At 34.4% G+C, this 252,406-nt stretch overlaps 18 protein-coding genes, 4 long non-coding RNA genes, 1 other non-coding gene and 2 pseudogenes across 29 annotated transcripts; 14 read left to right on the forward strand and 11 right to left on the reverse strand.

Moving 5' to 3' along the window:
• Window positions 1-3,797: 3,797 nt before the first annotated feature.
• On the reverse strand, window positions 3,798-9,847 carry LOC146955506 (uncharacterized). The gene is made up of 5 exons (XM_085748600.1): window positions 9,707-9,847; window positions 9,501-9,602; window positions 9,276-9,392; window positions 4,613-4,869; window positions 3,798-4,530 (listed from the first exon to the last, which is right to left on the reverse strand). Exons 1-5 carry the CDS (start codon window positions 9,845-9,847, stop codon window positions 3,798-3,800), a joined length of 1,350 nt encoding a protein of 449 aa, XP_085604726.1.
• Window positions 9,848-24,711: 14,864 nt separating this feature from the next.
• On the forward strand, window positions 24,712-26,834 carry LOC146955507 (uncharacterized). The gene is made up of 2 exons (XR_015016655.1): window positions 24,712-25,181; window positions 26,522-26,834. It is a non-coding gene; the product is annotated as an uncharacterized LOC146955507 (long non-coding RNA).
• Window positions 26,835-29,445: 2,611 nt separating this feature from the next.
• Window positions 29,446-35,185, reverse strand: LOC146955508 (geraniol 8-hydroxylase-like). Its single transcript, XM_085748606.1, is given in 4 exon segments — window positions 29,446-29,469; window positions 30,295-30,864; window positions 31,004-31,071; window positions 34,308-35,185. Coding segments are annotated over 4 exon segments (1,506 nt in total). The 5' UTR covers window positions 35,152-35,185.
• LOC146955509 (uncharacterized) lies at window positions 32,778-34,192 on the forward strand. The gene is made up of 4 exons (XM_085721828.1): window positions 32,778-33,067; window positions 33,182-33,334; window positions 33,440-33,517; window positions 33,631-34,192. Exons 1-4 carry the CDS (start codon window positions 32,831-32,833, stop codon window positions 33,823-33,825), a joined length of 663 nt encoding a protein of 220 aa, XP_085577954.1. The 5' UTR covers window positions 32,778-32,830; the 3' UTR covers window positions 33,826-34,192.
• Window positions 35,186-54,146: 18,961 nt separating the features above from the next.
• Window positions 54,147-56,028, reverse strand: LOC146955510 (uncharacterized). Its single transcript, XM_085710873.1, has one exon. It carries the CDS (start codon window positions 55,807-55,809, stop codon window positions 54,802-54,804), a length of 1,008 nt encoding a protein of 335 aa, XP_085566999.1. The 5' UTR covers window positions 55,810-56,028; the 3' UTR covers window positions 54,147-54,801.
• Window positions 56,029-58,195: 2,167 nt separating this feature from the next.
• Window positions 58,196-58,302, reverse strand: LOC146955511 (small nucleolar RNA R71). Its single transcript, XR_015025202.1, has one exon. It is a non-coding gene; the product is annotated as a small nucleolar RNA R71 (small nucleolar RNA).
• Window positions 58,303-62,464: 4,162 nt separating this feature from the next.
• Window positions 62,465-62,932, forward strand: LOC146955512 (uncharacterized). Its single transcript, XM_085748613.1, has one exon. The coding sequence runs from the start codon at window positions 62,465-62,467 to the stop codon at window positions 62,930-62,932; it is 468 nt and encodes a 155-aa protein (XP_085604739.1).
• Window positions 62,933-78,657: 15,725 nt separating this feature from the next.
• On the reverse strand, window positions 78,658-79,603 carry LOC146955513 (uncharacterized). 2 transcript variants are annotated; one of them, XR_015016657.1, is made up of 4 exons: window positions 79,470-79,603; window positions 79,172-79,261; window positions 78,905-78,953; window positions 78,658-78,798 (listed from the first exon to the last, which is right to left on the reverse strand). It is a non-coding gene; the product is annotated as an uncharacterized LOC146955513 (long non-coding RNA). The 2 variants fall into 2 exon arrangements; XR_015016656.1 differs by lacking the exon at window positions 79,470-79,603 and having other exon boundaries at window positions 79,172-79,307.
• Window positions 79,604-80,395: 792 nt separating this feature from the next.
• Window positions 80,396-81,480, reverse strand: LOC146955514 (uncharacterized). Of its 2 annotated transcripts, none has more exons than XR_015016660.1 (4): window positions 81,302-81,480; window positions 81,072-81,142; window positions 80,807-80,871; window positions 80,396-80,424 (listed from the first exon to the last, which is right to left on the reverse strand). It is a non-coding gene; the product is annotated as an uncharacterized LOC146955514 (long non-coding RNA). The 2 variants fall into 2 exon arrangements; XR_015016658.1 differs by having other exon boundaries at window positions 80,807-80,993; window positions 81,302-81,475.
• A 978-nt stretch (window positions 81,481-82,458) lies between these two features.
• LOC146955515 (uncharacterized) lies at window positions 82,459-89,048 on the forward strand. Its single transcript, XM_085748619.1, has 2 exons — window positions 82,459-82,467; window positions 88,599-89,048. Exons 1-2 carry the CDS (start codon window positions 82,459-82,461, stop codon window positions 89,046-89,048), a joined length of 459 nt encoding a protein of 152 aa, XP_085604745.1.
• A 3,584-nt stretch (window positions 89,049-92,632) lies between these two features.
• LOC146955516 (geraniol 8-hydroxylase-like) lies at window positions 92,633-98,888 on the forward strand. The gene is made up of 3 exons (XM_085721849.1): window positions 92,633-93,566; window positions 93,671-93,831; window positions 98,442-98,888. The coding sequence occupies exons 1-3, from the start codon at window positions 92,667-92,669 to the stop codon at window positions 98,851-98,853; spliced, it is 1,473 nt and encodes a 490-aa protein (XP_085577975.1). The 5' UTR covers window positions 92,633-92,666; the 3' UTR covers window positions 98,854-98,888.
• A 3,520-nt stretch (window positions 98,889-102,408) lies between these two features.
• On the forward strand, window positions 102,409-103,414 carry LOC146955517 (uncharacterized). Its single transcript, XM_085748623.1, has 2 exons — window positions 102,409-102,736; window positions 103,290-103,414. The coding sequence occupies exons 1-2, from the start codon at window positions 102,409-102,411 to the stop codon at window positions 103,412-103,414; spliced, it is 453 nt and encodes a 150-aa protein (XP_085604749.1).
• Window positions 103,415-108,019: 4,605 nt separating this feature from the next.
• Window positions 108,020-112,052, forward strand: LOC146955518 (uncharacterized). Of its 2 annotated transcripts, none has more exons than XM_085721861.1 (6): window positions 108,020-108,630; window positions 109,246-109,343; window positions 109,512-109,852; window positions 109,929-110,061; window positions 110,190-110,569; window positions 110,656-112,052. In XM_085721861.1, the coding sequence occupies exons 2-6, from the start codon at window positions 109,325-109,327 to the stop codon at window positions 111,823-111,825; spliced, it is 2,043 nt and encodes a 680-aa protein (XP_085577987.1). In that variant the 5' UTR covers window positions 108,020-108,630; window positions 109,246-109,324; the 3' UTR covers window positions 111,826-112,052. The 2 variants fall into 2 exon arrangements, with proteins under 2 accessions (XP_085577987.1, XP_085577983.1); XM_085721857.1 differs by having other exon boundaries at window positions 108,020-108,080.
• Window positions 112,053-118,561: 6,509 nt separating this feature from the next.
• LOC146955519 (B3 domain-containing transcription factor VRN1-like) lies at window positions 118,562-120,800 on the forward strand. The gene is made up of 4 exons (XM_085710981.1): window positions 118,562-118,740; window positions 118,860-119,313; window positions 120,193-120,251; window positions 120,350-120,800. The coding sequence occupies exons 1-4, from the start codon at window positions 118,684-118,686 to the stop codon at window positions 120,626-120,628; spliced, it is 849 nt and encodes a 282-aa protein (XP_085567107.1). The 5' UTR covers window positions 118,562-118,683; the 3' UTR covers window positions 120,629-120,800.
• A 3,929-nt stretch (window positions 120,801-124,729) lies between these two features.
• Window positions 124,730-126,051, forward strand: LOC146955520 (F-box/kelch-repeat protein At3g23880-like). Its single transcript, XM_085748629.1, has one exon. It carries the CDS (start codon window positions 124,730-124,732, stop codon window positions 125,879-125,881), a length of 1,152 nt encoding a protein of 383 aa, XP_085604755.1. The 3' UTR covers window positions 125,882-126,051.
• A 7,671-nt stretch (window positions 126,052-133,722) lies between these two features.
• On the forward strand, window positions 133,723-135,056 carry LOC146955521 (F-box/kelch-repeat protein At3g23880-like). The gene has a single exon (XM_085711037.1). The coding sequence runs from the start codon at window positions 133,723-133,725 to the stop codon at window positions 134,857-134,859; it is 1,137 nt and encodes a 378-aa protein (XP_085567163.1). The 3' UTR covers window positions 134,860-135,056.
• Window positions 135,057-155,182: 20,126 nt separating this feature from the next.
• On the forward strand, window positions 155,183-160,621 carry LOC146955522 (uncharacterized). Its single transcript, XM_085748635.1, has 4 exons — window positions 155,183-156,000; window positions 157,426-157,447; window positions 157,924-158,195; window positions 160,598-160,621. The coding sequence occupies exons 1-4, from the start codon at window positions 155,863-155,865 to the stop codon at window positions 160,619-160,621; spliced, it is 456 nt and encodes a 151-aa protein (XP_085604761.1). The 5' UTR covers window positions 155,183-155,862.
• Window positions 160,622-166,177: 5,556 nt separating this feature from the next.
• Window positions 166,178-168,940, reverse strand: LOC146955523 (uncharacterized). Its single transcript, XM_085748639.1, has 2 exons — window positions 166,242-168,940; window positions 166,178-166,192 (listed from the first exon to the last, which is right to left on the reverse strand). Exons 1-2 carry the CDS (start codon window positions 168,204-168,206, stop codon window positions 166,178-166,180), a joined length of 1,980 nt encoding a protein of 659 aa, XP_085604765.1. The 5' UTR covers window positions 168,207-168,940.
• Window positions 168,941-169,756: 816 nt separating this feature from the next.
• LOC146955524 (uncharacterized) lies at window positions 169,757-170,428 on the reverse strand. Its single transcript, XM_085748644.1, has one exon. It carries the CDS (start codon window positions 170,426-170,428, stop codon window positions 169,757-169,759), a length of 672 nt encoding a protein of 223 aa, XP_085604770.1.
• Window positions 170,429-174,518: 4,090 nt separating this feature from the next.
• Window positions 174,519-174,968, reverse strand: LOC146955525 (uncharacterized). The gene has a single exon (XM_085748653.1). It carries the CDS (start codon window positions 174,966-174,968, stop codon window positions 174,519-174,521), a length of 450 nt encoding a protein of 149 aa, XP_085604779.1.
• Window positions 174,969-178,426: 3,458 nt separating this feature from the next.
• LOC146955526 (F-box/kelch-repeat protein At3g23880-like) lies at window positions 178,427-184,519 on the forward strand. Its single transcript, XM_085748659.1, has 2 exons — window positions 178,427-178,689; window positions 183,652-184,519. Exons 1-2 carry the CDS (start codon window positions 178,427-178,429, stop codon window positions 184,517-184,519), a joined length of 1,131 nt encoding a protein of 376 aa, XP_085604785.1.
• An 11,911-nt stretch (window positions 184,520-196,430) lies between these two features.
• On the forward strand, window positions 196,431-199,163 carry LOC146955527 (uncharacterized). 3 transcript variants are annotated; one of them, XR_015016664.1, is made up of 3 exons: window positions 196,435-197,420; window positions 197,526-197,688; window positions 198,805-199,163. It is a non-coding gene; the product is annotated as an uncharacterized LOC146955527 (long non-coding RNA). The 3 variants fall into 3 exon arrangements; XR_015016663.1 differs by having other exon boundaries at window positions 196,431-197,688; XR_015016666.1 differs by lacking the exon at window positions 197,526-197,688 and having other exon boundaries at window positions 196,431-196,876.
• A 377-nt stretch (window positions 199,164-199,540) lies between these two features.
• On the reverse strand, window positions 199,541-201,453 carry LOC146955528 (alkane hydroxylase MAH1 pseudogene; annotated as a pseudogene). Its single transcript, XR_015016667.1, has one exon. The product of XR_015016667.1 is annotated as an alkane hydroxylase MAH1 pseudogene (transcript).
• Window positions 201,454-234,285: 32,832 nt separating this feature from the next.
• LOC146955529 (uncharacterized) lies at window positions 234,286-234,606 on the reverse strand. The gene has a single exon (XM_085748665.1). The coding sequence runs from the start codon at window positions 234,604-234,606 to the stop codon at window positions 234,286-234,288; it is 321 nt and encodes a 106-aa protein (XP_085604791.1).
• Window positions 234,607-242,807: 8,201 nt separating this feature from the next.
• LOC146955530 (F-box/kelch-repeat protein At3g23880-like) lies at window positions 242,808-244,103 on the forward strand (annotated as a pseudogene).
• Window positions 244,104-252,406: the final 8,303 nt, after the last annotated feature.

Raw genomic sequence — 252,406 nt, forward strand, 5'->3', positions numbered from 1 at the left:
CAAAGGTTAGATGAGTTAGTTAATATTTGTTGTAATTTCCTTTATGATTTATCAATGTTACTTATTAGTGTACATTTTGATTTATTTCTATTTTTTGGTTTCTTACTCGGATTTTGGAACCCATCACAAAAAATCCACCACCCACGACGAACGAACAACATGACTGCTACGACAAGAGGAATGAAGGTGGCTAACAGAGTGGTGAAAAACACCCCAAAAAGGATGAGCGACGGCGCGGAGGAGGGACCTCATCACACCGTCCCATCATGAGCCTACATCGGAACAAGAAGGATTGGATTCGTGGGGGAGATGGTACTACCGGATCTAGATTCTTAGAGAGATGGCAGAGACTTTCTCTCTCTACTTTTAAGAATTAATATTGTTTTCAACAGTGAGCAATTCATTCATTGCCGTGAAGAAATAAATTATCTACTCCCTTTTGATTGTATTTATTATATTTATTTTTAACATTAACTTAAAACGGTTTATTATTTTTTAAATATTAGTTTAATTATGAATTAAAAAATTCGTTAAATTTTAATAAAATATGAATAACCCACAACAGTAAAAGCAATATTTCTTAAAAAATAACAATAAGCAATGTTTCTTTTCTGTGTTAACCATTTGATTCCTAAGGGAAATGAAACCTTAGTAAGCTGCCGTTCATAAGTAAAGTTCGACAAGGAATTGTTAATCGGAAAATTAAACATGGATACTTTTGAAGTATTTGTCATTTGGTGAAGTTCACTAACCAATTTCTTTATGGGCTTCGGTCCCATGGCATTTTAATTAGGATCTCTACACAATATTGATTTGATTTTTTAATATAAAAGTAACTTTTTATACTCAAAATTAAAACATTACAAATGTTTCTAAAGGAAATCAATTACATGCCTTTCATTGATAATGATCAAGAGTATATATAGTTACAATTGGTAGAGTCAAACCTATGAGAGTAATTACAAAATAATAACCAGCATAGTTACTAACATAATTACATAAAGTCAAACATTATATCACTACAAGAAATACTGCAATTAGTCAGGGGAGGATTCCTTGTGAAATTGCAAGAATCCCTAGGAAAAAGCCATTTGTCAGGGCTTTTGTGTGGAGCAGAATCAATGGCAAATGTGATCCTAGCAAATTGCTATGCCAGGGCTTTAGCTCCTGGCATATCTGCATGGGACAAACTCCTGTTTAAACCCCTCTTATAACTCATGGCAAAAAGTCTGGCAGAGTCCCTAACAAATTGTCTGACTCAACAACCCGCTTTTCTGACCCACTATCAAATCCGCTGCAGTTGCAAATTGCGTCATAATTTTTTTTTAAAATATTTTTTTAATTGTTTTATTTAAAAACATTAATTTCATTAAAATAATTAAAATTAATTATTAAGATAAATTTAAAAACGTAATTAAATGCTTTTTTTAATTTAATTGCTTTAAAAAAAAAGTAGTTAAAAATAAAAATTAAAGTAATATCACCCATAAAATATTAAGTCTAACAGTAATGAAATTAAAATTGTATGGAATAATATTACAGACTATAAGTAGCAATTGTAGCAGGAAGCATAAGAAACTTCCCCAAATATTACACACCATAGATAATAAAAGCAAAATAAAATAACATCATCAAGGGTCCAACTTCACTCCTCATCATCGCTCTCCACCTCCTTTCCTCCTTCTTTGCCATAAATCGAAAAAGGGTCTACATTAGCATTCAGAACTGCTGCTTGCTGACTTGAACTCCCAACCTCATGTGCTTACCTAAACTGAGCCAGCTGCTCCTCATATGTTCATTGGCGGCTAAGCAAATCTTGCACCGGTCTCGTGACTCGCCATTTGCTGGGTGAGCTTCTCTTGAGTCAATCTTTGAATAAGGTCACGCATCTCAGGGGTCAGCGCAGGCTGCTGGGAGGATCCTTCACCATGATTAAGGGTAAATCTGAGGGTTGCTGCAACACCCTTCCGGTAGTAGCGGCCAAGTTACCGGCACAATATAGCTTTCCTTTGGTTTTATCGCCAGCAACTTTGGTCCAAGTTTGGAGGGCCAAACTATTATCAACATATAACCCTTGAGAAAGAGCCTCGGCAAGCTGTCGATCATACTGCTTTTATTCAAATGATAACAAAATAGTTCATGACAAATAACAATTATTTTTTAAAACATAATAATAGCTAAAGCAAATGATTAACTTATTAAAGATTACATGAACCTTACTAGCACGCTCGTCACAATATTGGTCGGACATATGTCTGTGTGTCTCGTCATGAAGCTCGTTAATAAACGGCTCCCTCCCAAGTCTCCTGGCCTATGTTTCACAAGAAATAAAAAGCAAAAATTTATTAGTATTGCTTTAAAACAATCAAATTTCAATATGATATGGAAAAATAATTAAAAGTTTATTATTTTTACCAAGCGCTCAGCATGCTCTCTGTTGCTTAAGCAACCACCGCTGTGAATGCAACCCCCCTTTTCGGACGTCCGATTTTTTTTCGCTTGCTCCGACTTTGCCTTGAACTCCTTGCCTGCCCAATAGTCAGCCAACTCAACCATAACCTCCCTTCCGATCCAATGTGGCCGTTTTTTTTCTCCTCATAGATAATCTGGGCGTTTCAAAGCATATCAATAAGACGCGCAGCCATGCGGATATGGAAATTATGCCTTATTATAGCATTAAACATGGCGTCCCAAGTACACTTCACCTGCATTTTTGTTAACATATTAAAGGAAGTTAGTATACTATAACAAATGTGCATATAAATGAAAATACAAATTATGATATATATTTGAAGTAACCTCAAAGAGCCTAAACCGGCGATCTTTCTCCTCATCCTCCACTTCGCCATAAGTCTTCCACGACCTTAAATAGCAGTTGTGGATTATGTCTCTAATTGCTTCCGCCGCGGGTTTGCAAGGGAAAAAGTTGAAATAATAAAAATTCATAATTAAATAATTCTTAAACTTAAAATATACATAAAATTGAACTATGTAACGACCCCTTGCGTCAGTCGGATAAATTAGCAGAACATCATCAGCCTGTTGCACCTGTCCACCACCTTTCATCTGGCCTACACCTTCCTCTTCGACCATATTTTTGGGTTGTGGTGGGTTTTGGGGTTGTGGAGGGTTTTGTGGCGGGTGTTGGGGTTGGGAATGTGGTAGGTATGGAAACTCGGTCATTCCATATGGAAAAGGTGGGGAAGACCCAAAGTAGGGTGGATATCCCGAATGAAAGTAGGAAGGTGGAGGCCCAATAGGTGGGGAAGACCCAAAAGGTGGATAACCTGAATAAGGAAAACCAGGTGGTGATGAGAACGGTGGAGCTATGGTGGGAGTAATTGCACTAGCATGGGAGGACCCAGTTGATCCCTGGCTAGATGATGCAGAGGGTGTGAGAGGCATATGGTTTAGTCTGACTTGTGTGGCTGGGTCCACAACTACCGTAGTGTACCGCCTCCTGCGGCCTTTGCTCTTGTTTTTTTCTTCAATCCTCGGAGGCATTCTTGGCTATTTATCAATAACAAAAAACCCAAATTAACTAAAATAATAAATCATCATAACAATACACCAATTATAATAATAAATCACCATAATAAATCATTCATATTAGAAAATAATAACGTTACAATAAATCACCATTCATATTCATTCATATTGAAAATAATATCATTACAATAAGCACAATATAGAACCAAGTCAACAATACACAAATTATAACAATACACCAATTATAATCCAAAAACACTTTCATTAACTTGATCCCTTTCATCATGATCCCCTTCAACATTGTTCTCTTAAGAACCAGCATCATCCTCGTCATTTTTATCTTCATTAGGAGTCAACAAAACAGCATGATCAACATGATCCCCTTCAACTTGTGCATCAAGCCAACCTATAACAGGCTCAACTTCAATTATCTCATAAACATGTGAAATTTCATGAATTTGCTCAATTTCATCAGTTGGTTCTTCAGTCTCGATCCGACCCCTTGGTTTTGTTTTGATTGCAACCGACCACCCTCGTTTGTGTGGTTGTGTTGGGGGATAAGGAACATAGTACACTTGCCTAACATTATGTGCCATGATAAACGGATCATACGCATTATATTTTTTGTCCACTCGAATGTCAACATTGTTGGTTATTTTGTTCATTTTTGTCCATCTATGTGACGGATCAAACCATTCACAATAAAATAACACCACTTTATCTTGATTGTAAAATAACTCGTAAACATGTTTGATCACGCCATAGAAATCATCTTCACCTCCTTCCGTAACTCCTTTAACATATACACCACTATTATAAGTCTTGTTCCCCTCACTCCAAGATTGAGTACAAAATTTATATCCATTCACGAAGTATGTATGATATTCAGTGGCACATGGTAAAGGAACTTGAGCTCTTAAACGAATGATTTCATTAGTTGGTTCGGCATCATATACTTGTTGTTTAAACCAACCGGGAAAATATTCATGTACATAACGAGGTGAATCATCACCAAATTCTTCATAAAAGGTCTTGAATTTCCTATAAAAAAATTCAAGTAAAAGTTAGACGTGTTTTAACTTAACAATGTACTAATAAAAAGTAATTGTTTTGTTTTACTTACTTAAGGTATGGTTTAACCTCTGCACAATTAATCAAAACATGAACATGAGTTGATCGGTACTGTTTCGGATCCACCATCCAATGTTCACTCGCCTTGCCAGAGTGGCGACCAGGTAGATTGAAAATTGATAAGGTCAACGAATATCTTTCATTTTCAACATCAACATTATTTCGTGTAGTGGTTGAGCACACGATCGATGAAGTAATGACTGAGAAAGAACGAGGTTTCCTTATGAACATAAACAGCACATATTGATCCTTCAGGAACATAAACAGATTGGAATGAGAATTTCATTCGGTATGTTTTTGACACAGGAACAACAAATCAAATTTTAAATACACTGTTCTTGCCTGCTGTTATTCAGTGCGTAGTGCTTACAGGGACATCACTAATAACGACGCTGCCATGCTACATCATAGAGTAAACGAACATTGGGGTTCTATTTGGAAACTTAAACTCCCTCAAAAGGTCAAGAATTCATCTGGCGAGTATGCCACAATTGTCTTCCAACCCGTGTGTGCTTACAAACAAAAGGTGTAGATTGTCCTACAAGTTGTCCAATTTGTGATGTCTACGATGAGAATATTAAGCACCTTTTTTTTGAGTGCAGAAAGAGTGTTATATGTTGGAACGGGATGGCCTTTGGCATTCGATCAGACATGTAAATTTACCCACATCTTCCTTCTCTGAAATTATTTTTGCTTTGCTTCAGAAATTTGAAATTCCTCAACAACAGCAACTTGCGGTCACTCTATGGAGTTTATGAAAACATAGAAATAATAAGATTTGGAATAACGTTACAAAAGCAGCTCAATAAATCTGTGACCACGCCGAAAGTTTCTTAAGTAGTTGGAAGAATGCACAAGAAGTGAGGAACCAAAGCACCAACCGCAGTTCACATATTGTGACTGAAAATTGGAAAAAAAAAAAACAGAGTCTGGAGAGGTTCAAGTGTAATGTTGACGCTTTCTTTTCCACTTCCAAGAATAGAGTTGGATTCGGTGCTTGTATTTGCGATGCAGAAGGAAATTTTGTGATAGCATGAACTGCTTGGGCTACCCATTTACTTGATGTTGACATGGGGGAGGCCATGCAATGCAATGGGTAAAAGAAATCAATATGGTGCACATGGATTTTGAAACGGATTCCAAAATAATGGAAGATAGCATATATGACAAGGATGGTGTCTCTGATTTCATGGCAATAATTAATGATTGTAGATACTTGTTGGGTACCGATTCAGTACACTTTGATGTGAGTTTAATTCGAAGACAAACCAATGGTGCTGCTCATTGTTTAGCTAAAGAAGCATTATACCATGCTAGTCTCCAAGTTCATAGTAACATTCCACATTGTATTTCTACTTTGATTAATAATGAAAAGTTATAAGTTTCTTTCTGTAAAAAAAAATAAAACGGATCTATGCAACCACCAAGGAGCGCATCTTTTGATATAGAGTATTACTTTTTCCACCCTATAAGATTCTCGCGCGCCCTGCGTTTTTCCAAAAATGCCCTTGAGGTTTCCGGATTTCATAATCCGGAATGGTGTTTTCCTTTGTTATAGGGTGAAAAGTGGAGTAACGGATTTTTCTGGATTTTGTAATCCGGAAACTTCAAAATATAGGGCGCGTTACATGATGTTTTCGGATTACATAATCTGGAAACCCCCTAAACACCCTTTTTCAAGGTAAAACAGTTCGGATTATATAATCCGAACTGTAACAGCACAAATCTTAAGCCATTTTAGGGACAACATTAATCTTCCTAACTCTTATCCTTTTGTTTTGGGTCATTGTTACATGTTCTTAGTCAAAAATCGGGTTTTCGGGCTACTTGATCGGATTGCTCCGAAACTTCCTCAGAAAATCAGAAAAAATTCAAGGACCATGACTCTCTTAGAACGGACTTCTTATGGGACTCCGCCCCTCAAAATCCAAAATTCCATCATTTAGACCCATTTTTTAATTTTTTTTTTAATTTTTCATATTCTCAGAAAAATCCGAAAAAATTTGCACTAGTTTTATTTGGATTTTGGAATTTTTTGGTGATATTTTTTGTATTTTTATGATTTTATTTGACAGGTTTTTAGCATTTTTACTTAGTTTTTTTGTTGTTTTTAAAAGTAAAACTCAAAACTGCTGAAATGTGAGAGAGTCTAATGGCTGATTATACATAAGAATTGTCCGGATTATAAAATCCAAAATAGTAAGCATGAATCCGGATTTTAAAATCCGGACAACACAAGGGCATTTTTGGAAAAAACGCAGGGCGCGCGAGAAACCTATAAGGTGGGAAAAGTAATACTCTTTGATATATGCACCACTATAAAAAGGGCCATCAAGGAGTGTATCTTCGAATATATGCACCGATGTAAATAAGGCCATCACCCCTAGGTATGATTAGACATTACTTAATGATTATTACTTTTTCCACCTTGTGCCTTTCCTCGCGCGCCCTATTTTTTTCCCAAAACTAGTTTAGAGACCCGGCGTTGCTCGGGTTAGATATTAAATAAGTTTTATAAGTTTGTGTGCACAAATACACGCGTAAGTATATTACATTGAATTTATTTAAATTTACAATTATAATAATATCTTAAAAATAAATATAAATGATGAGATGAATGTCCAATGCAAGAATAAAAAATGTAAGAAAATCATTATTTGTGATCCAAAGGTTAGATGAGTTAGTTAATATTTGTTGTAATTTCCTTTATGATTTATCAATGTTACTTATTAGTGTACATTTTGATTTATTTCTATTTTTTGGTTTCTTTCTCGGATTTTGGAACCCATCGCAAAAAACCCACCACCCACGACGAACGAACAACACGACTGCTACGACAAGAGGAATGAAGGTGGCTAACAGAGTGGTGAAAAACACCCCAAAAAGGGTGAGCGACGACGCGGAGGAGGGACCTCGTCACACCGTCCCATCATGAGCCTACATCGGAACAAGAAGGATTGGATTCGTGGGGGAGATGGTACTACCGGATCTAGATTCTTAGAGAGATGGCAGAGACTTTCTCTCTCTACTTTTAAGAATTAATATTGTTTTCAACAGTGAGCAATTCATTCATTGCCGTGAAGAAATAAATTATCTACTCCCTTTTGATTGTATTTTTTATATTTATTTTTAACATTAACTTAAAACGGTTTTATTATTTTTTAAATATTAGTTTAATTATGAATTAAAAAATTAGTTAAATTTTAATAAAATATGAATAACCCACAACAGTAAAAGCAATATTTCATCAAAAATAACAATAAGCAATATTTCGTTTCTGTTTTAACCATCTGATTCCTAAGGGAAATGAAACCTTAGTAAGCTGCCGTTCATAAGTAAAGTTCGACAAAGAATTGTTAATCGGAAAATTAAACATGGATACTTTTGAAGTATTTGTCATTTGGTGAAGTTCACTAACCAATTTCTTTATGGGCTTCGGTCCCATGGCATTTTAATTAGGATCTCTACACAATATTGATTTGATTTTTTAATACAAATGTAACTTTTTATACTCAAAATTAAAACATTACAAATGTTTCTAAAGGAAATCAATTACATGCCTTTCATTGATAATGATCAAGAGTATATATAGTTACAATAGGTAGAGTCAAACCTACGAGAGTAATTACAAAATAATAACCAACATAGTTACTAACATAATTACATAAAGTCAAACATTATATGACTACAAGAAATACTGCAATTAGTCAGGGGAGGATTCCTTGTGAAATTGCAAGAATCCCTAGGAAAAAGCCATTTGCCAGGGCTTTTGTGTGGAGCAGAATCAATGGCAAATGTGATCCTAGCAAATTGCTATGCCAGGGCTTTAGCTCCTGGCATATCTGCACGGGACAAACTCCTGTTTAAACCCCTCTTATAACTCATGGCAAAAAGTCTGGCAGAGTCCCTAACAAATTGTCTGACTCAACAACCCGCTTTTCTGACCCACTATCAAATCTGCTGCAGTTGCAAATTGCGTCATAATTTTTTTTAAAAATGTTTTTTTAATTGTTTTTTTAAAAAAACATTAATTTCATTAAAATAATTAAAATTAATTATTAAGATAAATTTAAAATCGTAATTAAATGCTTTTTTTAATTTAATTGCTTTAAAAAAAAGTAGTTAAAAATAAAAATTAAAGTAATATCACCCATAAAATATTAAGTCTAACAGTAATGAAATTAAAATTGTATGGAATAATATTACAGACTATAAGTAGCAATTGTAGCAGGAAGCATAAGAAATTTCTCCAAATATTACACACCATAGATAATAAAAGCAAAATAAAATAACATCATCAAGGGTCCAACTTCACTCCTCATCATCGCTCTCCACCTCCTTTCCTCCTTCTTTGCCATAAATCGAAAAAGGGTCTACATTAGCATTCGGAACTGCTGCTTGCTGACTTGAACTCCCAACCTCATGTGCTTACCTAAACTGAGCCAGCTGCTCCTCATATGTTCATTGGCGGCTAAGCAAATCTTGCACCGGTCTCGTGACTCGCCATTTGCTGGGTGAGCTTCTCTTGAGTCAATCTTTGAATAAGGTCACGCATCTCAGGGGTCAGCGCAGGCTGCTGGGAGGATCCTTCACCATGATTAAGGGTAAATCTGAGGGTTACTGCAACACCCTTTTGGTAGTAGCGGCCAAGTTACCGGCACAATTAGCTTTCCTTTGGTTTTATCGCCAGCAACTTTGGTCCAAGTTTGGAGGGCCAAACTATTATCAACATATAACCCTTGCGAAAGAGCCTCGGCAAGCTGTCGATCATACTGCTTTTATTCAAATGATAACAAAATAGTTCATGACAAATAACAATTATTTTTTAAAACATAATAATAGCTAAAGCAAATGATTACAGTATACTTATTAAAGATTACATGAACCTTACTAGCACGCTCGTCACAATATTGGTCGGACATATGTCTGTGTGTCTCGTCATGAAGCTCGTTAATAAACGGCTCCCTCCCAAGTCTCATGGCCTATGTTTCACAAGAAATAAAAAGCAAAAATTTATTAGTATTGCTTTAAAACAATCAAATTTCAATATGATATAGAAAAATAATTAAAAGTTTATTATTTTTACCAAGCGCTCAGCATGCTCTCTGTTACTTAAGCAACCACCGCTGTGAATGCAACCCCCCTTTTCGGACGCCCGATTTTTTTTCGCTTGCTCCGACTTTGCCTTGAACTCCTTGCCTGCCCAATAGTCAGCCAACTCAACCATAACCTCCCTTCCGATCCAATGTGGCCGTTTTTTTCTCCTCATAGAGAATCTGGGCGTTTCAAAGCATATCAATAAGACGCGCAGCCATGCGGATATGGAAATTATGCCTTATTATAGCATTAAACATGGCGTCCCAAGTACACTTCACCTGCATTTTTGTTAACATATTAAAGGAAGTTAGTATACTATAACAAATGTGCATATAAATGAAAATACAAATTATGATATATATTTGAAGTAACCTCAAAGAGCCTAAACCAGCGATCTTTCTCCTCATCCTCCACTTCGCCATAAGTCTTCCACGACCTTAAATAGCAGTTGTGGATTATGTCTCTAATTGCTTCCGCCGCGGGTTTGCAAGGGAAAGAGTTGAAATAATAAAAATTCATAATTAAATAATTCTTAAACTTAAAATATACATAAAATTGAACTATGTAACGACCCCTTGCGTCAGTCGGATAAATTAGCAGAACATCATCAGCCTATTGCACCTGTCCACCACCTTTCATCTGGCCTACACCTTCCTCTTCGACCATATTTTTGGGTTGTGGTAGGTTTTGGGGTTGTGGAGGGTTTTGTGGCGGGTGTTGGGGTTGGGAATGTGGTAGGTATGGAAACTCGGTCATTCCATATGGAAAAGGTGGGGAAGACCCAAAGTAGGGTGGATATCCCGAATGAAAGTAGGAAGGTGGAGGCCCAATAGGTGGGGAAGACCCAAAAGGTGGATAACCTGAATAAGGAAAACCAGGTGGTGATGAGAACGGTGGAGCTATGGTGGGAGTAATTGCACTAGCATGGGAGTACCCAGTTGATCCCTGGCTAGATGATGCAGAGGGTGTGAGAGGCATATGGTTTAGTCTGACTTGTGTGGTTGGGTCCACAACTACCGTAGTGTACCGCCTCCTGCGGCCTTTGCTCTTGTTTTTTTCTTCAATCCTCGGAGGCATTCTTGGCTATTTATCAATAACAAAAAACCCAAATTAACTAAAATAATAAATCATCATAACAATACACCAATTATAATAATAAATCACCATAATAAATCATTCATATTAGAAAATAATAACGTTACAATAAATCACCATTCGTATTCATTCATATTGAAAATAATATCATTACAATAAAGCACAATATAGAACCAAGTCAACAATACACAAATTATAATCCAAAAACACTTTCATTAACTTGATCCATTTCATCATGATCCCCTTCAACATTGTTCTCTTAAGAACCAACATCATCCTCATCATTTTTATCTTCATTAGGAGTCAACAAAACAGCATGATCAACATGATCCCCTTCAACTTGTGCATCAAGCCAACCTATAACAGGCTCAACTTCAATTATCTCATAAACATGTGAAATTTCATGAATTTGCTCAATTTCATCAGTTGGTTCTTCTGTCTCGATCCGACCCCTTGGTTTTGTTTTGATTGCAACCGACCACCCTCGTTTGTGTGGTTGCGTTGGGAGATAAGGAACATAGTACACTTGCCTAACATTATGTTCCATGATAAACGGGTCATACACATTATATTTTTTGTCCACTCGAATGTCAACATTGTTGGTTATTTTGTTCATTTTTGTCCATCTATGTGACGGATCAAACCATTCACAATAAAATAACACCACTTTATCTTGATTGTAAAATAACTCGTAAACATGTTTGATCACGCCATAGAAATCATCTTCACCTCCTTCCGTAACTCCTTTAACATATATACCACTATTATAAGTCTTCTTCCCCTCACTCCAAGATTGAGTACAAAATTTATATCCAATCACGAAGTATGTATGATATTCAGTGGCACATTGTAAAGGAACTTGAGCTAAACCTCTTAAACGAATGATTTCATTAGTTGGTTCGGCATCGTATACTTGTTGTTTAAACCAATCGGGAAAATATTCATGTACATAACCAGGTGAATCATCACCAAATTCTTCATAAAAGGTCTTGAATTTCCTATAAAAAAATTCAAGTAAAAGTTAGACGTGTTTTAACTTAACAATGTACTAATAAAAAGTAATTGTTTTGTTTTACTTACTTAAGGTATGGTTTAACCTCTGCACCATTAATCAAAACATGAACATGAGTTGATCGGTACTCTTTCAGATCCACCATCCAATGTTCACTTGCCTTGCCAGAGTGGCGACCAGGTAGATTGAAAATTTATAAGGTCAACGAATATATTTCATTTTCAACATCAACATCATTTCGTGTAGTGGTTGAGCACACGATCGATGAAGTAATGACTGAGAAAGAACGAGGTTTCCTTATGAACATAAACAACACATATTGATCCTTCAGGAACATAAATAGATTGGAATGAGAATTTCATTCGGTATGTTTTTGACACAGGAACAACAAATTAAATTTTAAATACACTGTTCTTGCCTGCTGTTATTCAGTGCGTAGTGCTTACAGGGACATCACTAATAACGACGCTGCCATGCTACAACATAGAGTAAACGAACATTGGGGTTCTATTTGGAAACTTAAACTCCCTTAAAAGGTCAAGAATTCATCTGGCGAGTATGCCACAATTGTCTTCCAACCCGTGTGTGCTTACAAATAAAAGGTGTAGATTGTCCTACAAGTTGTCCAATTTGTGATGTCTACGATGAGAATATTAAGCACCTTTTTTTCGAGTGCAGAAAGAGTGTTATATGTTGGAACGGGATGGCCTTTGGCATTCGATCAGACATGTAAATTTACCCACATCTTCCTTCTCTAAAATGATTTTTGCTTTGCTTCAGAAATTTGAAATTCCTCAACAACAGCAACTTGCGGTCACTCTATGGAGTTTATGAAAACATAGAAATAATAAGATTTGGAATAACGTTACAAAAGCAGCTCAATAAATCTGTGACCATGCCGAAAGTTTCTTAAGTAGTTGGAAGAATGCACAAGAAGTGAGGAACCAAAGCACCAACCGCAGTTCACATATTGTGACTGAAAATTGAAAAAAAAAAACCGAGTCTGGAGGGGTTCAAGTGTAATGTTGACGCTTTCTTTTCCACTTCCATGGATAGAGTTGGATTCGGTGCTTGTATTTGCGATGCAGAAGGAAATTTTGTGATAGTATGAACTGCTTGGGCTACCCATTTACTTGATGTTGACATGGGGGAGGCCATGCAATACAATGGGTAAAAGAAATTAATATGGTGCACATGGATTTTGAAACGGATTCCAAAATAATGGAAGATAGCATATATGACAAGGATGGTGTCTCTGATTTCATGGCAATAATTAATGATTGTAGACACTTGTTGGATACCGATTCAGTACACTTTGATGTGAGTTTAATTTGAAGACAAACCAATGGTGCTGCTCATTGTTTAGCTAAAGAAGCATTATACCATGCTAGTCTCCAAGTTCATCGTAACATTCCACATTGTATTTCTACTTTGATTAATAATGAAAAGTTATAAGTTTCTTTCTGTAAAAAAAAAAAAAAAGCAGATCTATGCAACCACCAAGGAGCGCATCTTTTGATATAGAGTATTACTTTTTCCACCCTATAAGATTCTCGCGCGCCCTGCGTTTTTCCAAAAATGCCCTTGAGGTTTCCGGATTTCATAATCCGGAATGGTGTTTTCCTTTGTTATAGGGTGAAAAATGGAGTAACGGATTTTTCTGGATTTTGTAATCCGGAAACTTCAAAAAATAGGGCGCGTTACATGATGTTTCCGGATTACATAATCTGGAAACCCCCTAAACACCCTTTTTCAAGGTAAAACAGTTCGGATTATATAATCCGAACTGTAACAGCGCAAATCTTAAGCCATTTTAGGGACAACATTAATCTTCCTAACACTTATCCTTTTGTTTTGGGTCATTGTTACATGTTCTTAGTCAAAAATCGGGTTTTCGGGCTACTTGATCGGATTGCTCCGAAACTTCCTCAGAAAATCAGAAAAAATTCAAGGACCATGACTCCCTTAGAACGGACTTCTTATGGGACTCCGCCCCTCAAAATCCAAAATTCTATCATTTAGACCCATTTTTTCATTTTTTTTTAATTTTTCATTTTCTCAGAAAAATCCGAAAAAAATTTGCACTAGTTTTATTTGGATTTTAGAATTTTTTGGTGATATTTTTATATTTTTATGATTTTATTTGACAGGTTTTTAGCATTTTTACTTAGTTTTTTTGTTGTTTTTAAAAGTAAAACTCAAAACTGTTGAAATGTGAGAGACTGTGATGGCTGATTATACATAAAAATTGTCCGGATTATAAAATCCAAAATAGTAAACATGAATCCGGATTTTAAAATCCGGACAACACAAGTGCATTTTTGGAAAAAACGCAGGGCGAGCGAGAAACCTATAAGGTGGGAAAAGTAATACTCTTTGATATATGCACCACTATAAAAAGGGCCATCAAGGAGTGTATCTTCGAATATATGCACCGATGTAAATAAGGCCATCACCCCTAGGTATGATTAGACATTACTTAATGATTATTACTTTTCCCACCTTGTGCCTTTCCTCGCGCGCCCTATTTTTTTTCCCAAAATACCCCTTGTTCGGATAACAGAATCCGAATCCATTCCGGAATATTAATTTCGGATTTATTCGTGTATTTTGTCACTTCATCCACCCTGATGGATGATGATGCCAGTTATGAATATATTGATTCGGATTATATAATCCGAAAATTGTGTATAACTTCCGGATTATATAATCCGAAAAGTGTAAATCACCCCGTTGAAAGTCAACAAAAGGGTTGGTGAACGATGGTTCCGGATTATATAATCTGGAAAGTGATAATCTTGTCCGGATTATAAAATCTGGAATGCGTCAGTACAGAGGCAGAAGCCATCTGTTTTGGCTGAGCCTCTGTTTAGAGCAGATTCAGTCAATTTTTTTGGCCTTTGACCATATGCAAACCAAAAAATCAAATTATAACATCAAAACTTACAACACAATATAATTTTCAAACTTTAATAAAACATAATTATCCAAATGGTACATAACATAATTATCCAAAATATTCAAACATTAAAATTAAATTAAATACAATCAACCCCTAATAACTACACCCCCAGCACCTCTGCCACCACCCCTGCCACCACCTCTGCCACCACCCCTGCCACCCTCAGTAGCTCCCCGACGATGGTAAACTTTCCCATCATGCACCTCTTTCAACGCATCCTCCAAATGCTGTCATTCCTCAGTCTCTTTCGGCACGAGACCACTTCTCATCATAGCATAGATGTGGTCTCTAATGCGGCTCATCCTTCTGCTAAGTTGTAAATATGCATGGTCTCCATCCTCCTGAGCAGCTCGCGCATCAAGGACCACATGCTCTGGTGGCCTCGGCACCGGTACCAGCATGTCTGGAAGAATCATGCGTGGATGAGACACCCGGTAAAACCACTCGATGTATCCATCTACTGCCTCCACATAATGAGTTGCAGTCTCTCCCAATATCTGAGGTGTCAGCGCATAATCAAGTGCATGCTGAATGCGGTTTGTGATGTCCGCCAAATTAACACCAGTAGGTGCACTCTCAAGGGGATGTCTCGGTATGGTTTGAACCCACCTAAACTGACGAAGCACCCTCTCCGGTAGATATCTCACCATGCGGTCTCCGCATCTCAGCCATCCAGAGTAAAGGCTGACCTGCTCAAACGGACGTGCCTGACGGTGCGCTCCATATGGGGCCATGACAACCTTCGTCAGATCCAGGGCATCCAGATGGGATCTGTAGTTGTCTAATGTACCTAAACCAGACAGTGGTAAAAAAAACACATCGCACGTGGGTACTGATTATCTAAATATCCTTCCCAGACATCCTTGCTTCCCATACCTAGGAAGTGATGAAACACCCAAGCCTGCACCAAAGACAACACAAGTTTTTATATACAAACCATATACACTTAAATTTAATAAAATAAAACATAGTTTTTAATTTATACCTGCAACAAAGTCAGGTATCCTGCCATCTGACTGGTGTTCCAACGTGCAGCATTGTTGAGCTCCTTATACAAGTGAGCTAGTGCCGCAGCTCCCCATGAAAAACCAGAAACAATCTCAAGGTCTCTAAAGTACTTAAGGTACACAACATCCACAGCCCACTGGTTCTTGTCACTGAATATCGTGATCCCCACCAAGTACAACAAATATCTGCAGACAGCCTGGTCCCACAACCTCTCCACCTCCGGAGTCACACCATACTCGGCCGCCAAATCCCTCTGCTCCTTCAAACACTCCTTGAAGATCCTCTCCAAGTAGCTAAATCGGCAATGTGCACCTTTGGTCTTGTTGACCTCAAAAAGAGCATCACCCGGATCAGACCCCAAGTACAACTCCATCCATTCCACCGCCTCATCCCGTGATATGGACCCGTGGGACAGGAGCATGCCGTCAATGGGAAGATGCAGAAAACAGGCCACATCATCAAGTGTGACTGCCATCTCCCCAATAGGAAGGTGGAAGATGGAAGTCTCCTCGTGCCACCTCTCCACAAAGGCACAAATCAGACCGTAGTCAAGCAGGCTGTAGCTGGTATCCTGAAGCCAACCAAGGTCGGTGTCATGCAATTTGTTTTTCCACCACCGTGCAGCCATGATACGTTTGGTGTCATTATTATGCATCGTATCTATCTTCTTTCCATTGTTGATGCATTTTAATTTCGGACGCCACTGCAAATAATTAAAATTAATAAAGTGAGTGAGTTTAACAAACAGATTTTACAGTAAATAAACATTTAAATTTAACAGCATATAAACAGGCAGTTTCAGATATAAAGTAAGTGAGTTTAACACTAATAAATACCTCGCCATCAGCTGCCTTCCTGGCCACGTGCACATGGTACCTCCACCGTAGGCCAGTCTCGTGTGGGCCACCGGGATAATCATCTAGTGGCTCAGGGTCCACCACCTTCTTCTTTCGCCTTCGCTGTGGTTCGACATCTTCCATTTCCACGTCTATATCCTGCAGCTCCTCCTCAAGCTCCTGCTCCTCCATATGCTGCAATTCCACATCATGCTGCTCCTGCTCCATGTCCATATATTGTTGCTGCTCCGACTGATGCTCGACATCAGCACAGCGTCCTCTAGCACCCCGACGCCTCGGAGGAACACCACCTTCCTCCTCCAGCCGTTGGCGACGCTCTCTCCTACGGGAAGCATGCCCTGCCGCCCTTACGCTTCGAGTATTAGATGTTGAACCTTCTATAACATTCAAATTAGTGTAATCAAACATCACAATCAAACAGCACAAAACATAAGCAAAAAAACATTATTGGTTTGTCCGGATTTCGAATTCCAGACATCAACAATATAGTCCAGAATAACAAATCCGGACTGTACCCGACCAGAATTCCAAAAAAAAAAAAACCACCAAATTAACCATGCAAATGTACAGAAATCGAACTTACCTTCCATGATATTTGACAAGGGTTGAAATGCGGTGCTTTTGAGCAAGAAAACTCCAAATTTGGACAAGATTTGTGGTGTTCGGAATTTGGGATAATGTAGAGAGAGAGAGTGAATGGTGAAAGTGAAACTGTAAAACTGTAAAAATGGGGGGGTGAAGTTCCTTTTATACTTCGCAATTGTCCGGATTTTATATTCCGGAATATGTATAGATGTTCCGGATTATATAATCCGAAGGACATGTTGGTAATTTGCATAGGGCGCGCGAGAAGGCCATAGAATGGGAAAAGTAATAGTCTTACTTAATTCACTTATACACATCTCTACCTTCTAGCACTTACTTGATTAGTGACAATTTATATGTGTGTTTGGATCAATGACACGCTTTTTTCCGTGTTTCATGTCTTATTTAGATTTTTTCCTTTTGTTTTTTATGCAACGATCAAAAAAAAAAATCTGGCAACATTTTTTTTTTATCGATTTTTTAATGCAACATCTTTAGTCATCGATGCAAGAAACAATATTTTTTAACCTATTTGTGGTGGACATTTTTGCATACTATTGTGGACAAAATTAACCTTCAATTCCCCACTCTCAAATCTACAAAGAAGGACAATTTTTGCAACATCTTTAGTCATCGATGCAAGAAACAATATTTTTTAACCTATTTGTGGTGGACATTTTTGCATACTATTGTGGACAAAATTAACCTTCAATTCCCCACTCTCAAATCTTCAAAGAAGGACAATTTTGGTTTTTGATGAACAACTATTTTTCTTATGTTTATGTTTATATTTTCCCTCAAAAAAAGTTTATATTTATTTCTAATAGAAATAGATTGAATGCAACCATAATTTTTTTCCCACGTATGCTAATTATTTAGTAATTAAGAATTTCAAGTTATTGAAAAAATTGATTTTTCAAACTACTTATGCACAAGCTTAGAATTTCAAAATTTATACGTCAATCTAATTTGCAAATGAATTTTTGATTGAATACAATATTATCACAAAAATATAACTAGATTTCATTTCAAAATTAGATCTCATATAAAAATAAATATATAGATAAATCAATTTTTTGTAACAATGAATGTGCCTTACACAAATAAAAATTCTTCTAAATTGTGTGTTACACCTTATTTACTCTAAAAGGAATAGCTTGCAAGGGTTGACCAATTTCTCTATCGCCATTTTGTAGCTTCCAATCAAAACAATTAATCAATGATCCTAACATTGTATGTAACATTCTTATAGCAAGTGGCATATCAGGACCCAAGTAATAGTTGTGTATGTAAGTGAGACTTTTATATATAGTAGTTTTCTACGTTCATAGATAACTCTGACATGCATATTAAATTGTAATGACGTAATAGTTGTGTATGTAAGTGAGACTTTTATATTTGGTTCAAATTCACACAAATGTCCGAGTAAGACCAAGGACCCAAGTGTATTTTATTTTACCACCAAACTATTACAAGATGTCTATTGATTTTTTTTATATTTTATTATATATACCTATTATTTTTGGGTGCTATATAAAAAAATCGAGGCTCCTAAAATTGTGAGGCTTGATACTATAGCTCACCTTGCTCTTGCTAAGGATCGGATCTGTTTAATAGTATATAATATCAAACTGCAGCGGCATGTATTTAGAAACAAATAGATTATAAAAGATGAAATATGTCTTTTTTAATAGTGCAAAGTAAATGAATGCGGCAACATTTGAAATGCTATGCTCGAACACAAATTTGAACTTGCAGAGTAGATTGTGCAAATTTTTTTTTTTTACATCCTTACAAATATATAACTTTTTTGTTTTTCGTCTGTGGTATTACTTTAATGTCTATAAGAAATTGTTCATGTTGAAATTATTCCATGTAATATGTCGATCCTATTTATTTTAATTCTCATTTAGCCATTATGGGAGAGAAAATGGAAAACAAATTCAAGATTTGATATATATAAAACATGGAAAATGTTACCTAGTATCCTTAAAATATCAGTTAAAAAAATAAGTATAATAATTTTTTTTTTAAATTTCTTTCAAAAAAATATTTAAAAGTGTAAAAATTTTTTTTTTTTTTTTGAAGAGAAAAGTGTAAAAAATGTTGTGCTAATGTAAAATTTACTTCTTTTTATATTTTTAACTAATGTTCCAAGGATATTACTACCTCCGTTCCTTTATACTTCTCACTTTTGCATAAAAAATTTGTTTCTAATTAACTGTCGTTTTCAAAGTTCAATGTATCATTAAATGTGGCTTTACCTATATTATCCTTATATATTTATTGCAGAGAGAGAAATATATGAAATGAAGTATTAAATGATTAAGGTTATTATAGGAAAAAGATAAATTATTGTATCAAAAATATTAAAAGTATTTGTTGTCTTGATTTATGTAAAAAATCAAAATATGACAATTAAAAAAGAATAGATGGAGTAATTAGGATGACCATCAAACCACGAGAAACTCATCAAGTATCACCAAGTCAGAGAAAAAGGGCGGGATACTTTTCAAAAAAGAGACTTGATAAGTAGGGACACTATATTGAGTCAGAGTAAAAGAAGGGATACTTTTCTTGTTTTAGAAAGTTTAAGAAAGAATACTTTTCTTTTGGTAGAAAAAATGGCAATATTTGTCGAAAACAAAGTAGGGACCCTATCGAGTCAAAAAAGGGAGCTAGGTAGGGACTAACCTAAGACACTTTTTTCAGAAGTGTAAGAATTAATAGAGTATTGTTTTTCAATTTGAACAGTGAGCAATTCATTCATTAAGTGAAGAAATTATCTACTCCCTTTTGATTGTATTTTTATATTTATTTTTAGGGTCATGTTAACCAGTGGCCCCGGGGCACTGGTTAAGAAAGCCAAAAGAGGAAATTTTAAATAAAAACACATACTTTTTCAGCTTTTAATGTACTGATTACACATCTCTCAATGCAAATCCTACTATATTTGACCCTTAACCAGTGCCCCCGGGGCACTGGTTAACATTTCCCTTATTTTTAACATTAACTTGAATGATTTTATTATTTTTAAAATATTAGTTAAATTATCAATTAAAAAATTTGTTAAATTTCTATAAAATATGAATAATCCACAACAATAAAAGGACTATTTCTTTTATGTGTTAATAAGATCTTAGTAATCTGACGTTAATAAGTAAATTTTGACAAAGAATCATTCCATCTAAAGATTGAACATGGCCATGGGTACTTTTAAAGTGTTTGTCATTTGGTGAAGTTCACTAACCAATTCCTATGTGGGCTTACATTTTAATTAGAATCTCTACACAATATAGATTTGATTTTTTAATACAAAATTAAAGTATGTTTTTAAACTCAAAATTAAAACATTACAAATGTTTCCATTCCAACTTATTACTTAACTAAAAAAAGTAAAAAACAACTCTCGCTAATTTTTCTACATCCCCACTACTAGTAATTAAAGAAATTAGTTAATCCTTTTTTTTCCTAATATGGAAAGAATGAAAGAAGAAGGGTTCACGGAACAATAAAGTGAAATATAGAGCGTCAAAACTCAAATGCCGGTTTTTTTCTTTGAGTAAATTACACTTCTCTCTCTTTAAAGATGCTTGAATTACACTTCACTCATCTCTTATGTTAAAATATACATTTTACTCGCCTATTATTCAAAACATATTAAAAAATATTTCACTCACCTCCCTTGAGAGAAGCTTGAATTACATTCATCTCCCCTCTTATGTTAAAATCTACGCTTCACTCCCTCAATAATTTTTTTATTTCTAATAATCTAGAAAAAAAAAACAATCTAGCACACTTTGAAGAAAAATATTATTACAAGTTCATTTTAATATAATCAAAATTTGAATACGTAGTTTTTGCTATTTTTTATTCACAATTTCATTAACATGTAGTTTTAAACCCTATTATAAAATATGAAACAACCCAAAATAAAATTAAAATATGTGAAAAATTGATAAAGTCAATTAAGTAGTGCTTATTTAAATGTGAATTTTATACTCCAAATTATAAAATTAATAACAAAATATTTAAATTTAATTATAATTGACATTTAAATTATAAAGAAAACGAATTTGTGTTTTTTAAATCGTGATTCAAAATTAGTATATATTATAAAAATATTTATTTATGTTAAAATAGATTAAAGTGTGCCCTCGTGAGGTTAGCTCAGTTGGTATGGACAATGCATAAAATATGCAAGGTCCGGGGTTCAATCCCCGGCCACCACAAAAAAAATAGATTAAAGTGTAGTATATATATATATATAATTATTAAGGGAAAGAGTTGAAATTCAAGCATCTCATAAAGGAGGAGAGTATCAATTTTACTTTTCAAGGGAGGGGTATATTATAAATTATGGTCTATTGTGTTAAACACTAATTAGTTGATATGTGTGATTGAGCTATTCTTTCTAAATGGAACGTGATGGGTTGGACCATTTAGCTAAGCTCAATGGGAGGTCTCTGCCTTCAGCAGTTTAGCTATTTAAACATCATCCCATCAGATTAAGCATTATGAACAATACTCTGAAAACCTAAACCTGATGAGGGTAGTTATTCCTCTCATAACTCGTTGGCAGTCGTTCATGAACCTAAACATACTATGTACACAATTTCTTATTCCTTCTTTGTTGTATCCAGGATAAGTTTTAAACTTTTATCAATTGGTATCAAGCCAAATAGATACTGGTTATGGCTATGGCTATTCTTTTTCTGATTATCAGATACTTGTTTAGGATAAATCGTATGAATGAATACATGAACTCACGTCCAATCATGATGGCTGTTAAAGAAACACAACATTTTTCCAGAATTTTTTTTTTCCTTGCAAAATACAAATTCAAAGAAACACAACATAACACAAAAATTACAACAACCTTCAAGAAAAATACACCACCATCATCTCATCACTACACATAAACAACAACCTTTATCACCACCATTATCCAGCAAAATAAAAAAACTCTAACAAAATAAAAAATTCTTCAATCATTATTATAATGTTTGTACCACACCTAGCATTTGTTCACTATTTTTCTCTCGAATTCAGCCTCACGTAGTTAAGTGATGTTTTAACTTGTTGTAATTGACACAGCCCAAGTGACTGCAGTTATGCATAGGAAGATTCGAAAAGAAAAAAAAACATAAAATCTAATTTTTCCGGCGCATACACGCAACAACAACAACATCAACATACGCGCAACAGGATGCGGTGGTGACATGTTCCGACGCGGTGGTACCATTTTCCGGCGCGGTGATCACTGGAGCAAGGTCATCCAATATTGGTTTTCTTTGTGGATTTTGTAGAGAATATGAAGGAGAGTATGTTTATGGTGGTGGTTTGTCACATGACATTTTGTGGTGGTCTAGATCTAGAATGAAAGTGAAGGTTTGGAGACTAAAAAAATGTCTCCTATCTAAAATTTAATTTCAGGAAGAGATAGAGAACGAAGAGAGGGTGAATATTATGTATTTTGTTTGGCAAAAAAGGGCCGAAAACACCACGGTGGGTGGCTGGAAATTTCGGTCGGAAAAGGAGAAGCGGGAGAATATGGTTTTGTAAAGAGAGGAAGAAAGAAAAGGAAATGAAAGAAGAATGAGGAAGAAGAAACTGTGGGGTTTTTATATTTTTCTTGATTTTTTTGTTATGAATGTTAATGAAAATGGTATGAAGATGATGAAGAAGAGTGAGGAAGAAGATGAAGAAAGGGATAATTACTTAGCTGTTGTTGACTCACCGTAGGATAAAATACACCTGCGTAATCCAATGACCCTCCTTTTAAAAAAAAAATCAAACGGTTTAAATTAGAATAATTAATAGGATCTATGGTGGACCATTTTTAAAGTTGGTCCACCATAGACATTTGGGGGTTAAAGTTAACAGTTAGGACCTTTTTGACCGACGGAGCAAAACCAAGAGGACCAAAATGTGGGTTTTACAATTTATCGGACGAAAATGTAAACGCATAATTATTTAGAGGACCAAATGTCCAATTAAGCCATTAAAAAGACATGATTGAAAGAGACATTGTATAAATTGACAACAAAATTTAATAATTCAACACATTTTATTATTTAATTAAGAATTCAAAATACATTTACGTTAACAAAATGCTTATTACAACAAAATACTAGTCCCCATGATATTAGTTTAAGGACATTGCGTAATATATGCAGGGACAGATGTTCGAACCCCAGACACCCCACTAGTCCCCATGATATTAGTATAAGGTGAATTTCTAGTCATAAGGCTACTTGACAAAAAAAGCAACATATTAAACACCTAATGGTAAATATGCAGTGCAAGAAGATGGAGGTTCGAACAATCCTCTTTGACCATTCATATTATCCCCACAAGATGACAGAATGAAAGGTCAACGTTGAAACATTGACATCATAAATGACTAAAAAAAAGGCTTATTTGGACATTTGGTCCCCTAAATAATTATGAGTTTACATTTTGGTCCCATAAATTGTAAAACTCACATTTTGGTCCCCTTGGTTTTGCTCCGTTAGTCAAAAAGGTCCTTGGATGTTAACTTTAACCTCAAATGACTTAAGTGGACCAATTTTAAGAGTGTTCCACCATAGATCCTATTGATTTTTTTAACTTTAACTGTTTGATCTTTTATTTTAAAAGGGAACAGTTGGATAATGCAGGTTTATTATATCTTAGTGTGTATCACCAACATCTAATTGGTGCCCATAGATCTTTTGTTTGTTTTACATTCTAGGACTATGCTGTTCAAATTATGTTGTTGTACTCCCCCGGTCCTATATATAAGAAAAGATCCACTTTTTAGATACATTTAATAATCAATGTATCTAGTCTTCATTGTAAACGAGATACATTAATTATTCAATATATCTAAAAAAAGAATATTTTCTTATATATATGACCAGATGGAGTAATTGTTAATGCTTAATGCATGTTGTTGTTGTTGACGTGTCGTAGAATGTAATATCCTGCTTAAATACACTGTCAATTTTATTTGTCAATTATTTTAATCCTTGAGACTTAAGTGAGGGCAAAATGGTAATCTTGCCTTACAAGATATTTTAAAAGGCAAAAGATCATTTCTACACATCTTATTTCTTCTTTTTCTTTTCACGTGCTAAACCAACCTTTCCTCCATCTCTCTAATCTCTCGGCTATCTCCCTCCTTCACACCAAATCACTCAACTTCTTAACTACTCCATGTGTAAAACAACTTTCAACCAATGGAATAAACTTTGATGATCCTCCCTCCACTCTTTCACCACATGGCCGAACCACCCTAACCCCAAATTTCTTCAATAATCATCAATTAAAGCTTGCATGATTAATCTTTAGAGAAACTCTCTCATGTAATACAAAGAACCTAAGGGACTGCAACAAGAGGAGTTAAAAGAGAAAAGGTGGGTTTGGAGTAAAGGTAGTAAATTTGGAAGTTGTATCAGTAGAGATTCTTTGGCTTTTAAGAAGAGGTGAGTTTCTAATAAAGTTTTGATCATTGAATAGAAATCCTTGTCGAATTTTGATAGATGATCATTGAGAAAATTGAGCTAGAACTTGCTGTTGCTGAACTGAAAATCTGCACTATTGCTTCTGATTGTTTCTGTTGTATCTCTTTGTACATACATCATTTTGGAATGGGACTTGGACCATTTGAAAGAAGACAAAATTTAACATGAAATAGACTTTGGAATGACTTAATTAAGTTATATTATGATGGAGAAATTTGAGCTACAAGTTTCAGTTTTTTTGAATAAAAATGTGCACTAATGTTGTTGGAATGTTCATGTTAAAATATTGGGTTCGCCGGCCATATTGAATGGACAAGGACTGAAGCAGAGGTCTGAAAATAAGGTTTCTAAGAGCAAGAGAAGAGGGCTGAAGGGAAAGTAATGGTAGGAGCTTTGAATTGTGGCAAAAGATATTGAGAGAATCCAGAATTCTTATGGTGAGTTCCTTAGATAGTAAACCCTCCTTTTGTTTAGTGAATTATACCATTTGATTGCTGACATGTGATTTTGAATATTTAGGACATAGTTAGCATAAGTGTGACATAGCTAGATACCCCACTAATTTGTTCTATAATTTCTTATATTAATGTGTAAAACTAATTAAACCTAATGATAGAGGATATGATTTAAATTGAAATGTCGATACACATATATATAGTTTTGGAAAATTGAACTTGTCATATGTTTTTGTTACCAGTTTACTTTCAAAATTATTTTCTTATTTGGAATGGAACATTCGATATACAAAGTTGGCCATTGTTCGGCTATAATGTGGAAAAAACATATTTTTAACTATGTGACATAAACATATGCAATCCTCCAACTTAGGTGCCATTATATGATTATTTCACATTGACATAAGGGATGCATTTACAACGGATTAGTCGTGAAGATATCTCATGGGTAGGTTACTAGTTCGGGTAAACTACCATTATAAGAAATGGATCATTATCTCGTTGATTTTAAGTTAATGACGAGAATTATTATAGCATATCTTAGACTTAGAAAGTCGAGACCAATTAGAACCTATTAGATATAGGTATTATGTTACATGTCAGATAGTGATATATTCGAACAGTAGTATATCCTAAGAATATTACAATTACAAGAAAATAAATTAAGTTAAGTTATGACTCTCTAACTCCCTATTAGTAGTGGAGTTGAGGTCATTTCATGATTATAAGAAGATCAATTAAGACAATTTATGCTTCTCTAACTCTCCGTTAGTAGTGGAGTTGAGGATATTTCAGTTATCAGAAATTAGTCCAGTTATAATATTAAAACATGTTTAAGCCGTGGCTTTCGCTATCCCGCCAGTTGGATACGAAAGGTTCCCGCAAGTTAGAACGGGCACTGTCCGTGAGGATGAACCCATGACAATAAGAGGAGTCCGATATCACCGTCAGTTGGGTTTCCGTCAGTTGGAATTATTACCGATTAGCAGTGGATTAAATTCCGGGGTTACTCCACCTGAGTTTATTCCGTAAAATGAACTCAGATAATATTGTTTGTTCGACGCTAACATTTCTAACATAATATGATAGACATTATGACTATAATTATGAGTATGATTTCAGCATTAGTATCAGTATTTTAGATAGCGATCCTAGTTATCCCCCGATCGCTCAGTTATGCATGACAAAACTATATAAACCCGAAATGGGTTGAGTTTAGAAACAGATGGCGATCCTAGGTTCCCCGAGATTGCCAACAGCCTAGGATAGGTGGAACTCATTGAGACATCCTGTCTCACCCCAATCCCTTTTATTTATTTCAGATTATCAGGTTGTACTTGGCAAGGGAGGCAATGCAGGAGACTGGATGATATATCTTCATATGCTCGTGTCGAATTAGTTCGAATTATTCCTTATGACATCATATATGTATTTAACAAATGTACGATCCTAGAATGATGTATATTCTTATTCATTAGAAAACTTTTATTATTGTAATTTTAATGTATTCAGTACTAAATATAACTCACATATGCTAGATATTCTAGATAAGTTTAGTATGCGTGTTACATAGAATTTCTATAAAGTTGTGTTCTGGGCTAAATTTAGATTATATAATTTGAAACGTGTCAAACCCTCTACAGCTACAAATTTTAACAATTTGTGTCTGATTTGGATAATATAAACCGAACATATCTTGGAAACACTTCAATTTATATAATTTGAAGCGGTTCAAAATATGGACAGTGGTATTACAAGCTATGTATGGACTATTTGTGGTGTCTTTAAGCTATGTTCAAAATAGATCTCTAACTCTTTCAATCTTCGGAGATACAAGAACACCGTCCAGGAACTTGCTCTTGCATTTTTTAGGGTCATCTCGTGCACTAGTTGTTATTGTGTTTGTACCTACCTAGGATCATAAGCTTCCATGTCCTTTGTTTCCCCGTATAAAGGACATCTTTTGTGAATTAGAAACATTTGGGCTTCCATGTCCTCAAATTCTCAATAAATCCCTACCCCATTCAATCTTATTGAGAATTAGGGTTATGATTTTTTTGTTTAGAAAAAGATTTAAGATTAACATAACATAAATTGATGATATTTGAAGATATATTTGTGTAAAAAAATTTTGATTGAAGGAAAATGATGAAGATTCAAAGGAAGATGAAGATTTAAAGGAAAAAGATGAAGATGATGAACATGTTCATCTTATTTCTTGATTTTTATTTTTAATAGAAATATATTTTATAAAATAAAATTATGTATTTTTTAATAAAATAATGAGAAAAAGGATTTATATGTGTTTCTATGAGAAATAAAGGACCTAAACGGGAAAAATAAAATATAAAGGACCAAAATGTTACAAATAAATAAGATAAAGGACTACTAATGTAACTTTTTCCTAGTTAATATGAATTGTGAGATTCGTAACATTTTTTTAGCTGATTCTTCAAAGCACAAACCAACTATAAAAAAGTACAATGTACCAAGATTTCTAACAAATAATTATCTTGAAAAAAAGAAAGAAACTACGCAAGTTAGATGAAAAAGAAAAAAAATACATTTGAATTGTTAATTGGATGAGTTTGTTGAGATATCATTGCAAAAATAAAATAAAATAAATAAAAATAGATTTGGTTTGTTGAGATATATATGTAAAATAAAATAAAATAAGATTTGGCTTGTTGAGATATACATGCATAAAATAAAATATGCAAAGGTCCGGGGTTCAAACCCCGACCACTACCAAAAAAAAGATATATATGCAAAATAAAGTAAGCGGGAAATTGGGGGAGTGGTTATGGTTGCATAAGGAAATCCTTATGCACCGTGCATAAATCCCAACATAATTGCTTCCTACACCCCCAAACGCGAAAACAAACTGAATCGTCACTGTCATTCATCATCATCACCACTGGAATCTTCAATCTCATCATCAACACCGTCGTTCATCATCATCACCGTCATCATCACCGTACCGGAATGCCAAAACCATTTTGCTGTGGAAACGGTTTCTGTGAGTTGTACTCCAAACCCATTTTTCTGTGGAAATGGTTTCCAGAATCTTCAATCTCATCATCAACACCGTCGTTCACCATCAACACCGTACCGGAATGCCAAAACCATTTTGTTGTGGAAAACCATTAGATGTACTTAATGGTTTCCAGCAGTTGTACCCCAAAACCATTAGATGTACTTAATGGTTTTCTTTGATCCAGCAGGGTTCAATTGAAAACAGAACCGCCGGAAATCACATTCCTGCACCGTTTCCTTAGCATCTTTCGAGATCTTCGCGTTCGTCGGTAAAGCTTTTTTCATTATTCTGCTCACGTTTGCAATAGGTAGAAATCGGTCTTGTTCTCGTGGTGATAACTCGCTGATCCCGGCATTCGGTGCTCCTCCGGATTCATTGTAGCCATCGCCGTCACTACTCCGAATTGTTCAATTACGTGGTTTCAGAAACTTCTCCGGCAAGTGGTGATAGAAGTTTGACGGTGGTCGGAGAGGTTTGACGGTGATTGCTCCAGTGAGGAGTTGAGAGTGGAGGGAAATTATGGAATGAGCGTGATGTCCGTTGGATTGGGTTGGTTTGAGTGAGATCCAACATGATGTTGTTGTCTGATTCTTTGGATGAAATCTTATGGTTGTGAAGTGTTTATGCACGGTGCATAAGGAAATGGCTTATGCATAATAACTTTGCCCGGAAATTGGATGCATACGGTGATGCCACTTGTAAATTGTTCTAATAAGAATAACCTTACTTTAATATAAATAGTAGATATATGTAGACATTTTTGCATTCTATTGTGGACAAAATTAACCTTCAATTCCTCTCAAATCTTTATAGAAAGACAATTTTGGTTTTTGATGAGCATGTATTTTTCTTATGTTTAAATATTTTATAACCTTATAATTTATTTTTGTTCAAAAAAAATTGTTTTCCACGTAAAAATTGAATGCAACTATAATTTATTTTCCACGTATGCTAATTATTTAGTTAAGAATTTAAAGCTATTGAAAATTTTGTTTTTTCAAACAAAATTTACATGTTAATTTAATTTTCAAATGAATTTTCATTGAGTACAATATTATCACAAAAATATAACTAGATTTCATTTTAAAAAATATAAATAAATTCCTTCAAAAAACAATATAAATAAATCAATTTTTTTGTCACATTGAATGTGCCTTACACAAATAAAAATTCTACTCAATTGTATGTTACACCTTATTTACTCTAAGACTATGTGCAATGGTGCTGTTGAACCTGACATTAAACAAGCAAAAGCACTGCAATGGCATGTTGAAACTGTGTTGAATGAACTGCTGGACGAGAGAGAGGATTAACGGATTCAACACCAATTAATCTGCCACAGGATGCCACGTGGCGGCGTGCAATTGGCGTGCAAATAGGATGCTCGCCATTTCACATGGCATGCAAAAAAAAATAAAAATAAAAAAACAAATAGGATGCTCGCCATTTCACATGGCATGCAAAAAAAAAAAAAAAAACAAATATTATGCTCGCCATTTCACATGGCAAACAAAAAAAAATAGTAAAAAAAAACAACAAATGGCGCCATTTGATATGTTAAACATGGAAAAAAAAAATTAAATACTTAAATATACATGCTCGCCAAATAAAATTACAAACACACACAAAAGTTTGGAATGTTTCGTGATTGAAGATGATTTGTATCGTACTAAATAAATTGCTTGTGTGTTGTGTGCTTTTTTTTTCTTGCATTTTAAGTTATTTGTGTGTTGCGTGCTTAGTTTGTTGTATTGCATTTTAAGTTAAGAAAATAAAAATAAATTATTTAAATAAATTTTGTTTTTACAAAAAAAAATGTTAAGTGTTTCTTTATTTTAATTTAATTATAATCGATAATTGTAATTTTATGTAATTATAAAAACAAAAATATAAAATTAAATAAGAATAAGAAATAAAAGGTGGTGGGGTAGAGTGTTGAATGAAAAAAAACCATTGGAGAGGTTAAAGTTGAATGAGTGTTGAATTAAGAGAGAGAAGATGATGTGGAGTGTTGGGAATTGAAAAAGTGGGTGTTGAAGGGTGTTTAATGTTGGTGACCATGGTAAATGGTCTAAAAGGAATAGCTCGCAAGGGTTGACCAATTTCACTATCACCATTTTGCAGCTTCCAATCAAAACAATTAATCAACGATCCTAGCATGGTATGTAACATTCTTATAGCAAGTGGCATTCCAGGACACATTCTTCTACCACTACCAAATGGTGTCAATTGAAAATTTTTGCCCTTAAAATTAATTTCTGAACCCAAAAACCTTTCAGGTGAAAATAAATTTGGATTATCCCAAATATTAGGGTTTCTTCCCATGGCCCATTCATTAATTAGGACTTGTGCACCTTTAGGAACAATGTATCCACGAATTTTGACATCTATCTTGGCTTTTCTTGGTAGCAAAAGTGGAGCTGATGGATGCAAACGTAATGTTTCTTTTACTATTGCTTGCAAATATGGGAGTCTAGTAATGTCTGATTCCTCAATTGGATTTCCTATACCAATTGTTTGCTCAAGTTCTTCTTTGGCTTTTGACATTGCATGTGGGTTGTGGATTAGTTCTGCCATTGCTCGTTCTATTGTGTAGGAAGTTGTATCAGTCCCAGCAACAAATAAATCCTATAACAAAGTCACAAAATCTAATATAAGTATTTAATAATAACATAAAAATAGTTAAAATTAATCAAAAGAAAAAATACATATAGATTTGCAAAACAAAATTAAAAAATAATAGAATAGGGTTGGAAAGAAAACTTACAAGAAACAAATGTTTAATCTTAGTGTTGTCCATCTTTTGGGCATTCTCTTGAGAGATGTTGAGCAAATCTTAATATTAGACCTTTACTTCACACCTTTATAGTAACATATTACAGGTGTTGGTTTATAAGCAATGCCACCTATTAATCAGAAGTATTACAGAGTACAAGTTTTATCTTAATTTAGCTTTCGATTTCAAATTTCAAATTAGCTCTAAGACAAATAATGGAATCACCAACGTCACTGGCTTCAAATAGCTTCATTGCCTTCAGATTCATTTTAATTGGGTTGGGTTTCAAATAAGGCCCATTTGAATTAGTCGGCCTTTTAACTCACAAACAAAAACAAAATGACAAACAAAATTGGTCAACCGCAACACTGATTACCCATCAGGGAAGCGATTCCCCGATACCAGGTTTTCATCTTCTTCCCACAACCCTTATTTCATGCAAGTTTTTCAAAAGTCTATTTCCCTCTCAGTGATGCAGGCTAATAGTAGCACAGGAATCTTATCTAAACAAGGTTTCACAGTAAAACTTTATACCTTATGTCATTATCTAACCCTAATTTCCTCATATTTTAAACCTAAATACACATATCCCAAATTCACAAAAACCAACCCATTTCCTTTCTCAATCAGATTCCACTAATTCAATATTTTTCCACAAAGTTAACTCTAAAATCTACCCATTATCAGAAAATTAGGGCAGCTGTGGAGAGATTCCTTCTGCCATGATAACAATGTAAGTTTAAATTTTTATTTTGTGTGTAATTTTTTTATGGTTTTTAATAGATGATGTGGTAGACTCGGGGTTCTAGAAATTGGGGGAAATATTGAAAGTTTACTCACACCACAATCCCAACATTGTATTCAGAAACTCTCTCTTTTTTCTTTCAAAAGCTTTTGTTTTCAAAGTTGAAATGGCTAAGAGTTTTCACTCAATTTCTGAAATTAACCTGAAACATGTTGGAATCTTAAGGCCTGAATCCTTAGGCTGTGGTTGGTCAACGATTTAAACAAAAATGCATTGCCTTTCTCTGTTGAATTGGTTCTTATGGATGCTGAGGTTAAAATTACTTTCAATTTTTTTTTTGTTTTATTGTTCTTATTTAGCTAATAATGTTACTTATTTTCTGTAAGAAGTTTTATAGTAGTTTTAGTGCTTAATAGTTATCATCACAACAATTTTTTACAACTGTGTATTTAATTAAGTACTGATTTTGTATTGATATTGTAGTTTTAAGTAATAAGTTTAAAGCTTTTACCTTTTATGTGGTTTTATTGTATATTTACTGGCTAACAGTTATTGTCAAAAACAGTTTTTTAGTTTTTAAGTTTGATTTTAAGTCTGTACTGATTTTATAACTTTGATTTTACATTAAAAAATCAGTACTTAAACTCTTTTAAATTTTGTGCTGATTGTCTAATGATACAACTTATATTAACATAAGTTTAAAGCTTTCAACTGTTAAGAACTGATTTTGATGTCCTATTTTCAGGGAGGTCGGATTCACGCCTACATTAAGAGGACTCTACTTTACAAGTTCCAGAGCCAAATTGCTGAAGGCAGTGTGTATGCTTTTGAGAACTTGACTGTTGCCACTAATAATGGTAGCTAAAAACCCACAACACATCCATTGAAGCTTAACTTCCAGATTTCTTCTAAAGTTATGCCTCTGTCTTCTGCCATTGTAACTGGCTCTCCCTTTAAGTTTGTTCCCATATCTGAAATATGTGGAGGCACATGATGTGGTCTGTTACACTCTTTGCTCAAAATCTGTAATTTTTGCATGTTAACTGTTGAGAATTTAAGAATGCTTTAGACTTATGTGCATAATATGTTCAAATTCTTCATTCTTAACACAGAATGCTGCTCCTGGAGTTCTTCCAGCCGAGATTTCTGCTTTGGTCAATTCCACTTACCTGTTTAAGGTCAAATGCAAAGCGGATACAAGTCCTAGGTTTGAACAGTCCTTTCGCGTGCGTAAGATATGCACCGATGGAGTTATCATAAATCAATTTAAGACCAAGTGGGCGAAGGAGGAAGCAATCTTCTATAGGAATGTAAATATTTCTTTTGCTTTTCTATAATCATAAGTATTCATTTCAACTTATTTTTTTAATTAATGTATGAAATGGTATTTAATTAATGTTAGTTTTACAATTTCAATTTGATAGGAGTGGGGTTCTTTGAGTGGATTGGCAGGAGATAGTGATGATTCTCAGGCTGGTGCTTCAGCTCTTGTGCTGTCTCAGGCTGGTTCTTTGAGTGGATTGGCAGGAGATAGTGGTGATTCTCAGGCTGGTGCTTCAACTCTTGTGCTGTCTGAGGTATAAGTTAATTGTTTACTCTATAATTCAACTATAATGTAATTTAACAACAAAATCCAACCTGTAACTTAATGTCTAATGTTTTTAATCACACATTAATTTAAGGGACTTGAGACTTTGACTGCATCTTCTTCCAAAGGGAAGGAACTTGTGATCGATTCTGCTAGCCTTGCTGTGAGCCAGGTACTTATAAACACTATCAGATGTACCTTACTTATCTCTCATTCTGTCAAACAAACATAACATTCAAAATTAATTAATGGCTGGACTTTAACAAACACAATGTATATTTACAGGATCTGCTGCCCAAGTTTTCATCTGCTGTTGTTGAACTAGATGAGGCTGTTACCCCATTGGGCATTGGTGGTACTTCTGATGTGGTGATTGAAAACAAGATATGTAAAAGGGTTTCACCCACTGCTGAAGAAGATGAAGATCTGAACCTTCCTATCAAACTGTTGAAGCGGAGTATCAAAATTGAGAAGATCTAGCTAGGAAGTTGATGTCTTCTAAGTTTGTGATAATGGCTTGCAGTTCAATCATTATGTTTTTCCTTTTATCGTATCAGTCTTTATTTCAAGTATTGTTTTCTTAATCCGTATCACTCCCACATATGCAGGATCTTTTGTTAGAGTCGAGTGTGGCATCCCACCAAATAGGAAAACATGGATGACTTTTAGTTTATTATTATTAAGTATTTCGAATCTTTGTAAGACCCAGTTATATTGGGCATTTTGTTTGTGGTATGATTGATCCATCTAAGTCCCATAAGTTTGTTTTGGGCGTCTCTGTTATTGTTGTAATGTTAACTTTGTAGACAATCAAATTTCAAAGCTGCAGTCGGGTTTTTAGAATTAATCCTCATTGTTATTGTGTTTTGTTCAGTTTTGCATGATGAGACCTTAACAAGTTGAAAATAGTTGCAAATCTTATATACATATATAACTTGAAGTATCCCGTGCATTGCACGGGCGTTATTACTAGTTATCTAACATGTCATCATTTGTGACATAATTTTCCTCTTCTCTTAACTTCAACCTTTTGGTGATAAAGGAATCAATGATTTGCAACATCTTTTCAACATAAGTAGCTGATATTTCCTTGATACCTTGTGGATCAAACATCTTCAAAACAGGAAAAAAATCAACCATGTTTGGTGTTCCTATTGCTCTCACAAGATTTTCAACAATATCTTTATACTCATCAGTTTCACCTGTGGAGTTAACAAAATCCATAGAGAAAAAAGTGTTTGACAAAAAATTCAATGAAGTCTTAAAAGCAGCTCTTCCAACATCTACTGCTTCACCAGTTAAGCTGCTTCTATCAATATCACTTAAAAGCTCTTGAAGCTTCTTACACCTAAGTTCATTGCTAGCATCGAGTGTTTTGCTAGAAAACAAATGGTTTTTGCATAATTTTTTTAGGTCTCTCCAAAGATCTGAAACTGGCATAAAGGGTAAGCTAAAATGTTCATGATCAAGAACTGCTACTGCTTGAGGAATTGTTCTATCTGAGAATGAGAGATCATGGGTTTGAAGCACTTCTTGTGCTATATCTGGTGAAGAAATTACTATGGTTGAAATTTGACCTAGCTTCAAATGCATTATTGGGCCATATATTTTGGAGAATTTGGCTAATGAGTATTGTGGATTTTTTCCTAATTCAAAAACATTTCGCATAATTGTAAGAAGTGAAGGACCTGGTGGAAGATTGTACTTTTGTTTTTTGGTTCTAACAATGAGTGAAATTAAGCTTATAGCAAAGTATGTTAAAAAGAGAATGAGCATTGTGATTACAAAATACATTTCTGGATGCATTTTAACCTACAGTAGAGAGGATATGGTATTAAGATATTTTGATATGTTGCTTTGTAAATATAACTGTGAAATTACTTGATTTATATAGACTCGTACGTCTTTAATAATGTCAGTTGCCATAATATGCATATGTGGATAGTCAAGAGAAAATAACATGTGCATGGAAATTTCTGTGGCTGGCTAGTTGTGAATATTGAATTCTTCGAATTAAGATGTCAAGTAAAACAAATTTCAGTCACTTTCATAAATATTCCTCAATTCTTGTATGTAAAGCAGCAAAACTAACCTTAGTTATCCCTCTAGGTTTCACAAGTAGCAAAATTAACGTTAGTTCTCCCCTCTCTAACATTTTAGGATCTGTATAAAATATTGATTTTATTTTTTAATGCAAATGTAACTTTTTAAATTCAAAATTAAAACATGAGAATTGTTTCCATTCCAACTTAACAAAAGAAACAACATTCACTAATTTTTCAACATCCCCATTTTTTTTTATTTAATCATTTTTAAGAAAAATGCTAACAAATGCCATTAGGACATTGTTTTTTTTTTTGTGGTGACTGAGGTTCGAACGAACTTTTACATTGAAAATTGTGTATTTATGACTTTTATATCGTTTGACTTGTATTTTGAAGATAAGTTTTTTATTTAATTTGTAGATTCCTTAAATAATGTCCTTAGAGCACTCGTTAACAAGACTTTTTTAATATGAAAAGAAGGAAATAAAAAGGATCCACAAAACAACAAAGGGATAGATAGGGCGTCAAATGCCATTTTTTTATTTTAATATAAAAATATATGAATCGTAGGATCAATTAATTTGAACGATTGAGATTTAGAGCTCATTAAAATATCTGAGGATCTTTAACTAGTTTCATAAATTAAAAATACTATCAAGTCTTTGCAATGATACTTTGACTAACGCTGCTAGAAATTTGTGAATCTAGTGTACCAATAGATAATTTTTATTTTAGAAATTTATTTAAAAATTACCAAATGGGAGAGACTAAAAATATATGACTAAAAACAAATTCATGATTGGATATATATTTTTTTTTTTGAAGAAATCAAAATGAATTATATTAACAACCAGCTACCCCTCCAGCACAAGGTGTGCCAAAAAGGTAAGCTCAAAGATTACAACAAGAGTTTAAACAAGAGGGAAACAAAAACTAAGCACCACCCAAACATAACAACGGGTTCTGGCACCAATCATGAAACTGATAAGGAAAAGCTATAAATTTTGCCTTATACCACCAGAAAGAAAGATTTTTAATATTTTCCAGGAGCCTAAGAGTAGTGTTCTCTTCGCGTCGGAAAATTTTATTGTTTCTTTCCTTCCAAAGTACCCAAGATGTCGCAAACCAAATCAGGGACATGAAATTCTTCCTCCCTTTTGCATAACCTGAAGTTGTACTAAATTGAAAGAAATGATCTATTAAAGTTGCCGGCATAGCTGTGTAAACTCCTAACCATTTCTGAACCATATGCCAAATATTTCCAAAAACACCGCAATTTAGAAACAAATGGACATCAGTCTCCGGCACTCCACACCCACCAACACACATTTGCTGATCAATAGATATAATCCCCCGACGGAATAAATTAGCCTTTGTAGACAACCTATTTCGAAACAGCCGCCACGCGAAGATCGTTACCTTAAGTGGGATGTCCTTCCTCCACAGCATGTCGTCCGGGATATATATATATATATATATATATATATATATATATATATATATATATATATATATATATATAACATGGAAAATGTTATCTAATGTCCTTAAAATATCAGTTAAGAAAAAACAAGTATAGTAAAAAGAATTGAAATTTCTTTAAAAAAATATTTAAAAGTGTAAAAAATGTTATGTTAATATAAAATTTACTTCTTTTTATGTTTTTAACTTGTGTGTTAGAGATTATTGAAAGAAAAAAAAAACTAGTATTCTAGAGATATTGGTTAGCATGACCATTAAACCAAGAGAACCTCATTAAGTATCAAGTCAGAGAAAAACAAGGGATACTTTTCAAAAAAGAAACTTGATAAGTAGGGACACTATATTGAGTCGGAGTAAAAGAAGGGATACTTTTCTTTTGGTAGAAAAAATGGCAATATTTGTCCAAAACAAAGTAGGGACCCATACGAGTCAAAAAAGGTAGGGACTAACCTAAACACTTTTTCAAAAAAAGGTAGGGACTAACCTAACAGCATCCGCTCTTTACCATTTAAGACCTGGTACCTAATAGATATTCCTAATGTGGAAGAGAAAATTGGGGGTCACTTAAGATCCATGGTCTAACTTAAGATCTCCAATCTTAAGTGGACCCCACACCACTTTTCAATAAAATAATCATTATTTGAATTGATTTTGTTGCTTTTCATTAATAAATAGTTATTGGTGGGACCCATTTAGACATTTTGATAGAGGATCTCCATTGGAATGATTGAGTACCTATTAGGTACTATTATTAAAAAATAATAAAAAAGTGATGTGTCTATGTGAGACTCGTTTAAGACCTCAAATGTGGGGGTCTCCATTGTGGATGCATGCTCTAAGCACTTTTTTAAGGGTCAAGAATTAATATTGTTTTTCAACAATGAACAATTCATTCATTGCGGTGAAGAAATAAATTATCTACACCCTTTTGATTGTATTTTTTATATTTATTTTTAACATTAACTTAAACGGTTTTATTATTTTTTAAATATTAGTTTAATTATGAATTAAAAAATTAGTTAAATTTTAATAAAATATGAATAACCCATTATTCAAAAAAAAATATGAATAACCCACAACAGTAAAAGCAAGATTTCATCAAAAATAACAATAAGCAATATTTCTTTTCTGGGTTAACCGTCTGATTTCTAAGGGAAATGAAACCTTAGCGTTCATAAATAAAGTTTGACAAACAATTGTTCAATCGAAAAATTAAATATGGATACTTTTGAAGTATTTGTCATTTGGTGAAGTTGACTAACCAATTTCTTTATGGGCTTCAGTCCCATGGCATTTTAATTAGGATCTCTACACAATATTGATTTGATTTTTTAATACAGAAGTAACTTTTATACTCAAAATTAAAACATTACAAATGTTTCTAAAGGAGATCAATTACATGCCTTTCATTGATAATGATCAAGAGTATATATAGTTACAAAAGGTGGAGTCAAACCTAGGAGAGTAATTACAAAATAATAACCAACATAGCTACTAACATAATTACATAAAGTCAAACATTATATCACTACAAGAAATGCTGCAATTAGTCGGGGGCGGATTCCTTTGTGAAATTGCAAGAATCCTTGGGAAAAAGCCATTTGCCAGGGTTTTTGTGTGGAGCAGAATTAATGTCAAATGCGATCCTAGCAAATTGCTATGACAGGGCTTTAGCTCCTGGCATATCTGCATGGGACAAATTCTTGTCTAAACCCCTCTTATAACTCCTGGCAAAAACCCTGGCATAGTCCCTGCCAAATTGTCTGACTCAACAACCTGCTTTTCTGACGCACTGTCAAATCAGCTGCAGTCTGACCCAAAAATGTGGCAGGAGTAATGTGAGGGGTATACCCCTCGCAAATTGCGTCATAAATTTTTTTAAAAAATGTTTTTTAATTGTTTTTTAAAAAACGTTAATTTCATTAAAATAATTAAGATTAATTATTACGATAAATACAAAAATGATTTTAAATTGCTTTTTTTAATTTCATTATTTTAAAATCATTCAAAATGATTTAAAAAACGTAATTAAATGGTTTTTTTAATTTAATTGCTTTAAAAAAAGTAGTTAAAAATAAAAATTAAAGTAATAGCACCCATAAAATATTAAGTCTAACAGTAATGAAATTAAAATTGTACGGAATAATATTACAGACCATAAGTAGCAATCGTACCGGGAAGCATAAGAAACTTCCCCAAATATTACACACCATAGATGATAAAAGCAAAATAAAATAACATCATCAAGGGTCCAACTTCACTCGTCGTCATCGCTCTCCACCTCCTTGCCTCCTTCTTTGCCGTAAATCGGAAAAGGGTCTACATTGGCATCCGGAAGTACTGCTTGCTGACTTGAACTCCCAACCTCATGTGCTTGCCTAAACTGAGTCAGCTGCTCCTGAAATTATTTCCATGCAATATGTCTACCCTATTTATTTTAATTCTTATTTAGCCATTATGGGAGAGGCTAAACATATATGCAATATGTCTATCCTATATATAAATCATGGAAAATGTTACCTAGTATCCATAAAATATCAGTTAAAAAATAAGTATAATAATTTCTTTGGAAATTTCTTTAAAAGTGTGAAAAATGTTGTAAATTTACTTCTTTTTATATTTTTAACTAATGTTCCAAAGATATTAGTTAGCATGACCATCAAACCAAGAGAAACTCATCAAGTATCAAGTCAGAGAAAAAAGAAGGGATACTTTTCAAAAAAGAAACTTGATAAGTAAGGACACTATATTGAGTCAGAGTAAAAGAAGTAGGGATGACAATTGTACTCAGGCCCGATGGACACCCGCAAAAAATACCCGCAACAGGTAGGGTAAAACCCTGCTTTTATGGGTATGGGTTTGGATCTGGGTAATTACCCGCAAATTTAGATGGGTATGGGTGCGGGTAAGGGCACTATACTACCCAGCCCCGCAACCCGCATATACATATTTATATAATATAATAAATATTTTATTTATTTTATGTGTACAGTTATTTAATTTATTTAGTTATTTAAGTATAAACCAAAACCTAAAAACTAATACGGTAATCGTTTCATTCTTGCCTTCATAAACTCACGAGCTACAAATTTATGATTTAAATCAATTTGATGTTTATTTTAGCATGCACTTTTTTATATGTATTTTGGATGTTTTTATTTTAATTTTTGATGAATATTTTGGATGTTGTTTTACTTCTACTATTTTATGAATTGCTTTAAAAAAATTAAATCATAGTTTTATTTCAATTGTGATATTTTGTATTGTCTTTTTATAATTAAAGTGTGGGTAATGGGTACGGGTATGGACACTTAGGTGCCCATAGGGTATGGGGAAGAGCACTAAAGTCGTTACCCACAAGGGTACGGGCTCGGGTACGAACATTTTTTACAAATGCGGGTATGGGGAAGGGTACTATAGTACCCTACCTATTGGGTACCCATTACCATCAAGAAGGGGTACTTTTCTTTGTTTTAGAAAGTTTAAGAAAGAATACTTTTCTTTTGGTAACAAAAATGGCAATATTTGTCGAAAACAAGTAGGGACCATATCGAGTCAAAAAAGGGCGCTAGGTAGGGACTAACCTAAGAAACTTTTTTCAGAAGTGTAAAAATAGTTGTTTTTCAATTTGAACAGTGAGCAATTCATTCATTGCGGTGAAGAAATTATTTACTCCCTTTTGATTGTATTTTTATATTTATTTTTAGATTTTCGTTAACCAATGTCTCCGGAACAACAGTTAAAAAACTAAAAGTAGAATGAAAAAACATGATTTGTATTAAAAAGAGAAAAAATTCAACTTTTAAAACATAGAATATACAATTTTCAAGAAATTTTTCCTTTTTTAACTCCTTAACCAGTAGTCCGGCGGCACCGGTTAACATTTCCATTATTTTTAACATTAACCTAAATGAATTTATTATTTTTAAAATATTAGTTAAATTGTCAATAAAAAATTTGTTAAATTTCTATAAAATATGAATAATCCACAACAATAAAAGCACTATTTCTTTATTGTGTTAACCGTCTGATTCTTAGGAAAAATTAGACCTTAGTAATCTGGCGTTCATAAGTAAATTTTGACAAAGAATTGTTCCATATAAAAATTGAAGATGGGATACTTTTAAAGTATTTGTCATTTGGTGAAGTTCACTAACCAATTTCTATGTGGGCTTCAGTCCCATGACATTTTAATTAGGATCTCTACACAATATAGATTTGATTTTTAATAAAAAGGAAGTTTTTAAACTCAAAATTAAAACATTACAAATGTTTCCATTCCAACTTAATTACTCAACTAAAAAAACAACTCTCACTAATTTTTCAACATCCCCACTACTAGTAATAAAAGAAATTAGTTAATCCTTTTTTTCCTAATATGGAAAGAATGAAAGAAGAAGTGTTCACAGAAAAATAAAGTGAAATATAAAGCGTCAAAATTCAAATGCCGTTTTTTTTTCTTTGAGTAAATTACACTTCCCTCCCTTTAAAGATGTTTGAATCACACTTCCCTCCCCTCTTATGTTAAAATATACATTTCACTCCTCTATTATTCAAAACATATTAGAAAATATTTCACTCGTCTCCCTTGATAGAAGCTTGAATTACATTCTTCTCCCCTCTTATGTTAAAATCAATGCTTTACTCCCTCAGTAATTTTTTTTAATTCCAGTAATCTAGCTAAAAAAATAATCTAACACACTTTGAAGAAAAATAGTATTACAGGTTCATTTTAATATAATCAAAATTTGAATACATATTTTTTGCTATTTTTTATTGACAATTTCATTAACATGTAGTTTTAAACCCTATTATAAAATATGAAACAACCCAAAATAAAATTAAAATATGTGAAAAATTGCTAAAGCCAATTAAGTAATGCTTATTTAAATGTGAATTTTATACTCCAAATTATATAATTAATTACAAAATACTTAAATTTAATTATAATTGACATTTAAATTATAAAAAATGAATTTGTGCTTTATAAATTGTGATTCAAAATTAATATATATTATAAAAATATTTATTTATGTTAAAATAGATTAAAGTGTAGTATATATATAATTATTAAGGGAAGGGGTTGAAATTCAAGCATCTCATAAGGGAGGGGAATATCAATTTTACTTTTCAAGGGAGTGAAATGTATATTTTAACATAAGAAGGGAGGGGAGTGCAATTCAAACATCTTTGAGGGGAGGGGAGTGTAATTTACTCGTTTTCTTTTAATAATTTTAATATAAAAATATATGAATCGTGGGATCAATTAATTTGAATGATTGAGATTGGGAGGTCATTAAAATATTTGAGGATTTTTAAATAATTTCTTAAATTAAAAATATTATCAAGTCTTTAATTTATATAATTTTTTTTAATTGAGTCTTTGCAATGATAGTTTGACCAACACTACTAGAAATTTATGAATCTGTAATAGTGTACCAATTGATTATTAAGGACTATGCAACAGAATGACAATAATTAATCTTAGGAACTTAATAATAGATGATTTATAGTTTAGAAATACATTTAAAAATTACCAAATGGTTTAGAGATCTACATAATAATTAAACAGTAGCTACAAATATTTTTTTGAAGGAAATTTATCTACAAAAAATTGTTTAGTGATTATAATAAATATCAAGCACGTTTAATGCTGTATTTATTTGTTTTTAACAGCTAATATTATTGACAGAACCGAAATGAATCACAGCTAATGCTGATTGTATACACTCAAGTGTTGAATAAAAACAAACTATATTGATGAGATATATAACATCAAGATAAACTTATTAACTGGGGACACTATATTAAGTCAAAGAAAAAGAATGCATACTTTTCTTTTGGTGGAATAAAGGACTCTATACTAAGTCAAACAAAAAGGGGTGGCGGGGTGCTTAGAAAGTGCAAGGATGGATATTGTTTTTCAACAGTCAGCAATTCATTTACAGCCGTGAAGAAATCATATTCAGAAGTGACATGAAATTAAAGTCAATTCTTTTTGGTTAAGACAAATACGGAAATTCCCTAATAAAAAACAAATACGGAAATTAAACGGTTTTATTTTTAAATGAACTCATGTATGAGTCTCTGCCATGCACGAGATAGGTGGTCTCCTACAAAATTTAATGGACAATAAAAATTTTATGCGTAAAAAACCAACTTTATAAATTTAATATATTTCATAATATTTAAGTTAATTATTTTTAATGTATTAGAGTTATTTTTGTGGGTATGTACAATTATTGATATGATGGAACATATGTATAAATTATTCGTTTCTACAAGATTCAAATTAATTATAATAATTATTACTTTTTTAAAAATTAAAGATATCTATGCGCGTAACTGACCGGTCAAACATCAAATATTTGAACCAAAAGGATAATAGATCGTTTTTTTTTGTGATGTCTAGGGTTCGAACCCCAGACATTGCATATATTATACATTGTACTTACCAACTGAGCTAAGCTCAAGACGACATGATAAGAGTTCGATTATTTGCATTGTGATTTGTGTGACATTATGTTTTTAATAACAAATGTCACACTATGTCGATAGAGCGATACTAAATCCAGCGACAATGCTTTTCCCGAAAATTCCACAAAGTGCATTTTTACTTTAATAAAACGTAGCTAAACCGCTCAGTCGCCTAAATTCCGGATTTGGTGGAAAAAAAGGCAGCTTGTGTTGTGCGTGAAACATTCGTGATAAAAGTTGTTACGATATCAAGCATCACTCGTGTCGGTAATATGAATTAATTTAATTTTCCTTTTCGTGATGAAAAATCTAATTTATATTGTAAGAAAAAAGAGAGAACTAATTGATATATTTGGGTAATGGAATGAATAAATATATAAAAAAGACAAAAAAAAAAAAAAATCTAAGTGTTGCGGACCTGATAAAGTACACTAAATCCCATATTTATGTGGGTATATATCTCGAGTCATATTATCCAAAAACAAGGGTTCTAAGTTTGCCCCAGGTTGGTCAAGCTTAGAAAAATGCTCATTAAAACCTAGGATGCGATAGAAGTTAGTAGAAAAAATGTCCATCATAACTCCAGTGTGTTTGTTCCATTGGAAACTAACTTCCAATAACTTATGACTTTTCCATAAATTTTGGAGAGGCTAAACAACAATTATCGAAAAATAAAACAATATCTACACTAGAAATATAAGTTAAGAAATACATACAAATTAAACTCTACAACTGCCTAATAATTAATTCAAGCATCACTCGTGTCGGTAATATGAATTAATTTAATTTTCCTTTTCGTGATGAAAAATCTAATTTATATTGTAAGAAAAAAGAGAGAACTAATTGATATATTTGGGTAATGGAATGAATAAATATATAAAAAAGACAAAAAAAATAAAATCTAAGTGTTGCGGACCTGATAAAGTACACTAAATCCCATATTTATGTGGGTATATATCTCGAGTCATATTATCCAAAAACAAGGGTTCTAAGTTTGCCCCAGGTTGGTCAAGCTTAGAAAAATGCTCATTAAAACCTAGGATGCGATAGAAGTTAGTAGAAAAAATGTCCATCATAACTCCAGTGTGTTTGTTCCATTGGAAACTAACTTCCAATAACTTATGACTTTTCCATAAATTTTGGAGAGGCTAAACAACAATTATCGAAAAATAAAACAATATCTACACTAGAAATATAAGTTAAGAAATACATACAAATTAAACTCTACAACTGCCTAATAATTAATTCATAAAATGAAAAACGAATTGTAATAATTTTGTTAGTTTGTGAGCTGAAATCGAAAATCAAAACAGTATGGGAGAGAGGGAGTTTGGGTTTATGATGGAAAAAGTGAAAATAGTTTTGAAGAAGAGGAAGAAGGAAAAATCAAAACCGTGTGGAAGAGAGATAATTTGAGTTCTATTATGTGAGATACGATATTGTGATTGCCAAATAATGGTCACGTGGAGCATCATCTACTATTGGCCATTTGTGTGGTGGCATTTTTTAGCAGTGTACACCCCCAGAGTTTGAGTGGCTCAAGAAGGGTATGATTTGATGCAGTGGTGTCTTAGGATAGTCCCTATTGTAACAACCCGTTTTTCGCTAAGATTATTATATTTATTATTTATATGTGTTTATATGTGCTTATTTGATTATGTGTGTATTTGATTTGGGATTAGTGGATTTTTAGTCTAGAAGGTATTTTAGTCATTTTAAGATTAAGGGTATTTTAGTAACTTAGAATAAGGATTATTTTAGTATTTTAAGGTGAAGAGTTATTTCTACTAAGTTAGAGGTAACTAGTGGTAATTATTTTGGTGTGTTAAATAATCGATGTTTTGGCATGTTTAGCGCGTAGTAACTATTTGGAATTTATTAGTGAGAGCTTTAAGCCCATTATGGTTTGTAGTAACTAAGCCCATTAAGGAGGAGTATATATTCATAACTCTTAAGATAATTAAGGTTAGAAAACATTTCATAACAATTGATAGAGTGGCTAGAGAGAGAAAGTGTGAAGATAGAGAGAAGAGGAAGAACTTTGTAACGCCCACACTAAACGTATCTAGAAAGTTTAGCATGTGCATTATCTTTAGTAGTGGATACATTAAAATTTACAACAAACAACTTTAATGAATAAACACATCTATACAAATTCGTACGTTCAATACAACAATCTTAGAAATCCTATACATTTGTCTAGCAATCACTTGAATCCAAACAATAATCTTCGTCTGGTACGAACATGTACTTGATGATGATCCATTAAGCTACCTGCATAACGTCCTTTGCCACATAATCTGCTGATCTGAAACAAATAAGGATTGGGATGAGACATAATGTCTCAGTGAGTTCTACCTAATCCTAAGTTGTAGGTAACCTCAGGGGAAACCTAGGGTCACCACGTGTCTACAATACAACCGTTCAGTTGATTATACGTGTGTGGAACATGCATACCTAGACGGTCGTGCGTACTAAGGCAGTCATAAGGTTCTACGTATCCTCGTCTACAAGTTTTGCTAGATGCCCCGCATACCATGACGACCATGGGAAACTAACACCGCTAAGTTTGAATATCAAGACATCATGGTTTAATCATATCATATACATAACATGTTATAACTGGACGATCGGGGAAAACTAATATCGTCGACAGTGAGATATCATAAACTTGTTGCAGGGGCATATACCTATACATATCAAAGCATAATCACATCATATCATATTCATAGCCATTCATTATGTTAGAGGCTAGCGTGTAACAAACAATATTATCTTGGTTCATTTTACGGAGTGTATCGGGTGGAGTAACCCCGAGTACAATCCCTTACTTGACCGATGAATTCCTAGCTAAGGTTCATCGAACTCCTCTCAGTGTCGTGCGGGCCTACCTTGCGGAGCGTATCCCGTCCCCCTGGCGTGAACCTCTCGTATCCCCCTTGGCGTGGATAACGGAAAGACACGACACCTACATCTTGCTTAAAGTCTTATTCATACGTAAAGAGCTTATACTTAACTTACATAAATGATCACCACTAGTCTGTAACCTACTCGTTTAGCGGTGAATCATTTCGTGCATAATCTTGACCATACATAACTTATACCTAATGTGCTTAGGTTACATGATGACATACTTATTCTCGACTACCTAAGTCGAGGCTCTAGGATTTCCACCATAATTAGACTTGATTCCTACCCGCATAATTCATATCTCGCTCGTATGCCATTCATCGTTGAACTTGTTAATGTTACTCATGCATTTTATTCATAATACCTCCACATATAATGCACATTAGTTTCTTGACGTTGAGGCTTTGTTAAAGTTATAAAAAATTGCAAAGAAAATCATCGGGCAACATTATGGACCGCATGGAGAATTTTCAAAAATGTTGTGTTGAGGCTGCACGCTTAAGCGTGCAGCATGGTTAGCTTCTGCTTATAGCTCGCTTAAGCAAGCAGTGCACGCTTAAGCGAGCATTCATCAGTCCAAACTGCAGAAATTCGTATTTTGATCCAAAAACCTCAAATTCAAGTGTTTATGCACATATAATACTCCCAGAACATCATAAAAACAATAGGGAATCAATGCATGGTAACATTAACATGTTTTAGACAATCTATGGCACAAGGGGGTCCTATAATCCCTAATTCATAACTTAGTAAAATCATGATTTCTACATAAGATTCACACAAACCCATAGGTAGGTAAACTATCTAAGAACTCACCTTATTGATTCTGAACTCATTCCAAGTTCCAACTCCAAATGCATGTTAAAGATTCAACTCCTCTTTAAGTATCCAAAATCCTAGCCTCAAATCTTGTTCCCAAAGAAGGAGAGATGGAACCAATGACTAATGCTTGTTGCAATCCCTTCTAAGAGCAGAATTACAGTCAACCCAAACCATGATTCTTGGAGGAAGTAGCTTAAAATGGGTTGTGATGATAGAGAGGGGAGGATGGCGCCACTTAGAGAGAAAAAGGAGAACAAAATCTGATTTCCTAAACTTAGAGATAGAAAGATCAAGTGAAAATGAAATGTTTGAGGCCTAAAGTGTAACGCCCGTTTCGATTATTTAATTATTTTAATGAGTTTTAGATCATATTTATATGATTGGCGTGATTTATATGAGATTTATGTGATTTATATGATTTTAGAGAAATTTATGAGACGTTGTGACTTATTTTATTGTTTAATAAAATAAGATTCGAAAATAAAATAAATATTAAGTTGTGGGGTTATTTTGTGAATTTAGAAAGTTTAGTGGTAGAAAGAAGAATAAGATAAATTAGATGAGGGGTTATAAATAAGAGAAGTTAGGTTAGAAAGACATAGAACGTGTACGATTAGTTTTTGGTGAAAAAGGGAGAAAAAGTCAAGAGAAGAGGAGAAGACCTAGAAGTGCTGTGATTTCTACTTTCTAAGGTAAGGGTGAGACGATCTTTCAGTAATATTAAGTCTGCGATTCTGAAATTGTATCTAACATGTTGTAGGTTTAGTTTGTGAGAATTTGGGAATTAGGGTTAGAAGTTGTAAATTGTTGATTAGATGACGGAAACCTGTTGAATTGATGTAGGAAAACAGTGTTCAGACCTTAGAACTTTCATAATACAACGATTAGAACCAGTTTTGGGGTTGAGTTGATGAAAATTGAGATTTTGAGAAAAAGTAATTTTAATTGTTTTTGGGAAATAAGTGACTCTGGGATAAGCTGTTTTGGAGATTTGAAAATATGATTTTTCAGTAAAATATGATAGGATTTGTCGAATAGAACGCGTAGGCGAAAACGGAATTGGAATCGGGGTAAACGGTAAAACCGGGAAAGAAAACCAGGACTGCACAGAGCTGCAGCGCAGGTCACTGGCTACTGCCTGCCCACGCCTGGGCGCAGCTTGCCAGCGCCTGAGCGCAGAAAGGCAGCCCCTCATGGGTGACTGCTTTGTTGTGCCTCCGTTTGCGTGCTGTCAGGACATCGATTTTTGCGTTCTTGTGTCTTTTTTCACACATTTCTGTTTTGAATTGGCCTTAGGTGTAAACATGAAAGTTTTAGATAATTGTGTTAGCTTTCTAATGGTCTTGGTTTGGCTCAAAAATGATTTTTAGATTTTGAGTTATGATGAAAATACTCCAAGTGGGTCTTAGTAAAACTTTATGAAATTTCAGCATAACTATTTCTAAGTTAAACCAAAACTTATGGATTGTCTCCAAACTTCAAAGCTTGTGTAATATGAGTTTAATTAAGGTGTTAAGAGTATTTAACCTATGTTGTGATGAGTCTAACTAGTGGTAGGTTGCCTTGAATTGTTGCCTTGCGATCCTTTTCGCACGTGTAGTCTTGAGATGACCTTGGGGTAGGAAATGAAAGTTATTGATGTTGTTAAATATGCACCTTAAGTATTACTTATGATGATTATGTTGATACGATTCATTCTTTAATGATTATATGATGTATAAGAGCTGTTATTTGCTGCATATGTTGCTGTTTTATTGTTGTTGACCATTAATGTCATAAAGTTGTAAATGTCGGTCTAAGTTGTAAAGTTGTAAGATGTCGTCCAAATTATTGGAGTCATATAAGATGTTCATGATGTTTAAGATGTAAGATGTTGAGTCCATGTATACTCATTAAAAGTTGAGGGCTTGATGCCCTAGAGCGTTTGCTCAAATATGTTGGGGGCTTGATGCCCTGGAGCCTTTTTACGCTCAAATATGTTGGGGGCTTGATGCCTTGGAGCCTTTTTACGCTCAAATATGTTGGGGGCTTGATGCCTTGATTGGTACCACATGCATTTGCATTGTCAAGATGATTTAAGATGTTAAGAGTTGCATAGTCGAGTTGAAGTTGCATAGTCGAGTTGAAGTTTAAAATAATTACGTTGTTGGATTTTGAAGGATAAATATTTATTTATTCAGTTTATGATTTTAAGAAAAGAATGTGACATTCCGTTATGATTGAGAAACTCTGAGTTTTATTATGAAATTTTTATGTTGGAAAAACGGAGTGTTACATAAAGCACTTATATACTCCTTGTGTGCAAATACCATATTGCCCTTGGTCTTAAACGTGCTCATTTCAATACTGATACTGAACCTGCTCGCCTGACATTACACGACAATATCCTCCGATACAATTATCATTTATGAACACTCGTGCTCTGATACATTCATCTGATGAAATTCCAATACTGACGAGTGGGATGTTACAAACTTGGAGGAGAAGAAAGTTAGATCTAAGGAGCCAGAGGGGGGTTGAACTCTAAACTAGAGAAATTGAATGTTAATGCTAAGGGGGATAGTTCTATTTCATTAAATAAGCTAGAAAAACTTATTTTCACTTTTGCGTCATAATCACTTTTGAATGAATTATGATTTTGAATGTGATTTTCGTGCTTATGATTATGTGATAAATTTGAGTATGTGAATTTTGTTAAAATCTTGTTGTGGTTACTTAAACTTCATGGTTTAACTATATTGAAATTATAACTTTGAAGTTTTAGCTTAAAATGTTGAAAATAATGATGTTGTTGTTACTTGATGATGAATTCATGATGAATATGTGATAAATGTTGTTCGGTATATGTTGTGGATGTGAATTCATGAATTTGAAAGTGATATATGTGTTGATGGGATTAGGTTGTTGTGTTTGATGAGTTTTTGTGAAAATGGGTCACAAATGGAGAAGTTTGATTTTGATGAATTGGAGTGAATGGATGATGTTGTTGTATTGAATTAACATGAAGAGATTTTCTGTTTTGAAATCATAAGTTTTGGGTATGAGATTGTTTGGGAGAAAATCGGGTTTTTGTGTAAAAAGTCGTTTTAAACATTTTTGTGAAATAAGTCATTTTGGGGTGAGTTGAATTAAGTTGTTTTGGATCGTAAAACTATGTTCTCAAGTATAGTTTGGATGATCTAAGTGTTTGGGACGCGTTGGCAAAAATGAAATTGAAAACGAATCGAAAATCGAAATTTTACGCTCGAAAATGTGAAAACGAAAAATCTAAAAAATCTGCCTGTCAGAGTAGCACGGTAGTGCGTGTTTTCACGTGATTGGGTAGCACAAACATGCTTCTGTTGGCACGGTCGTGCCAACCCCTCTGTGAACGAAAACCCTGATTTTTTCACTTTTTAACGGTATTTTATGTAGACCATTGGATCCCAAACACCTAAAGCTGATTTAAAGGACTATAATTGGACTTCTAAGAGTGATTTAACATAGTTTTATCTTGGGTATGAAATTGGTTTTGAAATATGTTAAAAATGAGACGAACTGTGAGTTTTTGTGAAAACAAACGAACCTTGTGAAACCAATATGCTATGATTGATTATCCTATATGTTAGATGATATGTAGGAATGTTTTTAATGATATGTAAGAACATGGAAGCCTAATTTGTTGATAAAATTGAAACTAAACAAATTTTGGAAAAAAAGACGAACTTTACCGAAATTGAGTTTTATGAGTCCAAAACTTGTAAATGGATTATATTCATGTTTATATGATGAAATGATGATGCATCAATGTTTGTTGAGTGTAAGATAGGTTTTTTATTTTGATGTGGTGAGTTAACCGTCTATTAACGATTTGTGTGTTCCTGAGACTATGTTGTTTCTTAGTGGTGATAATTGTTGATGATGTTTATGATGATGACTCATTTGATGTTCATGGCTTGTTGATTGCGTGGATGTAAATACTTGATGATGCAATGGTGGGTTCTTTATGAGGATATTATATGATGGAGGGGTTATATAATATAATGTTGTGATTGTTGAATAATGTTGAGGTGATGGTTCATGGATGTATAACTTAGGAATGTTTATGCTATACTTTATATCCTTGAATATTTACCATTTGAATCTATATTATTTGTGGAATATAAACTAACCATAGTTGTTATTTAGTTGACTGCCTACCTAATTCGTATGAATGAGTAAACGGCATACAGGAGTGATTTGCCTTTGCTTGTGAGTATGCTTGAGGACTAGCTTTGGAGCTGTCTCGTTTCCGTTATGCTTGGAGTCTAGTTTTAGGGCTCTGATTAAGGTGTCGGTCTTTTGTCGTTTATGAGATTTGTCACTCATTATGTTGAGATTTGAGATTATTTTTGGTGATGTATTATGATACATGTGACATGACTATTTTGGAGATTTTATTATGTGATGATGAGATGTTATGATATTATTCCGCTGTGAATTTTGAAAAATTAATTATGTTAATTTTAGATTAATTAAAGATGTAGCATCTAAACTTTTTGAATTATTGTATTATTTGCGTGATTTATCACCGTAAGGGTTTAGGGTGTTATACCTATCTTTTTTTAAAAGAAAAGTATCCCTTCTTTTTCTTTGACACAATATTGTGTCCATACGTCATAAGTTTTTCTTAATTTTATATATCTGATCAATAAATTTGTTTTTAGTCAACACTTGAGTTTATACAATAGACATTAGCCATGATTAGGGATGGCAAAATGGGTTGGACACGTCGGGTTAACCCGTTTAACCCGTCATTTTTAGCAGGGTGGGTTGAGAATTTGAACCCACCACAAGTAGGGTGCCCGCTCCGCCTAACCCGCTAAAAAGTCGAGCGGTGACGAGGCTGGGTGGGTTGGCCCGTTGGGTTGATAGGTTATAAAGAAACTCTCTTTTTCAGTTCTTTTTATTTATAAGTCACAGTCAATTTTCCAATTTTCACCTCCATATATTGGGGAAAAATTCAATTAATTTTATCACTTTTGTTTTATGATTTTAGCTAGCCTTATATTTTTAACAGTTACTTAATTGTTAACTCATAAAGTTTTTATTTTCAATGTCTTATTGGTTTATTATAGAATTTTAGAAGATATAATTTATATGCTTGAATAATTATTTTTATATTTTTAGTGGAGTCATTAGTTATATATTTATATTTCTTTAAATTGGCTTTAAATTTATATATTTTTACATTGTTTATGTGAAGATTTTAATTAATATATTTTTTTTAATCATTGACGGGTCAACCCGCCAACCCGTCGGTCCACCATAAAACGGGGACAGGGTGAGACTTCCAACCCCTTTTTCTCTAGTTGGCCCTCCCCGATCTACCCATTATTAGACAGGTTATTGACGGCGTGGGACAGGACAGGGCAGATTGACCCTTTTTGCCATCCCTAGCCATGATTGATATTTATAATCATTAAAATAATATTTTTTTTAGAGGAATATACAGTTTAATTATTCTGTAAATCTCTATACCATTTGATATACATACCCACATAAATATGGGATTCTACTAACTATATATAAAAATAAATGCCTTATGAATTTCCATTTTTGCCTTTAGGAGGGGCAATGTGGTCATTCAATAAGTCCTATATGTGGTTGAGTGCCACCTCACCAATTTTTTTTAAGGGTTAATAGTGTTTTACCCCTTATAATATAGGTAATTTCCGGTTTTCCCACCTGTACTTTTTTTTTTTTTGATTTACCCCTGTAAAAAAAAATTGTTTTGGAATATCCCTTAATAGGTCATTCAAAAACCAACTTTTTTTTTTTTGCAGAAATTTTCGTTTTTGAGTGACATATTAGGGGGTATTCCAAAACAATTTTTTTTATAGGGGGTAAAAAAAAAACTTTTATAGGGGAGAAAACTGGAAATGACCTAAATTACAGGGGGTAAAGCACCATTAACTCTTTTTTTTTTTTTAACAATTTTCCAATTTTTATATTTTTAACTATTTTCCAATTTTTTGTCCCAAATTCAGTTGCTTCTACACTGCCTTTGTGGAAGATTAAGGTACCGTTTGACCAAACTTTTTTCAACTTCTCTACATTTTTATGGAGAAGTTAGGCCAAATACAATATCAATTAAGTACTTACTAAAAAAAATACTTTTTTTGAATGCATAAAATTGAATTAAATGAGTTTTAGCCAAAATTGGTTGAATATTATTTCAAAAAACTACTTCTCGAAAATTTATTTCACGCTGGGAACCTTTTCTTTTATTTTTTAATATTATATTTCAATATATTTTTTTTATTCCATTTTATTTTATTTTATTTTTTAACCGTTCCATTTAATTTTTTTTTACAGAGGTTCCATTTAATTTTATTATCATTTTTTTAAAGGAATTTTATTATCTTTTTATCACTTATATATTTAATTTCAATATTGTTTAATAATCTCAACCTCACAGATATTTTTATTCACACTGTCATTTAATGATACCAAATATTTTTATTTCCTTTCTTCAACCTCGCAAATATACACACACACATTAGCGTTTAGAGTCATACTTTATGTCCGCCTTTCTGTTTTTTTGTTACACTAATGCGTATAATTTTTTTTAGCGTTGCATAATGCGTACGATTATTTATATAAAATTTTGATTTTAATTAAAAGTTGAAGTATATATGCCTAAGAAAATTATACTTATATATATTTTTCACATTTATATTGTAACAAACTACGCATATCTTTGCCCTCGTGAGCTTAGCTCAGTTGGTAGGGACAATGCATAAAATATGCAAGGTTCGGGATTCAAACCCCAGCCACCACAAAAAAAAAACTATGCATATCTTTTTCTTATTAAAAAAACTAAACATATATGCTAAACATATATGTTTCAATGACACCAACAATGTAATAAATATAATATAATATAAATTCTTATCTTTTTGAAAGATACCAAAAATATGGTATTCTTATAACGAAATTTGTTATAGAGTATAATTGAAAAAGAAAAAACCAACTATTTTGATATTATTTATGTTATTATTTCAGCCTCCTTAAATTATTTCTCCTATTCTTTTTTTTTATTTTTATTTTTAAGCAAAAAGAGGTGCAGATGGTGAACCAACTGCAACATTCTAGAAATATATAGATTAAAGGAAACAAGAACAAAAGGAGAAGAGGGACATAAACCAAAACCTTCTCAAACAAGGAAAAAACAATACAAGAAAAACATCACAAGAAAAAAGAAAAAGAAAAAGCAACATAAAACCAAAAGAAAGCAAGGAAAGAAGCGAAAACCACAGATGGAACTCAAATCAATTTGGAGGTCTACCCCTGGAGCGAGTGTTATGAACCTGAAAACGTTTCTGCACGTTCTTTTTCTTAGTCTTAGACACCTCAATAAAAGGCTCTTTTCAGCAACAGAACGGTTTTTCAAGTAGTTAATAGCTGCCTCTCTTTCTTCCTCGTCAGTATAAACCCGAGGCACACTTGCACAAGCATCATTGCCCTTCAAATATGGCCGCAAAATCTCTAAATCATGAGCGATGTTAGGATTTAAAACATCATTAGAAACCATGACATTGGAAGAACATAAACCATACCAAGATGGGGGATCTTGAATATAATCTAGGTCCGTCACAGCATCACTCCAAGGACCAACTATGCGCATATCAGGAATATCGTTGCTGTGTTGGTCTTCACCTTGTATTTCAGGCATAATTTCAACATGTGTTGATTGAACCTAAATTGCCCCAACGAAAGCGCTAGAATATAGTTCTTCCTCAAGGTTTATAACATCACCCACTAACACATTAGTTGTTACTTCCTTAGACCTCATTATGTCAAGAATAATAGGATCTTCATCAACCACAGCACTACAGCCTTGTGCATGCCTTTTAGGGACATTCTTAACAAGATTTTCTTTAGTGGTCACCTTTTCACGAGCAATTTTGTTGGCAGGATCTTTCTTACAATGATTCGATGAATGGCCAATAGAATTACAAGTGAAACAAAAGTATGGAGGATGTTCATACTCAATCTCTATGTCAAAAGCAAAATTATCTCTTTCAACACATAGAGTATCAGGAATAAATCCAGCAAAATTGATATCTACTAGAACACGAGCATAATGACCAAATGAATTGTTTCTAGTATTCTCATCAATTTTTATAGGTGTGCCAATAGCCCCAGCAATCTCAAAACGGATTTTATCTCGCCAATATTCTAGAGGAAGATAGTGAAAACGTACCCATACCTGACTGTGTGTTTGAGTCTGTTTAAAGAGATTAAAATCTGGAGACCAGCGCGATAAGCGTAACACTTCCGGCTTCAAGTTCCAAGCGCCCTTTGACCAGACACTTCTAAGATCATCCGCAGTTGAAAAGCGAAATTCAAAAAAACCTCTACCCATAGGAATCATCTTCCATTGATCAAGAGGTTTCCATAATTGTGACAGTTTAGCATGTAAGTCTTTATATGACAAAGGCTTATCCCCTTTAGACAACACTAATCTACCATGGAGGTAATTGTTGCAATTAGCTAGACGAGATTGGTAATCATCCTCCGAAATTTTGATTGAAAGGGAATTACCTTTCAAACAAGGTTTCGGGAGATCAGACAAAGGGACGTTCACTTTGTTGAGAAGAACCTGTGCAAAACTACGAGTTGAGACAGGCTTCAGAGTAGGCTTCGGCGTATGTGAGACCAAGCAAGGCCAAGGACATACGAATTGCGCCGTAAGACCAGACATAGCCCTTTGAAACCTACAAAGCAGAAAACAAAAAATTTGCAAGCAACAGAACAGATTGCAGTATTAGATACACCAGTACAGAACAAGTATCAGATACACGCAGTACAGTTGCGAACAGATTGCAGTATCAATCGGACCCAACAACAAGGAACAAAAACACACCAAATCACACCCAGAATCGAACAAATAAAGGCACACAATCAGTCCCAAAATCGACACCGTGAGTCAATCGGAACCAAGAACATGAAGCAGAGAGTTGTGTCTTGAGGACCGGTGGACACCCAGAAACGAAAAGGAGAGAGATCTCGAGAAATGGTGAATGGCATAACCACCGTGTGAGGTGGCGCCGTTCAAACCCTTGTCGGGTTACTGTTCATCGGAGTCCATCTGCACGTTTTCAATTTCCTCTTTCATCTATTTCTCCTATTCAAATATTTAACAAGTCCTTTATATGACAATAATTTGTATTCATGTTACACAAAAAAACGTCATTGAGTAATTATAGCATTTGTAAAAAAAAAAATATCTTTTATATTATAAACATTTTTACCTTTCAGAAAATATTTTTAACATTTTTTATTTATCATATTAATTCATAATAAATTCAAGGTTTTGTCCTCATGAGCTTAACTCAGTTGATAGGGACAATGCATAAATATATGTAAGGTCCGAGGTTCGAACCCCGGATGATGAGTAAATAATTAGCTAGTTTTAATATAATATTTAGTGTCGTTTTAATTAGATTTAAGTTTATTTTATTTTAATATTATTTCCTTTTTGAACTATTTTACTTCAATTGCATATTATTATATTTCAGGAATAAATAGTTGATGGATTGAGTCTTGGAGCAAAAGAAAGGAGTCTGGAGCTGATTCGGAGCAAAAATACGAAGATTTCGAGACAAAAATATGTCTCCCCCAAGTCAGAAGCTTGGCACGGCCCGTGCTAAGGTTGGCACGGCCGTGCCACCTCCCAGGACAGCCTTTTGCTGCTTTTGCTTAGGATTTAAGCTACTCTATTCTGGTTTTGACCAAAAATCCCGCAGTTGCTTGTGGAACATTCTATTGATGTAATTGCTTAGATTTTAAGTCGAATGTATCCTATAAATAGAGTAGCTAGCCATCAAAAACAAAATCATCTTTTCTTGGAATTCAATAAGTGACAATTGTCTTTCTAATAAAAGTTCTTTTCTTTATTCTTTTATTTCTTTGTTATTTACTTTATGCTTTTCTTCTTCTTCTCCATGTCTACGATGAACATGAGTGAGTGGACTTCTCTTGTCTTGGGATTGTTGGATAAGTCTAATGACATAATCAGGATCAAACCAAGCCTTAAACCTTAATTTTATGTAACCCTAATTTCTAATCTAGATTCACCGTTTTAACATGAATTAACCATTATCAAACTGTAGAAGCGAAAGTGGAGGGTTTGATAATTGTTAATCCATTATTCCAAATATCAATTCATAAAACGAAAGTGGAGTTTCGATATTCGAACAAGTGAATCTAGACAAGGATTGCAAAATATGAAAATAGTCTAGCAAACCTTGAGACACATAAAGTTTCGAGCTTCAAGGATTCCAAAGGCAATCACCCATGAAAATAGGTGTGGTTGTTGGAGGAACACACTCACTGAGACCGAAAGGAGATGTGATAGGCCAAAGAGAAACTTGTCTTTAGAGATTAGGTCTAACATAAAGTTATAAGTTTAAAGGTTTGGTTTGTAAAGGATTTGTAGCCATGAGTGAACAATAATCCCAAGGCTCTCTTTTATTATTATTTTCTACCGTTTAAAAACCCCAACATTGCAATTTATTCTCTTCTAATCATCAAATTAAAGTTAATTGAATTAAACAACTCCCTGTCGGAACGATACTCTCTTTTATTACTACTTTGATAGACCGTGCACTTGCGGTTTATCCTATCAAGTTTTTGGCGCCGTTGCCGGGGAGTTAACTAATTTGATTAAATTTTTGCTTAGTGATAAAAATCTTTCTTTTTCTCTTTTTATTTTCTTTCTTTCTTTCACCATTAACTTTTTTAAAAGTACAAAATAATATCAACATGGCTGAAGAACGTACTTTTAAAGAGTATGCAATCCCTTCTACGGAAGAGCCACATGCTATTATTGTGTACCCAACGGTTGAGGGTGAAAATTTTGAAATTAAACCTGCACTCCTTAACTTGGTGCAACAAAATCAGTTTTCTGGCGACTCATGGTAACCTATAAAGCAAACCAAGAAGCCATAAGGCTGCACCTTTTCCCTTTTTCCTTAAAAGATAAAGCTATCACTTGGTTCCATTCTTTGAAAGTTGGTTCCATCACTTCATGGGATCAAATGAGGTGAGAATTCCTTGCCCGGTTCTTTCCCCCATCTAAAATCGCCCAACTAAGGGCAAAGCTCTATCAATTTACTCAAAAAGATGGGGAGTCTCTTTATGATGCATGGGAGCGTTTTAAGGAAATGCTTATACTTTGTCCCCACCATGGAATGGAAAAGTGGTCAATTATCCACACTTTTTACAATGGTTTGTCATATACTGCTAAGATTTCTGTTGATGCAGCTGCAGGTGGCGCTTTAATGAACAAGGATTTCACAAAAAGCTTATGCCTTGATTGAAGATATGGCTCTAAACCTCTTCCATTGGAACGATGAGGAAGCCGTCACAAACTCTTCACCCTCTAAAAATGAGGCAGGTATAAATGAAATCTCTTCCTTTGACCATCTATCTACTAAGGTTGACGCACCATCTTAAAAGTTTGATAACATGAATGCTTATGCTGTCACACCTACCTCTATTTCAACTCCATGTGAGGCTTGTGGTATATCTGGCCATTCTAGCATTAAATGCAAGCTAAGTAGTGTTGAACAATTAAATTTTATTCAAAACAACCAAAGGATAAATTTTAACCAGAATCTTCATAAAAATCCCTTTGGTCAAGAAACAACACTACCGAGTCATGCAAATATTCAAAGAGTCATTCAAAAGTCTAACCTTGAACTTTTAATGGAAAATTATCTTTTTAATCAATCTGAATAGCTCCAAGAGCTTAAGGATCAAACTAGACTCTTAAACGACTCTATTGCTATGCTTACATCAAAGGTCGATTCCATTTCCTCTCACAACAAAATCTTAGAGACTCAACTCTCCCAAGTTGTCCAAAAAGTTAGCCAACCTAAAACTAACATAATAAATGTTGTTACACTTAGGAATGGTAGGCAACTAGAGGACCCCGTAAGAAAGAACAAGCCTAGTGAGGTTGAGAAAGAGATTAGCGAACCACAAGGAGAAGAAACTAGGGTAGATAACGAGAACCACAAGGTGAGGAAACTACACCACCCCCTTTCAAACCAAAAATTCCTTTCCCACAAAGGTTTGCTAAGTCTAAGCTAGATGAACAATTTAAGAAGTTTATCAAAATGATGAATAAAATCTACATTGATGTACCCTTCACCGAAGTTCTAACTCAAATGCCTACCTAAGCTAAATTTTTAAAAGAAATTCTTTCTAAAAAAGGAAAATTGAGGAGTGTGAGACGGTGAACCTTACAGAAGAATGTAGTGCCATCATCCAAAACAAATTGCCACCTAAGCTTAAGGATCCAGGAAGTTTTTTCCATACCTTGTGTGATAGGGTCCGAAATAGTGAAAAAGGCAATGTGTGAGTTTGATGCCGTTGTCTCTTTACGAAACGTTGGGAATAGGGGAACTTAAGTCAACAAGAATGACCTTACAATTAGCAGACCGTTCCGTTAAATACCCAGCTGGAATTATAGAGGACGTCCCGGTCAAAGTAGGAGAGGTGTACATCCCCGCTGATTTTGTTGTGATGGAAATGGAGGAAGACAACCAAGTACCAATTCTTTTGGGAAGACCATTCCTTGCTACCGCATGGGCCATAATTGATGTTAAGCATGGTAAGTTGGCATTTAATGTTGGTAAGGAGACTGTTGAATTTGAACTTGCTAAACTAATGAAAAATCCTTCCATTAAGGACTCTTGTTGTATGATAGATATAATCGACCGTTGTGTGAAAGAATGCTCTTTAGCATCAACTACACAGGATGGTTTGGAGATATGCTTAGTAAATAATGCAGGTACAAAGCTAGAAGGAGATGTCAAAGCTTACGAAGAGTTATTGAATGAAAAACCTCCCATGGAAGGTTTGAATGTGGAAGAGTTAGTGAAGGAAGAACCATCACCTCTACCAAAAGAAGCACCAAAAGTGGAGCTTAAACCGCTCCCGCGGAATGTAAGGTATGAATTCTTGGGCCCTAACTCAACTTACCCTGTTATTGTCAATGCAAGGTTAAATGAGGTAGAAACTGAAAAATTACTTTGTGTCCTCAAGAAATATCTTAAGGCTATAGGGTATACCATCGATGACAGTAAAGGAATAAACCCCTCATTGTGCATGCACAAGATACTACTTGAAGAGGACTATAAACCCTCCATTGAACATCAAAGAAGGTTAAATCCTAATATGAAAGAAGTTGCGAAAAAAGAAGTTTTAAAACTCTTAGATGCAGGTGTTATTTATCTAATTTCTGATTCTAAATGGGTTAGCCCCGTTCAAGTAGTGCCTAAAAGGGATGGTCTCACAGTTGTTAAAAATGATAAAAATGAATCCATTGCAACTAGGACTGTCACTGGTTGGAGAATGTGTATTGATTATAGGAAGCTTAACAAAGCAACCCGTAAAGATCACTTCCCACTCCCTTTTATAGTCCAAATGTTAGAAAGGTTAGCTAAGCATTCATATTTTTACTACTTAGATGGTTATTCCGGATTTTTCCAAATACCTATTCATCCTAATGACCAAGAGAAAACCACTTTCACATGCCCTTTTGGCACTTTTGCCTATAGGAGGATGCCTTTTGGTATTTGTAATGCTCCCGCTACTTTTCAAAGATGCATGATGTCTATTTTTTGTGATTTTGTTGAAAATATAATGGAAGTTTTTATGGATGATTTTTCTGTGCATGGATCTAGTTTTGATAATTGTTTGACTAACCTGGAAAAAGTTTTGGAAAGATGTGAGCAGGTGAACCTAGTTTTGAATTGGGAAAAATGTCACTTCATGGTAAGAGAAGGAATTGTCCTAGGACACATGGTCTATGAACGGGGTATAGAGGTAGACAAAGCAAAAATTGAAATTATTGAAAAAATGCTACCTCCCACCTTGGTCAAAGAAGTAAGAAGTTTCCTAGGGCATGCAGGGTTTTACCACCATTTCATTAAGGATTTTTCTTCGATTACTAAGCCACTAACAAGCCTGCTTCTTAAGGATGCAGATTTTGTCTTTGATGATCTATGCCTAAAAGCATTTTGCAGGTTAGAGGAAGCTTTAGTCACTGCGCCCCAATCATACAACCACTGGATTAGAACTTACCTTTTGAGATAATGTGTGATGCAAGTGACTATGCGGTTGGGGCGGTGTTGGGTCAAAGAAAAGACAAGAAGATGCATGCTATATACTATGCAGGTAAGACCCTAGATGGGGCATAGGTAAATTATGCCACAACAGAGAAAGAATTGTTAGCAGTAGTCTATGCCATTGACAAATTTCGGCCATACTTGGTAGGATCAAAAATCATTATTTACACAGATCACTCGACGATAAAATATTTGTTAAACAAAAAAGATGCCAAACCGAGGTTGATCCGATGGATTTTGCTCCTCCAAGAATTTGACCTTGAAATAAAAGATAAAAAGGGCACTGAAAATGTTGTAGCTGATCACTTGTCCCGTCTTAGGGAAACCAATGAAGATGAGTTGCCTTTGGATGATTCCTTCCCGGATGACCAACTCTTCTTATTGGCACAAACTAACGCACCTTGGTATGCAGATTTTGTTAATTTTCTTGCAGCAGGAGTACTACCACCTGAATTGAGCTACCAACAAAAGAAGAAGTTCTTCCATGACCTAAAACACTACTATTGGGATGAGCCTTACCTCTTCAAAAGAGGCTCGGATGGAATTTTCAGAAGATGCATTCCTGAAAACGAGGTAAGTAGTATTTTAAACCATTGCCACTCCTCTCCCTATGGTGGCCACGCCAGTACTCAAAAAACTTCTTTCAAAATTCTTCAATCTGGTTTTTGGTGGCCATCACTTTTCAAAGATGTGCATCTCTTTGTTTCTAAATGTGAGAAATGTCAACGCACCGGTAATATTACTAAAAGAAATGAAATGCCTTTGAATAACATCCTTGAAGTAGAAATTTTCGATGTATGGGGTGTTGACTTCATGGGACCATTTCCCTCTTCTTTTGGAAATCAATACATATTGGTGGCAGTTGACTATGTGTCCAAATGAGTTGAGGCCATTGCCTCCCCCACTAATGATGCACATGTAGTCATGAAATTGTTCAAAAAAATTATCTTTCCAAGGTTTGGAGTGCCAAGGGTTGTAATAAGCGATGGAGGGTCTCACTTCATTTCTAAACATTTTGAAATTTTTTTACAAAGGTATGGAGTGAAACACAAAGTTGCAACACCCTATCACCCACAAACTAGTGGACAAGTTGAAGTCTCCAATAGACAAATAAAAGCTATTCTTGAAAAAACTGTTTCAAACTCTAGGAAAGATTGATCAAGTAAGCTCGACGATGCTCTTTGGGCTTATCGGACGGCTTACAAGACTACAATTGGAATGACTCCTTTTAAACTAATATATGAGAAATCTTGTCACCTTCCGGTTAAGCTTGAGCACAAATCTTATTGGGCAATAAGGAACCTCAACTTGGACCCAAATTTAGCTAGCCAAAAAAGAAAACTTCAATTAAGTGAATTGGAAGAACTTAGGTTAGATGCCTATGAGAATGCCGGTATTAACAAAGAAAGAACTAAAAAGTGGCATGACAAGCATATCCTCAAAAAGGATTTCAACAGCGGTGATCTTGTGCTTCTCTTTAACTCTAGGATGAAGCTTTTTCCAGGTAAGGTAAGGTCAAGGTGGTCTGGACCATTCCAAGTTCGCAAGGTCTACCCTTACGGGACAATTGAAAATTTTTCTGAAGAGACCGGATCATTCAAAGTTAATGGCCAGAGGTTAAAGATTTATAATGCAGGAGAGACCATTGAAGTAGAAACTACTTGGGCTCTTAATGATCCTCCTTAAGAAACTATGCCTCCACTTTCGTCAAGCTAGTGACAGTAAAAGAGCGCTTTGTGGGAGGCAACCCACAGATTTAATTGCTTTCTTTGTTTCCTGTTATTTCCCTTTGTTTTGTAGGTAATTGTCCGAATATGATGCGAAAGGAAAGAAAAAAAATTGAAGATGGAGAATCAGAAAGGTGGCATGGCCCGTGCCTGTATTGGCACGGCCGCGCCTGTATGGAAAGTGCATGAAATCACCAAATGGCAAAGTGGTGGCACGGCCCGTGCCTGTATTGGCACGACCGTGCCAACCTGACAGACCCCCAGGGTTCAATTTTTTTATTTCTTAGCAAACTGTGAGCTTTCCTATTCCTTCTTCTTCTTCTTCCTCTACTCTTTTAATTTTTCTTGTTTTTGAATCATTGAGGACAATGCTTCTCCTAAGTGTGGGGGGAGCCTAATAAAGTGTCTTGAGTCGTAGTGTTTCCAAACTCCCTTGAACTTTATTCTTTTGTTTTGATTTTATTGCGAAAGGCATGATTAAGTAGCTTGTTTATATTGAAAATTATGGCACAAAATTTTTTGTTGTCTTCTCTTAAAAGGTTGTTTCTTGTACATGAAAGTGATCTCTTGTGTTTTTAGTGTTCTTGCTATACCCACATCATGTTCTATTGTGAAAAATTCTCCAATGAGAAAAGCACTTAGTTGCAATCTTTGAGCAAGTGTATGAGTAGGTATTTTAAGGAACACGTTCTAACCTTAATGGTAACTTAGATCCTTAAAAGTCTTCAGAGTAAAAGTAGTATAAGTTTGTGTGGTAAATAATGTGATTTATTGTTATAATGTGTTAAACCAAAATGGGGCGGGAGAATATCACCAACACGTGGAGGAAAGGACACCCTGTAACAGCCCGATTTTTCGCTAGATTTATTTTATTATTTATTTATGTGTGTTATATGTGCTCTTATGTGATTATTTGCCTCAGTGTGTATTTTTTGTTGGGAATTGTAGAATTCGGTGTTAGAAGGGTATTTTGGTCATTTTGGACTTGGGGCATTTTGGTCATTTTGAGAGTAGGGGTAATTTTGTAATTTTGCTGAGGATTATTTTTAGTACTTAGCAAGAGTGGTTATTTTACTAAGTGCTAGGGAGTTGTAGTGAATTGTTTTATTACCGGTAGGTGACCGTTAGTATTACATTTTACCGTTAAGTGAGTAGTAACATTTTTGGGTTAGAATAGAAATGAGTTAAGCCCATTAAGGCATTGTGAGTTGAGCCCAATTAGGTGGAACCTATATAAATTCTAGTTTGTAGTGAAAATAGGGTTTTACCAACATTTTCACAATTGAGAAGAGATAGAGATAGAGAGAAGATAAGGGTTTGAAGAGGAAGATCTAGAGAGAGCTAGAGGAGGCTAGAGATTCAAGCTTTGAGAGCTAAAGTGAAGCCCTATTTGATTTTGTGAAGAATTAAGGTAAGGGGGTTAGTCTTTAATCATAATCTAGTAGTTTAATTTCTACCCTAATTCTTTGCATAATTGTGGTTAAGTGGTTAATTTGAATTTAGTTGTAGAAATTCGTGCTTAATTTTAATGACATGATTATGTACATGAATTAGATGATAATTGTGTCGTTGTTGTTGATTTTGTATGTTAAAACGGGTTTATATGTATATGACATGTTCTTGAGTGAAATTGATGATGAATAATGTTATGGTTGTTAGATTAATGATGAATTCATATTCAAATGTTGTTGTTGTTGTTTTAACATGTGTTGTTGATGAATTGATGCATTGGGTAGCATGAATTGATGAATTGGTGATGAGAATGGTTGTTGTTGTTGAAAGTTGTGGAAGTTTGGTGAATTGATGAATTTTGATGTGTTGATGTTTTTAATCTCAAAACTTGTATATGTTCAAGTGTTTTGAAGTGTATTTGACCTGTAAACATCTGTTGGATTGAGTTTTGGGGATTGAGATGATCAAAATTGGGATTTTGGGGTGAAAAATGGTTCAAACCCGTGAAAAATTATGCAAGACTGATGAATGTTCGCTTACGCGAACCGGAAGCGAGCCGTAAGCGAAGAGCTACTGGAAGTAGTTCGCTTAAGCGAAAAATACTTCGCTTAAGCGAAATGCTCTCTGACAGCATTTCTTGTTTCACGTTCTTGTGTCTTTTTCGCACGTTTCTGTTTTGAATTGACCTTTGGTGTAAACATGAAAGTTGTAGATAATTCTGTTAGCTTTCTAATGGTCTTGGTTTGATGTGAAAATGATTTTTATATTTTGAGTTATGATGAAAATACTCCAAGTGGGTCTTAGCAAAACTTTATGAAAATTTTAGCATAACTATTTCTAAGTTAAACCAAAACCTATAGTTTGCTTCCAAACTTCGAAACTTGAGTTTTATGAGTTCAATTAAGGTGTTAAGTGGTATTTAACCTATGAGGTGATGGATCTAACTTGGTTTTGTTTTGTAAATGAATGGGTTTTGCAAAATGATACCATGAGACGAACTTTGTGATTTTCATGATTTCGTCGCATTTAGCCGGTGATACGTAATTGTATGCTCTACTGCACTTATATGTGGCCTAGGGGTATACTTAGTTGAGGCATTATATCTTGTTTACTTGGTTTTGATTCAATAGCTTCAATTATTTTAAAAATGGGATAACGAGAGACGAACCTTGTCGAAAATAATCTTTAAGACCAATTGCTTGGTAAATCTTTCGTGAATGGTTTTATATGATTAATTGAGGATATGTGAGTGATTGTTGAAGGTTGAATATGATGTTTATCACAAGGTGTTGTATTGTTCCACTTACTTGGTTTATGAGAAGTATATGGAATTGTTGTGATATATTATGTAGTTGATGTTGAGTTATGATGATGATGTTGATGTATGTTGATAATTATGATGATGATGATGATGTTGATGTTGGTTGATAATTATGATGATGATTATGTTGATGATAATGTAGTGATGACTCTTAATTGAATTATGACTTGATTGATTGTGTGGACGTAAATACTTGATAATGCAATTATTGTTGAGTTGATTAATGTAAAAGGATGTGTACTTTTACATTGTTGTTCGTGGACATATATGTTGGAGTTTTTGCATTATTGGGTCTTTACTTGTATGTCCATGCATCATAGTCATATTGAGTCATATGTTGAAATGTAAAAGGAGGTGTACTTTTACATAGGTGATTTGTAAGAGAGGAGGTGTTCTCTTACATATGATGTTTTTGTTGCATCATGGGTGACGACCTTGAGGAGATTTGGTACCACATGCATATATGTGTCGAGTATAGGCGCATTGCATATTGAAATGAAATCTTGTTGTATTACGTGAATGATGTTTGTTGATGATAAGTGTGTTTGATGAATACATACTTGTGACATTTGGAATTGATTGGTTGATGAATTGCGTCATAATTGAATATGTGACTCTATGAATTGTGCAATTTGTTGAATGTTGTGATCTATGTGAATTAGTGTATATGTACATTGGTGAATTTTTTTGACGGTTGTGAATAAATGAATTATGCTCTAATTGCTTGAATTACTTGATTGTGCTTATATACTTGGTGAAGCAATTTGATGATAATTATTTTAATAATAATGATGAGGTGAGATTTGTATATGTGTGTGTGTGTGTGTGTGTATATATATATATATATATATATATATATATATATATATATATATATATGATGTGGTGATTTCTTTGATGATGATGATTGATTGCTTATAACTTTTAAATGATGAATTGTACTTGTTGAGTTAAGCATGCTAGATGAGTAATGAGGTGAGTAATATTTTCATTGATTGATGTTGATAAATGATGAACTCTTGTCGATGACTTGATTAAAGAATAAATATGTCTGTTATGCTATGATAATAATGTGATAGCTTGAGGTGCAAGTAATGGGGGATAAAAATCATGTGATGCTAGTGATGACAGTCCGTCATTCCATATTTTCAGAGTCTTTTTAGTTAAGTTTTTAGTCTATTTTATTAGTTTAGTAGTTAATTTGGAGTCAATTTAAATAAATTGTCATTTTCTAATTTATTGAGTCAAGTAGTGTATTAGTGTCTATTATTATTATGGCCAATGACCAAATGAAATAAGGAAGGTGTCACATACCTTAGAGGCTAAAGAGAGTCAAAAGAAACATGACGAGGGATGGATCATTGGATAAATTGAAAGAAATTGGTGTACACTAGGTTGATCTATTAATTAGATGGAGGTGTGAATACAAAAGCCAGTGGGCCAAAGATAAAAGCAAACGTGGGTTTATACAAAAAAAGAAGTGAATCAGGTCATGGGATATGAGCATCACGGTTCGGCAAACTATGTATATAAGGAGGGGAGCAGCCTTCACGTTTTGGATATTGAGGTTTTGGAAAGAAACGCTTTTGGTGACTCATTCACGCAACACAAGAAGAAGAAATAAGCTTGTACATGGGGATGGAAAAGAACATCAACCGTACCTATTGAAAGAGAATTGAGGAGCAACGCCGACAACGACGAAACTCTATCGGTTCATTTTCTTTACTATGTTGTTTATGTATTTGATCATGTCTAGCTAATTTCCTTTGATTAGGTCATAGATGATTTTGTTCTAGCTCATGACTATGTAATCTGTAACTCTGAATTATCATGAATGTTATTCCAGGTTATTCAGTATAAATTGTGCGTAATGCTTTTATGATTCTGACCCAATATAATTGATCTTAGAGATTATATGACTGCTGACACCAGCTTATAACTCAGACATATTTATGCTGTTCAATTTAACGGACAATCTAGGGATGGAAAGTTGTTAGGTTGTGATTCTAAAATTAACGGATTTAAAATCTTTGATGATTATAGGTTCACCTAAGGAATTAGGGAATTATAATTAGAAAAGAGGACTCTGAGCCAAGGGATTGACCTGAGTTATTTTGTTAATTGTCGTAAACTGAATAGCAATCATATGATTTAGATGCAGATTACTAATGAGTGATGGACAGATGAATCGAAAGACTTAATCCTTTCTCTAAACATATTTCAAAACCAATTTTATTCTTCAGTCATTTGTTTACTTTTTATGCAATCAAACCAACTGCCTAAGGCAACCCCATTTACATATATCCTAAATATTAATGAAATTGCTAAGTAGACATTATAACAGTTCCTGTGGATACGAATTAAATTATTACTTCGATATAAATTAGTACACTTGCTAATTTTCTATCAAGTTTTTGGCACCGTTGCCGGGGACTGTTGAATTATTTCAGCTTGGAAATTTCATTATTGTTTAGGATTTCTGTCATTTACATTTTTTTTGTCTATATTAAAAAATTGAAAAAAATATATTATGATTTATGCTCTTCATATCTCATTGTACTTTGCTGCTAAAAAGTTTATCCAAGTTTTGCAGCTATGATAGACAGGTTAGTAGATAGGTTACGCCTTTATGACACAAAGGAGATTGTTACGTTGGAGTATGAAAAACATTTGCTTTCTTGGAAGATAGAACAATGGGACAGTCAAATCTCAAGATTAAATGCGAGATGTGATCATAAGGCGAATCATCAGGGTACAGATTGTGAAGGGCTGAAAGAGCTTATCAACGTCGATTACAATACTCAGCTTCAAAATATTTTAGATGATTTCTTGATATTAAATCAAGTTTCATTTGAAAAATTTGAAGTTCAGTGTGGTGATCTTGTTGGGAAAGAGAATGAATGTGAGAAGCAGCTGGTTGAGATGGAGACTGAGTGTCATGTTGTGGTGGAAGAAAATGCACAAGTGAGGAGTGTTGGTCTCTACCTGAAGTCTCAACCAACGGGGTTGAAAGAAACCATTCCTTTGCAAGGGTATATCTATTTTTCTTTATGGTGGGAGAGCTCAAATGCTGAAAGTCTAGCAGTTGGATCATGGGAGCATTTGCTTCTTTGTATGAAGTTCATGGAGTTCCTACCAAGCAAAAGGAAGAAAAAAGACGATATATTCTTTCTTTCATATTTGCCACCCTAACAGTGGCTGAGGCGTCAAGCTTAATGACGTAAAAGAAAGCGTTTGGTGGGAGGCAACCCATCCTTTATTTTTTCTATGTTTTTTATTTTGCAGGTATTTTTATTCTGTAAAAAAAATGAAAGAAAAAAACAAACAAAAAAAAGTGAAAAGATGGACAAAAAAAAAATCAAAGTCCACATCAGTTCTTATTTTTTTTTTTCTTTCAATAACTTGTCAGATGTCAGTCGTGTCAGTTTGGTTCCCTTTTTCAGTAACTTTAATTGTTTGCTTGTTTATTATTAATGAATTTTCTTGTTTCTTGACTTTTTCCAGTTTAGTAACAATTGCTTATTCAAGTGGTATTCCAAAAAGTTCATAAGGAGGTAGTGACTTGAAATTCAAAGGCGAAGTGTACGGCAGTTAAAGATAGGTAGTCACAACTCCCAGAAATCTAAACTGTAAGGTTCATGGCCAATTTTTTTTTTCAATTTACTTATAAAGAGTGTTCCATGCTTTTAAATTTCTAGAACTTGCATTGTTTCTCTACTGTCGATTGATTTTTGTCATTAGCACACTGAGGCAAAAGTGCTTGGTACTGTGAGCCTTTTTGAAGCCTACCCTGATTTTAATTGTTATATTTTATCCTTTTCTTAGCCAAATTGAGCCGGTAGGTTTAGAACTTTTTGTTCGGTGACAAACTGCATTACAAGCTTATAGACTTTTAGGACTTGTCCCATATTGTTTTTTCTGAGTTAGGCATTGTAGAATGTTGCTAAATAATAAGTTTGGGGTTGCTATTGGAATTTGCAACCAACTAAGTTTGGGGTGGGGGTACTAGAGAACAAAGATAGAACATGATCATGAAAAATACACACAAAAATGGTGTATAAAAAAAAGAAAAAAAAAGAATGAAAAAGGGACAAAACACTGAAAATCCGAGTAACTTTAAACTCGATTGTCCCAATAGTTACAAGTGTTCTCTAGTACCTTTACAAGAATTGTTGTTCCAAAGGTGAATGATGGATTGAATTTGTGCTTTAATTTCCGTAGGAGTTCCTAACTCAAATGTTGTGTAGCCTACTTATCCAAATATTATCCCACCTTCACCTAAGCCCCGTTATAACCCTTTAAGACCTCAAAGTGTGCATTGACATTGATTTTGATTGACGTTTAGAAACTTTTCAAGCGTATGGTAATATGTAGATTGCATGTCGACTGTGTGTGAACCCCTTTCATATTTTTGCGTGGAGTTGTGAATTGGTGGATGCATACAAGTCAAACTAGCTCATCTTTAGCTAGTAAGGTGTTGAACTTTTGGGTACTATCGCTTGATCAGGTAATTGTTATTTTACTGTCATTTTTCATTTAACAAGTTTGTTCCTTGAGGGCAAGTAACAGTTCAAGTTTGGGGTTGTGATGACAGTCCGTCATTCCATATTTTCAGAGTCTTTTTAGTTAAGTTTTTAGTCTATTTTATTAGTTTAGTAGTTAATTTGGAGTCAATTTAAATAAATTGTCATTTTCTAATTTATTGAGTCAAGTAGTGTATTAGTGTCTATTATTATTATGGCCAATGACCAAATGAAATAAGGAAGGTGTCACATACCTTAGAGGCTAAAGAGAGTCAAAAGAAACATGACGAGGGATGGATCATTGGATAAATTGAAAGAAATTGGTGTACACTAGGTTGATCTATTAATTAGATGGAGGTGTGAATACAAAAGCCAGTGGGCCAAAGATAAAAGCAAACGTGGGTTTATACAAAAAAAGAAGTGAATCAGGTCATGGGATATGAGCATCACGGTTCGGCAAACTATGTATATAAGGAGGGGAGCAGCCTTCACGTTTTGGATATTGAGGTTTTGGAAAGAAACGCTTTTGGTGACTCATTCACGCAACACAAGAAGAAGAAATAAGCTTGTACATGGGGATGGAAAAGAACATCAACCGTACCTATTGAAAGAGAATTGAGGAGCAACGCCGACAACGACGAAACTCTATCGGTTCATTTTCTTTACTATGTTGTTTATGTATTTGATCATGTCTAGCTAATTTCCTTTGATTAGGTCATAGATGATTTTGTTCTAGCTCATGACTATGTAATCTGTAACTCTGAATTATCATGAATGTTATTCCAGGTTATTCAGTATAAATTGTGCGTAATGCTTTTATGATTCTGACCCAATATAATTGATCTTAGAGATTATATGACTGCTGACACCAGCTTATAACTCAGACATATTTATGCTGTTCAATTTAACGGACAATCTAGGGATGGAAAGTTGTTAGGTTGTGATTCTAAAATTAACGGATTTAAAATCTTTGATGATTATAGGTTCACCTAAGGAATTAGGGAATTATAATTAGAAAAGAGGGCTCTGAGCCAAGGGATTGACCTGAGTTATTTTGTTAATTGTCGTAAACTGAATAGCAATCATATGATTTAGATGCAGATTACTAATGAGTGATGGACAGATGAATCGAAAGACTTAATCCTTTCTCTAAACATATTTCAAAACCAATTTTATTCTTCAGTCATTTGTTTACTTTTTATGCAATCAAACCAACTGCCTAAGGCAACCCCATTTACATATATCCTAAATATTAATGAAATTGCTAAGTAGACATTATAACAGTTCCTGTGGATACGAATTAAATTATTACTTCGATATAAATTAGTACACTTGCTAATTTTCTATCAGCTAGTATTCTAGGAGGGATGGTTATGTATATGTGATATGTATGAATCCTTGCATGCTTATGTTTTCATATGTTGATTATGATTAATGTAAAGCTTACCCCTAGTGGTTTCGATCGCCTACCTGTCTATATGGATGGGGTAGACGTTGTGCATGATTAGTCGCTTTGGTGAGTTGCTCGGGGGTTGCTTGAATAGTGGGAGCTATCTCCGCTATCGTGTTTGTAGAGTCTAGGATAGGCTCTGATCTAGGTGTCTGTTTATGATTACTTTGGATTGTTATTTTTGGATTCTATTTTTGTTTATTTGAGACTTGCCTATTGTTGGGACTTGGAGGATGTTATATGATGATGTATTGTTGACCATGGCATGTATATGTTGGATGTGTATGACTCGTATTCCGATGCGGCTGTTGAGATATTTTAATTATATGCATGCTGTTTTGGTTTTTGTTGAGACGTAGCGTCTATTTCTTGAATATTTGCTATATTCGCGTGTTTTATCGCTTTAATAGAAATAGGACGTTACACACCCCCTCGCTGACTTCCTAAATGTGGTGATGACTCTCTAATCGAACTTAAGTTCTATAAATCCCTCAAAAGAGGAAATAATTCATCAAAGCATGGAGGAAATGACACCCACTCACTGACTTCCTACGTGGAGATGATTAAAATTGCAGCACTACTTAGGGTGATCATGGAATCTAGGAGGAAAGGATACCCCCTCGCGGACTTCCGATGAGAAAATGGTAGCCCCTAAGCAATCTGCGAGCCCCCAAGTGTTTAAATTGTCAATTTAATTATAACTAAATTCCCATCTCTCTTATATGAAATGAAGAAAGGATTTTTCTCGGTTACTTTAGTGTTAAGGATAGAACATGTTCCTCACAATAGCTTCTTATACAGGAGCAAGAAAAGGGTTGGACTGCACACACACACTCACTTGAGACTTGATATTGGGTTGAATAGGTTCACAAGGAATACTTGAAATTGTGATTAGTGTACATTGAAATAATACCTTAAGAGAGACATGAGTTTTCAATTGTATTGCCATATGTTAATCTTTTTGTTGTTGCTATGTCTATGCCTTTTGCTTGAGGACAAGCAAAGATTCAAGTGTGGGGGAGTTTGATGAGTCAATAATTAGCTAGTTTTAATATAATATTTAGTGTCGTTTTAATTAGATTTAAGTTTATTTTATTTTAATATTATTTCCTTTTTGAACTATTTTACTACAATTGCATATTATTATATTTCAGGAATAAATATTTGATGGATTGAGTCTTGGAGCAAAAGAAAGGAGTCTGGAGCTGATTCGGAGCAAAAATACGAAGATTTGGAGACAAAAATATGTCTCCCCCAAGTCAGAATCTTGGCACGGCCCGTGCTAAGGTTGGCACGGCCGTGCCACCTCCCAGGACAGCCTTTTGCTGCTTTTGCTTAGGATTTAAGCTACTCTATTCTGGTTTTGACCAAAAAGCCCGCAGTTTCTTGTGGAACATTCTATTGATGTAATTGCTTAGATTTTAAGTCGAATGTATCCTATAAATAGAGTAGCTAGCCATCACAAACAAAATCATCTTTTCTTGGAATTCAATAAGTGACAATTGTCTTTCAAATAAAAGTTCTTTTCTCTATTCCTTTATTTCTTTGTTATTTACTTTATACTTTTCTTCTTCTTCTTCATGTCTACGATGAACATGAGTGAGTAGACTTCTCTTGTCTTGGGATTGTTGGATAAGTCTAATGACATAGTCCGGATCAAACCAAGCCTTAAACCTTAATTTTATGTAACCCTAATTTCTAATCTAGATTCACCGTTTTAACATGAATTAACCATTATCAAACTGTAGAAGCGAAAGTGGAGGGTTTGATAATTGTTAATCCATTATTCCAAATATCAATTCATAAAACAAAAGTGGAGTTTTGATATTCAAACAAGTGAATCTAGACAAGGATTGCGAAACATGAAAATAGTCTAGCAAACCTTGAGACACATAAAGTTTCGAGCTTCAAGGATTCCAAAGGCAATCACCCATGAAAATAGGTGTGGTTGTTGGAGGAACACACTCACTGAGACCGAAAGGAGATGTGATAGGCCAAAGAGAAACTTGTCTTTAGAGATTACGTCTAACATAAAGTTATAAGTTTAAAGGTTTGGTTTGTAAAGAATTTGTCGCCATGACGGGCCAATAATCCCAAGGCTCTCTTTTATTATTATTTTCTACCGTTTAAAAACCCCAACTTTGCAATTTAATCTCTTCTAATCATCAAACTAAAGTTAATTGAATTAAACAACTCCCTGTCGGAACGATACTCTCATTTATTACTACTTCGATAGACCGTGCACTTGCGGTTTATCCTATCACCGGACACCATAAAAACAAATTTGAAAGTTTTGTTAAATATTTTGCCAAACAACTTTTAACTTAAAACTAGCTTTAAAACTAAAAAAAAAACAAAGAAACCAAACAACTTTAGCGTCTTTCTTAAAGGCCTTTATTTTAACTTTGTTTTGAAGTAGTTTTTAGTCCGTAAAAAAGCTTGGTCAAACGGTACCTAAGTTCGGCTGGGAACACTGTTTCACTTTCTTGTTCATAAGAGGTCATTTTCTACCTTTTCTCATGGTTTGAGGTCATGCATGGCTTGAGTTGACTAATTTTTATGCATTTTTTTGTTGTTTATTTTGTTTTGCATTTTAATTTCATTTTGAGTGGTTCATTTTTCGACACTGTTTTAGTTTTTGCTTTATCATAGGTGGTTTTCTTTCTTTTTTCATGATTTTGCATTTTAAGGGTTTTATTTGTTGTTGTTTTTTTCCCGATTGTTAGTCGATTATGTACCAGAGATTGTTATGTTGTATGTCTTTAGAAAAATCTTCCTTTGATCTCAGGTGTTTTATTCTTCATTTTGGGTTTGTTTTCAAGATAGATGATTTTTTTAGTTGAGGTTGTCATGTTTGCATGTTTGTTGATGTGATCCTGTTTTTGCATTTGATTCATTTTTTTCATAGTCTAGAGAAATGCATGCATGTGGATTATAGTAGATGTCATGATGATTGAATTTTAGGTGACGGTAAAGTTATGACACAATTGTTATTTTAGCTTTTGACGATCCTATTTTTGCATTTAATGGTAAGTTTGCATTATGATTTCACAATACAATGTTAGAGTAACTTATTATATCACAATCTGATTTGATTGTTTTTTGACCATGTTTCTTGAATAGTTGTCGTGATCGTAACACTTCTCAATCTCAGAGTCAAAGTTTCAGTCAGAACTTAACTCAGGGTTCGGTTTCTTCTCAACGTACTTCGTACAACGATTTTTCCAATCTGTCTCAAATTAGGCCAATTGCTGGATTTAGAGACTTAGCCAAGGTCTACTTTTTTTATGCACAAGCATGCTTTGAGTTTTTTATGCACAAATTAAAAATACATTTATTCTTTATTTCATTTGCATAATTGTGTTAGGATACATACTGCATTACTATTGAGAAAACAACTAAATTCAATCATAACCAATTTGGATGGTATTATGAGAGTTGCATCAAATGTCCAAAGACATCAAAGTCAAATGGTGCTAGCTATAGATGTACATGTAGACATGATGTTGATGCTCCATTGACTAGGTTACATATTTGAAATTTCATGTGGTGGATTAGTGCTTTTTTGTTTGGCACATTTCTGATATGTTTTTGAATCTATCCCTTTTATCAGATATAAGGTAGTTGTGCAAGTTGTTCATGATGGTCACAAGGCTGAATTTGTGTTTTGGGATAGTGAATGTCTTCAGGTTATTGGTATTATTGTCCAAGCTCTTAGGAAGACTATGCAAGAGGTATGCCTAATTTAGTTTTCATATTATTTTCCGCATGGTTAATAAGTATTATAACTTATGTAATTGTATTTATTTATGACTGTCGGTGAGGATGATCCTAAAATATATCCAAAACATCTATATAAACTACTCGGCCTTAAGTTAGCGTTACGTGATCCTGTTTTCATTAAGAAAATTAAGTCTCATCTTTAGCCCGGTGAAATTCAGCCAGAGGAGCAACAACTTGATGAGGTTCTTTGTGCATGTCCTGTTCTTTTTTTATAATTTATTTGACTGTTTCTTTTTATGTCACTTATATATGGTTTGCAATTTTATTATTGAAGAATGTTATCTATGATAAAGCAACCCAGTCATTTATTCTCGAGAAGAATAAACGTATAATAAACGTATTGAGTTTCTGTGTGATTTAATGAATGATAACATTATTGTAATTATTAATATTATCTTTATTTTAAGTATGAAAATTTTATCCTTATTGTGACAACAATCCTTCTCTGCTTGTGGTGAAAATGATTTGGAACAAGTTGGGAATTGTACTCCTGCAAAGCGTTTGTCCACTGAGAAATACGAAGATGACATTGCATCTGATGCCTATAATCGAACGCAATTGTCTTCCACTAAGTTGGTCAAACACATCAAGAATGAGTGATTGACCTCTTCTTTGTCTGCTTTTTTGAAAACATGTCATAGACTCTTATGAAGTTATTTGACTTGCATGTGTAATTAGGTTCTGAGATGTTAGTCAGGATCTCTAACCAGAAAATAATGGTTGTTTCCAAATTCTAATCTGATAAAGAAATCTTGTATGTAAGTTGAACAACATTTCTTGAATTTTAAAGTTTTTTAGCATGTGAAACACATAGGATTGGTCATAATTTATGATTTCTATTTCTGCCTCTTTCAAAAACAAAACAAAAAAATTGGTTGAATATGATCATCAATTAACAAGAAAAGTTAAACTCTTGTAATTTATTGCATAGGACTGACAATATTAACTTTATCAGTGCATTATGTCACCCAATTGATTCGCCTATGATCTTAACATATATTCTTAGAAAAAAATGCATAACATTGTTGAACCAAATGGAAATTAACATCTCTGTAAAAAATTGTTGAAATAGGATGCATACATTTAAAGATAAAATTGTTTATAGCATTCCATGGAAGCACATTTGTAGAAACAATGATGTTACAAAACTACATAATATAACTTTCATGCAATGTCACCTAATCTTAATCATTGAAATGCATGAGAATGTTTACTATATAGCTGCACCAGTTTCTCTTGATCAGAATGAAAAAGGCACTTTTTATGCAGCAAAACTTTATAATGCTTTGTGTCAACCCTTTAAAGAGTAGAATAAAAAGGTGTTACGTTGTCGTCGAGGGCAGTTTTAGGACATGTCTTTGGTAAAATCGGAAGTTTAGAATTCAAGCAATTATGCGTTTATAAGATATTAGTAAACATACATTTGAATTAATCAGTTGACAACATATTAACTTATTCAAATATATAACTTAGATTTTCAAAATAATAGTGTTCAACCCGTGCGAAGCACGGGGCTTTACCTAGTTTCTTTTTATAATAATTCATTTCATACTTTAATATATCAATTAGTTCTCTCTTTTTTCTTTCAAGATAAATTAGATTTTTTTCTTACAAAAAAAGATAAATTAAATTAATTCATATTATCGATGTCATAGAGTGACATTTGTCAAAAACATATTGTCCCACAAATAAAAATGCAAATACTCGAACTCTTATTCATTTTGTTCAATATTTGATGTTTGACTCGTAGATACCTTTGATTTAATTTGAATCTCGTAAAGCCGAAGAATATATATATACATATAGGGGTTTGCTACAATAGACCCACCCTATTTTATAAAGGTCTATTTTAGCAAGCTACACCTTTTTGCTTTGGACAAAAAGACTTGTTTTTTTGTTTTTTGAAAAAGTAAAAACTAAGGGACAAACTTGTAATTGATGTTTAATTTATTATTTTTTATATTAAATTTCACACTTTTTAAGATTTTATTGGGTCCCACTAATTCTCTCTCTTGACTTTCCTTTCCCCATTCTCCACTCTCTCTTCTCACGTTCATCCTCCATCTTCCAAATTCTTCAAATCTTATTTAGCACCTTTTCATTCAACATAATAAAATCTTGATGAAATAATCAATTTCATTTTAGCGGGGCAAAGAAATCGAATAAAATTTACCATAACCACCAAATTGGAACAAAAATTGATATATAGACAGGAATGGTAACACCCCAATTTCAAAATCTAAACACAAAATCAAAGAGAAAACGAACTGAATTCAAAATGAAATGCAGGTAGTTTGGAAGGAGAAGAAAGAATTGGATTTTTTAGAACATACTCCCTCCGGTCACTATTATAAGCAAAACTTCACTTTTTAGATACATTGAATAATTAATGTATCTAGTCTATAATAAAGGATAGATACATTAATTATTCAATGTATCTAAAAAGTGGAATTTTACTTATAATAATGACAGGAGGGAGTAACAACAATTGGGAACTCGTTACACGTAAAAATGAGGTGGGTGAAAATTGGAGAACAATGAAACAAAGAGAACTGGTGGGCCCAAGGAAGTAAGATTTTAATATAAAAAATAATCGATCAAACATCTATTACAAGTTTGTCCCTTAGTTTTTATTTTTTCAAAAAGCAAAAAAAAGGGTCTTTTTGTCCAAAGTAAAAAGGTGCAGCTTGCTAAAATAGACCTTCATAAAAATATATATGGGGTTTGCTACACTACTAGAAAAATTTCATATAGAGACGGGAGATATCTGTCTCTAAATTGCAAATTTTCCGTCACTAATCATGTTAGACACGGAATTGGAGACGGATCAAGTTCCGTTGTTAATTTCGTCGTCTCTAAGCTTGTTAGAGACGGAATCTATATTTCCGTCTCTGCCTGGAGACGGAAAAAATTCCGTCTCTGATTGGAGACAGAAAAATTCCGTAACTAACAATAAAAAAACCGTCTCTAAAAGATGAAACTGATCAAGATAAATCCGTCACTAAGGTATATAATTCCGTCTCTACAGAGAGACCTTAAATTCCGTCTCTAAATATAATGTTTTTTATAAAAAAAAAAATGCCTCTTAAATCAAATCCACAATAGCAATTAAAACTATATTGGTCTAAGCAAGCATTTAAAATTTATAAACTTTACTTGCTTGAGTCAATACATAATATTCTAATAGAGTTTAACTTATCATAAAATAAGTTGTCATTTATTTACACTTGCATCTTATTTAAGCTTCACAGGTCAGATTCTAGATAATGTGCACTCCATAGCATCCCTTAGGAAACCTGCACCCAAGAAAATTAGCAAGCTCTAAATAATAAAGACTAAGACTAATACTATTTATTAATGAAATTTTAACAAAGGAGAGAATTAGAGACTAATGTAACTTACGTCTTTGGTAAAACATAAGGGAGCTGATTTCTGAATACAATTCCATAACCTTTTTGAATGGTAACAGAAAAGCTTATTAGTGACATAGAAAATTGTTAAAAATATGGCTTAAATGGCCGATTTAGATCAGATTTCAAGCTTTAAATCTGGTTTAAAAGTAGTTATATAACTTGCTCCAAATCTGAGATCCTAAACTTATAAGAATGCATGGAATCCTTGACTGCTGAAAAAGCGAAAAAACTTAGCCTATAGGGATCGAGACTTTACCTTTTATTTGGTCCATCACATGTCGCGTTTCATCTCTGGCTGGCATTTTAAGTTCACAGCCAGTGACAAGTTCAACTCCAAGCATCAAACCTTTTCCTCACATCAGCAATTATCATAGAATAAAAAAACAAGTTTATTAGAGACATAAAGAGAGAAAAACAAATTCTGATTCATTTGTAAACATAATTCATCTCAGCTTATAACCTTTTGTCCTACACTATGTCACTCTCCCTAGAATGAATTCGTGAATGCTTTCTTATGCATTAATCTTAGATGGAAAAAGGAATAGAAACCTTACATTTATATTTGTCTTTGAGTGCGTTAAGGCCCTCTTTCAATTGGGACCTCACTCTTTTCTATTATTACTTTCAAAACAGCCAATCCTACATCTATACAAATAGGATTTCCACCAAAGTTAAAGTAATATCTGTGAGTCAAAACCTTTGCAATCTTAGGAGTAGTAACAGCATCAAGAGGAATGCAATTTCCAATACCTGCCAAAAACAAAATCAAGAAAACAAGCAAACAACAATGAGCACACATACTTGACTAGGTGGTATATATTTCATGTGTAGATATAGATATTCTATATTCTTTGGCGCGGAGAGTTAGGTTGTTCTGAATTTTTCTAGTGTGTAATAATATAATAATAACCCATGTATGAGTTACTTTGCAAGATATATAAACTATCAAGTAATTAACTACTTGACAACCACAAAGGCCTTATTTTCTAGGTTGTTCTGTTTTTTCCTTGCTTTCATTTTGTAATTGGAAAATAGTTATGGAGAATGTATGGAATAATACTAGCGGATATACAAAAATGAAACACTATAAGAAATTGATATGATAATATATTAAAAACTATATGTACATGATATGCAACGAGCCATCAGCTAGGTGGGACACTAAACACACATTGGAAATGTCTTCAAACTAATGAATATTGTAGGATGATCCTTTTAAAGGTTTACTGGTGTATCTACCAAAGACTACATATAAAAGTACCCACAACAGAGGTTTGAATCACAGTATCATGTTATCTTCTAGCTCAGTCTAAGAATATTAGTTCTTCCTTTTTATTTATTTCACAATTCGATGCATTGTGTGTTACAAATATTTACTTCACAATTTGATGCATTGTGTTTTTCAAATTTCAGGAAATAATATTCAAACTCAATCAGTTTAATAAATAAATTCTAAGAGCAAAATGATGAAAACATATACTAACCCCTTTTCTCTTCCTTTTTCTTGAACTGTAACAGATCAGAAATAAGTGGACTTATGAAATAGAAAATGCTTCAATATCCAATCTAATTGAGTCCAACTAAACTACATTGGTCTATAAGTGGAATCATGTAAATATAAAGTCTTGAAACCTAAAATTTGGCTAAAACTTAAGCATTACAAAAAGATAAAAGAGTAATATGAAATGCATCACTACTCAAATTCAAACCCAATCATTGACATTCAAATTCAAAATCAACCGAGAACTCACTAATCAATAATGATAAATTGAAATCATAACTCAATATTGACAATCACAAAATCAATAATTAAAACTCAATAGCTGATGATAAAAAATCTAAAATCATAAAAAAAAAAAATCAGAGAAAAACACAGGAGTGTATGTGGTACCTTATAGATTCAATTTTGTCGCTGGAAAAAGAAGGAACTATCGATTTGACTGCACCGTTTCCGAACTGTAACAGAACACCATATATATAGAGAGAGAGATAGTAAGAGAGTGGTTCTATAATATGAACATGAACATGGATCAGGAATTAAAATCGAAAAATAGAGTTTGAGTACATCCATCCGCCGGCTGAAATCAAATAAAGGTACATGAATTTAGTCAGCGCAAGTTGAAAGAAGCATCACAAAGAGAGCAAGAAGAAGATACCTTGGAACGGCAGGGATTCAACAGATGACAAATTTAACAAGAGCAAGAGAGAACTCTTTCTTCCTTCGATTCTAGGGTTCGAAAAAGGGGAAAATCGTTTGTGACATCAGTTATAGATTTAGCTTCTTCGAATTGAATCATACATGAATTAATTTAGTTTTATAGTAAGTTAATTTTATCAAAATCGAAATTGAATCATACATGAAAATCAAATTGAAATTGAAGTTTACCTGTGAGAGATGAGTCTTCAGCGAACAAAGACATTGGTTGATGGAGAGAGATGGGTTGTTTAATAGGGTTTGGTGGTGGAAGAGAAGAGGGAAAATCGAATTGGAAGAGACAAGAGGAAAGGGAAAATCTGGAAATTGAAATAGGGAGAGGGAAAAGTGAAAAATAACCCTATTCGATTGAGATGTTGGAGGGATTTTTTTATTTTTAGTGAAATTTGTGAAATAAAGCATTTGGAGCCAAATATAGGCAATTTTTGTTTATTTTAATTATTTTTTACTTTGAGACGGAACTAGACACGGACTCAGTGGATTTAGAGACGGAATAATTTTGTCAAGGAGAGTGCTGTCTCTAAATTCCGTCTCTAATGCAAGAAAATTAACTTTCGTCTCCAATTGTCATTTTCCGTCTCAGATTCCGTCTCTGTTAGAGACCAATTAAATTCCGTCTCTAAAATCCGTCGGTATTTAAGACTTTTCTAGTAGTGCTACAATATATATATATATATATATATATATATATATATATATATATATATATATATATATATATATATATATATATATATAGGATAGGATCAAATGACACCATGGTGTCAAATTAAATTTGACACCAAATCATAACCATTAATTCAACTTTAATCTGACGTCTATCATCATTTCATTAAATTCTTACATGCTTGATCAAATGATTCCAATTTTAATTTTAGAAACAATTTTTCTTTCTTCTCCTGAATTAATTATTTACCAAAAATTCTCTGATGGTGTTATTATGGTTTCTTTACACTATTTTCTGTCATCCTTGTTTTTTTTAGAAACCTTTTTTATTTTTATTTTTCTTAGATGAACCCAAAGAAAATTGATTTATAAAGAGCACCATGGATAATTGTTGAACGATTGCACCAAAAAAATAAAAAGAACATATGCTATTAATCGAAAGCACAAATGCTAGAACACCTGATGCAAGAATATTAGCATCTTGAACTCAAGAATGATATCATCCAACAAATGAAAGAGTAGCCAATACAAATAAAGAGTAGCCAATATAAATATGATACAAAGATGATCGAACAAAGATTAGTAAAAAAAAAGAATCTCCAAAAAACAAATTAGTAGGGAGAAATCAAATGGCAATCATCTACCTATTGATGCAAAATACAATGAAAACGGTAAGTAATTAACCAAGAAAAGAAAGAATAAATTATTTCTAAAATTAAAATTTGGATAATTTGTTCAAGCATGTGAACATTTAATGACTTGATGAGAAACGTCGGATTAAAGTGGATTAATGATTAGGATTTGGTGTCAAATTTAATTTGACACCTTGGTGTCATTTGATCCTATCCCTATATATATATATATATATATATATATATATATATATATATATATATACGTTATACCCTAATTTTGGACCTAAAAATACTAACTCAACTCTTCCTTTCTTGCATTTCAAGCCATTTGAACTGTCTCTGATCAATTGCATCTTTCTCTGCATTTTATTTCAATGTTATTTGCAAAATTCACATAGAAGGGTATTTTAGTCATTTCCCACGTCAAAATTTCTTTCAGTCTTTTAAAATTTTGTTTGAGTCTTTTCATTTGGTTTGAATAAGTCTCTATTTCAATTCCATGTCCAAATCCATTTCAAAAATTGCATTTGAGGTCATTTTGAGTCAGTTTTGCCCCTAGGGGCATTTTAGTCTTTTCATATGTCAAAACTCTGTTTAAACTCTTAAAATTGTCTCTGAGTCTTTTAATTTTGTTTGGATAAGTTCTTGCCTTAATTTCCTGTTAAAAATCCATTTTAAATTTGCATCTGAGTCATTTTTAGTTGTTTTAGCCCCCATGGGCATTTTGGTCATTTCACACGAAATTTCGGCAGAGAGAGGTTACTTTAAAGTACCTCATTTAAGCCATTGGTTCGTTTTAGTCCGTTTTGTCAATTTTAATCGTTTCACTTTACGTTTAGTCAAATTTACCAATTTTTAGTCCAATTTTATTTTTAATTTTCCTTTTTTCTTAAAAGTCCTCAAACTTCCAAAAATTGCATTCAAGTCCTTTTCCTAGTTTCAAGTTTTATTTTTAAGTCCTTTTTTGTTTATTTCGAAATGTCATTTTTTTTAGATTTTTTAATAATTGCAGAATAGTCCTTTTTTAAAGTTTACAGGTTGGTCCTTTTAGTCTCAGAAATTGCAAAGAGGTCCCTCAAGGCAATAAGGTCAGATTTCAGTCCAAAGCAAGTCCAGATACGTGGCAGGTCCTAAGTGGCTCAGAGGCCACATGGCAGCCTATATAAGGTTGTGTCATCAATGCAACAGAAAAAAGATCAATCACAATGTGCCAACACATCACAAACAGAATCACACATTCTCTCTCCAGTTAGTTACGATCAAAACACAGAGATTGAAGAACTTCATCGAAGTTCATCAAGAACCTTCCAGAAATCCTCAATCCAGAACCCTAACAAACTCAATCCTCCATCAGAATTCATCATCAGACACACAAAATCGAAAGAAACTTTCAGAAGACCAAAGATCATCGTTTCAATTAGAAAAGCTCTTATCAATTTTGGTTCAATTCGTGTTCGTTCTCAGAGATTCCTTACGGAAATCATCATCATCGAATCATATACTTCATCTTCTTGCAATTCAAGCCGAAGCCGATCACAAGAAGCAAGTGTGAGAAGAGAAGAAGAAGAATCAAAGCAAATATTGAACCGGTGAAGAAGGAGAAGAGAGTTTCACCGATTTATTTTCGGTTCGACGCTTACCAGAAGGATCAAAAGCTTTCTCAAGGATCTTTCGTTCGAATCTCCAACTTAAAAGCCAGGTAAACACACGAACTTTTCTCGTTTTTGTTCCAAATCATCATCGAAAGTTCGTAGTCAAAAATAAACGGTGAAACAGAGTAGATCAACAAGTTTTACAACCCGTTCTTTCGAAAAAGTCTGGAAAAGATTGAAAAAGTTCAAAGTCGAAACCCTAAAATGTAGATCTAAGATGATTCACCGTTTATTTCGAAAAATCAAGTGCATATTCGTAACCAGCACAAAAAATAGAACAAGTTAGGGTTTAGATCCAAACAGATCGAAGAGTTTGAGTGTCGCCGGAATCTGGAATTCACGGCGGTGACAATGAAGATTCCGATGAATCTTCATCGTCTCCAGCCGTTTCATTCCAGAAACCGGCGGAGGAGGATGAACGGAGAGGAAGAGAGAAGGGAGAGCTTCTCTCTCTAGTTCCAAGGTTAGAGAGAGAAACGAATGGGAGAAATGAATGAACCGGTCCCATAGCCTTTATATAAACGTTGTTGGACCGTTTGGTTCAATTAAACCACATCGGTTCGTTCGTTTCCAACCTGAACCATGTGTTCCCATCGTTAGATCTAGGGTTTCACTTTCTGGATCAATCTAACGGCCTGTATTGCTCCCTGTGACCCAAGACCCATGTGTGAGTGGGTTTGGGCTTTTGCTTGTACTGGATTTCGTTCCCTTTCAGTTTTCTTGCTATTTGGACACTGTTTGTTGATGTTCATACCCCCTGCCTTGCCTAAAATACTCATAAAAATTCCACAATTTTTTCCATATGTTCTTTGATATTTTTCTTAGCCTTTTGTGATATTTTTATGTGAAATCTTGATATGTAGCATTTTTTTTATTTGTTTACTATTTTTTGTTCAAATTTGTGATTTTCTTGTACATTTTTAAGTCCAAAAATCCTTTAAAAATTCTAAAATTCTCATATACATCTCTTGATAATTTTGTAGTGTCTTTGTGACGATTTTTGCATATTAAAATTGATGGAAAGATAATGTGATAATTTTCTTGTTATTTTGGTGATAGTTTACATTAAATTTCTTGTGAAAATTGCTTGATTTTAGTTCCATCTCTTGAAAGGTGTTTGAGATCTATTACCCTATGATTTTGAGAAGTTTAGCTACTGTTTGTGTGGGCCTTTGCTGCAAGTGTGTGGATTTTGTTTAAATTGCTTGGTTTGCAAGTTATGTTTGTAAATAAAATGTCAAATATGCATAAAATGCATCATGATTCTTGACTTGAATATGTTCTTGTTCTTCTCATATCATTGAATGTGATAACACCTTTAGCAAATTGGCATGATATGAGGATTATAGGTCATATACTTGGTTTGATATCATGGTGAATTTTAGGTGAACCTTGCTACTTCTAGGTTAAAATTTCATTGACTTTTGCCTAGCTTTTTAGTGTTTCTTTTGCTTATATTCTTTAATTCCTATTATTCCTTATGCCACTAACCTTTTCATTTCATGTTTCATTCATGCATAAGCATTCCATACTTCATCTCCTCCTTCACTTTATTTCTTGTACATTTAAATTTTTACCAAAGCTTAGAATGTAACATTTAGGAATTCTTGTACTTTACTTTCATGCAATTTAAATTCTTGCAAGACCATAGAATGTATCTAGGGCAATGATGTAATAAGGACAATGGACTCTAATAATGTACACCGACAAGCACCGACACATGCACACACCTCACTTTAGATATATAGCTAGAATATGCATGTTTAGATGTATGTTTAGGAGTGTATGTTTAGATGAATGCCTAGGATTCATACTTAGAAAAATCAATTTCCCAAAAAATACGAACAAACATCACTCAAACCATCTTCTAAATAAACCTTGGGATCAAAATCCCATTGAATTTTCCTTTTCTTTTTCTTAATCAAAATCTTAATGAATCTTAATATTACTTAGACCATATTTTGCAAATAACTAATTCCCACCTCACCTTTTTCCAATCTCATGCCCTTGAGGCCTCTTTCCATTCTTCAAAATCCCATTTTCAAACTTAAAATCAACCAACAAAAACAAAAACATTTTTGGAAGAGAACTACGGTGGATTTGATCCCTTAAACGGGTACGTAGGCAAGGAACAAAATTCCTTCAATTCAAATAAAATAAAAATTCAAACATTCTTCTCCCTCCGATTCTTCACTTAGAAACTCTTAGATTTAAATAAATACTTTCAAAATAAAGCGCGCGCGTAGAAATTAAAGACGGTTCCTATAGGTTACTATAGTCGTTATGGGTGCCTAACACCTTCCCGTAGCGAAAACAACTCCCGGACCTCGATTCTCAAGGGTTTTTCTTACTTTTTCCCTTCCCAAGAAAAAATAAGATATCACCGGTTAAAAAGGTTCAAACGTAATCAATGTTTGACACCCGAAAACCAAGATAAAACAATATATATATATATATATATATATATATATATATATATATATATATATATATATATATATATATATATATATATATATATATGAGTTTTGCTAGAAGCCATCCATGAAGATGTCTTTTATCAAGCCACACCTCAAGGTGTGATTTTCACTTTTTAGTTATAACTTTGCTAAAAGACACCTTCATAAAAATTAGTTGGTGTCTTTTAGCAAATGCTCATAGAATAACTTGCTAAAAGACACCTTCATAAAAGGGTGAGGCCTAAATTACCCTCTCTTGTTTAAAGGGTATTTACCCTTTCAAGATATCAACCAATCAAAATGTAATATACAAATGTAACATTAAATGTCAAATAAATAAGTCAATTTTTCTATAAAAAAATCAATTTTAATAAGGTAACTTTTAATTTTTATTTAATTATATTTAGGTATACAATCTTAATTAATTTACACTATAGGGCTTGTAACAATTAAAATTTCACATCAAATTCAACCCATCATATACGTTCATAAATTTTGTTCCATTCCAAAACCTAGAACACACATAACGTGCAATTTCTTCTTCATTTTTCTTCCCATCTTGATTGTTCAATTCTCTCATTCCATAATTGCCGCCGTTTCCAATTATCGTGAGAATCGTTGTCGTCCGTTTGATTCCAGACATCGTGAGATCGCGTTGTTTCCAAAAGCTATATCCACGAATTGCTCATGAATTAACGCTCACCTTATGAAATTCATGTTTTTATTAGCATTATTTATTATTTATTTATTTCACTTTGTCTTCTCTTCCATAGCGTTAACCGACCTCACACCGTGTTCACAATCTCAACAAATGTTCATTTCGGCAAAACAAAATTCACCCGGAACAGAAACAACATAACAACACAATATAATGATTTGAATAAAACAATTTTCAAAAGTAAATTTAATAATCAATATTGTACCAAAAATAAAATTAATAATCAACACATTGAAGATCCATTTCTCTTAATCAAACGCAAAATATGTGTGATAAAATACAATTTTATATAATCTCAAACAACTCAATCAAACTCAAAATCCAAATAAAAATGGAAGCATAATTGGAATTCATGCCAAAGTTGAAAGTCACCACTGTCGCATTATAATTGTGAAACGGTTGCAATCAAGTCACGATAGTAGTGAGAAAGAAACTAAAATGAAAAATCAAATCAAGAAGAAAAATCAAGTCACCATACCTGATTGTTTTCTGGAAAAAAAAATTATGGATAATGATCATCACAACTGTAACAAATTTCTACGGATAACTATGAAATTAATTAATTTGTTAAAAAAATTACGGATAATTATCATCACAACTATAACAAATTTTACGTATAACTATGGAATCAATTTATTTGTTTTTTAAAAAATGACATAAAACAAATATTATGGAACTATCCACATATATAACAAATTTCCACAAATATTTATTTTTTAGGATCCAAAATTAATAAGTTTTTGGAATACTTTTAAAACATTATTTGTTTTTTAATTAAAAACAAAAAGGTGTAGCCAATTTTTTCTCTACAAAAAAAAATTGTTCCTAATTTGTACTTCCACGGATAAGTTGATACAACAATATGGAACTATCCACGTATATAACAAATTTCCACAAATATTTAATTTTTAGGATCCAAAATTAATAAGCTTTTGGAATACTTTTAAAACATTATTTGTTTTTTAATTAAAAATAAAAAGGTGTAGCCAATTTTTTCTCTACAAAAAAAAATTGTTCCTAATTTTTACTTCCACGGATAAGTTGATATAACAACTTACAATATATAAAAAAGTTATTAAAAAAACAATATATTTATTAAAAAATATATATCAAAATCAAAATCCAACAAAATTTCATAATTGTCTTTCTTAAAAGCCAATATATTATCATGATAATTACGGACAACTATTTTTTCAATTCCACACAAGAAATTTAAATATCTACTTTTACTACTAATCTACTACTACTAATACTATAATAAGAAAATTAGAAAATCTTACTCGAGTAAAATTTCATAATTATACCTCGACTGGAAAATGTTTGGTATCTGACTCTCAGCTTTTGGATGTTTTTTCGGTTGATGCTCATTGTCGTACTGTAAAAGAAATCATCCCGGTGTTGTGGAAAGCTCCCTCTTCTCCTTGGCAGAAGGTTAACACTGATGGTTCCGTCGTTGTTGGACATGCAGCTTGTGGAGGTCTTTTTCGGGACTCTAGGGGCTCTTTTCTTGGCGCCTTCTGTTGTAACATTGGGGTGGCATCGGTTTATCATTCCGAAGTTCTTGCTATCATTTTAGCCATGGAGCATGCTTCTGCTCATGGGTGGCGACAGTTATGGTTGGAGAGTGACTCCACTAGTGCTTTGCTAATTTTTTCTAATCCTTCATTAGTGCCAGTTATGCTTCGAAACAGATGGCATAATGCCCGTAGTTTGGGTATTCAGGTTATTTCTTCTCACATTTTTCGTGAAGGTAATTGTTGTGCATATAGGTTAGCAAATATGGGTTAGATGTGTTACCTGCTGCGTTGTATCTTGATTTCTTTCGGGAAAGGGTAGGCTTACCTAATTACAGATTTCCTTAGGGACTTGTAGTCTGCTGTTTTTATTGTTTCTTTATTTTCTGAGGGTTTTGGCCTAGTCCCCCCCTCTTCTTGTACAATTTTTCCCTTTTTTTAATAAAATGTTAGAGTTTGGCGGCATAGGATGGAGGTTTCCCGGGGTGCCAACCTAGTTGGGATGTCGGTGTTTCCTCTTGATGCTTGTCCAATCTCCTTGCTTAGCAAAAAAAATAATTATCCTATATTAAACTCACAATCTTCTTAATTTTATGGGTTTAATCATCATTTTACAAAATAAAATACAAATTTATTCATATTGAAAAAATTATTATATATATTTTGTTTATCTTTCTAGCCTAACTAATTCTCTATGTATCTTCATTTTTCAGATTTATCACTTCCAAACCTAACTAATTCTCTATATCGTCATTTTGTTCTCATCTATTTTAATCTCTTAATCTTAATAATTTGCATATTTAAAAAATTAATAGAAACGATTCAATAATGTTTATTTTTTTAAAATAATCATTAGTTTTCAAAATTTAAGCATATCAACTTTCTCATATCGGTATACATAAAACTTCATTTTGGAGATATAAGCGCATAAAGTCTACAATGAGCGCGGTTTAAATATTTAACGGTATTTTGGAGAAACAATACAGTGATGTTGATATTTTAAAAATAGTCACGAGTTTTCTAAATTTTATCATTTTGACTATTACATATTGTTAAAAAAAAAATCTTCTGCATATATAAGTATCTAAAATCTTCAACGAGTGCGGTGCAAATATTTATCGGTGTTTTAAATATAAAATAAAAAGTTATTTAATAGAAACATGGGTGTAGCGGCATAGGATGGAGGCCTCTCGGGGTGCCAACATAGTTGGGATGTCGATGAGGTCTCTTGATGTCGTTTTCACTCCCCTAGTTTATCAAAAAAAATTAATAGAAACATTACATCGATGTTGATATTTTGAAAATAGTCACGAGTTTTCGAAATTTTATCATATCGATTTTCTCATATATGTACATAAAAATTTATTTATGCATATATAACACATAAAATATACAACGGGAGCGGTGCAAATATTGAAGGGTGTTTTGCATATAAAATAAAAATTTATTCAATAGAAACACTGTATTAATGTTTATATTTTGACAATATTAATGAGTTTCTACGATTTCATCATATCAACTTTCTCATATATTCACATAAAAAATTATTTCTGCCGATAAATCACATAAAATCTACAACGGGTACGGTGAAAATATTGAACGGTGTTTTACATATAAAATAAAAATTTATTCAATAAAAACACTACATTGATGTTGATATTTTGAAAATAACCATGAGTTTTAAAAAATTTATTTTATTAACTTTCTTATATGTGTATATAAAAATTTGTTTTCGTGTACATAAGAAAATAAAATCCACAACATACGTGATTCAAATATTTAACATTTTTTTATATATAATATATGAAAAAATAATTTGATAGTACTAACAAAGTAATTATTTTTTATATGATTACCACAATGTTACGTGACCCGTGCGTAACCGCACGAGTCTATTACTAGTTAAAAATAAAATAAAGCATGACAGTTTTTTTTCAAAGGAGAAAACGTGACAGTTGTTTTATTAAAAAATAAGCTATGGACTTGGCCGTTATTTTTTAAGAAATGAACATGTTGTTTTATTAAAAAATAATTAAATTAAATTAATAGGGTTAAAATTGGAAGAAAATATATAAACTACCAGCTATAAGCTCAAAAGCTACTTGAAATAGCTTCTCAAAAAACGCTATACGCTAGTGGAAAAAGCTTTTTACCCAACACAACTTATTATATCAAAACAAGCTTATAAGCTAGTCAACAAGCTATAAGCTAGTTTATTCGTGTTACCAAACACAACCATATGATGGGTTGAATTTGATGTGAAATTTTAATTGTTACAAGCACTATAGTGTAAATTAATTAAGAGTGTATATCTAAATATAATTAAATAAAAATTAAAAGTTACCTTATTAAAATTGATTTTTTTTATAGAAAAAATTGGCTCATTTATTTGACATTTAATGTTACATTTGTATATTACATTTTGATTGGTTGATATCTTGAAGGGGTAAATACACCCTAAACAAGAGAGAGTAATGTAGAAAAAACTTCATAAAATGTGTCTTCTAACAAAACCATATATATATTCAATCATATCAATTGATATACATATCCACGAAAATAACTCTAATATGTTAAAATTAATTAACTTAAATATTATTAAATATATTATAGTTATATTTACACATATAAGATGATTTTTATGAATAAAAATTGGGAAATGTTAACTTGTGCCCTTGGGGCAGAAGTTAAAAAGGCTAAATGTAGAAAAAAATCTTGAAAATTGTGCATTCAATGCATTAAAAGTTGTATTTATAATATAAAAGTTGTTTTGACTTTCCATTTTAAGCTCCTTAATTTGTGCCCTTGGGGCATAAGTTAACTGACCCATAAAAATTATATTGGCCATTAAATTTTGTAGAAGACCTATCTCGTGCATGACTGAGACTCAATATAGTGTCCCTACTTAATTAATTTCATGTCGAGTATGATTTCTTCACGGCAGTAAATGAATTGCTGACTGTTGAAAAACAATATTCATCCTTTTGTTTTAAGTTTGTTGCCCTTTTTGACTTGATATAGCACTCCTTTTTTTTTTTTTTTTTTTGGTGAACAATATAGCACTCCTTTTATTTCTGGCAAAAAGTGTCTTTTATTCCATAAAAGGAAAAGTATGCCTTCTTTTTCTTTGACTCAATATAGTGTCCCTACTTAATAAGTTTCTCTTGAGTTTAAACAATCAGCATTAGCAGTGATTCATTTCGGTTCTGTAAATAATATTAGCAGTTAAAACCAAATACATACAGCATTGGCCGTGCTTTATATTTACTATAATCACTAAACTATTTTTTCTTGATAAATATCCTGTATAATTATTATGTAGATCTCTAAACCATTTGGTAATATTTAAATAAATTTCTAAACTAAAAATATATTTATATATATTCAGGGACTTGAAAATATTTTTAATTTATGGAACTAGTTAAAGATCCTCAGATATTTTTAGTTAAGTTGGAATGGTAACATTTCTCATGTTTTAATTTTGAATTTAAAAAGTTACATTTGCATTAAAAAATAAAATCAATATTTTATACAGATCCTAAAATGTTAGAGAGGGGAGAACTAACGTTAATTTTGCTACTTGTGAAACCTAGAGGGATAACTAAGGTTAGTTTTGCTGCTTTACATACAAGAATTGAGGAATATTTATGAAAGTGACTGAAATTTGTTTTACTTGACATCTTAATTCGAAGAATTCAATATTCACAACTAGCCAGCCACAGAAATTTCCATGCACATGCTATTTTCTCTTGACTATCCACATATGCATATTATAGCAACTGACTTTATTAAAGACGTACGAGTCTATATAAATCAAGTAATTTCACAGTTATATTTACAAAGCAACATATCAAAATATCTTAATACCATATCCCCTCTACTCTAGGCTAAAATGCATTCAGAAATGTATTTCGCAACCACAATGCTTATTCTCTTTTTAACATACTTTGCTATAAGCTTAATTTCACTCATTGTTAGAACCAAAAAACAAAAGTACAATCTTCCACCAGGTCCTTCACTTCTTACAATTATGCGAAATGTTTTTGAATTAGGAAAAAATCCACAATACTCGTTAGCCAAATTCTCCAAAATATATGGCCCAATAATGCATTTGAAGCTAGGTCAAATTTCAACCATAGTAATTTCATCACCAGATATAGCACAAGAAGTGCTTCAAACCCATGATCTCTCATTCTCAGATAGAACAATTCCTCAAGCAGTAGCAGTTCTTGATCATGAACATTTTAGCTTACCCTTTATGCCAGTTTCAGATCTTTGGAGAGACCTAAAAAAATTATGCAAAAACCATTTGTTTTCTAACAAAACACTTGATGCTAGCAATGAACTTAGGTGTAAGAAGCTTCAAGAGCTTTTAAGTGATATTGATAGAAGCAGCTTAACTGGTGAAGCAGTAGATGTTGGAAGAGCTGCTTTTAAGACTTCATTGAATTTTTTGTCAAACACTTTTTTCTCTATGGATTTTGTTAACTCCACAGGTGAAACTGATGAGTATAAAGATATTGTTGAAAATCTTGTGAGGGCAATAGGAACACCAAACATGGTTGATTTTTTCCCAGTTTTGAAGATGTTTGATCCACAAGGTATCAAGGCAATATCAGCTACTTATGTTGAAAAGATGTTGCAAATCATTGATTCCTTTATCACCAAAAGATTGAAGTTTAGAGAAGCTGAAAATTATGTCACAAATGATGACATGTTAGATACTTTGCTCAACATCTCTCAAGAGAATGCCCAAAAGATGGACAACACTAAGATTAAACATTTGTTTCTTGTAAGTTTCCTTCCCTTTTCTTTTTTTTAATTTTGTTTTGTAATCCACAACTTCCTACACACTTATATTAAACACTTATATTAGATTTTGTGACTTTGTTATAGGATTTATTTGTTGCGGGGACTGATACAACTTCCTACACAATAGAACGAGCAATGGCAGAACTAATCCACAACCCACATGCAATGTCAAAAGCCAAAGAAGAACTTGAGCAAACAATTGGTATAGGAAATCCAATTGAGGAATCAGACATTACTAGACTCCCATATTTGAGAAAGAAATGCTGTAAAAATGTTGTGTATATTCATTTTACAGAATGTGATTATATACACATATTGTAGTACAATTGAGATCCTATAATTAAGACAATTATAATTACAATAATTGCAGAATTAATATAAATGGTAAGGACTAATTCTGTTAGCTGTACACATGTGTTGACTATTGATAGGCACATCAGGTCATAATTATTAGAATCACAACTTTCTCTAACTCCCCCTCTCAAACTGATGGTGACATAGTCACCCCAAGTTTGTCTCTAAAAATGTTGAACCTTGTATGCGTGAGAGGTTTGGTTAAACAATCTGCAATTTGATCTGCTGTGGGCACGTAGGATATAGTGATTTTATTTTGAAGTACTTGATCACGTATGTAGTGAACATCTATTTCTATATGCTTGGACCGAGCATGCATAACTGGATTTGATGCTAGTGCCTTGGCACTCAGGTTATCACACCACAAAATTGATTTCCTAATCATAGGGAGTTTCAACTCTCCTAGAAGTGATCTGATCCAAGCTACTTCAGCCGCTAAGTCAGCCATGGCCCTGTACTCTGACTCAGTGCTTGATCGTGACACCACTCTTTGTTTTCTTGATGCCCACGAAACCAGAGTTTCACCAAGGAACACACATTGTCCTGCCATGGATTTCCTGTCATCTACACTAGTGGCCCAATCTGCATCAGAGAACCCGGCAATATCAAGATCAGTTGAGGGTTTGATATGCAGACATAGATTTGTTGTGCCATGGAGATATCTTAGTATTCTTTTTATTCCTTGCCAGTGATCTGTGGTTGGCAAACTCATGTATTGACTGAGTTTGTTAACAGAAAAAGCTATGTCAGGCCTGGTGTTGGTTAGGTACTGCAATGCACCTATAGCCTGTCTATATAGTGTAGGATTGGCCATTGGTTCTCCTTCAGCAACGAATTGTTTCCCAGTTACCATTGGTGTAGGGCATGTCGAAGCCTTTTCCATATTAAACTTCTTGAGAAGGTCTCTTATGTACTTTGTTTGTTTCAAATACATTCCACCAACATCTCTGTGCACTTCAATTCCTAGGAAGTAGTGTAGATGGCCTAAGTCTTTAAGTGAGAAGGCAGTGTTTAGTTGAGTGATGAAAGTCTCTAGGAAATCGTTATTGCTTCCTGTTACTATAATATCATCAACATAGATGAGAAGAAATGTAATATGGTTGGTTCCTTTAAGAACAAAGAGGGATGAATCACTTTTGGTATTTTGAAAACCCCAACCTAGTAGAGTATGCTTTAAACTGTCATACCAGGCCCTCGGGGCCTGCTTCAGGCCATAGATCGCCTTGGTCAACTTGCATACGTGATAAGGTTTGGCTGGATCTATATAGCCTTCTGGTTGATGCATAAATACAGTTTCTTTGAGATTTCCATTCAAGAATGCATTATTTATGTCTAATTGCCTAACTTCCCAATTTAAATGTACTGCAATGGTTAGGACAATTCTTACAGTGCTGGATTTGATCACGGGACTAAAAGTCTCATCATAGTCTAGACCTGCATTTTGTTGAAAACCTTTGGCAACCAATCTTGCTTTTCTTCTTTCAATGGAGCCATCTGCCTTGTACTTAGTTTTAAAAACCCATTTTGAGTCTATGATGTTTTCTTTCCCCTGAAGTGGTACCAGTGTCCAAGTTTGATTTGTTGTTAGAGCTTTGAATTCTGCATCCATGGCTTCTTTCCACTTTGGCCTGCTTAGTGCTTCTTCGACACTCTCCGGTTCCTTATCTTCTTTGTGAGTTTCTGTCAGCCCTATATAAGGCAATTTTGGCTTGTAAATTCCTGCCATGCTCCTGGTACGTATGAAATTTGTGTTGTCCTGCTGGGCTGATTGGTTGTCCTCTGGTGTGATTTGGTTGCTTGGTTCCACTAGTTCTGTTGACTCAACATCTTCACCTTCATTTTCAATTGAGATGGCCTCATCTGCATTCATAGAGTTCTCACCGAGGACTGGTTGATCTTCTATTTCCTGATAGTTCACATTAGTTGGCTCAATTGTGTTGCTGCCCGTGATACCTGTAGGAAAAGAAGGCATAACAATAGGTGTAATTTCGGTTAGAGATTTTAATGGATTTCTTGTGTCAAGAAAGCCATCATGAAATGGAAAATGGTTCTCATTGAAGACCACATGTCTTGAAACAAAGATTCTTCCATGAGAGTTGAGGCACTTGTATCCTTTGTGAGAGTTACTATACCCCAAGAACACACACCTAGTGGTATGAAATTGTAGCTTATGTTGGTTATATGGTCTGAGACATGGATAACAGGCACACCCAAAAGGTTTTAAGGCATCATAGTCAGGTTCCTTCTCAAACAACAATGAGTATGGGCTTGCATTTGGATCTACTGATGAGGGTAGTCTATTGATGAGATAAACTGAGGTAGAGAAAGCTTCCCACCAGTAGTGTAAAGGCATTTTGGCCTGTGCTAGTAGTGTGAGTCCTAGTTCAGCCACATGTCTATGTTTTCTCTCAGCTCTACCATTCTGTTGGGAGGTGTATGGACAAGACATTCTAAATTGAATTCCCGACTCTGTGGCTATCTTTTGGACAGGCTTGTACTCACCTCCTCCATCACATTGAATGACTTTTATTTTCTTGTTAAACTGATTTTCAACCATGTTTTTGAATTGAGTGAAAGCATGTATAGTTTCTGATTTTTGTTTTAAGGGAAAAATCCAAGTGAATCTGCTAAAATCATCAATAAAGTGAACATAGTACTTAAAATTAGATGGAGACAAAATCGGGGCTGGGCCCCATACATCACTATGAATCAAATCTAAAGGTTCTTTAGCATGAGAGGAAGAGGATTTAAAGGGTAACAAGTGAAGTTTTCCAAACTGGTAGGCTTCACAAAATGAAAAAAGATCATTTGGTGATGTCTTCACATTGCAGTTCTTTAACACCTTTTCGAGGACTTTATTGTTCGGGTGTCCAAGCTTTCTATGCCAATTCTCCTTAACAGACATGTAGACACGTGAGTCTTTATTGACTTGAGAGTTGTCACTTGAAAGTTGATACAGACCATCTCTAAGTTTCCCTTTTAGAAGTGCCTTCCCTGTCAGCTTGTCCTTCACATAGCAACAATTTGCATCAAATTCAACAAGAGCATTATTGTCTGCAGTCAACTTAGATACACTCAACAGGTTTTTCGTTATTTCTGGTACATATAAGACATTTTGAAGATTGAGGTTATTTAATTTAGCAGAGCCTGAGGCTGATATTTTTAACTTCTCACCATTGCCAATTAAAAGGGAATTCTTACCATTGCTTTCACTGAGATTTTGGAGTGTCTCATTTTGATGAGTAACATGGTTACTGGCTCCACTATCAAAGTACCATTCATAGTCTTGATCATTGTAAGGTGAAGCTATGAAGGCACTATGATTTCCTTGCTTGTTATTCTCAGCATAGTGATTTGAGCCTGTATATGACTTGTCAAAGCGATAAAAGCAGTCCACTGCAGTGTGGTTACCCATGTTACATACCTGACATGTTGTTTGAGATCTACCTCTTCCTCTACCTCCTCTGAAGTTATAGCCTCTCCAGTTAGAGCCTCTCCAGTTAGAGCCTCTCCAGTTACCTCGTGTTCCATGCTTGTTGCCTCTGAAGCCATTTTTGTTTCCAGTTCTGTTTGCAAAGTTCGCAGATGCGTTCATCGAGAGATTATTGAAACTATTTAATTGTTCTATTCTGCTTTCAAATGCCAATAGTTGGGCTTGCAGATCGACCCAACTAAGGTTTATTTGATCAGATAGTTTGACCACCACTGGATTGTATTCAGCATCCAGTCCATTCAGTGTTTGAATAATCAAATCTGAATTGGAGATTGGTGATTCTGTCAGCTTTAATTTATCAGCAAGATTCTTCATTTTGCTGAGATATTGATCCATCTTCATATCTCCTTTGCGAGTGTTGTGAAATTCTGATTTGAGGTAAATTATTCGTGACTTTGTATGTGCACCTGCTAGGCTTTGAGCTTCATCCCAAATTTCCTTAGAGGTTTCACAGTGCAGCAACTGTGTTGCAACGTCGATGGCCATTGAATTCCTTAGCCATCCAAGGAGAGCTTGGTCACGAGCAATCCATTCTTCATATTCAGGATTGATTTTCTTAGTTGTGTCATTAGTGGTGACAAACTGTTCAGGGCATTCTTTTGTGCCTAGCATGTAGCTATCAAGTTTGCAACCTCTAATCAATGGAAGAACTAGTGACTTCCACAGCAGATAGTTATCTCTGTCCAGCTTGACAGAAACAGTTGTAGGTAGGTCATTTTTCTGGTTTGTGGTGACAGCGGATGACATGGTTGGATCAAGAGCCTTCAAGCTTAAGTGCTCTGATGCCAAGAAAGAAATGCTGTAAAAATGTTGTGTATATTCATTTTACAGAATGTGATTATATACACATATTGTAGTACAATTGAGATCCTATAATTAAGACAATTATAATTACAATAATTGCAGAATTAATATAAATGGTAAGGACTAATTCTGTTAGCTGTACACATGTGTTGACTATTGATAGGCACATCAGGTCATAATTATTAGAATCACAACTTTCTCTAACTATTTGCAAGCAATAGTAAAAGAAACATTACGTTTGCATCCATCAGCTCCACTTTTGCTACCAAGAAAAGCCAAGATAGATGTCAAAATTCGTGGATACATTGTTCCTAAAGGTGCACAAGTCCTAATTAATGAATGGGCCATGGGAAGAAACCCTAATATTTGGGATAATCCAAATTTATTTTCACCTGAAAGGTTTTTGGGTTCCGAAATTAATTTTAAGGGCCAAAATTTTCAATTGACACCATTTGGTAGTGGTAGAAGAATGTGTCCTGGAATGCCACTTGCTATAAGAATGTTACATACAATGTTAGGATCACTGATTAATTGTTTTGATTGGAAGCTGCAAAATGGTGATAGTGAAATTGGTCAACCCTTGCGAGCTATTCCTTTTAGAGTAAATAAGGTGTAAAATACAATTGAGTAGAATTTTTATTTGTATAAGGCACATTCTAATCTTAAAGTGTTTATTCAAGCGTTGTTGGAAAAGGGGTGTTCAAGTTTAAGAATGAAGATGGAAGGGTTGTGGTCTAAATTTTTTCTTAACAAATATGGTTGAAAAATGGTGGTTCAAATGGGGGCCTTAGTAAGGACTCTCTATGGTGGAGTGATGTTTATGTTATTGAGAGCATTGTGAATAGTGGTTTTGGTAATTGGTTTTCTGATTATCTTTCAAAGGTGGTTGTAAATAGTCGAAATACATCGTTATAGTATGAATTATGGTTACTAGGAATTGTTTAAAGATAAGTTCAGTAAGCTTTTTAGTTTGGTTATTAATAAAAAAAAAATAGTTGAGGAAATGCTATGGATGAGTTTGGTTAGTAGTGGTGAGGGGTGGAGGTGGAGAAGAAGTTTTTCCCGTTGGGAGAAGGATTTTGGTGAGGTGTGTAGAGAATGGTACCCGCGAAGGTATCATTGTTTTTTTGGAGGCTATTTAATGTTTGTCTTAAAAAATATATATAATTTGATTTGATGTGAGATTACTCGAATGTCCTTTTCAAATGTCTTTTTATTTGGAAAAGCTTAGATAGGTTTGGGATTATTGGGTGTAAGTATTGCTATGTCTACCAGGAGTTTTGTACATGTAACTCATTTCAATGGTTTGGTTTCTCAAGGTTAAGCGACAAGTGAAAATCTTCAAACTATAACTTGGTTTTTGGTTGATAGGAGAGAAATACAAGATCCATATTTACATGGTAAAGTTCTGCCATGGACAAGGTAAAGGTTCATATATTTTCATCGTTGGAGTGCACAGCCCTCTCATTGGAGAATTTCTAACTTAAATTCTCGGTGTATGCTTTAATTTTTTTTTTATGGAAACGTTATTGCTTGTTTTAGGAATATTACTATGAAATTGACTCTTTTTTTATAAGCTTTTAAATAATAACATAAAAACTATGAAACTGACTTGAACTATATAGTCGTTGTTCAAGGACAACCCTGTAACTTTATGGTACGGAACTTATTATCATATTATATCATCGGATGCTCTATTATAATCATTGTTGAGTAAGTAAGGAACCAGCCGTTATCTTGTCATTTCGTGTTTTGCCTTGTAGACCAAGAAAGTCTTAAAACTAGCCGTCGTGCATTGCTTCCCATTATAAAGTCATCTCTAATATGCTTATGATCTTTTGAGTTTCAATCTCATGTATCCTTGAACTTGCAATTCTGATCTACCTAATTAGAAACCTCAAGTACAATTGATCTTCATTCCTTTCTTCAAAATCTTTGATCCTAATTTCCGAGATAAGAATCAGTTGATGAGAACCAATTTGTTTTTCATACCAAAACAAATTAATAAGCTTAATTTCTTGAAAAAGGTTAACATGTTTGTAATTAATCCGAAGAACAAAATTTAGTAAAAATAATAATAGTAATAAATTTGTTTATTCATATCTACTTAAGTAAGTTGCCTCATAGACTTGTAAGAATTTTTATATGGGTTGTTGTCTTGCGTTTTCACTTAAATAAGCTTCTTAAAAGTCCTAACCTTCTCGAATTAAAAAAAAAAACAAGAAGTCTAGTCTAGACCTGACATAAGCTAGGCTATAAGTCTCTGTATATCAATCTGACCTATTCTCACTCCTAATTATCAACCAATAGAAAACCACCTTATAAATAGCATGCCTATTTTATAACAACCTTTGATAATCACTACCAAGTCATCCATTCTTATTCGATGTCATTATAAAACTAATTTATAATGATAGTGCACTTCTCTTTGTCTCTTAATTAACATTTAATCTTTTTTAATTTATCTCAAAAGTAAAGATTGAATGATCAAATAATTAAGTTAGCGATATTTTAAAATCTCAACAAAATCATCTTGTAATTACAACTTAGTTGGTAAAAAATTTATAAAAAATTGCATGCTCAAACACATGATTTCCTATGTGATTTTTGCATCTAGAGTTTTAATAAAAAAAAATCTAATAAATGTCACATTATCAATGACACTTGACACGAGAACTTTTGTTAGACATGTCATTGTGAACTTGAGACTCAGTTGATAGAGACAATACATAATATATGTAGGGATTGAGATTCGAACTTCAGAAACTCCACTTTTCCATATTTAAAATATGTGAGCTCCATCCACTACACTAATTGACAAAAAAAAATAAAAATAAATTCATTACAAAAAGTATTATATAAAACATAAGTTTTTATAATTAGTTTTGTCAAAAAAAAAGTTTTTATAATTAGTGAAAAAAAAGTTTTGATAAGTTTCTTAAAGACTAAAAACAAACAAGAGGAAACAAGTTATTGTACTATTAACATGTTTCACCAAATAAAACAATGAGTTTTACCAAATAACAAATCATTTGGAAGAAAAGATTTTGATGTTTTGAGTGGAATAATTTTTGTTACTCCATCTGTCACACAAAATAATAGTCGTTAACGTTTGTGCATGACTTTTAAAGAAATGATTAGTGGAGTAGTTAAATTAGATGAAATTTCCCTTAAAAAAGTTAGGGGAAATTCAATAAATAAGAGTAAAATAGTAAAAAAAATAATAAATATGCATTAATATTTTAAAGAGTAAATAGGCAATTACCCCCCTAAAATTGTAAGTTTCGTCAATTACCCCCCTGAAATTAACAAAACTTCAATTAACCCCTGAAAATGCACAACGTTAATCAATTTACCCCCCTCGTCAAAATCTTCTGTTAATCAACATGATGTTTTGCAAATACCCCCCTGAAGTTTTCCACTTATGTACAAAATGCCCCCTGAACTTGAAAATTTATATTTTTTTTCTTCTTATCCTTGACTCAAGAGATATTAAAGGCAAACAATTAACAATTAACTTAGGCCATTTTCATTGTTAAATGTCGAAATGAAATATGGAACTAAAAACAACATATGGAACATCTTATTAGGTCATTTTCATTGCAATGAGAACACCTTTGGAATCCACACTCACCCACCAACCTCACAATTATCATCTTCTTCATAATCACCTTCATAATAGATTTTAGGCTAAAATGCACTTTTTGCCCCCTAAGTTTGCAAAAGTTGCAATTTTGGCCCCCTATTAAAAAAAATGGCAAAAGTGACCCCCCATGTCTACCCCCTTTTGCAAAACGTCAATTTTGACTCAGTCAACCTTATGTGGCACGCCACATGTGTATTTATTTTTATTTTGTATTTTTTTAATTCCATGCGTATAATTAATTAAAAAAAACCAAAAATAACAAAAAAAAAAGGTGAGGCACGTGCGAGCTTTTGCAACGGTAACATCACCTCCTTTTAATAACCTTCATCTTCTCTTTCCAAACAAAATCTTCATTTTCCTCTTCCAAACCTTCATTTTCGATTACCCCTTTCAGCATCATCTCCTTTGTTTTTCCAGAAAATTTCGACCAAGAAATTCCGACCCAAACCTTCATCTTCATCTTCTCTTATTTCATCCTTCCTTCCATCTCCATTAGCGGACCTTGTTTTTCCAGAAACTTCAAAAATGTCTCAATATTCATCCTCAAGCTTCAATGGGTCGACATTCAAACAGAAATCTGGGTTGGTTTGTCACTGTGGTGTGGAATGTCCTTTGGTGACTGCTTGGACAGAAGAAAATCCAGGAAGGAGATTCCATGGATGTGGAAGATTTTTCTTGAGAAGGAAATGCAACTTTTTTCGTTGGTTTGATCCTGAAGTTCCAGATAGACAGAAGAAAACCATTAGAGGGTTGTTGAAGAAAAACAATGAACTGAAGAAGAAGGAAAAAAGTCTCTTGAAAGTGATAGTCATAGTATGTGTTTTGCTGGTCTTGAGTGTTGGTGTAGTTTGCTGTAAGTGTCTTTAAGTTTTTGTTGTTTAGTTTCTATTGTTTAGGTGTAATTTTATGCATTTTAGCTTGATGTAGTAACTTATTGTGTTGTTTAAGTTTCTGTACTTTTATGTAACAATATGTGTTGCTAAAGTTTGATGTAATTTGTGATGAATTAATCAAAAGTGTTTGTTTGTTTGTTTGTGTTAATATGGCATCTGTGTTACCTTATTGAACAAAAGTTAAATGCTAAAAGCTATCTTAAATAAGCACATAGAAATAGCACCATAAAAGTAGTTATCATTACATGCCAAAAGGTTATACACCAAAGGTGCACTTAGCATTACAAACCAAAATACCATAGGTCTCATCACTTAGCAGAATTACTTAGCAGAAAGTACTTAGCAGAATTACATCCCAAAATAACATAAATATTGCAAAGAGTACTTATGAATTACATAAGTCTCATGACTTTAAAAAGGACTAGTTCTTGTTGACAGATTGTTGAGTTTCAATTTCATTCACCTTCCTCTTGACTCCAGTTGTCCTTATCTTTCTTGGCACAAACATTGTAGCCTCACCAACAGTTACATGTTTCCCACCACTAACAGAGGCTGCTTTAGCAGTAACTGTTACAGGTCCTGTTGTAACAGTTTTAGAAGCAGGTGGTGGATGTTTGCTTACATGTGTAACACTTTGAGCCCTTGCTGCTGTTGCCCCTGTTGTAGCAAACTACTTAACAGTCTCAGCCCTTACAGCAGTTTGTGTGACAGTCTTGCTCCCACCACCATGACTCCCACCAACATTGCTCCCACCACCTTGACTGCCACCAACATTGCTCCCACCAGCATTACTCCCACCAGCTTGACTCCCACCAGCTTGACCACCTCTAGTCTGTTGTGTATGCTTCTTAGCTTTCTTTGATGCACCAGTTGCAACTGATTTGCCTTTCCCCTTATCTGCAGCAGTCTACACAAAACATACGCAACATTCATTCAAACTCATTTCACAGCATGTATATACAACATTCAGCATAAACAGTTCACAACATTCAATCATACCTTGTTAGCTCCCTTAGGAAGCTTCCTATCTGCACCAGTCTTTCCCCCACAAGTTCTCTGATTATGGCCTAACTCCTCACACCTTCTGCATCTCATAGTTTCTTGGTTTCTTTTCTTCATCCCACCAGAACCAAAGGGTTTCTTTGGTTCATCATTTGTCTTCCTTCTCAACTTCTTTGGTCTATCAGGAGCTCTCCTCATTTTAGGTGGTAATATGGGATCACCGACTACTTCTGGCCATAGCTTAGGTCCATTGGATGGCAAAATCAGATTGCTATAACAGTCTAAGAAAGTTTGTTTTCTGTACAACATAATTAGCAAAACAGTTAGTAAAATAAGGCAAAATATTCATTCATTGAGCGCTAAATCTTTAATTAACAACATAATTACCTGTACCAATGGGCCACAAAATCATCTAGATTCTGGTTATTAAACCTCATACAAGCAATAGCATGAGGGCAAAGTATGCCAGTGATGTCCCATTTTCTACAAGCACATGAGTTATCTTTCAGACTAACAACATACTTATCAATACCATCACTCACAGAAAATGAAGAGTAATATCTATCCCCATGCCAATTTGGTGACCATCCATCAGCATCCCTCTTATTTTTGTCCATAATTTTTGCAATCTTAGGACAAATATCACTTTCATATCTTAACATATAATCTCTCAGCCTCACAATCCTACTTGTTAAGTAAAACTTCAAACCCTCATACAGAGAAATGATTGGATACTCTTTGTACTCTAATATGGCACTGTTAAATGCTTCACACATGTTATTGACTTGTAGGTCACAACATGTGTATGTACTATACCAGCTCTAGACCACATACCTACTGCCAACTCAGTCATTTCCTTCCATGCAGGTTCACTCAATTTCTTCAGATTTTCCATAGCTTTCTTGAACTCAAGCTCAGTTGTTGCTCTTGCAGCAATCCACAAAGCTTCCTTTAGGTGTTCACCACCATGTCTCTTCCTCCAATTTCCATACAAATGCTTCACACAAACTCTGTGTTCAACATGTTCTGATGTAGCAGCAGTTGTGTTCACCAGACCCTTGCAGAAAATAAATCATTGAAATGTTAGTAACTTTACATATATTAAAACACAACAATAATTGATGCATTTAAATGTACATATTTTTACCTTTTGTTGATCTGATATAAAGGCCCATCTTTTATGTTGAATACCATTCAAATCAGCTAGCAACAGATCTATAAACCAATCCCAAGATTCAGTAGTTTCAGCCTCTACAACAGTAAATGCAATGGGCATCATCTGATTATTCCCATCTTTACCAATTGCAGACAACAAATGTCCTACATACCTACCCTTCAAGAAACACCCATCTAGACCTATCAATGGTCTGCAACTTTGAACAAAAGCTCTCTTGCTTGCATTGAAACACACATACATCCTCTCAAACAAAGGACCCTCAAGACCAGTATTACATTTTATCTTCACAGTACTCTCAGGGTTACTCCTACGCAATTCCTCAGCATAATTCCTAAGATGAGCATACTGCTCATCTATAGCACCATGAATCATTTCCAAAGCTTTGTTTTTTGCTTTATACATCTGATACTTACTTAAGCGAGCACCCCACCTAGTCTTACACTCTTCCTTAAAGCTTTTAGTTTCATAGTTGGTGTGTGTTTCAGAATTGGAACAAGTTTCTTAGCCACAATAGTTGTTTTCAATAACCTAGGTTTTTTTTTTGTGAAATAACACTTATGACCAGACCTATACCTAGATAACACATAATAAGTATTTGGTTCAGCCCTACTAAACCTCATATGAAATGGACACGTAGGCATGCATTTGACAATGACTTTTTTTTTCTCATTTTTCTTAACATGAACATTTCTCCTACTTTGTAAAGCATACTCTTTAACAGCAGCTTTAATTACCTCAACATTAGCAAATACCTGACCTACCTCAAAGATAACTTGTTCATTCTCATTCAAAACAAACTTATTCATTTTTTTTCTTACCAACACCATCATCAGATGAAGAGTATGAACTCTCTAGATCCTCTGAATCAACATTGTCATCCTCAAAATCAGAGAGAGTAGTTGGAGCAAGGTTCTTAGATGATTGAGTAGCAACAACTACAACAGGCAACACACTTGAAGATGGAGCAGTAGGATTCAAAGTGTGATCAGGCAACACAGATGTCCACTCCCAGTCTTCATCATACTCACTGTCATACTCTGATAACCCTTCAACACTTCCTTCTTCAGATTGTTTCTCTTCACCACCTTCACTGCCTTCACCTTCGTCTTCACTACCTTCACCTTCCTCTTCACTACCTTTACTACCTTCACCTTCAACTATGTATTCACCTTCTGAGCTAGAGTCTTCACTGCCTTTTACCTCTTCTACCACCTCAACATCACTGTCATACCTATTATCCAATCCTTCAGTATGTGGAGTCTCAACATAAAAATCAGCAGCTACCTCCTTTTGAAACTCATTAATGAACCTCACAATGTCTCTATCTGTTTTCAGCAACCTTAAACCACCATTCAAACTTCCACCAGGTATAACATACCACATCTTATAGTCACCTTCCACACCTATCTCCCTTACTAGTTTGTCCAGATCTTTGAGATTCACCACATCTGTGTTCCACTCACCCCCAAACTCGTGAACCTTACCACACTTATAGGCAAAATTAGGGTCACAAATAAAGTAGCCTTTGTAATGAAACCTTATCTTCAAGTAGTTGCCAGCAGCAAACCTAGCAATAAATAAACCAATATACGTATAAGGGACTTCTCAAATACATACGAAATTTACCATACATTACACTAAAAATACGGTTTTAATACTGTATTTCTACCGTATAATATACGATTCCCGTACAAAATACATCCCATCAACCGTTTTTTAACTCATAACTATGCTGACTTCAATAAAAGAGTAGGACAAACATAGCAAAACAAAAGATAACTTACTTTGAGACATCTTTGTCAGGAATCTTCTATGGGACCCCGTTTTTGTTGTCGTTTGAAGTTTCACCAAACTTCACCGTTGAAGAATCGGTCGCCCACTTCATCTTCAACCTTCGCTTCGCACCAGTTTCTATTTTCGGAGATCTGAGATTTTGAGTATGAAAATGGTGATGGATGATCCAGACAGAGCTTCTAAACTGTGTTTTAGGGTTGTGATGAGATGAAATGAGAAATGGAAAGATAAGGGTAGATGAATGGAATTGGGGGGAAAATGGGGGAAAAAAACCCTAGAATCTCAATGGAGTGAGATAGCTCGCACGTGCCAGACTTTACTCTCTCTATTTTCTATTTTTTTAATTATGCTAATTATACGCGTTGAAATAACTTACTAAAAAATAATCAAAAATAAAATAAATTGCCAGGTGGCGTGCCATATACGGTTGACTGAGTCAAAATTGACGTTTTACAAAAGGGGGTAGACATGGGGGTCACTTTTGTCATTTTTTTAATAGGGGGCCAAAATTGCAACTTTTGCAAACTTAGGGGGCAAAAAGTGCGTTTTAGCCTAGATTTTACAATTTCCATAACATGTATCACAAGGAACAAACTTTATATCACCACATGCCTCACATCCACCATCACCTCCTTCAATGTCATCAATCCTTTCACAACAATCAAGCAATTTCTCAAGCTTTTTGTCATCACAAAGTTTCTGAATTTCCTCAACACCACCAATGTATTTCTTTTCAAAAAACACTTTTGATAATCCTCCTTTACCATAGTACCCTTCACCAGGTAACTCTTTAACTATTCCTTGAATCCTAAATGCATTTCTCAAGCTTCCTTGTTTACCTTTACAATCTTGAGTCAAGTATAAGAAAAAATATATATAAATTTTTAAGTTCGGGGGGCATTTTGCACATAAGTGCAAAACTTCAGGTGGGATATTTGCAAAACATCATGTTGACTAACAGAAAAATTTGACGGAGGGGGTAAATTGATTAACTTTGTGCAATTTGAGGGGGGTAATTGACGAAACTTACAATTTTAGGGGATAATTGCCTATTTACTCTATTTTAAAACAACAATTATTTTGAAGCAAATAAAAAATATTAAAGAAACAATTATTTTAAGACGGAGAAAATAACATTTATTTAACTCGCGGCCGAATAAGTGGATAAAAAAGAATAAAAAAAATATATAATTAAAGAGGACCGAGATGAGGAATGTGTATCCAAACAAACAAGAGCTTTACTAAAAGTCATTTGTCTTCCTTCCTTCTCATTTTTCAAACAACTCATCTCATCTCATATCCTTCGCCGCTGTTTGTTTTCGCTTCTTTTTGTAAGTTTCCTTTTATTTTCTTTTTAATTAATTAATATTTTTCTCTGTATCCAAACACTGAATTAGGGTTCAATCGTTTTCCCTTTTATTCATCAATGTCGAAATTGTTTACGGAAATTGAAATTGATGGTTTTCTGAATAACCCCTTTTCTCGTATTCCTCGTTTGGCTGCTAAAAATCTGAACTTTTTATTAACTAAGTTATGAAAATACTTTCGATTTTAATCCCATGAAGTGAAATTGATTTTTAAGGGAAAGAAGAAATTGGGGTTGATGTAATGTTGCAATTGGAGGAGTATATCACAAATTATTTATGTTTAGAAATTTATAACTGCAATTAGGGTTAAGATCATTGTGATAGTGTGTTTTCAGTATTGAGGTGCTAATCTATTTGGGGCAAGCATTGTTATAATTTGACTTAGTGCTTGTTTGGATTAACTTAATTGAGCTTATCTACGCACCTGTGAGGCAATTTCAGAGAGTCTATGGAAACAACTTATGATGACATGTCAATAAGTTATTTTCAGCTTATTTTCGATAAGTTATCCAAGGTAGCTTATGAAAATAGCTTATAATTTATATGAAAACAGTTTGACTATATTTTATCTTTGTTATAGAAATTGCTTGTACCTGTATGATAAATGTGTATTGTATAAGTGCTTAATTAAGCTGTTTATGCAAAACAGACCCTTAACCTTGAAACTTGTAGTTTGGTTCTGCAAATTGGGGTTGGCTCAATATGTAAAACTGAACAAGGTTGACAGAAAAATACTTCGTGTGATTCCTGCTATAATTGATTCTTGAGGTTTATTGTATGCTCTGACTGTGAAGAAGAACTAACTCTTCTTCCTGGCTCCTCCTAAACTTTTGAATGAAAAAAAAAAAAATCCAATTTTAGAGATCGAGTCTATCCTTATTGGCAAGGCTGACATTTTTCTTACTACTGCATTTATCTATGTATTTTACAAAAGCAATTTAATGTTACATATGCATATTATAACTTCTCCCTTTTAGTTAAATTAAAAGGCTAATTAGATAAATGAAATGAGGTGTAGCATGAAAATTTACCTCTTTCAAGCTTATTTGTATAATATCTGCAATGTGTGTGAGATTCAGATAATGTACATTGTATATTCTTTGTTGAGTTGAATTTTTTGTATGGTCAGGTTGGCTGAAAGGATGCTTAACTTGATGTGGATGTGAGAACAACTTTGCTTTTTAGTTTGTTTGACATTTGTACTAGCAATGGATCAAGTCATGCAAGGTAAATTTTGTTGTACAAGTGGTCATGCATTGTAGTATTCCTAACATATCTTGTAGTGTTTCATTCAGAAGTTTTTTCGATATGTGTGTGTGTTTCTCTGGCTTTAAGTGGCCATAGATTAGCGAAAGATCTTCGTGCTTTTTAGATAGTGATTAATTTGAGTTACAGGTAATGAAATGGGGGATGATTCATTGATTAATTTGGACAACTCGAGGGCTAATTGGACTCCGTCTCAAGACCAATATTTTCTTGAGCTTTTGCTGTCTCATGTTCACAAAGGCAACAAAACTGGCAAAGTATTTACCAGATTAGCTTGGGCAGACATGACTGAACAATTTAACAGCAAATTTGGGTTCAAGTATGATGTAGATGTGTTGAAGAATCGTTACAAACGATTCAAGAAGCAATACTATGAAATAAAAGCTATGGCTAGTCAAAATGGATTTCAATGGGACGGGAGACTAAACATGATCACAGCTAATGATAAAACATGGGAGGAGTATATTAAGGTACACACTGTTGTCAAATATTTCAAAATCACTGATTAACCTTTACATTACAATTATCATGTTTTTGTGTGTGCAGACCCACCCCGATGCTCAAGTGTTTAGAAAAAAACTTTTTCCATGTTATAATGATCTATGCATAATCTATGGCCACACAGTTGCTGATGGGAGATACAGCCTTTCATGTTTTGATGAAGGTTTTGAATATGAAGGTAAAAACAAATGAATTGTTGATAAAATATTATTGTATAGCAAAGTTCCTTTTAGTCAATATTCACCAAATTCGTACATATACTGTAGGCGTGTTTCATAATGTTTGAACGGTTTTAACTTTATTCAGAAAATGCTTCAAAAGAACTGGATGACCATACTAGCACCAGTAAATTAGTGGATGATCAGACTCCTGCTACTCCTAGTCAAAGTAAAATCGATTGGTCTCCAATGATGGACAGAGTTTTTGTTGAACTGATGTTGGACCAGGTGCGTAAAGGGAACAAGGCTGGTCGTACTTTCACGAGGCAAGCCTGGGGGGACATGGCAGAGTCATTTAACAGTAGATTTGGATGCCACTACGGTAAGGTTGTGTTGAAAAACCGTTTCAATGTCCTAAGTAGGCATTATTCCTCTATAAATGAACTTCTTGGAAAAGAAGGTTTCAGTTGGGATAAGGCACAACACAAGGTTGTGGCTAATGACCATGTTTGGCAAAAATGCATCAGGGTATAAACTGTTCTCTATTGTTTTCATTTCTTTTTGTTAGTTTAGCGTGTATTTTTTTTACTTCAGTCCCCTACTTATAATTGCAGGTAAATCATAAGTTCCGGCTGTACAGAATTAAAAGCATGCCTTTTTATTCTGGCATGTGCATTGTATGTCGTGATGAAGCTCCTGCAGATTGCAAGTCAAATCATGAAAGGAAATCTTATGGCAGCAAGAACTTTGCCCCCGACCCTAATGCATCATTGCATATAGGTGGTGAAAATAATTTTATCGGAGATACTCAGCCCCTCCCTTATGCATCATTGTATACAGGTGATGGAAGTAATTTTACCAAAGAACCTCTCCCTGATACAGCATTCCATGTAGGTGGTGAAAATAGTTTTACTAGGGATACTATTTCTCAGCCTCTACCTTACGCAGCATTGCATATAGATGATGAAAATAGATTGACTAGAGGTACTCAGCCACTGCCTAATGCAATTTTGAATCTAGGCGGCGAAAATAATTTTACCGGAGATGCCATTAATGCAGCATGGCATGTAGGTGGTGAAAATAGTGTTATCAGAGATACCATTACTCAGCCTCTCCCTAATGCAACATTGGATATCGGTGGTGAAAATAATTTTACCAGAGATGCTATTACTGAGCCTCTCCATAATGCAACATTGCATATAGGTGGTGAAAATAATTTTACCTTTATAGGTGGTGAAAATAATTTTATTGGAGGAGCTCAGCCTCCCGCTAATGCAGATAACGAAGGCGGTGGAAAAAACTCTACCAGAGATGAAGGCATTGAAATGATTTTTACCAGAAAAACTCAGCCTCAGAAAAACTCTAACAGAGATGAAGGCGGTGAAAGGATCTTTACCAGAAAAACTCAGCCTCAAAATGCAGATAAAGAACCGTTGCTGCTTCTAAGTGCTGGAAAAAATGTTTCTAGTCAGAAAAAAAGACATCAAACAAAAACGCCGGCAACATTGAAAGAGCCTAAGAAGGCAAGAAACTACAATGAAGGCATGTCAGTTGCGTTGAAGCATATGGCAGTTGCAGTTACATCACTAACGAATAAAACAAGAAAAGAAGATAATTTTTCTGTTGGTAATGTTATGAAGGTGCTTCAGGCTATTCCGGACTTGGATGACGATCTGATATTAGATGCATGTGATTTTTTGGAAGATGAGAAAAGAGCAAGGTTGTTTCTGGCATTGGATGCTAATTTGAGAAAGAAATGGTTATTGAGAAAGCTTCGTTCATAATGATTTCTCAATTGTTTCCTCTTGTTTTATCTGTAGTTGCTAGTCAAGTTAATCATTTTCTGTTGAACTGTGTTCTGTGAGAGACTTGTTTTGGGTTTATCTTTGTCTATGCTGATATGAGTAGAAAGACTAGACATTTCAATTGACAAACGATGTACAATTCTCTTTGATTGGATTACTAATATTGGTCTTATCATATAAACGCAGTCAAAATATTTTTGATAAAACTAGCTTTATTTGGTATCTCAATTTTTTTATATTGATTCCTAATGTTATTTGGATTAGTTTGAGTCTAAATGCCACTACCACACATGCTTTATTTCACAAAAGAAACTGGTACATTTGGTCCAGATTTGTCAGCAGGTTGCAAAAGAAATTTCGTTTTACTTTTTACATAGTATTTTCATTTAGAATGAAAAAACTAAGGAAAATTACTCTGGTCGTTCCTTATCTAACTTTAGATAATGATTTTGTCATTTATATTTTTTTCATGTCATTTTTGCCCTTTCGATCAATTTACATATAAATTTTTAAGATTTAAATCTATGGTTTTATATCAATATGAGTTCTTAGTGTTAAAATATATGGTTCTTCACTCATGTTTTTATATGAATTTTTTATTTGATGCTTGAAAATTTATATGTAAACAATCAAAAGGTCGAAAATGTTGTGAAAATAAGATAAATGACGAAATTGTTATTTGAACAACAGTGTAGTACTTAAACAATTCCAATCATCAAACACCACATTTTTTTAAATACATGTTAAGCAGATCACATGAAAATATTATTTCACCTTCTTTCCTTTAGAGACCAAACATTTTTTTTTGGTCGTTGGGGTTTGAACTCCGGATCTTGCGTATTTTATGCATTGTTCATACCAACTGAGTTAAGCTTACGAGGACAGAGACCAAACATTTTAATAGATCATTATTATTTTCTGAACAACCTTTTAATTGATTATTAATTAATGGTTTAATTAATCATTAGATCTTTGAACTATTTGAATTTTTTTTAAATAGGCTTTTAAACTAAAAAAAGTGTGATCAGGTCCCTAATCCATTTTGATTTTTCGGTTAATACTTTTCGTTAAATGATCATTATCAACTGGTTATAAAAATCCATTTGTTCTTCCATTTTTGATATTTTTATTTAATGTATAGTATGATTCTTTTATCATCTTTAGACATTAATTTTTTTTGTTGTTGAAGGATTTAGACATGTGTTTGGTTTGCAAAACAGTAAGTACTGGACATACATAACAGTACAAAACAGAACAACACAACACAAGGCAGAACATCTCAGGACAAATTTTTATGGTATTGAATAATTTTTTGTTTTATACGATTTTTGGGGGACGAAATGCTACTTTGGATTTTTAGACAACTTGTACGTGGGACAAAAAGTTGTGCTGTGGTTTAGTGAAGGACAAAAATATGAGTTTTTGTCTTGTCCCTTGCATCGAGTTTGTCATGTACTTGAAACAGTTTTACAAATCAAACACTAGACAACTGAAGTTGTTTTGTCCTGACCTTCATTTTTTAGCAAATCAAACGCACACTAAAATTTTTATTATTTAAACTTTTTCATAGGGATTTGTTTATGTGGTTCAACCAGAAATCTAATAGTTCAACAATGACTCATTGGCTCGATAGTTGGCCTAAGTTTAATAAGATTTGATTTGTTGGTTTGCGAGTTCGAACCTCAAATTTTTATTTTGCAACACTTGGTTGGTGTTTGTGAGTTTTGCGATTGAAAAGTAACATTGATGCCATAAAATCAAAGATGACCTTCAACTTGAACTAGAATAAACAAACAGAAGATGATTTAGTTACACATATTGATATGCCATCAAATTAAAGATGACCTTCAACCTCAACTTTGGAGGGCTATTCATTGACATGATTGAGATGAGATCTATTGTTTGTATGATTGTGTTGTTGACATCAAAGCAAAGGAAAGACACTTTTGTGGCAAATGAAAAGTTGCTTCTCCAAATCTACATCTTAGTTTGCATTCTATCTTCTAGTTTATATTGTGACCTCATATGAAATGGACCGGACGGGACTTTATGTAAATTGACAAATTAATTAGTGAATTATAATTTACTTACTGGATTTGAATTGAGGTGGCATTTAGCATGGGAATGGAAAGTTGTTTCCCACCATGGGAAAGATTTTTTTTAACGATCAGATTAAAGAGGAACACAATTTTTATGATAGTCCTTCGGTATCAAATCTAACACCCATCCTCTACAAACCCATCTCCCTCCTTGCTCCACCGCCTCTTTCTGGCGCGGCACCGGTGCTGCATCACTGTGACATTTATATGAGAACTTACATGAATTTTAATATTCTGAAAAATTATATTTTTAATTAAAATAGAAAACTCAATTAGATTAAAATAGGATTCTTAGAATTCATCATATTCTGGGTTTGACATTCAAACATAACCCAAAAACTTGAGAAAATGGATATATGTTGTTTCAAACTTCCAACCAGTACTGAAATTTGAAAGAATGAGATTTTCCATTTGTCTACTCATGATGTTCAGCCAACAATGTAAGATCTAATGAGATTTGACACATTAACCCATTTCTCTAAAACCCAAATGCCACGAGAAAAAGTTGAAGCTTCCGTACAAAAAAAAGGTTGAAGGATATTGAATTTAAGAAGTATTGCTAAACTGCCAATCGAATCTCCATTGATGAAGGTTAATACAGAGTTTTATTCAAAAAATTTGACTCTTGAATCAGTGTGAGCTTGCGTGGACCAGATCTAGATCTGAAGCGGCTTATGTGATTGGAGTAGTTATATTGCTGGGTTCTTGTGCAATAGACCAATTGAACACAAGAAAGCACAAGAGGGTTTGACATTTTTGTGTCTTGATAAGAGAAGGTTTGACGGAGGAGGAGACGAGATTGAGCTCCATCAATTTGCTTTTTTTTTATCAATTATTACTACCAATATTAAATAGAGTTCATAAGAGAGCAAAGAAAAATTATTCCTGCTGTTGGCGTTTTTTTCAATCATAAGAGTCAAAACATATTAACTTTATTTGAAGGGAAAACAGTGTGGTGGTGGTGGGTGAGGTGAGACTTGAGAGCATCATGAGTGGGGAGTGAAGTAGAGAGAATGCTCTTGGATGATATGGTGTGGACAGACTATCATAAAAATTGTGTTCCTCTTTAATCTGATCGTTAAAAAAAACTTTCCCATGGTGGGAAACAATTCTCCATTCCCATGCTAAACCCCACCTTGAATTGAATGTATGTCTATGAATAACGGACATACATAGTTTTGATACATGTTACCTTGATGATAAACCATATAAAAATAATAATATAGACATTGGATTCTAATTAATTAAGGATTAGAAATCATAAGCCTAAATGAAGTTTATATTTGTAGTCGTAAGAAAATTCTTACATGATTTTTGAATATCTAAAAAAACTTCCGTGGTTGAGAAAATGATGTTAGTTGGTTTTTAAAAATTGATTTGAGCCAAAGCTATGTCATCATAAAGTAACTAAAGCTATGACAGATGCAGTTGTGATCATAAATAAACAAATAGGACAAAGCAAAGCCACTTTTGTGCCAAATTAAAAGATGATTCTATTTCTAGCTTACATTGTCAGCTCATATGAAATGGAACCTTATGTAAAAATGGCATGGTGATTCAGAAACTGTTTTGTGGTTAATTTATTTTTAGTAATAATCCAATGTGTTTTTTAGTGTATGCAGTGTCAGAATGTTGGATCATCAAGCATGCATGCCTTGTAAATTTTGATCAGACGCACCAAGCTTAAATAAATATAGCAGAACTTTTCACTGTGTCATAAATATTAAATACCAGGTTCATCCAACACCAAACTACTAACACCAGAACAAGTGTTTGTACTTATTGTGACTCGTGAGAGAGAAAAAATTAGATAGAAAATGTCATTTCTCTACAAATGACCTGTGTTGATTAGCGTGTATGAATATAAGTAATAAAAGTATTGGTTTGGTTTTCTCTACAAAATTATCTTTCTATTTGCCTTTGGAATATTATAAAGGTCATGCTAACATTTGTCTTTAAATATTTATTAAAAAAAAGTATAATTTCAAAATTTTGAAAAATAAATTAACACAATTTTTTATACATAATTTCTATCTTTAGTGTCTTAATATGACACATGTTAACATTTTTCATATTATAATCCATAATTTTATCTTCAAATATGATTATGACCAAACAAGAGCGCATCAAATACTTATATTAAAAGTGATTAAAAACAATGACATATAGTGTTCGTGGGTTGAATAATAGGTTAAAATATGTATTTGGCCACCGCAAATATAGCGAATTTGAATTTTGGTCGTTGTAAATTTTTCTTTTTCAATTATACTCTTGCAAAAAGAAAAAAAATGTTTATAAAATAACAAAAATCTGAAAATATCTTTTGTTAAATTTAATTCTATTTTTTGAACATTAAGGCTCTATTTTTGGAAATTTTGAAAATTTGTGGTATTTTTTACTTCATTTTTCTCTATTTTTGTTTCTTGAGAGACTTAAATTTGACGAGTGACCCTTAGCTCTCTTGTACCCACTCCGACTTAGAATGTTGTTAATTCCAGAAACAACCACAAACTTCCGATCAAACCTACATGAGTATATTTCAACTCTGCCACCTAACTCCATCGAGGGTAAACAATATCAAAACAATTTTGAAGGTCTAATTTGGTTTATATTGTGTTTTGTCACGAAAGAAATGCGATGTGCATGAAAGCTCAAAATTGGTTTTAGCAAACGATATTGTAAACATAAAGGGTCGGCGTGAACATGACTTTGGTTGCCAATAAATGTCTCAGAGTGTATGCACAAATACACTTACTACTATTACACTAAAATGACTATAAAAAGGAGTTAAAACCCTTATATAATTTCTTGTTATCACACTACCTTCATGGACGTCAATAAGTTTTGACTGATTGTTAAGTAACACTAAGTTTTGATGAATTCTAACACTCACACAATCTTCATGGACCTCAATGAACTTGAGAAAGATTCAACTAACTCGCATTCAACTAGTTTCGTACTCGTTTAACCTTCAATCGACTAAGGAGATCACTCATCTGATTCTCGTCTTTCGATTTTGGCTAACATGTTATTCATTTTTAGGTGTAAATACATTACATATTTTTGTTTTTAGATTTGAAAAAGGGTCTCAATTTTAAGATATTTGGCAAGAACGTTATGGTAAAATCGACAACCAACTTCGTATAGATAATGTTAAAATTAGTGATAATGATAAAATATTTTTTCAAAATAAGTGATAATGATAGTTGTATATTTTTTTTAGGCAAAAGGAAAATTATACTAAATAAAAGACATATATGTTGGGGTATTAGACCTAGGTACAACCTAAAAGGGAATACATCGTGACAAATCAGACCTAGTGGATCATCCTAATCTATCCTAACAAAATATTACTCATCGCTGACGAAACCTAGTGATCCCGCGTACATGAGTGAAACCAAGTTACAAAAAATAAGAAAAGTGAACATATACAAAGAATAATTATGGTTTAAATTTGGCAATGTATCGCCAGCACGTTATCAAAATCCAAATGCAACTCCCTGACATAAAAGCTCTTTTGATTGTTAACATTCTAAAACAGTTACAAGGATTGACATGAATAAAAATCCGGTACCAAAGTGAAGGAAGAGATGACATCTTGAAACATGCAGATCTCAACAGATTTGAAAAATTAGAGAATCGAATTAAGAGGTTAAACCATTAAATACCACTAGCTTCAATCAAACACGTAAGAACTCATATCGATTGATGAGTCCAATATATTAGTAACCAAACAAAAATTGAAATGCCCAAATCTCCATCATGTCACCCTAGCAAAAGAATGAAAATATATTTTGATCAATCTCAAAGGAGAAAGGGGGAGACGGATAATAAACTAATTTCGATGAGAAACCTAACAAAAGTTAGTTTTCTTTCTACATTTTTTAATATTAATTTTTATTTTTGAACATTTTGGTTCACAAAAAAAGATATTAAAATTGATTTTGATTTTGGTTCACCAAACATTTTAGTTTTGACCAAAAATTTATGACCTAAAAGATATTAAAATTAATTTTTATTTTGGTTCCCCAAACATTTTAGTTTTGACCTAAAATTGATTTTGATGTAAGTTAAAATTTTCAAAAAAGATTATCATTTCGTTTGTTTACAACAAAAGATTTAAAATTAATTTTTATCACCGCATAACCATACATCTACTAACAATTCAAATCATAAGAGGATAATCAATCAAAGTCAAACACACATAGAGCCAATACAACCGGTTCCAATCTAACCACCATATGGTGAAAAAAGAAGACAAATTATCCAACTAGACATACAATTATGAAAAGATTCCTGCCTCCCTAGACCCAATAGTCAAAACACAATTCCTTCAAAACACATATACCAATCAATGAAATGACACAAAAAATCAATAAAATTCATATCCCAATAAAGTGTACGGTAATTAAATTTAGGCTACTTTTCTCACTTTCCAATTGATTCCATATTAGTGAAAGTTGGCTATCTTTTTTCTACTCATCATACATTTGGCTCCAAGTATACACCATTATAGATAATGAAAATGATTCCCTAAAAAAAAGATAATCAAAATGATAAATTAATATATATGTGTGTGTGTGTGTGACTGTTACACAAAAAAGACACACGGCCAATCCGTTTAACCTAATAATATTCACACTTCTTCACACAATTTTTAACATTGAGACTTGAGAGGCAAACACACCTATCACTTCTTTAAGCCTTATCCCAATACACTCACTAACATTAGTTTACCATGTCATTCCAACATATTCCAGATTTTCATAGGATAATCTTGCAAGATAAGAAACTTGTAAGCATGTTAGAAAGAATTATTTTGCATATTTACATTATGTTTCATTTATAATGTATTATTTATGTATCATTGTTTTAAAATTGTTAATGTATAATTTTTGAATTTCTTTGTTGCAGAGGGTTCCTAAGATTTATGTGGAGAAATATTGGAAGGGAATATCAAACCCTATATTCCTTAAATTCCCAAATGGTGTTCAACAAGAAATATTTTGGGTGGAGAGTAATGGTGATATTTGGTTTCAAAAAAATTGGGAAAGTTTTGCCAAGTTTCTGAAATATGGATATCTCTTAACTTTCAAATTCTTAGGTGGATCATATTTTAAAGTTAAGATATTTGGTGCCAATACTTTAGAAATAAATTATTCCAATATCAAATCCGTTGATGATGGTGCTGAAGCCACAAAAAGAGGTCAAGAAAGTGATGATCAAGCCACAAAAGAAGTTCATGAAAGTGATGAAGTGAGTGATAAGGGTTCAGATGAGGTTGAAATTCCAAAGCAAGTTCAAAGAACTAGAAATGGCAAAAGAAAAGTGAGTATGGATTTTGCCACTACCCAACAAAAATTCTCAGGTGAGTTTTCTCTCTTTATTTTGGTAGAAATTACTAATTTACTAGATTTAGGCTTATCTGTTGCTATATTTTTTGAAAATAAATCACTTGTTTTTATAGAAATATTTACTTTTACTTTTTAAGAGTTATTCAAGGGTTTGTTGCAATTTTTTTGTCTGAAAGGTTGAAAATCTAAGAAGAAAAAAAGTGTCTTGAGAAGCAGTTTTAGTTAGATACTTTTCCTATAAAAATATGTTTTTTTTAAGGAAAAATATGTGATTTTTATTATGATAAACAAAATAATTTTGGTTTTCTTAAAATCTTTTAAAAATAATCTCTAAAATCAAATGTATAAAAATAATCTTTAAATTTTTCAGGTAGTAACAAAGTAGCCATGGTGAAGAAGGCTAGAAAATACCCAACATCTGAAGCTTTAATCGAGAGAGCCAATAATGAAAAACCTTATTTTAAATTTTCTTGAGGGTATTCTTCTAACTTATTTAAAGTTTTTAGATTTTATTATTGTAAAGGGTTCTAAAATAGTTGTAATTTTTAAATAGTTCTTTGAACTATTATATATATATTTTTGAATTTGGTCTTCAAACTTATGAATGATTTTTATGGTTCTTGGACTAAGTTTTTAATTGTATATCCTTAATCTTAAATTTGAAATACCCGTGAATTTGAAATAATAATAATATTTATTTATGTTTTTTTTAAGGAAATAATATTTATTTATGTTTTTGAACTTTTTGATAGTTAGTGATGGACGTAACTCATTCAGTATTCAGTTTCTTCATTTAGTTTAGAACCTAACTATAAATCTATTCAAATATATCTATATTTTTTGGGTGTTAAAAAAAAATATTAGATACTATCATTGTGTTTATGCATGTACAGAAGATCGTGATGTGATGGAGCATAAAACATTCAAGGTTATGGTGAAGAATAGAGTCCCGGTAGGATTAATTACATCAAATATGGTTACATATATAGATATCGATAGAGATGTTCGAAATACATAAAAAATAAATAAATTTTTTATTTGTATTTGCAGGGTGTACCAAAGGAGTTTATGAAAAGGGGATGTCATGAAAATATTGTGGAGTTGAAAATGGGGAGAAAGTCATGGTTCGTAAAAGTCAAGTATTATGAGAGTATTTGTGGCTGCAGATTCAGTAAAGGTTGGGGAAAATTTATGAAAGAATGCAAAGTTGAGATTGGAGATACTTGTCTCTTTAAGTTAATAGATGAGAGAAAGTTTGTGTTTGATGTTTCAATTGAAGGAAAAAAACCATTAGCTGTTTGTTCTAATAAGGTACTAATAATTAACTAGATGTTTAGTTGAACATTTAAGCATTGTATTATGTTATTGTAAACATTTGTATTTCAGTTGAATCTAAGTTGTATCAGTGTCTGCCTTTAAATTTTTGCCCTATGATTGTTTGTAATGTTTTTTGGTTGTTATGCCAAGTCACTAATATATGTTGCGCATGCAAATTAAAGAATGTTTTTTTTTGCTTTAAATCAATTTCTAACTGGACTGAGTAGGTTATAATACTACTATTGTGATGTATTCGACTTAAAAATATTCAATTTTCGCACATATACTTTTTTCTTAATGATAGAACCTCAATAACTATGATCCTGTATGTTCCTTCAAAAAAAAAAAAAACTATGATCCTGTATGTAGCATATAGTTCATGATATATCCCTTGTTGATTTCTCCTTTTTCTCTCTTACGAGTGGTTAATGATACTGGTTACTATTTCCTTTCTTCTGTTCAATCCATAGTTGCCAAAGGCTGAGTATATGGCAAGAGAAACACTTGTGTGGACCAGGACCAAGAATTTTGGTTTGGTCACACACAAAGAGAGAAGAGAGAAGAGAGAGAAGAGAGAAGAGAGAGAAAATGGAGAAGAGAGAAGAGAAGAGAGAGAAGACAAATTCTTGTGTGTGTGACCAAACCAAAATTTTTGGTTCTGGTCCACACAAGATTTTCTCATATGGCAACAGTTGAAGCTGCCAAAGAAGCCTTATGGCTTACGGGTTTGGTGAGAGTTTTGGGTGGAGATGTGTTGTCCAAGTCTCTTAGAGTCCTGGACGTTTAGCTCTTTACTGCACCCGACGTTCCCTGAACTCTCCAACAAGTGGTATTAGAGCCTTGGCTCGATAGGGTAGCAGGAGAGAGATCCTAGTGTGACTCTTTAATGCTAGTTCCTTGTAAAATTAGAGCCTAATCTCATGCCTTATTAACAGGGCCGTCCCTATGAAATAGGAGGCTCGGCTCTCTATTTAAAATAGGCCCCCAATAAAATAAAAACGCAATTTTTTTTTGTGTAGCTAAGCTTTATTAAATAATCAGAATCAGAAGGGATACTAAACATGAAACGAAATAAAAAAAATTAAGCGAAAGAGAGGTAGAATTTACTAATGACGTCGTTTGGATTTGTCACTTATCCGTTGTGGGAAAGGGAAAAACGAGTGATTCATGTGAAAAAGAAATGATTGTTGTGATTCTTTCAATGAAATAGGTTTTCTAATTGACTGCTTAAGTGATTATATAAATTGGGGATGGTTTGATAGGACTAGATTTATGTCCAGATAGGAGAACTAAAGTCTAGAAAAAACTCAAACGTGTAAAGAAGTAACACATATTTTTTATTTAAGTGGGGATGAGTATTAGAGTTAATTTTTTTTGAAGCCCATAACTTTTGGAGGTCCGGCTTGATTGAGCACCATACACTCCCTCAAGGCCGGGCCTGCTTATTAATATTCATTGATCACAAAACATGATTGAACTTTTTGTTTCATATCTTTCAGCTATGGAGAATTGTTCAATTGCCGGATGATGTAGTGTACGGTCAATCATGTAGTTATTATATTTTTGTTATGTAGTTTCAAACTAATTTGTAGTATTAGAATAACTTTGTTACCCATAACATGTTTATTTTAATATATTATGACTTTTTGGGACATGTTCTTGTAGTCGCAACTTTGCTACTCCATCCGTTTCAAAATGAGTGCCGCTTTAGCAAAAAAAAATTTGTTTCAAAATGAATGTCACTTTCAGTTTCCAATGCAATAATAACTTTTTCTTTTCAATTGTACCCTCCAATTAATACTCAGCGCACTACTTCCAAAGTATTACTTTTAAAACTAACCAATAGTTAATAAGGATAATTTGGTAAAATAACCATTCTCTTTCTTTTAATCATTGCATTTCTTAATACGTGTGTAAACATTTAAAACGACACTCATTTTGAAACGGAAGGAGTATTTTGTAATTTTAGACTAATTTATAGTGTTTGTTTTGTTAATGCACTATGACTTTTTGTGGTTAATTTGATGTTTTCTTATTTCTTATTATTCGGCGCAAAATAGGGTACTTGGTGTAGGACCAGATGCAATAAAAATATGTAGTTTTGCGTCTCACTCGCAACACTGTTGAAATAGAATATAATTTCTAATGTTGAATATAAGTGGTCCTGGACGTTTAATTCATTGCCGCTCCCAGCACTCTTCGGACTCTCCAACAGTCTCCATGTGAGACCCATTAAAATTAGAAAACAAAATACAAATGAGCGATTATTTAACAATTTGTAATGCATAACCAGTATAAAAATACGAAGATACTCGACCTCTCCCTGTCTATGATAACACATTATCAAGCTATTTGTATTTCTCATTAGCCATTCCAGCATGGTCTGCATAACCAGTATAAAAATACGAAGATACTCGACCTCTCCCTGTCCATGAGAACACATTATCAAGCTATTTGTATTTCTCATTAGCCATTCCAGCATGGTCTGACAGTGTGTTTATAAGTGGGGGTAATCATCACCTCACAAGCATGGTCTGACAGTGTGTTTATAAGTGGGGGTAATCATCACCTCACAAGCCGGTTTGTTGGAGTTGTGATAGGCCCAACAACGATTTCGAAGACAAGTTGAAATTTGGAGCATAACTCATTCTTACAAAACCGACTTGTAAGGTAATGAGTGTCTCCTCTTTATAAACTCTTCTCAAGAGTCCTATTTATCCAATGTGGGACTAAATTTACACCCTCAAAACCAACACGATGAAGGCAAACCAAATGCCGCAATTTAGGCGACTAGGGACAAAGGCGAATTTTCCAACACACCCCCTTACCCTTCAGCCAATGCGTGAACAATGCTGGAAGCCCAACGATAGATATATGATAGGCTCTGATACCATCTTAGAAATCGTGGTTGGACCTAACACAATCCCACAAAACCGACTTATGAGGTGAGAATTGCCCCCACTCATAAACACGTTGTCATACCATCTCATATCCGATGTGGGACACTTAAAAAATATGACTACACGTTACACTTTCTAGAACCACAATAGTGGTTTGTCCAAACAAGTTTTATTTGGGTTCTTTATGTATTGATGTGGAAACAAGTTTTACTTTTGGGTATTTAATTTTAAGTATTGATTTTAAATTTTATTTGGATATGAATACTCATCTTGCCATGGTTGAAAATGAGTTGAGTTGCATCGTTACGAGCAACTTGATTCAATTTGAATCAAATGATCAACCAATAGATAAAAAAATTAAAAAAACCAAATGTGTTGCTTCAACCTTAAACTCAAATATCTGATAAAAAAACTTTAAACTCAAATATCAATCAATTCAATCGAATAAATAAAAGACTATATTGTTTACACTTTCAATGATCATTTTTCTTAAATCACAAAATATGTCATTAAGAACAGTGTCATAACTACTCCCTCCGGTCACCATTATAAGCAAAAGTTGACTTTTTAGGTTTATTCAATAGTGACCGGAGGGAGTATATATATATATATATATATATTGGTCATGTTAACTTGTGCCCTTAGGGCACAAGTTAAGGAGTTTAAAATGGAAATTAAAAATAAATTTTGTATTGAAAGTATAACTTTTGCAACTTTTAAGACATTGAATGCACAAGTTCCAAGAAAAACCTTCTATATTTGGTTTCTTAACTTATGCCCCAAGGGCACAAGTTAACATTTCCCTTTCTAGATTATGATTATTTATGAAAAAAAATTTGGTGGAAAAGTTAGGATCATCCTTAATTTGATGGTGTTTTCTCTTAAAAACTTGCTCAAGTGGAGGCTTTTTAAAGTTAAATACTTTTTGGCCGACAATATTGGTGATTGAAGCCAAATTTTAGGGGACACTATAAATCGAAACTATACAGACGCTAGAAATCCCTAAACTTTTGTAAGTACTTTTAAAATGAATCATTACGATTAAAAAAATAAAAAATAATTAAAATCATAACTTTTTTCCAATTGGTTAATCACATTCATTAGTCCCGTAACAATTCCTCAATTTTAACAAACCCTAATACTAGTCAGCTCGCATCCCTTATAACCAAAACACGCCTCCACTTCCTCAAGTCTGTCACTAATGGTGGAAAATATGGCTGCCACGACACAGCCAATTCACGTCGAGGAAACCCTAACTCTCTCCGATTCACTTCCGTTTGATCTCATGACTGAAATTCTATGTAGACTCCCTGCCAAGTTCATCGTGCAATTTCGATGTGTCTGCAAGTCATGGAATTCTCTGATCTCAAAAGATCTCAAATTCGCCAAAAAATACCTTCGCATGTCAACAACCAAACGCGAACACCTTGTCACATGCACATGGATCCGATCTAAAGATAAGTCTAGTATGATGTCTTATCCACTCAATTCTCTTGAACTTCATTCTATTTTCACCTCTGAGCCCACACTCCTTGAGTATGATTCTCCCATTCCTCCAGACTCTTATGGTACCCTTGTTGCTTCTTGCGACGGTCTCCTTTGTATCGCTGTTAACAACAATCTTGCTGTTCTTTACAACCCTTCCATTAGAAAATTAAAGAAGTTACCCTCTTTAGATATTCCACCAGATAAATATGGTTACACAACATATGCATTTGGCTACGATCCTTTCATTGATAACTACAAGGCTATTTCTGTTTTTCGCCATTGCAGTGAATCTGATGGCAGATGGGTTTTCGAAACTCATGTGAACGTATATACTTTGGGAACTCCTTCATGGAGAAGGATTGAGGATTTCCCCTCTATGATCCCTGATTGTGAATCCGGAATAATTGTCAGCGGCACTGTAAATTGGTTTGCAATTTCTAATGTGTCTGGTAATTTGTCGCGTGCCATTGTTTCTCTTGATTTGGAGAAAGAGTGTTACCAAGAGATTTCAGAGCCTAACTATGATGGAATGCCGGTTTATTTTACCTTGGGTATGATTAGGGATTGTTTGTGCATATATTCTCATTCTAACTCTTCTAATGATGTTTGGCTTATGAAGGAATATGGAAATAAAGAGTCTTGGATTAAATTGATCCATCTTCCTTACTTTGGTGATTATGATTACTATGTTTACGGTCCGAAGATATTATACATGTCTGAGGACGACAACCACGTGTTGCTCATTCACAACGATCCTAAAAAATTGAAGTGGGTCGTTTATGATTCAGAAAATGATACTATAATGAGTTTGAAGACTCAGAACGACTTGTGTCGGGTAGAATCAGAAGTCTACGTTGAAAGTTTGATATCACTTTGATCTTGATTATAATATTAATATGTAGATGATGTGTTATGTCACTTGTATGAGATTCAGTTTAAAATTTATGTTCAATTTTGCTTTATGTTTTTTCATTTGATTTTTTACTTGTTTTGAGTGTTGGACACTTCATGGATCGCATTGTTAATTAATAGTGAACGAAATTTGTAGCTTGAGAGATTGTTTTGTTATTTTAATTTCTTTGTCAGTTAGAATTATTGGTTCTCAATCGTGCATTGTTGTCTTCGTGGAAATGTAGCGGGGCAGAGGTTTGGAAGGGATGAGCGCAGAGTAGAGTGTATGCTGCTTCTGGTTTACAGGGCGATGGAAGCATCAGTACCTTGTGCTTACACGAATAATGTTATGTAAATAAAATATTTCTCTTGCCTTCTGGTTTATGTAGAACTTAGTTCATTGATTTTTTAGGACTTATTTATTTATTTAGTTCTGATTTTTCTTTCTTTCTCTTAATTCTACGTCTGAATTAATATTACTAGTTATTATTGTTTTAATATCAGTAAGCTGCAGCTTATTTTAAAATAATGAATCTACAAGACTTCTTATTTTAATATTACTAGTTTTTTTTTTTTTTTTTTTAAATAATATTACTAGTTGTGTGCCCTGTAAAATAAATCATTATACAAACCTTCATCTTTTTATCTGGATATGACTTAAATTCCTCACCTTGGAAAGCTGAATATGTCTTATTTATTGCTCCTATTTACTTCCTATGGTTGGATAGTGACGTTGATTATTGGAATGCGTATTTTAGATGTTTCCTATTTGGATTAGAAAACAAAATACAAATGAGTGACTATTAAACAATTTGAAGAAGTTATGTTCATAAAGCTTTGTGGTTTGATTAAGACTATATTAATTGCACATGTGAAGCCAAGCAGTTGTACTTATCTAGAAAGAATTCATAAAAGGAAAATTCTATGGTGAAGTCATGAAAATGACTTTTCTGGTGAAGTTAACACTATAACATCAAAATTGTAGTGAGTAACACCCCACTGTTTATACAGTGGCATCAAAAGTTCAGTCCCCATAGTATCCTCAATTCATCAGATTAACAAGACTACATTTGATCTAATTATATCCTACCTTGTTTTAAGTGTAACACCCCACAAAGTGTAACACTTAAGACTATCACATAATATCATCAACTCTGCTAGCATGTTAAAGATGCCAACGAAAAAAGAGTACATGTAAGTCCAAGATGTTGCAAGTATTACTAGATGAATTACTATTGATCATTAATTAACAATTTAAAAATGAATCAAACATTAAGATCAAAATTAACTTTTCCAAAAAAGTCAGTTTCCTGACTGCACCATAGAAGCTCCCTTCATAAAAAATGTAAAAAGGGAACATAATATTTGTTAGAAAAGGATGAATAACCAACCAGTATCATGAAAACAAGAACAAAAATATACTACCCTAAAATGTAAAAAGTGAACATTATGCATTAGGAAGAAAACCTTTATGAGTACACTATGTAATCAATGGCGAAAATTATGCATAAGTTTTTAGAGGATACTTGTTTGCAATGCATAATGGCAGGAATCGGCTTATTAAAACAAAAATGTTGGATCAACAAGATTCTGCTGAATCTACAGTTACCATCATGTAGTCTGCTGTCAGTTAGGAACACAACTATGCATATTTAAGGGTGCCATCTCGGATTTAGGATATTTGTGCAGAATTTATCTTTTCATGTCATAATCATGTATCAAAACCTTTAGCAATGTGTATTTCTTAACAAACACTCCAAAAGTAACTGCAGGGTTTTGTTCTATCTGTTTTGAATGTAATCTTGTAATTTTTGTGTAGCACTCCTTGTGCTTACAAGAAAACAAGAAGTTAAGTGCAGTTGGTTATGTATATCATTATTGATATTGGCCGTTTATCACTTATGTACCACTTCAAAAGCTTTAATAAATTCCACATAGTTCATTCTAGTCCTGTTGTAAGTTAATTATTTGAGTATCATTTTCAGCTCAGGTGCTAGATAAAGAGATGAAGGGTCTCCTGTCTGCAGACAAAGAACTATGTTCATAAAACTATGTTGAATGAGTAGATGTGTCAAAATCTGTTGCTTCTTCCACAATCTTCTCAACAATTAGTTGGTAAGAAGGCATAAAAAATTTAAAATGTAAATAAAATACTACACTAAAAGTAGAGCTAGCATTATGACGAAAAAAACTTTAATGTAATGAAAGTCAACAAGTGGGTTTATCAATATGTTATTAATAGGGTGTAAGTAGGTGGCTAAGTGATTGCAACGCCGAAAATCAGTTATGCTCTCCCAACTTATGTTCTGCAGACAGTTATGCTCCCAAAATTTGTTTGTGAAGAAATAGGTAAAAAATTGTAGAGGTTTCACTTTTGGCATACAACTTTTTGTATGAATCAGCAAGCTCATTGTAGGAAACATCATCATCACATGAATCTTCATCAGATTCGCACCTACCATTAAAAGCTGCGACATGTTTAGCTATTTCATCATCAAGCACTCCTTCTGAATCATCATCTGAGCAGACATCCCCTTGTACTGTTTCTTGAGGAACATATGACATTCTGATTTGATGTGACCAAAAACTTCACATTCATGACATTTAATTCCTTTCCCTTGGTTTTGCTTCTCATCAGTTCTCCCTTTACGTTGAAACCCACTGTTCTTACTGATGTCCAACTGCATGTTCTTGACATTTGGTCTTGACTTCCTGTCCATCCTTTTCAAAACCTTATTGAATTGCCTTCCAAGAAGCACAATTGTACTTTCTTCTCAGTTCTATAATTTATAGCCAATTCAAAAGTTTGTAGAGACTCACTAAGTTCATCCACCTTCATGTTGCTAATATATTGGGCTTTCTCAATAGCTGTGACTTTCATGTCAAACTTCTTGGATAGAGATCTGAGAATTTTTATAACCATCTTCTCTTCAAATATCCTTTCTCCCAAAACACTTGATGTATTAACAATATCAAGAATGCTCATGTGAAAGTCATGAATGAATTCATCATCTTTCATTCTGAGATATTCTCAAATTTAGAAGTGAGAAGCTGAAGTCTTGACATTCGCACTTTTATAAAAAAATTGGGAATATTTTTCTTGATGGAGATTATTTTTGAAATTGTTTTATGAAAAAAAAAATCGTGGAAAAGTTAGGATCATCTTTAGTTTGATTGGTGTTTTCTCTTGGTTTTTTTTAGGGACGATGGTGTTTTCTCTTGAAAACTTACTTAAGTGGAGCCATTTTAAAGTTAAATATTTTTTGGCCTCCAATTTTGTTGATTGATGCCAAATTTTAGGGGAAACTATAAATCGAAACTATACCCACGCTAGAAATCCCTAACGGCATGTTTGATGCGCAGGATAAGAAGACAGGATATGATAACACTATCATATCCTACTTAAATCCGTTGTTTGGTGCATCAGTAGGAAAGGATAAAATAAACCTATTACTTATCCTATCCTATCCACTCTTTGTTATTTAAATCCTTAGTTTTTGGTGGGTTAGCAACCTGATAGCGTAAATATATCACACGCGTATTTTCTATTCATCAAAGAATCTCCTTCGACTCCCACTCTCTCCTATTTTTACCTTCTACGTTTTCAGGTTTTTTCTTGCTGTGCGTTTTCAATTTCTTCCTCTTCCTGTTCCCAAATCCCAATCGATTTCAATTCGTTTGTATTTCTTGTGCTTCTTAATTTTTGTTTCCAATTGATTCAATTAATCTCAATCGATTCAATTAGTTTTATTCCTCTTCTTGATTTCAATTGATTCCAATCAATTAATTCCAATTGATTCGTCTTCTTCCTCTTCAATTATTTTCTTGCTTATTTTCTATAAAGCCCATTCTATGATTTACTTGAATGTTACAGATAAATATTTGTATTGGTTAAAAATTAATTTTTTATTTTTAAAAAATATATGTATTTGTTTCACAAGAATGATTGTCATTTAAATATAATATATTGTATTTTTTTTACAAATATATATTGTATTTCTTATATAGGGCGATAAAATAATGTTATCTCTTTCTTATATATGCGCAACAAACATATGATAGAATAAAATAATGTTATCTCTTTCTTATCATATGTATACCAAACGTAAGATATGATAATGTTTATCATGTTATTATCTTATCCTATCATTATCCAACTTCTAATCCTATCATGTCTCTATCCTATCCTCCGCACCAAACGGCCCCTAAACTTCTGTAAGTACTTTTAAAATGAATCATTACGATTAAAAAAATAATTAAAATCATAACTTTTTTCCAATTGGTTAATCACATTCATTAGTCCCGAAACAATTCCTCAATTTTAACAAACCCTAAGGGCTCATTTGATGGTATAGAGGCAGCATATGATATAAAGCTGGATAGAGATAGGATGTGATAAGCACGTGATAAGCATTAATCTTATCATGTGTTTGATGCGCACATGATAACAAATATGATATCATTATAATTAAATGAAAAAATTGCTCTCATAATTAATTAAATATTGTAAAAATGGTATGTTATTAATTATAATAGAAAATACATGCTATCATTATTTTAAAAATGACAACATTTTCAAAATGGCATAATATCAAGATAATAAATAAGGAATGATCTTCTAATCTCATCAAGATAATTTCTAACCCAGCCTATACTCTGAATATAAATTACAAAGGAAAGTCAGGATAAGATAGGGAAATGGTTTATTTTATCCTATCCTTTTGGTGCATCAAACATGAGATTTAAGTAGGATATGATTAATGTATCATATCCTGCTTCCCTATCCTGACCATCAAACAGAACCTAATAGTCGTCAGCCCGCATCCCTTATAACCAAAACACACCTCCACTTCCTCAAGTCAGTCACTAATGGTGGAAAATATGGCTGCCACGACGTAGCCAATTCATGTCGAGGAAACCCTAAGACTCTCTGATTCACTTCCGTTTGATCTCATGACTGAAATTCTATGTAGACTCCCTGCAAAGTTCCTCGTGCAATTCCGATGCGTCTGCAAATCATGGAATTCTTTGATAACCTAAGTCATATGAAACCCTAGGTCAGTTTAGTTCTGATGCCGGTACTACGCTTGTTGTTGTTAGTGATATTGTGTCTTCCCCCACCAAAACTGTTGATGATCCTGCGATTGGCCCTCTCAAGGAAACCCAGTCCCATCCACATGTTGCGCCGAATGTCACGACATCCTTGGCTCAACCTAGTCACCCTGATGAAACCATCCTTGAAACATTGGGTAAATCTGATAATGAGTTTGACCCATCTGAGTCCAGTGATAGATCTGATGATGAGTCTGTTATAAATGAGAAGGATGATTTTGTTGAAGATGATGAGAAGGAAAGTTCTGGTGATGAAGATGTTTCTGAGAAGGAGGAATCAGTTGAAAAGGTTGTGTCAGCTGAAGGTTCTGATGATGAAATCATTGATGAAAGCATTGTTGCTGATAGTGAGGAAGGAAAGGATGAAGAACCTGCAGTTGAAAATAAGACTGGATATGGATGGCAATGATTACCCATAGGATACTATAGTACCCTTCCCCATACCAGCATTTGTAAAATATGCCCGTACCCGAGCCCGTACCCTCGTGGGTAACAACTTTAATGCCCTTCCCCATACCCTATGGGCAACCTAAGTGCCCATACCCGTACCCATTACCCGCACTTTAATTATAAAAAGACAATAAAAAAACATCACAATTGAAATAAAACTATGATTCGATTTTTTTAAACATTCCAATTACATATAAAAAAGTGCATGCTAAATTAAACATCAAATTGATCTAAATCATAAATTTGTAGCTCGTGAGCTTATGAAGGTAAGGATGAAAAGATTACCGCATTAGTTTTTAGGTTTAAGTTTATGCTTAAACTAGACCTCTACCCGGGCAACGCCCGGGCAATATTTGTAGAGTTATTTCTAATAGTAGATATACTTTAAATACAGAGTTTTTTTTAATATATTGATACGAATGTCTATGATATTAATTGTGAATTGAATTTAAAAAGTGTGATGAACGGATACGTTTTCTTTTTAGTATTATTGTTGGTAACTATAATTTTTTGAGAGGATTGTTGGTAATTTATATAAGTGAATTATATGATATAAGATGGAGAAAGAAAAGAATAACCATAGATTAATAGATTTTATAGGATTGTGGTTATGTTTTTGTGACAAAAGGACTATATGCTAAAATAAAATATCAAAATATATGATTCTTCTGCTGTCTGTGTAATTTACCACAGTTTAGGGTTTTTTGTTATTGAGAGAAACACGGTTTAGGGTTTGCCAGTTTGCATGGAAATTAGGGTATTTTGTTTGTAAACGTATTAAATAAGTGTATCACAACTTGTCAAAAAAAAAGTCTACAGAAACAATAGATATATACAAACGATGAAACAACATGGTAAGAATGAAAAGCTCATCCGTGAGGAGAAATATTAGAGATTGATGCATTTTAGAGGGAATTTATTATATTAAAATGGTGCGCTGCACTTTAGATGGAATTTGTTAAGTTAAATTGTTGCTAACCTAATGCAACATTTTAGAAGGAAATTATTAAGTTAAGTTGCTGCAGACATAAAAAAATTAATAAATAAGGATATATAAATAAATTAAATAATTATACGCCAAAAATAAATAAAATATTTATTATATTATATAAATATGTATATGCGGGTTGCGGGATTGGGTAGTATAGTGTCCTTACCCACACCCATATCCATCTAAATTTGCGGGTAATTATCCGGACCCAAGCCCATATCCATAAAACGAGGTTTTACCCTACCCATTGTGGGTATTTTTTGCAAGTGTCCATTGAGCCTGGGTCTAATTGCCATCTCTACCGGAGTGGTTGTATTTTCGTGTGAGTCACAAACGAATATGACAACGCGTTACACTTTCTGCAACTAAAATAGTTGTTTGTCGAACCCATATTTATTTGAGTTATTTACTTTTATATGAGTTGATTTTAAGCTTTTTTTTTTTTGAACAAGCAAGTTGATTTTAAGCTTTATTTGGATATGAATACACATCTTGCCAGGGATGGAAATGAGCCGAGTTGTATGATCACAAACAACTTTGTTCAACTAGAATCAAATGAACCAATAGATAAAAAAATTTAAAAAGCCACATGTGTTTCTTCAACTTTAAACTCAAATATCATTCAAGTCAATCGAATAAAAAAGTAAATAATCAAGGACCATATAGTTTACACTTTCGGTGATCGTTTTTCTAAATCACTCAAATATTTCATTATTATGTAGTAGGTTTTTTTTTTTTTTTTTTTTATAACGTAAGGGCTTCAAGCCCCCATTTTTTTAAAAAAAAAAATTGGAATAAAAATTAGGAATATTTTTTTTGATAATAATAAAAATTAGGAATATTATTCTAGATTAAAACTATTTTAGAAATTGTTTTATGAAAGAAAAAAAAACAGTGGAAAAATTAGGATCATCTTTAATTTTGATGGTGTTTTCTCAGGAAAACTTATTTAACTGGGGGCTCTTTTAACGTTAACAACTTTTTGGACTCCAAATGTTGGTGATTGAGGCCAAATTTTAGGTTACAAAAATTATATCGTACTTTGTGTGGATACAATCTCTCTCTCCTCTACAAAACAATCTATGATTTTCTTTAAAAAAATAATCAATGATTTAAAAAAAAAATTAAATCATAATTTGTTTTTTCCAGTTGGATTATTAATCATATTAGTTCCGTAACAAACCCTAATACTCGTGAGCCCGCGTCCCTTATAACAGTCACTGATGGAGTAAAATATCGCTGCCACGGCACAGCCAATTCACGCAGAGCAGCCGATGACTCATATTCCGTTTGATCTCGTGACTGAAATTCTATGTAGGCTCCCTGCCAAGTTCCTTGTGCGATTCCGATGCGTCTGCAAGTCATGGGATTCTCTGATCTCAAAAGATCCGGAATTCGCAAAAAATTATCTTCGTGTGTCGACAACCAAACGCAAACACCTCGTCACATACACATGGATACATCCTAAAGATGAGATTAGTATATTCCCATGGAGATCAAAACATGAGTTTAGTATGATGTCTTATCCACTCGATTCTCTTGAACTTCATTCTATTTTCACCTCTGAACCAACACTCCTTGAGTATTATCCTCCCATTCCTCCAGACTCTAATACAACCCTTGTTGCTTCTTGCGACGGTCTCCTTTGTATCAAAATTAACAACCATCTTGCGGTTCTTTATAACCCTTCCATTAGAAAATTAAAGAAGTTACCCTCTTTAGATATTCCACCACATAGATATTGTTGCACTACATATGCATTTGGCTACGATCCTTTCATTCAATGCTACAAGGTTGTTTCTGTTTTTCGCCATGTCGGTGAATCTGATGGCAGACGGGTTTTCAAATTTCATGTGAACGTATATACTTTGGGAACTCCTTCATGGAGAAGGATTGAGGATTTCCCTTCTATGATCCTTAATGGTGAATCTGGAATAGTCGTCAGCGGCACAGTAAATTGGTTTGCATCTTCTAATGTGTCTGGTAATTCATCGCGTGCCATTGTTTCTCTTGATTTGGGGAAAGAGTGTTACCAAGAGATTTCGGAGCCTAACTATGATAGAATGCCGGTTTCTTTTACCTTGGGTATGATAAGGGATTGTTTGTGCATATGTTCTCATTCTAACTGTTCTAATGATGTTTGGCTTATGAAGGAATACGGAAATAAAGAGTCTTGGATTAAATTGATCCATCTTCCTTACTTTGGTGATTATGGTCACAATGTTTACTGTCCGAAGATAGTATACATCTCTGATGACGACAACCATGTGTTGCTCGTTCACAAGGATCTTAAAAAATGGAAATGGGCCGTTTATGATTCCAAAAATGATACTATAATGAGTTTGAAGACTCCGAACGACTTGTATCAGGTACAGTCAAAAGTCTACGTTGAAAGTTTGATATCACCTTGATCTTGATTATAATATTAGTATGTAGATGATGTGTTATGTCACTTGTATGAGATTCAGTCAAACATTTAAGTTCAATTTTGCTTTATGTTTTTTCATTTGATTTTTTGTTTGTTTTTAGTGTCGGTCACTTCATGGATCGCATTGTTAATTAATAGTGAATGAAATTTGTAGCTTGAGAGATTGTTTTGTTATTTTAATTTGTTTGTCAGTTAGAATTATTGGTTCTCGATCAATCATGCATTGTTGTCTTCGTGGAAATGTAGTGGTGCAAGGTCAAGGTTTGGAAGGGAAGAGCGCAGAGTAGAGGGTATGCTACTTCTGGTTTATAGGGCAATGGAAGCATTAGTACCTTGTGCTTACATAAAATATTTCTCTTGCCTTCTGGTTTATGTAGAACTTAGTTCATTGATTTTTTAGGACTTATTTATTTGTTTAGTTCTGATTTTTCATTCTTTCTCTTAATTCTACGTCTGAATTAATATTACTAGTTATTGTTTTAATATCAGTAAGCTGCAGCTTATTTTAAAATAATGAATCTACAAGACTTCTTATTTTAATATTACTAGTTGTATGCCCTGTAACATAAATCATTATACAAACCTTCATCTTTTAATCTGGATATGACTTAAATTCCTCACCTTGGAAAGCTGTATATGTCTTATTTATTGCACCTTACTAGGATTTGAAAACAAAATACAAATGAGTGGGAAGCCAAACACGGAAGCTGCGCAGATGTACTGGCTCAGGGACAAAAGGAAAAGTAGAGAAAATAGAGAAATTCTCTAATATTCTCAAAGAAAGTTATATTACTTGAATGGTTCTATGCTTGATTATGCCAAAACACTAGGTGGTGAGCCTTATTTATACTACTCTAGGAAGGCTCTCCATTAAACTAGAAATATCTAGAAACAAAGAAAAGTCTAGAGATATGGATACTCTAGTACATAAGCCTAGAAGGATCTAGAAAAGTTAAGACTTCCCTAGTGCTTATTTAGTAGTGTCTAGTAGCTTCCTTATTATTCCCTAATATTCTAGAGACTTCTATATTATTCTTTAGTCTTCTAGAGACTTCCAAATTATTCTCTAGTATTCTAGAGTCTTCTATTTTATTCTTCATCATTCTTTATCATTCTCCCCGGGTTGGAAGAGACTCGTCCTCGAGTCAAGATTTCCTTGTTCATCCTCGAGTAAAGATTCCAGAGTACTTCTGTTGATGAGTCCAAAGTATTCCAAGGACAAAATAAGTTCCAACATTTTCCCAAGGTGGCTTAGGAACTGGACGAAGCAGACATAACTTTGTTTTATCCTTGAATGGTTCCTTTGCGAGTGAAAGCCCAAGTAGATTGAACTCCTCTTTTCTATCATTGAATTCATTGAGTGGTAGACGTGTCAACTTGATTTTAATCTCATCCTTCAGAAAAGTGTAGATGTTGGCATAACCATCATATAAGGTATGACGATCATATTGCCAAGGCCTTCGAAGATGAATGTAGCAAGTATCCATAACATCCCACAACAACCTTTCTTTATAATTTTTGCTAATGGGAAATGAAACAGCTGAGTGTTGAGATACTTTTACCTCATTATCCTTGTTGAGCCATTCCAGCTTGTATGGATCTTTGTGATTAATCAGTTGGGACTTTAACTTTTCTGCTATATAGTTTGATGCAACATTTTCACAACTTCTGTTATCGACGATGTCATTAGAAGCCATGTCTTGCGGCGTGAAATGGGTGTTGAAGATATCATGTCCTAGCCACAGTTCTTCTTTGGCTGTTGTTGTTTGCAAGCTTTTTATAACCTCCAAAGATTCATCATATTCAACAGGAAGATATTCTTCGTCATATACTAGTTCATCATGCTCCTCTTTTTCAAACACTTCATGAATGTCATTGGGAACATATTCATCATCATATATTGGATCTCCATTTCCCTCTTCTTCAAACACTTCACAAGTATCAGCACCAACATATTCTTCATCATAGATTGGTTCTCCCATTATCTCTTCTTCAAATAATTCATGGATGTCTTCTCTTTCTTCTTCAAAAATATTGTTTATCTCCCCATTGACAATGGTGATTACTTTACGATTGACACAATCTAAGGCTATGTGTCCATACCCTTGACAAATGAAACATTTAGGTATCTTGGTATTTCTCTTTGTGATTGTGTTATGTTGGGGTCTAAATGAGGAAATAGATTGATGGGTTAGGGGTTTGTGATAATTGATGTGATTTTTGGTGGAGGTAAGTGGTTTGTATGAATATTTTTTGGTTAATTGTTTTTGAGTAAAATTGTTTTGATAATAATTAGGAGGTAAATACTTACGGGTTAGTTTCCGACGCATTTTGTCCCACGTCTTGATCTTGCTTTTCCCTTCACACTTATGTCTCCTTTTAAGATTTTCCCACCAAATTAAAGCATGTTTCGTTAGCTTTACTGCAACAATCTTTACCTTGTGCTCTTCTGGTATCTCATTGTACTCAAATACACGTTCAATAGCCTGGAGCCAATCAACAAACTCGTCTGGTTGCAGTTCTCCTTCGAAATCTGGAATGTCGATCTTGATATCATTCATCCGAGGTTGACATCTGTGTGAGCGACTGCTTCTAGATAATGAAGAGTCACTACCGGAGATATCATCTTCGAATCTCCTTTGTTGTGCTTCCAAAAAGGCTTGTTGGGCATTGACGGTCTCTTGTAGTTGTTGAATTTGTTGCCTCATTTCTTCCATCTCTTGCAAACTTCTTTCATTTTGTCTTCGAGGTGGCATTTTGATAATGGTGGTTGGTGATCTTTTTTGCTGAAGATAGTGGTGGTGAGTGGCGGTTTTCTTGGTGGTGAAGACTCGTTAACCAAGGGTTTTCTTCACTTCCCAAACAAAATGACGGTGTAAGTTTCGCGAATAAAATGGCCGCAAAGTGAAGTTTCACAAAGGCAACTCCTTGCTCAACTGAAAACTCACTTTCCGTTGATTTTTTCGCACAAACTCAACTCCGTGGTATCGTAACCAGCTCTGATGCCAAATCTGGCTCAGGGACAAAAGGAAAGGTAGAGAAAATAGAGAAATTCTCTAATATTCTCAAAGAAAGTTATATTACTTGAATGGTTCTATGCTTGATTATGCCAAAACACTAGGTGGTGAGCCTTATTTATACTACTCTAGGAAGGCTCTCCATTAAACTAGAAATATCTAGAAACAAAGAAAAGTCTAGAGATATGGATACTCTAGTACATAAGCCTAGAAGGATCTAGAAAAGTTAAGACTTCCCTAGTGCTTATTTAGTAGTGTCTAGTAGCTTCCTTATTATTCCCTAATATTCTAGAGACTTCTATATTATTCTTTAGTCTTCTAGAGACTTCCAAATTATTCTCTAGTATTCTAGAGTCTTCTATTTTATTCTTCATCATTCTTTATCATGTACTTATTTAGAAAGAATGCATAAAAATTGTAAAAAGTGAACATAATATTTGTTAGAAAAGGATGAATAACCATCCAGTATCATGAAAACAAGAAGAAAAATATACTACCCTAAAATTACAGCTCTAGCATTAGGAAGAAAACCTTTATGAGTACACTATGTAATCAATGGTGAAAATTATGCATAAGTTTTTAGAGGAGACTTGTTTGTTTGCAATGCATAATGGCCGGGATCAGCATATTAAAACGAAATTGTAGTCTACCGTTTTCATTGGATACATATGAAATACAACCATACAGATGTAAGGGTTTACTGAAGGCAGTTATAATTTTCTAGAAATATCTTCACAAGAACACGTAGAATTTTTTTGAAAGGTTATGGAAGTTACTTCCAATAATTATACAAACAGTGTCCCACTGGGCGTCCCAATTTGTTTACAACAAGATTATCAAAATCGGGACTTTACTTCAAGTCGAAAGGGAGTAGCAAAATCAGGACTCGTAAAATCGCAATCAAAATCGAAGGATTTTACTCAAGGGCTTTTGTAGAATCGATGCAGGATAGCAAAGTCGGGACTCATAAAATCGCAATCAAAATCGAGGATTCTACCAAAACAAGAATAATGTTAAATATATGTTATCAATTGCATATAGTCATAAATGACTAAAGTTCAAAGTCCACAAAATACATATATATAAATGTAGGGGAAGTGAAAGAATGAAATTTTTTGGCCTTTTGGGTATTTAAAGAACGGGTCATGGATTCAAATTGGGTCAACTTACGAACCGGGTCAAAAATTGACCCTTATCAAAAAATGAACAAAATCCATTAAAATCCTGCGATTTTGAATGGATTTCACGATTGTGCGATTTTGATAGGATTTTGCCTGTTTTTCGGACTTTGCTATGAATTTGAGTCGTTGAAGCTACGCAAAGTCGCAAAAACCAAGATTTTGGGACTTAAGTCGCGTTTTTGATAACAATGGTTTACAACTGTTTTTGATAAACAATAAGACTAGTTTTGATTATTACAAGCAGGATCAAACCAGAAATCCTAGGATATGTTGTGCAATCTTTTTTCTAGAAATTGTATGAATGTTCATCATATTCATAGGTTTCTTGATGAACAAGATGAAGAAAACAGTTTTGTGTATGAAAATAATTGTCTTTCGACAAGGATAAATAAAGGAAATGCAAGTAAAAGACCTTAAAGTTTAAACGCATAAACTTAAAGAAAAGGTAAATTGCATTGAATTAATGTCAAGTTGGTTTAACAAATCAAATTACATACATTATCTACGACTCTTTTCTCTAGACGCTGGTAATTCGAGTGCTAGAATTCTATAAGTGTTTTGCGACCCTTTTTTCTTATGAAAAACTACTATATATACATATAGAAAATGATTGCATGCCTTTCACGTGTCTGGAAACTTGAAACCATTGTCACATAATTCACATTCGTGTTGGTACGCGGTACGGGTTCGGGTTCGCGGTTCGCCACATGAGAAAAATTCGATACATATAGTGGTATAGAGCTTCGGTACGCTTTGGTTCGTGGTACTAAGATTACCTAATTAAATATAGTAAGTCGTCAATAAATTTTTAAGAAAAATATTTTTTTACTAAATTTTTTAAACAAAATTTATGTTATGAAACTATTAGAATAAGAACAAGAATAAAGAGAAGTAGAGAAGAAGAAAGAAACAGAGATGATTATATTATTCTCTTGTAGTGTACAATTATGTTACATATGGTCTCTATTTATAGAGAAGTACAATGATATGACTTAAGAGTTAAGTACTTAAGAGATAAATACAAATAGGTGTAACTTAGAGATAAGTAACATGACGTCACTTAAGAGATAAGTACAAAGGTTTGTGGACATTCACTTGTTATATTCATAACAACTTAAAATTTATTAGTTAGTTTACGTTTTAAAAAGAAATAAATATTTTTTTCACAAAGCCATACTTTTATTAATATTATGTTTTTTCTTCATGGCAGCGATTCCCAATTCATTGGGTCAAATTCAGAAAAGCCCAATATAAAATAAAAGGTCCAAGAGAGAAGCCCAATTTCATAATTAACCCTAATTCATCATCTTCTTCCTTCACTTGAAGCAGCAGCAGCAGCCACCTACTAGACATGGTTTCTTCAACCAAGTTTCTTCACTCTCCACTCTCTTGTTTGTGCTCTTCTCAATCCCAGGATAGGACATTGTTCCTCAACTCACAGTTTCCCTCACTCTCACAACGCTCGTTTTTTTCGGGTACTCGTGGTTCACTAGTTTCGGCTAATTTCTTCACGAATTTGTGCGAACCAATAAGCGAAAGTACCGCAAATTTTGTGACTATACTTGAAACCACCTGAAACCAACTTCTTTGCTGAATTAATTGCTTGTCAGTTTTCACCTTTATGTCGAAAACTTCCAATGCTTTGTTGAACTATGACTTCTGTCAAATACTCTAAACATCTGTCGAACTCAGCAACTTCAAACATGGATTTAGAGAATTTTGTAGCTTTAAACCTTCTTTTACCTATCGAATAGAACCAGATAAATGTAGTGGCTAACATCAACCAACAAAATTGACACAATCACAATCAATATAATCAATACAAACATGGTAGGAATTCAAGCATTGGCTTTCATCAAAACTGATACAATCACAATCCACAAAACAAAATGAATAAAATAGCATTAATATAAAAATTAGTTTAGTGATCATACCATTAATAAGTTATTATGGACGAAATCTTCATCACAATCACATTTTTTAGGAGAAATCGAAGAAAAAATTGGAAGAAAGGGATGGAAACCGTTACCTTCTAGGTTTAGATCGAAGGAATAAGGGGAAAAAGGGTTCAGAACCGTTCAATGTTCAATCCTGGAAAAGAAAGAAAAAGGGATTAAATGGTTTTGTAAAAAGGGAGTTTGATATTGGATATGAGGTAGTGGAAGCAAAATTATATCACAAATATAACTAATCGAAGGAATAAGGGGAAAAAGGGTTCAAAACCGTTCAATGTTCAATCCTGGAAAAGAAAGAAAAAGGGATTAAATGGTTTTGTAAAAAGGGAGTTTGATATTGGATATGAGGTAGTGGAAGCAAAATTATATCACAAAAATAACTATTAGCTAAGTGGTCAAAATACTTACGTGTAACCATAGTCGCGGGTTTGAATCTTATTGATATTTTTTCCTAAAATTAAAAGGGAAAAAGGAGGGATATATTGGGTAACAAAAATATGTTTTGCTTAGCATATAAAAATACAACATCTTATACACCTTATAAATATATGAGAAGAGTCCTAATATATATATGAGAAGAGAGTGTAAGATTTGATTGTGAAGCAGTGTTGGTGAGTAGAATTTTTCTTTCTTACATACAATTCAATTATCCAAGTCTCTTTTATTTTATTTTATTAAAAGTTTTTTTTTTGTGGTGTTCGGGTTGAACCTTGGACCTTACATATATTATGCATTGTCCTTACACTCACATGACTTATTAAAAGTCTTTTGTTTTATTGAATAATTTTTTGAAAGATTATTGAATAATTTTTTATTCTATATGAATAACTATGTCCAAATCCATGTCCTTATGCAGGAGCAGCACACTTAGAGAACATAATGGAGGGAAATTACAACCATGTTCCTTTCCAAACAGAACCACCTTTGTATCCTCCAACATGTGGTTCAGTTTGGGATGCTACCTTTAACCACTCTACTGCAAACTTAGGAGCCAATTTGGGTCTTAATAGTGACCAAAACAAGGGTCCTAAGAGGATCAGACTGAAATACATGTAATTTGGTTTGATTCTCATGATGATTTAAATCACAACTGCAATCACCTTGTGATATTTGACATTTTAAATAATTGTGGTGACATTCTCTCAAAAAAAAAAAAAAATTGGGGTCACACACACACAAATATATATATTAAGGAAGTTGTCACATATTATTGATTAGTCTCAATTTCAATGAAAAATAAAATTGATTAGTCTTAAATTCAATGAAAATATATATTCACTAATGTTACATTTACATAATCAACAATTTACACACTCATGCATTCACCATAGTCAATGGTCGTAGATCGACATCAAACGGTTCAACTTTTAATTTAGAAATTCAATTTTATTTTTACATCTAAACATGCCTTGAAATTTAGATTATGATGATTTAGATTCAATAGACACCAGAGTCTCATAATGCATGTGTAAATTGTTTAAATATGTTTCAATGTGATCTTTTTTTGTAGTGAAACCTTTAATCGAGACTCGGACTCAGCTCATAGATCAAGACGGAAGGAAGATCGGTATTTTACCTATTTGAGTAAAAAAGTTAAAGAAATTGAGGTGATTAATGTCGTTCATCTTTTATAATAAAATTTAATGTTTGTGATTTTGTGTTTATCAAACATATCTAACATAATATTAGACATTTTAATTATCACGCTCATCATAAATATATGCAGGCTCAAATAACTGATCTTCGCTCACAAGTTGAATTAAAACAAAACCAAAAGCACCGTTTGATGTTGGAGCGTGTGACGTTGATGGATGAAGTGACAATTCATCATAAAGAAGCACATCTTAAAGACGGTATTCACTATTTGTTTGTTTGTAGCTTTGATAGAATTTTTAAATGAAAATTTTTATGTGAGCATAGCTCAATATATTGATAAGGAGTAAAGTAAAAAGCTGACAAAATTTTATTAATTTTCAATCCCATTAATTATCAGCTGAAAGTGAAGAACTGAAAATCCAAGTGAAGAAATTAAGGGAACTCTACGTCGATCAACAAGCTGAGGAACTAGCACAGCTGATTAATGGGAATGATACTAATGTTCAATCAATGTCCAATGATTTAGACTCAAATTATGTTTCAAAACCATATGATCAAGGTAAGAACAATGTTTCTATGTTGTGCTAGATATTGAGCTCATTAATGTATTTTTCCTTTTCAAAAACTAATATGTTGTTGTTTTATCATCACTATGCTAATTATTATTTATTTGTTTTGGTCAAGTAGCATAGTGACTAATTAATTCTTTTATTATCAACAATAAATACAAATTTCATGCATACATACATATATATACTCATCATTTTACTTTTTTAAAATGACATAGGACTATTACAAAGCCAAATGTGGACGCCACCTGTGTCGGATGAGCACGAAACAGAACACAACAACATGGAATTGGGCATGGAATGGATGGATCAGAACCCTAATATTGACGATCTATTTCTATGAAACTGAAGATTTTGATGATCTATCGTCGCATATTATATGTGTTTGATTTAAATTTTGTTTCTGGACAATTAAGTGATGTGGATGCTCTAAAACATTTCAGCTATCATTTTTTTTCTTTTGTTTTTATTTTGAGATTTTATATTGCTTGAATATGTGATTTGGAATTCACCTTGTTTTCGTCTTTATAAACATTGTGGGTTTGAATGGTGGGTTCAAAATTAATGGTCTAGACTCTAACTCGTGCAATTCCCCTTTTTTTTTTTTAAAAAAAAGTTCCATGTATAGGTATCAAATTGACTATATTATTAGAAATATTTAATGGAATACAGTAGTATTTTAAAAAACTAAATCGATTCATTAATTGACTATATGATGTATATATTTCATTAAAAAAATAAAGAATAAAAATGAAATTAAACATATATCTGAATTTTTTGATGATGAATGTATGCAAAATGATGATGTATATGAAGAAGAGGATGAGCTTTAAAAAAAATCTGGGTTTTAAAAAAAATTATTATTTCTCAATTATTTTATTTATTATTAATTATTTGGCATTTTTATTTTTATTTTAAACCAATAATTACACATGTGGCATGCCACATAAGCATTGACTGGGTAAAAATTGAAAAAAGGATGATTATTGCAAAGGGGCTAAAACTTAAGTGACTAAATTTTTTATTTTTTTTTAATAGGGGGCCAAAATCGCAACATTGGTAAACTTAGGGGGCCAAATGTGTAGTTTAGCCAAAAAATAAAGAATAAAAATGAAATCAAACATATATATACTCCCTAACTTGAAATCAAACATATATATTTGCTTATAGAAATGTTATAAGTGACTATCTTGAAATAATGATCAAATCAATAACGTAGACAATTTGTCAAAAAGTTTAGTCATGCATTAAGGTTCACTCATTACGTGTTCATATTTATTACAAAACAATAATGACAACACTCATATAATCCACATTGGAAGTTATTAATTTTACATTAGGTCTCCAACAAGTCTAATCTATAGCACCAATTGTTTGCAAGAATTGAAGAATCATTAGCTAGATCATATAAAAATCCAAAACATGATGCAATGTGATGTATAAAAACAAAAAAGCACACATGGGTGAAGAAAAACCATAAAAAGAAATACCAAGAAAAATTGTGACCGGAGAAATATCAAAGAGGAAAATTATTCACCAAAAATTCAAAAGATAACAATATGAACTATATACACATGAAAAAAATGAATCAAGGAAATATTGTTGTAATTGAAAGAATATGTACAAAGATGATGAAGGGGGAAGTCCAGGGGCTTAGTTGGAAAGTTATGATGTTGATAATAATAATTGTGTGGGTTGTGCTAGTAGAAATTAATAGGCGGTTAGTGGGTTATGGATAATGTGATAGTGATAAACAAAAAAGGTATTTAATGGTTAGTTCAAAAGGGCGTTTGATATTGAATATCAATTAATGATCTAGGGTTAATTAAGACTACTTGCGGAACTATCTAACATGGGAAATGTTAACTTGTGCCCTTGGGGCATAAGTTAAGAAGACAAATGTAGAAAGTTTTTTTTGGAACTTATGCATTCAATGTCTTAAAAGTCGTAAAAGTTATACTTTTAATATAAAATTTATTTTTAATTTCCTTTTTAAGCTCCTTAATTTGTGCCCTAAGGGCACAAGTTAACATGACCCATCTAACATTTCTTATAACAAAAATTAAGATAATAGTTAAGATTTATGATCTTTATGATGCTTGTATGTTTAGAAATTTAGATTAACTTTTTAATCTTGTTTTCTTATGAAGCTTAGGTGTAAGACCCGTAATTTTAAAATTAAATAAATATTAATAATATAGTATTATGCTCGCACATTTACTTTATTTATGATCAATTAAAAATAAATATTACCTTCAACGATGAATTTTAATCTCCGCTTTAATATTTTAAGGTTTTGTCGTGATAGCGACTCATGATTAAATTTTGGGAAATTTTTTCCTGAAGTTGATTTTTAGGCTCTTCAACAAATGGAAAATTTGATCGCGCTTAATTTTTAAAACAAACTCCGTTTTGTGCGAATTTTTTGTATAGAATTACAAAATTATTTATGATAGATGTATGCAATAAAAACAATTTTCCCATCTAAAATCTATTATCAAATTGCAGCATATAAAATGCCAAGATAATAGGTTATTTTATCGACAAAAATGATTTAGAAAACATTTTGATCAGTATTACGTATCATTATCAATTACGTCCGTTTTCGATGAAAGTTGTAGATATTTTGATGTGTTAGTTAGATATTTTACTAACAGGGTTATATTACTTGGACAAGAATTTGCCACTAGAGCTAGTTAATTGTTGTAACCAAAAAAAAAAAAGAGCTAGTTAATTGTGTGTGGTAATTAAGGATTAAGGGTTATGGTAGGCATAAATACACATGATTATGAGTCCATACATACTTCCTTCACACTCTCTCCTCTCTCCTCTCTCATCTCATATTTCTTCTCTCTTCTTTCTTCGTCCCTCTCTCTTCATTCTTCTATCTTTTTTTGCTTATGTTGTATATCTTTTTTGGGAGGCACTATATATTATATGTATCCAAACCAGTGTAATATTTATTTCACTAAGAGAACAAACATTTCTCATTACATCCTCTCCTTTCCACTCTCCTCTTTCTTCCTTCTTCATTCTTCTATATTCCTCTCTCTCCCTCGTTACTCTTCTATGTTCTTCCTTCCTTCTTATTTTTTCTTTCGGTCTCTCTTCTCTCTTTTCTCTTCGATACCTACAACTCCTTCAAAATTAATTTCCATGAAACCTTAACTCATGAAAACTCTATAGTCATTCTTTTTTATTTTAATTTCCATCACTCAAAAATTGTATAAAGAATCATAAACTTCTAACAAGAATAGGAATCAAATCATTTTGCAAGGGTTCATCCTCCTCTTTCTTTTTGGCCTAGAACTTTCACTTTTAACTTGTTGTATAAAGGCTTGAAGGAAAAAAATAAATAAATATAGAGAGAAGCTAAGAAAATTTGGACTGGAAAAGTGTTAAAGAAGGATAGATTTAGAGAGATATAGAAAAGAAAAGTATGGTGGATTTACTCTTTCTCCTCCTTTGGCTGCCACCTTAGGATTTGTAAGGCCCCTCCTTCGATTTCTTTCTTTTGTTTCCTTGTTTAATTTATGGTTATGTTCCATGATCTTCAAAGAAAAAGCAAAAATAAAAGGACTTTAATTTCATGTTTAATATTTGGAAGTGAAACCTTAACAGTGGCTTTGAAGCTACAAGGGTACTTTGAAACTATTGTTTCTTTTCTCTCTTCTGATCTAAACCAATATTACCAATACCTCCTTTTGTTTAACTTAACTAATGTCTCATTAATTGGTTGAAAATAATTATACCATGTTCTTGTGTTTTTATTTTATTTATTTATAAAACTCGTTTACAACTTTATTCCCTTTGTACTTACAGTAACTTGGTTCTAATTTTTACTCTTTTCTTTTTGTTGTCTACTTCTTTAATTTATTTATTATTTTTTTTTTGAGGGAATTAATTTATTTATTATCAAAATAAGTTTCACCTCCACCTATATATATACATATGGACATATTGAACTTTGATTTTTCAATCACTAACAAAATATAATTATGTGCGTTGTGTAGAACAAAAATGCTAAAATGGACTTTATTAGACTCATAGGTTATAGTCATGGACTTTAGAAAATATCTTATTTTTGGTATGAAAATAGATCATGAATTATGGTTATATTTTTCTACTTTGGGTAATTTTAAGAGAATCTTAAAATTGAACCTTTATTATTATTACTTTTGGTCTAAAATCAGTGATTTAGTTAGTAACCAAAAAGGATAGTTAGATGCTAAAGATACTATTTCTAGAATTAAAAACTTTAGAAGCAAATATATGTTGGTTGAACTTTTAGTGAAACTAAGTAAATGCATGAAGAAATAAAAATAAAATTAACCCCTATACTCTTTATTTATTTTGACATAGATGAGTCATATACTCTTATTCAATTCTCTTAAGAAGTTTAGAAGATTCAAAGTTGTTGTACTATGTTTTCAGCCGTTAAAAACAATTGAAAATAATGTTTATGTTGTTGTTGTTGATAAATTTAGACATCACATATAAAGTATTAACGGACTTATAGAAGTTTGAGAAATGACATAAAATCAAGTGAGAGACAAGTGAGAGTAAGGTGAGATTGTTAGAGTTTGGAGAAGTGAGTAAGAAGAGACATAAAAGTATTTAATGGGAGAGGGTATTGTATTCTTGGGGGACTTTGATGACTAAAAGAAGTAAAAGAGAGAAAGACATATTGTTTTGATGAAAAGCTATTCGTGGTAAGAGCACCTATCCACATTTTAGATATACTTATACATGCTAAATTGATTGTGTATATTTTCTCCTTTTTCATATGTGTTTTTGTGTAAATTCCAAGCCGAATGAATGAATACATATGTGTGATCATTTATGCATGAGAAAAATTGTTCATGGTATAGTTAAGTTGTAACATGTGACTAGACGTCCATATACCTAATGAAAATTCTTCCGTACATGCATTCATATTTTACGTGACCACCAGAGAGGAGCCACGAGGTGCACACCGGAGAGGTGGCACGAGGTGTGCTTTAAAGCCACCTTATCCCTTAGTGAATCGTTGAGTCTGGTAGATGAGTAAGATACTCATCTCCTTAGTGGCACTGCCACGACCCTCTACGGAGCGGTATTAATTCCGGAACATATGCATCGACAAATAGGCATTGCATTAGGAGTCGAGTCATAATACATTTTGTATTAATCTTATTTTTCTACTTGTTTCCATACAAGGGTTAAAACGCGATCTTTAACCCTTGTATAATGTTTGCTCTGTTCATGTTATCTTTATATTTGTTATTTTCGGAAATGGTGACCCTTTCAGTGGATGTGTGGGCTATATGCCATAGATTATGACGGCACCATGGGATCCCGAGACGCTTCCATTGGAGGTGATAGAGTTCAGCTTCCCTGATATCTAGACTACTATGTCTATGGGATTTGACCCGACCTCAGAACGGGTCACATTTACGGGTAACGTACTCAAGAACACTCACATAGTTGGTAGGAAGAAAGCCTTAAGGATGATGTCAGTTGTGGGTCAAGTACCCAACTTATGTATTACAGATTTAAAGACCAACTTAGGAGTCTTTTTAATTTTAGGCAAAACTTTTGATAGAAAATTCTCCCTCTGCGTAAGGATGTACCTATGTCTTGTAAATTATTCAGTTGTCATACAAAGCTCTATATAACTCTGACCTCCATTTTGAAAAAGGAGCCTTTAATATATTTAGTGAATAAAAGTTTATTACATGTGATTAAAAAGGTTTAAAATTTATTCTTTCGTTTTAAAAAAAAAAGACACAATTTTTTTGTTGCTAAAAAACGGGGTGTTACATTAGGAGTTCTTTTGTACCCAAAAAAATAAAAATAAAGACTTACCTACAATGGATCAAACTAATGATATGATGAATCTAACTAATGATCAATCTAATGATGGGTGAGTGTTTTTTTCCTTCTTTTGAATGGAAACATAATATTATATAGATGAAAATTGAAAACATACAAGGTTCTGTGGCACCAGAGGCGCCCCAGGAAACCAACTAGCAAACATAAGGGAAATGTTAACCGTTAAGGTGTTATAAAAGGAAACATTTCCTTGGAAATTGTGTATTATATATTTTAAAAGTTAAAAAATTACTCTTTTCAATGCAAATTATAACTTTTATTTCTACTTTTAATTCCTTGACCAGTGCCCAAGGGCACTGGTTAACAAGACCCCAAACATAAAGGTGGAGAAAAAGGAAACTTAAAATAGTCATATGTAACAGCCCGATTTTTCGCTAGATTTATTTTATTATTTATTTATGTGTGTTATATGTGCTCTTATGTGATTATTTGCCTGTGTGTGTATTTTTGGTCGGGAATTGTAGAATTCGATGTTAGAAGGGTATTTTAGTCATTTTGGACTCAAGGGTATTTTGGTCATTTTGTGGGTAAGGGTAATTTAGTAATTTCGTTGAGGATTATTTTTAGTGCTTAGTGAGAGTTGTTATTTTACTAAGTGTTAGGGAGTTGTAGTAATTTATTTTATTACCAGTAGGTGACCGTTAGTATTACATTTTACCGTTAAGTGAGTAGTAACATTTTGGTTAGAATAGAAATGGGTTAGGCCCATTAAGGTGTTGTGAGTTGAGCCCAATTAGATAGAACCTATATAAGCTCTAGTTGGTAGAGAAAATAGGGTTTTTGCCAACATTTTCAATTGAGAAGAGATAGAGATAGAGAGAGGGAAAGGGTTTGAAGAGGAGATCTAGAGAAGGCTAGAGGGAGGTCAAGCTTCAAGGATTGGAGCTAAAGTGAAGCCTTAGTGTTGATTTTGAAGAATTAAGGTAAGGGGGTTAGAATTCAAGCATCATCAATAGTTGTAGTTTATCCCTAGTTCTTTGCTTAAGTTGTTAATTGGGATTTTGTTATAGAAATTCGTGCTTAATTATGATGATAAGATTATATGCATGAGTTGAATGTTAATTGTGTTGTTGTTGTTGAATTTGTATGTTAAAATGTGTAGATATGAACATGATGAGTTTTTGTATGAAATTGATGATGAATAATGTTGTGGTTGTTAGATTGATGATGAATTCATGTTCAAATGTTGTTGTTGTTGTTGTTGTTGTTTTAACATGTGTTGTTGATGAATTGATGCATTGGGTATCATGAATTGATGAATTGGTGATGAAATTGTTGTTGTTGTGGAAAGTTGAGAAAGTTTTGGTGAATTGGTAAATTTTGATGGATTGATGTTGTGATTGCAAGTTGCATGCATGTTTAAGTGTTTTGAAGCTTATATGACCTATAAACATCTTTGGGATTACGTTTTGGGGTTTGGAATGATCAAAATTGGGATTTTGGGGTAAAAAGGGGTTGAAAACTGAAAGTTATTTTTTTGAACTGATGAACTTCGCTTAAGCGAGCTCCAAGCGAGATAGTCCAGTGCTTTCTGGAACTATTTCGCTTAAGCGAACCAGACCTCGCTTAAGCGAGATTTGCCTAGTTCAGCCATTTTGATTCTTTTGTTTCGTGTACTTGGGGACCAATCCGAGCTTTCCAAAATGTTTCTTTTGACTTGTTTAACCTCTGTTTATACACTTAATCCTACTGGAACTTCATTTGAATTGAATTGGACTTGGTTTGTGAATTGAACTTAAACTTTTGAAAAATGGTCCAAGAACGCCGATTTTCCGAAAACTCATTTCCTCATGAAAATGAGGTAGGGTTAAGATTGTATAATGTTTATATGATTTCTAAAAATGGTTGTGATTAGTTTCGTCAAGTTTTAACTTGTTTTGCTTTGAAAATTGCATTCTTTTGTAAAGGTGATAAAGTGAGACTGATGGCGATTTTCGCAAGTGTACCAAATTGTGCAAGTAGTAAAATTAAAACGGTAAGACCGAGTGTCGAACTCGAGGATCGGGTTATACTGTCGAATAGTATTTATAACTTAATTGAACAAAAAGGTACTGAATTTGGTTGATTGCAATAATGAAAATTAAGCAAAGTAAATATGGTTCAAACTTTATAAAGAGAAAAGTGTTGGGGATGAGTTTCACGGGATGGCTATTTCATGTTAACAACCTGATTATCGCTATTGAATTTACTCATCTAGTTGCTACCGAATCCTCTATAAAATTCGTGCCCTAATTCCTTAGTGACAGAAACGTTAATTCTAAAATAAACACCTAATTCCTTAGTGAGTTTTAAGATTAAAATTAAGCATGAACGAACAAGGATTCTCAAATGGTTCCAAGGGTTTGCATCTATTCCTAGATTAGAAAGGCAAGGATTTCTTATCTCAAGCATTTATAAATTCCACTTCCGTATCACAATATAAACCATAAATCAATTTAAAGGCGGCCAAGCAATAAAAGCATTAAGAACAGAGATAAGAAAAGCAATTCAATAAGTTTAATCAATAATAAAGGTCAGGTCATATGACAATCATGTTCATCTAGGGTTACTCATCCCCAACAATGGAGGGTTTAGTTACACATAACAATTAAACAAGAAGAAGGGATAAAAGAAAGATTACAAGAACAATTCATCAATGATTCTTGATATACTTCCTTCAATGATGCTCCCGATCGCTTCCTATGTGTTTCTGTGCCTTTAGATCTCCAAAAACGTGAACCCCTCATTCAGAAACACCTCTTTTATATTTATAAGAAGCTAAAAATCGGCCACCGTGCTCCAAAATCGGTGGCCGATTTCAAAAACACGTGTGCCCATAAGTCTCAAATCGGCGGCCGATATGCACAAATCGATGGCCGATTTTAGCAGAAAGTTTTTGGCTCAGACTGCAGCAAAAATCGGTGGCCGATTCTACAAATCGGTGGCCGATTTTCAGTCTTTAAAAACTTCAATTTCTTCTCCTTTTGTAGCTTGTAACTCCATAAATTGCAATGAATATGACCCAAAATGATATAAAAGTGCCTAAGAAAAACTAAGATGACAGAGTGTCATCACAACCCCAAACTTGCATTGTTGCTTGTCCTCAAGGAACACACTAAAAATGAAAAATAACAGTAAAATAACACTTACTCCACCAAGGGTCATGTCAAAAGTTCACTCCTTTGTTAGCAATTGATGAGCTAACTTTCTTGGAAACACATCCAATCCACAACTTCTCGCAACAATATTGAAACAAGGTTCACACAGTCGACATGCAAACTACTATATTACCAAGACTTGAAAAGTTTCTAAGTATCAATCAAAGTCAATATCATGCACACACTTTTAAGGACTTTTTCGGTTATAACGGGGCTTAGGTTCGAGGTGGGATAATTTGGAAAGTAGGCTTAAGAAAAATGACTTGGAGTTAAGCATCATCCTACGGTTCTAAAAATTGAAAACAAAGTTTATACCACAACAAAATTCAGGGACTAGAGATCATCAACATTGAATAAAAACAACTAATCACTTGTTGTCATTATGCATTCATTCATTGTTTTTTTTAGCTGAATTTTTAACGTTCTAGCTTATTTTTAACATGCTTTTTTTTTTTTTTAAACATTGAAAAAGACAACACAAGATGATCTTCAATTCTCTAGTACCCCTACCCCAAACTTAGAGTGTTGGTAGTTCCATGAGCAACCCCAAACTTGAATTTTTGTAACAATGAAACACAAATTATGCCTAACTCCAACAAAATTATTGGGACAATCCTATGGTCTCTAGGCTTGTAATGTGGTTCGTCACCGAAACAAGGGGTCTAATCCTAATGGCTCAACTTGGCTTAAACAAAGGAATAATTCAATATAAACACAGGTTGGCTTCGAAGGCTCAAGATACAAGCAATTTGCCTTAGTGTGCACACAATATAACCAATCAATAGCAGAGAAAAATCTAAAGCCCTAGAAATAGCATTCACATGGAAACACTCATATTTGTAAAAATTGAAAAATAAAATTTGGCTATGACCTTACAGGTGGAGGTTTCTGGAAGTTGTGTCTACCTAAGCATTCCGTCCGGCCGTACACTTCCCATTGAAAGATCCAATCAAGCAACCACCTCCTTTGAACTTTTGACAAACCATTGGCAGAATCTTTGTTACTAAACTGGTACATTTCAAGAAAAGTGAATTCATTAATAATAAACAAACGTAGATGCATGACAAAATAGGGGACTAAACCATAAGTACCAAGACACTACTCAAGTTCGACTCCATACGACAGTTCACACTAATGAAAATAACAAAAAAATAACAGAAGCAAATACTGAAAGTGATAAAAATAGTAAATGTTTGGGCTAGACAAGGTGCCCAAATCACTGCTGTGCTCTTGACGACCCTCCTGGTCCTGAAGGTGGAAACGGATAGTACATAGGCTGTGTGTTTGCATCATGATGCCTCTTAGCTTGAATCCTAAAGTACTCCGCCCTAATGCGCTCCTCTGCTCTAGCTCCCCTCTGCCTCTCCTCTGCAAAATAGTTCTCCATCTCAAGTGGGCTAGCAAACTTGTCATAAGCATTAGTTCTTGCAACAGAATTCTGACGGTAAAGCTCTGCAGCCTCATAGAAAGGCTGAGGGAATGCTGGTGGCGGCATCCTATCTCTGGAAGAAATGTCTTGGGCCCAGTTTGCCATGGCATAGGTGTACTCCGTGAAATAAGGTGAAAGACCCTGCTGCTGCACCTGTGGTGGTGGCACCTGTTGTGGAGGCACCTGTGGGATGTGATCTTGCTCCATAGCCAGATGCTCTTCTGTCTCCCTAAGCTTCCGATCATAAGTTTCCTATTCTGTCTCAAAACCTTCTAACACAGAATCGGATATAAACTTCAAAGACCTCACATACACATCAGTGGGTTCAATCAGAATCTGAGCTTCCTGACATAGTCTATTAATCAAACAGCAATGTCCCAAAGTATTCTTATCAGTACTAATCAGCTTCCACAAACTATCAGTCATTAACCCTGCCACATCTATCTCCTCATCAGCTATCATTGCCAGTAAAATAATCACTCGCTCTCTTATCATTTCAGCTGTCGATGAAGTTTGCTCAATGACGGTCAAAATAAATGAAGTACGTGCCTTGTACTTTGGCAGCAAATCAACAGTGTTAATCCTCTGAGGTCTATTCACAAGTCCTATCCACCCCTTCCCATCTCTCATAAGCCCCTCAAGTAAACTATCCCACGCACCTCGACTTCAGAAAGTATCATATATCTGCTTCCGATACACAACATCACACTTTTCCACGTCCCTCAACCCAAGCATTTGCTTAATATCCCTCTTATGATAACCAACCCTCTTCCCACGCACATAAGTGTAACCATTTTTCTGAACAAATGCATTTGCCAAGAACTCTAAGGCAATGCTCGAATTACTCTCCTCGGTTACCATGTTCACAATTCCTTCCCACTTCCTTGCTTCAATTTGCCACACAAAAACAGGGTGCTTCACCAACTTGTCCATAGCAATACCCCTCTCCTTGTTGAAAGCCCTCTTTTTAATCAAATTGTACCATTCCTCCGCTATCTCCGAAACAAACCTTTGGTATGGTGGTTGAATGGGTGGTTGAGGTTGTGGTGCGCTAGGTGGTTGTTGAGAAGAGGTTCTGGTAGATCTTTTTCCTCTACTTCTCTTTGTGGTGGGTTCTTGAGTTTGGTTCTTATTTTTGGCTATGGTTGTTGTTGAATTTGTGAATGGGTATGTGTTTACGTTGGATTTTCGTAAACAACCGCTGGTTTACAAATGGTAACTTGCAAGATCAACCAGTAAATCTTAGGACATATTGTGTTTGTTCTTGTTGTTAGAAATTCTGCGTTTTTGATGTCAAAAATATAAGAAATATGATAAAAACAATCGAATTCAATCCACTTGAACTCAATCGAACTTAATAAAGTAAAGTGCAAGAACACTTAAAGAACAAAGGGTAAATTGCATTGATTAAACAAAGGTTGGTACACAGATTCATACATTGCAACTTGTGACTCGTTTCTCGCTTCCATACGGATACTTTGAGTGTAAGTTTGTATGACGGAATTGTGACCTGTTTTTCCTATGAAAAACTACTATTTATACTAAGTCTAGAAATAACTACACTTCTTTGAAATTCAAACTACAACTGCCACAAGTCGACAGTTTTACTTATTTGAAAACAAACTTAAAATAAAAACTGACTTAAAGAATAACTGCTGATAACCACCTTCGAAAACTGCCTTATCGAAGTCTTCTACCATCTTCGAACCCATATTTGCTTTCAACACAACACTCTGTTCGAATCTTCTTTAAATCTAGGTCAACTATACTTTGACCACATTTATTACAGCTAGTAAAATATATTGGCTAACAAATTGCCCCCCAGAAACGCCATTTTCGATTTCATCGAAGAAGAAAAAGACGTTTTTGAAAAAAAACTAACATTCTCCATCGAAATGAATGATGTCAGTATTTAATTCAAAACTAATTCAAATTTCCTTTAAATACTGACCCCACAATCTTAGTTAGTGGGCCACGTTCTCTAACATTGGAAAAGACAACACTTTAATGGTAAAACTGTCAAAATAAGATCTTGACATGTGTCATGATCAAAAGTCCATATAAAAGCAAACTCACCTTTACTCTTTTCACTTTTCACCATTTCATTTTCACTTTCACTGTTCCTCTTCTCCGCCAAAAGTTCTCTCGAAGAAAAAACTTTAAATTTTCTGCAACTCCTATCTTTACACACGAACTATTCATCAAATTCTCACAAAAATACTTAAACAATGACGAACGCAGCAGGAACTTCTCATGTGAATCGCGAAGAACCCATTGATTTTACTAAAGAAATCGCCAGTGCTGCTCCTGCTTTTATGAACGAACCAGAGATCAATGAAGCTGAAAAAGCTATCTGGAAAACCCAGGTAATCATCCCTTGTACTGATACTCCACATGCATTTTTAGGCCCTATTTCTCTAGAACCTGAAACTCCAGAGATTAATTCTCTTTTCCCATGCATTGAAACTCAACCTCCTTTAATTTTCACAAAAGGTCCTTTTGACCTAAGCTTTGTAAAATCCAAAATTAGGACTGAACCAAAAACTTATCCAGAATATATTGCTTGGTTAGACAAAGTTCAAAAACAAAAGGGACAGTTCTGGAAGGAGAAAGGGATTTTTGATCTCATCCAAATATCTCGATATGGTCCAAAATACCATAATGAATTGATATTTGCTGCTTTACATTTTTGGAACCCATCGAACAACAACCTTCACTTGAAATGTGGAATGCTCACTCCTACCCTTTTAGATGTGGCTGGCCTTACTAGCTTAAAACCAACTGGATACACCTTTAATCCAGATGTTACCACTTCTCAATACTCAGTAAATTTCGATAGCCCTGCCTATGGTTTATTTATAGCTAACAACCATGATACCGAATGTGCTGAAGTATCTGCAGATGAACATGTAGCTTTTTTGACCTACTGGTTATCTATGCATGTTTTTTGCTCGAGGTCAGTACAAGTCCCTAAGAAATTCATGTGTCTAGCTAGTCAGTTGCATGAAGGAACAGATATCTGTTTAAGCAAACTGATTCTAGGTTCTTTATATGAAACCCTTAACCAAACAACTAATAATTTTAGAGATTATCCCCAAACTGGTGGAAATTTAGTTGTATCAGGACCCATATGGTTGTTTCAACTATGGCTTTTAGCCATTTTTGGATCAAAACTTGCTTCGATCCTACCTTCCTCTTACACATCAGCATACTCAGACAAGACCACTGAAGGTATAGGCTTAGCTATGTTTCACCCCGATGGGAACAAGTCTTCACAACAACTTTTTGAAAATGCTTATACAACCCTGCTTGATTGTCCCATTTTCACCCCTATGATGGCACCATTTACCACTAGGAAATATGGACCTAACTGGTTCAAAGAGGACTTTCCCACTACTTCGAAAAAAGCCAATAAAACAGAAATCAATGCTATATGGGAAGCTTATTTGACCCCTACCTATCTATCTAGCAGACTTACACCTGGTAGCCCTTATGGAGTATATGGTTATCAACCTAACCATGTAGCTAGACAGTTTGGTATGGTTCAATCAAAACCCAGCTCCTTGTTCAAAAGTATAAGTGAATGGAAAATTCCTCTGATCGAACCTGTGTGGAAATCCATAATTCAAGCCAAGAGAACAACTGTGTTCGAGCCTACATATTTCTCAACATCATTTGCATGCTCTGAAGCATTCTTTCGATGGTGGCGAAATTATTACATGCGCCAATCCAATCGAGGGAATCCCGATGAATTGCTGCCTCAACTGACCAGTACTTTTCACACTTTGCAGAACAAAGACAAGAAGACTAGAGGTACGCACATTAAAGAAATTCAGCAATTTCAAAGATATTATCAAACAACATATGACCCTTTACATCCAAAGAGGACAGTATATTATGCTGCTCAAACTCTGAGAGATAAAGTTCGAGAGAAAATTTCAGAAACAATTTTTCCCCCTGGAACACCCAATAAATATCTTTATGTTTTAGAAAAGAAAATGAGACTAGCAAGACTTCCATCTTGTAATCTTGCTTTGGCCTTCAGGCCACCATACCCAAAATGGTTACTTTATAATTTCAAATTCCCACAAAATAATTTAGTAACCTATGCTAAATGCAATTTATACCAATATAATGGTGAACTTGGCTATGAATTATCCCAAGTTCGAATCGAAACTCCCAGTATCATGGGTATGATTTTTCTTTCGCTAAAACACATTAATACTATTGTTAAAAGAAATAGTACTTATCTGTATAATCACATATTTCAGCTTTGCCTTTAACTCCAGGAGAAGCAAAGCTCGATGATGCCAGCACCCAGAACACTTCGAAAAGCAAGTCTGACAAGAAGAAAAAGAAAGCTTCCCAAACTAAAGAAGTTGAATCGAAGAAATCTGAGGCTGCATCGAAGGAACCTCCTAAATCAAAGGAACCCAAAGTGAAAACAACTTCATCAAAAGGACATTCTAGATCGAAGAGCAAGAAAGAACAAGCAACTGTCGATCTCTCTGATGATGATAGTGTGGTGGAGATAACTAAAGAACAGATCGAAGCTTCCAAAGTAACACTTCCCAAAGTCCATACTGAAGGAAGAAGAAAAAGAAAACAAGAACAAATATCACTTGTCCAAGAAAAGGAAGTCGAAGTGGAAGCTTCTGAAAGTTCTCCACCCATCTCACCATCTAAACCATTCAAACGTCGTCGAAAGACTTCTCATTCTAGTGCTCATTCACATGTTGGTGATAATGGTTCGAAGGTATTTTATCGAAACCATATTTTATACGAAATATCTTTAAATGTCTTGTTTTTTAAGCATCTATCTTATTCTTTTTAGGGTATCGAACAAGAACAAACTAATCCATCACAACATGGGCAAGTTCTTCCTTCTTCGAAGACCACTTCACCAATTGCTGAAGACAAAGAGGATGAGCATGATGATGCTAGCAGTCCAGAAGGTCTTAAAGTGGATCCTCCTCAACAACAACAGGCAGAAACACCCACTGATGACTTGGTAAATGATGAATCACTCAACAATGACCAATCTCATTCTGCACCCACCCTTGGAGATAATGTATCGAACTTTGCTACTGAAGATACAAACATAACTACTCAACAAGATGCTCCTGGTGATGCAGAGATGATTGCTCAACAAGATGCCCCTATGATCGATCTGGAAGAAATCGATCGATTGGCCAAAGATGATCCTTTCAATGCCTTTGCCTTGATAGCTAAGAGTAATACTCTTTTCTCAACTAGCACTGGCCAAACTTCTGATTCATCCAAGGGAAATCCCTCTGAGACTTCAAAGAACAACCTGCTAGCAGAATTTCAAAAGAAGATCATCGAAGCCAACTTGCTAGAGTTGATTGAAAAGGATGCTGGAGCTCTTGCTGAAATCAAGAGTTTATTTGAAAAACTTGGTGCTCTCCCAACTGGTTGGAAGTTTCGAAACCTGTTTAATTATCTTGAACCAATGTTGGAGAGTGCTAATCAAAATTTCCAGAAGAGGAAAACTGGTCAAGCTCAGATGGCAGAGAAGAAAGCGCATCATGATCAAATTGTGATCGAACTGTCATCCTTCCAAGAGAAATTTAAAACTCTTCAGCAAGAAAGAAACAATGCGAAGCAGCAAGTGGTTGACATCGATGCCAAGATTAAAGAACTGGAAGCTCAGAAAGCTGAAATTTTGGCTAAGGATGAAGCCAGAAATCGAGAAGCCAATGAAGCTGTTAACAAATTCAAGCTCTCCAAGGAACTAGAGTCTACCATTGCTCAACTTGCAAATGACAACCATGCTCTCGATACCCAACTGGCTGAATACAAAAGCCAAATTGAGAAACTCATCTCATCATTTGAGATTTAGTTCTGTTTCTATTTTATTCTCTAAGACTTTTATTTTATTTCAGCCTTATCGAATATCTTGGTCTGTAATGTCTTTATAACAATCTGTGGACCATTTTCTATTTCGAACGACAATTTCTTTTCAATCATCGAAATTCCTTTCTTATTTTCTTGTATCGAATTTAAATTTTATTTAAATCCAAATAAGATTGGAACAATTTCCAAGACATTTTAATGATGAGGAAACAAAAAAGTAACTTTTTTGTTTAACCCAACAAGTTAAACTTGCCTAGGAAGTTGAAAAGAAATAAAACAAATAAATGACCTTTTAACACAAATTAATCCTTTTAAAATAAAACCTTTAAAACTTCCCTCAGATTACAAAGTTAAGTAACCATTGGCCATCGGAATAACCGTTCCCACGTGTCATCATCTTCAAAGCAAGAAGAACCGTTTGATTGAGCCACTTCTTTCAACTTCCCTCCATTACAAATATGATTTTCCCTTTTATAAAAATCACTCTTTTTCTTTGTTTCGTCTTCGTCTGAAAAAATCCTTCTTACTCAAAGCTTTTCTTTCTTAAATCATCATGACCACCATTGATAATCTGAGTGATGATCTTTTAGTCAAGATTGCTGCAAAGATTGCTGCTCAAAGCAGGAAAGATCTTTTCGCCTTTCGCCATACCAATAGCAGGCATTGGCGCATCAGTGAGGATTCTGAAGTTTCTAGGGCTTTTGGAAATGATGTCCTCTACTTCCTCTACGACCCCAATGAATGGTACAACAATGCTATGGTGGCTCATTCTAAGTTTGCTTTTAAACTTAGACTCTGGAATCATGGCAACGCCATGTTCTGTATTCTTCGAAGCACTCAACACATGTTGGATGCTAATCCAAACGTTGAAGAAATGAAACGCCTCCTTACTACTGCTATCAATGCCACTGGCTCTCTGAGTGCAAGGTACTACCTTCTTCTCATCAATGCGCTCTCCATGCCTATGCCAGAAAACATCCTCGAAGACTTCAAAGATCTTGCATGGACACATCGATTGGCAGAATTTCGAAGCGACATTTTGGGAGGAACTTCGAGTTATCGATTTCGCTGTCCTTGGTGGAATAGGCCCATGCCTATTTGGCTTACTAGGCGTCGTTTTTGCAACAACTACCACAACTGTGCAGGAGATGGGAGAATTGGAGGCTGGTATTCACTTCTACCTGGGCCAGATCATGACTACTACCTGGTCAATGCTTGCTTCAGGTGTCGTCTCGATACAGAAATTCGCTGGTTTCTCGATCGCTTTGGGATTGTAACTGAATGGTGAAAACCATTTCTAAATGCTTTTTGTCTTTAAGTACTTTGTGTTTTCTTTTGTAATGGTTTTTCCGTTTTAAGCATTTCGATGTAACCTGCCCATCAGTTGGCATTTTTAAATTAATGCCAAGTTTTATTTCGAATCAAATTACTCTTGTGTAATTTTAATTTCTTGTAACATCGGTTTATATTTTTTCAAATATTTACCGTTTATGCGTAGAATTCTCTGATCTTCTTGTAGTTCCTCGATCTCATACGCATTATTCGAAAAAACTCTTAGAATTTTCCATGGTCCTTCCCAACTAGGAGACCATTTTCCTAAACATCGATCCTTTTTATCCATAGGCAAAATGACTTTCCAAACTAAGTCTCCTTGCAGGAATAATTTCGATTTAACTCTTTTGTTATAGGCTTTTGCTATTCTTTCTTTTTGCTTTGTAAGCACTTCTAAAGCCATCAATCTTTCTTCATCAATATCTACTAATTCATCCAACATCATATCCAAATATTGATTTGTTGGAATTTCGATTTGTCTTTGAATTCGAGTAGATTGAAGTAAGATTTCTGTTGGCAATACAACATCATGGCCATATGTTAATCGAAAAGGAGTAGTATTTATAGATTCTTTAGGAGAAGTTCGAACTGCCCATAAAGCTTCATAAAGAAACTCATGCCATTCTTTGGGTTTTTTCTTTTGGCTAGCTTTTCTTTTGATTATAGTAATCAAATTCTTATTTGCTGCTTCTACCTGACCATTTGCCTGAGCATAATATGGTGTTGAAGTCAACAATTTATATCCCATTTCTTCAGCAAATTTTACCATCTTTCGACCAGTGAATACAGATCCTTGATCTGTAGTAATAGTTTCTGGTATGCCAAATCTATAAACAATAAATTTTTGAATGAAGTTTATAACTTCATCTTGAGTAACATCTTTTAGTGGAACAGCTTCTATCCATTTAGTGAAATAATCTATTCCAACCAAAATATATTTGTAGCCTTTGGATGACTTAGGTTTAATTTCCCCAATTACATCTAAAGCCCATCCTCTGAATGGCCAAGGTTTTACTATTGAATGTAATTCACTAGCTGGTACTTTTTGAATTCCAGCATGTTCTTGACATTCTTTACAACCTTTAGCAAAGTTTATGCAATCTTTTAACATGGTTGGCCAATAAACACCTTGTCGAAACAAAAGCCATTTTATTTTATGGCCTGCTTGATGTGTACCACAAGCACCACTATGAGTATTCGATACAGCCAAATATGCTTCTGCTTCACTAAGGCATTTAAGTAAAACTCCTTCTGGAGTCTTTTTAAATAATTCATTGCCTATTATCACATAACTCAAGGCTCTATATTTGACTTTTCTACAAGTTGTGCCATCTGGATTTTCCAAAAAATTGACTATGGGTTTTCGCCAATCATCATCATCCAAATTGTTAATGACCAAAATTTCAGAAAATTTTGCACTCTGAAGGTATCCTTGAGATGCTTCCATGCCCCCAAGTTTTGGTCTTAACAATTTGTTAGGCACAATGTCTATCGAATTACGCTTTGTTTTAATTTCAATAACCTCTTGCTCTTGTTCCTTCGAAAGTTTGTACCCAGAAGCCAATTGAGCTAAATCATTAGCTTCTTGATTTTCTGCTCTAGGAACATGTTGAACTTCAATTTGAACAAAATGTTTAAGTAATGCATTAACTATAGTGTAATACATTATCAAAGTTTCTTTGAGGCATTTATACTCTTTTGTTATTTGCTTTATTACTAATTCAGAATCACCTCTAATAATTAAACATTTTGCCCCCAGTCCGAGCAAAATCTCTAAACCATTTATTAAGGCTTCATATTCTGCCTCATTATTCGAACAATATTGGCTAATTCGAAATTTATATTTGGTTACCTCATTTGTTGGTGAAACAATAACTATACCTATTCCAGAACCATTTTTATGACTAGACCCATCGAAATACAATGTCCATGGAAATGTTTCGATGCCCCCAGTCACAGGTTCTTCAATGGAATGATCAGCAATAAAATCAGCCACTATTTGGCCTTTCACAGTTTTCAAAGATTGATAAGTTAAAGAATATTCTGTGAGTGCCAAAGCCCATTTACCAACTCTACTATGCAGAATAGGTTTAGATAACATGTGCTTAATAATATCGAAATGGGAATAAACATAAACATCAAAAGGCTTTATATAATGTTTAAGTTTCATACATGAGAAATATAAACAAAGACATAGTTTCTCACTAGGATGATATCTTGTTTCAACATCACTTAAAACTCTACTAAGATAATAAATGGCTCTTTCTATACCATTTTCATCCTCTTGTGCTAACATACTCCCTATAGTTCTTTCAGATGATGCTATATATAACTTCATCTTTTTGTTTTTTAACAAAGGTGAAAGAATAGGAGGATTAGATAAATATGACTTTATGTCTTCAAATGCCTTTTGATGTTCAGGCTCCCATCTAAAAGTTTCCTCTTTCTTTAATCGAAGTAATGACGAGAATGCTTGCGCTCTGCCACTGAGATTAGAGATAAATCTTCTGAGGAAATTTATTTTGCCTAATAAAGACTGCAACTCTTTTTTGGTAGAGGGTGCTTTAGCCTCCATTATAGCTTTAGTCTTATTTTGATTGATTTCGATGCCCTTTTTATGGACAACAAATCCTAAAAAATCACCTGCACAAACACCAAACGCACATTTTAATGGATTCATTTTTAATCCATATTGTCTCATCCTTTCGAATGATAACCGTAAATGTTCTAAGTGTTTGTTTTCAGAAGATGATTTCACAACAATATCATCAATGTAAATTTGCATAAAATCTTCAATAAAATCATGAAACATTGAATTCATTGCTCTTTGATATATAGCACCAGCATTTTTAAGACCAAATGGCATTACTATCCACTCATAACATCCTAATGCCCCTGGGCATCGAAATGCTGTTTTAGAAACATCTTCTTCAGCAATAAATATTTGATTATAACCTGAATAACCATCAAGCATACTCAAATATTCGAAACCTGCTGCAGAATCTACCAACATTTCTGCTACTGGCATAGGATATTCATCTTTGGGAGTAGCGAGATTTAAATCTCTAAAATCAATACAAACTCTTATACTACCATTTTTCTTTTTAACAGGAACTACATTAGCTAACCAATCAACATACCTTGCAGGTCTGATGAAGCCACATTTGAGGAGTCTTTCGATCTCTTCTTTTATTTTTGGTAGAATCTCTGGTGCAAACCTTCTTGGAATTTGCTTCACTGGTTTCTTGTCTGTCCTGATTGGCAATTGCAACTCTACTACCTTTCTACTCAAACCAGGCATTTCATGATAATCCCAAGCAAAGCAATCCTTGTAATTTTTCAAAAGCGCCACAATTCGATCTTTGAAGCTCTTAGGAATCTTTGAACTTATGTATGTTGGTCTTTTTACAGAACCATCTCCTATATCCACTTCTTCAAGAGGATCTTGGGCCTTCATTTTTATTGTAGATCCCATTGGATTTTCTTCAAAACCCAAAGGTTCATCATCATAAATACAATCTAATTTTTTATCATCAATGATGTCATCAGAATTATTTTCCACTGAAGCATCGAAGACCTCTTCTTCTTTGGCTGTTTCAACCAAATCGAAGTTTTTCTCGGCTACATAAGCCGTAATCTTTTCCCATATGCTGGGCTCAACCATTGATCACTTATTGATATCCCACCTAGTTGGTGAGACTCCATTTGCTGAACATCCTTGGTCATCAGTGACCCTCTTGTACGAAGTACTTCTTGTCTTCAGCAAATCTTTTTCCTTTACAGGTATCTTCTCATGGCAATCTTCGTTGTTCACCACTACGAAGTCATCGTCGAATGCAGTTTTCCAACGAAAACCCCATTCTGGTGCAAGTTTTACAAAGAATTTTTCTTCTTTAGTCATAGAACTTGATGCATCATTTTCCATAAATGGTGCAATAAATTGAAGCTGTTTGTCAAAGTTCTTTTTGTTGATATCTTGATTATCAACTTCAGCTTTAAAATAATAACTCTGATCAGCCTCAATATTCTCTACCAAACCATCTTTCCTCCAAATCACAATCCTTTGATGCATTGTAGAAGGAACTGCACCTACAGCATGGATCCATTCCCTTCCTAATAATGCATTGAAATTGGCTTTAGAAGGAACTACCAAAAACACAGTTGCTCTGGTTATGCTTCCTACTACCAATTCTAGTTCGATAGCACCAAGAGATTGTCCAGTAGATCCCTCATAATTAGTGAGCACTACATTATGTGGTTTCAAATCACATTCAGAAATACCAAGTTTCCTTAGAAAAGATTGTGGTAAGAGATTAACAGTAGCACCACCATCTACCAACACTTTGTTAATTCCAACACCATTTAATTTAGCTTGAATAAACAAAGGCTTTAAATGAAGCTTCATGCTATCATCAGGTTTCTCGAACACTGCATGTTGATCTTCGATGCAGCCATTATTCATAACATAATAACATAGAGGCCTATGACGAGCCATTTCCTCAGTGAAATCACATTCATCATCATGATTGGCCTTCGAAGATACATCATGTGCATATTCAATTGGTAGTACAGAAACCACACATATAATGTCAAGACTTGGTTCAGAATCTGAAAAAGTAGAAGTTAGAATATCATCATCCCCTTTAGGGATGTTTAAAGCAGAAGATAATGGAGGGAAAATTCTTTCAGTAGCTGGTTTTTTAACCATTTCGAAAACTATTGGTTGTTTTCCCTTACTTTTGTCACCATTAGTGACATCTTTTAAAACTCCTTCCTTTTTCTGGCGTTGAAAACGGCGCCATTGAGTTCTAGTCATAGGATTCTTACCTTTATAATTATTTTTGTAAGCATACTTGTTAGGATTAGAACTCTCTGGTTGGTCTGGAACTTTGACAGCTCTTTTTACCCATTTTGTTGGTGGTGCTGGAGGCGCAGAATGACCAGTTTTCTTGCCTCCAGAGAAAACCCAAGTATCAATAGGAGACTTCGATGAAGGAACGAACGTCTTCTTATGGTTCTTCACTTGATACTTCTCTGAAGTTTTCATCTTGTAAGGAACACCTCTTTTGTTAAAGCCAAACTTAGAACGGTTCTCGAACCACCCTCCTTTACGTTTTGTTTGAGGTTGATATCCTTCAACTGATTTCGCAGCTTCTTTATCGAACACTGCACTGCATCGAGGACAAAGCATAGCATGGGTGTTAGATATTTTACATCGGTTTAAAAAATCAACCAAATCTTCTTCAGCCTTTGGATATGCTTTCTCCATTTCCTTGGCCAATTGATCTTCAGTAACCACTGGCTCTTCAATTCGATGGTCCTCAGTAACCATTTCTACATCAATATTATCTGAAATTTCCACCATATTGATAGAAATACCAGCAAATATGGATTCTACCACATTGGTAGACACATCAGCAAACATGGACTCTGCCTTTTTCATAGGATCTCCATCCACTTGTTGTTTTGGTTTTTCTCCGAATTTTAGCCTCCCTTCATCAAGAGCTTTTTGTACAGAATCCCTGAAACGAGTACATCGAGATAGGTTATGACCTAAAAAACCATGGAATTTACAAAATCCTCTTTTCTTCCTTTGTTCCAAAGGAGGTAACTTCATATTAGGTGGCACCAATATTATGCCATCATTAACTAATAGATCAAAAATTTCTTCACTTTTAGTAATATCAAAAGTATAAGTTTTAGAAGGATATTTGTCACTCTTGGGATCTTCAGGATTTTTTCCATTGGATGGCCTCAACATTTTACAAGCATATGGAGGTCCATCTTTTAATTCTGCCAGGTTTATATCATTGTCTTCAACGATATCTAAACCCCAATCGAATTCGGGTTCACTATCTCCTGTTTCTATATAGGCAATTTTTTCTTTTTTAGAAAATTTGTTATGAGTTCTAATTTTTTCAGCTTTAAGTCTTTCAACTTGTCGAACTCTGTCTGCCAATTGGGCCATGTCTCTTAAGTACTGGGTATCTAATTTCTTTCGAACAGAATAATCGAGGCCACCAGCAGCCATTTCGACTAATTCATATTCTGGAACAGAAGTAAAACATCTAGCCTTAAGGAGACGAAACCTATTGAGATAATCATCGATTGACTCATGACTTTTACGTCGAACACTGGCCAATTCTTTCAAACTAATCTTAGATTGACCCATGTAAAATTGTTCATGAAAAGCTTTTTCTAATTGGTTCCAACTATAAATTGAATGAGGAGGTAAAGTTGTAAACCAAGTAAAAGCATTTTTTGTCAAAGAACTTGGGAAATATTTCATTCTCAAATTTTCATTTTCTGCAATATTTCCTGCTTCCATGAGAAACCTAGCAATGTGTTCGACAGTAGATTCATCAGTTTCTCCAGCAAATTTGGTAAACTTTGGAATTTTCCAATTTCTAGGCACTTCAGCATCTAAAACATACTCAGACAAAGGAGACACAAAATTTGGTCTATGTAAACCCATATTAAAACCATTTTGGGCTAACAAAGCCTCGACAATACCTGCTATATTATTCTGACCATCGAAATTGTTCCGACGGGCTTGTAAAACCACTTGATCGGCATCTTGGTTTCTGTTAACCAAAATGGGTTGTCTTTCAGGTTCTGCCTGAATTTGTGGTTGTACTACTTGTGGTTGGACAATATTTTCATGATTTCGAACCACTGGTTCATCAGCAATTATTTCAATTGCCCTCACATTTCGATTTTGAGGCAATGGGTTATTTTGGATTGGTGGAGCGCCAAAGAAATTGGCAATTCTTTCCATTTGATCAGACAACCGTTGATAACTAGTGTTGGTGTCTCGAATTAAAGGATTTATGACAGTACCAATTTGTTGGGTCATCATATTAACCATATCATGATTAGTTTCTTCCATAGTTTGCCTAATGGCAGCCATAGAAGCGTTGGTTAAATTTTGTTGGGGACTTCTATATGTTGTAGATACCCCAGGACCAAAAAGTTGTGGTAATGAAACATTTAAATTCTCTGAAAACATATTACCACTAGTTTGTAAGCCTTGCATCAATGATGATGGCATACCATATGGCATTGATCTATGATCCCAAACTCCTTGAATAGAAGTATTTGGATAATCATGGGAAGTTTGGGTAACCATCGAAGGCATGGCTTGAGAAATTACTGTGGCCATCGAAGGCATGGCCTGAGACGATGTTTGAGTGACTGTATTACTGGTTGGAACAGCCTGTGATGTTCTAACATTCCCTGGGGATGAAACATCATCTTCAACCGTCACTTGATCCACATCTTCATTTGAAGATGTTGGATTTGTTTTCTTTTGGTTGTTAGCGCGTGTCATATTAAGAAGCAATTTCTTGTTTCTTAATTGCATACACAACAAAACAAACCAGAATTAAAAGAAATTCTAACAAAAACTATAAACAAAAAACACAAACGGTCCCACTGGGCGTGCCAATTTGTTTACGTTGGATTTTCGTAAACAACCGCTGGTTTACAAATGGTAACTTGCAAGATCAACCAGTAAATCTTAGGACATATTGTGTTTGTTCTTGTTGTTAGAAATTCTGCGTTTTTGATGTCAAAAATATAAGAAATATGATAAAAACAATCGAATTCAATCCACTTGAACTCAATCGAACTTAATAAAGTAAAGTGCAAGAACACTTAAAGAACAAAGGGTAAATTGCATTGATTAAACAAAGGTTGGTACACAGATTCATACATTGCAACTTGTGACTCGTTTCTCGCTTCCATACGGATACTTTGAGTGTAAGTTTGTATGACGGAATTGTGACCTGTTTTTCCTATGAAAAACTACTATTTATACTAAGTCTAGAAATAACTACACTTCTTTGAAATTCAAACTACAACTGCCACAAGTCGACAGTTTTACTTATTTGAAAACAAACTTAAAATAAAAACTGACTTAAAGAATAACTGCTGATAACCACCTTCGAAAACTGCCTTATCGAAGTCTTCTACCATCTTCGAACCCATATTTGCTTTCAACACAACACTCTGTTCGAATCTTCTTTAAATCTAGGTCAACTATACTTTGACCACATTTATTACAGCTAGTAAAATATATTGGCTAACAGTATGTGAATTTGGGAATATGAATTTGGGGATAAAGTTAGGGTTTGATGAAATTGATGGAATTTGGGTTTAATTTTTTGGTAAAAGTTTGTGGGTTTGATTGTTGATAATGATTTGTGGTTTTTGGGAATGATTTTTGAAGGTTAGGGGTAATGGGTAGTGGTGTTGTTGATGAAGGTTTATGAGATGGTGAGGTTAGGGATGAAGACGTGTGGGTTTGTGAATGGTTTATGAAGGTTAGTGAAGTTTAGAGATGATGAGTGAAGGGTTTGATAGAGATTTTGGTTTGGGTGGTTGAGAATGATGAAGATGAAGCAATTTGCGGTTTCAATGGAGATTTAGGCAGCATAACATTACTTGTGGAAGTTGGGAATGAATGAATGAAGATTGGGTGGATTTAGAGAAGGCCGAAAATCGGCCACCGAGTGCCAGAAATCGGCCACCGAGTGCGTGCTGGCGGGTTGCGAATCGGCTAACGATTGGGGAAAATAGGCCAGAGAAAAATCTAGTAAAAAAAATTGTTGTTGTTGCTTCAAAATCGGCTGCCGATCTAAGCATATCGGGCACCGATTTTGAAGCCCCCCATTTTTTTTGCAATCAAAGTAAAAATTTTCAAGAGATCGGGCCCCGATTTTTACACATCGGCGGCCGATTTTTTCCGAATTAAAATTGCAAAATATTTTTGTGTGGACTTAGAAAAATTTTTACAATCCACATTTTTGTAAGGAAAAGGGAATAAGAAATTATACCTATCTGAAAACAATGGGTTACCTCCCATCAAGTGCTGGTTTAACGTCCTAAGCTTGACGGTCCACTTTTCTTCCTTCAAGTGGAGTGTAATGGGATAGACTCAGTTGGACGCTCTAACTCTCCCCCATAGTATGGTTTGAGTCTCTGTCCATTTACTTTGAAATTTCTATCAGAGTCTGGATCCTTCACCTCGATGGCACCGTAGGGGTAAACTCTCACAACTTCAAACGGGCCGGACCACCTTGATTTCAGCTTCCCAGGAAACAACCTCAACCTGGAATTAAAAAGTAAAACCGATTGCCCTTCTCGAAATTCCCTATTTTGAATCTTTTTGTCATGCCATTTCTTGGTTTTTTCTTTAAAAATCTTGGCATTTTCATAGGCAAAATTCTGGAATTCATCCAACTCATGGAGTTGAAGAATTCTGGATTCACCTGCTTTGGTAAGATCAAAATTCAGGAATTTGGTGGCCCATAATGCTTTGTGCTCAAGTTCCAAAGGTAAGTGACATGATTTTCCATAAACAATTTGAAAAGGAGACATACCTATCGGTGTTTTGAACGCCGTTCTGTATGCCCACAAGGCATCATCAAGCTTGAGTGACCAGTCCTTTCGGGACGAGTTCACAGTTTTCTCTAGGATTTGCTTGATTTGCCTATTTGACACTTCTACTTGGCCACTTGTTTGAGGATGGTACGGTGTGGCAATCCGATGATGCACATTGTACTTTTTCAACAATGCCTCCATCTTTCGATTGAGGAAGTGGGTGCCTTCATCACTAATTAATGCTCTAGGTACCCCAAAGCGTGAAAAAATATTTTTCTTAAGAAAGGCAACCACTACTTGAGCATCTTTGGTTGTGTGGCATTTGCTTCTACCCACTTAGAAACGTAATCCACTGCCACCAAAATGTACATCTTTGAGCATGAGGATGGGAATGGTCCCATGAAATCAATTCCCCATACATCAAAGATTTTCACTTCTAACACAGAATTTTGTGGCATCTCGTTTCTTTTTGAAATATTTCCTGTGCGTTGGCAGCGGTCACATTTCTTAACATAGGTGAAGGCATCTTTAAAAAGAGTAGGCCAAAACAGGCCTGATTGAAGGACCTTTGCAGCAGTCATATCCCCACTAAAGTGTCCCCCGTAGCTGGAGTCATGGCAGTACCACAACACCTTTTCTTGCTCATCTTCAGAGACACACCTTCTTAACAAACCATCAACCCCCCTTTTGTACAAAAATGGTTCATCCCACACATATGACTTGCAGTCATGTAGGAATTTCTTACGTTGTTGGGAGTTAAAGTCAGGAGGAATAATCTTACCCACCATGTAGTTCGCAAAGTCCGCGAACCACGGCATTACCGTAATAGCTAGGATGTGTTCATCAGCAAAGAGGTCCTTGATAGGCCTCTTCTCTTCCATTTCATCCATCTTCTCCACGCGAGAAAGATGGTCAACCACCGTGTTCTCTGATCCTTTCTTGTCACAGATCTCTAAATCAAATTCCTGCAACAACAGTATCCACCTAAGAAGCCTTGGCTTAGATTCCTGCTTAGAAAACAAATACCTTAGTGTAGCGTGGTCAGTGTAAACAATAACTTTAGACCTTAACAAGTAAGATCTAAATTTATCAAAAGCATAAACAAAAGCCAGGAGTTCTTTTTCAGTGGTGGCATAATTAAGTTGTGCCGGGTTCAAAACATGACTAGCATAATAAATTACATGCAACAACTTATCTTTTCTTTGACCAAGCACTGCCCCAACAGCTATGTCACTTGCATCACACATAATTTCAAAAGGTAGTGACCAATCAGGTGCAGTGACAATAGGGGCAGTGATCAATTTTTGCTTTAAAGTGTTAAAAGCATTGAAGCATTCATCATTGAATTGAAAAGGTATGTCTTTGACAAGCAGGTTAGTAAGGGGTTTTGCTATTTTTGAAAAATCTTGAATGAACCTCCTATAAAAACCTGCATGGCCTAAAAAGCTTCTAATGCCTTTCTCATTAGTGGGAGGAGGAAGTTTTTCTATTACTTCAATTTTTGCTTGGTCAACTTCTATCCCCTTGTGGGAGATTCGGTGACCCAAAACAATTCCCTTTCTCACCATAAAATGGCATTTTTCCCAGTTTAGGACTAAATTAGTATTTTGACATCTTTCCAATATAAGAGATAAATTATGCAAACAATTATCAAAAGAAGAGCCAAAGACAGAGAAATCGTCCATAAAAACTTCGATATGTTTTTCAAGCATATCGGAGAATATGGACATCACACACCTTTGAAACGTGGCAGGGGCATTGCATAGCCCGAATGGCATCCTCCTGTAGGCAAATATCCCAGAAGGACATGTGAAAGCAGTTTTCTCTTGGTCTTCAGGTGCTACAACAATCTGGTTGTAACCGGAGTACCCGTCCAAGAAACAGTAGTACTCATGACCCGCTAACCTCTCAAGCATCTGATCAATAAAAGGTAGTGGGAAGTGATCCTTCCTGGTTGCAATGTTCAGCCTTCTGTAGTCTATGCATACTCTCCACCCAGTGACTGTACGAGTTGGGAGCAATTCATTCTTCTCATTCATCACCACTGTCGTCCAGCCCTTTTTAGGAACAACTTGGACAGGACTAACCCACGAACTGTCTGAACAACTTGGATTGAGTCTTCGTTGTGGTTGCACCACCGGCTTGAAATTATCCTCCATCAATATTTTATGCATGCAGAAAGTGGGACTTATGCCTTTCAAATCACCAATAGACCAACCCAGAGCACCCTTGTACATTCTAAGAACCCTCAATAGTTTCTCTTCTTCAAGTTTGCTCAAAGTAGCACTTATGATGGCTGAGTACTTCTATTTCTCACCAATTAACACATACTTCAAGTGAGGGGGTAATTGTTTAAGTTCAACTGCCGGTTCTTTAATTGATTTTTCCACAACTTCTCCTTGAGGATGTAACTCCTCCCACCTAGTAGGGGTGCGACGGTTGTGGGATGGGCAAGCCTCCAACATAGCTAGAACTTCACATTCATAGGGGTCTTCACTTTCTTTAGCAACTTCTGGTGGTAAGCTCAAAACTCTTTCAAGTGGTAAAGCTGGCACTTCTTTTTGTAATTTTTCTTTCACAAAGGATTTGATCATATCTATTCTATAGCATTTCTCTTTTTCTTCCGGGTGTTTCATAGCTTTGAGAACATTTAGCTTGACCACCTCATCAAAGAACTTCAATGTCAAAGTACCATCTTCCATATCAATCAAGCACCTTCCAGTTTGTAAGAATGGGCGCCCTAGTATCAATGGGATGTCATCATCTTCTTCCATCTCAAGAACAACAAAATCTACCGGGAAGATGAATTTATCAACCTTCACAAGAACATCTTCAACTATGCCATAGGGAAATTTGTAGGACTTGTCTGCAAACTGCAATGTCATCCTAGTATCTCTTACTCTTCCGATGCCAAGTTTCTTGTAGATGGACAACGGCATCAGGCTCACAGTAGCCCCAAGATCAATCAAAGATTTCTTGAAAGTTCTATCCCCAATGGTACAAGGAATAGTGACACTCCCGGGGTCTTTTAGTTTCCTTGGAATTTTTCTTTGTAAGAACGCACTACACTGCTCGGTGAGCATCACATCTTCATCATCTATTGTTCTCTTCCTTGAAAGGATGTCCTTCATGAATTTTGCATATGAAGGCATTTGTTGGAGAGCTTCAGCAAATGGGATGTTGATTTGTAGTTTCTTGAACATCTCAATGAATTTTGCAAAGCACTTCTCATCTTTTTCTTTCTTCAACCTTTGAGGAAAAGGCAGCTTGATTTGTGGGAATCTCATATTTCTTTTTCTTTTCCGGCTCTTCGACAACATGAGTATCGATGGTATCACGCACTTCGACCTTCACTTCAATTAGTTCAGGAGATGAGTCACCGTCATCATGTTTAGCTTGTGATGATAGTGATTCTTCCCTCTTTCTGCTTCTTGTAGTAACCATGTTCACAGTTTCATGATCCCTTGGATTAATAACAGTGTTGCTAGGAAGGGTTCCTGGAGCTCGTTGTGTGAGTTGTTGAGCAATTTGCCTAACTTGATTTTCAAGATTTTTGATTGAAGCCCTTGTATTCTTTTGAGCCTCTCTGGTTTCTTGAGCTAAGGAATTCATGTTGGTAGCCATTGCTTCAATTGCTAACTCCCAATCCGCCTTCTTTGGTGCTTGGTTTGATGGACCTCCTTGATAACCCCCTTGTTGTTGGTTCTGAGAGCTACCTTGTTGATTCCTCTATGAAAAGTTTGGATGATTTCTCCATCCTGGATTATAAGTATTTGAGAAAGGGTTGTTCTTCGGTTGGTTCCCTTGACTGCTGAGATAATTTACCATCTCCACTTGGGTCGCATCCATGGGCACATCACAATGCATAGTAAAATGAGGGTCGGTGCACCAATCACATTTGACAGTGTTCATTTGATTAACCGGAGCAACTTGTGGTTGGGTTAAGTTAAGGGCTACCATTCTCTTTGTCACTTCAGCGGATACTGCATCTTGAATCTGCTTACCGGTGAGTATGTTTTGAGCTTTTTTGAGCGCAAGTTGATTCAGATCTACGAGTTCTCCCCTTGTACCACCAGTTCTACTCCATTTGTTCATTAAGTGCAACAGCTTTAATGACCTTGATTATTTGAGAGGCGGTTTTGAAATTTATGGAACCACTGGAAGCTGTGTCGAGAACTTGTCTAGTAGCTAGACGCAGACCATTACAGAAAATCTGCATTTGAACAGTAGTATCAAAGTTGTGCTCGGGACAAGCTGATAGTAGCTTCTTGTACCTTTTATAAGCTTCTCCTCAGGACTCTCCTTCTCTCTGCTGGAAACTAGAAATGTCTTGTCGCCTTCTCACAAACAAAGTTGTAGGAAAGAACTGCTCCAAGAACTTGTCTTCCATTTCATTCCATGTTGTTATACTGCCAGCCGGTAAGGAGTCAAACCACTCATAAGCGTCATCAGTCAAAGTGAACGGAAACAGTCTCAACCGTTTGGCTTCTTCAAAGTGCCCTTGCACTTTTGCTGTCTCACAAAGTATCAAGAAACTCTTCAAGTGCTTGTTAGCATCTTCATTGTACTTTTTCGCATACTGATTCTCCTTAAGCTCCTGCAACAACCCAGGATTGATCTCAAACTTGTCCACCGTCACAGGCTGATTAGTAATGGTTAGCCTGTTTCGGTTTCTGTCACGGGTCCCATAGTCTCCGAGAAGTCTTTCTTCAGGTTGTACCGGTGGTGGTTGACCCTCCATCTCTTTGCCTACTTCGAATACCTCTTCGTCCGTGTCAGTCTCCACTTTACTCGCCTCTTACTTTTCCCTAAGTTTCCTGAGTTTTGCTTCTTTCCGATTGGCTCGGCAAGTCTTTTCAATCTCTGGAATAAAGAGAAGTTCAGCTGAGGCCTGGCCTCGCATACAAGATTAGACAAATAGTGAGTAATAGGAGATTGAGCAATAAAAAAATAAAAAGAAAGCGAAAATTTTATTGCAGAGCAATAAATTTCGATTAAGAAAATAAAATTCAACAGTGATTTGGCAATCCCCTGCAACGGCGCCAAAAACTTGATAGCGATTTTCGCAAGTGTACGAAATCGTGCAAGCAGTAAAATTAAAACGGTAAGACCGAGTGTCGAACTCGAGGATCGCGTTATACTGTCGAATAGTATTTATAACTTAATTGAACAAAAAGGTACTGAATTTGGTTGATTGCAATAATGAAAATTAAGCAAAGTAAATATGGTTCAAACTTTATAAAGAGAAAAGTGTTGGGGATGAGTTTCACGGGATGACTATTTCATGTTAACAACCAAATTATCGCTATTGATTTGACTCATCTAGTTGCTACCGAATCCTCTATAAAATTCGTGCCCTAATTCCTTAGTGACAGAAACGTTAATTTTAAAATAACCACCTAATTCCTTAGTGAGTTTTAAGATTAAAATTAAGCATGAACGAACAAGGATTCTCAAATGGTTCCAAGGGTTTGCATCTATTCCTAGATTAGAAAGGCAAGGATTTCTTATCTCAAGCATTTATAAATTCCACTTCCGTATCACAATATAAAACATAAATCAATTTAAAGGCGGCCAAGCAATAAAAGCATTAAGAACAGAGATAAGAAAAGCAATTCAATAAGTTTAATCAATAATAAAGGTCAGGTCATATGACAATCATGTTCATCTAGGGTTACTCATCCCCAACAATGGATGGTTTAGTTAGACATAGCAATTAAACAAGAAGAAGGGATAAAAGAAAGATTACAAGAACAATTCATCAATGATTCTTGATAAACTTCCTTCAATGATGCTCCCGATCGCTTCCTATGTGTTTCTGTGCCTTTAGATCTCCAAAAACGTGAACCCCTCATTCAGAAACACCTCTTTTATATTTATAAGAAGCTAAAAATCGGCCACCGTGCTCCAAAATGGGTGGCCGATTTCAAAAACACGCGTGCCCATAAGTCTCAAATAGGCGGCCGATATGCACAAATCGGTGGCCGATTTTAGCAGAAAGTTTTTGGCTTAGACTGCAGCAAAAATCGGTGGTCGATTCTACAAATCGGTGGCCGATTTTCAGTCTTTAAAAACTTCAATTTCTTCTCCTTTTGTAGCTTGTAACTCCATAAATTGCAATGAATATGACCCAAAATGATATAAAAGTGCCTAAGAAAAACTAAGATGACAGAGTGTCATCAGAGACGAACTTTGAGTTTTTCATGATTTCGTCACACTTGGCCGGTGAAACGCCAAAGTATCCTCTACTGCTCCCACATGTGACCTAGAGGTATACTTAGTTTAGGCTTTGGAACTTGTTTACTTGGTTTTGGCTTAAATGCTCAATTATTTCTAATGTTGTGATTTTGAGAGACGAACTTTGTTGAAAATGTTTTTAGGAGCCGATTTCTTATGAATCCCTTGTGGATAGTTGATATAATTTATGTGGAGATGTTTGATGATGTATATATGTGACAATTATATGTTGATTGAATTATGGATGTTGTTGGTGATTGTATATATGATGGTGAATTGTTGTCGAATGTCGATTGCATATATACTAAATGTTGGTGATGGTGAGGTGATTTGTTTGTGTGAACATATGCATTGTAGTCGAGTCATATGTTCATGCATTCATGACTAATGGTGGCGGATTTTATATCCAATTGAGGTGATTACGATGTTTTTGTTGCATCGAAGGTGACGACCTTGAGGTGATTTGGTACCACATGCATGTATGTGTCGAGTTTAGGCATAGCACATTGCGTGAGTCTTGATTGTTGTATTGAATGATGATGATGATAAGTGTGCTAAATGATTATATACTTGCAATGATTGAGGTTGTTATATGAATGTGGATGTGGAGGTTAAATGTTCATGATGATTAATTGAGAATTGAACTATTTTATCTATATCAAGTTATTTATATTGATTATGATTGATGTAATACTAACCTCCAGTGGTTTTGGCCGCCTACCTGTCTGTATGGATGGGTAGACGCTGTGCAGGAGTAGTCCGCTTGCGGTGAGTGCTTGGATAGCTGGAGTTAGCCTCCGCTGTCATTTTGGAGTTATAGTTCAGGGCTCTGATTAGGTCGAGTCAGTGTCTTTTAGTTGTGTTGGACTTAATTTATTATTTGAGATGTACTGATTGTTGGGATTTAGAGAATTTTATGTTGATGATGTATTTGACCATGGTATATGTATTGATTTGATTGGAGATGTATGATTATATGTCCGCTGCGACTGTTGAGATTTATATCTATGCATGCAAGTTGTTGTTTAGTTTGAGACGTAGCGTCTATTTCTTGAATATTTGCTATATTCGCGTGTTTTATCGCTTAAATAGAAATAGGGCGTTATATCATACGCTTTCGAAAACTTTCAAAACTAAGGTGATAATCCATCCCCAACCCCCCTCTAGCTTATCATTGTTCCCGTCATATCGGCCAACATTCATACTTCAACCAAGAGGTCCTTGATCTTTTAAATACGTGAGCATCTTTTACATTTAATAAAGTCCATAAATCAAAACTACTCGAGGGATCTAAATGTAACAACAATTAATTATGAAACCAAAATGAAAATGATAAATAAGTTGTGATCAAATAGCTGATTTAGCCTTTCTAAAGAAAAATCTAATTTAGGAGGGTTAAAATCGCACATTTGAAACTTAGGGAGTTAAAATTGCACAATTGAAAAAGTAGGTGGGTTAAAACTACAATTAAGTCTAAAAACATTCTAGAGTTAGAACAGTCCTTAAAGCTCAAGCGCTAACATAGATAAAAATCACCCACCAAATTAGATGTCCACATATTGACAAGGAGAATTAAACCCGCTATTGTAGGAATGAGTCAACTACTCACCAACAAAGTCAACTTTAATTGGCATAGAAGGGATCATTATGATTTAAAAAAATGAAAATGATAAAAAAATTCCAATTTTTTGTTGCTTTGTTTTCTAAGGAATTTTTTTTTTCCAATTTGATTTGATTAATCACACATCCCCATGGTCAATAAAACACACATATAGACCAAAAAAAAAAAAAGAAAAATACACATATACACTCCGCAACAAATCACCAAATTCACTCTTAAATTTTACAAACCCTAATTCATGAGCCCGTCTGTTATAAAAGCAAACAGCAGCACACCTCCTCCGTTATAATCAAAAACTATCGCTCTGAATTCTACCAAACCCTAATATTCACACGGTGCCGATGACTCATATTCCGTTGGATCTTGTGGCTGAAATCCTATGTCAACTCCCAGTGAAGTTCCTTGTAAAACTCCGCTGCGTATGCAAATCATGGAATACTCTAATCTCAGATGATAGCAGTTTCGTCAAAAAACACCTTCGCGTGTCAACAACCAAACGCAAACACCTCCTCGCATGCACATGGATCCCTCCTCCACCGGTACGTAAGTTTAGTATGATGTCTTATCCACTCTATTCTCTTCCACTCACCTCAATTTTCACCTCTGAACCTATTACATAATAAGGAAGAAGAAGATAACTTGCGCAGCAAGTTACCTAGTTAGCTTAGGGTTTAGCTTCAATATTCTACAGCATGCATAGCTTTCTTATTGTATGCCCTCATATACATATAAATAAGTGTGTAACCAACTATTATAATCAATGAAAATCACTTTATTCATTCAATAGTTTTAGCTTTATGATATGGTATCAGTTTCTCTCTCCTTAGAGAGTTTGTTACGATCCATTTTCTGATTCCTAACCGTTTCCACCATTGAAGCTTGAAGCTCGAGCTTTCTCATTTCTTCTTTTCTTCTCTATTTTCACTCTGATTCGTCTCTGTTTTGCACGAATCTTCTTGTTCTTGATCTCAATTTCTTCATTGAGATTTCTTTCTTCATTTTCTGTGTGTGATTCGTTGCAATTTTTCTCCATTTCATTTCTGGTTTTTGCATTGATTCGCCATGGTTCGCAATCAACAAGCTAGTCAAGATACTAAATCTCCCTATTACGTTCATCCGAGTGAAGGACCTCACTCTGTGTTGATTTCTCCTAAATTTGACGGTTCCAATTATCTTGCATGGAGCCAGTTAATTCAACGTGCTCTTGGTGCTAAGAACAAACTTTCATTCATCAATGGAACTCTTCCTGTTCCTGACGATGATGATCTCAACAAAAACGCTTGGGAACGTTGTAATCATCTCGTTCAGTCATGGCTTATAGCCTCTGTTTCTGATTCCATTACTCAAACGGTTGTTTTCCATGACACTGCTTTTGAAGTTTGGCAAGATCTCAAGGAACGTTTTTCCAAAGTCGATCGTATTCGAATTGCCAATCTTCGTTCCTCCATTAACAACCTTAGACAAGGATCAAGATCTGTTTTGGAATACTTCACTGAATTGAAAGCTTTATGGGAAGAGTTGCATTCTCATCGTCCTTTTCTCAGTTGCACTTGCCCTGTTCAATGTAGTTGTGCTGCAATGCGTACTAACAAGAATTACAGAGTGGAGGATCAGATCATTCAGTTCCTCACTGGACTCAATGATCAGTTTTCAGTTGTGAAAACTCAAGTTCTTTTACTTGATCCTTTACCATCTTTGAACAAGGTTTTCTCTTTAGTTGTTCAAGAAGAGAGTAACAATGTGTTGATTCCTTCTCTTCCTTCTATTGAAGATGGTTCTGCTTTGGTTAATGCATCAGATGCAAGAAGACCTCAAGGTCGTGGTAGAGGTTCTTTCAATAAGCCTTCTTCCAGATATTGCACTTTCTGCAATAGATACAATCACACAATTGAGTTTTGTTACCAAAAACATGGTTTCCCTAACAAAAATCAAGCTCCTGCTCAATCTCAGGCAAATGCTGCTTCAGCAAAGACTTCTGATGCTAGTAATGTTTCTGGTGGTACTGGTTTGGCTCAGGATAAGATTGATCAACTTGTGTTATTGCTTCAACAAGCAAATTTGTTTGCCTCAGCTCCCAATCCTTCTCCTGGCCCCACCACCAATCATATAAGTGCCTCTCCTCAAATTCATTCCAGTCACATTGCTTCCACTTCTTCTGCAGGTATATTCAATGTCAATTCCTGCTCTTTACCTAATACTTCACTTTGGTTACTTGATTCAGGTGCTAATGAGCATATTTGCACCACATTGTCTCTTTTTGACTCCATTTACACCATTAAACCTGTTTATGTCACTTTATTTAATGGTTCCAATGTTACTCTTACCCAAGCTGGCACTATCATTTTCAGTCCTCAGTTTTATCTCACAAATGTCTTATATTCTCCCACTTTTACTTTAAATCTTATCTCTGTAGCTAAAGTGTGTCATGCTTTATCTTGTGTGTTTCATTTCTCTGCTAATCAATGCATTATACAGGACAAGAAATCCCTGAAGATGATTGGTTTGGCTAGTCAACATGATGGTCTCTACAAATTTCACAGTTCCAGTTTATCTTCTGTTCCCTCTATTTCTAGTACAATAAATGCACCTAGTGCATCTGTTTCTTCAATTTCTTGTAATTCAAGTCATTGTATTCCTGTTAAAGCCCTTTGGCATTTTAGATTGGGACATTTATCTCATCAAAGAATGGATAAAATGTCATCTTTGTATCCCTCTATTACTAATGATAATAAAGCAACATGTGATATTTGTCACTTTGCAAAACAAAAGCATATTCCTTTTACTCCTAGTATGTCTCATGCTTCTTGCAATTTTGAACTATTACATCTTGATATATGGGGTCGTCTATCAGTTTCTTCCATACATGGTCATAAATATTTTTTAACAATTGTTGATGATCATAGTAGGTTTTTGTGGATCATTTTACTGAAATCAAAATCAGAAGTTTCTCATCATGTCAAGTCTTTTATAACCATGATCCAAAACCAATTTCATGTTACCCCTAAATTTGTGAGAACTGATAATGGTCCTGAATTCATGATTCATGATTTCTATGCTTCTCATGGCATCTTACACCAAAAGTCTTGTGTTGAAACTCCTCAGCAAAATGCTAGAGTTGAGAGAAAACATCAACATATTCTTAATGTTGGGAGGGCACTCCTTTTTCAATCCAAATTACCATCTTCATACTGGTCTTATGCTGTTCTTTATGCTGTTTTCCTCATTAATAGAATCACTACTCCTGTTCTTCAGCATCAATCTCCTTTTCAAGTTTTATACAATCAATTACCTGATATTTCATCTTTCAAAGTGTTTGGTTGTTTATGTTTTGCTTCTTCTCTACATGCACATAGAACTAAGCTTCAGTCTAGAGCCAGAAAATCCATCTTTCTAGGCTACACATCAGGTTATAAAGGTTTTACTTTGTTAGACATACACTCTAGGGAAGTGTTTGTGTCAAGACATGTCATTTTCCATGAACACATCCTTCCCTACCCTACCAATCCAGACTCTATCACTTCCCAATGGGAATATTTTTCTTCTACTCCTAGTAAACCTATTTCCACATTATCAGATGCTGTTACCATTCCTCCTCCCCTTATTGATGACCCTCCTCCTTCTTTTCATGACACTTCTGATATCCCTTCACCTACCCCATCTGAGTCTGTTCCACTTAGAAAATCAACCAGAAATTTAACCACTCCCTCTTATCTTCAAGATTATGTGTGTAATAATATTCATGCATCTTCTTATCATATCTCTAACTATGTTTCTCATCATAATCTGTCTGACCAACACTCTTCTTTCATTTTTTCCATACATTCCAATCCTGAACCTACATCTTTTACTGAGGCAAACAAATTTGAGTGTTGGAGACAAGCTATGCAAGTTGAGCTTTCAGCTCTTGAGTCAACTGGTACTTGGAAGTTGGTTGATTTACAAGAGCATGTGAAACCTATTGGTTGCAGATGGATATATAGGGTTAAATATCATGCAGATGGGTCCATTGAAAGATATAAGGCAAGATTGGTAGCTAAGGGATATAACCAGATTGAAGGGCTTGACTTCTTTGATACATACTCACCAGTGGCTAAAATGACAACAGTTAGATTGGTTCTTGCTCTTGCCTCTATCCATTCTTGGCATCTGCATCAACTTGATGTCAACAATGCCTTTCTTCATGGTGAATTGCAAGAGGATGTTTACATGACATTGCCTCCTGGTGTTTCATCCTCTAAACCAAACCAAGTATGCAAGCTACTTAAATCCCTTTATGGCCTCAAACAGGCAAGCAGAAAATGGTATGAGAAGTTGACTTCTGTCTTGCTTCAGGAACATTATATTCAGGCCACATCTGACCATTCTTTATTCATTAAACAAACTGCATCATCTTTTCCTGTGTTGCTAGTATATGTTGATGATATCATACTAGCTGGAGACACTTTATCTGAATTTGATCATATCAAATCCATACTGCATGCTTCATTCAAAATCAAGGATTGTCAACTTAAATATTTTCTTGGCCTTGAAGTTGCTCACTCTAAGCTTGGTATTTCATTGTGTCAAAGAAAATACTGCTTAGACCTTTTATCTGATTCAGGCTCCATTGGTTCCAAACCTGTTTCCACTCCATCAGATCCCTCCATCAAACTTCACAATGATGCTTCTCCTCATTATGAAGATATTTCTTCCTACAGAAGATTGGTGGGCAGGCTTTTGTATCTCACTACTACAAGACCTGATATCACTTTTGTTACACAGCAACTGAGCCAATTTCTTTCTAAACCTACTCAGACTCATCATCAAGCTACTCTCAGAGTTCTCATGTATCTTAAGGGTTGTCCTGGCAAGGGTCTTCATTTTCCCAGAAGTTCTTCTTTACACTTGCAAGGCTTCTCTGATGCTGACTGGGCAGGCTGTATTGACTCCAGAAGATCCATTAGTGGACAATGCTTCTTCCTTGGCAATTCATTGATTTCCTGGAGAACAAAGAAGCAATTGACTGTATCTAGATCTTCTTATGAGGCTGAGTATAGGGCATTGGCTTCAGCCACTTGTGAACTTCAGTGGCTCCTCTATTTGCTCAGAGATTTACATGTTCAATGTTCCAAGCTTCCTGTGTTGTTTTGTGATAACCAGAGTGCTTTACACATAGCAGCCAATCCAGTTTTCCATGAGAGAACTAAACATTTGAACATTGATTGCCACATAGTCAGGGAAAAACTTCATGCAGGCATTCTGAAGCTTCTTCCTGTCTCTTCCCAGGATCAGTTGGCTGATTTCTTTACTAAACCTCTCCTTCCTCAACCTTTTGCTACATTACTATCCAAGCTGGGTTTGATTGACATTTATCAACCTCCAGCTTGTGGGGGGCTATTACATAATAAGGAAGAAGAAGATAACTTGCGCAGCAAGTTACCTAGTTAGCTTAGGGTTTAGCTTCAATATTCTACAGCATGCATAGCTTTCTTATTGTATGCCCTCATATACATATAAATAAGTGTGTAACCAACTATTATAATCAATGAAAATCACTTTATTCATTCAATAGTTTTAGCTTTATGATAGAACCCACACTCCTTGAGTGTTGTCCGCCCATTCCTCCAGATTCTTGCGATACCCTTGTTGGTTCTTGCGACGGTCTCCTTTGTTTCGCTGCTAATAAACAACTTGTTCTTTGGAACCCTTCCATAAGAAAATTTAAGAAATTACCCTCTTTGGAACAGGTTGTAACCAACTGTGGATTTGGCTATGATCCTTTTACGGATACGTACAAGGTTGTTTCTCTTTCCACATATTCTTGTGAATATGATGGAATTGATGGCGTTCCCATGGAGATTTTTAAAACTCAAGTTAACATTTATACTCTAGGCACTCACTCATGGAGAAGGATTAAGGATTTCCCTTTCATGACCCACAATGATCTCTCTGAAGGAATAATCGTCAGTGGCACTGTAAATTGGTTTGCATATTCTACTGCGTCTGGTAATATCTCACGTGTCATTGTTTCTCTTTACTTGGCGAATGAGTGTTACCAAGAGATTTCACAGCCTAACTATGATGAAAAACTCATTAACTTGACCTTGGGTATGATGAGGGATTGCCTGTGCATAATTTCACATTCTCACTCTTTTAATGATGTTTGGCTTATGAAGGAATACGGAAATAAAGAGTCTTGGATTAAATTGATCCATCTTCCTTACTTTGGTGGTCATGTCAGTCATGATGATACTCCCTATCAGACTGTTCACCATCAGAAGATATTATACATTTTTGAGGACGAAAACCATGTGTTGCTCGTCCACAGAGAGTTTCAAAAATTGAAGTGGGTTGTTTGCGATTCTAAAAAGTATACTATAAAGAGTTTCAAGATTCAGAACCACTATGGTTGGTTAGAATCAAAAGTCTATGTTGAAAGTTTGATATCACTTTGACTATAATATTAGTATCTGGATGATGTGCTATGTCACTTGTATGAGATTCAATCCAACTTTTATGTTTATTTTGGTTTTTTTATTTGTTTTGAGTGTTGGCCTTTCATGGATCATTGTTAATTAATAGTGAACGAAATTTGCATCATAAGAGATTGTTTTGTTATTTTTATTCGTTTGTTAGTTAGAGTTGTTCGTTCTCAATCATGCTTTGTTGTCTTTGATGGTAAAGTATAATCAATGAATGCAAGTGTATAGGTAGGAAGACACTAATTGGGTCTGTCTTTTAACTGATAATGGTGACAGTATGCTGCTTCTGGTTTTATAAGACGATGAAAGCATTAATACCTTTTGCTTACAAAGAACAATCTTACGTAAATAAAGTACTTCTATCGCCTTCTCTCTTTGTTGCACATAGTTCATTGATTTTTTAGAACTTATTTATTTGATTAGTTAAGATCTACATCTGAATTAATATTACCAGTTATTCCTTTGATAATCAGTAAGCTGCAGCTTATTTTAAAATAATGAATCTGTATAGCTTCTTACTTCTAATTTGGCTTTCCTGCGTTTTGCTTTTAAAACAATGAATCATTATACAACCCCTTCAGATTTTTATTCGCCATTTCATTCCTTTCCTGTATTGGGGATTTTATGGATTAACTGATTGGAGAATGCTACATATAGCGAAGTTTTTTCACGCAAACTTATCATTAGCAGTACGTTTATTTATATATCCATGAGTTACTGTAGCAAATGCCTCTTTTCTATCCCACCGTTCCTTTATTCCGCCAAATGAGAATCCATGGACAGGCACAGTTCATGATAGCTTCGTGATGCTATACCTCGCGGCAAGATATATCTGTCTTATTCACTCATTTATTTCTCCTTTTTATCCTCATCTTATGGTTGGTTAGTAATACTGATTACTCGGTTATGTACTTTAGATTGTTCTTGTATGTCCTGTAACTAAAATCAGTATAATTACAATGACTCCTATTAGGATTAGAAAACAAAATACAAATGAGTAATTATTTAATCAATTTTAAGAAGTTTTGTTCAGAAAGCTTTGTGGATTGATTAGGTCTATATTAATTGCAAAGAGTCAAACACAAGACTGATACAAGACTGGTAACTATGCAGTCTATGCCTCTGAATCAAATATTTCTACAACCATATGAACAATTTAATAGCCAAAAATTAAGAAAAATAATAAGGGAAAAGAAAAGAATTTAATAATCAGGTCAGTTTTCATAACTTGTTCTTGTTGATCAGAAAATAGAAAACCTATCAAGTTAGCTAGTGGGGGTCCAAAATTATTCCAATTGGTGTTTACAGATGATATCATACATTTTGCTCAAGCAAATGTGGAATAAGCTCGGATAATTCAATAACTTTTGAATTTATTCTGCCTGACCTTCCGTCAAAAAATGAGCAAACTAAAGTGCACAATTTTCTTCTATGGGTGGGTACCGTACAAAGAAGTAAGTCAGCGATAAATCGGGTTTCAAAACAACAGATGATATTGGAAAATATCCTGGAGTATCTATTTGGCATAACACATTCAATAAGAAGACTTATCAATTTGTTTTCGACAAGATAAACCAGGGGCCAAGTAATTGGAAAGAAAAAAAAAAATCAGGTATGCTCTCCCAATTTCCGTTATGCAGATAGTTATGCTCCCAAAATTTGTTCGTGAAGAAATTGATGAAAAATGTAGAGTTTGGGGATACTCTAAACATGGCATGTGGAAAATGGAGGAAATTATGCAGGTGTGAGGAATATCCTTTGTAACTACAACTTTCTTATCATTACTTCATTTTAAGAATTTTAAAAGGAAAATTTGTGTTTAGAGGAGACTGGTTTACAAATGAAACTGATGGATCAAAATTTTTCAGCTGAATACCATCATTCAGGCTGCAGTTTTAATTGAAAAGAGCATGCTGACTTTTTCATTGGTGTTGTCTCGAAGTGCAGAATCCATCTTTTCATGTTATAATGCTCTATCAAGCTTTTAACGATGTATCTTTCTTAACAAACACTTGAGGAGTAGCTGCTGGAGCTATATGTGTCAAGGGGCTAGGAGGTTGATGTTGTTAATTGAGTAAGGATTAGATGCAATGTAATCCTGTTCTCTGATATAGAGATGAGGTTTTACTGGTCTAATACAGTTTTGGGGTGAGCACAAAAGTTGTTATGGACCCATATCTTTGATAATAAGTCTAGTCGATTATGTATATAATTATTAATATTGACCAGTTTATTACTAACAATACCACTCCAAAAACTTTACTCCCTCCGGTCTCAAATGTAAAAAAAAGAAAAAAATAAAATTGGTGGTCTCAAATATAAGAAAAAGTATAGTAAAATGAACCTATTAAATGCCGCAATTCCAAATTTACCCTCATTAAACCCACTTCATCATTAATGTCTTTACTACTACAAGACAAAGGTAAAATTGAAAAATATTACCTTTTATAATGACTTAAATGTCGTAAATCCACTTTCTTAATATGTGTGCATTATTTTTTTGTTTCTTACATTTGGGACCAGAGAAAGTATATGACAGCATACTCAAACCAAAGTTTTTATTATATAAACTTGAAATATGTAACAATAGTTCATAACCTATTGTACCTTAATGTTCAAGGCAATGCATTTTCTATTCCAGTACAAACAAGATGTCATCACATCAAAAGAGTATGGTTCAACAATAACAATCTCTTCTAATAAAAAAGTTATAACACAAGAATAAAACGTCGGCACATAAACCAGAATAAACCATGCCAAATCACTCAGAGTTGCTAACTTAAGTACTTTAATACTGACATGCAGGGGATGAGGAATAGCACTTAGAATCGGCATTCTTTCACCAGCAACGATCATGTATGTAGCACAGTTCATTGATTTTCTAGGAAATATTTTGTTAGTTCTTATTTTGAAGATAAAACTATATATATTAATATGTCAATGTTGATTTTTATTGCTGTTTTAATGTTTCCCTATTTCATTAGACTCTCGATAAAAATAGGATGGATTATGCACATTTGTTAATTTCTATGCCTATTGTGAAAGAATTGAATTTACTTGATGGGAGGATTTATCCTATTCGTCTCATAGAGGATCTTGAATTTGGTCTAGTTAAGGATACTTGTTTGGTGGAGTATGAGGATGATCATAAGTATGTTTGTTCGTAACCTGATTATGTGCATAATGATGAACCAGTTGTGGATACTTTTGTGAACCAATTGAAAGATGACTTTAAAGAGGTTCCCTTTGGAACATGATGGAGGTGTTAATAGTAAAGACTTTTCTCAATTCAACCAGTTTATTGATAGTAATTTGCTTCTTGATTTATGAGTAGGTTGGATAAGTTCTTCTTATACGAGGCTTGAATTTTTGCTTGGCTCAATTGCATCCAGGCTTCCCTTCCTAGAGGCCTCTATGATCATTGCCCAATTTTGTTAACTATTGATGAAGAGAATTGAGGTCCTAGATCGCAGAGGATGTTGAAATGTTGGGCTGATTTACCAGGTTACAAAGAGTTTGTGAAAGAGAAGTTGAAACTCCTTAAAGGAAGTCTTCGGGGTTGGCATCGAGATCATACTCTGAATTTAGATAGTAAGATTTGTGGTGCTAAAGATCATATGTCTGCGTTGGATATGAAAGCGGAGGGTGAAGGGTTGATGAAGAGATTGAAGAGCTGCATCTGTTGTATGCTGGTGTTATGGATTTTTCTAAATTACATACTAGCATGCCGTGGCAAAAATCTAAAATTACTTGGCCGAAGGAGGGGGATACAAACTCCACAAATTTTTTCATGGGGTTATATCTTTTAGGCGATGTTCAAATGCTATTGTTTTTATTTATGTGGATAGGGCGCAGATATTGAGGGGGGATCAATGGGTGATAAGTGTTGTTTTTTATCATTTAAGTCGGCATTTTCAAAGGGTGGATGTGGAGAGACCAGGCCTAGGGAAGATGGTGTTTAAGTCTCTTTCTAATGAGGAGGGAGCTGGTCTTATAAATCACTTATTGTTAAAGGAGATTAAGGAGGCGGTGTACGATTGTGATAGCTTTAAGAGTCATGGGCCGGATGATATTAACCTGGGATTTTTTTAAAGATTTTTAGGATATATGAAGGTGGAGTTGCTGAATTTTTTTGCTGAATTTCATTGCAATGGCAGGTTGACTAAAGGGTTGAATAGCACTATAATTGCCTTGATTCCAAAAATTGAGAACCCGCAGAGGTTGACAGATTTTCGGCCTATTTCATTGTTTAGCAGTTTGTATAAATTCTTTTCTAAGGTGCCTGCTAACATGATTCGAAAAGTGGTGGGAAAAGTGGTGTCAGAATCTCAATCAACATTGGTTCAAGGTAGACAAATCTTTGACAACATTCTTATTGCTAATGAGTTGGTGGATGTTGTCCGCAGGTTAAAGCAAGAAATACTTATGTTCAAGGTTGATTTTGAAAAAACATACGATTCAATTCATTGGAGGTATTTAGAAGAGGTCATGGGTAAAATGAATTTTCCATTTGTTTGGTGTAAGTGGGTGATGGAAATTGTTACTTCAGCTTCAACATCAGTTCTTGTTAATGGGAACCCGATTGATGAGTTTATTTTGGAGAGAGGGCTTCGATAAGGTAATCTTCTTTATCCTTTTCTTTTTCTGTTAGCTACTGAAGGTTTAAATGTTATGATGAATGTGATGGTGGATAATGGATTATTTAGTGGTCATAATGTTGGGGCACAAGATGCTTTGTCCGTAACTCATTTACAGTTTGCTAATGATACTTGTTTGATTGGTGGGAAAAGTTGGTGAATGTTTGTGCTTTGAAGAATGTTTTGCTTTTGTTTGAGAAAATATCTGGGTTAAAAGTAAATTTTCAAAAAATCATGTTGTTTGGTATTAATGTGGCGGGTTCTTGGCTCCATGAGGTGGCGGTTGTTCTGAATTGCAAACATGGTTGTTTATCTTTTGTGAATTTGGGGCTTCCTATTGGTTGTGATCCGGGAAAGCTTCAGTTCTAGAACCCTTTAGTTGAGTGTATTAGAAGTAGACCATCTGGTTGGAAAAGCAAAAATCTTTTGTAGGGGGTGATTCTCCTTAAATTTGTATTGTCCCCCATTCCAGTTTATTTTCTTTCCTTCTTCAAAGCTCCCGCATGTATCATTTCTACCCTTGAATCTATATTTTGCAATTTTTTTTTGGACGGGGAGTGAGGATGTTAGGAAATTTTCGTATACTTTATGTTTACATAGGGTGAATGGAGGTTTAGGGGTCAAGATGGTGAAGGAGTTTAATTTTTCGCTTCTTGGTAAATGGGTGTGGAGGAAAGGGAACTATTGTTGAATTATAATGATTAATCTTTTTGTTCGGCTGCTTGCGGATTGGTTGAGGATCATAATCATTTTGTCTTTTCTTGTGCCTTTTATGGCCAACTTTGGCTTTTAATATCGGGATGGTTAGGCATCTCAACGACTCTTCAAGGTTCCTTATTAGAGCATTTTCTTCAGTTTGAAGGTCTTGGAGGTTTTTCCAACAAGTCTTTTCACTTTTAATATTATTTGGATTTCAGCTCTTTTTACTATTTAGAAGGACCGCAATATGAGACTTTTTTCACAATAAATCGGAACAACTTCTACCTTTATTGGAAAAGGTTAAACTCCAAGCGTTTTGGTGGTTTAAATCTTATTATGTTGTTTTTGATTTTGAGTATTCTGTTTGAAGGTTAAATCTTTTATTATATTGTCAGGTTGTGACGTAATTTTATTTTTCTTGTCTACTTTGTGGTAGCTTGTAGATTGTTTTATTATAATTTTTGGATACTTTAACTTCATTTGGTACACCTTGTACTTGAGGAGCTTATGTTGGTTTTTAAATATTTGTTTAGCTTGTCAAAAAAATATCTGAATAATTCTACTTATTCTTTTATTAATCAGTAAGCTGTAGCTATTTAAAAATAATGAATCTGCAAGAGGTCTCGCTTCTAATCCAGGATTTGTGTCAACACACTTTTGTGTGTGTGTTTGAATCTGCTACACACTTTTAATTGTTTGAAGAAAAAAAAATTGGTTACATTTTTAATTGTTTGAAATTGTTAGATGCAAGTTCAGCTAAAAATTGAAATTATGATTAAATTTGAATCCCTTTTTTTTTTGAGGAAATTAAATTTGAATCCTAATCGCTGAAATCCATAAAACAAAAAATGAGTGTAGCAGTAGACAATAATAAGTGTATTTAATAGATTGGCAAATTATAAGTCGTTTTGGAGAAAAACTTTGTCTAAATTATAAGTCGTTTTACAATACTAATCAAATATTAAACTCTACTTTTCCTATTATATAACTTCAACTATTTTTTACTCTCTCTTCTTTCAATTATTTAATATATTTTTCATATACCATTAATAAAGGATACTTTTATAAAATGACTTATAATTTTTTTTTTCGAACAACATTAACCATATATACACTTCTTAATTTGGGACAGAGCTAGTATAAAACGAGTTAGTGGCAAATGATGCCTGTTCTACATTTCATTTATGTTGTATTATGGGGAAATGATCTTTTTCCCTGATTATTTGATGTGGTAGCCTGAATCTCTTTATATTTGTATAAGGTTTTTTTTTTTCTTTACCAAAGGTTATAAGTGTACATGGATATTTTTCTTTTGATGTCTTTTCTAATATTAATTTCATGTTATCAAATGATACTTGAGTTTCTGTAAGTTCTCATCATTTTCAAAGTTAGAATCCCCTCTGGTTTGATTTTACAATGATCCCTTCGTTTCACAATATTTATCATTTTTGAAAAATTTACACATATCAAGATATTAAATAAATTTTGTTTTTTTAATTAAATTCCATGTTTTTTTTCTATAATATCTTTAACCATTTATTATTTCATTCTATTATTTCTCTCTGTACTATAAATAGGTAATGATATTATTGACAAACCAATGATTAATGTTGTATTTGTCAAAAAAATAAAGGCTTAATAACAGTTTTGACCCCCTATGTTTCAAGAAGTTGCGATTTTGGCCCCCTAACTAGCTCAATTGGTAGTGGGAATGCATTGAAGTAGTACTTATCCCCAGGTACTAGGTTCGATTCCCACGGGAGGCAAAAACACTAGTATGGTGAGGGGGCTAGTGATTAAGCTTGTGAGTAACAGTGCAGTGCGGGGGGTGCAGTGCCTTGCCTTGCGAGGGGCCCACCGGGCTGTTACAGACTCACTATTTTATTTCACGACTTTGAAAAAATTTATTTAAATTGGGGGGTCCGGGGGTTGGTTATATTTAAGGAAGGTATTAGCACCCTAAATATTCGTAGTACTCTACGAGAACCTCTTGATTTTATTTAAATTTTTGTGCTATAAACTTTCTTGCTTTTTTTTAAAAAAAATGAAATTTTGAAATGATTAAAAAAGGAAGACCTAATTATCTACATTTTATTGATTTGGAAGGACGAGTGTCCTCTGCCTACGTACCCGTGAGGGATCAAAACCTCCTAGTTTGGGGTTAAGAAAATGACGTTTGATTTGTTGTGTGTTTTTTATTAGTTTTGAAAAAAGTTTTAAAGAGAAAAGCCAAGTGGCAAAAAGAATTTGTTTGTGTTTTTTATATTGAAAGAAAGTAGACTTAAAATATGATTAAAATTGATTTGATATTTGATTAAGAAAGAAAATAAAAAGAACGATCACTTGATTGAAAATCAAGGTTTATTATGAAAATATTTTTGAATTTTTGGTTATTTGCATGTTTTTGTTATTTTTGAATAATTAATGAAAATTAAGCTAACGGAGCAATAAATTTAAAAGCGCGTGGATTTTTGTAGTGACGTTGGATCACCACAAAATCCCTAATCTAATTTTTTTTGTATTTTTTGATATATATAAAGCAGTAAAGAAATAAAAGACACACACACACACACACTTTTCTCATTTATATTTACATTGGACCTAAATACATTCTAATTGTTGGAAAATAAATGACAATAATTAAAATGTTAAATAGAAATAAAATAAAATGCTAAAAAGAAATAAAATGCAAGAAAATAAAAGAAAATAAAAGGAAAGGACAACCGAAGGGACAAAATTACCGAAGGGACAAAATTCCGAAGGGACTTTTCCAAAGGGACAGAAAAAAGAGGGAGAAGAAAAGAATAGCTCGTCAACACAAGCTAAATGAGTGAGAAGAGATAAAAGTTCTTTGACAACTCAAGAGAACTTTTTGGTGTGTGAAATTGTGAAGGATGAGAGCTCTATTTATAGGTTCTAAGGTTGATGAAAAATGGAAAATTGGTTTAATGCACTTTGATGGGGATTTGAATGAGATTGATGATTTTGGAATGTGATTTGAATGATTTTTCAAATGGGAGAGTTGACATGTAAAATGGCATGATTGGTGGCACACTTGAGAAAGAAAAAAAATTGGACCTTGACACTATATTTTTTGACAATTTTTGGACTCATTAAAAAAAGTTAATAAAAACCTAAAGAAGTAATTAAACGAAAAAAATAAAAACAAAATGGTAAAATGGAAAATAAAAACAAAATATAAAAATCAAGACTGAATAAAAATGAAAGATAAAAATAAAAACTAAAAGTTTAAAAAAAATGACTAATAAATTAAAAAAGTGAGAAGAGGTATTGATGATGAAACGCGTTCCTGATGAAAAATGGGAAGAAAGTTTTGACTCTGCACTGATTATGGCATGGCTTGGAGGAAAAATATTTTGGACCCCTGGACACTTAATTTTGGACTCATTGACACTTTGGTTTTTTTTACTTGGACAATAAAATAAAAGTGACTAAAATAAAATATGAAAAATGACTAATTAAAAGCTAAAATAAAAATTGGAAATAAAAACTAAAATTATAAAATTAAATAAAAGATGGAAATTAAAGAGTAAATAACAAATAATAAAAAAAATAAAGAAAACTAAAATTATAAAAATATAAAGAGCGAAGAGGGCCCGACTCGGAACCAAACATGAGGTATTTTAAGATACCTTTCTGCTGAAATTTCTTTTGAAAAGTCAAAGACTATTCAGGGTCAGACAATGTATGAATGTAGGATGTTAGGTCAAAAATTGGGGTATGACATATATATTTAATATAAAATACACAAGTTATAAGACAAACTTACCATTTTAAATTTCTTAACATGTGCAAATTTGCATATGGTAGAAAAAACTCTTCTTATTTTTGACATAATTTGCATTATTGTTTCTTCAAAATTTTAGCTTCATGTATAATAAATGTCTGAATCCGTCCCTGCCTAAGGCCCCTAAAACGCTAGGAACGGCCCTGGCTTTGAAAAGCTATACACGTCTTATTTATTGCTCCGTTTTTGTTCTTCTTTTGGTTTTTTGTTGTCCTGTTTGTGACACTGATTACTGAGATGTGTACTTCAGATGGTTTTTATATATATTTACATTATAATCAATTTAATTTTTTTTATATATGATCAAGTTTCAATAAGCCAAATTCAGAAGGGACTTTCGGAGGTCTTTTAAGAAGCCTGAACAATGTTGGAAACTCTATTATGCAAATGTTCTTAAATCTTAATCCTTTTTACCTTATATTGATATTTGTTGCCTGTGTCCTTTTTCTTTTACATAAACGATGGCCACGACAAGGCTGAATAAAGCTAATTTGCAAATGTCTTGGCAAAGGAATTAGGACCAACCGTGGAAAGGTAGATACACGGGTGAAATGATATCATGGCAGATGTGGATTGAGATTTGTTCTATGTTTATGTAATACTATAGTGATGCCATTGGTTTGAGCATATTCAATTTTTTCTTATGAAATTGGATTTGAACGTCAACAATCACTTCAACCAGTTTCCTATGGCAAGGAAATAGATTAGCTAAGTGCAATTTTTGTACATGTTTGCAAATTGCTTGGCACAACATGGTATGATACAATAGATAGATACTTGGATCCCTTAGCTAATTGGTTCAGGGTTTCATTCCTAGAAGGTGTGTATGGGAAACATATTTTTGGCTAATAAAAAATAACCTGCTTCAAATAATTTAATATATCAATGCTAACTTTCATTGTTGTAAGTTTTACCACTTTCATTATCACTCTTCATTCTACACTTAAATTGTAACATCTCGTTTGAATTTAAGTATTGTCGACTGATCCCACAAATCAACACGAGTCTTTTCAGCCTATTTTGTCCTCATTCGCACGCTTTCCGGAAAACATCCAAGACAGTGACTCATCCCAAAATTGCCCAGTATCTTTAGACACTTTATTTAAACAAACGATGTAATTGAACTTTTTAGTTAGTGATCTAAGAATCTTTTCGACAATTGTCACATCTTGCATTTTTTTCTCCATGAACTCGCATTTTATTAGCCACACTCATAACTCTAGAGAGGTAATAAAAAACATTTTCATCTGATTTCATCTCTAGGGTATGAATTCCCTTCTTAATGCGTGAAGGACAGACCTCTTCACCCTAACATTTTGTTCATATTTCCTCTTCATTGAATCCCATATCTCCTTTGGCGTATTCTTTTCCAAGATTGTTCTGTCAATCACATTTACATTTTATATACCCATACCTAGAATGCCATAATTGAGTAATATCTTGCTATGTTAGCTTCTTCTTCATAGTATTTTACATAGTTAGCTTCTTTATCCCATTCAGGACATTCATTCTTGTAGTGCCCAAGCTGACGACACTTGCACATTCAAGGCTGGCACGAGTCTGCCTCCCTCTTCCTTTACCTCTTCCCTTAAACCCTCTTCTCTCTCTTCCACTATACTCAATATTTTCTTCAACAACAGCCTTTAAAATTTGTTCCTCTTCATTCTCTTTCTTAAAAGTTTGCTCATGAAAAATTAAAGAACTTTGAAGTTCATCAACAGTTAATTACTCAGTATCATTAGTCTCTTCAATTGAACAAACTGTGTAATTGAACTTTTCAATTAAAGTTCTAAGAATATTTTCTACAATTGTCACCTCTTGCATATTTTTCCTCCTTGAATTCATATTTTATTAGCCCACACTCATAACTCTTGCTTCTAAGTTGAAATGATTTCAAGCTGGATGTTAAAGAGTTTGTTGATTGCGAGTAGCAAGTCATGTATAGCTTCTATTTCTTCTATTATTCCCACCGCCAACAAGTTTCCTCGATTTGTTTCATCGTCCTTCTCATTATTATATCCAACTTCTAAGGCTAAACAGCCTGTGAATTTTCTTGGTGATATTGCAATACTCCCGATGAAGCTGTTAAAACCTTCAAAACCATGCTCTCCATTGGTATTGGTGCCATATCCACTTATAACTATGTTCTTTCTACCCTTGTCAAAATGGGCTCTTTCAACCCTATTTTTTCCCTTGTCAAACAATTAGAACAAGAATTATCGAAATTCGATGATGATCCTATATGTCCAAATCCAAACACTCATACTTTCACTATCCTCATCCAGTGTCCTCTCTAAGAGGTAACATGTCTTCAGCTCTCTCTTTATTCAATAAAATAATCGACCGATCATTATCCTACTGGTCAAACTTTGAATCATCTCTTAGAAGGTTTTTGTCTTAGAAATCAGATAGACCAAGCAACGATGTTTTATAATGACATCATACTTAAAAAGGGTTTTCCTTTGAACCATCGTAGTTATCATATTCTAATCGATGGATTATGTGAGATAGGAGAAACTCAATTAGCCATCAACATGTTGACTTAGGCACTGCTGATTGAAAAGGAACCAAACGATACTGGTCGCTCTCTCACGTGTTGTTATAACTCAATCATATTCAGGCTCTCCAAAGAAATACTTGTAAACCAAGCCTATGATTTTTATTCTGAAATGATTGTTAACAACATCAAGCTTAACCCTAAAACATATGCAAATCTAATCTATGGTTATTGCATCTGTAATACCCCTCATGTAGAAATTCAATATCAGTTATTCTATCCCTGGAATTTTTAAGAGAAGGGCAAAATGGTAATTACACATAAGACTTTCAGGACCAAATTATATTATTTCAATGGACTACGGGAAATGAAATTTGCTGCTTAAAACTTTTACGGCATTTTATCGTATATTTTAGTTGAGGAAGAGTGTAGAAAGGGCATTTTGGTCATTTACTACACAAGATTTTTTTTTCTTTTATTTTTCCACTACCATTTCTCTCACTTGAGAAAACTACTCCCTCCTTTCTCTCTTTCACTCTCACGACACCTTCTTCTTTTCTTCCCAAATCATCACTTCCTCACTCAAACCAAAATCCAATCTTTATAATTTTCCTACTTTTTCCCATGGATTCAAGCTTGATGAGATCAATTCTTCTCAATCTATATGTTGGAACTACTAAGAAACAAAGGTAAGCTCACTTCCTTTCTTTCCCAAGTGAACCCTAACCCCAATTTTTGTATTTTGTGTCAATTCTTGCCTTTCAATTGGTTTAAGTTGCTCCATGTTTAAATTCTCACTCAAGAATATATTCTTGAACAAAGAGATTGGAAGTTCCTAAGGAATCAAAGGATAGAGAAGAAATGAGAATTTTATGGGATGCTAGTTAAGTGAAATAGTAAGCTAATGACCTTAAATTGGACTGTTGTTGTGGTGCTTTGGGCTGGTGTTAGTGTTGATATTGATTGCTATTGCTAGATAAGTTACGGTTGAGTTTTATGAAATATTAACTACAATTCGTAAGGACAGAATTATGGTTTTTGGGTTATATATTTTGCGGTGTAATTCAGGTTAGAGTGATTATTTGATTTTTGGATTCCTCATTCAATTCCCTACAGTTTAGACACAAATTTTGTATGATTCGGAGTAGAAACGAATTCGGAAAACGCAATTGAAGTTGGTAAATTCTGCTGGAAATTTGGTTACGGGTTTTGAGACAGGGCTCCACTAAAATGGTAATAACTTTCTCTATGTAACTCCAAATCAGGTGGTTTTTGTTGCTATGGTTAGCTAACAAAATTGCCGTCGTTTGGGAACCGGTTTCACTAATTTTGGATCAGTATTGAAGTCGGGAGACGATTTTGAAGTATGGGGACTGATGTAGGATTTAAGCTGAAGACATTGTTTTTATGTTAGTGTAAATGATGCTTCTACGGCTTAGGAAAAGGTTTGAGTGCAGAAGCTTGGAGTGAGGAAAGCTTGGATAGATTTCAGAACTTTCATGTGAGGTCCTTTAGCTTAGAACCCACCTTTGAAGATCGATTATGAATATGCTAGACTATTAAGATAATACGAATAATTAGATCATTTTATGAATTACTTGCCTTTTGTGCAAACATTTCTATTATGCCATATGAATGGTACATTTGAAGTAGAATGAATATAAGATAGCAAGAATGATTATTTCATGATTAGGCTCTCTTACTTGTTAATTCTAAAATATCTTTTATGTTAATAAGTATGTTGATGTTAGTATAAATGTTGGAGGGAAATTAACAACGCAATTGATGCATATATACTGATAGAAATGATTTGAAAGAAAATTTGAAATGCAACCTATGAGTAATATGCTCACAGTGAATCATAGAAAATCACAGAAAATGGAAATGAGGAGAAAAATTGAAATGAGTAACATGCTCATAGAAAAAGAAAGAAAGAAAGAAAGAAAATATGAAAAACTCCGTTTGCTACAACGAGAGATAATGTAGCCTATGACGTACGGGTCATAGTAATCCGTTTGCTACAACGAGAGATAATGTAGCCTATGACGTACGGGTCATAGTAATGAATATGAAAAACTCCGTTTGCTACAACGAGAGATAATGTAGCCTATGACGTACGGGTCATAGTAATCCGTTTGCTACAACGAGAGATAATGTAGCCTATGAGGTACGGCTCATAGTAACGAATGAAATGTATAATTACTGATATGAAATTTTAAGTCAAGAATTATTCGAATAATATTTGAAAGAGAACAAAAAAAAAAAATTATGGAACCAAGGAAAATTCTAAGGACCCTCCAACATGAATACTAACATAGCATACACATATTAACATAAAAGTTATGTTTAGAATAAATTAGCTACGGAACAATGTTTCATGAGTATTTTATCAATAGTTGGAAATGACGAATGTTAGTTATGGAACTAGGGCTTAGTTAGCCGAAATTAGTTATTATCGGAAAAGGATCAGAGACATACTCAGATAAGTATGTCAAAGTATAGGTTACATCAGAATACGACATATTGGATATATGATTGTGATTGATATGATTGTGTTGATTATGATTATATTTGTTTTGTTATATGATTTGTTTATTGTTGCTGAAATGAATTTTAGGATTGGTGCCGAGCGGAGCATTGCTTCCTCTGATGCTATGGGGAGGAAGGACTCACTTTATCCTTGCCATTAGTTTAGATTATGGAATTGATTAACGTTAATATTGACGCATCTTGATGATATAGGAAATGATTATAGATTAATGTCAAACTTTATATATATATGAAGTATATGATAGAAATTTTGAATCAGAAGCATTTATCTGATAGGATGTTTTATTTTGAATTGTACAGTTAATATGAAAAATAAAGATGTTATTTGGAGATTATGGCTGATAGAACAGATTTTCTTTTAAAAACAGGATTTGCATCTTGGAAATGTTGAAAATACAGAGGAAACTCTGTCGAAATTTCAGTGAACATTTCTTTGAAATGAAAATTCAAATTGGAATTTTTATTTATTTATTTTAGTTTTCAAGTTTGCCTAATAGGCTTGCCGGGCTAGAATGATCTAGTTCGTGCGCCGGTCACGATGATTATTTTTGGGTCGTGACAGCATCATCCGTCAATTTAAACAAGGCTTATCACTTTTGATCAGTCTAGGCGCGTCATCTTCACCCCTATGCATACGTGAGAAACACACAAAGTACATGATCTTAAATATGTGAAGCTATAACAACAAGATTTTTTGTCGGGTAATTGATATATACTAATAGTGGTTTTATTATTTAAAATGTTTTTGAGGAAATAAATAAAAAGAAAGTTCGTGAAATTCACGTGCAAGGCTTTCGCGACATATATCATAACTGAATACATTAATCATTTGTAGAACAAGTTTTTGAAATATATAATGTTATTGTTGCTTGGAGAGGTCATCTCCAATAACTTCAAAATATAAAAATAGTTCAACTTAAAACAGTTTATTACATTGCCACATAATTTCTAAAATAGAGAATAACATAACCAGACCATAACAATGTTTGACAAAGACTAAGAGCAGCAATGACTAATAGGTTATAGGAGAAAACATATGTCACCGATCGCTCGGAGAGACGTCAGTCAAATGCATCTCTTAGTGACTTTAACCTTCAAGCCATGTTTCATGTGAAGAACAAAAGAAAGCTTTGGGGTTACAGGATGACCTTCCACCACCTTTATGTGAAAATTCGGTAACAAAGCAGTTGCGACCATCTTCATTTGAATGAAGCTGATATCCTTACCCATACAACTTCTAGGTCCTGTATTAAAAGCAATGAACTTGTAAGATGGTACATGTATAATGTGTCCTCTCTCTGATACCCATCTCTCAGGCTTAAATTCCATGCAGTCTTCTCCCCATATTTGTTCCATCCTTCCCATAGCGTACAAAGAGTACAGTAACCTTGTATTTGGACTAACACGCTCTCCACCAGGTAGTATATCGGATTTGATTGCACATATATGCTCAAAAGGTACAGGAGGATAAAGCCTTAAGGCTTCACATAGAGCTCCATGGAGGTACACTAGCTTATCAAGATCCACATCTCTCAAAGGAGTCTGATTCTCCTCTTGTGTGGGCCAGTTATCTTTGATTTCTTGAATAATTTTGTCTTCGACAATAGGATGAATTGAAACAAGCCAGAAAAACCAACTGAGACCTGAACTAATTGTGCCATTTCCTGCTAAAAAGAGAGAGAGTACATTGTCTCTAAGATACTTCTCGTCCATTTCCCCCTTTCCAGATCCATCCTTCATCAGTGCTTTTACAAAGTCATCCATTTCTTCACTGCTGCTGCACTTGCTTTGCTCTTGTTTGGAAAATGTTATACTTTCATATAAGAAACTGTCAAGATTTTTTTCGGCTTCCTTTAACTTCCTTTCTTGACCAACGTCGAGCCATTTTTGCAGCTTCCATAGACAACGTGGTATGAAGTGCCGGTAAATTATCACCTCATCTATAACAGGAAGAGATTTTTGATAAGCAATTTCTCTTAGCTCATTAAATTTGTTTGGAAGGCAATTAGGATCAAATCCAAATGCAATAGTGCAGATGCTATCAAAAGTGAACCTACTCAAAGCATCCTCCAGGTCCACCTGAGCACCTATTTCAGATACATCGTTAAGAAATGGTAGTAGGCAGTTCTCCAACTTTTTCTTCATAATTTGTTGGAAAAAGTTCTTGAAGGTTTTCCTTTTGAGAAATGAATGAAACATTGTTCTCTGTTGTTTCCATACATGGGAATTAGAATTTAAAATACCATCTCCAAAAAAATCAAAAATTTCTTTGAAGTTGGACCCCTTTCCGTAGTTGCCAAAATTCTTGCTTGCGATGTGATCAACATTCATCGGATCACTGGTACCGATAAAGCTTGTGTTTGTGAACCAAGCTCCTTCAAATCGAAATGTTCCTCCATGATGTTTCAAAAATAAGGTTGTATGATCATGGAAATTGGACAGGTGACGCAAAAGCCCCGGTAGCATACCAATTATTGGCCAATTAATTGGTGCAAATTCATCTCTATTGCGTCTCCAATAGTGGATGTATAGGAAGATTAGGATGGCTACAAATCCTCCAATACACTGAATTATGGACATTGTAGATTTACTAAAGTATGTGTTTAATTTTCAAATTGCATGTGTCTTGGATGCAATGCTTATAAATTGTGTACATGCTTTACACTTCTATAGCCTTTAGTGCATTATGAGAATGAACCATTTCACGCCTTTAAATGCAAAGTTAAATGACTTTCTTTATTCTTCTCAGTGTAGAGAATGTTAGGTGCATGACATTTAAGTAGGTAGTTGAAGGTAAGAATCGATTATTATGTTTAGTTTAATACAGATGGTTCATGACTGTTGTGTTAATGGAGAACAAAACAAAAACAATTATGAAAACTTGTTTGTTTTTATAAAAACCCATTTCTACTATGCAGTAGTTACAACTTGTGCTTAAATATATTGCCTCAAAAAGGTGTGAACACTGTCTTCTTAATATTCCTGCAGAGTCACATGACATAGTAATGCTCTGAAATTGCACCTAATTTATATCAAGCTCTGCCACAAATTTTGTTGAATTAGTCCCTAATAAGCATTGCAAATAAATTTCCTAGACAAAATTAGTTTGAGTGGCTATTAGCTGGGGTCTTTTAACCATGTGTATAGGGTTTGAATTCTGACTCGTACTTTATACACATTCCAGTCCTTCATCAAGCTGCTAAATCATATTTCTGCCCTAACACATTCCAAATTTTTTACTATGTTAACCGATCCATGTCCACCCACATTATTTTTTTAGGAAAGCTGGTTGAATTTGATGCTAGTGTGTGTCTGTACGTAGCATTGAACTTGTTCTTGAATCAAGATTAATCAAAAGTGAAGAATTGGCTAACCTTTGGATTCTATAATGATGAAAATTGATAGTACCTCAATATTAACATTTAAACTTCTCAAGGTCTGATATTTTAACACTATATTTATTATTTTATTTATTTACTATCAGATTTAGGGAAAAGAACCTTATCCCAAGTATCATACCTCTTTGGTGTCGTAGAATGAAGCATAGAAGATAATCAGATTGAATGAAACATTAGTAGTTACTTGTAATACATGAAACATTTGCGGAGACATTTTGATAACATCTCCGATGTGTTAATTAGCTTGGAAAGTTAATCTCCAATACCATATAAAATAACATCACTAGAGCTTAACAATATTTAACCAAGACACACAGAGAAACAATGACAAATAGATTCAAGGAAACATTCTATATCACAGATCATTCAGAGCGACTTCTGTCAAATGCTTCTTTTAGTAACTTTAACCTTCAAACCATGTTTTATGCGAAGAATAATAAAAAAGTTTTGGGGCTATGGGGACCTTCCACCACTTGCATGCGAAATTTCCATAACAAAGCAGCTGCGACCAAATCCTTCCTTTGTCAGCGCTTTTACCAGGTCAAAATAACTTTCGTTCATTTCTTCAATGGTGCCGCTCTTAATTTTGATTTTGTTTGGAAAATGTTATACTTTCAAACCATAATGTTGGAAACTCTATTATGCAACTCTATATATGAGATAGTTTATGTTCTTAATCCTTTACCTTATATGGATTTGTTACTTTGTCTTTCTTTTTTACATAAAAGATGGCCACGACAAGGCCAAATAAACTAGAAATGCAAATTATGTTAAAGGAGTTTAAAATTTCAATCGTGGGAAAGGTAGATAGATGGGTGGAATGATATCATGGCAGATGTGGATTGAGATTTGTTCTATGTTTATGTAATACTATAGTGATGCCATTGGTTTCAGCATATTCAATTTTTTCTTATGAAATTGGATTTGAACGTCAACAATCCCTTCAACCAGTTTCCTATGGCAGGGAAATAGATTAGCTAAGTGCAGTTTTTGTACATGTCTGCAAATTGCTTGGCACAAGCTGAAGACACTTGAACATTCAATGCTGGCACGAGTCTGCCTCTCCCTCTCCCTCTTCCACTATACTCAATATTTTCTTCAACAACAGCACTTGTTCCTCTTCATTCCCTTTCTTAAAATTTTGCTGATGAACGATTAAAGAACTTTGAAGTTCATCAACAGTTAATTGATCAGTATCATTAGAATCTTCAATTGAACAAACTATGTAATTGAACTTTTCAGTTAAAGTTCTAAGAATCTTTTCTAAAATTGTTACATCTTGCATACATTTCCTCCTTGAATTCATATTTTATTAGCCACACTCATAACTCTTGCTTCTAATTTGAAATCATTTCAAGCTTGATGTTAAGGAGTTTGTTGGTTGCGAGTAGCAAGTCAGGTCTATTACGTTATAACACATGTCTTCTTTTCTGGAGAGCTTTATCACTGCTTTGTGAACGGTAGTCATTCAGGGCCATATCCACTTAACACTATGTTCTTTCTACCCTTGCTAAAATAGGCTCTTTCAACACTATTATTTCCCTAATCAATTAATTAGAACAAGAATTATCCAAATTCGATGATCATCCTATACGTCCAGATCCAGACACTGATACTTTCACTATCCTCATCCAGTATCACTCTCTAAGAGGTAACATGTGTTCAGCTCTCTATTTATTCAATAAAATCATCGACTCCGGTCATTATCCTACTGCTGAAACTTTGAATCATCTTTTAGAAGGTTTTTGTCTTAGAAGTCAGATAGACAAAGCAATGCTCTTTTATAATGACATCATACTTAAAAAGGGTTTTCCTTTGGACCATCGTAGTTATCATATTCTAGTCGATGGATTATGTGAGATAGGAGAAACTCAATTAGCCATCAACATGTTGAGACAGGCACTTCTGATTGAAAGGGACCCAGAAGATGATTGTGTTTCTCTCACGTGTTGTTATAACTCAATCATATTCAGGCTCTCCAAAGAAAGACTTGTAAACCAAGCCTATGCTTTTTATTCTGAAATGATTTTTAACAACATCTTGCTTAACCCTAGAACATATGCAAATCTCATCTATGGTTATTGCATCATCGGTCAATTTAAACAAGCGGTTGAATTGCTTAAAGAATTGGAGACATCAAGAAACCCCCTTTTTGTCAAACTTCAGTTACCGAACAAGAGGTGAAATCTGTTAAAAGTGCAGCAACTTTGATGATAAAAGCTGGTGTCAAACCTACTGTTGCTAGTTATCACTCTGTTATGTGTAAACTATACAAACGGAGATCAAGAAGGTTTGTTATGAATAAGATTGCAGAACAGGTGGAAATGTTAGAGCGTGCAAAACATTATCCCGATCTTACTATACATAAATATGATTGAACAACAACAAACTATTTAAAGTGGACAGTCTTTGTTTGGTGAAGCATTGATGTTATCCTGGTTTGGTTTGGTTTGATTTGATTTGATCTGGTTTCGTTGCATTCCTGATGATGATATGGTATCGTACAACAAGGAGTCACACTCTCTCTGTGTAAAATATATGGAAATAAGCTAGAATGGTGCAAGAGAAACATGCTTTGGTGGAATGTAGATTACATGTTTTTCAGTTTTCTAATTAAAGGACCATGATTTTGCTTTTATTTTCTAATTTTAATAATGTTTGGATTTGGGTAATATATGTACTTCAATCAAATAGGTACCCATGTTTCTTGTTTTATGCTCTTTGATTATATAAATACTCCTATGATTGTCTTGGCGTGTGACATTTTCTTGAAAGCCTGAATCAATTTCAGGGTTGTAGTTTGCAATGGAGTTGATACGTTTCTCCTATATTTTGGTGAGATATTAGTCTTTTAAACCACTCATCAAAGCTGAAATGTGATGTTCAGAATTTTCTCAATTTCTTTAGGGTGTGTTTGGATTGAGGGTTTATGAACAGCACAATAATATGGAACTTAAATTGGGGTCTTCATGCATTGAAATTTGGCGAGGAACACAGACTACATTTAACCGTTATAGCACTAACACATCAACTTGAACATCCAACGTACGATGCTGACACATGTAGTTAGATTTAATTACTACTATTTTCATATTTTATTACTAGTGTTCATGTGTTTGTGTTGATATCGGTGCTTCATCGCATTTGACCACCAAGATTGCCTTGAAATGGAGATTTCATATTTTCTCCTAAACCTTCTCAGTAATTTGTGCCTCCAGCTACACTTTATAGCAACCAAAACTTTCATCAAAACATGAGTTTGATGGTAAAATTTAATCACAACCTACTTTGCTGAAATTTCGGAGAATAGTATCTTACTCATTAAATCAAATTGCATTTTCAATCAATACAAAAATAGTTTGTGGATAGGTATATTCGAGAACTTCTCCGGTGGTTGTAGAAGGGAGTCAGTGAAAACAGTGATCCACAAATGCATATATACAAATTTGCAAAATAGTAGTATTTTTGACGGATACATTTTATCAATTCAAGATGCTATGTCAGTATTTACAAGTTGCTAGCAGTGTCCTCAAGTATCCACAAATGCATATATACAAAGTTTAGGTGTCCAAGAATCAGGTTACAGGGCTCTGGAGGAGTTTCTTAGCTAATGTTTCATGCACATTTTTATTAATTTTGGACACTCATATACAAAATCAAGATCAAGCAAAATCAACATTCAAACATGGACACTCATATACAAAATCTCATCTGTTATGATACGTGCTAATCAAAGTTTATTGTACCTTAAAATCTCATCGATTAAATGTGAAAATATTTGACTCAAAATCTCATCGGTTATGATATAGGAAAAAGAGATAATGATCATGATGAATATCTCTTGCGCATCATGCCCCTCCATCATTGTCACAACCATCTAACTCATGATATATTAGCCTGGTCAACCCAATAAACTATAACATACACATCTTTTAAAATACTAAAATTTAGTAATGTCTCAAACTTTTAGGACATCTCAAAATGCAAGCTTATTATCAATAAGTATATAAATACTGCCTCATTATTTATATATACAACTCAAAAGAGATTAACAAATCTGATTATTATAATTGCATCATGACAAAACGACCGCCATTTAATTTAATTAAGATAAAGACCTACCGCAAAGCGTACATGTTTTTTTGGCAGATATGAAACTCCAAGTGATTCCTCCTTTGAAAACTATGAATCTAAAATAAAATGAAATAAAACAAATGACGAGTCACAAGAATTCAATGCGAGCATGATAAACAAAGCTGGCATGAAGGATGAATGAAAATTTCCGAAATTTCATCCTTTGAAAACACATTCATGCTTATAAAAACACTTGCAACATCGAGGACAACACTTTTCAACCAAAAATCCTTAGTATGATTCAATGGTTAAGTCGTACACAATTTTTTTACAACTGTATCTACAATAAAAAAAATATATATAATAAACTCAACACATCTCAAATTATTGATCTCATTTCACTATTTACACATAAACCATGTTATCTTTTCGTTGTAACGAACGATATGCTATGTAAAATAATATGAGTGTTTAACTCACTCATAGGCTGCATTCTCTTTTTGTTGCACAAAACAGTACGCTATTGCACATAGACCATATTATCTCTTCGTTGTGACGAACAATAATTATCTCAAATGTTACTTTGATCACATAATTCATAGGCTACATTATCTCTTCGTTGTAGCGAACAGTATTTGTCTCAATTTTTACAATGAGAACATAACTCATAGGCTACATTATCTCTTCGTTGTAGCAAATGGTAATTGTCTCAATTTTTACTATGAGCACATAATTCATAGGCTAAATCATCTCTTGATTGTAGCAAACGGTATACTATGAACAATTTAGTTTTTAGAATGCATTATCTTTTAATTACAGCAAACATATATTATCTATAATTTACTATGAGGACGTTATTGATAGGTTGCATTTTCTTTTCGTTGCAGCAAACAGAAATCAGCATAACCCTCACAACATGAATTTTATCATTCAAAATCAAAGTATCACATCAATAAAAATTTAAGTCACAGCAGAATTGCATTTGATATCAATTCTCACAATTTCAAACCAATACTAGGCCCCACTAATCATAAAAGTAGAAATTAACAACATAATTATTGAGGTATAAAAACAAATTTAAAATCAATAAGAACAATAAGTTAAATAAAATTGCCACTAAATAAATTACCTACTTACAATTGTGAAGACAAACTCGATCACTATCATGCCGTCGTTATCATCTGCCCCAAACATGGCTTACTTTGCATGTGAGTATTTTTCTCCTCTTCCACTTTATGCTCTTGAAGGTGAAAATGCAAATAACAAAAATTACAGTATTTTTTTTTTTAGGGAAATTACAGTAAAATATGTAAAATACATTCGTAAATGTGGGATGTATAGTGGAGTACAAATGTCTTACTTTTATTGATGCACATCATGATTGTATTTAATAACAATTTACTAGTAGTTAGTATTAATCTATGAAGCCTGGATACGTAGTACGGATACGGGGACGATACGATACAGGTATGTGGATACACAAAATTTTTAAAATTAGGATACGATACGGCTAAGATACATTAACAAAATATTTATATTAAAATTTATATGCATGTAAAATACTTAAAAAAACATTGATTACTCTTCAATACTGTATAACTGTAAAAGTCACAATTTACAAAAAATAATACATGTGATCAAAATAAAAAATGTAAAGTTTTCATATAAATCATATTCTATTTTCATTCATATGTTAGGTTATCTCCTCTCTCTCTCGTTTCTTTCATCCACCAAAAACATAATTTTTAATTGGTTATCAAAAAATAATTATAGTGATTCATATCTTAAATTGAATCATATACATCTTCATTGAATTTTCACAACACAGTCTCATTTTTTTTTACACTTCATGTTTTTCCAGAATACGTCTCTGTGAAGTATCTTATAAGTATATGTGTGTATCTGTCGAGTATCTTATAAATATCCGATAAAATATATATTTAAAATTAAAATAATTAATTCCGATACTCCGTGGGTACGTATCCGAGAGTATCCGCGGATTATCGGTATCCGATACGGGTACGTCTCCATTTTGGAGTATTCGGGCTTGATATGTATTAACTTAAACTACTTGACGTTAAAGAAACTCTACATTGTAGGCAATCCATGATTTTATTTTATGTAATTTTTTAATTTCTAGCAAGTCTTAGACAAATATCCGTTGATGACTTATTGTTTGCTGCTTTTAATGTTATCTGTTTGATTTGCATAAATTTCATGTCTTTTTAATTATAAAATTTTAAAAAAATTTGCTCAAAAAATTGTTCTTACCACCAAAGTAGAAGGTTAGCTTACTTCGAGAGATTCAACAGCATTATGATTGTGATATGCTCAATTTTTAAAACATGATTTATGAATAAAAAATTTACTTAATAATTTAGGGTCATAGTACTTATTTAAAACAACTTCTTAATATCTAATTTTAAAGTACTTACATTTAATTGTTTATTATAACTTTAATTGCTAGAGATAATAAATTTTAGGGTTAAATATGTTTTTGGTCCCTATAAATATACCAACTTTTCGTTTTAGTCCTTCTAAAATTTTCCTTCAACTTTTAATCCCTATAAAATTTTCAATCACTACTTTTGGTCCCTATTTTTAAGTTAATTTTTGTATTTTTTAATGAAATTGTGCAGAAATGTGTAGAATATTGTAAAAAAAATACCCCCAAAAAATTTGAATTTTTTAACAAAACATAAATTAATTATGAATTTTTAACCGTCAAACATATAAAAATTCATATTATCCTTCAAAAAAAAATTCATATTAAATTCATGTTTGGTTAAAAAAAATTCTAATTTTTTTTGGGAGAGATTCTTATAATATTATGAATTTTTCTGCAAAATATTATTCAAAAATATGTATTCTATATATGAGTTTACTTTAAAAGAGGGACCAAAAGTGAAGATGGAAAATTTTTGAGGGACTAAAAGTTGAAGGAAAATTCTAGAGGGACTAAAACGAAAAGTTGGTATATTTATAGGGACTAAAAACATATTTAACCCTAAATTTTATAAAAACAAAATTAAGTTTGTTTTAAGTGGGGTCCTTGTGAGAAGGAAAAAGAAAACTGTAGTGTTATATGCTTAAAGTTAAAATATAAATTAACAATAAAAATATGGAAAATCTTACACTGACACCCTCATTATGATTGTGATGCATTGTTTTGCTGTAATTTTAGAAGCCCCCTCTAAAACTACTACCCCTAACCCTTATCAATGACATTTTATGTTTTCAAGAATCAAACTAATAGGATAGGATGTTCCCTATATTATTTTTCAATTTCTTTTGTTAAAAGCCCATCAATTCGCTTGAATCAATGTAGCGTCACACCATACACTATGTAGTTTAAAATCAGGTCCAAGTGATGGTTTGTCCAATTTATTTTACATTATTTTCACACTGTACAACTCTGGTCACTATCTCAGCTTTAATTCATTTTCACTATCTATCTCCTAATAGGAAGTACATGTGGGGTGTCCAACAAATATAAGCAGTACATAGAAAGTGAGGTGAGAGAGAGAAGGAACTTCAGTTGGAGGGAACAAAATATTCGTTGACTGGAAGGTGAGGGGTTCTCACATTAAAAGATGGAAGACAAAGTAAATGTGAAAATTTCATAGAGACAATTTAGCAGAAGAGAAAAGTTGTGAAAAAATGTGGAAGTTTGTAGAACACCCCTATACAGCGTTATCAAGCATGTGCCTCTTTGCAATGACAACATATCTTTTATTCACAAGGTCGGAAGTTTCCTATGGCAATAATCTTTGTCATGCAAGTAGCATTAAAATGCAGTGGTGGCGTTGCCATCATTCTTTCTGCGATGAACCTCTTCTTGACAACCTGCTATGTGACCAGATCAGATTATCAGACGAAGAGGGTCGTCTTACAATTCAGTAAGCAGTTCAGTAAGTACGGATTGGTGTCCAGTTGCTTCTTCCTCCTCACCGCGCTTTACAATGCCATTGTCACGGAACTTGACTATCAGTACTATTGTCTCTTGCTTGGTGCAGTTCAACATGTTTCAATGTATACTATGGGGCTTTTCCTCTTGCGCAAAGTATTCTTCGATGATATGTAAGTTATAAGTTGTATCACAACCTAGGTTGATAGGTTTATAATTATTAGTTATTTAAATTTTGTATTACAACCATTAATTAGTATTTGTATTTTTAATGTTTTTATTAATTATTATGTTCTTGAACAACTACTCTACTGGTGTGTTTATTATTTGATGAATTTTTATCTTGGACTTTGATAACCTGCTAGTATTTGTGAACCAAATTACAGAACTTGCTCTGCTTTGATAACTTTATTTTTTGGCCACATGAGCTTTAGCTAACAAAATAGATTTTTAGGTTTAGTGTAGGACCTCGTTATTTCAGTTGGCAAGGCTGTGTTTCAATTCAATTCAATGACATTACCATCAAATATCTGTACGGATTGTAGAGCCATAAATAACATTGCCATCAAATATATATAGGCATCCATTCTCAAGATTAGATGATAGGGTATTTAGAATAAGGAGTATAAGTTCGGTGACTCATCTGGAAGGTAGTATGACTCATCTTAATTTAGAAGGGGATCTTTTAGATCTTCAAGACAAGGTTGATCTTGAAGAGGTCGGTAATGATATAGGGTATTTAATTATAAAATTAGGAGTATAAATTTGGTGACTCAACTAATTCCAGAAGGTAGTATGACCCATCTTAATTTAAGGGGACCTTTTAGGCATATTTATTTGTTAGTTCCTAAGTTGTGCTATTGTGTAGCAGTTGTTGATATCTTATTATGAGTATGCACAAGTATATATTTGCATTGTATACCTCATGGGTTGGAATCAATGAAAAATATAATGAATTTCCTTTCTTTTATCTCTAGTTTCTCTTTCTAGATTAAGGAGTGGTTTTCATCTAATAAAAGTGCGTGAAGGAGATGAATGGAGAACGACCTTCAAAAACAAATTTGGTCTATATTTTTTTTTATAAATGGTAAAAAAGAAAGAAACTGGAAAGGAAAGAAACTACATACGTTCCTCTGGAATCAGCTAAGCAATAACTCGACATGGAAGATGATGATCCAAAATTCTTGAGAAAGTGGGCATTTAATTTAGCAAGCCAATTTGCACATATACTTAGAGTACTATTCAACATAGCAACATTTCATTCTTTTAGAATGACAGAACGAATGTTGTTAATAAGAAGAGCATAAGGATGAATAATACTCTATCTTTGATAAAGGTCAAGGTTGTTTGGGAATCTAACTCACAAATGATGTCTAAGAAACCATGGTCCCAAATGATTTGGTATCCATGAAAACAACACGAAAGTCTGCATTAATATAAGTGGTATGGCCACAACCCCGTGCAAAACCAGTTATAACTTAGCTTAGGTAAAGAGTGGATAATATTGAAAAGTAGTGTTAAATTGGAGTTAGTATTCTACATAAACACAAATGTACCTAATTATTTTCATTTCTTTGAGCAAATAGGAGTAAATTTCTAAAAGGGATTGTTAAAAGAAAAATCGTGCAGGAACAAATTCTGTGATTTTAAAAGTGTCTGCATACATCCAATTGTTAATACGCTTGAAGAGAGAATGATAATCACCGTTGCTAAATTCTTTCAATGTTATCGGGGGGGTGATTCAAAATAATTAGATGCCTTAAGCATCGCTCACACATACTTTGTATTTGGTTAATTTTCAAGGTCTATGTGAATTCCCTAGAGAATCAAGAAGAAATCTGAAATTTATTATATAACGTATTTTGGTACAGATTTTTGGTATTATTGTTGACTGTCTTTTTATGTGAGCAAAAACATGCAAAATAGCTTCTTTTTGATACTAAAATCGAAAAAGGAAAACACAAAAGCCGAATAAGGAGAAGGAATAAGTGAGCCCTTCAACAAGCACCATCATAATAAATCAACCAACATGGTCAATCGATAATATAGAAAGGAGCAAAAGTTCAAGTGAGGATGAGACCAAAGGAGCTGAAGAAGATCTTGATTACATGAGTTCAGATTGAGGACTGTGAAATAATGAAGGACAGATAGTACTCAAAGCTCGACATGTTCCGCGTCAAATTTTATAAAACTTTCAATTTTATTTCTTTCATTATAGTTTGCTGCTCATCTGCTCATTGATTTAATTTCTTGAACAAATTCATGCAATGCTTTATGTTTATTTGTTATGGTTATGATACTTTCAATTGAAACACAAAGTTTAGAGTGTGAACAAATTTATTTTATGGAGTATCTTTGTTTTTAAATATGTTATTGAGTGCTTGAATGATGCAAAGCTTGAACATCCAAGGTTTTAGTGGAATCGTCAACAAATACATGGTAATGATAAACACTTTAATGAATCGCACAAAGCCAAGATGATTTTCTAGAATGTTAACATGAAATTAATATTTGTACTTTGTACAAAACCTTTATGGATCGCTCAACAATAGCATATTTGATTTTGAATCACTTTAAACTAGATTAAATGTGAGGAAGCTTTCAATTTTTTTTTTTTACTTTATGCACGGGAAACCGACAATTACATGTCTTAACTTGATCGTTTTATGTTTAATCCTGCGACTTACTTGAAATGTATAAAAGCATAGAAACGATCAAGACACGTTTTTTAAAATGAGTACAACTACTTAACCAAATATCGCCTACCTTTTGAGTTAGTGGGTATTTGATAAGCCCTCTGAGCCATTAGACAGAATCTGCATCAACTCTGAACTTCCATGTTCGCTGGGCAAGCGTAATGCACCTAGCAAATGTGCCTTGTTTTTCCAAAATCAGTTCAGAATTGATCCATGAGATATAAAAAAAAACTTGAAAAAAAATACATGAACCTTCATTGTTTACTTAATTTATTTCCATTTTCTTAGGATAGAGAAGCATTCAACATGATTTATATGGTTTTTTTTAAAGTTGGCGAGAAAAGGGATGGCTTACTTAAGGGTCAAGTAATAAGGTGACTTTTGAAAATGCTATCTTGACAACTAAAAATGAAACGCACTGTTACAGATTTTAGAAGAAAAAAAAAAGGAAAAAAAGAAAAGAAAAAGGAAATAAAAACTAGAGAGCCACCTAACCTCACCTCCATTTTATTTCTCCCAAACCTTCCATCTCTTTTTGTCTTTCAGTTTCCACTTCTACTACCGTCCTTCAATATACATCATTTTTCTTCCTCTCTATTTCAATATACCATACTTCTTTCATAAATCATACACTCATGAGGTCAATTTCACACCTAATCAAAGATTTCTAATACTCTCACAAGTTCTCTTGGGTAGGATTTTGAGTTAGGGTTTCTGGGTTAAGAAATGAGAAGGATGCCCATGCAATGAAAGTGGCTCATTGAGACTCTTTGAGGTAATTTACACAACCCATAACTCAATTAAGGCTCATGTGTAGTTTGATTTAGAAACTTATTTAAGAGTTTAGAGTAGGTATGGAATGAATTTAGGACTGCATATGGTTAGAAGTTTTAGAATACTCATTTTAATCTTATAATTATTATTGATGCTCAGATTGGACAGTGGATACTTTGCTTGCTTCTACGGTAGTGGTTGGATAGAAAATTTGGTCGATTTGTCATAGCTTTGAGTTGATGACGATCATTGTCATATATTTTGATTATTGATATTATTGATATTTTGCCTAATTTCTATATCAAAGCATTTATTAAAACGGGGAAACACAACCTTTTAACATTTTTCTCATGATCCTTATTTATTTTTAAAGTGATAATATCAAATTATACTCTATTTGATGCTACTTATGATTTATAAAGTATTGCTTTTGAAATGCAGATTTGATTGCATATTTTTGTGCACTAGATTTGATATGTTCCTGAAAATACATTGTTGTGATAATTTATATTTTTGATATGTTCCAGAAACTAGTTTTGATAATTTGTAAAGCATGGTTTTAAAAGTTGTGTTTTTCGAAGATTTTGATATTAACATGTACTTGATTTGGATTTGATTTGGATTTTGATTTACTTATGATTATTAGTAGTGGATTTTCAATTGAGTTTTGATGTACATATTTTGACATAAGTTTTGATGTGTTGTGAAATATGGTTGTAAAGACGTTTTAAGAATTTTGTTGAGAATCACGATTATAGACCTAGGTGCACCTAGTATGTGATTTCGGTTAGGTAGAGTTACTCCGTTAGATGGAGCCGCCCCTATGGAAAGGTCACCATTAGGAGGTGATGTAGTATTTTTGCATCAAACAAGATAAGTATTTATGAATCGTCTCCTCAGGGACTAGTGCGATATCATGGACAATTCAACATCAAATATCATTCTAAGTTATAAGAGTACTTGTTTGTTTGTTTAAACTATGTTAACTACTTTGCAAATAATAAAGTGGAGATTAATAAGGCGTGAAACTTGTTAGGATTAGAGTTCCTTAATCAAGCATCACATATAACCTAATGATCATATACGGGTTCTAGCTTTTTCTTTGACATTATCATGTATCCCTCAACAACATCATTCGTGTCCAAACAATATCGTGAGATCTCTTGTATCGTTCAATCGTCGATGTCTCAAACTATTGAATGATTCAAGAGTCGTTCTTATCATTCAATTGATGATTTCTCAATCTATTGAATGATAAGTAAGCATTAGGTTTGGATACAAAAGGTGATTATCAAAACATCCATTCCATGTCTAGAATCTATGTTTTGATAGATGATTATTCTAGATCTAGATTCAAAAGCATTTTTCAATCACTTAATAAATCAAACATAAAGATTAAAGTGCAAGAACAACATCAATATCAAATCAAATGCTAGAACCATATATTTATAGATCAAAAGATTACATGTTAACTTAGATCAAGTACCTCTAATCCCAACAAAGGAGATTTAGCTACTCATTGTCATGGAAGCCTTGCAAGAATGAATTGAAGAGGAAAGATTCATTACAAATTGTGATGTCTCAACAAATGAGGAAGAATCCACCTTCTATCACTCTCACTCTATAAAATCTAATCCTATTTCTCTCTCTAAGATGTCTACAAATGAAAACTATGAAAGAACTAAGAGATGGTAAGATACTTCAATGAATGGTAAGTGGTCTATTTATAGAAAAATTTGATCTGCATCAACTCGCCTCGCGAGCTCCTTCACTCGCCATGGCGAGTTGAAGTTTCTTCACCATTAAGTTCTTGCCACGTCACCTCTGGGGCGTTAGACCGCCCTTACTCGCCACTGCGAGTAGATTTGCTCGCCTCGCGAGCAAGAGGGTGTTTTCTATTTCTTTCTTTGTTCTGATGCTCGCCACTACGAGTTGTTGTGCTCGCCACTGCAAGTTGCTGTGCTCGCCACTGTGAGCTGGATTGCTCGCCTCGCGAGCAAAGGGGTGTCCTCTGTTTCCTTCTTGCCTTGTTGCTCGCCACTGCGAGTTGCTGTGCTCGCCACTGTGAGCTAGATTGCTCGCCTCGCGAGCAAAGGGGTGCTTTCTGCCTCTTTGTACGTTTTCTTGTTTTTCTTCTTTTCTTAGTGTCTTGACGTCAAAACCTGCACAATTGGATAGAGTAAGATATATAAAGTGTAATAGGGCAATTAACACTTATCTCTCGGCTTTTCCCTCAATAACTTGCAAAGCAAGCAACAAAAATGCCTAAAATACAACATTAAATTAACACTTCTTGGCACTTATCAAACTCTCCCCAACTTAACTCTTTGTTTGTCCTCAAACAAAAGATTGAAAATCAAACAATTTAATAGGACAAGACACAAGTACAAAAGGCTTTTGAAACTTTTTCAGATGACTGATTCAAAGTAAATGTGCGGGCAAGTCTAAGTTTCCAACTGATCTAAAATTCTACTGCTAATAGATGAGTCATATGTGCAAAGTTCATGTCACATAGTTCAAGTCAACAATGCATTCATTCACGAACCACACCTAACAGACTTCTTTGTAAGTAGATAAACAATTGAAATCATATGAGTGACGGTTATGAACACACATCCGGCAATCAAGTTAACATTCCAATCTAGTTATGTGTCCATCCAAATATCATTTCAAAAGGCACAAAAACATGGATCAAAAGGTCTTTAAGGGTTGTAACTTGGCTTGGCTACAAAAGAAAGGACATTTGTTGGTCAATTGAATTCAAATGGCCAAGCATAAGGGAAAATTCCTTCTATTCACATTCAAAAGATAAATTTACAAGATTCCCCTTAATTCTAAACAAACCCTAGGTGTTTAAACATGATACACCTTGATCTTGACAACTTATTCTATTTTTGGATTTTTCTTTCTTTTCTTTTTCTTATTTTCTTTTCTTTTTCATCATGTACACATTTCTTTCTTTTTGTCTTTAAAAACGATGTTGCCTTGACCAAAAATGAAATTACACCAATTTACTTGACAATTGATTTACATCTACCTTTTCTCCCCAACTTGAATTAAGACATACCCTATTTGAATGTTCCCCTATTCTATGGCAAAAAGGGACAATTAAACAATAAAGGTTTAGGGTTCAACAAGTAAAAACATCTCAGAGTCCTAAAGTACGTCAAAAATGAACTGGATTTTGAAAAATTTAAGGGCAAGTTCATCAAGCGTTGTGCTTATGACTTGACAGTTCATAATTGAGGACTCCGATTCATTTGGTTCAAGTGGGTTAGCAAATACTCGCTCTTCTCACAAGGTAGGCTATTTGTGGTCAAGTATGTTTTACTCATTAACAAAAATGTGCCTTAATCATTTCCATGCCTTCACACAATTCAAAACAATTATTGGATTTAACATAAAGTGACCGAGTTAAACAATGAATGCCGGTCTCCTTGCATGTAGTACAAACAAATTGAAGTTTCCTCACTTTTTGGCTAGAACTAAGTGGTTCACAAACAAATACATTATCGCGAAGAACTAAATCAAATGAAATTTGCACAAAGTACTTGTTTCATATTCGAGTAAAAACCTAGAAAAACTGGAAACTTGTACCTTGGCTTTGCGCTTTAACCACAACTATTTATCATTACCAATCATCTGGGATTTGCTCAATCTTTGGCTATCTTTCAAGCACTTTGAATTATGAAGCTTTGAGCAATTTCTTTGAAAATTAAGCAAGAGTGATACAAAAGAAACTTCCACAATTTTCAAATTAAAACAAAATGAAGTACTTATTCAACCAAAAGTGCTAACACATTATTTTAACAAACAATACAACATAACACGATACGAATAGAAGTACTTAATTAAAAATGATTGTTCAAACCACGTCACAATACAACAAAACACAATACGATTGTATCATAAAACTTAAACAAACTGAGTCATTAGTGCCAAATCAAAACAACAAAAGAAGAAACATTGTTCAAGAGTAACATGAAAGAAAGCAAATAAAAGATAAGGAAGACAGTAAGAATTGACTGAAAGCTTGATAAAATATCACTCAATATGGACGAGCTTTCAAGTCTTTTCTTCCTCCTAAACTCTTCATATCATCATCTGATCCCTGTTGAGTTGATGTAGCACTCGAAACATATGCTGGATCGTCAAAATCGTTTCCTCCTTCATTACCATCACCACCAACATCTTCAGCCGCGCCTTCATTTTCACCTGCATAAAATCCACCCCCTCCATAAGGACCTGGCATGTCCTCAGACCAGTTAACATAAGTCTGAAACGCGGGAGGGGTCATAAACTGATCCTTGATCTCCGGAGGGTACCCAGCCTGCTGCTGCATCAGATACTGTGATTACTGGAAATAGGTATTTTCACGGTTTTGGGCTGCCAGCATATACCATGTGTGCATATTACTCTGATGCTGCCACTGAACGTAGCTAGCAAAATCAAAGGCAGCAGTGGGTTGGAATGCCATGGGTTCTTCTTGTGGAGGAGGTGCCCGAGAAGATGAAGCTTGTTTTCCTTTACCCTTATCCTTTTTAGTTTCACCCATGATGTAGCGGGTGATAAAGGCATCATTGACCGGATTACGGATTCGTTCATGGATAGAGGTGGGAAGTCTCATACCGGTATCCTTAATGAGTCCCATGATGAGACCGGGGAAGAAGAGGTGAGCTTGTGGCTCACTTTTTCCTTGCAAAGCGACTTTCCTCAACTCCCAAGCAATTGTTCGAGCTATGTCCACTTTAATGCCCTTAAGAATGTAGTAAATGAGGAGACAAACTTCCACGACACAGTCGGACATGTGGCTATTGGGCATGACATTGTAGAGGATAAATTTATGGATGATCTTAGCTGGGTTAGTCATAAATTTGTATTGGTAGCGGTGTTCTCTCCCGGCTTCACTAATGTCATAGTTGTATCCCTCAAGCAAGAGAAATTGTTTGATTTCTTCATGAGTTTCATCAACCCTAAAGTGTCCCAGGTTTCGTTTGGTGTGGAACTCATCATACTCATGATCTCGGGGTAGATAGAAGGGATTGCCAAGGTATTTGTTGATGGATGCCCTGTCAAAGCTAATGGAGCGACCCCGAACAAAGGTCTCATAGGGAAAAGGATCTGTATGGGGGTTTTTAGGGAGAGCATTGGCGTAAAACTCACGCATAAGCTCAGCATTGATGTTGGTGATGGGGTTGTGATAAGTGCTCAAAAGTAATATATTTCATGTGTTAAAAGAGGCATTTTTAGTGACTTGTTATGCAAGTTATCTACGGAAAAGCAATCAATTGTTGTAATTATACCATTTATGCTTTATATGCCTAATTCTACCCAATTTATGCAGGAAATGACAAGCAAGGACCAAAACTCAAGTGTGTGAACCAAGCAAATCTCGCTTACGCGAGGTCATCTCGCTTAAGCGAGATTCCTCAGGGAGAAGCTCAACCTTCGCTTGCATCTCGCTTCCAGGGTCGCTTGTGGATTTTAGAAGCTCGCTTACGCGAGATCATCTCGCTTACGCGAGATTTCTCCAGGGAACAATTGTAAATTTCGCTCCCATCTCGCTTCCAAGTCGCTCAAGCAGGATTCTAAGGCGGTTTAAGTTTCAAGCAACCTCGCTTACGCGAGTTATAACTCGCTTACGCGAGATGCAACTTCATCAAGGAGCAGGGCTATGTGGCAAGACTCCATTGGCCATGGTTGGATATTTAGGCTTCTCGCTTGAGCGAGATGTATCTCGCTTAAGCGAGATTACACGTTTTCAGCCCATTTAAATACAAGTTTTCCCTTTCTCTAGGACATTTTTTTCACTATTCCATTAAAACATTTTAAACATTTCTAGAGAGAGGTTAGAGCTATTTCCAAGAGAGAAACACAAAGCAAGAGATTAAGGAGTAGATTCAACCCTAGATTCATTGAGACATCAAGGATCTTGGCATGGAATCTTCATCTTTCCTTCCTTCCTTGCATTAGTTTACATGTCTATGTGTAACTATCACCTTCTTTGTAGTATTGAGGTAACAATCAAGCTATTATGTAATCTTTTGATCTTTTAATATATAAGGTTATAGCTTAATGATTCAATATTGTTGTTATTCTTGCTTTTAATGCTTTCAAAGAGATTCAAGAAGATTTGGACACGAACTCTTGAATCTAGAACTAGAATAACAATCTATCTTAGATTATATCACTCTTGACAAGTTTGTAAACCTTTGATAATTACTTTTAATCAAGATTTTAATGCTTTCGGATACTTAATCAGGCTGGACACGGTCGATTAAGTTATCCGATCGACTTTGTTATCGTTTAAGGGATTTGGACACGAATGTTTAAACGCTAACTTAGAAAAAAAAACGATGTCGCTTTGGACACGAAGGATGTTGTAGAAATGATTGTAATAATATTGGTTATAAAGCTAGAGTCTGTTAATCGATCGAGAGATTGCTGCTGTTATGCTTGCTCGTTATCTTCTACCGCAAGCGAAATAGTTCGATCTCTTCTCGTGTTTACTTTTGTCATCTATGGATATAGTGTTACAAACAAACATTTTATAAATGATACCTTAATGTGAAAGATTGTGAAAACGCTTATGATATACCGCAACTCCCTGTGGAAAACGATCCTATATATACTCACGTGTACATAGTTATATGACATGTAGAAAACTTACATCAAAATGGCGCCGTTGCCGGGGAGTAGCGTATTTTTATATTATAAGTTTTGAAACAATTTTGTCATGTTAAGTCAATTTTGCACAAAATTCTTTCATGCATATACTCATACACTTATATCATTCATTATTTTTGATGCTAACCACCTGGTATAGTCTTGGTAAACTTTGTATATGCGAGGTACCGGTTCTAAAGAAGACCTTTAATTTGATCCAGAAATAGAGAAAACCGCTAGGTTACTTAAGAAGCAAGCAAAGGAAGCTAGGAGATTAGCCAGGCTGGCTCAGCCGGAATCATCTAGTTATATTCACTCTCCTTCGGGTTCGGTTCATACACTTACTCCGGGTGGTTCTCTACATACAACTCCACCATCATCACCGAAAACGGAAACTATTGTAACTATGGCTAATGAAGATGAGAATGCTCTTCCAAGTTGGGTTAGTCCAAGAAGGCTTGCTAAACTTGGTAATCAAAATGCCAAGCAAGTCGAGTTGAAATTGGGGTTGATAAATTTGATAACTCAGAATCAATTCACTGGAATGGATCATGAAGACCCTTACAAGCATCTCACAAATTTTTATGTTACCGCCGGTACTCTTGGTATGAAGGAAGATGAGGAAGAACCAATGTTTTGCAAATTATTTCCTCACTCTTTGATTGGTAAGGCTAAGGAGTGGTACTTAGATCAACCTACTTCTTTGATGAAAGATTGGCCTGCATTGGAGAAAATGTTTCAAGAGAGGTTCTTTCCGGAGGATAGGCATCTTGAAGCTAAAACATCACTCACAACTTTTTCTCAAGGTCAAAGTGAGTCTCTATGTGATGCTTGGGAGCGATACAAGTCTTTGCTTAGGAGCTATCCTAAGCATGGTTATGATAGCCAGATGCAAATCTACTTATTTCGTCAAGGGCTTCAAGACATGTCCAAGACGATGCTAGATGCAAGTGCTGGAGGATCTATTGCTTTGAAAAGTCCAGCAGATGCTGTCAAAATCATTAACCAAATGGCTCTCAACACAAGAAAATCTTCTCACAACCGGAATCCTAATCAAAGGAAAGTCGGTATCCTTGAACTAGAAGCAAACGATGCAGTTTTGGCTCAAAATAAGCTTCTCACTCAACAAATAGAAGCCATGCAAAAGGAGATGAGAGCTATGCCAAAACAAATTCTTGAATCTCTCAAACAAGAAGGAGGAACATCTCAGGTAAATGCTTGTGAGCTTTGCACGGGAGATCATCCCACCGGCTTTTGTCCCACACCCGGTTCTTTCGAAGAAGAGGTAAATTATGTGGGAAACCAACAAAGACCAAACCAACCACAACAAGCCGGTACTTCACAACAAGCTCAAAATCCGGGTACTTCCAACTTCCAAGGAAGATATTCGGCCAATCAAAACCAACAAAGACCTTGGAGAACACCCTACAACAATAACTACCAATATCCGCAATCAAATTTCTACCAACAACCTTACCCTCAATTCCAACAACCCTTCAATAATCAATACCAATTCCCACCACCAAATAACCCCCAACAACCTAACAATTCCCAAAGAACCGAAGAAACCTTGAAGCAATTCATGCAAATGTCCATGGCTAACCAGAAAAACACCGACGCGTCCATCAAAGGCCTTGAGACGCAAGTTGGTCAGTTAGCACAACAAATGGCTCAAGGTCCTCCGCAAGTGGGAACTTTCACCGCTAACACTCAACCAAATCCTAAGGAGCATCACAAGGCATAGCAGTCAAAAGCTATTGCTACTAGGAGTGGTAGAGTAGTAGGTAAAGGGGTAGGTGTAGATATTGTTGTTGAAGAGAAGGATGATGAAGTTGTCATTGAGGAGGATAAAGAGAAGTTCGAGGAGGATAAGGTAGAGATAGAGAAGGAAGTGTATATAAAGAATAAAGAAGAATTAGTTGAAAAAGAAAAAAATCAAAGAAGAGAACTAGTGGAACAAGAGGAGATGGAGAGGAAGAATAAAGATGTGGGGAAAGATAAAGGGAAGAAACAAGAAGTTGAGAAGCAAGTGGTGGCTCAACGCTTACCATACCCACATGCTCCATCGAAGAAAGACAAAGAGCGGCAATACGCAAGGTTTCTTGAACTCTTCAAGAAGTTGCAAATTGATATACCATTCTCAGAAGCCTTGGAGCAAATGCCGGTCTATGCGAAGTTCATGAAAGATATCCTTTCCAAGAAAAGAAGAGTCAACGATGAAGAGACGATCCAAATTGATGCCAATTGTAGTGCTATTATTCAAAGAACGTTGCCTAAGAAAGAGCAAGATCCGGGAAGAGTCACTCTACCGGTAGCTATTGGCACAACACATGTAGGTAAAGCACTACTTGATCTTGGATCAAGCATCAATCTCATGCCTTTGTTCGTTGCCAAAAGAGTTGGTGACCTTTGTATAAAGCGGACTAGGATGATGTTGCAATTGGCCGACAAATCCTTTGCAAAACCACTAGGTATGGCCGAAGATGTTCTTGTAAAAGTGGACAAATTTATTTTTCCGACTGACTTTGTGGTTATGGATGTCGAAGAAGATGAGGATGTGCCTATCTTAATGGGAAGGAATTTCATGCAAACGGCTCGGAATGTGATTGATCTTGATGATAATATCATGAAGGTCAAGGTAAATGATGAAGAGGTTACTTTCAACATCCGAGAAGCCTTGAAGTACTCGAAAGACAAGGGTGCATGTTTCAAAATGGATGCAACCGAAGAAGTCATCTTGACTACTCGAAAGCAATTGCATAATAGAACACCCCTTGAGAGTGCTTTGGTGGACGCACTCAATGCTATTGATGAAGACGAAGCAAGTGCCATTGAAGAGTGTTTGAAGGAGCTAGATTCCTTGAAGGAGGTTCTTCCTAATCAAGCCATACTTGAAGATTTGAAAGAAGAATCCAAGGAAGAAGCAAAAGTTGATAACACCAAGGTAGAATTAAATGTTTTACCATCTAATTTGAAATATGTTTTTCTTGAGAAAGATGGTACAAAACCGGTGATCATTAGTAGCTCCTTGTCCATCGATGAAGAAACAAAGTTGATAGAGGTCCTCAAGGCCAACAAGGAAGCGATAGGGTGGAAGTTATCCGACTTAAAAGGGATAAGTCCATCTTATTGTATGCACAAGATTATGATGGAAGAAAACTACAAGCCGGTAGCACAACCACAACGCCGCTTAAATCCAAACATGAAAGAGGTGGTGCGAAAGGAAGTAGTGAAGTTTCTTGAAGCCGGCATGATCTATCCTATCTCGGATAGTGCTTGGGTAAGCCCGGTTCAAGTAGTTCCCAAGAAAGGAGGAATGACGGTGATCACTAATGATAAAGATGAGTTGATCCCAACTAGAACCGTCACCGGATGGAGGATGTGTATAGATTATAGAAGACTCAATCAAGCAACAAGGAAGGATCACTTCCCCTTGCCCTTCATGGATCAAATGCTTGAAAGACTCTCCGGTCAATCCTTTTATTGCTTCCTAGATGGTTACTCCGGTTACAATCAAATCGCCATGAACCCAGATGATCACGAGAAGACGGCTTTCACTTGCCCCTTTGGTATTTTTGCTTATCGAAGAATGCCATTTGGCTTGTGTAATGCACCCGCAACTTTTCAACGGTGTGTTCAAGCAATCTTCTCCAACTTTATTGGTAAATGCATGGAGGTGTTCATGGATGATTTCTCAGTTTTCGGTTCGTCATTTGATTTGTGTTTGAATAGCTTGGATGTCGTGCTGAAGCGGTGTATTGAAACTAGCTTGGTGCTCAATTGGGAGAAATGTCACTTCATGGTTACCGAGGGTATTGTCCTTGGTCATAAGATTTCTGCTAAGGGTATTGAGGTAGACCAAGCAAAGGTCGATGTTATTGGAAAGCTTCCACCACCGGTGAATGTCAAAGGTGTTCGGAGTTTTCTTGGTCATGCCGGATTTTACCGGAAATTCATTAAAGACTTCTCAAAGATAGCAAAGCCTATGAGCAACTTGCTCAACAAAGATAAGTCTTTTATTTTTGATAATGAATGTCTTTTAGCATTTGAAACTTTGAAAGAAAGATTGACCACTGCACCAATAATCATTGCTCCTAATTGGAATTTAAATTTTGAATTAATGTGTGATGCAAGTGATTATGCTGTTGGTGCGGTCTTGGGTCAACGTAAGGATAAAATTTTTCATGCTATTCATTATGCAAGTAAGGTTTTAAATGAGGCACAAATCAATTATGCCACAACTGAAAAAGAGTTACTTGCAATAGTTTATGCAATGGAGAAATTTCGTTCTTACCTTGTAGGTTCCAAAATTGTTGTTTATACTGACCATGCAGCTATCAAGTATCTCCTTACTAAGTCCGACTCAAAGCCAAGGCTCATCCGTTGGATGTTGTTGCTTCAAGAGTTTGACTTAGAGATCAAAGATAAGAAAGGCACGGAGAATCTTGTAGCTGATCACCTTTCAAGGTTGACAAACAATGAGGTAACCAAGAATGAACCGGAAGTTCGTGAAGAATTTCCCGACGAAAGGTTGCTTGCAATCAATGTGAGACCGTGGTTTGCCGACATGGTGAACTACAAAGCAACCGGGTTCATTCCGGAAGATTTTGAATGGCAACAACGCAAGAAGTTCCTCCATGATGGGATGGCAATGGGTACCCAATGGGCAGGGTACTATAGTACCCATCCCCATACCCGCGTTTGTAAAAAATACCCGTACCCGAGCCCATACCCTCGTGGGCAACAACTTTAGTGTCTTTCCCCATACCCTATGGGTACTTAAGTGCCCATACCCGCACCCGTTACCCGCACTTTAACCATGAAAAGACAATAAAAAACACCACAATTGAAATAAAATTATGATCCAAAAAATTTCAAATCAAATAATAAAATAGTATGAATCGTAGTATTTAGTCAAATAAAAAAAATCCAAAATACAGTAGAAACTCTTTAAATTAATACTCGATAAATTAATAAACTCTCTAAAATAATAAATTTGTCCGGTCCCGACTTGGGCCAATGTAAAAAATTGAAAAACTCGATAAAATAATAAGATAATAATTTTTCGGGAGATCCCTTTATAATTTTCGGTCCCAAGAAAATCATAAATTAATAATTCATAGAAACTGAAAAAAATATATTAAGAATACATTAAACACATTTGTTCATCTTGTTTACATTTACTGTACTTCAAAAGTCATTATTGATTTCCAATGCATATGAACATAGTAGTTACTAATTTACGTTGAGTCCCAAGGTTCGCTGCAACGTAATTCTAAGAGGCGTAGACTAATTTGCCTTTTTGTTTGGTATGTACAGTGTAATTATTTAAAAACTCTTTAAATTAATAATTATTAATTTATCGATAAATTAATAACTCTCTAAATTAATAAATTTCTCCGGTCCTGACATTATTAATTTATAGAGTTTTAACTGTATCCCTAGAAAGAAGGAGAAAATAGATATTTTACATCAGTTATACGTTAAAAAGTTGCAATTGCATGTTAAATTCATAATAAATTGTTACTAAAGTTTTTATTAAGTTGCATTAAGCTGTTTTAGGGTTAGGCTTAAATACTTAAATAAATTAATTAATTGTACACAAAAAATAAATAAATTATTTTTCATATTATATAAATACATATATATGCGGGTTGCGGGGCTGGGTAGTACAGTGCCCATGCCCATACCCATTCAAATTTGCGGGTAATTACCCATACCCAAGCCCAGACCCATGAAAGCGGGGTTTTACCCTACCCATAGCGGGTATTTTTTGCGGGTGCCCATAGGGTCTGGGTCCAATTGCCATCCCTACATGATGCTAACCACTATGTGTGGGATGAGCCTTATTTGTTCAAAATTGGAGCGGACAATCTCTTGCGTAGGTGTGTGGATGATGAAAAGGCGAAGAAGATCCTATGGCAATGTCATAATTCGCCCTATGGAGGTCACTTCAACGGGGAGAGAACAGCCGCAAAGGTACTTCAATCCGGGTTCTATTGGCCAACTCTATTCAAAGATGCCAATTTACATTGCAAGCATTGTGATGAATGCCAAAGAACCGGATCAATGTCAAAGAGAAATGAGATGCCTCTACAACTCATCCTTGAAGTGGAAGTGTTTGATTGTTGGGGTATAGATTTTGTTGGCCCTTTTCCTTCATCATATTCAAATGAGTACATCTTGGTAGCTGTTGATTATGTTTCAAAGTGGGTGGAAGCCGTAGCATCGCCTAAAGCCGATAGCAAGACGGTAGTGAAGTTCCTAAAGAAGAATATTTTCACCCGGTTTGGTACACCAAGAGTTCTTATTAGTGATGGAGGGTCACACTTTTGCAACACACAACTTGCCAAGGCCCTAGATCATTATGGAGTCAAGCACAAAGTAGCATCACTGTATCATCCGCAAACGAATGGACAAGCCGAAGTTTCCAACCGGGAGGTCAAACGAATACTTGAGAAGACGGTCTTTACATCTCGGAAGGATTGGTCGGCTAAACTTGATGAAGCTTTGTGGGCATATAGGACTGCATACAAGTCTCCTATAGGCCTCACTCCTTTCCAAATGGTCTATGGCAAATCTTGTCACTTACCGGTCGAGCTCGAACATAAAGCATTTTGGGCATTGAAGTTCCTAAACTTTGATCAAGAGAAGGCCGGTGAAAGAAGAAAAGTTCAAATGCATGAGCTTGAAGAATTGAGAAATCAAGCTTATGAATCTTCAAAGCTCTACAAAGAAAGGACCAAGAAGTATCATGACAAGAAGATCATTCTGAGACAATTCATGCCGGGGCAAATGGTGTTACTTTTCAATTCAAGACTAAGACTATTTCCGGGCAAATTGAAGTCTAAGTGGTCCGGACCTTTCATGGTTAAAGAGGTCAAACCATATGGAGCTGTTGAGCTTGAGGATCCAGTCACAAAAGCCAACTGGACTGTGAATGGGCAGAGACTTAAGCCCTACTTCGGTGGTGAAATTGATCGGTGTTTGACAACGATTTCACTAATCGAACCATGATTTCTTCAAAATGCGTCAAGCTCAGGATGTAAAACAAGCTCTTGCTGGGAGGCACACCCAGTTTTGTAAGTATTTTTATGTTTTATAGCATGTAGAATAATATCATGAGCATTGCAAAGCAAAGTAAGAAGCTTATCTGGGTAAATCTCGCTTCAAGCGAAGTTAATCTCGCTTAAGCGAGATTGCTGCATGTTTGGACTTTTGGTTACGGGAGAAATCTCGCTTAAGCGAGTTAATCTCGCGCAAGCGAGATGAGTTTTTAATTCAAAAAGGGTAACGGTTTCCAAGGGGATTAACTCCCCTTAACCACTCCCCCATCCACTCATTTTCCCCTTTTACGTTTTCCAATTCTCCTTTTCTCCACATTCTCTAAATTTTTCTTTTCCTCACAAACTTTAACCCTAAAATCAAAACCAATTCAACCATAGTCAAGCACTTGCATACTTCTTCATTCATCATCATTTGCTTGCTTCCTTAATCATCATTTCAACAGGTTTGATTTCTGTTTCTTTTCCTTGCTTTTCAATTTCAAAATTTATGCTTTATGCAAATTTAGAATGGCTAGGGTTAGATGTAGGTGTTTGTGACTAGAGACTGTTTCCTTAGGTTCATAACAATGAAAATGAATCAAAATCATCACTGTTTTTCTTCAACATTCAATTGTGTAAATTTTGACCCATTTTGGAATCTTTGGAAAATAAGGGTTTTGATTGAATGTTGAACACAAGTCTTGATTTTGGTTTCTTTTCATGAGTTGGTTTTGTGAGTAGAGGATTGAGGTTGAATTTTGGTTGAAAATATTGTGGGTTTGGTTGAAAATTCTGGAAATGGGTTGATTTTCGCAGGTTCAGAAGAACCTCGCTTAAGCGAAGTTCTTAGTCACTTTTCTCGCTTAAGCGAGACTTCATATTTTTGCCCAGATTTTTCTTCACTATCTCGCTTCTGGTCTCGCTTAAGCGTGTTGCAAGCGAGATAGCCCAGTACCTTGTTGTTATTTCTGACTTTTGTGTTAATCTAATCTGTGTACTTCCATTTGATTCCATACTGTGCTGATCAATTGTTGCTATACTGTATATGGTTTTTCTGGTTGTTTTGCAGATGGCTCCCAAAAATCAACCAACCAAGAAACGAAAAACCACTGCTTCCTCATCCGGTGTTGTAAACCGTCCTGCACCCTTACCTAGAAACCCGGACCGTACCATTTACACTTCCAACAAAACCTATGCCAGGTTTCTCGAGCTGAAAAAAGAGAAAACTTGGCATGACAAAATTTTCCGGATTAACCCTGAGGGTGAGTATGCTGACATTGCAGCCGTTTTCATTGAGAGAAAATGGGAGAAACTCCTTAACCCATACCCCAAAATCAACCTGGATCTCTTGAGAGAGTTTTATGCCAATTCTTTACCAGATTGTGATGCTAAGGAAATGCATGCTGCGTTTTCTTACACCACTATGGTGAGAGGAAAAACCATCCGCTTCGATAGGGATGCGATTAATGAGTATCTAGGCAATCCTTACACCCTACCTGAGCCCGAGGACCCTGACACACCTGCCTTGTGTCCTTATGGGGAAAGAGAAGAGGCTGCTGATTGGAATCTTGCTAAGATTGAGAGAGAGATTTTGCTACCAGGAAGGACATACACCGAGTCCAAAGCGGGTAACCGCAATTTGGCTGCTTTCACTGATATGAGGCCAAAAGCTGGGATTATTTTTAAGTTCTTGGTCCATAATGTCTGGCCAAAGAGCCATGTCACCACAACTCCAAAGAAGGGGATGCCTCCTCTGATTTGGCATATCTGCAAAGGAAGGCCGGTGGATCTGGCTTCGATTATTTCAAGAGAGCTGAAGCATGTAGCTCTTGGTGGTGTAGCTGGTCCAGAGACCAGACTTGCTTTTCTGGGCTTTATTATGGGATTACTTAAGCATCATGAGGTGCCAGTCACCGAGCCTTTTTCAGAAGAGCTGGTTTCTCCTATTGATGACAAGTACATTCGGGGTTACATTTCTAGAGCACTAGCCAAAGGTGCCGCTTCTTCTTCTCAAGTACCCCCACCTAGGGATGTACCCCCACCTGAGGACTTTCCAGAGCATGAAGATCCTCACCAGACTATGCCACCACCTCATCAGCCCGGAACTTTTGATTTTTCTTCTTTGCAGGCTTGGATGACTCAGCATGAGCAGAATGCGCAGAATAGAGCTTTCAGGCAAGAGTTGAGAGATAATCACATAATGGATCAGCAGGCTGCTATCTTCTGCAGCAACCAGGGCATTTACTCGCATCTTTACGATGCTCACATGGATCCTCAGTGTTTTATGTTCACTCCTGCACAGTACTATGATTCTTACATGTGGCCTGGGGACAGGCCAACCTACCCAGGAGGGGGCAGTGGTGCAGCATTTGGTGGAGCAGCTGATGACCTTACTAGGATAGCCAGAGTCCACATTGGTGGTGATGCGGTGAGGACAGCTAGTGTGCATGGGACAGCTAGTGTGCATGGTGTCGATGATGATCCAGAGAGGACAGCCAGTGTCCATTTATCTCAGCAGGATGATATGGACGATGATGCGGCACACTGACCGCATTCTTTTGATGTTTTTAGTGATGCTTAGTTTACTTTGACTTCTGCTTTGACTTTTTAGTTTATGTTTTTATTTTTATGCTGGAACAATTTTATCGCTTTTGAACTTATACTTTTTGAGCACGGTTTTGGGTGTTCAATATTTTGGTTTAATTTTAATTTCGTTTTGGGTTAAATAGCTTAGCTTGTTGTTTGGTTTTTAACTTATTGCTTTGGATGAAATTTTTGATTAATCTTGCTTGTGTTTAGTCAAAAGAAAAATTGCTCATGAACATCAAAGTTTAAAGTGCTCTATGGAGCCAATTATTGAGCAAAAGCAGGTGAGTGATAATGATATGAATTGTGAGAAAGCGCAATGCCAAGGTATTGGTTTCCTGTTGTTCTAGGTGTTACTATGAATGTGAAATTTGTACTTTGCACAAAATATATATCATTTAATTCTTTTCATAAACATAAATATTTTTGAACCACTTAGTACTTAACATAAATGTGAGGTAGCTTCAATCTGTTGTATATATGCTGGAGACCGATAATCACCGTCTAACTTGTTTTAGTTATGTTAAATCTGATAATTATTTTGAACTGTTTGAAAGCATGGAAAGGATCAAGGCACTTTTTGAATTGAGAGTAACCTACTTGACCACATAAAGCCTACCTGTGAGAAGAGCGAGTATCTGATACCCCAATCTGAGCCAAATGAATCAAGTCCTCAAACATGAACTGTCAATTTTCATAAGCACAATGCTTGTTGAATTTGCCTGAAATTTTTCAAAAATCCAGTTCATGGTTGAATCTTATAGGACTTTGATAATTTTACTTTGTTGAACTCTTAACCTTTTTGTACTTTGTCCCTTGCCTTAGGATAGGGGAACATCCAATTAGAGTTTTGTTGTATTCAAGTTGGGGAGAAAAAAGAGGCATTATATGTCAAGTTCTGGTGAAGTTGTAAAATAACCTGACAACATTGAATCAAAGAAAAAGTTGTACATTTGAAAAAGAAAAGAAAAAGAAGAAAAAGAAAGAAAAAGCAAAAATAGAATAAGTTGTCAAGGTTATTGGTTTGATTGTTAATCATCAAAGGTTGTAATTTTTGGTAGGGAAGATTTTGAATTTCAAGTTGTATTACAAAGAATGTTCCTCTTTGATAGGCTTTCTGATCAATTGCCCCACATATGACATTTCTTTTGTAGCCCGGCCAAGTTATAACCCTTGCAAGACCTTTTGATCCATGCTTTTATGCTTTTTGAGACGATATTTGGATGAACACCTAACTTAAATTGGATGTTAGCATGATTGTGGGATGTGTGTTCATTACCTTACTCATTGTTATTTTGGTATTCCATTTACTTTTAAAGAAGTGTGTTAGGTGTGGTTCATAGATAGTTATGTTTATGTTTTGAAGTTTATGATGTGTATTTTGTGCTTAGGACTTGTTTCACATTTATAGCTGTGCTAGGAATAATGGAGAACTTCATGCTTGCCTGTGCATTCACATTTGAATCACCACTTGAAAATTTTTATTTGATTTGATACTGTGCTAGAAAGCTTGTCCAAAGCCTTGTGAATTTCCTTTTCTTTCTTTTGTTTGAGGACAAACTAAAAGCTAAGTTGGGGAGAGTTTGATAAGTGCTCAAAAGTAATATATTTCATGTGTTAAAAGAGGCATTTTTAGTGACTTGTTATGCAAGTTATCTACGGAAAAGCAATCAATTGTTGTAATTATACCATTTATGCTTTATATGCCTAATTCTACCCAATTTATGCAGGAAATGACAAGCAAGGACCAAAACTCAAGTGTGTGAACCAAGCAAATCTCGCTTACGCGAGGTCATCTCGCTTAAGCGAGATTCCTCCAGGGAGAAGCTCAACCTTCGCTTGCATCTCGCTTCCAGGGTCGCTTGTGGATTTTAGAAGCTCGCTTACGCGAGATCATCTCGCTTACGCGAGATTTCTCCAGGGAACAATTGTAAATTTCGCTCCCATCTCGCTTCCAAGTCGCTCAAGCAGGATTCTAAGGCGGTTTAAGTTTCAAGCAACCTCGCTTACGCGAGTTATAACTCGCTTACGCGAGATGCAACTTCATCAAGGAGCAGGGCTACGTGGCAAGACTCCATTGGCCATGGTTGGATATTTAGGCTTCTCGCTTGAGCGAGATTACACGTTTTCAGCCCATTTAAATACAAGTTTTCCCTTTCTCTAGGACATTTTTTTCACTATTCCATTAAAACATTTTATACATTTCTAGAGAGAGGTTAGAGCTATTTCCAAGAGAGAAACACAAAGCAAGAGATTAAGGAGTAGATTCAACCCTAGATTCATTGAGACATCAGGGATCTTGGCATGGAATCTTCATCTTTCCTTCCTTCCTTGCATTAGTTTACATGTCTATGTGTAACTATCACCTTCTTTGTAGTATTGAGGTAACAATCTAGCTATTATGTAATCTTTTGATCTTTTAATATATAAGGTTCTAGCTTAATGATTCAATATTGTTGTTATTCTTGCTTTTAATGCTTTCAAAGAGATTCAAGAAGATTTGGACACGAACTCTTGAATCTAGAACTAGAATAACAATCTATCTTAGATTATATCACTCTTGACAAGTTTGTAAACCTTTGATAATTACTTTTAATCAAGATTTTAATGCTTTCGGATACTTAATCAGGCTGGACACGGTCGATTAAGTTATCCGATCGACTTTGTTATCGTTTAAGGGATTTGGACACGAATGTTTAAACGCTAACTTAGAAAAAAACGATGTCGCTTTGGACACGAAGGATGTTGTAGAAATGATTGTAATAATATTGGTTATAAAGCTAGAGTCTGTTAATCGATCGAGAGATTGCTGCTGTTATGCTTGCTCGTTATCTTCTACCGCAAGCGAAATAGTTCGATCTCTTCTCGTGTTTACTTTTGTCATCTATGGATATAGTGTTACAAACAAACATTTTATAAATGATACCTTAATGTGAAAGATTGTGAAAACGCTTATGATATACCGCAACTCCTTGTGGAAAACGATCCTATATATACTCACGTGTACATAGTTATATGACATGTAGAAAACATACATCAGGTTGCAAAGTCTATCCCACCCTTCGTCTTTCAAAAGTTTGGCAAATTCCCCATAAGGTCCCTCGGGGCTAATGTTGAACACTCTCTCGGTCCACATGGCTTGGTCGAGCAATTCAACGTACCTCTCTTGATGGTAACGAGTTTTGAATCTACTCGCATCAAAATTTTGGTTTCTGGAGGGTTGGGGTGGAGCAGTTTCCCCATTCTTTCTCTTTTGAGGATTCTTAGGCGCGATTCCTGCAAAACAACCAGGAAATTCCATACAGACAACAATATAGCCATTAAATAACAGTATGAAAACACTTTAGAACAGTTGGCGTCAAGTTAAATCAAAGCCAGAGCAGAAAATTTTCAAGTTCTGAAGCTACTCGCCTCGCGAGCAGAGTTACTCGCAGTGGCGAGTAACCTGATGTTTTTTTTCTGGGTTTCAGATGAACACTCGCCTCGCGAGTGATGAAGCTCGCCGAGGCGAGTTTACCCAGAAATTGACCAAAATCGACCTTTTTCAAAAGTATTTCCAGTGTTATGATGTCCTAACCCTAAATAAAGCAATTTCGACCCTAAACAGATACAGAGATGAATCTAAATCACTTGTTGTTCAGTTATTCTGCAAAAACCCTATTTAATTGAAGATTTACAAAGGGGTATTTTGCAAAAAGTTTGTGTTATGAAAACTGTAACAAGTTTGAAATGATTCAGTCTCATCTCTGTTCATGGGTTTGAATTTCGGACCAAAGGCTCACACAGAATTTCATCTTCTAACCTAGGGTTTCCATGCATTCAAAATTAAATTAAAATAGAGTACAAGCTGTTGATTCAAACCTGTTCTTGAAAGTAAGGATGCAAGTGCAAAGATGATTATGCTATGATTTTTGACTTGTCTTGATTTTTGGTTGAAATTTGTGGCTTTGAGAAATGAGGGTTAGTGTTTGTTGTTTGAGAAAAGAAAAATGGAGAACTTTTGAAGAGAGAGAAAGTTAAAACGAAAATGATAAGGAATTGGTGGTAATGAGTGGTTAATGTGAGTTAGTGACGAAGTTAATGTGAGTTAGTGGCCTTGGGATGCGTAACTGCCCAAACTGTGCTTACTCGCCTCGCGAGCTGATTTACTCGCAGTGGCGAGTGAAATGGTAGTCAAAATGGTCAAAGACCAATTTACTCACTATGGCGAGCTATTCTACTCGCCTCGCGAGTTGTTGCAGTTCAGGATTCTGCTTTCTTTGTGACTTCTGTTTTTGATTGGGTTTGATATGCACATGACTTTAATACCTAGTATGCATTAAAACAGGAAATATACTTACAAAATTGGGGTGCCTCCCAACAAGCGCTTGTTTATCGTCATTAGCTCTGTTACATTTGAAATCAAGGATTGTCAAGTGAAATCGTCGACGTAAGCCAATCAATTTCACCACCAAAATAGGGCTTAAGCCTCTGCCCATTGACTGTCCAGCTAGCCTTTGTAATTGGATCTTCTAGCTCCACTGCACCATATGGTTTAACTTCTTTAACCCTGAACGGCCTGGACCATTTGGACTTTAACTTGCCCGGAAAGAGTCTCAACCTTGAGTTGAAAAGCAGCACCATCTGTCCATGCCTGAATTGCCTTTGTATAATCTTTTTATCATGGTACCTTTTGACCCTTTCTTTGTACAACTTTGAGGATTCATATGTCTGGTTCTGCATCTCCTCAAGTTAATGCATTTGAATCTTTCTCTTTTCACCGGCTTTCTCTTGATCAAAATTCAAGAACTTGAGTGCCCAGAATGCTTTGTGTTCGAGCTCCACCGGTAAGTGACATGATTTCCCGTAGACCATTTGAAATGGAGTGAGACCTATAGGAGATTTATAAGCTGTCCTATAAGCACACAAAGCCTCATCAAGATTTGTTGACCAATCCTTTCTTGACGCCGAGACTGTTTTCTCTAGAATTCTCTTAACTTCACGGTTTGATACCTCGGCTTGGCCATTTGTTTGAGGATGGTATGGTGATGCTACCTTGTGTTTCACACCATAATGGTCTAATACCTTGGCCAATGGTGTATTGCAAAAATGAGAACCTCCATCACTTATCAACACTCTTGGTGTTCCAAATCAGGTGAATATATTCTTCTTTAAAAACTTGATTACCGTCTTGTTATCGGCTTTAGGCGTTGCTACGGCTTCCACCCACTTTGAGACATAATCAACAGCTACCAAGATGTATTCATTGGAATATGATGAAGGAAAAGGACCAACAAAGTCAATACCCCAACAGTCAAAGACTTCCACTTCCATGATACTTTGTAAAGGCATTTCATTCCTCTTTGACATGGATCCGGTTCTTTGACATTCATCACAATGCTTGCAATGTGTATTGGCATCTTTGAAAAGTGTTGGCCAATAGAAACCGGATTGGAACACCTTTGCAGCTGTTCTCTCCCCATTGAAGTGACCTCCATATGGTGAATTATGGCATTGCCATAGGATCTACTTTGCTTCTTCATCATCAACACACCTACGCAAGAGATTTTCCGCTCCAATCTTGAATAAGTATGGTTCATCCCATACATAATGATTAGCTTCATGGAGGAATCTCTTGTGTTGTTGCAAAATAAAGTCTTCGGGAATGAATTCAGTTGCTTTGTAATTCGCCATATCGGCAAACCATGGTCTCTCTTTGATTGCAAACAACTTTTCATCGGGAAATTCTTCACGAACCTTCGGTTCATTCTTTGTCACTTCTTTCTTCATTAGCCTTGATAGGTGATCAGCCACAAGATTTTATGTACCTTTCTTTTCCTTTATCTCTAAGTTAAACTTTTGTAATAACAACATCCATCGGACGAGCCTTGGTTTTGAATCAGACTTGGTAAGGAGGTACTCGATAGCTGCATGGTCAGTATAGACAACAATCTTGGAACCTACAAGGTATGAACGAAACTTTTCCAATGCATACAATATTGCAAGTAATTCTTTTTCAGTGGTAGCATAGTTTATTTGTGCTTTATTTAAAACTTTACTTGCATAATGTATAGCATGAAAAATTTTATTCTTGTGTTGACCTAACACAGCACCAACAGCATAATCACTCGCATCACACATTAATTCAAAGTTTAAATCCCAATTAGGAGCTGTGATTATTGGTGCGGAGGTCAACCGCTCTTTCAAGGTTTCAAATGCAATTAGACAATTATTATCAAAAATAAAAGACTTATCTTTGTTGAGCAAGTTGCTCAATGGCTTTGCTATCTTTGAAAAGTCTTTGATGAATCTCCGGTAGAAACCGGCATGGCCAAGAAAACTATGAACACCTTTGACATTGACTGGTGGTTGGAGCTTTCCTATCACATCAATCTTTGCCTTGTCAACTTCTATGCCTCTTGATGATATCTTGTGACCAAGTACTATGCCTTCAGTCACCATGAAATGGCATTTCTCCCAATTAAGCACAAGATTGGTTTCTTTACACCGCTTCAGCACAGTGTCCAAGTTGTTCAAACACACATCATAGGATGATCCAAATACAGAGAAATCACCCAAGAATACCTCAATGCTTTTCTCAATCAAATCGGAGAATATTTCTTACATACATCTCTGAAATGTTGCAGGTGCATTGCATAAACCGAACGACATCCTTCTATATGCAAAGATTCCAAAGGGACAAGTGAATGTTGTCTTCTCATGATCCTCCGGGTTGACTGTGATTTGGTTGTAGCCCGAGTAACCATCAAGGAAACAATAATATGCTTTCCTGGCTAAACGTTCTAGCATTTGATCCATGAAAGGCAATGGAAAATGGTCCTTCCTTGTGAATTGGTTAAGTCTCCGATAATCGATACACATCCGCCAGCTGGTGACGGTTCTTGTTGGTATGAGCTCATTCTTTTCGTTCTTTACCACTGTCATACCACCTTTCTTTGGCACCACCTGTACCGGGCTTACCCAAGAACTATCTGAGATTGGATAGATCATACCGGCCTCAAGTAACTTAACCACTTCCTTGCGGACTACTTCCTTCATTGTAGGATTTAACCGGCGTTGAGGTTGAGTCACCGGTTTGAAGTTCTCCTCCATATTGATCTTATGCATACAATATGAAGGGCTAATGCCTTTGAGGTCAAACAACTTCCAACCTATTGCTTCTTTGTTGCTCTTGAGAACTTCAATCAATTTCTTTTCTTCATTCTTTGACAAAGAGCTACTAATGATCACTGGTTTTGTGCCATCGTCTTCAAGGAACACATACTTAAGATGTGATGGCAAGACTTTCATTTCAATCTTAGGTTCTTCCACCTTGTCTTTGTCTTTCAATTCCTCCATCTTGGCTTTCTTTGGAGGAATCTCCTTCAAAGTCTCTAACTCTTTTATACATTCTTCAATCTTCTTTTCTTCCTCAACACTAAGAACATTAAGTGCATCAGTAAGCACTCTTTCAAGATTTGTAGGCTTATGCAATTGCTTCCTTGTATCCATGATAACTTCATCCATTGCACCCAGCTTAAAACAAGCTCCTTTATCTTTGGAATGTTTCATTGCATCATGGAGATTGAAGTTAACTCTTCATTGTCAAGCCGCACTTTCATCAATCCATCATCATAATCAATCATCATTCTTGCGGCTAACATGAATGCTCGTCCAATAATTAAGGGCACATCATCATCTTCTTCAATATCCATCACCACAAAATCTACGTGAAACACAAATTTATCCACTTTAACCAAAACATCTTCAACTATTCCCATTGGTCGGGCTATGGATTTGTCGGCTAATTGTAGAGTCATCTTAGTTAACTTAAGGTCTAAGCCACCAACACGCTTAACAACCGAATAAGGTATAAGATTGATACTTGAACCAAGATCAATTAAAGCTTTACCGACATTGACGGTACCATTTGCTACAGGCAGTGTAACTCTTTCGGGATCTCTTTCCTTCCTTGGTAATCGTCTTTGGATGATTGCACTACAATTTGCGTCAAGTTGAATTGTTTCTTCATCCTTGTATCGACGTTTCTTAGACAAGATCTCTTTCATGAACTTGGCATATGTTGTCATTTGATCAAGAGCTTCTGCAAAAGGAATGTTGATCTCTAACTTCTTGAATATATCAAGGAATCTCTTGAAATGCTTCTCCAAGTCCTTCTTTGATTGAGCTTTAGGATATGGAAGCTTATGAGCCGGCACATCCTTCCCGACTTCTTTCTTCTTGTTCTTTCCCACATCCTTTTCAACTACTTCTTTATTTTTTGAATTTTTTCATCTTTCTCATTTTTTTGTTCTTTTTCTTTTTCAACTAAGCTTCTATTATCTACATCTTCATCATTATGTACATCCACCTCTTCCTTTTCACTTTCTTCTTTATCCACCTCCTCTTCATCTTCAACAACTTGCCTCTCCACCTCCAAGTTATCTCCAATCCCTTGCCCGATTACCTTTCCACTTCTTGTTGAAATGGCTTTGCATTGCTCGTTCTTTCCATTGTTGCCATTGTTGGGATTGTTTTGAGTATTAGCTGTGAAGGCACCTCCTTGTTGATTGGCCAAGATTTGGGAGATTTGGCTCAAGTGTTGAGCTTGTTGTCCCATTTGCATCTCGAGATTCTTGATGGACGCAGTGTTGTTTTGTTGGTTGGCCATTGTAAGCTGCATGAATTGATTGAGGGTGTCTTCAATCTTTTGTGTACGATCTTATTGTGGTGGATATTGTTGGAAGTTGTTGTTGTATGGTTGTTGATTTGAAGGTCCGGCAGTAGACCTCCATGGTTGTCCAAAGTTGTTGCCTCTTTGGAAGTTGTTGTTGGTTGGATATCGTTGTTGGTTTCAATTGCCTGGATATTGACCTTGAAATTGTCCTGGTCTTTGTTGATTGCCCACATAGTTTACTTCTTCCTCCAGTTGCGGTGGACAATAACCTGTTGGGTGATCACCAGAACACATTTCACAGAAATGAACTTGTTGATGCCTTTGTTCTTTTTGCAATTGTTCTTTAATGAGTTTAGGCATCTCCCTCATTTGAGTCTTAATTTCTTCAAGCTGTTGAGTTAGGATTTTGGTTTGTGCTAGATTTGCATCACTTGACCCTAACTCAAGGATTCCGGACTTCCTGTGTGCACCACTTCGATTGTGTTTGGCTGCTCGGTCATTGAGTGACATCTTATTAATGATATCTACTGCGTCTTTAGGACTTAATGCCATCAAAGAACCATGTGCAGCTGCATCCAAGATAAGTTTTGGCTCTGGTAGTAATCCTCCACGGACCATATGGATTTGAGTTTGGTCGTCAAATTCATGCTTTTGACACTTTCTGAGTAATGACTTGTATCGCTCTCATGCTTCACATAAGGACTCATCTGAACCTTGAGCGAACATTGCAATTGCGGTTTTAGTATCCATGTGTTTATGATCCGGAAAGAATCTCTCTTGGAAAGCTTTCTCCAGTGCATTCCAATTATTCAAAACAGACGGTGGTTGATCAAGATACCACTCCCGAGCTTTGTCGATGAGTGAATGTTGAAACAACCTAACGAACCCAGCTTCTTCATCAGCTTCAGATTGACCAAGACTGTTGGCTAGGGCATAAAACACCGAAAGATGTTGATAAGGATCTTCATGATCTAGCCCTGCAAAAGGATGATTTGAGATAAGTTATATAGTTCCAGACTTCAACTCCACTTGTTTCTCCTTGTCCTTTCCCAGATGAGCCAAGCGTCTTGGACTTGTCCAACAAGGCATCACACTTTGATTATTTTGATCAACATTTTGATTGTTATCAGCCAGGTCTTCTTCTTCAAATAATGTGGTTAATGAAGGAATGAAAGTTGAGGTTCCTTCTTGTTGCTTATGTTTGGCTAGTTCTCGTTCTTTCTTTTTCTTCAACTGTTGTTCCTGCGAGCCGCCTTCTCAATCTCAGGATCAAACTTTAGTTTCTCTGGTGGAACTGTACCTCGCATAAACAAATTTCAAGAATCTAACCACAAGATTAGCAACACCAAGGATAATGAATGAATGATATAAATATCTATACAAAGTAATTATGTGCAAAATTGCTTAAAACGATAAAATAGTCGTACAATCTATGATATCTAAACGCCAGTCCCCGGCAACGGTGCCATTTTGATGTAGTATTTTTGCATCAAACAAGATAAGTATTTATAAATCGTCTCCTCAGGGAGTAGTGCGATATCATGGACAATTCAACATCAAATATCATTCTAAGTTATAAGAGTACTTGTTTGCTTGTTTAAACTACGTTAACTACTTTGCAAATAATAAACTGGAGATTAATAAGGCGTGAAACTTGTTAGGATTAGAGTTCCTTAATCAAGCATCACATATAACCTAATGATCATATACGTGTTCTAGATTTTTCTTTGACATTATCATGTATCCCTCAACAACATCATTCGTGTCCAAACAATATCGTGAGATCTCTTGTATCGTTCAATCGTCGATGTCTCAAACTATTGAATGATTCAAGAGTCGTTCTTATCATTCAATTGATGATTTCTCAATCTATTGAATGATAAGTAAGCATTAGGTTTGGATACAAAAGGTGATTATCAAAACATCCATTCCATGTCTAGAATCTATGTTTTGATAGATGATTATTCTAGATCTAGATTCAAAAGCATTTTTCAATCACTTAATAAATCAAACATAAAGATTAAAGTGCAAGAACAACATCAATATCAAATCAAATGCTAGAACCATATATTTATAGATCAAAAGATTACATGTTAACTTAGATCAAGTACCTCTAATCCCAACAAAGGAGATTTAGCTACTCATTGTCATGGAAGCCTTGCAAGAATGAATTGAAGAGGAAAGATCCATTACAAATTGTGATGTCTCAACAAATGAGGAAGAATCCACCTTCTATCACTCTCACTCTATAAAATCTAACCCTATTTCTCTCTCTAAGATGTCTACAAATGAAAACTATGAAAGAACTAAGAGATGCTAAGATACTTCAATGAATGGTAAGTGGTCTATTTATAGAAAAATTTGATCTGCATCAACTCGCCTAGCTAGCTCCTTCACTCGCCATGGCGAGTTGAAGTTTCTTCACCATTAAGTTCTTGCCACGTCACCTCTGGGGGGTTAGACCTCCCTTACTCGCCACTGCGAGTAGCTTTGCTCGCCTCGCGAGCAAGAGGGTGCTTTCTGTTTCTTTCTTTGTTCTGATGCTCGCCACTGCGTGTTGTTGTGCTTGCCACTACGAGTTGTTGTGCTCGCCACTGCGAGCTGGATTGCTCGCCTCGTGAGCAAAGTGGTGTCCTCTGTTTCCTTCTTGCCTTGTTGCTCGCCACTGCGAGTTGCTGTGCTCGCCACTGCGAGCTGGATTGCTCGCCTCGCGAGCAAAGGGGTGCTTTCTGCCTCTTTGTACTTTTTCTTGTTTTTCTTCTTTTCTTAGTGTCTTGACGTCAAAACCTGCACAATTGGGTAGAGTAAGATATATAAAGCATAATAGGGCAATTAACACTTATCTCTCGGCTTTTCCCTCAATAACTTGCAAAGCAAGCAACAAAAATGCCTAAAATACAACATTGAATTAACACTTCTTGGCACTTATCAGGAGGAGAGGGTTATCAATAAGACGTAAACTCCCTAATTGAAAATGTTTTACACTTTGTTTTGAGTCGAGAGAAAAGAGCTATCTGTTAGATGGAGCTACCACTAAGGGAAAGGTCACTCTTAGTAGGAAAGAGCTATCAACAAGATGGAGCTAGTTGTCGATTCACCCACTTGATTATTTTCGCTAAAGTTGGATTTCGATACTTTCTTTAAAGTTGGTTATTTTGATATTATTAAATGGAATCTAAGTTTATATTCTATTTGAAGTTGATTATTTTGATTCTTTTTCATTATACCGATTTCTATATTTCCTTTAAATTTGTTGATTTGGTTTCACCTCTTGACGACATTGGAATTTTGATATGGTCTTGTTTAGTTTGATAAATTTACAAAGTTTTTTTTAATCTTCATGATACGCTTGATTGTGAGTTTATTATACTTTTATACGGTTACTAGCTTTATAAATTAAAATTAGATTTGAGAAAAATAAATAATCGTGCCTTTGGGTGTTTCTTTTCTAGTGGGTGGTGGTTGTTGTCTCTCCCTAAGTCCTTGTGAGTTACTCTTGATTTTCTATTTTTTTCAGATTCCCATGCAGATAAGTAGAAAGCTGCTAACAGATTCACAGTTTTTGCAGTGTTGCTTTTGGTAGGAACCGTTGGTTGGCTTCTCTTTATATTTTAATGTCAATTGATGTATCTGCAGCTATTTGGAAGTCTAGGATGTTTTATTTTAAATTGTACAAGTATGGGAAAAAAATTATTTTGAGATTCTTGCTTATGAAATAGGTTTTTAAAACAGGATTCAAATCTTGAAAATGTTGAAGATACAGAGGAAACTCTGTCGAAATTTCAGTAAATATTTTTTTTGATGAAAGTCAAATTTGAAGATTGTTTAAATTATAGCTTCTCAAGTGTCGTCAATAGACTTCCCCGACTAGGAAGTACTTGTTCGTCCACCGGTCATGATTTTAGATTTTAGGTCGTGAAAAAAAATTGATATAACTAAATAAAAAAAAGGGTCTTGTTAACTTTTTCCCTTAGGGCACAAGATAAGAAACTAAATAAAGAAATTTAACCTTAGAAATTATGCATTCATAACCTTAAAAGCTTAGAAACTTATCTTTCTAATACAATATTTATTGTTTAATTCTATTTTAAGATCCTTATCTTGTGCCCTAAGGGCACAAGTATAAAAAAATAAGGGGATCAAAATTGAAAAAAAAATTAAAATCACATAAAAATTATTCTCAACTTATTGATATTGTATTCCCTCAAAAGATTACACACATGAAACATATTATAGTTCCTAAACAAATCCCTAAAACCGCTAGAGGATGAAGCAACACCAACTGACCGAAACCCTAGCATTCGTTCCGCAACTTTTGGAATTCTCACTTCCGGTCAAGAAGTTCATCCTTAAAATCCACAGGTTGTGGAATTTTCTATTCTTAAACAAAAGGAAGAATCAACTTCAAATTCCATTGAAGTTTATGAATTTTTTATTCTCAAACACCAAGAGGCAGCCACTTCACCCAGCATCGGTGACTCATATTCCACTGGATATCATATCAGAAATACTATGTAGACTTCCCGTCAAGTCCCTCCTGCAATTCCGTTGTGTCTGTAAGTCATGGAATTCTCTAATCTCAAATGATCAAAGTTTTGCAAATAAACACCTTCGCATGTCAACCACATGCCACAAACTTATCACAAGCATTTGGATCCCCTCACAAGATGAGTTAACAGTAATTTCTTACCCACTGGACTCTGTTCCACTCCACTATAATTTCACCTATAACTGCAGGCAACTAGAGTATTCATCCATTAATCGAAAATATTGTGATCGTCTCGTTGCTTCATGTGACGGTCTCCTTTGTTTCTCAGTTGATAAACGCCATGCTCTTATTTGGAACCCTTCCATTCGAAAATTAAAGGACTTGCCTTCTTTAGAAATTCCAGATGATGATTATGGTGAAACTAAATATGCTTTTGGATATGATCCTTTCAATGATAATTACAAGGTTGTTTCTGTTTTTTACTAATTATCTAGTTACGATCTCAAAACTCAAGTTAAAGTTTATACTTTGGGAACTCTGGCTTGGAGAAGGATTAAGGATCTCCCTTCTATGATTCCTTATGGTGAACAAGGAATTTTCGTGGCCGGCACGGTTAATTGGTTGGCATATTACGGCCCGTGTGCCATTGTTTCTCTTGATTTGAGGAATGAATCTTATCAAGAGATTTCACAGCCAAATCATGGAATGTCTAACAAGTTGAACTTGTCCTTGGGTTTGCTTAGAGATTGTTTGTGCATATTTGCTCATTCTCACTCATTCCATGATGTTTGGCTTATGAAAGAATACGGAAATAAAGAGTCTTGGATTAAATTGATCCGACTTCCCTACTTTTACTTTGGCGATGATCCTGAATCCTTTCTTTGCATTCCCGAGATAAAATACATTTCTAAGGATGACAACCAAGTGCTTCTCAAGTTTCATAACCTTTATAAATTGAATTACTGGGTTGTTTATGATTCCAAAAATGATACTACAAAGACTATAAAGATTCAAGACTTCAGTTATGTACAGTCAAAAGTCTACGTTGAGAGTTTGGTATTACCTAAATTTTAATACTAGGACTTTGGATGTAGATGTTAAGCTATGTCATTTGAGTTTGGTAGCAAGGTTATCAAAATCGGGACTTTACTTCAAGTCGAAAGGGAGTAGCAAAATCGGGACCCGTAAAATCGCAATCAAAATCGAAGGATTTTACTCAAGGACTTTTGTAGAATCGATGTAGGATAGCAAAGTCGGGACTCGTAAAATCGCAATCAAAATCGAGGATTGTACCAAAACAAAAATAATGTTAAATATATGTTATAAATTGCATATAGTCATAAATGACTAAAGTTCAAAGTCCACAAAATACATATACATAAATGTGGGGGAAGTGAAAGAATGAAAATTTTTAGCCTTTTGGGTATTTATAGAACGGGTCATGAATTCAAATCGGGTCAATTTACAAACTGGGTCAAAAATTAACCCTTATAAAAAAATGAACAAAATCCTTCAAAATCCATCAAAATCCTGCGATTTTGAATGGATTTCACAATTTTGTGCGATTTTGTGCGATTTTGATAGGATTTTGTCTGTTTTTGGGACTTTGCTATGGATTTGAGTCGTTGAAGCTACACAAAGTCGCAAAAACCAGGATTTTGGGACTTAAGTCGGGTTTTTGATAACAATATTATGCTTGTTTTTCCTACCATTGACTTCGTTGATCATTGTTAATTAATGAAATTTGCATTTTCAGAAGTTCATGTGTTATTATCATTTGTTTGTTAGTTAGAGTTGTTGGTTCTTCATCATGCATAACAATTTCACATTGCTCACAATCACACATTGCATTAGATGGTGCCGTTTGATTTTATTAGATTGGATTTAGGATTTAGATGTTATGTCAAATCACTAGTATGTCCGTTAATACATATGCTGCTAATTAACTCTTGCGCATGCAAAATTCGTAATGTTTGATTCAAATCATCATCTAACTAAACTGAGTATGTTATACTACTACTGTGACACATGAAATTGGATTTCAATGGCAATCAATTTGTTCCCTTAGGCAAGGAAATATATTTACCAAGTGAAAAAGGGTTCAATTATATATGTTTTTTAGTGTTTGGATTTTCAGAAAAGTGTTTGGATTTACTATGTACATCTTTTTGCCATTCAAAAAAAAAAGTGTTTGGATTTTCTATTCTCCTTTATCATTTTCGAAGTGGGAAAAGAATAACTAGAATATTAATTGATAACTATTTATGGTTTTAAGTTTCAAGTTCAATCAACCTGCTCCAAACAAAATCTAACAATCTTGAAATTTAAAGAAAACAAGAAAGTGCAATAGGTTTTGTATATCATTATTGATTATTAATATTGACAGTATACTCACAAACTAAAGTTTATTGCATATACTTGGAATACGTACCAATAGTTGTAAAATTTATTTCAGAAACTTGGAAGGAAGATTTTATCACTGTGAATAAGTAGTTGATTTGATCACAGCATAGGAATTTAGTTCAACAATTTAGATTTCTCCTGTTTCTTAAAAAAAAAAATTAAGATCTCTCCTAACAAAAACAAAGGTGATCACCCAAGAAGAAACTTTCAGCATAAGAACTGAAACTAGGCCAAGGCAGTTTGAACTGGTAACAGCAATTTGTCAATACTGAGGTGAATAGCATTCAAAATTGGTGTGGTTGGTTTCAGTTATGTAGCATAACTTAAAAACATAATGTCCAAGCAAATACATATATTCTCTTATTTTTACTATTTCACAAAGCCATGGCATGACTTTTTTAATTTATCATCGATTTAGCAGTACACTAGCTAGTGAAAATTTGTTATCACATTGAATGTTTATCAATTTTTTTGCACTTAAATTAATTTCCTTTGAGTAGTTTGCTTGTTTATGTGTTGTTACCAAATGGGAGTTTGAGGGACAAGTTGCATACCTATAAAAGAAGACTCAGATGGTGTGGGAGACTTGTTAAGCACATGGATGTTAAATCTAGTAATATATTGATAAATGGAAGCCAAGGATTGGATTTGCCAAGATTGTGCAGGAAGGAGATGGAGGTGCAGGAGAGGATCCTTTGTTGTTGGAGGAGCTGCCTGCTCCATTGGGTTGGACAAAAAGATTGTTCCAACTCTTGTTTTGCCCCCTTCTTTGACAGTTCGATTTTAGGATAATTTGAATTTCATGTTTTCGTAATTTCTTGTTTGATTTTCGTGTGGGTTTCGTTTGTTTTTGCGATTTGTGTTTGTAAGATGCTGAGTTGGTTTTCTAATCTAGAGATTTGATTTTGAATTTTCTCTCATTTTCTTCAAGTTTGAACAGCTGAGTGTGTATGTTCAAAATTTAGGTATTTTGTCCTCTATATTCGGAGAATTATATAGCTGCTGGGTGTTGAGTCACCTGATAGGGTTTTCAACAATCTTACTGTCTCCCCGATTAGCTGACAGTAATTCTAAAATCTTGCATGATACTTGCGCTTACAATTCTAGCACTGTATCGAAGGGTTTCATTCAAAATGTTGTATGCAGCTTTTCTCGGTTATGTGAAATATTCCTTTTTTCCAAGTAGTAATTACTAATCGGTATGAATTTTGTTGCCCATATAGGATGCAGTTTTGTGTATAGGAATTTTGCTGAAGTGTACATTATGGCCTACTCTGCGGGGATTTCTTACTTTTTTTACAACTATTTTAAGATTTGGCAAAATTGAGCTTGAATGTTCTGCTCTAGGTGTTTGTATCATTAACCTTTTTTTCATTTGAACATGGAAACTTGTCGAAGGACTTTTGTGCATTTCCTAGTTCTGGGATTTACTACAGCGCGATGTATGATTTCTCAGTATTTGTTGTCTTGTTGTGTTTGTTTGTTTGTTCTAGACATAATCCTAATATAAGCAGAAATTGACGAATAACCTCCTTTTTCCTCAGCTCAATTTTCCCAAAAAACTCAGATTTTACTTCTTTGTATGTCCCAATTACTTCTCCTTTCTTTCTTTTCCTTTTGACTAATTATTCTATTCCCCTGCATCCAAACACTGAATTAGGGTTCGATCGTTCTCTCTTTCATCCATCATTCTCAAAATTTTCTCCAATGATATATAACTACAAGGTAGAACCTCTCTCCTTTCTAAATTTTCTCTTTGTATTATTCTTGAGCCAGGACAGATTTAGGGTTAAGGTCATTGTGATAATGTGCTCCCAGTGTGGAGGGTATCAATCAATTTGGAGCAGCGTGTTACAATATTGATTTATGCATAATCTATGGCCATGCAGTTGCTGATGGGAGATAGATATGGCTTATCATGGTTTGACCAATGTTTTTAATATGAAAGTAAAAACAAATGCGTTGTTCATTCAATATTATTTTATAGAGAAATTTCTTGCATATAATAGGCATGTTTCATTATGTTTGAATGATTTTACCTTTTACTCAGAAAATTCTTCAAAAGAACTGGATGCTAGCACCAGTAAAGGAGTGGATTATGAAATAGTGTTATGCTAAAAAAAATAAAAAATAAAAACTTCATATTAAGATTAACAATATATTCAACTTATTCAGCTCTAGGTATGTAGTTAGTTTTACACAATGGTTGGTACATGCCTGGTTTCTTAATGCATAAGTAAGAGTTATTCTTAAATGTTATGTTAAGAAAATAAAGGGTGCAATAATATCGGAGGTGCTGCTGTACTTATTTTCTTGATTTAACTTTCCAACAATCAAAGCAACCCCGTTTTGTGAGCATAGAAAGTGGAACGCTAAGCATCAATTTTCCAGTTGGATTGAATTTTAGTTTAATCATTGTTTCTTTTTCATTCATTTGTTAAGCAAACACATTAAAATTGTATGCTCTGTGTCCAATCTGATCAGGTTTTTTGGGTGCATGCTATTTTTTTTTAGTATGCCTTATTGGTAGTCAAAAGCCAATTTTGTATTGAATTTGAAAACACTCAAAATACATTTTTCTTATAAGTGTGAAATAAACAAATAAACAAAAGGCTCACTTAAATTGGGACAGAGAGTAAATTAAGATGTGACCCAACTAATGTGCATCTAATCTAAATTTCATGATGTTTACAATAAACTTTTTTTTTTTGTGGTGGTCCTTTTTTTTTTTTGTGGTGGTCGAGATTCGAACCCCGGACCTTGCATATATTATTATGCATTGTTCTTACCAACTGAGCTAAGCTCACGGGGAGAACATTAAACTTCTTTGAATACATATTATATATGAACTGAACTGATTATGGTATTACTTATTATAACAATACTATGCCATAATTGATCCAAAAAAAATAATACTATTCCATAGTTTTTTTAGGGATATTTGTGACGCCTGGTTTTGAGCATATTCAATTTTTTTTTCCGCATATAACCTTTATTCACAAATATGGAGGATCAATATAGTGACTCGTGAAATTGGATTTTAGCGGCAACGAGCACTTCAGCTAGTTTGCTTATGCAAGGAAATAGATTAGGTTAGTACACTTTTTAGTGTTTGCATTTTGTATTCTCCTTCATCCTGGGAAAATAATAACTAGAATATTAATAGGTAACTATATTCATGGCTTTAAATATATAGTTCACTCGTAAGGTTGTAAGTAGGTTTGTTCCTAACATTTTATGGGTCTTAGACCGAGTTTGAGAAAAGGACCCCTTTATATAATAGATTATAATTTTATTTTTTTTATAAATGGTGAATGATATATGCATTAATCATGACAATCCCATAATGCATGTTTTAAAATCCAAACTATACTGACACTCTAAAACATCGTGTTGTATATTGTTAACGAAAAAAAATGGGTCGGCCGAACCAACTGCAACAAAGCTAAGTAAAACGATAGCAGACATACCAAATTTTATATAAGTTCTATTATCTAATTTGATAATTCAATTGATTTATTACCTCTAAAATTTCTCAAAGAACTTCATTATTATCCCAGTAACATGAAAACATTTTATCACTTGTCAATAGAAAATGATATGTTACCTATCAAAAATCACAGCAAGACCAAATTAGTTGTCCAAAACATGAAACTTTTATGATGAAAGTCATATTATATTACGAAATCTCAATAAAAATTCATGTTAAATTCAATCTAAAACACCAAAAAAATCCTCAAAATAAAAAAATATATATATAAAAAAAAAACAAATTTGGTCTATGGGAAGGAGTAGATATTTTACGCTTTACGTGTTGCTTCTAAATTTTAAGATTTGGCTAATGAAATGTTGGGGGTTGAAAATGCTGAGTTGGGGGTCTGAAAATGAAAGGCTGTTGGTTGTAAAAAATAGGAGTGAAATGGCTGATGGTCTTAAATCTGCTAAATGTTTCGGCCCTCTTTGCAGTTATTGCTATTTATACCACATTTAATCCCAGTATTTTTATATACACCCCCGTGTAATAAAAAGTTGGGCCCTACGCCGCCGCACCCCCGGATTATGTCTTGGGTCGGCCCTGGTTGTAAGGTCAACTTCTGCTGTCGGCATGAGAACCTCTTTTATGGGTGATTTATAAGTTCTCTCATATTAACGTTCATTGAGCTTTGAGATCTGTCATGATCATGATGAGCCCTCGAAGCCCAACTCGTCTAAACTTTATTTCTTAAAAATATATATATTGTTCAATCATATCCAAAAGAAATATATAGTTCAACAAACCTGCTCTAAATATTGTGTGGCACAACATATTTAAAAAATAAAAATAGTTTGTCGTGCGACATAAGTGGTAGATGTTTGAGTTTCTTAACCATTTGATTCATGGTTTCATTTCATCTCTGACTCGTGCATATGTAAAAACGTATGTTTGCAGCAATAAATCCGAATTTCAATTGGATTAGACGTCTTCGCATGTGTGGTAACTTGATATCATTGTGGTGAACCTCCTAATTCAGTAACATATTTTAATTTGTTATCCCCTTGCATAATGCATATTCACTGAAGCTTGCCTTCTCAATATATTTGCTAAAATAAATGAGTTTTGCTAACTAGTATTCTAAGGTACTCTTTAAGGATTATTAATTAATAAAATATTTATTAAAAAAATCAAATACTTGAATTTCCAATGCATATATATATTAAATTTCTATAAAAACAACCCACTTGGGTTAGCCTGGTGGTATTGGCTTGGCCTTAGGAGTGTGCTCCTCCTTAAGGTCTCAGGTTCAATTATCTCCGGGGCTAATTTCGGTGGGCTATTTAGCTTCTTCAAAAAAAAATTTCTATAAAAACTTCCTATTACAGAGGATTAAAGAGTTAGGGCACTCATTAGCTTTCTTAAAAAAAATCTGATGAAATGGTTGTACTGGTACTGTACAATCTATTTGTGGCATTTTGTATCGAGAGATGACTTTATTACAAAACCTATATGAATATATGCAGTACATGATCACCATGTCAAGTTAATATTGTGAAGTTTCTCACTATATAGATCTAATGTAACAATGTTGGGTTGGTATATATTAGGATAAAGTTATGCTAATATTAGTAAATGATGTTAAGTTCAACTTCTTTGTACCACGAGTCATGTATTATCTTGTGTACTCAGTCTTAAAGAAAATATCTGATCATAGTAATCATGTTCACCAACACAGAATTTATTAGGTCAGTGGTTTTTATTGATATCATGATATGTATGTTATTGAGAAAGTTAGAGTAGCTAATTGGTATAAAGAATCCTGCTCATGGATAGCATAGCATTGCCACTGGGGCATTATCGTTGCACATAACAAAGGCAGATACATCAGTCCTTGCAAATGCAAGCTAATTCCATTGAAAAGCATGGTTTTATTGTGGCTTCGGTTGAGTTTGACAATATCCTACATTTTTTTTTTGGGTTAAATATGTTTTTGGTCCCTATAAATATGTCAACTTTTTGTTTTAGTCCCTCTAAAATTTTCCTTCAACTTTTAGTCCCTATAAAATTTTCAATCACTACTTTTGGTCCCTATTTTTAATTTAATTTTTGTATTTTTTAATGAAATTGTGTAGAAATGTGTAAAATATTCTAAAAAAATTTCATAAAAAAAAAATTAGAATTTTTTAACAAAACACAAATTAAATATGAATTTTTAACCTTAAAACATATAAAAATTCATATTAAATTCATGTTTTGTTAAAAAATTCTGAATTTTTTTTGAAGTGATTCTTATAATATTTTGAATTTTTCTTATAATATTCCGAATTCTGAATTTATTAAATAATATGAACTCTACATATGAGTTTACTTTAAAAGAGGAACCAAAAGTGAAGATTGAAAATTTTATAGGGACTAAGAGTTGAAGGAAAATTTTAGAGGGACTAAAACGAAAAGTTGACATATTTATAGGGACCAAAAACATATTTAACCCTTTTTTTAACAAGACAATATCCTACATTAAATACTTAATCTAGCACTTGAACCATATCAGGTTCCTTTTTTGAGTTATTTAGGTGGTCTTTCTCGTATTGAGGCTATGGAAATAATGGCATTGTTTCCTTTTTCTACCACAATTGTTGTTGTTGTTTCAAAAGGTATGCCTCTAGGCTCTAGCTATGACAATGAGCCTTGCATTTTATATATGGAAAAGGTCAAGCATGCACAAGCACCATGGGATAACTCGTTTTTTTTTTTTTACTAAGTCAATCTAACCCACCAAAAATAGCATGGGGAAGAATCGAATTGATACGTTGAGATGAACACGCTCTAAGGTCTCAAACCAACACCATCGGAACAACCCAAGTGAGTTATTCCGATACATAAATGATAGGAATTATCCATTTCTTATCTGAATTGCTGAGAAATAGTTGTCAAATCCTTACATATTGCTGTATATTCTTTTAGTAGAGAAAACTTCCTTGTTAGTTGCACGGTATTTGGCTGATAGACACTAGGTTGTCAATTTTCATCGCACTTTTCTTGGCAAGTAGAAGCTCACGAGTTTATTTTTGGGAAGTCAAGAATCCCTTTGCATGGTATGTATATCTTTCCCACCGTCCCTTGTAGATAGCTATTGGATCATAATCGGTCCTAACTAGACTGGTCCCAAGTTACTCGGCCCATAATAATTCATACATGTTTATCACATGAGTTTGTTCTCTTTTTTATGATCCACGATATACAAGTCTTCCAATCACCAGGTTGTGATCAGGTCAATATACACCATCTAATTCACTTTCTATAATCAATTGAATGTATATTCAAGCATACTTAGAGTTCATTAGTCGCTTAAGTTTAATTACTTGATTTAATTATGTGATTTTAATCTAACCAAAATTAGGGCAAATAATAACCCTAATAACTTTGGAAGATAAAGTAATTTAGAGCCTGTTTGGTTCAGCTTTTGGCTTGCCAAAAGCAATTATAAACAGTGCCAAAA

This window comes from Medicago sativa, chromosome 1, assembly GCF_051527215.1.
Source record: "Medicago sativa cultivar Bolivia chromosome 1, Bolivia_mono, whole genome shotgun sequence".
NCBI lineage: Eukaryota > Viridiplantae > Streptophyta > Magnoliopsida > Fabales > Fabaceae > Medicago > Medicago sativa.

Excerpts from the sequence above, each read along its gene's own strand:
- LOC146955506 (XM_085748600.1), bottom strand. The coding sequence starts at position 9,847 with ATGGTTGAGTTGGCTGACTATTGGGCAGGCAAGGAGTTCAAGGCAAAG. Across the intron at positions 9,393-9,500 it reads AGCGTGCTAGTAAGGTTCAT|TATGATCGACAGCTTGCCGA; the intron begins GTAATCTTTAAT and ends GAATAAAAGCAG. Across the intron at positions 4,870-9,275 it reads AAGGAAAGCTAATTGTGCCG|GATCAATATGTGCTGTTTAT; the intron begins GTAACTTGGCCG and ends ATGTTCCTGAAG.
- LOC146955509 (XM_085721828.1), top strand. The coding sequence starts at position 32,831 with ATGTGCATAATATGTTCAAATTCTTCATTCTTAACACAGAATGCTGCT. Across the intron at positions 33,335-33,439 it reads CAACTCTTGTGCTGTCTGAG|GGACTTGAGACTTTGACTGC; the intron begins GTATAAGTTAAT and ends CATTAATTTAAG. Across the intron at positions 33,518-33,630 it reads CTAGCCTTGCTGTGAGCCAG|GATCTGCTGCCCAAGTTTTC; the intron begins GTACTTATAAAC and ends GTATATTTACAG.
- LOC146955510 (XM_085710873.1), bottom strand. The coding sequence starts at position 55,809 with ATGTCTGGTCTTACGGCGCAATTCGTATGTCCTTGGCCTTGCTTGGTC.
- LOC146955512 (XM_085748613.1), top strand. The coding sequence starts at position 62,465 with ATGACTCCTTTTAAACTAATATATGAGAAATCTTGTCACCTTCCGGTT.
- LOC146955516 (XM_085721849.1), top strand. The coding sequence starts at position 92,667 with ATGCATTCAGAAATGTATTTCGCAACCACAATGCTTATTCTCTTTTTA. Across the intron at positions 93,567-93,670 it reads AGATTAAACATTTGTTTCTT|GATTTATTTGTTGCGGGGAC; the intron begins GTAAGTTTCCTT and ends ACTTTGTTATAG. Across the intron at positions 93,832-98,441 it reads TCAGACATTACTAGACTCCC|CTATTTGCAAGCAATAGTAA; the intron begins ATATTTGAGAAA and ends AACTTTCTCTAA.
- LOC146955517 (XM_085748623.1), top strand. The coding sequence starts at position 102,409 with ATGTCTCAATATTCATCCTCAAGCTTCAATGGGTCGACATTCAAACAG. Across the intron at positions 102,737-103,289 it reads GAGTGTTGGTGTAGTTTGCT|CCTCACCAACAGTTACATGT; the intron begins GTAAGTGTCTTT and ends CAAACATTGTAG.
- LOC146955518 (XM_085721861.1), top strand. Across the intron at positions 109,853-109,928 it reads CATGGGAGGAGTATATTAAG|ACCCACCCCGATGCTCAAGT; the intron begins GTACACACTGTT and ends TTGTGTGTGCAG. Across the intron at positions 110,062-110,189 it reads TGAAGGTTTTGAATATGAAG|AAAATGCTTCAAAAGAACTG; the intron begins GTAAAAACAAAT and ends AACTTTATTCAG.
- LOC146955519 (XM_085710981.1), top strand. The coding sequence starts at position 118,684 with ATGTCATTCCAACATATTCCAGATTTTCATAGGATAATCTTGCAAGAT. Across the intron at positions 118,741-118,859 it reads TCTTGCAAGATAAGAAACTT|AGGGTTCCTAAGATTTATGT; the intron begins GTAAGCATGTTA and ends TCTTTGTTGCAG. Across the intron at positions 119,314-120,192 it reads TACCCAACAAAAATTCTCAG|AAGATCGTGATGTGATGGAG; the intron begins GTGAGTTTTCTC and ends ATGCATGTACAG.
- LOC146955520 (XM_085748629.1), top strand. The coding sequence starts at position 124,730 with ATGGCTGCCACGACACAGCCAATTCACGTCGAGGAAACCCTAACTCTC.
- LOC146955521 (XM_085711037.1), top strand. The coding sequence starts at position 133,723 with ATGACTCATATTCCGTTTGATCTCGTGACTGAAATTCTATGTAGGCTC.
- LOC146955522 (XM_085748635.1), top strand. The coding sequence starts at position 155,863 with ATGACGAACGCAGCAGGAACTTCTCATGTGAATCGCGAAGAACCCATT. Across the intron at positions 156,001-157,425 it reads AAGCTATCTGGAAAACCCAG|AACAAAGACAAGAAGACTAG; the intron begins GTAATCATCCCT and ends CACACTTTGCAG. Across the intron at positions 157,448-157,923 it reads CAAAGACAAGAAGACTAGAG|GAGAAGCAAAGCTCGATGAT; the intron begins GTACGCACATTA and ends CTTTAACTCCAG.
- LOC146955523 (XM_085748639.1), bottom strand. The coding sequence starts at position 168,206 with ATGCAATTAAGAAACAAGAAATTGCTTCTTAATATGACACGCGCTAAC.
- LOC146955524 (XM_085748644.1), bottom strand. The coding sequence starts at position 170,428 with ATGGAGGCATTGTTGAAAAAGTACAATGTGCATCATCGGATTGCCACA.
- LOC146955525 (XM_085748653.1), bottom strand. The coding sequence starts at position 174,968 with ATGGAGGGTCAACCACCACCGGTACAACCTGAAGAAAGACTTCTCGGA.
- LOC146955526 (XM_085748659.1), top strand. The coding sequence starts at position 178,427 with ATGACTCATATTCCGTTGGATCTTGTGGCTGAAATCCTATGTCAACTC. Across the intron at positions 178,690-183,651 it reads CTCACCTCAATTTTCACCTC|AGAACCCACACTCCTTGAGT; the intron begins TGAACCTATTAC and ends TAGCTTTATGAT.
- LOC146955529 (XM_085748665.1), bottom strand. The coding sequence starts at position 234,606 with ATGCAGAACCAGACATATGAATCCTCAAAGTTGTACAAAGAAAGGGTC.